General features: G+C 36.2%; 1 long non-coding RNA gene across 1 annotated transcript; it reads right to left on the minus strand.

The window, feature by feature from the left end:
• Positions 1-6,387: 6,387 nt before the first annotated feature.
• On the minus strand, positions 6,388-188,446 carry LOC129524943 (uncharacterized). Its single transcript, XR_008668932.2, has 3 exons — positions 188,311-188,446; positions 112,193-112,303; positions 6,388-6,701 (listed from the first exon to the last, which is right to left on the minus strand). It is a non-coding gene; the product is annotated as an uncharacterized lncRNA (long non-coding RNA).
• Positions 188,447-288,358: the final 99,912 nt, after the last annotated feature.

The raw sequence follows: 288,358 nt of genomic DNA on the forward strand, positions 1-288,358 counted from the left end.
TCATCTCTAAGCGTAATTTTCTGACATAGGTGATTTTCCCATTGGCTCTAAGACAGACGAGACAATACATACCTTCATAATTGTATCATTTAGAGGAATATACTATAATTCAAAAGCGTAAGGGACCTTAGGAGATGAGAAATAACTGACCTAGATTTTCAGCACGGAATTACCAATGACCTGGACGGGTATTTCCTTTGAGTTTTGAGTACTATTTTCTTTTTTGGAAAGTGATGAGCAAATCCATCAACATTTGAAGTGAGGAGAAACAATATACATTGGAAGGAGTTCCTTATATACACTTAAAATATATTAAAATTGACCTTCCTGTAGAGTCTTCAGGATGAATTAAATACTTGGTCATGCCTTACTGGCAGAGAAAATGGTGTTTCAATATGGAATGTTAATTGGGAACTGAAATCTGTTTAATGACCTTCTTTCCCCGTCACTATTCAGCGTGAAAGCCTCTCTTATATCTGCATTATTCTCGTGAGCAATTCAATCAATGAGATACACTGTAAACCTACTCTTCTATGTACTTTTTCGGAGTTCTCCAAGCCATTTGGAGGCTGAGTGATCAATTTCAGAAAGCTTACATAGAAAATCTCCTTGGGTATTTTTTTTAAGTTTTGAATAATTTTCAAATGGAGACAGAAGATCAGAAGAAGCTTGACTTTTATTTTCCACTAGTAAAGCTGACCACTAGATGCTTCTTATCAAACTCAGTCTTGATATTTGATATTTTAGATCTTAAGCACTTTTGCTATCTCGGAAATGTTATGGCAATCGGCTTAGAAGCTGGCCATGCCCCTGTCAGTATCACTACTGTTATTTTACATCTATTTAAGCCTCACAACAAATGCGTTTCTGAAAGGGAAAAAGTTTTAACTTTTTGAGATACTGGATATCGTGGCTTAAGATATTCTGATAATCCAGAATTCTGAAATATACCTTATTCTGAATTGATTAGTAATTATCACCAGTCCTTACTAGACGACATGTATATAAATCAAGTTTGCGTTTAAGTAACATCCTACCCAATATCACAATTATTGTAACAACTGACTCATTATAAAATATGCACTATTTTGCCCCATCCCCATGAACTTTTATTGTTTCAGACGACTCAATGTCTGCTAATTTTGGGGGAACACTATTTGGGGAAATCTCCTTGGTAATCTACAGCAGGGGTCCCCAATCCCTGGCCCATGGCCTATTGGGAAATGGGCCACACTGCCAGAGGTGAGTGGCAGGCAAGAGAGCATTACCGCCTGAGCTCTGCCTCCTGTCAGATCAGCAGTGGCATGAGATTCTGATAGGAGCAGAGCGCTTTTGCGAACTGTACACGCGAGGGATCTAGGTTGCACACACTTTTTGGGAATCTAATGCCTGATGATCTGAGGTGGAACAGTTTCATCCTGAAATCATTACCCTCCCCCAACCCGCCCCCATCCGTGGAGAAATTATCTTCTATGAAACCACTTCCTGGTGCAAAACAGGTTGGGGACTGCTGCTCTACAGAGCCAGTTCGTAGTAAGAAATATTTTGAAGAAAATACTTCCTTTTAGGGAGATAAAAGAGAAGAGAAGGGACTCAACCAGTCTTCCAACAAAAAAGAAAGAAACAACATTATAAGTCATTAACACTTTAAAATGGATTAATTTCATGTGTTATTCAATGCATAAGGATTCATATACACAATTTGTCATTGATTGGAGAAACCTATCAAAATATGTATCTAGGACAGAGAAGAGAGCCAGGCATGGCAGGTTGACCTACTAGTTCTTATTAATTGAATGCATCTATGGTAGAATTTCAGATTCTGCATAACCTGGCTGGGAAACTGTTTTTTATAAACTTGCTTTGACTTTGCTCATCTTAAAACAATTAGCTTCCTAATTGTAGGACTGACTTACATATTTTTCTTATGACACCCAGACAATTTTTTCTTCTTCTAGATTCTAGCCTTTGACATTGGACTCTTGGAATTGGAGAAGACATAAGTAGATCAATAAGTTGGGGATCTTTCTGTTAAAAATAGGAAAACTCTATTCTAACTAACCTATTTAAATGTCTCCTGGACTGGATGCATTGCTCCCCTGATACTAACAATCCTACTGACTCTACTTTTCCCTTTTCCATAGTATTTGCCACCTTTTAATATGATAGAACATATTATTATTAATGACATATTATTATGTCTATATTATTTAGTGGATGCCGCCTTCCACTGGAATGCAAACTTAACAAGTGTGGTACCTAGAAATGAACTACTCTCATCTATAAGATAGGGACAATAATCATGACCAAATGAGCTTATATTTGTAAAGCCTCTGAAAAATGTCTGCCCATAATAAGTGCCACTGAAGAAACTGCTGCAATAACGTAAGTAAATAAATAGCTCTTTACAAAGAGACATTCTTCTTTAGGGAAAACTAAAATGAGAGAATGGGTGTCCAAGAGGACAAGTTCATGCTCACCCAGTGATGAGAGTTTGATTGCAGAATAAGGCTAGACAAAGGGAAGCTGAACATGACCAAAGCCATGTGACATCATATGATCCTCGAATCTCACAGTATCTATGTATCTATAATCAGATACATCCCTAGACTTTCCAGGTATGAGAATCAATCTTTTATTCTTCTTTTTCATTAAGTTGTTTTGATTTGATGTCTTTCTTTTTCATTAAGGTGTTTTGATTTGATGTCTTGTCACCTGCAACCCCTAAAACCCTGAGTAATACATAAACCTACTGCTGCTATGCTGCTATCTGAAGTTTTAATTTATTGTTATTATTATTATTATTATTATTGAGACAGGGTCTCACTCTGTCACCCAGGCTGGAGTGCAGTGGCGGATCACAGCTCACTGCAACTGCTGCCTCTGGGTTCAAAGGATCCTTATGCCTCAGCCTCCTGAGTAGCTGGGATTACAGGCACCTCTCATCACTCCTGGCTAATTTTGTATTTTTAGTAGAGATGGGGTTTTGCCATGCTGGCCAGGCTGGTCTCGAACTCTTGACCTCAAGCGAGCCACCCGCCTCAGACTCCCAAAGTGCTGGGATTACAGGTGTGAGCCACTACACCGGCCTGAAATTTTAATTTTATATGCCATTTGGGGGCATGTATTTATTCTAATTTCTTTCTCCATCAAATATTTGTTGAATAAATGCTGTAAACCAGCCTATATTGAATAAGTTAGATATGAGCACTGCCAATATAGAGCTTATAGTCTAGTGAAGAAGAGACAGGCTAAATGATTCTGATAATTACTTTAAAACAATAAGCACAGCATCAGAAAATAAGGGCAGGATATTCACTGAAGATGTATCAGAGGAAGTCTTTTCTGAGCAAATGTTTTTTATGCTACATATAAAATTATAAGAAGGAAGCAGGGGCCAGGCGCGGTGGCTCACACTGGTAATCCCAGCACTTTGGGAGGACGAGGCAGGAGGATCACCTGAGGTCAGCAGTTCGGGGCCAGCCTGGCCAACATGGCAAAACCCTGTCTCTACTAAAAATACAAAAATTAGCTCGGTGGGGTGGTGCAAACCTGTAATCCTAGCTACTCGGGAGGCTGAGACAGAGGTATCGCTTGAACCCAGGAGGTGGAGTTTGCAGTGAGCTGAGATTGAGCCACTACACTCCAGCCTGGGTGACAGACCAAGATTCCATTTCAAAAAAACAAAAGAAAGAAGGAAGGAAGCAATCAGGTAAATGTAGGTGAAAGGACATTCTAGGCTGAGAAGCAAAACATTAGTGAAGCCCTGAGATATAATCAATCTTGTTGTGTTCAAAGGTTTGAAAGAAGGATGCATTAGTTTAAGCCTAAGTGAGCATTTTGGGGAGTTAGGCAATAGGAAGGTTGAATGAGGTAACAGAGAGAGATGCTTCCTAACAGGCCTTAGAATTTACCAAGGAGACAGGAGGTCAGTGGCGATGGGAAAGAGACAGAAGTGATGCTTTTGAGAGCACATGTGCTTCACCTTGGAAAGAACTGGAGAAATGAGCTTTTATTAAAACTGAACAAAGGGGAAGAATAATGTGGAAACAGAGAGGGGAGTCTGATAACGGAATGCCAACTGAGTGCTTTTAAAAGCTTCTTAATGGCCGGGCGTGGTGGCTCACGCCTGTAATCCCAGCACTTTGGGAGGCCGAGGGGAGCATATCACCTGAGGTCAGGAGTTTGAGACCAGCCTGGCTGACATGGTGAAACCCCGTTTCTACTAGAAATACAAAAAATTAGCCAGGCATCGTGGTGCGCGCCTGTAATCCCAGCTACTCAAGAGGCTGAGGCAGGTGAATCACTTGAACCCAGGAGGCGGAGGTTGCAGTAAACCGAGATTGAGTCATTGCACTCCAGCTTGGGCAAAACTCCATCTCAAGAAAAAAAAAAAAGTTTCTCAGTAAAATAGGGGACACATTTATCCACAGACCCCCAGTCCAGAGACTGTATTGGATATTTTGGATTGGAGACTTTAAACAATGCTTACATTTGTTAAGATCCTCTTGGGAGTGTTCTTGGTAATCAATGAGAAGTGTACCATGCGCTTGCTATGGTATGCCCCTGTTTAAAAGTGTGTGCCACTGAAGGCATCTTGCAAACATTAGCACTGATAGCATAAATAAGTAATACCCCAAATGCTACAAGGCATTTTTTTTCTTAAATAGTATATTCACAGTTACTTTGGAAACGATTTAGCTTTTTTGACTCAGATTGTTATAGCATGCATAGCAAATGAACCTAGCATGTAAATAGCATCCAATGTATTCATGACATGATACATTTCCAAAGATATACACAACAGTTCTAACAATGCTTTTGATTTAAGAAATGCTTGGAAACTTGCTTATATAACAATTGTGCCTATTTTGTGTGATTTCCCCACTGAGTTACATCTGTATCTCTACCAGCAAACCACATCCAACCACCTCCATAATTATTAAGTGCATGTGATATACACATACAGGCATCTGGATGTCTTCTTTGAATTTAATTATTTTACAAGAGGAAAATATTTTACAGTTTCCCTATTTTTTTTTTTTGAGACTGAGTCTCACTCTGTCACCAGGCTGGAGTGCAGTGGCATGATCTCAGCTCACTGCAGCCTCTGCCTCCCTGGTTTAAGGGATTCTCTCACCTCACCCTCCTGAGAAGCTGGGACCACAGGCGCACACCACCACGCCCAGCTAATTTTGGTAGCTTTTAGTAGAGATGAGGTTTCACCAAGTTGGCCAGGATGGTCTCAATCTCTTGACCTCATGATCTGTCTGCCTCGGCCTCCCAGATTTCCACATTTTTTGAAACCATCTGAAACATTTTAGGAACTTTTCTTCTATAAGTATTGATCATGCTTTCTTTCTCCCATACTAACCTGGAGGAGTCTGGTGGAAAACCCTTTCAAATTAGCCTGTTGAATTAGCAGTAGACAATCTTCATATATATATATACATACACACACACATATATCAGGTATACATATATATGTATACATATGTGTATATGTGTGTGTGTGTATATATATGTGTATACATATATGTAAGTGTGTGTGTGTGTGTGTGTATATATATATATATATATATACACACACATACATGCACACACCTGTGAAAGAGTTACCAGCACTGACTTGGATTGTAGGATGGGCACTAAGAGCCGAATCTGAAAGACAAAGTAAATGAGCCAACTAAAATTTTATAGGAGCTGTTTTCTCCTTGGTAGACTGACCCCGCTCACCTCCTCCTAAATGCCAATTAATCCCTTGCTTTCCTTGCTCTATTTTCTAGAAAATACTTGACATGGTGAAAATATTGTATAAAGATTAAATTGTTACCTCTCCTAGGAATTCTGGTACTTCACGAGGATGTGAGAAGACTCTGAACAAAATAATACACTGCTCGTGGTAGGTAACAGGTCTTCACAGCAGGATTTTAAACAGAAGACTCAGGAGGCAGCTAGTTTTCTTTTGTAAGCCCATTGCCTAGACACTGCACACCAGCCTGGCTCTGTTGAAGTAATAAGCAGAGGCAAACTACATCTGAAGATTCTGTACTTTTTTTCCTCTCCCCTCTTCCCTCTCCTGCTCTCCCTGCTACTGTTTGACTGTGTCCCCACCCAAATCTCATCTTGAATTATAGCTCCCATAATTCGCATGTGTCATGGGAGCGACCTGGTGGGAGGTAACTGAATCATGGGGGCGGGTCTTTTTGTGCTGTTCTCGTGATAGTGAATAAGTCTCACAAGATCTGATGGTTTTATAAAGGGGAGATCCCCTACACATGCTCTCCTGCCTGCCTCCATTTAAGACGTGTCTTTGCTCCTCATTCGCCTTTTGCCATGATTGTGAGGCCTCCCCAGCCATGTGGAACTATCAGTCAATTAAACCTCCTTTCTTTATAAATTACCCAGCCTTGAGTATGTCTTTATTAGCCATGTGAGAACAGACTAATACATTCCCTCTTTCCTTATTTCTCTTTCCTCCTTTCTTATTTCTTTTTCCTTTTTGCCTCTCCTCCTCTTCCCATACCTTCCCATTCCTTCATTATTTATTTATTTCTCTTCTTCTTTTTCTTCCTCTTCCTCCTCTCCTTCTTCTTCTTCTCCTTCTTCTCCTTCTTCTTCTCTTTCTCCTTCTTCTTTCTCCTTCTCCTTCTCCTTCTACTTCTCCTTCTCCTTCTTCCTCTTCTTCTTATTTTGTTGCCCTTTTAAGAGACAAAAAAAAGTCAGTGTCTCAGGCCGGGTGCTGTGGCTCATGTCTGCAATCCCAGCACTTTGGGAGGCCAAGGTGGGTGGATCATTTTAGGTCAGGAGTTCGAGACCAGTCTGGCCAACATGGAGAAACCCTGCCTCTACTAAAAATACAAAAATTAGCCAGGCGTGGTGGCATGAGCCTGTAGTCCCAGATACTCAGGAAGCTGAGGCAGGAGAATCACTTGAACCCGGGAGGTGGAGGCTGCAGTGAGTGGAAATCACAGCATTGCACTCCAGCCTGAGTGACAGTGAGACTCTGTCTCAAAAAAAAAAAAAAAAAAAAAAAAAAAAGTCAGTGGCTACAAACCAAGTAGAGTTGGCCGGTTTGGTCTTTATAACACAGGGAATGTTGATTACATAATGCATCTTATTGTAATAGAGTTATTTGAAAGCGTTTATCAAAATTCATTCAGATTTTTATTTTCCTGAATGCTTAGCACTTAGAATTGCTCTCAGCATAGTAAGTGATGAAAAATATTTTTCAAAGAATTTGAAGATATTTCTGTTGTTTTATAGAGTCAATACAAAATGATGATTATTCTAGTTCATTGGGATTTATGATTTTTGTCCTATAGGTAATATTGCATTTTCATTTCCTTTATTGTTTAAATCTACAATTTATTGTTGAGTATGTACTTTGTGTTAGCCCCTGTGTTCAGTGTTGGTGATACAAACTTTCTTTAAAAAGACAATTTCTTTTTTGAAGGTACTCACTGTCTGGTGAATGGGACAGATGAGTGAGTATATATTAATATATGGTGGAGATATGAGGTATGTACTGGACAAATTAGATCACAGAAAAAACAAATTTGTTTCAGACCAGAAAAGACCGTATAAGTAATTAAGTGCATAGCAGCCTAATGAGATACCAAGTGCACCATAGTCAGTTCAAGCTGCTATAACAAATTGCCACAGACTGGGTGGATTAAACAGCTAAAATTTATTTCTTATAGCTCTTGAGACTAGGAGGCTAGGAAGTCCAAGATCAAGTTTCCAGCCAATTTGGTGCATGGTGAGAGCCCTTTTCCTGTTGGGCAGCGGGGTGCCTTGGTGGAGAGAGTAGAGTCTGGTCTAGTCATCATTTTAAGGGCACCTACCTTATCATGGAGACTCCACCCTCCTGACTCATCTAAGCTTAATTACCCCCAAAGGCCACCTCCCTCCCCAAACACTATCACCTTGAGGATTAAGGCTTCTATATCTGAATTTCATGGGGAGAAAAACATTCATTCTACAGCAATGTGCAAAATTTTAGAGGCAAGAAAGAATGGGATATTTGAAAATAGTTATAATAATAGTTATAATAATCTGGATTATATGGATTTCATGGACAGGATACAAAAATGATGCTGGTACCATCAACAGTTAATTAGATGATTTTATCATGGTATGTTCACACAGCAGAATACTATATAGTCACAGTTCTCAAATTCTAACCAGGCATAATAATCCCATGAACAGCTTGATAAAACACAGATTCCTGGGCCCCACTTCAAGAGATTCTGATTCAGCAGGTCTGGGGTGGGACCTAGGCATTTGCATTTCTAACAAGATCTTATATAATGCTGCAGCAGGCCCAGAGACCATGCTTTGGTTAGCATACCCAAAATAGTAATCCATAGTAACGTGCATGAATGAACTACAATATGGATGCATCTCAGAAATGTGATGTTGAGTCAGAGACCAGCCAGGCACTAAAGAGCACAGTTGGTATCATTCTACTTATATAAAGTTCAAAAGTAGACAAAGTTAATCTATGCCATTAAAAGTCAAGATAATGATTACCTTTGGGATGAGCAGGTGGTGAGACTGTATAAGGTACCAGAGAAACTACTTGGCCTTTGGTAATGCTTTGTATCTTTATTTGAGTGCTAGCTACATGCCTGCATGAAGTTTTAAAATATTCGTAAATCTGTATTCATTTTTTGCAATTTATTCATTGTATGTAATATTTAACAAGAAACAATGATGAAAGAGTAGGTAGAACCCAATACACAAGTTACTGGGCACTTGTCTCGTTCTAGATGCCATTATAGACATTGTCAGTGATCCAGTAATAAAAATGACATAGTTACCACCTTCAAATAAATCACAGTTTAATCGGAGAACACAACACTTTAATAAGAAAGATTATGATTTATGACAAAAAATGGTATCAAGTGCTGCAGAGTTTCAAAGGAGAGAAATACAACTTCTGGTTTAGGAGATCAGCATAGATTATAATGAGGCAATAGTAGTGGAAATGGATCTTGGAATGATGCGTAGATTTCACAATTGATTTGGCTGCATATTTAAAACCATTTTTTCTCTATCCAGGGTCTTTTAACCAAGTCCTCATGTTTCGTTCAAGTGGCATCTCTACAGGTCTTTTATTATATACTCAAGCTTCAACTGACTCTGCTAGTAGTCACTCTCAAGATGAATTTCATATAGCCTATGTTGCCAATAGTTTCAATGGGACTATTTCAAACATAACCTTCAAATTTGGTGAAAATCTACCACTTTTACATGATGCAATAGCTGAAACAATACAAAAAAATGGGCAAATAAAACCAAAATGCATTTTACTAATACAGGCAATGGGCTGAGGTATATTCCTGCAGCCTACGTTCAAGGGCACAAAAATTTATTCCTTATTTTATTTTACAAAAATATGACCAGTTATATTGTTAAATACAGCTCAGCTGAGACTACATTGATAGCAAATGACAGAAGAAAAATGCTACAATAATAAACTGTCAACAGTAGAGATGGCCCAAATATGAATATAAAAACATTCAAATTAGGAAATCTCCATGAATAACTTAAAGTCCAAAAACTATATCTCATTGTCCTTTTAAATTAAAGTTCATGGAAATTTACAACAGTGCACAATACAGTCCCATCCTATCTCATATTCTGCTCAAGCACAGGTGGGAACCTCACTTAGATATGTGGATGTATTAGTTGCTGTAGCATTATACATCCGTGTAAGAAATGGGTGAGAGTTCCACTGTTTCTGCATTCTTGCCAGTACTTGGTATTGTTAGCATTTTTTATCGTAGCCATTCTAATAGCCATGTGATCATATCTTGTTTTGTTTTGATTCGTTAGCATTTTCCTAATGATTAGTGATGCTAAGCATCTTTTCACGCACTTGTCTGTTATATTGTCTTTGATGAAATACCTATACATTTTCAATTTTTAACTGAGCTGCATGATTTTATTAGTGATTTTTAAGAGTTTTAAAATCTATGCTAGTTTAAGTACTTTGTCAGATATGTATTTTATAAATAATTTTTCCCAATTTGGGGCTTTTGTCTCCATTTTCTTAAAATTATCTTTCACAGGACAAAAGTTTTTAATTTGGATGAAGTTCAATGTGTTAATTAATTTTATTATATGAATTTAAGAAAGCTTTGTCTAAGCCAGGCCCATATAGATTTACACAAAGATGTTCCTAGAAGTTTTTGTAGTTTTAAGATTTCCATTTAACACTATAACACTTCTTGAATTAATCTTTGGATAAGGTGAAAATATGAATAAATATTCTATTTTTGCATATGTATTTCTAATTGTTCTAGCACCATTTTTTGGAAGACTATTTTTCTTCACTGAATTTCTTTGACATTTTAGTCAAAAGCCAATTGGTCATACATATGGGTCTAATTTTAGAATTTCTACTCTGATTCATTGATTTACATCTCTACTGCTTAGTCAATACCACATGTATCATAAATTTTCGGCAGTATTAATTATATCACCACTATTATAAATGTAAAACCATTGGCTATATCTCAATATCAAACATGATTACTGATTACTTCAGTCTAGAAATCAGTGTGAGTGCTGAATTTTATTCTTTTTCAAAATTGCGTTTGTCTATCCTATTAGCTTTATATAATTTACAGTCTATTTCTACTAAAGATTTTATCTCTACAAAATTCATTGTCTATTTCTGCCAAAAGTTCTGCTGTGGTTTTGAAGAGAATTTTGTTGAATCTATTTCAAAGCTCCGTTGAAGTTTAAGGAAACTTAGTATCTGAAAATTATTGAGTCTTATATGAAAATCTGTGTGTGTGTGTGTGTGTGTCTGCATGCACAAGCATGTGTGTATGTATAAACTACCCACATATATGTCATATTTATTCATTGGTTTTATAGTTATAAAGAGATCAATTGGTTTTATAGTTATAAAGAGATCAATTGGTTTTATGCTTATAAAGAGATCAATTAATCAGTCTTTTACAGGGTTGCTTAGATTAATTTCTAAATATTTTATGTTTTATATTATTACAATTGGTACTATTTTTAATTATTTCAATTTGAGTGTTCATTTCCAGTGTACAGAAATATAACTGATTATGTTCTGTTGTTCTTGTGTCCTGTGGCTTTGCTAAAGTCACTTATCAAGTATAGTAGCTTTTTGTAGATTCCTTGATATGTTCTACGTATACAATAATGACACCCAAGAATAGAAAAAGTTTATTTCTTAGTTTTCAGTCTATACATTTTCTATTTCTTTTTCTTGCCTTGTATCATTGGCTGGGAACCCATAACATGATCTTGAATAGAAGTAGTGAGAATGAATATCTTGCTTTTTCTGAACCATAGGGAGTATGACATTAATTGTAGGTTTTTTGCAGATGTCTTTTATTAGGTAAAGGGAGTTAATTTCGATGCCTAGTTTGCTGAGAATTTCTATACATGTTCTGTTGTTAACATTTAATTGTTAATATGCCAAATTTTGTCAAATTATTTTTCTGTATCTATTGAGACGATGATACAGATTTTTCTTATTAGTCTGTTGGTATGATGATGCATATTAATTGACTGCAGTGTTAAACCAGTCTTGCATTCCCGGGATAAATCTCACTCAATAATTATGGCTATTGCTTGATATGATTTGCCAATATTTTCTTGACGATTTTGGATCTAAGATCATGAAGGATACTGTTCTATAGTTCTATTTTCTTTTTATTTTATTTTATTTTATTATTATTATACTTTAAGTTTTAGGGTACATGTGCACAACGTGCAGGTTAGTTACATATGTATACATGTGCCATGCTGGTGTGCTGCACCCATTAACTCGTCATTTAGCATTAGGTATATCTCCTAAAGCTATCCCTCCCCACTCCCCCCATCCCACAACAGTCCCCAGAGTGTGATGTTCCCCTTCCTGTGTCCATGTGTTCTCATTGTTTAATTCCCACCTATGAGTGAGAATATGCGGTGTTTGGTTTTTTGTTCTTGTGATAGTTTACTGAAAATGATGATTTCCAATTTCATCCATGTCCCTACAAAGGACATGAACTCATCATTTTTTATGGCTGCATAGTATTCCATGGTGTATATGTGCCACATTTCTTAATCCAGTCTATCATTGTTGGACATTTGGCTTGGTTCCAAGTCTTTGCTATTGTGAATAGTGCCGCAATAAACATACATGTGCATATATCTTTATAGCAGCATGATTTATAGTCCTTTGGGTATATACCCAGTAATGGGATGGCTGGGTCAAATGGTATTTCTAGTTCTAGATCCCTGACGAATCGCCACACTGATTTTCACAATGGTTGAACTAGTTTACAGTCCCACCAACAGTGGAAAAGTGTTCCTATTTCTCCACATCCTCTCCAGTACCTGTTGTTTCCTGACTTCTTAATGATTGCCATTCTAACTGGTGTGAGATGGAATCTCATTGTGGTTTTGATTTGCATTTCTCTGATAGCCAGTGATGATGAGCATTTTTTCATGTGTTTTTTGGCTGCATAAATGTCTTCTTTTGAGAAGTGTCTGTTCATGTCCTTCGCCCACTTTTTGATGGGGAAGTTCTGGCCAGGGCAATTAGGCAGGAGAAGGAAATAAAGGGTATTCAATTAGGAAAAGAGGAAGTCAAGTTGTCCCTGTTTGCAGATGACATGATTGTATATCTAGAAAACCCCATTGTCTCAGCTCAAAATCTCCTTAAGCTGATAAGCAACTTCAGCAAAGTCTCAGGATACAAAATCAATGTACAAAAATCACAAGCATTCTTATACACCAATAACAGACAAACAGAGAGCCAAATCATGAGTGAACTCCCATTCACAATTGCTTCAAAGAGAATAAAATACCTAGGAATCCAACTTACAAGGGACGTGAAGGACCTCTTCAAGGAGAACTACAAACCACTGCTCAATGAAATAAAAGAGGATACAAACAAATGGAAGAACATTCCATGCTCATGGGTAGGAAGAATCAATATCGTGAAAATGGCCATACTGCCCAAGGTAATTTATAGATTCAATGCCATCCCCATCAAGCTACCAATGCCTTTCTTCACAGAATTGGAAAAAACTACTTTAAAGTTTATATGGCACCAAAAAAGAGCCCGCATCACCAAGTCAATCCTAAGCCAAAAGAACAAAGCTGGAGGCACCACACTACCTGACTTCAAACTATACTACAAGGCTACAGTAACCAAAACAGCATGGTACTGGTACCAAAACAGAGATATAGATCAATGGAACAGAACAGAGCCCTCAGAAATAACGCCGCATATCTACAACTATCTGATCTTTGACAAAACTGAGAAAAACAAGCAATGGGGAAAGGATTCCCTATTTAATAAATGGTGCTGGGAAAACTGGCTAGCCGTATGTAGAAAGCTGAAACTGGATCCCTTCCTTACATCTTATACAAAAATTAATTCAAGATGGATTAAAGACTTAAATGTTAGACCTAAAACCATAAAAACCCTAGAAGAAAACCTAGGCATTACCATTCAGGACATAGGCATGGGCAAGGACTTCATGTCTAAAACACCAAAACCAATGGCAACAAAAGCCAGAATTGACAAATGGGATCTAATTAAACTAAAGAGCTTCTGCACAGCAAAAGAAACTACCATCAGAGTAAACAGGCAACCTACAAAATGGGAGAAAATTTTCGCAACCTACTCATCTGACAAAGGGCTAATATCCAGAATCTACAATGAACTCAAACAAATTTACAAGAAAAAAAAGTTCTCTTTTCTTAAAATGTCTTTGTCTGGTTTTGGTATCTGTGCTTTCATGGTCTCAGGAAATGAAATACTTTCCCCTATCTGCTATTTTCTGAAGGATTTTGTATACAACTGATATTGTTTTCCTTACATGATTGATACTGTTAAATCATTGAAGCCATTTAGGCCTAGATCCTCTTTATTAGATTTCGTTTTGTTGCTTGTTTGTCTTTTAGAAGTTTGATTGTGATCTATTTAGACAGATTTCTTTGGGTTTACCCTGTTTGGATTTATTTTAGCTTCTTGAAAGTGTCTATAAGTTTATATCTCAAGACCACTTTGAGAAATTTTCTGCCATTATTTCTTCATATGTATTTTAGTTCCATACTCTTTTTTTCTCTCCTAAGGTAAGTCCTTTAACATGATTAAGATAATTTGTTATTTGTATAAAACGATGATATCATAGCAATCTGCATTTTTATTATAATTTTCACATGTTCTGATTATACATTAGACATATTTGTTCTTACTACATTCTGTGCTTTTTTTCCCCTGACAGCTTTATTGAGATATAATTTATGTACCATAAACATCACCCACTTAAAGAGTACAACTTAATGGTTTTCAGTATATTCACAGATACCCACAACCGTCACCATGGTCAGTTGTACAGCACTTTCATCACCCTGAAAAGAAACTCTGTACCTTGCAGCAAGCATGTCCTACCACCTAGTTTTCCCACCCTCTGCCCTAAGCAACTACTAATCTACTTTCTGGTTCTACAGATTCCCTGTTCTGGACATTTCATATGAACGGAATCATATGATTCTTTTGCGATTGACTCCTTCGACTTAACACATTACTTGAAACAAAGATGTTAGCTACCATCAGTGTACTTTACGTAAAGTAACAGGAATAAAAGGAAGAAAGACAAAAAAACAGCTAAGACTTAGCCTCTGCATTTTCTACTCTGTAGCTGTTTCAGAGACTAACCAATATAGACAGTACCATTTCAAGTTAGATCTTTTGGATTGAAAATTTAGATCATATTGATAGCTAAATAACCCTAAGTATTCAATATGCTAACAGAAGACAAAAGTGTTACAGAATATTATAACCTGGTAAAATTTCTACATAAAAATCAAAATATTAAATGATATCAGAGGGAAAAGCTGACCTATAATGTAATTGTTACTGCGACCTCAACTGATCCTTTTTGGAGCTCTGGAAAGAAAGTTAGCAAGTAGCTCATTTGTTAGCCAAGCAAGAAAAGTGGTTGACCTGTGGTAATTCAATTAAACCCTGTTTGATTAAAGTAGATGAAGAAATGTGTCGACATTTTGAAACAAACAAACAGAGAAGACTACAGATACTCCTTGACTTGCAATGGAGTTATTCCCCCAATAAACTTACTGCAAATTGATAATATCTTATGATGAGTTTATTAGGACATAACCCCTTGTATGTCCATGAGCATAATAAATGCATACCACTTTTACACCATCATAAAGTAAGAAAAAATTGTAAGTTGAACTATCCTAAGCCAGGGACCATCTGTACTAGCCTTAGTAGATTTTAAATGTTCTTATCACAAAAAATACTAAGTATGTGAGCTAATGCATATGTTAATCTGCTATATTTAGTCATTCCACAATGTATACATATATCAAACCATCATGTTGTACACCATAGATATATACAACTTTTATTTGCCAATTCAAAAAACTAGTAGTTTTCCTGCAAGAATAGTTGCTCCAAAGTTGAAACAGTGGGAGCAACGTTAATCATCAATTAAAAAACAAGGCAAACAATTGTGAGTGGTTGTCCTTGCTTCTTGATAAAGGGACAGATGTGACTAATACTGTTCAGTTGTCATTGTGTATTAGAGTCAATGCTGAGTTTGAATTGGCTGAAGAATTCGCCTCTATGAGTAGTCTGCATCGAACAACAACAGGCAAGAATATTTAGAGACGTTGATAAAACACTCATTCAATAGAACCTGAAGTGAAATCATCCAAGATGCATCACAATTGATGGTGGTGAATGTACATGGTGTAGAAAAAGGCATAGTTGGAAAAATTTACAAAGCTTGTGAAAATGTAATGAGTGTAAGGCTTGCCATTATTCATGGTAGCATTCATTAGCAGATACTTTGCAGAAGACATTTATCTATCGACATATTATTAAAAAGTAATGTCAATATTGAAATTTAGTCACATTCATGGACTTAGCCATTGTGAATTCTGTAAACTTTTGACAGAAAAAGTTGAATACACTAAATTGTTCTACCATCTATACAGGCAATTTGATGGCTTAAGCAGAGGCAAAGTTTTATTGTGGATTTTTTTTAGCTTGAAGCCAAAACTGAAACTTATCTTAACAAGAACTGCCCTTGATCAATATTACTGAACACCAAATGTTTTGGGAAATTAGCTTTTGCTGCACACTTGATTATGTTTCTCGATTAACTCAACCCCAAATTACAATGGAAAACTGAGCTTATATGTGAAACTTATACTACAGTAAAGTCATTTCAACAACAATCATTGTTTGAATCGTGATGTCATACATTTCTTGTGCTATCAAAAGTTAAAACAAGAAGTGAGATCTTTATTTCTACACAAATTTGCATAGAATATATTTTCTGAGCTGAAACTAGAGTTTCAGTGCATATTTTGGCCTCAATGAAAGTGCAAAGAGAATTTCCATAATTTACAATCTACTTAGGTGTGAAATTGAGAAACTTTCACCTAATGTTCAATTGGGACAGATTAATATGCAATGTAAAGCCATGCCAAAACACCAATATCAAGCAGGAATCTAGAATTTTATCAATGCCCTGAAATTGATGCATATGCTCAGTTAAGATCGTATGCTTATCAAATGATATGAGTATTTGGCTGTGAATATCTGCATGAAGACTTTTTCAAAGATAAAATATGTAAAATCTCATTACAAATCACCATTAACTGATGAACATTTCCAACAGATTTTGATTATAGAGAACATTAACTCTGAACTCCAGTTAACCTGTTAACTCCTTCAAAAATAATTCCATTCTTCACATTAGTGGATCTGTATTAGCAAAAAATTGTACTGAAATATTATTACTATAATTAGAGTACTATCCATAAAATTTTGTGGAAATTTATTTCTCCCTTCTTAGGTATGTACATAAGAAGGGATAAATGTACATATATAAGAAGACATAAATAAATAAATTTCCACAAAATTTATTTTGTCTCTTCAACAATTTAACAACAAATTTTGTCAATCAACAAATTGATTTCGTTTTTGAGGTTTCATCTTTAAAACAATGGCTAATACATAAATGGACACCTTGAGCAAGCTTTGGAATGGCCAGTATAAGAGGCTGCCCATTGAGTGGATTATTCTGTTGACTTCATTATGGACAGTCTTCACGAAGCAGATGTCCTGTGCTTCTGTTTCTAGTGGTTTATCTATAAACTACTCCTATAGACCACCTTGTTATCCTAATTCACTTTTTTCTAGTTTTTTGCTAGATTTGCAACCTTAATAAGTCGCCACTACTCATGCATCAGGTACATGCATCAAGCCATCTCTTATTTTACATGAAATAGAACCATATACTGACCTAATATAAGCACATAGGAGGGTTTTCTTTCACTGCTGCTTCCAGGGCCCCTCTTAATTAACAACATCTTTTGCTTGGCGCCTGTAAACAGTGCAGATCTAAATGCAGCACAGAGCTACAAATCCCTTAACAAGTCATAGAAAACTCACCGCAAGGTAAGAGATGTGTTGAAAGAGAGCCAGAAAGGTGGCAGGAGCAAGTACCAAGACCATCAGAGCCATCTGTGCTCTATTTGGATCTCTGGTAAATGTATTTCCATTCTGCAATTAAATTCTCCTATAAACATTCAGTTTTATGGTTCAGCAGACTAGGTAACATCCAGATAAAGATGGATAGTTCAAGTCACATAATCAGTGGGGTTGCATGGCCAGCAGCTATGAGCTTCCCAAGAGGTTTGGTTAGCATAACATTGTCCATGGAAGGGACCAGCATGATGTCCTGCAGGACAATAAGACAATCAGTGCCTCTTCAGAGTAAACTGTGACACAGGGTAAGAGAGTTCACCAAGTTTTGAGGAAAGACAATGAAAGAAATATTGTTCCATTCTCTAGAAAGATAACCGCTTCTGATAACCTTTGTTAAAAGTGACATGGGAGATAAAGCAACCAAGTAACTGTACATCTATTCCCATAGTCTATGTTGAATTCTTTAAATTAAAACTACAAATAGAATTATAGCTGCAATGGGAAACATCAGCTGATAACAATTTTTCATGATCATTCCCCCAAATCTTAACAACCTTTTCACTGGACAAACATGGTCAATGGGGCTGCTTTATGAATCACAGTCACTACCTCTCTCAATTGTCTGATGGTCGCGTAAATCTCAACAGCTCTGCCAAGTCTAGGGTATTATGGTCCCATAACACAGTGAGCAGGGAAGGCGATTTGAGGACCTTCCACTTGGCCCTTTCTAAGACAATCCTCACTCTGTGGGTTATGTCTCACAGCAGTGATTTTGCCAGCTATTAATTGTATCTATTCTCCTAGTATATTTTGGGGCTGGAGAAATGATTGTAGGATGGGCATGTTACAAATGTTAGACATGAACTCAGGCCAAAGCTACACTCATCCTTTTAACTCCATAAACCCCACAGTGGCATTTATGGTCTAGAGTAATGAGTATCAGTTCAGAAATGGTATCTAATAGCTAGAATAGCCTCACAATTCATCGCATAAACCAGGATGCCTTTTAGAGTGAAGAAGACATTGACTGGACCAATGCTGTGACAATGGGCATACAGGAGGGCCACCCCTGAGCAGCTGCAGCTTGTGGCCACTCTCCTGATAGACAGGCAATCTGGATACTTCCCTTTCCTCTGGACGCAGTTATCCTGATAAACGGGTGCGGTTCCCTGTGGCAATATAGTATTAGGTTGGTGCAAAAATCGTTATGGTTTTGTCATTACTTTCAAGGGCAAAAGCTGCAATGACTTGTGCACCAATTTAATAGAATTTTTGCCAAAGAACCTGTCTCCTTATCAAGGGAGGAAGTGCTAGTTTTGTTACCTGGATTAGAACTGTAAACTGAATAAGAGCAATCAGAATCCCACACAGGAAGCTAAGGTGCTTCTGCCCACTAAACAAATACATAAAGTAAGCAAACACTAACAACAATGAATATTAACAAACAATGCACGTGTGTGTGTGTGTGTGTGTGTGTTTGCCCAAAGTATGCTTCAAGAGCTGCTCATATATTTTCCCTCCAGGAGTTCAGTGGTTAATTAGCAATCACTACAGATTTTGAAAGCCAGAACAGTGAATACCGCTGTATCAGCATGGCTTATTGTAGAAATGGAAAATTGTCTGTTGTTTGAGCACCCCCACATTAGCCCTCTATTATTAAATCTAGGCCCTCATTATTTCCACTGAGATGAGAATTTAAATCCCACCATAACCTGTGGACTACAGAGGACAGGTCCCACTACAAAGCTGGATAAGGATGCTGGCGCTCCCCAGTACCGAGGCATTTCTTAATGCCTGTTAAGGGATGGTCCTTCAAGTATTCATTACAAGGGGGTAAGTTAAGAGAATGGCTGAGCAGGTTGCGAACAATGTATCCTTTCTGTCATTCCCAAATCCCTGGATCTTCAGATTCCTTCCATGAAAGCATGCCAGGGGAACATCAGGATTTACACTCCTTCATTGTAAAGCATATTTAGATGCGGGCTTTAATTAATCCATCCAGCAGACGATTGTCATTGCCAAGTACTCAATAAATTTCCATTTTTAAGGTAGCTCAAATACATTAGGAAACATGTCCTAATCCAAGTCTTATAGTTCACTCTTGTTGCTCTAACACTTTCTGAGTGAAATCCGATGGATTTTTCCAAATTCTTGCCAAAACAAAATGGCGAGATCCTACAACTCCTTCAGTGTTCTTTTGCCAGATGAATCCTTTTGTTTCTGGGGGAGGGGTGGCTATGTGGAGATCTCAGTCTCTTTGTGGGCCTGAAGATAATGAGGTTTAATGAGTTTTGTTCCTATGATAATCATTAAGTATCTCAGCAATAGTCATTGTAAAGTTTTGAAAAGGAGTTTTGTTCTCCTAGTGGGGAAAGAGCCCGAGGTGGACAATAACCTCTGCTAGCAAGGGATATTTTGGAATTTCACAGTTTTTAGTATCTTCTATGTCTTCCAAAATGATCCCATTTCATGACTCAGTGACTCAATCCCTCCCAATCTGTGTCCATAATTTAACCTAATGCCGGGTCTGACCCACAGACCCTGCCAAACGACGGATGAAAAAACTGTACGCAGACACAGGTCTTTTGCCCGGCCGCGTGGCTAGGGGACCGGGCTGCCCCCAGACACCGAGGAGGGTGCTGTAAAGAGTTAGCAGCCGCAGCCTCGACCAGCCCTGCGGGCATTTATTCAGTACAGATTTAATGTCAAAGGCTTTGAGTCAACACACTTGTGGGTAATTAACATGGTGCCCCCCCCCACCCCCGCCCCCTACTCCGCGCCAGTGAGCAGTCTTGTGCACGGATGATTAAAGGCCTAAGTAAACTAACTTAACGTATCTAGATCAATTTCTTTACATCCCCTTGTTTTCTCACCTAAGCTTTCAGGCACCAGATAAGAGAATCTGGCTGCCTTCTGCCAAACCATTTCCTGAAGCTTTTGTAAAACCTCCCAGCCTTCCAAGAAGGTTTGCATTTTTCTACAATTTTTCCCACCACCCTGACCGAACTCCTACAACCTAAGATACTAGATGAGTTGATGATTGATGCTGACACCCTATGACACTCACAGTTGAGGTCTGTTACAACTGATCATTGGCCCTACCTGCTTTGCAAGATCAAATATGCCATGGAGACTGCTGCTTGCCCACGTGTGGTCTGCATGGGACATTCATGGTCTTCCATTAACTCTTCCCTTGTGTACATGCTCTCAGGCCTTCTGAAGCTGCCAGCCAGTTCTGCAATCTTTACAATCGCTGTTGTCAGCACTGTGATTAATACTGGTCACTTGATCTCTAGACATCTCGCCCTTCTCTTGTGCTCATTCCTCTGTCACAGTGGAGATGACTTGAAGTAATTGTGTTGTCACCACATGCCCAGGTTTCAATTTGACCCCAGGGAAACAGTTGTTCATGCCCTCCTCACATATGTCAGCATCCCAATTCTTGACATATGGGAGGGTCTATTTCCGGAGGCAATGTCTGGTAATAGTTACTGTACAAGTCATATTCCCAGCAGAGACAGCATTTTCACTTTTAAGTGGGTAGGTTTAATAAGGAACTATTTTCAAAGTAATGGGCAGGATTTAAAGAAACCAAAAAGTGATAGACCACTCCTTGGGATGGCAACCCCCAGGCCTCCTGATGAGAGTGATGGCCTTGGTTGGAGGAAGTACAATCATCTCATGCTACCCAGCTTGCTGGGTGTGATGGTTAATATTAGGTGTCAATTTGAGTGGATTGAGGGATGCCTTGATGGCTCGTGAAGTGTTGTTTCTGGGTGTGCCTGTGAGGGTGTTGCCAGAGGAGACTGACATGTCGGTCAGTGGACTGAGAGGGGAAGACCTATCCACAATGTGGGTAGGTGCCATCCAACTGGCTGCCAGCGTGGCTGGAACAAAGCAGGGGGCAGAAGGTGGATAAGTTTGCTTGCTAAGTCTTGTGGCTCTCTTTCTTCTTCCCATGCTGGATGCTTGCTTCCTTCCCTCCTGCCCTTGGACATCAGAATCCAGGTTCTTTGGCCCTTGGACTCTGGGACTTGCACCTTTGGCCTCAGACTGAGGGCTACACCATCAGCTTCCCTGGTTTTGAGGCTTTCAGACTTGTATTGAGCCATGCTATCAGTTTCTCTCTTTTCCCAGCTTGCGGACTGCCTATCCTTATAATGGTGTGAGCCAATTCTCCCTAGTAAGCTTCCTCTTTTATATACATATATCCTGTTGGTTCTGTCCCTCTGGAGAACCCTGACTAACACAAAGAGGATGCAGGAAACATGGCAAACTCACTCTCCTCCTACCTTCTTTCCTGCAAGGGGCCCATTGATTAAGTCCAACTGAAAGCTAGAAGCATGAAGCATGTGGATGCAATCTGCATAAGTCTGCATCCACGCATCAAGGAAGGAAGAGTGGAACTGGATCTGGAGAGGTAAATGACAATATTGCTATCCAGTGCAGATGCTTTCTGTATTGCTTGTGACACAAAAACACACGATTCACCTGATTATTGTGAAAATCTAACACAATTTTAAAAATCATTCAGAAAGTTCTAAAATGAAAATTCCTTTCCTCCCCTCACCAAGTCCACTCTGAAGAAAGAAAACTTTGTAGAGTTTCTATAATTTAGTTTTTCTGACTCTAACTTTTGATGATATATTTAACTATGTTAGATCAAGTTCATCTGAATCATTCTCCTCATATAATTCTATGAAAATGTGAGTGAAATACCATCATTTGAATACTGCTGAGATTAAATGCATGAAGCTAAGCATATGGGAGGGTGGTGGTGTTAAATGTCAGAACTAAGGAGAAAACTTAAGTCCTGACCATTAAGTGTGAGTGCTGAAGCTGTGGTGGTTTAATCAGACTGAGATATGCATCCTAACCTTTAAGAGAATGAGTTTTTAATGCTGAATAGGAACAGAAACAGGGACCTTAAACCACTATGACACAATAATAAGGAGCTGGGACCACTGTATAAAGTCTGGGCTTTGAGAGAACTGCCCATTTCATCCATGTGGATGAGAACAGCTCTGTGCACTGCCCCAGTGAACTGGAGTGAAGCTTTCTCCACCAAGGGCTCTGAATGAGAAAAATCATCTCCCAGTATAAGAGCCAGAGTGCATGCTGGACATAAGAATGGCTTCCACATTATACTAACTGGGGTGTGTGGGAATCCCAGCTTGAGAAATTAATGCACAAACTGATTCCAGACTGGGTAATCTTCTGCAGAAAGCTTACAAAGGCCAACTTTTTCCCTAGGGACTTTCTACAATATGAATTGCATGAGGATCCTACATATGAAAAAAAATACACTAAAGATTCAATCAGGAATAATCATTACAAACTACAAGAGCTGGTGATGTATAACAAGTTAGAATCAGCAGAGACACAAAACAGGAGGATTAGGACCCCAATGAATAAGAAAGAACACAATGCAAGCATCTGTTTCTTTTGGGGTGTGCAAGATCAAACACACCATGGAGCTGTGGTCTGAATGGGACATCTATGGTCTTCCATTAGCTCTTTCCTTGTGTACATGCTCTCATGTCCTCTGAAGCTGCCAGCCGATTCTGTAATTTTTACAATCACTGTTGTCAGAATTGCAATTAGTACTACAGTCACTTGATCTCTAGACAACTCGCCCTCCTCTTGTGCTCATTCCTCTGTCACAGTGGAGAGAACTTGAGTAATTGCATTGTCACCACATGCCCTGGTTTCAATTTGATCCCGGAAAGAAAGTTGTTCATACCCTCCTCACATATGGCAGCAGCCCAATTCTAGACATAGGTGAGGGTCCTAAACAGGAGAATTAGGACCCCAAGAGAATAAGAAAGATCAAAATGCAAGAGTCTGTTTCTGTTAGGGTGACTATCATTTTCCTGGACATGATTTTTCCAGGAGGTGTCTCTGGGGTGAGTCACACTTACTGTTCATGCCCTCAGATCAAAGCTCTTTCTCCTGTTTATTTGATCCAGCACCTCTACATAGACCCCTCTACTTCTGCCCTTTGGAATCTCTTCTGCCACTGAAGGGCATCTTCTGCCACTATGCTCCATTCGTTTCTCCCAGGCTATAGTCATTATGGGGCACAACCTCATTAACCCACTTTTAAAAGGCATTCAAATTTTCTGGCCCCCTTGTGAGACCTGCCACCTGCATTCCCTGGACTTGCTCCCACCCAGGATTTCTGCATTTTATCTTTTCACCTCCTACCCCCAGTGCCTGGGGAAGTGTGGGGATAGTTTTGAGCACTACCATGGCTAGGAGGTTTCCAGAATTCCTGCTCTTCCTGGCACTCCAATGGCTGCTTCCCATCATTATTTCTTGCCAGATTCTGCCTCATTTTCAGCAGCACTTATGCATAATTTGGAATTTTTAGTGATATCTCTTCCATTGTTTCACTGATAATTTTTTTTCTTCTTACTTTTTTCTGACAACTTACTTGCCTGATAAATGATCAAATTTATGGCTAAATACCTATATTTACCACTGCCTCCTTACAGATATCAGGGAGGCCGACACCATTGTCTTTGATTCAATCAAGTGACTTTTAGAAGAAACTCATCTCTTAGGACCACATGGATATATCCAGTTTCTTAAGCTGAAGAAAAGTTTGCTGACTGTGTCAGAAAATGGGAAAGACAATTTAATTTGCATATATATAAAACCATACATTGACAAGAAACAAGTCAAACTCAATGAAACATCTATATCTAGGGTTACTCAGGCAATACTATTATCAGCTTAAAGAAAGAAGTCTTTCACAACACCATGTATTGTTAGAATTTTTTTAAAAGGTAAAAAGATTCCTGGGAAGTCTCAATGCAGTTTAATAAATAAAGAATCAAAAGGAGTAATTGCATTACTGATTAGCTTCTATTTAGAATGCAGTTTGCAGAGCTACTTAAGGTTTTGGAAGTAGAGCATGTTATTTTGATGACAGGCTGAAGAACAAGACAGTCTTAAGGATTTGAGCTTTGTAGGAAAGGAAATTGATTTTTAAGAATCGAGGTGATCAAAGGATCTGACAATTTGGAATGCAATACATTTTTCATGAAGAAGCAACATAATATAAGAAATTTAGAAGGATATGAGAATAAGTATTAAGGAATTCAGGAAAAAAAGTTAAAAAGGAAGTCTCTAAATAAATAGAATATTTAGAGTTTAAGAGAGAGTAATTGTGTGATAGATGAATAAATTTAAAAATGGAGAATAACACATGGGAGATAAGTAAAGGAAATAAACCTGATAACATGTTTTGTTATATTAAGTGACTGTGTTCTGCCATTCCTTATGTTGTTAGCATATACCTCAGGAGAATGTCAAGCTGAGTATCTTTGCGTTATGCAGAAAAAAAATGTGTTTCCCAATGCAAGCATGTTAATGAATAAATTACTTCTATGTACAGATATATTTTATAGGAAGTCCCTGGAAGATCTCAGTGCTTGTTTGGGCTACAAAACACTTCTTCTGATTCCATATAAAACCTTCAGAGTATAATATATCTATGCTAATATTTTCCTTAAAAATCAGTGACGTGGCTTGTTGATTTTTATCACATTTTATACTGTACTTCAAGAATGAATTCTGTAATGTGAGTCCTCCTGTGTTAATATCAAAGAAAGATGAAAAGACTTTACTGTTCCAATTCTGCAACTCAGATATGTCTTCCAAAAATAGATCTTGGGGTCAAAATACCACTAACTATATAGTTCTCTTTCAAACAAACAAACAAACAAATAGCACCATATTCTAGAGAAGTAAATGCCTTAGGGCTCTCTCAGGAAACTGAGCTAGAAGCGAGGAATAATATACATCACATTTAAAATTCATTAACCTCTTTAAATGAAAGAACTGGGTTCTGGAAAAGACATATGCTTGTCAACTCAGCAAGGAACTTGTTGCAATAAAAAAGGAGATTGCTTGCATTTTCAAATTAAACTTATGAACTATATTACCAATATATTTGATGGTTACAATTGGGTTCAAATGCACATTCTGCCACAGCTATAAGGAAAAACAATGCAAGAGAAAGGAAAACCTTTCATTTAAAATTTTTGCTTGACTAGAAATAGTGTATCTGTTGACTTAAGGGCTAAACATGGTTCGTTAAACTACAGCCATGCATCACTTCATGATGGGTATACGTTCTTAAAAATGCATAGTTAGGTGATTGCATCACTGTGTGAACATCACAGAGTGCACTTTAATGCAAACCTAGATGGCAGAGCCTACTACACACCTAGGCTATATGGCATAGCCTATTGCTCCTGGGCTACAAACATGTACAGCATGTTACTGAACTAAACACTGCAGTCCATTGTAATACAATGGTGAGTATTTGTCTATCTAAACATATTTAAACATAGAAAAGGTAAAGTACAAAATGCAGTGTTATTATATAATCTTACAGGACAGCCATTGCCTATGTGGTCCATTGTTGATGAAACATCCTTATGTGGTGCATCGCCATTTATATACATTTAAGCCAGACTCCATTCCAGAATGAATGTAGCTTAAATTTCAGATCTACTTGTCTAGCATTATCTGTAATTAATTTTCCTCATACACGCTATTATTTGTCCAACTGCACCACTTACCCAGCTTAGAGCACATTCTGCATTCCGTAGCCTCCGTGGATTGCTCATCTTGTTCCCGCTGCTTGGACCACTCATCTTTCCTTCATTGCTCTGCCCATTAGCACTCAAGGATAAGTAAACTTTACGGTCCACCTGGTGGAAACCTCACTTCCCCCTTGAAGTCTTCATGGATAATCCCTAGAAGCAAATATCTTCTTCTATTTCAGGCTCCCATTTCATATCATTTGAATTTGTCACAACAGGTGATTAATTTTTGCTTGTTTTATAGGATATTGTGGGCATCTTATTTCCTATGCCAATTGGCATGAAATTTCATGGAAACAGTTTAGCCTTAGTCATCTTTATTTTCCCCACAGGCATATAGAGAAAAGATCGCATATAGTGGGCACTCAGTCGGTAATTGCTGAAATGGTGAAGGTCACCACTTCGTCAAGAATAGAATCAATACGAATATCAGAATATTCAAACTCTTATATGAGAACTGCTCCATAACATAGGTTTTTAAATTTTTGGTTGATTAAAACTTATGTGTATATATACGCACATATATATACCTAAACACAAATATATATGCACAATATATAGTTACATACATACATATATGTACATATATATGCATATATTTTTAAATATAGGTATATATTTATATTTTACTATATTTATAAAATATATGTATATATTTAACATAAATATATATACAAATATATTTAACATAAATATATATACAAATATATTTAACATAAATATATACACAAATATATTTAACATAAATATATACACAAATATATTTAACATAAATATATACACAAATATATTTAACATAAATATATACACAAATATATTTAACATAAATATATACACATATAAACTATATATAAATATTTATATAAACATACATATATATTTAAACTACATGAATATTTAGTGGGAACAATACATTTTGCTGCCATGCGGAAAAAAATAAAAAACTCATTTATGCTTCTTTACTCAGACTGATGAAGACTATATATAGTCTGTCTTTCTTTCTAAATGCTGCAAAGAAATCACCCACAGAATATAGCATTTTTATAGCTTGAAACTTGAGATTGTGTTAATTAGTGGAAATAAGAATTATCAAGACTTTGTATTTTAATAGCATTTACTTTATTAGTGTATCATTTTTCTCAACAATAAATTAACAAGCAGAGAGGGAGGCAGAACCCTCTAGAAATAAAATATGAATTAGAACAGCAGAAAGAAAGGGAGAAAATGGGAGTGGAGAAAAAATAAAGAAATCAACAATGCAATATATAAATGTTGAAATATCTTGAGTGAATACTAAAATATCAAGAATAAAATAATCCAGACTAATAGCCACTCTGGGGATCTTCTCCTTTCAAACTTTTGAAATGTTTTATCATAGCAAAATGGTTCCCTTAATTGCCAAGAGATAATGATAATTACAAATATTCAAGAGTTTTATTATTAACAGTAATGTTCACATAAGTTGAATGCAAGGCCAACGGAAAAGTCTCAGGGACTTTGCTCTCTTGTCTTGATAAAATTAGATTTTTCTGAATCATGTGAGACACCTGATGCCTGACACATCAACTGAGTCCTAACGCAATGAAAAGAGTTCTTATTCACCTGTTTAAATGCAGACAAATAGTAAAATATGAAATTCGAGGTGCGAGGAAAGTCTGGAAGAAAAGCACTTCTTTCTCTTTACTTTGAAAAGGTGGTGCACTTAGAAAATAAAAAAATAGGTGCTTTGTAGGAAAAGGCGTACTGTGGAAACTACATTATCGGTATTCATAGAACTTCTTTAGTGGATTCGCTTCAAGTAGTTGTGAAATTGAGCTCATGCTTCAAGGTAGCGAGCAGTATGTGCTAAACCATTGATTTGTGCCTAATAGCAGTTGGATTCTCATGGAGGCAACCTTTCTCACCTCCTCCCTTTTTCTTTCGATTCTGAATGTCTGGAGCTTCCACACATAAGGGGTTGGAGGGGACTGCCCCTACTCCAGACCCTTGGTAGTGGACTCTTCCTACAGCAACATATAAGACGCTTATGGTCCAGGTGTTCAGATGCAACACAAGAGAAGTCTTGTCTTAGTTTTCTGCATCAGATTTATATAGTTGTAGTGAAAATATTTTTACAATTAAAATTGTTGAGGAGAACCATTAATCAATAGAGTATGGAAGCTACTATTCACCCTGACATTTCATCGTGTTTTACTTTGCAGCGCATTCTTACCCACCTTTGTCATTTGTTAATCATAAAACCCTGATAGACAAGTATTGATGTTCACCTTTGGCAGATTAGAAAAGTGAGCTTTAGAGAGGACTGGACAGTACAAATGGAAATAGATTATCAGGAATCCAGCCACCATTCAAACTTAGGGGTCCTGATTTAGGGTTTTTTTCCTACTACATTATGGCTTTGGAGTTATTTGATTAATGTGACTAATGAAAATATGAAGTCCAGATAGTCGTGAGCATGTTGAATTTTCCCTTTTTTTCTTTTCTACTCTTAACAAAATGCACTCTATTTTCTATGCAGTGGCAGGAAAAAAAATTTTGGAGAAGGCAAGTAAATTGTACTGCTATTCCCACTTCTTTCTCTGTCATACTTATAGAATTAAAAATTCCTAACAGGTTTAGCCTCAGCTAGATATTATACACAAACATATGATATATTATATAATATATATACATATATAATGTACATGTATATTATATATCTATATGATATATAATATATATTTCATTATATATATACATATATATTTCATTGCGTCAGGACCCAGTTGTGTCATACACCAGGTGCCTCACATGCTTAAAAACAACCTATATATTTTGTATATTATTTATATATTATATATTACATATTGTATATGTTGCATATATTATGTATATTTATATCATGTATAATATAGTATACATTATTTTTATATATTATGCATATACAATATATGTATATACATATATACAACTATACATATTACAGATAATGTATTGTATTGTGATATGTGTATAGTATATATACATATATAGTATATAACATACATATTATATTATAGATAATATATTGTGTTATATATACAGAATATATACATAATATTATTTATTATATAAATATTTATATAAATTTATATAAATTTATATTTATATTTATTTAATTTATTTATATAAATTTATATAATTATTTATATAAATATACACAATATATAATATATAATATACATAATATATAATATGTGTATGTACATATATACAATATATACATATTATAGAGAATATATTGTATTATACATCATATAGCATATGATGTATAATACAGTAATATATTATTATATAAAAATAGATAATTTATTTATCCATTTATATAAAATATATACATATTTATGCCAGAGCTTGCAATTTGTTGAATTTTTGTGTGAGTGAAAAATCAGACCTTGGCAATGACCTTGAGCAGTAGGATATAAATAACTCTCACATGATTAGCATTCCAATAATGGAACACTAGGCATAAATGCATAAGACTAACCCACCTGCTTATGTGGGTTAGTCTTATTGTGTTATTCATATTATAGGGAATCCACTTTTTATGTACAACCATGATTGTATAGTATGTATATATTATATTATATATTATTCTTATAATATAATGTATAATATACATTGTATATGTATATAGCATACATATATTATATATATATATTATTCTTACAAGGCTATGTGTTTAATTTTATTCCATAACAATGAGAAGTTAACTCCAACACTTATTTTACAGGTAAGAAAATGGAACTGAAGTAATTTAGCTCATCAGCAAAGATCACATAATTAGTAACTGAGGCGGGTAATTTGGCTCGCAAGTTGGTTTGTTTGTTTCAGAACATCATGCTTACGTAGTCTGTCCCCTGTGTTTCTCCAGGTAACTACTATGCAGTTTCCTCCTAGTTTATGACCCTCCAGAGAATGCCCTTTAGCTCTGTAAAGCCCCAGTGTAGAATGCAATTGCATGATACTCTAAAGAGCTTTGCTTGCAGGAAATCATCTTTCTCTATTCTATGTTTTGTGTCCTTATATTTCCTTCAAATACAGTATCTGACATAGTTATTAAGACAAAACTCCTTAAGCTGAATCATACTAGGTGTGGATAACGTGTTACTATTCTTCTGACAGGGAATTCATTTTTTATGTACAACTATTATTGGAGAATTTTGGACAAATGCTAAAGGCAGAAGGGCCCTCAATTTGTATGGTTGCATTTTTCTTCATGTGTTAAAATTGTTCTTTCTCCACATTTTAACTGGTGGGTACTTGAGTCACTCATTTTGATGGGCCTCAAAGGAGAGGCAGGGGAGGGACTTGTGCTGGAGACTGAATCTAAGAAAGTCTAGTCAGGTAGAAGCTACAGTGTTAGTTTTTTGAGGACATCAAAAAACTGAGTTGGAGCAGGGCAAGTCTCACCCAGGTTACAAGTTCAAAAGGCATAAGCAGACTTGAAAATAGGGAAAACAGAGTGGGTAGAAATAGAAAAGAATAATAGCATGGTTTTAAACACTGTTAGCAGCTTCCTAGGGAGTTTCTGAGACAGGAGTGGGAACATCGACGACTTGCATTTATTAGTTAGTTTGCATTTGTTGAAAGAAGGTTAAGAATATAGCATACGGCTTGTATAGAGCCTGCTAAATGCTGTAATGAAATATATATATTCCAAGTGGGATTTAAAAAATTTGATTAAAACTAGAGATTCTAGTGATCTTAGGAAACTCTTTCCCTAATATCAATGTATCCATCGTACATTCTTAGACAAAAAGTGAGTTAGCTTTGGCATATTAGACAGAGAGTAACAAAGATAGGGTGAATTGAATAGAGAAAATAAAAGGAATGTACTCCAATATTTAGATTTGTGTTTTTCAAAGATTATTTCTCTATGAATTATTTGTGTGTCTGTTGATGGCGAATGTGTTATTGGAAGCACTGGGATTTCTTTCATGATGGTTTCTTTTCTAAAAAGGTAAAATACAACCATCAGCCATGGAGACCATCTTCACCCCTCCATTAAAGTGATAAAGTCATATTAGACTGATGGTAAGGTTTTTACTTGACAGGAATGAAATTTTGTAATTTATTTTATATTTTCAGGAGAGAGATACAAATCATATTAAAAGCCTAGAGAAAAGAGTCACTATCATCCAGCTACATGAACAGAGCATTCTCAGGTAAAATCAGTGTAAGTTTCTAAACAAAAGATATTGACCAAAAGCAGTGATAAGTTTCTTTATGTCTAGAAAGCAATTATGACTTTTATTTGAATGGCATGTTGTCATAAATCATTCTTTGTGTTTGTCCAGGATGCCCCAAGAGCCATACATTAATTTTGGTCTTAGCCCAGGGCAACTGCACATGCAAGTGTTGAACACATGCCAATAGTTTAATACAAAAATCGATGTGTGCTTTTCATAGAAAATATCAGACACATTAGCCAAATCTTTTGCAGAAGTATATATTCTTTTGCAGATTCTTCATTACATATTAAATCTCCTGTGTTAGCCAGAAGCAAAAGGGAGTAGGAGTTTAGACAACTTTGGCTGCAAGATTTTCCCGCAGGGGCATTCATGAGATTGCGAAGCAATTGAACTTTAACAAAAAGAAAATAATTTTATTGTCTAAGATGGAACCCAGTGTTCCTTAGAAATTTTAAGGGGAAAGAAATAGATGTGGGAGAGAGGATTCAGAGATTCATTGAACAGGGGTGGCGGGGCGGGGAGGGAGACAATAAAGAAGGAAAATGCAGAAAGTAAGAAAAAGATGAAGGAAAAGGCACACAAATATCTAGAAATATATTACACTTAATATTTCATCTGGACCACCATTTTCCTCCATTTATTCATTTTTCCTTATTATTTGATCAGATTATCATTTTCTTCTTACCTACTGGAGTCACTATCTAGTTATGGCTCATTTGGAGTGAACAGTAAACAGATCTTAATTCTGCCATTTTGTAAAGACCTTAGTCCCTTGAATCTAACCTTCTTCTTACAAAGTCAGTATATATATCCATTTTCGTAGACTGGAGTAAAGCCAGCCTACATTCTCACACATGGAATTTAAGGAAAGAAAGAGTTTCATGAGAAAAGAAATAATCAACACAGCTCAGATGTCAAGTAAGTCAAGAAGAAAAATACCCACTGCAGTATCTAGATGGTTAAGAATGGAAAACCTTTACCAAATTATTTCAACAGATTTAGTGAGTTTAGAAGCCTTATTTAGTGAATTGAAAGTTTATTAAAATTTTGTACACCCAAAACCAAACAAATATCATTAAAAAACAAACAAATTAAAAAATATTTTGTCAGGTCAGGCGTGGTGGCTCATACCTGTAATCCCAGCACTTTGGGAGGCCAAGGCAGGTGGATCAGTTGAGGTCAGGGGTTTGAGGCCAGCCTGGCCAACATGGTGAAATCCCATTTCTACCAAAAATACAAAAATTAGCAGGGCATGGTAGAGCACACCTCTAGTCCCAGCTACTCTGGAGGCTGAGGCATGAGAATCACTTGAACCTAGGAGGCGGAGGCTGTTGTGAGGCTGAGATTGCCCCACTGCACTCTAGCCTGGATGACAGAGTGAGACTCTCTCAAAAAAAAAAATTGTCACAAAATACGTAAGCAAATAACAAACTGTAGATAGTATCTGTTAGCAGCAGAAGATATCCGAGTCATGTGGCACCAATGTATGTTTGTGGTGGTGAATCCCTACGGGTCTGCATGCAGCCTCAATTCTTGCCCCCTCAGAAGAAGGAATTTGACTGAGGGGCATAAGGCAGAGAGATTGAGGCAAGTTTTACAGCAAGAGTCAAAGTTTACTAAAAAGCTTTAGAGCAGAAATGAAAGGGAGTAAAGTACACTTGGAAGTGGACCAAGAGGGCGACTTGAGAGAGCAAGTGCCCAGTTTGACCTTTTGACCTGGAGTTTTATAGGCACGCTTCTGGGGTCTTGCATCCCTTTTCCCCTGATTCTTTCCTTGGGTTGGGCTCTCTGCACGCGCAGTGGCCTGCTAGCCCTCGGGAGGTGAACATGCCCAGTGTGTTTACTGGAGTTGTACACATACTCACTTAAGGCTTTCTTCCCTTCCCAGCTGAATGTTCCTAGCCGTTCATATACAAGTTAAACTCCACCATTTTGTCTCTTAATGCACATAGTTGAGCCCACCTTCCCAACTCCTGAATCTTCTCAGGAAGCTGCTTATCACTAGCTTCAGGTGTTTTCTACTTGCTGGGGGGCCTGCCTTTCCCTGGCACTGGCTGTGACCAATTATTATTTTAGAGAGACAATTAACAACTGCCTGACCATCACCAGATGATCTCCTGACATTCCTGGTGTGGCAAGGGGGAGCCATCTCCAGCCCTGATCATGCCTGACTAGCTACATACTATAATATATCCATATGTCTTTCATGATTCGATGAGATTAAAGAGAAGGGAATTTAAAATTTTTCTAAGAAGAATTAGGAAAAATGAAAAAATGCACAGGTTTATTTTTGCAGGACTGAGAGACAGTTATGGAAATCAAAAGGTGTTTGTATCTGTTAATCATTAATAGATTGCCTCTATTCAGACAAATAGGTCTACAGATGAAACACTATATAAATGTATAAAAGATTAAAGATATTAATTTCATTAACATTTTATTAATCAAATTAATATTAATATAATGTAAAGTTTTCTGAGTTGCTCACATGTAACAATTTATTGAAGACCTGTTGGTTTTAGATACTGTTATGCTAAATCATTCTTGTGACAACATCATACAATTTTGTTTTCCGAGAAAAACGTGGTTCATTTTTTCTACATAGGAATGACAGTATTTTATTGCTTGGTTTGCCATTAAACATGCTTTCTTAATGGGCTATCAACTTCCCATTCAGTCTAGGTAGATTTAATTTTCAGCATATATAGGTAGCCTCAGCACTCTAATATTCTGACTTTTCTTCAAAGGAAACAGGAGCAAATATTGCATTCTCAATATGCCTTGCACTTTGATCAAAATCTTTCAACCTGACAGATTGAATATACAGACACCAACCGAACGAAATATGACAATACATCTCTCACCTAGGTAAGAAGCCCAGAAGGCCAAACCCCAAGTTCTGCTTCAGTCATCCCTAAACAGTCAGGACTTAATCAATGATGACCATCTACCACTTAAGACAAACTAGAAAAAGCCAAATATGCTCTCCAGCCAATCACATAAGATAACCTGTTTCTCCTTAAGCCAACCTCAGCTTCTCCATACCAACAACCTCCAGCCACAGCATAGCTGAAGCCTTCTCTTCCCCTCAACCCACTATAAATCTTTCCCACACCCCTCTGTGCTTGGAAGCATTGGGCAAACAAAAGTGTTGGTGGCCAACTCCCTTGTCATAGCAAGCCCTGAATCAAGATTGTATTCTCAACTGGATGGGCTTCACTTACTTCCACAAATGTATCCTTAAGGCTATATTAAAAACAAATACACAAACAGGCCGGGGGCAGTGGCTCACACCTGTAATCCCAGCACTTTGGGAGGCTGAGGCAGGTGGATCACCTGAGGTCAGGAGTTTGAGACCAGCCTGGCCAACATGATGAAACCCCCATCTCTATTGAAAATACAAAAATTAGCTGGGCGTGGTGGTGGGCGTGTGTAATCTCAGCTACTTGGGAGGCTGAGGCAGGAGAATCGCTTGAACCCAGGAGGTGGAGGTTGCAGTGCGCTGTTTGCGCCATTGCATTCTAGCCTGGGTGAGAGGAGTAAAACTCCATCTCAAAAATAAATAAATAAACAAATAAAAACTTGCTGAAGATAGAATTGCTTCCTCCTACTCCCCTGGTTTCTGTAAGTATGGACTTTTCCATTTTGCCATTTTCTTTCTTCAACCTGTGGAAAAGGAACATGTTACATGATTGATGACAATAGAGATTAGTGCCAGTTTCCTATTTAAGTGGACTTCAGCTATCAAAAGTCATAAGCATGGGGTTTTGAGAATGTCTCTTCTTCTTACAGACTAAATCAGAAAGGTAATGACCTTGGTTAGTAGGCTTGTGTCTTAATCAGCTCAGACTACTATAAGGTGCCACAGACTGGGTGACTTACTAAACAACATGAATTTATCTCTCACTCTTCTGGATGCTGGAAGTCCCAAGATCAGGGTGCCAGCCTGGTTATGGTCAGGTTCTGGTAAGGGCTGTCATCAGGTTGCAGGTGGTCACGTTCTTGTTATACCCTCACAAGCAGCAAAGAGGACCAGGTAGTTCTCCGGGGTCTCTATCATATAGATACTAATCCCATTCACAAAGGCTCCACCCTCATGACCTGATCATTGCTCAAAGACCTCACCTCCTAATACCATTACATTAGGGGTTAGGATTTCCACACAGGAATTTGGGAGGAGGACACAAACATTCAGTCCATCACAATCTACAAACTCCAAATTTCCTTGGTGCAAGCATTCAGTGAGTGCTAACTGGAGGGTAAGGGTGTCTTTAAACCTAGAATTCATAAGCAAGTATAGAAGTGTTTTTGGATTCTATCTGCCTAATCATTTGGATGTAGGGAAGATTTTGAGATACATATAAGCACCAGCAACGGGTCCCCCTATTTCATTTTGTTCTATTTTCTGACATTTAAAAAAAAAGAGAGAGAGAGAAATGACTTCATCTTTCTCTGCTTCACAGAACAGCCAATTCTGACCATTATAAATCCTGTTGGGTTCATAAGAAGTTTCAGCTTTGTTGAATAAGCTCTGTTTTTTCTCCCAAATGCTTTGATTTTTAAAAATGTGTTCTCACTTTTTTATTCTTTGTAATTTTACAAATTTATAAATTTTGCATTTTCAGTGTGTGGGTGTATGCAAATGAGCTTAATGTGTTTCTTAATTTTCACACTGTTTGCTGCTGTGTTCCTGCTAGGCTGCTAAAACCAGCTTGGGAAAATGTCATTGCTGTTACCTGGGTATTAAGGAAATTATTATTTTTGTCATTCTCTTGTAAGAAAAATAGTCATGTTTCAACAAAACAATAATAACATGTCTTGTGTTGTTTGACTTTAGACCACTGGGTTAGCATGGATGTGCCCAGAGGAACACCAAGCCCATGAGTCCAGCGATGCTCCGGGGACCAGGCAGTGGGGTCTGTGTGTGTGGATAAAGATGTCAAGCCCATGACAGGCATCTTCATATGAGAACAGATTTATTTACTTTGTCTGAGACTTGAGGACATTTTTGTTCTTTCTCATAGTTAATCCCTTTAATATCGATTGGTTGGATTGATTGATCCAGTTTCTGGGAATATATCTAATGACGTATGGAATGATGAGGCAAAAAACAAAGGGACGATGTTTCATTTCCATGTCAGGCTAATTTGAGAGTTCTCTCTTAAGTGAGGGGAGTGCTTACAAATGATGCCAAAGGTGTAAGTTGCCGGTGAATTTTACTGGATGATTATGGGAGCATGTTCCTAATGTTCTCACAGTTTTTTTCCCCCAGAAACCAAACAAAAAGAAATAATGAGGGAAGCAAAAGTATATTTTTAGTGAGACTCTGAGTTGGAGAAAATCTACAAATTTCAAATAATATATGACTACTGCCAAAACCTCTGAGGCCAGAAAACCCCATGTGGGAAGCAGTGACAGTCCTGCCAGGAAGGAGTGGGAGTCATGAGGGGGTGTAGAGGGTGCAAATTTGTTTGTTTCTTGGAACAAATGCTTAACTAGTGCTTATTATGTTCCTGGGATTTTTCTAAGTGACTTACAAAGATGACCTCATTTAAACCTCATAACAACCCTATCAGGTACTATCTTATCTACATATTACAGGTAAACAAAAGGTGAAGTACAGAGAGTCAATGGCGATCACAGAGACTGACAATGAAGATTCCCTTTAAATGAGAGGGCACGTGGACAAAACCAATGGCTGTGGAGAGAAAAAAGATATAGAAATTGCCCAGAGAAACCCAGAGTTGTGCCTGCAGAAAGTACACTTTGTAAGGATATGCAAGTTACCTAGGTAAACAGTTACTGTGCCTGGGTAGCAAGGGCTACAGAATCCATGTGGCTGTACCAGCTGTCAAAGTTCTCCTGAGTCTGGTAGGTTCTGGGAGTCAGAAGAGATGAGGAAGTTACACAAAGCAGGTGCAACTATGAGTGGAGAGTCCCTTGCTGTAGCAACAAATTCCTGACCCCTGTCTTCTCCAAAGGACGTGTCTGCTAATAGTTTTCTAAAAATCCAGTTCATTCAGAATTAAGCAGTGAAACAAGAAAAAAATAAGCACAGTACAATAAAATTGTAAAAGAAAAGTTAAATTGAGCTCAAAAACTCTAAATCTACTATCAGTAGACACACAATAGATGAATACTGTTACCAAAATTTCAGTATGAAGTAAAGAAAAAAACTTTAATGAAGCAATCAAACATATACATAAAAGAACAAAAGTTAAAGACCAGATAACAAGAAAAAGGAGAAAACCAAAAACCAAAAACCAAACCAAACCAAAACAAAACAAAAACGTCAGGAAAGGAATTAAAAAAATAACAGTTCACAAATAAAGATGAAATAACAAGCATAGAATGGAATAGATATCATAGGTGTATATAGTGAGTAAAGGAACAAACGAAGGAAACATAACAAACAAACAAAAAAAAGAACTAGAGAAAGTGTGTATAGATAACAAGCACCCAAAGGAGGAATTCTCCCCCAATTGTAGTTTAAATTGTATTTAAACTACAAAAACTTACAAAAGGAGGTTGATAAGCAAAATTAAAAAGCAGTTGGTAAAATTTTAAGCAAAATTGAATGACAAATATTGGAACGATACCTATAAGAAAATCAAGGAAATAAATGGAAAGTCAAAGTTTTATTTTCAGACAAAATTTTAGTTAAATTTAATTATACTGTCTAACAGATTTGAATTTTAACAACTCTGTGACTATTCTTCCACTGAGCTCATTGTGAGAAAATGCCAGAGGAGAAACTCCTACCAACCGAGAACCGACAGAGAAAACTACAGCAAAGACCCAGTGGTGGGAGCTGAGTATATTTAACTGTAGGTCAATACAAAAATAGAAACCAGAGCCAAATCATCAGAATGAAAATAAGTGTGGTAAACTACAAGAATGTAGAAATGATAGAAGTAACAAAATCATGACAACAGGAGAGAAGATACAAAGTAAAATAAGCCCAGTATTACCTTAATTCTAGTAGCTACAATTAAAATATTTAATTTCTAAATGGCATAGTCTCTACTTTTCTCTCAATCATAGAAACAGGAGTATTAGAATCTCTATTCATAAGAGTAGATTTGACTATTTCTTATTTTAGTTCTGTCCGATTTTCATTTGTATATTGTAAAGGTATGCTATTAGATACACACAAATTCAGTATTGTTTTGACTTTTTGATAAATAGATTCTTTTATCATTGTTAAATATCCCCCTTTATCTATAATGTTAATTCTGATCTCTTAGTCCACTGTCTCTGATAATAACTGAGCCTCTCCAGCTTTCTTATGGCTTGCATATCTACCTTTTCATTCTTTTACTCGTATTAAATAAAATTTCTACAGTTTTATACATAAAGCACGTCTCTTACAAGCAGTAGACTTGAGTCTTGCTCATTTAGCCAATGTGACAAACTCTCCCTTTTAATTCAAGAGTGTAGTATACTTATATTTAATGTAATTATTGATGTTGTTGTGTATAAGTTCAACCAAAATATTCTTTTCCTACATTTCCAATTTTTCTTTCTTTCTTTTTTCCTCCTTTCTGGAGTTCTTTGGATTAATTCAGTATTTTATGTTTCATTTTATCTCCTCTGGCTTTTTGACTCCATATCTTTATATTTTAGTGTTTTCTTAAGACATTATTATATGAATCCTTATCACTGTCCACTTTCAAATAATATCATATCAATATAAGTATAATTGAAAAAGTTTAAACATGATACTTCCATTTACCCCCTCATTGTTGTCATACATTTTAGTTTCATACATGTGCAATCTTTATAATTTATTATTAGTTTTTGCTTTAAAGAGTCAATCATCATTTAAAGATAATAAATGAGAAAAATGCCTTTTACATTTAAAATTGCCATTGTTCTTTATTTTTTTATTTCATATTTCTTTCTTTCTTTATTTATTCATTTTTGAGATGGAGTCTCACTCTGTCACCTACGCTGGAGTGCAGTGTTGCAATCTCAGCTCACTGCAACCTCCACCTCCCAGGTTCAAGCAATTCTCCTGCCTCAGCCTTCCGAGAAGCTGGGATTACAGCATGCGCCACCGCGCCCCGCTAAATTTTTATATTTTTCGCTGAGATGGAGTTTCACCATGTTGGTCAGGCTGGTCTCAAACCCCTGACCTCAGGTGATCAACCTGCCTCAGCCTCCCAAAGTGCTGGGATTACAGTCGTGAGCCACCACACCCAGCTGCCAGTGTTCTTTAGCCCTTCATGTAGATCCACATGTCAGCCTGGTATCAGTCTGAGAGATGCTTTCTTTAGTATTTCTGTTAGGGAAGATCACTGAAGATTAATTCTCTTGGTGTTTATTGAACTTAAAGTGTTTCTGTTTTTGCCTTCATTTTTGAAATTGAATTCTGAGTTGAGAGAGTTGTTTTGTTTTGACATTTTAAAGATGCCAATCTATATTGTCTTTTCACTTGAATTTGTGATAGGAAGATGGAGGTAATTTGTATTATTGTTGTGCTACATATAATGTGCCTTTAAAATTCCACTTGACTACATTTAAATATTTAAATTTAAGTATTTACAAATATTTCATTGTCAAATTGGTTTCAGTAGTTTGCCAATGAAGTGTCTACATATTGTTTTGTTTGCATTAATTGCTCTAAGAGTTCCTGTTTGTGAACTCTATGAAGATACTGTGTTTCATTTAGGACTATTCCAAATGATTTTATATCAATAAATAATTATTTATTGAGTGCTTTCTAGGTTCTTGGCACTATTTCTAGGATTGCAACTCATACAGTGACTATTAAACATTATCCCTATCTTTAAGGATCTCACAGTCTTACTGGGAAATAAGACACATACACTGAAAGCAGGGCATTGCAAATATTACTGCATAAATTATCAGATGTTACTGCATTTGGAGTGCTTAGCATTTATTTATGAATCCCAAGAGATAGAAAAACATTCTTCCTTGTCAGTGAAGGTTAGGAGAAGGGAAACAGTAACCGCTGTTATTGGTATTGTTCTTTTTTTTTTCTAGATTCATGTAACCATTACCAGCAATAGATGTAGGAGAGTGCAAGCCACTGTATTTTCTTTCTTTGTGCTAAAAAAATCATCTCTACCATCAGCATTAAAAGAATAAGAAAATAAAATGAAATAAGATTCAAATAAATTAAGTAAAATAAAATAGAGTGGTTGCCTTTGTCAGCTGATCCCAAGTGCAGCCCATGAGTCCCTCTAGCCTCCCACTGCAAAGTGTTGAGTCAGTCCTGACCAGGGAATAATGTGAATCAGCTGCTTCACCTTCCGCAGGTAATTGATCTTGCAGTCAGTTTTGTGAGTGTGCATTAAGACCCAGCCTGCAGTGTACGAATGCATCCGCTAGTTTGCAGCCGTTCAACTCCTTTAGTGTTTTAGCTGAACCCATTTCACTGGGCGTCTACTTTGTCTCATCTGCCCAGAACTAAAGTCTCTCCCTAGACCTTGAGCCTCCTCTGAATCCTAACTTGCTCTGTACCATCATTCCCTCCCTTTTTTTGGCAGGGGTTGGGGGCTTTTTCCAAAAGAAAGGGATTATGAAAGATGCAATTTGCCTTTGTCTAAAATTTTCACACGTTCTGATAATTATGTCATGGCGATGATAGGGTAGAATCAGAATCATTTGAATTCAAAGTTATCTTAACAAGGCTAGTATGTATATTGTTAATTATGGTTTCCCCAACAATATCTCAACAACTGGACAAATCACTCTGAACACGCATGCTCATTTTGAAGTTTTTATACCTATATTTATGATTTTTAAAAGTCCTCATAGGAAACAAAATTTCCCAATTAGAGAAAACTCTTTTATATACTCAAAGAACATCTTAGCGGACCTGAGACCCCAATTTCTCATACTCTAATTCCCCACAGGGTAACATAATGAGGGTCAGATGTCCCTGTACCCAAACCATAAAATTATGAGACCCAGAAGCCATGAAGAGCACCTGGCACATCTGTCTTTTCTCCAACGAGAGAGAGAGAGAGAGAGAGAGAGAGAGAGAGAGAGAGAGAGATTTTTGCTTTGCAATGTAAATAGATGCTTTCTGGGACAGTAGAGGAGAAGGTCTGTTAAGTTTTATTACTCTTAGGATGTAATCAGAGACCTTAGAGATAAGCCTTTATGTTCTTTCTTTCTTTGTTTTTGTTTTGTTTTTTTTTTTTTTTTGAGATGGAGTCTTGCTCTGTCGCCCAGGCCGGAGTGCAGTGGCTATGATCTCAGCTCACTGCAACCTCCGCCTCCTGGGTTCAAGCAATTCTTCTGCCTCAGCCTCCTGAGTAGATGGGACTACAGGTGCATGCCACCATGTCCGGCTAATTTTTGTATTTTTTGTAAAGACAGGGTTTTACCATATTGGCCAGGCTGGTCTCGAACTCCTGACTCTGTGATCTGCTCACCTTGGCCTCCCAAAGTGCTGGGGCCTTTATGTTCTTTTGAGGCAATCTATTACATCTAACTTCCATGGCGTATTTATCATTCAATTATCCTTTTACCAAGGTTTTGTTTTGTCTTGTTTCCTTTTTTTTTTATTTTTATTTTACTTTAAGTTCTAGGGTGCATGTGCATAATGTGAAGCCTTGTTACACAGGTATACATGTGCCATGTTGATTTGCTGCACCCATTAACTCGTCATTTGCATTAGGTATTTCTTTTCAAAGAAGACAAGATGGGAAATATTCAGGGAATATCATCTCCTCTTAACAACATCAAGGTCAAACTGATTTGCATGTACAGCTAGTCCCTGGCTTACAATGGTTTGGCTTAAGATTTTCCAACTTTATAACTGTGAAATAGAAACACACATTCAGTGAAAATCGTACTTTACTGGTGGTCCTTGGCAGTGGCAGTGAGCCACAGGTCACAGTCAGCCACTCCTTTTGACTTAGGATATTTTCAAGTTATGATGGGTTTATCAGGACATAACCCCTTCACGCACCATAGAGCATCTGTACTCCCCAAACTGCCAGCATTACATCTCTCCTACTGTCTTGGACATCCTTCCTTATCTACCAACTTATATATCACCTGTCAATCATTACTACTCTCTTTGCATAATTTGCATTATGCAAATGCACATGGTTTCTATGCTTTCTTCATTTCTCTCATGTCTTAACTGTCCGGTCTGAGTTCCCTCTCTCTTTATCTAGGATCCAGCACTGGTCTCATCAGGGTAGATTTCTCAAAGTCCAGAGTGTCTCATCCTCAAAGCTACCAGGGTTAAAACATGCAAGCCTTCAGACAGGCCCTCAAAACCACATATCTAACATGGAATGCCAAAGAATTATGAAGGGAATGGAGGAAAAACAAAAGAAAGCTTTCATAAGGCTATAACCTAAATTACATGTAAATGGGCTCAATGGCTGGGCATGGTGGGTGGTGGCTCATGCCTGTAATCCTAGCACTTTGGGAGGCTGCGGCGCTCTCTCTCTCTCTCTCTCTCTCTCTCTCTCTCTCTCTCTCTCCCTCCCTCTCTCCCTCTCTCATTGGAGAAGAGACAGATGTGCCATGTGGGCGGCAAGCCATCCAGGTGCCAAGGCAAGAGACCGAGGGCATGAGTTGTTCCAGTATAATAAAATACATAAAACAACAAGAGTTATACTAGATCTAGATCATAGACATGATTATATATGAATATCATTAATCATTAGTTTGTAGCAATTACTCTTTATTCCTATATTGTAATAATCCTCGCTCTATAATCATAACCTAGGAAAAACCAGGCCATACAGAGATAGGAGCTGAGGGGACATGGTGAGAAGTCACCAGAAGACGAGTGCGAGCCTTCTGTTATGCCCGGACAGGGCCACCAGAGGGCTCCTCGGTCTAGCGGTAACGCCAGCGTCTGGGAAGACGCCCGTTGCCAAGCGGACGGTGGTAGAGCAGTAGCGTCAGTGCCAAGGGAAAACACCCGCTACTTAGCCGACTGGGAAAGGGAGTCTCCCTTTCCCCCGGGGAGGTTAGAGAAGACTCTACTCCTCCACCTCTTGTGGACAGGCCCGCCTGCAGTTATCTGGAGGCCTAACCGTCTCCCTGTGTTGCTGTGCTTCAGTGGTCACGCTCCTAGTCTGCTTTCAGGTTCCATCCTGTACACCTGGCTCTGCCTTTTAGATAGCAGTAGCAAAATTAGTGAAAGTACTGAAAGTCTCTGATACGCAGAAATAATGGCGTAAGCTGTCCTCTCTCTCCCCCTCTCTCTCTCTCTGCCTGGGCTGCCAGGCAGGGAAGGGCCCCCTGTCCAGTGGACACGTGACTCACGTGACCTTCTTAATCATTGGAGATGACTCACACTCCTTACCCTGCCCCTTTTGCCTTGTATCCAATAAATAACAGCGCAGCCTGGCATTCAGGGCTACTACCAGTCTCCACGTCTTGGTGGTAGTGGTCCCCAGGGCCCAGCTGTCTTTTCTTTTATCTCTTTGTCTTGTGTCTTTATTTCTACAATCTCTTGTCTCCACACAGGGGGAGAAAACCCACGGACCCTGTGGGGCTAGACCCTACAGTGCCAGGTGCTCTTCATGGCTTCTGGGTCTTATAATTTTATGGTTCTTCCCCTGTGGAACAGGGACATCTGACCCTCATTAGTTCACCCTGTGGGGAATTGGAGTGAGAGAAATTGGGGACTCAGGGCTGCTAAGATGCTCTTTGAGTATATAAAAGAGTTTTCTCTAATTGGGAGATTTTGTTTCCTATTAGGATTTTCCTATTAGGATTTTTAAAAATCATACATAAAAATATAAAAACTTTAAAATGAGCATACATGTTCACTTGAGGTTAGGAGTTCAAGACCAGCCTGGGTAACATAATGAAACCTCGTCTCTACTAAAAATACAAAAATTAGCAAGGCGTGGTGGTGCATGTCTGTAATCCCAGCTACCTGGGAGTCTGAGGCAGGAGAATTACTTGAACCCAGGAGGTGGATGCTGCAGTGAGTGGAGATCATGCCATTGCACTGCAGCTGGATGACAAAGCGAGATCCTGTCTCAAAAAAATATAAATAAAAATAAAATAAATGGATATGATGGACCAAATGTTTGTGTGCCCTCAAAATTTATATGTTGAAATCTGAATCTCCAATGTGATGCTCTTGGAGGTGGGGTCTTTGTGATTTGATCAGATCATGTGGGTAGGGTGCTTGTCAGTGGAATTAGTGCCCATTATAAAAGAAACCTAGAAAGCTTTTCTGCCCTCTGTTCAACACTTGAGAGTAAAACAAGAGGACTGGAGCCTGCAACTCGAAGAGGGCCCTCACCAGAATCTGACCACACGGGAGCCCTGATCTTGGGTAACCAGCCTCCAGAACTGTGAGATATACATTTCCACTGCTTATAAGCCACCCAGTTTATGCTGCTTTGCTGTGGCAACCCAGACTAGCTAAGACAATAGGTAAACTGAAAAGTAAAGCAAGTTATCATATTTGGTTAATTGTGGACAAAGTATATTGTGTGGCTCACTGGAAGACTATAATAGCATTTGTAATATTTTTATGTGGACAAATGTTGAGTTTTGGTTTCCAAACAACATTAAATATACTGTAGAATGCAATGTTATTGGATTTTTGGGACTTATAATTTATATAAGCTTAGAAACCACAGCAATTAATTTTCTAATATGAAGAAGTAGTAAGAGGAAAATGCCACATCATATTAGTGTCTGGATAAGTCTTCTTGTGATTAAATACATACATACCAGCATGCATAAGTGTAATTTATTTATGAAATTAGAAAATGCAAACCTAGCAGAAAGCTAACAAAATAGTGAAAGCTACTGTTTCCTATTTCAAACTCACATACAGCATCTGTCTCTTGCCTTCATTCTCTCTTTTTCTACATCTAAATGTGTGTGTGTAAAGTATTTTACATACTATTTGGTACTTTAAAAAAATTACACGTGTGTGTGTGTGTGTTTGAGAGGAGTACTTTTATATCAACTGTACCTTGTTACACATTTCTTTTTAAGTGGATACAGGGGTAATATTAATGCAATATAATTTCATTATAGTTTATATCATAATTCATATAACAAAAGAACTATTGGTGAATACATTAGTTGTTTTCTTATTTTTTACAGTATGTTTACAGTCAATATCTTTATACTTTGATAGAGGCATTAGTTGAAATTTTCAGCAATAAGATTTTCAGGTAAAGTGGCAATTGCATTTTATAATGTTCACATATTTTTTCAGATTTTCCTCCATAGTATGCAGCAATAGTTACATATTTTCCCAAACACTCACAACAAACCATGGAGAAGTTAGACAACAGGACTTGATGAGGGACAAATGGCCTTGGATATGGGTGATACTGAGGCCTTTAAGGAAGATATGAACATGATACAATAATTAAATGTTTATGCACATGACTGCCTACTCATAATAACAAATGGAATATCAAACTTTAAATATTAAAAAAGTAATTGTTAACACAAGGAAGGAGATTTAAAAGATTTCACATTTTACACTACTGTAGTGCTTAATTTTTTAGGTGTGTATGCAGTAATCTTACCCTATAAAAATAATTATAGTGATGTAAAAATATGCACTAAAAACGGCAAGAAAATGGGACAATATGAAAGACAATTTTGAACAGCTGCATCATCAATAGAAGGGCAGATCAGAAAACAAAACTATTCTTTATGAAGAAAAATTGGCTTAATTGGGTAGAATAAATAATAAGAGACAATATTTAATTTTAAAAAATTAAAAGTTGCATAGCTATGCAGATTCAAAGGGCTTCCTATGTCCAGAAAATTCCAGTCAGGAGAAACACACTCAAATTGTTTTTAATTACAGAGAGAAAGTAAAAATCCTACTGGCATCCAGTAGATATAAAACAAACAAATAAAAATAATGAAAATCTAAAGCAATAAAGATCCTATGAAGGAATGCAAACTAGCCTACTTCACATTTCTCCTTTGCACCTTTTTATGTAGATTATACCAACTTTTGCATAATTCTTTAGGAATAACAGTATTTTTTCTTAGGCAACTAAAATTCTTAGTTGAACAAGGACAGTACAAATACAATTCAAGGTTAGTTTCTTTTCTATAAGTATCTGTTTATGATTCAAAGTTAATAAGAAAAAATACAATTTAAGTCGAAGGATAGGATATAGTGGCTGTGAAGCAAATGGTAATAAGCACGGAGTTCACCTAAAAAAATGTTAAGTATAAATAATTACTGAAGAATCTACTTTAGCTAATGGATACTGGGCTTAATACCTGGATGATGGGATGATCTGTGCAACAAACCACCATGGCACATGTTTATATACGTAACAAACCTTCACATCCTGCACATGTACCCTTGAAATTAAATAAAAGTTTGAAATAAAAATATATTTTAATACAAAATACAAACAGTAAAACTTCCTGGTAAAATTTAAAAAGGATATTGTAAAAATTACCATTTGTAAAAATTTTATCTTGAATTTTCAAATGATATTAGCAAGGGCAATGTTGCAGTATGCTTGAAAAGAAAGAAACAAAATACAGTACATTTCTCCTCTTCAAAATGGAAAACGTAAGCCTGGCATGGTGAGTCACATCTGTAATCCCAGCAGTTTGGGAGATTGATGAAGGAGCATCACTTGAGCTCAGGATTTTTAGACCACCCTGGGCAACGTAGTGGGAACTTGTCTCTACCAAAAAAAAAAAAAAAAAAAATTAGCCAGGTGTGGCAGCATGTGCCGGCATTCCCAGTTTGGGAGGCTGAGGCGGGAGGATTGTTTGAGGTTGGGAGTTCGCCACTGCAGTGAGCCGTGATCGTGCCACTGCATGCTAGCCACTAACAAAATGAGACCTTCTCCCACAAACAAAAACCAAAACAACAATAAATAACAACAATGAAGGAAAACTTCAAAAATATACGAAGTCACTATTGACATTAATGAACAGAAAAGATAGAAACAATACATCTTAATCTTAAATAGCATAAACACAATGTTACATTGTTATAGGTATATAACTTGACAATCCTAATATATCGCCAAAAATACTGGATGCAAATGAAGGAATAAAATTATACACTCAAAAGATGACAAGAAAACAAAGAACAGTTAAAACAATAAAATGAAAGCAAGAAAGCAAAATAAACAGAATGGCAAAAAGAATAAACATATTAGTTAATAATGAATATGAATTAACAGAACACTTTGTTATGTGAAATACTGTTACTTGTATTGAAAACCAATACCTAATTAAATGCCAATTTTAGGAGACCTACTCAACAATGCAACGCCAAACAATTATTGGAAGGTAAAGCCTTTGTTTATATAGACCTATTTTACATTATCTTCACTTCTTTATGACATCCTATTAAAATGCTAGGGAAATAATTTAAAAGTTATAAATATACAACAGCAAAAGGAAGAGGAAATAAAAGGACAGGAGATTTTTAACATATTTATGGAGGAAGGGAAGTAGAGAACTGGCAATAAAAGAAGCAGAAAGTGGAAGCTGGATCCTAGACACAGAGTTCCAAGCCGTATTCTAGACACAGAGCGCCTCAGCGGGATTCCAGATACAGAGCACCTCAGCGGGATTCTAGATACAGAGCACCTCAGCCGGATCCTAGATACAGAGCGTCTCAGCGGATCCTAGATACAGAGCGCCTCAGCGGGATTCTAGATGTAGAGGCCTCAGCGGATGTTAGACACAGAGCGCCTAAGCGGCATTCTAGATACAAAACACCTGTCTAGCGAGATCCTAGACACAGAGTGCCTTAGCGGGATCCTAGGTACAGAGTGCCTCGGCACGATCCTAGATACAGAGTGCCAAGCTGGATTTTAGATCCAGAGGGCCTCAGCAGGATCCTAGATCCAGAGCGCCTCAGGGGATCCTAAAGAGCGCCTAAGGGGATCCTAGATACCAAGCGCCTCAGCGGGATACTGGTTACAGAACATCTGAGCGGGATTCTAGATACAGATTATCTCACTGGGATTCTAGATACAGAGCGCCTGAGCGGGGTTCTAGATACAGAGCACCTCATTGGGATTCTAGATACAGAGCGCCCCTGAGTGGGATTCTAGATGCAGAGGGTCTCAGCAGATCCTAGACACAGAGCGCCTCAGCGGATCCTAGATACAGAGCGCCTCAGCGGATCCTAGATACATAGCACCTCAGAGGGATTCTAGACACAGAGCATCTCAGCGGTATTCCAGACACAGAGCGCCTCAGCAGGATTCTAGACACAGAGAGCCAAGCCGGATTCTAGATACAGAGCTCCTCAGTGGGATCCGAGACACAGAGTGCCTCAGCGAAGTCCTGGACAATAGAGCGCCCCAGCGGGATCCTACACACAGAGTGCCTCAGCGGAGTCCTACACACTGAGCGCCTCAGCCGAGTCCTAGACACAGAGCGTCTCAGCGGGGTCCTACACAGAAAGCGCCTCAGCTGGATCCTAGACCCAGAGCGCCTCAGCGGGGTCTTACACACGGAGCGCCTCAGCGGAGTCCTAGACAGAGAGCGCCTCAGCCGGATCCTAGACACAGAGCGCCTCAGCTGAGTCCTAGACACGGAGGGCCTCGGTGGAGTCCTAGACACAGAGCGCCTCAGCGGGGTCTTAGACACAGAGCGCCTCGGCGCGGTCCTAGACACAGAGCGCCTCAGCGGGGTCCTACACACACAGGCCTAAGCGGGATCCTAGATACGGAGCGCCTCAGCCGGGTCCTAGACATAGAGCGCCTCCGCGAGGTGCTAAACATAGAGAGCCCCAGCGGGGTCCTACACACAGAGCGCCTCAGGGGGGTCCTACACACGGAGCGCCCCAGCGGGGTCCTACACACGGAGCGCCTCAGCCAGGTCCTACACACAGAGCGCCTCAGCGGGGTCCTAGACACAGAGCGCCTCAGCCAGATCCTAGACATAGAGCGCCTCAGCGGAGTCCTAGACAGAGAGGGTCTCAGCGGGATCCTACACGCCTGAGCGCCTCAGCGGGGTCCTAGACACAGAGCGCCTCAGCGGGGTCCTAGACACAGAGCGCCTCAGCCGAGTCCTAGACACAGAGCGCCCCAGCTGGGTCCTAGACACAGAGCGCCTCAGCGGGATCCTACACACAGAGCGCCGCAGCGGGGTCCTACACGCAGCACACCTCAGCGGAGTTCCAGACACAGAGCGCCTCAGCGGGGTCCTACACCCCTGAGCGCCTCAGCGGGATCCTACACACAGAGCGCCTCAGCGGAGTCCTAGACACAGAGCGCCCCAGCTGGGTCCAAGACACAGAGCGCCCCAGTGGGATCCTACACACAGAGCGCCTCAGCGGGATCCTAGACACAGAGCGCCTCAACGGAGTCCTACACACAGAGCGCCTCAGCGGAGTCCTAGACAAAGAGCGCCTCAGCGGGATCCTACACACAGAGCGCCTCAGCGGGGTGCTACACACAGAGACATCAGCGGGGTCCTAGACACAGAGCGCTTCAGCCGAATCCTGGACACAGAGCGCCTCAAAGGAGTCCTAGACACAGAGCGCCTCATAGGGGTGCTACACACAGAGCGCCTCAGCGGAGTACTAGATATAGAGCGCCTCAGCGGGGTTCTACACACAGAGCGCCTCAGGGGGGTCCTACACACAGAGGCCTCAGCGGGGTCCTACACACAGAGGCCTCATCGGGGTCCTAGACACAGAGCGCCCCAGAGGGATCCTACACACTGAGCGACTCAGCGGAGTCCTAGACACAGAGCGCCTCAACCGAGTCCTAGACACAGAGCGCCCCAGCGGGATCCTACACACTGAGCGCCTCAGCGGGGTCCTAGACACAGAGCGCCTCAGCGGGGTCCTAGACACAGAGCGCCCCAGAGGGATCCTACACACTGAGCGCCTCAACGGAGTCCTACACACAGAGCGCCTCAGCGGAGTCCTAGACAAAGAGCGCCTCAGCGGGATCCTACACACAGAGCGCCTCAGCGGGGTCCTACACGCCTGAGCGCCTCAGCGGGGTCCTAGACACAGAGCCCCCCTGCGGGATCCTACACACTGAGCGACTCAGCGGAGTCCTAGATACAGAATGCCTCAGCGGGGTCCTACACACTGAGCGCCTCAGCGGGGTCCTAGACACAGAGCGCCTCAGCGGGGTCCTAGACACAGAGCGCCCCAGAGGGATCCTACACACTGAGTGCCTCAGCGGGGTCCTAGACACAGAGCGCCTCAGTCGGATCCTAGACACAGAGCGCGTCAGCTGGATCGTACACACAGAGCGCCTCAGTCGGATCCTAGACACAGAGCGCGTCAGCTGGATCGTACACACAGAGCGCCTCAACGGAGTCCTATACACAGAGCGCCTCAAAGGAGTCCTAGACACAGAGCGTCTCAGCGGGATCCTACACACAGAGCGCCTCAGCCGGATCCTAGACACAGAGCGCCTCAGCGGGGTCCTACACGCCTGAGCGCCTCAGCGGGGTCCTAGACAGAGAGCGCCTCAGCGGGGTCCTAGACAGAGAGCGCCTCAGCGGGATCCTAGACACAGAGCGCCTCAGCCGGGTTCTACACACGGAGCGCCTCAACGGAGTCCTAGACACAGAGCGCCTCAGCGGAGTCCTACATACAGAGCGTCTCAGCGGGATCCTACACACACAGCGCCTCAGCGGGATCCTACACACTGAGCGACTCAACGGAGTACTAGACACAGAGCGCCCCAGCGGGATCCTACACACTGAGCGACTCAGCGGAGTCCTAGACACAGAGCGTCTCAGCGGGCTCCTACACAGTGAACGCCTCAGTGGAGTCCTAGACACAGAGCGCCTTAGCCGGATCCTAGACACAGAGCGCCTCAACGGAGTCCTAGACACAGAGCGTCTCAGCGGGGTCCTACACGCCTGAGCGCCTCAGCGGGGTCCTAGACAGAGAGCGCCTCAGCGGGGTCCTAGACAGAGAGCGCCTCAGCGGGATCCTAGACACAGAGCGCCTCAGCCGGGTTCTACACACGGAGCGCCTCAACGGAGTCCTAGACACAGAGCGCCTCAGCGGAGTCCTACATACAGAGCGTCTCAGCGGGATCCTACACACACAGCGCCTCAGCGGGATCCTACACACTGAGCGACTCAACGGAGTACTAGACACAGAGCGCCCCAGCGGGATCCTACACACTGAGCGACTCAGCGGAGTCCTAGACACAGAGCGTCTCAGCGGGCTCCTACACAGTGAACGCCTCAGTGGAGTCCTAGACACAGAGCGCCTTAGCCGGATCCTAGACACAGAGCGCCTCAACGGAGTCCTAGACACAGAGCGTCTCAGCGGGGTCCTACACACAGAGCGCCCCAGCGGGATCCTACACACTGAGCGCCTCAACGGAGTCCTAGACACAGAGCGTCTCAGAGGGATCCTACATGCCTGAGCGCCTCAGCGGGGTGCTAGACACATAGTGCCTCAACGGAGTCCTAGACACAGAGCGCCTCACCGGGGTCCTAGACACAGAGCACCCCAGCGGGATCCTACACACTGAGCGACTCAGCGCAGTCCTAGACACAGAGCGCCTCAGCGGGGTCCTACACACAGAGCGCCCCAGCGGGGTCCTACAGAGAGCGCGCCCCAGCGGGATCCTACACACAGAGCGTCTCAGCGGGATCCTACACACTGAGCGACTCAACGGAGTCCTAGACACAGAGCGCCCCAGCGGGGTCCTACATACTGAGCGCCTCAGCGGGGTCCTAGACACAGAGCGCCTGAACGGAGTCCTAGACACAGAGCGTCTCAGCGGGATCCTACACACAGAGCTCCCCAGCGGAGTCCTACATACAGAGCGCCTCAGCGGGGTCCTACACACAGAGCGCCCCAGCGGGATCCTACACACTGAGCGCCTCAACGGAGTCCTAGACACAGAGCGCCTCAGCGGGATCCTACACACAGAGCGCCTCAGCCGGGTCCTAGACACATGGCGTCTCAGCGGGATCCAACATGCCTGAGCGCCTCAGCCGGATCCTAGACACAGAGCGTCTCAGCGGGATCCTACATGCCTGAGCGCCTCAGCGGGGTGCTAGACACATAGTGCCTCAACGGAGTCCTAGACACAGAGCACCTCAGCGGGGTCCTAGACATAGAGCGCCTCAGCCGGATCCTAGACACAGAGCACCTCAACGGAGTCCTAGACACAGAGCGTCTCAGCGGAATCCTACACACTGAACGCCTCAGAGGAGTCCTAGACACAGAGCGCCTCAGCCGGATCCTAGACACAGAGCGCCTCAGCCGGATCCTAGACACAGAGCGCCTCAGCGGGATCCTACACACTGAACCCCTCAGCGGGGTCCTAGACACAGAGCGCCTCAGCCGGATCCTAGACACAGAGCGCCTCAGCGGGGTCCTACACGCCTGAGCGCCTCAGCGGGGTCCTAGACACAGAGCGCCTCAGCGGGATCCTACACACTGAACCCCTCAGCGGGGTCCTAGACACAGAGCGCCCCAGCGGAGTACTACACACAGAGCGCCTCAGCGGGGTGCTACACATTGAGCGCCCCATCGGAGTCCTACACACAGAGCGCCTCAGAGGAGTCCTAGACACAGAGCGCCTCAGCGGGATCCTACACACAGAGCGCCTCAGCGGGGTCCCAGACACAGAGCGCCTCAGCCGGATCCTAGACAAAGAGCGCCTCAACGGAGTCCTAGACACTGAGCGACTCAGCGGAGTCCTACACACAGAGCGCCTCAGCAAGGTCCTACACACAGAGCGCCTCAGCAGGGTCCTACACACAGAGGCCTCAGCGGGGTCCTACACACAGAGCGCCTCAGCGGGATCCTAGACAAAGAGCGCCTCAACGGAGTCCTAGACACAGAGCGTCTCAGCGGGATCCTACACACTGACCGACTCAGCGGAGCCCTAGACACAGAACGCCTCAGCGGCATCCTACACACAGAGCGCCCCAGCGGGATCTTACACACAGCGCCCCAGCGGGATCCTACACACTGAGAGCGTCAGCGGGGTCCTAGACACAGAGCGCCTCAGCTGGATCCTAGACACAGAGCGCCTCAACAGGGTCCTAGACACAGAGTGCCTCAAAGGAGTCCTAGGCACAGAGCGTCTCAGCGGGATCCTACACACAGAGCGCCTCAGCCGGATCCTAGACACAGATTGCCGCAGCGGGGTCCTACACACAGAGCGCCTCAGCGGATCCTAGATACAGAGCCCCTCAGCGGGGTCCTACACACAGAGCGCCTCAGCGGATCCTAGATGCAGAGCCCCTCAGCGGGTTCCTAGATGCAGAGTCCCTCAGCGGGATCCTGGTTGTGGAGCGCCTCAGCGGGATTCTAGATGCAGAGCTCCTGAGTGGGATTCTAGACACAGAGCGCCTCAGCGGGGTCCTACACACAGAGCGCCTCAGCGGGATCCTGGTTGGAGAGCGCCTCAGCGGGGGTCCTACACACAGAGCGCATCAGCCGGATCCTGGTTGGAGAGCGCCTCAGCGGGGGTCCTACACACAGAGCGCATCCGCGGGATCCTGGTTGGAGAGCGCCTCAGCGGGATCCTAGATACAGAGCGGCTCAGCGGGATTCTCGATACAGAGCCCCTCAGCGAATCCCAGATACACAGCGCCTGAGTGGTATTCTAGATAAAGAGCACCTCAGCGGATCCTAGATACAGAGCGCCTTAGCTGGATTCTGGACATAGAGTGCCTTAGTAGGAAACAGATATGAAGCCCTGTCACAGAGGTCTTTGCTATGTTAGGATTGCTTAGGAGAAGGGAAGTGGCAGTGAGGTGTTTGGCAGGACACTGGAATTCCATAGGAATCCACATAAGGAGGAGTGGATGCCCTCCCTTTCCTGGACACAGTCCACACAGTTAGCTGTTAACTTCATAGAACAAAAGAAACAAAACCCACATTCATTAAAACAAACAAACTAGTAATAAAGATAAGGAAACCCCAAGCAGGAAGATCTTTCTCTGAAAAAAGTAGTTTCAAAATCTGCGGAGAATCACCATAGCCCTGTGGTAAAACTTATGAATTGTGGTCTCTTCCTTGTACATGAGAGTCCAAATCCTCTTTTGTAATTGGCATAGAAAAAATGTATTTGCCAACTAAATGGCTGTATACTGCTTATCTGAGGCAAAATAAACTACACAGCAAAGATGTCAGATCTGGCACAGTAGTTGTGCCTGAAGTTATCATGAAGTGAGTTTGCAATGGTTAACAGTCATCAACTCAGACCATGTGTCCAACATAACATTCTTCTTTCTCAGTGTACAGGAAATAGCTATTGGTTATTTGGGGGAAACTTCCATGTTTACTTACTACAACATCGCAGTCCTTTCTACTACAGATCCAGCTACCTCTTCTGTTAACTACCTTCATGTTTGAAAATTGGCTTAGATCTACCCTCAGTATCCTGGTTCATGCTTGATTTCTTCTGCTGGTGTTCTTTGTATAGTGGTATAAACAAAACTGTGTACCCTCCCAAAATGTGTATGTTGAAGCCCTAGCCCCCAGTGTGACAGTGTTCGGTGATAGGGCCTTTAAGAAGGTAATTAAGGTTAAATGAGGTCACAAGGGTGGGGCCCTGATTAAATAGGACTGATGTCTTTATAAGAAGAGGCAGAGACACCAGACAGCTGTTGTTCTCTTTCTGTCTTTGATTGAGTCTAGAACCAAGGCCATGTGAGAACACAGCAAGATGGCCTCATGGTAGCAGGGATGGAGGTTATGCATGGGATCAGCAACATGGACTTCCACTCACCAAGGCTGACCTGGCTATGGCCACGGTTGAGTGCCCAATTTGCCAGCAGCAGAGACCAACACTGAGCCCTCAATATGGCACCATTCCTTGGGGTGATCAGCCAGCTACCTGGTGGCAGGTTGGTTATATGGGACCTCTTCCATCATGGAAAGGGCAGAGGTCTGTCCTCACTGGAACAGACACTTACTCTGGCTGTGGGTTTGCCTATCCTGTATGCAATGCTTCTGCCAAGACTACCATCTATGGACTCACGGAATGGCTTATCCACCATCATGGTATTCTACACAGCATTGCCCCTGACCAAGGCACTCACTTTACGGCTAAAAAAGTGCAGCAGTGCACTCATGCTTATGGAATTCACTGGTCTTATCATGTTCTCCATCATCCTGAAGCAGCTGGATTGATAGAACGGTGGAATGGCCTTTTGAAGTCACAATCACAATGTCAACTAGGTGACAAAACTTTGCCAGGCTGGGGCAAAGTTCTCCAGAAGGCCATGTATACTCTGAATCAGTGTCCAATATATGGTACTCTTTCTCCCATAGCCAGGATTCACGGGTCTAGGAATCAAGGTGCAGAAGGAGAAGTGGCACCCCTCACCATCACCCCTAGTGATCCACTAGCAAAGTTTTTGCTTCCTGTTCCCGCAACATTATATTCTGCTGGCCTAGAGGTCTTAGTTCCAGAGGGAGGAACGTGGCTACCAGGAAACACAACAATGATTCCATTAAACTGGAAGTTAAGATTGCTACCTGGACACTTTGGGCTCCTCCTACCTTTAAGTCAACAGGCTAAGAAGAGAGTTACAGTATTGTCTGAGGTGATTGACCCAGACTTTCAAGATGAAATCAGTCTACTATGCCATAAAGGATGTAAGGAAGAGTATGCATTAAATACAGGAGATCCACTAGGGCATCTCTTAGTATTACCATGCCCTGTGATTAAGATCAATGAGAAACTACAATAGCCCAATCCAGGTAGGACTATAAACAGTCCAGATCCTTCAGGAATGAAGGTTTGGGTCACTCCACCAGGAAAACAACAAAAAACAAAAAACAAAAAACAAAAAACACTCGACTTGCTGAGGTGCTTGCTGAAGGCAAAGGGAATAGAGAACGGGTAGTGGAGGAAGGTAGTCATTGATACCAGCTACAACCACGTGACCTGCTGCAGAAACAAGGACTGTAACTGTCATGAGTAGTTCCTCCTTCTTTTGTTAAAAACATGTTTGTGCATGTATACGCTTGTACTGAGAAAATATCTTCATTTTATTTTGTTTTCCTTTATCATGTGACATAAGATTTATTAACTTCACATCAGCATTTAAGTATTGTTAACTTTATGTAATAGCATTTGGGTTGGTGATTGGTGAATTTCCAGTTGAACAAAGGATAGTTGTATTATGTTAGGCATAATTATGATCTTATTATTGTCTTTATTTGCAGATTATGTGTGATCTTAGGTGATGTGTATGGGTTCAAGTTGACAAGGGGTGGACTTGTGATGGTTAATACTGAGTGTCAACTTGATTGGATTGAAGGATGCAAAGTAGTGGTCCTGGGTGTGTCTGGGAGGGTGTTGCCAAAGGAGATTAACATTTGAGTCAGTGGGCTGGGGAAGGCAGATCCACCCTTAGTCTAGTGGGCACAATCTAATCAGCTGCCAGCGAATATAAAGCAGGCAGAAAAATGTGAAGAGGTGAGATGGGCCTAGCCTCCCAGCCTACATCTTTCTCCCATGCTGGATGCTTCCTTCCCTCAAACATCGGGCTCCAAGTTCTTCAGTTTTGAGATTCAGACTGGCTCTCCTTGCTCCTCAAGCTTGCTGACAGCCTATTGTGGGACCTTGTGATCATGTAAGTTAATACTTAATAAACTCCCATATAGATAGATAGATAGATTTCATTGATCTTCAAAAACAAAACAATTACAGTAAATGTGCCTTGATTAGATTTTGATTTGAAAAACATATTTCAAAAAGTAACTTTAATATGGGTATTTGGTGATATAAAGGTGATGCGTCAATGAGTACGAAAATAGATTTTTGTTATTTAGAAAATATCCTTTTTGTGTTTTTGATACTGAAATATTTAAAGGTGAAATGACATGATACCTATTATTTGTTGTATAAAATACTACCAAAATTTGAAAGATAAAAAAGTAAGACAAAAGTAAGCTCTTGGAAGCTGACTGGTATATTGAAGAGTTTTTCTTTCCCCTCAAATTTTGGATACTTGAAAATTTTTATACTAGAAAAATGTGATAAATGAATTAGATAGCATAGAGCCAAATGATTTAAAATTTTTTATAATTGACTAGTGGAGGAAATAAAACTGGGTTATGTCTGCTGAAAAAAGTAGGGAGGGAAGTGAAGAGGGTGTGGCCAGTCAGAATGCCCACTCCTCTGCCCATGACATTTGCTTCAAAGATGGGAAACTAATTTAACCTACATCAACTTAAACATCCCTTTCCAAGGAAAACTGCTCTCTTCCAACCAGGCTGTTAAACTAAGCAGATAGATATCTCTGCCACTATTCATCTTCCCTACAACTCTGAAGAATGAAAAAATACACAAGTCATCAGAACTGAGACTAAAAGATAAAATGAGTCCTGCCATTTTCCCCTGAATCCCTGGATTCTAACACACCTAAAATTACTGTCCCCATATATTTTCTAGTTACATGTAAGTTTTGTTTAAGGTAGTTTAAATTAACTTAGACTACTCCATCACTGGAAGACTCAACAATAACTTGACAAAAAAAATTAGCAAAGTGAGTTAAGTGCTCATAAATAGAATGAAATATAACTCATGCAACATGATTATTTGTATCAATGTAGAGATTGATAACTAGATACATAGAGATAGTAGGTAAGGTTCTAGTTCTAGATTATACCAAATATTGGAGTTGGAATCTCTGTGCTTTTTAGATTATGGATCTAAAATATTCTTGATTACGGAATATTTTATTTGTGTTGTATTGACTTTTTAAAATTTTCAACATAATTTTTATTTTAGAAATATAAATTTTTAATATTGAAAAATTTTAAATTACAGGCATACATTGTTTGATTTTACTTTGCTTGATTATACTTTGCACATACTTCATTTCTTACAATTGGAAAGTCTGTGACAACCTTGCATGGAACCAGTCTATTGACATCATTTTTCCAAAGCATGTGCTGACTTTGGGTCTCTGTCACATTTTGGTAACTCTTGAATATTTCAAACCTTTCCATTATTATTATATATGTTATATTTTATATTATTATATCATATTGTTATACATTTTTCATATTATTACATCTGCTATGTTGTTTTAGGGCACCACGAACCATGCCCATAAAAGACGGCAAACTTATAAACGTGTGTGTTTTGACTGCTCCACCACCTAGAAATTTTCCCATTTCTCTCCCTGTCTTTGGGCCTCCCTATTTCCTCAGCTACAGTGATATTAAAGTTAAGCCTATTAATAACCTTATAATGGCCTCTAAGCATTCAAGAAAAAGGAAGATTTGCATATCTCTCATTTTAAGTCAAAAGCTAGATGATTAAGCTTAGTGAGAAACGCATATTCAAAGCTGAGACAAGCTAAAAGCTAGGCCTCTCATGCCAGTTAGCCTAGTTGTGAATGTAAAGGAGAAGTTCTTGAAGGCAATTAAGTGCTACTCCATTGAACACACAAATGATAAGAAAGGAAAATAGCCTTATGGCTGATATGAAGAAAGTTTTAGTGGTCTGAGTAGATGATCAAGCCAGCGGCAACGTTCCTTTAAGTCAAAGTCTGGTCCAGAGCAAAGCTCTAACTCTCTTCTATTCTATGAAGGCTGAGAGAGGTGAGAAAGCTGCAGAAGGGAATTTTGAAGGTAGCAGAGGCTGTTTCATGAGGTTTAAGGAAAGAAGCTGTCTCCATAACAAAAAAGTGCAAGGCAAAGCAGCAAGTGCTGATGGAGAAGCTGCAACAAGCTATCCAGAAGATCAAGCTAAGATCTTTGATGAAGGTGGCTACTCTAAAGAACAGATTTTCAATGTATGTGAAAGCGCCTTCTATTGTAAAAAGATGCCATCTAGGACTTTTATAGCTAGAGAGAAATCAATGCCTGGCTTCAAAGCTTCAAAGGACAGGCTGACTCTCCTGCTAGAGACTAATGCAGCTGGTGATTTTCAGCTGAAGCCCATGCTCATTTATCATCTTGAAATTCCCAGGGTTCTTAAGAATTACACTAAATCTACTCTGCCTATGCTCTGGAACAACAAAGCCTGAATTATGTCATATCTGTTTATAGTGTGGGTTACTGAATATTTAAAGGCCACTGTTGAGGCCTACTACTCAGATAAAATATTCCTTTCAAAACACTATTGCTCATTGACAATGCACCTGGTCACCCAAGAGCTCTGATGGAAATCTGCAAATAAATTACTGTTGTTTTCATGCCTGATAACACATTTATCTATAGCCCATGGATCAGGGGTAACTTCAACTTTCAAGTTATATTATTTAAGAAATACATTATATAAGGCTGTAGCTGCCATAGACAGTGATTCCTCTGATGAATATGTGCAGTGTAAATTGAACACTTTCTGGAAAGAATTCACAATTCTAGATGCCATTAAGAACATTTGTGATTCATGGGAGGAGGTCAAAATATCAATGTAAACAGAAGTTTAGAAGAAGTTGATTCCAACCCTCACAGATGATGTTGAGGGCTTCAGGATGCCACTGGAGAAAGTAACTGCAAATATGGTGGTAATGGCAGAACTAGAAATAGAAGTGGAGCCTGAAGATGTGACTGAATTGCTGCAATGTCATGATAAAACTTGAATAGATTAGGAGTCACTTGTTAAGAATGGGGAAAGAAAAAGTCGTTTGCTGAGATGGAATCTACTGCTGGTAAAGATTCTGTAAACACTGATTAAGTGACAACAAACAATTTAGAATATTATACTAAATGTAATTAATAAAGCAGAAGTAGGTTTTGAGAGAATTTACTCCAATTTTGAAAGACATTCTATTGTGGGTAAAGTGCTATCGAACAGCATCTAATGGTACAGAGAAATCTTTTTTCATGAAAGGAGAAGTCAGTCAATGCATCAAACTTCATTGTTATTTTGTTTTAAGAAATTGCCACAGTTACCCTGAAACTCAGCAAATGCCACCCTGATCAGTCAGCAGCCTTCAACACTGAGGCAAGACCCCCCACAACCAGCAAACAGATTATGACTTGCTGAAAGCTCATATGATAAGTAGTATTTTCCAGCAACTCATTATTTTAAAATTAAGGTGTATATGATGTTTTTTAGGCATAATGCTATTGCACATTTAATAGACTTCAGTAGAGTGTAAACATGATTTTTATATGTACTGGGAAAACAGATACTTGTGTCACTCACTTTATTGCAATATTCATTTTATTGAAGTGGTCTGGAAGCAAACTTGCAATATATTTTGAAGTATGCTTGTATGTAGATTCTTAATATTTTGAAAATATGTTCTTTTGAAAGGTGTACACACATTTATATATTAAAGTGGACATTCTGGAGCATATTCAAGTCTTTAAATATATTGTACGAGTTAAATAAATTCCACACTTTCTTTTTTTGAGATGGAGTTTTGCTTTCATTGCCCAGGCTGGAGTGCAGTGGTGAGATCTCAGCTCACTGCAACCTCCGCCTCCTGGGTTCAAGCGATTCTCCTGCCTCAGCCTCCTGAGTAGCTGGGATTACAGGTGCGCACCACCACACCCAGCTAATTTTTGTATTTTTAGTAGAGCCGGGGTTTCACCATGTTTGTCAGGCTGGTCTCAAACACCTGACCTCATGATCCACCTGCCTCGGCCTCCCAAAGTGCTGGGATTACAGGCATGAGCCACTGCGCCTGGCCCCACTTTCTTTATTGAACCTTTTCTTCTGAACTCCAAACTCATACTGGGCTGTGTGCTCCACATCTTAGCACGGCTGTCTTAGGTACACTTACTATGTTTGAAGCTCCTGATATTCCCTTCTCTCTGAAACTGCTCTTTTTGTCGTTCTGACCTCAGCTTTCCATCCTTTGTTATTCAGAAAAATCCTTGGTGTCCTCTTTGATTTCTTTCTTTTCTTCAGTAATCCCATTTCCTTCTTCAGGTAGCCCTTTGATGAGACCTCAAACATGCATCAGAAATCTGGAGACGGCCTCTCATCTCATCTTCTACCACTCACTCCAAGTCAAGCTACTTTAATCTTTTACCTGGATCATTACAAACGTCTCCTTGTTTTAATCCTTTTCCCCACACGGTCTCTTCTCCAAACATTAGCAAGAGAAATCCTTTCAAAATCTAAGTCATATCAATTTGGAATACACCAATGGCGTGCCAGATGAAAAATCGAAGTCATCACAGTGACCTCCAAGGCTCTAGAAGATTTGACTCTTCCTCGATCTCTCCCTGTCTTCACTCTTCCAACTAGACTTGCCTCCAATATTCAAATGTCCTCTCTTGCCTCAGGGCCTTTGCACTGACCGTTTCCTTTGCCTGATATTCACATATCTCTTTTCCCTCCTTCAATCTTCACTCATATGTCACCAGTTCAGTGAAGCCCATTACAATCAACCTTTTAAAAATTTTAACCACACCACTAGCATTGCCAATATCCCCTACCTGTGTCTTTTTTATTAGTATTCACCAACTTAATATGAAACACATAGTTTTTACTTCCATGAGAGCAGAAACGTATCTACATTTTTTTCCACTGATTTCTCTTAAGTGTGAAAACAATATCAGTAGATAAGCAGTAGACACTTGGTATATCCACAAATATTTATGAAAAGAATGTATGAAGAAAATATCCAGTATTAAAGGCAAGAAGAATATAAACCCTGGTAAGCATTTTGGGAGTTCCTAGGAGAAATGTACTGTATTAACTGAGGATCAAGATAACATTTTATAAAATTTGCTTCATTAATAAAGTGAGTCTGGATAAAATAAAGTGTAAGTTATTTTGTGATTATTGAATGCAAATAATTCCATGCTATTTATGTGAAACATGACACATCATTAATGGGGAGGAAACGAGAGAAAAAGGGAACTGGAAAATATTTTACCCAGAGGACTTTTTATGGAAATCTTCTTCCAAAGAAAAGAGCTGAAATATGTGTCCCTGAAGAGAAGCAAGATTCAAGATTGAAAGTAAGAAGTATGAGTCCAGTTGGAGAGCTGTGCTAACTCTATATTATATTAAGATCTTTCACATAATCAATATTAAAGGAGTTCCAGAGAAATGAATAAAAATCAAACTGTGGGATGAAGGTCTCTTAAATTTAATCTCTTGAGTGTATAACAGAGACCTCATGGTACATAGAAGTTTTAATTTTAAAAGGCCGTTAGTAGCTACTTAATAGAAGAGGAGAAGTAACAAGAGCAGTCTCTTGGTGCTCAACTCTCTCCTGCCATATTACCCACAAATGTGCTATACAAATAAGGAGCATTGCCTCGAAATAATGTTTGAAAATAGTTACAAAAATAGTTGTTGACCTTTGCTGCTTTCAAGGTGGTCTATTTTGCAGCCCAATTATAATAGTAAAAAAAAATGAAAGAATTGGCACAGGGCTTTTACATTAGTTGCAGATTTTTTCATGCTGGAAATAAATAAAGGGCTGACATATTTGTTGAGTGTGTTGACTAGAACTCACAGACCAGATTAATGATCTGTATTTTAAATGAACATGTGCCCCAAGTTCTGTTGCGTCCTGTGTTTGTGTTTGGTCACCATGAATGCAATATGGATGATTAAACTCACTTGCTGAATAGAAAGTTATATATGAAATCAGTGAGACGAGCTTTTGCATTTACTGACAGTATCAAGTAAATCTGTAAAGCTCAAAATTTTGAGAAATTTTGAATACGACCAAAGCTAATTATAGAAAAATTTTCAACCCCATACATGATTCTAGCACTAAGCTTAGCAAACATAAATTTTAAACTTTCTTCCAAACTGGAAAATATATGGTTAAGAGGTTTTTACATTCATCAACATATTTTTATACCAAATAATCATTGTATTTTGTATCTTATGGGCAGATGGGTTATCACAATTAAAGCTGAAATAACAAACTACAAGGTTGGCATGAAATTTTTAAAATTTACTAACAAATAATGAGCATTTTTAATATGGTATAAATATTTTTAGTTATTTTGACTTGAAAATTGGTTCCATGCACGAATTCATGCTTGTGAGTATGTTCCTACAAATATGTATATGGGAGAGAGAATCAATTAACATGCAGAGGGAGGCATAAAGTTCCAGGAATTATCTATATTGTGCAGTCATCTATTTTGAAGCAAGTAATTATCACACACTTTTCATGAGTAATTGTGAGCAATATAATATTGGATATTCAAAGCAAACAAACAAAAACACCTAGCTTTGAGGTCCTGGTTGAGTACTGTTGTCTTTCAAGTGAAGGAACGGACAATTTCATTTTAAAGACCAAGTAAAAGGTAAATATATGTGATGAGTGCTATGAGTATAGAAGCAACTTTTGAATAGCTAAGAAAGAAAAGGAATTTATTTCATGCCCTCATATCTAGTGATGCAGAATCTTCCCTAAAGGCATTTTTTCTTAATCACATGCAAAAATCATCTTAGACATCCACATATTCACTTATCATTAGCATATATAAAGAACCACGCAAACATGCCAACTAAAAGCATTTACATTATTGGCAGACTACATTTATACTGCATAAAGTGCCAGTTATTTTACAATATTAACTCCTATGAAACCTGGGATAATTTCTGTGACTTAACTTTTCTTTATGTGTGTCTTACAAAATGTTCATACATATTTGCAGGGAATATAAATGTGTAACACACACATTAGGAGTATGTAATATTTCAGTGTTATTTTGAACTTTACATAAGAATATCTATGTTTAATTATATAGAAAGTTGATGTAATTTGTGGCTACTGAAGGGAGCACCAAAATTATAAGAAGACTTTTTTTTAGCAATTTAATAGAATTTTGTTGTTATATTGTTATAATGGAAGCAAAAGCTTTTCCATCTTGAAAACTTAGTAGCTATGTGACCAATGTGACTTATGTTAATTTTTCTTTGAATTTTAGTTTCCTTTTGAAATTTGAGGATACCTACTCATAGATATGAAAAAGAAGATTAAATGGGAAAATGTTTATAGCGCACTACATCACAGGGTCTTACACAAATTACCTTCTCTATAAATGGCAATTATTATTTTTTCCAATTAATTTTCTAATGGTTTCATTATAACTTGAGAAATTAACTTTGAAGTCTTTTAAAAGCTGGCAATTATTATTTTTCAAGTGGTCTTTATTGAATTTACGCTAAGCTAAGTGTTGGGTGAACTTAGGAGAGGGGATAAGGTGAAGAGGAGATGAGGTACTTTGCTTTTATTTTTGAAAATTCACTTTTAGTGGGAGGAAATACTATTGTATTCATCCATATTTATGAAAAATAAATTGAACATTTAATACTGCATTAAAGCAATTGTAAATCAGTAAAATAGTTATGAAGGTCTTTGCTTTTATAGATAAATATTCTCAGAGGAGAAAAAAGAGTAAGTTCAATTGGCACAAGATGAGTTTTCTAAGAAGCTTTCAAACTCTGCTCTCCAAAGTCCTTCTATGTAGTAAGGTCACAACCAAAATAGTTTTAATTTTACATATTCTATAGTTAGCACATTAAGCATGTTAGAGATAGATCTTTATACACTGCACGTAGAGTGTAAGCACGTTCTGGATTTTGTACATAATTGGTATGCCAGGGATTCATTTATGGAATTCATTGAAAATGTTTTAATGTATGAAGTATTTAAAAGATGTGAAGAGTATTTTTAATGTTTGAATTTATTGCATATTTGGTCAAAGTTATGTTTATATTTAGAATTGGAGAGAACATGAGTGATGGATAATTTGAAAAATGCACAATTAACGTATAATTTTAAAACATGTTTTAATCCTGAAATCAAATTTAATTTTTAAAAATAATTACCTAGTTGGAAGGCCAGAGGTAAAAATATGTTTGATGTTCGAGAAATTTGATGTCTCAATCTGATCATAAAATCCATTGAATCCATCTTCTCCTTCTGACCAACTGAAGTAACAGGGACTATATAAAATACCTGATATATAACTTTTCAAACACTGGAAAATAGGCAACGAAGCATTATGATCTCTGAGAGAAGGGAAACAAAATGAGTCCAACCACTGTAGGAGCTTACAGCTAGGAGGTGCTTACAAGTTTTAGTACAGGAAGGAAAAATGTAAAGAGAGCCCAGAGATCTCACTGAATCGAGGAGGCAGAGACCAGCATATGAGGAAAAGAAGGTAGCTGAAATTCTGGATAGAGGAAAAAACAGGAGGGAGCTGAGAAGGAGAGAGAGAGAGTGAGAAAGAGAGAGATCCAGAAATCTGCAAAGGGGTTCCCTTAAGAATATTGGGCTGCATATTAATTTGCATATGTATAAGGATAAATTACATGAGGTGGGCAGGCATCACCAAAAGTAGATACTCCTTTGTGTAGATCTTTTCCATCTGACATCTGCCTGAAGAATTTTCCTTTAACATCTCCTGAAGTCAAAGTCTGCTGCCAATGAATTCTTTCAGTTTGCAAATATTTTCTCCCAGGGGATGGATTGTCTTTTCATTTTCTTAGCAGTAAATTGTGAGGATGATACATGTTTAATTTGGAATAAGTTTAATTTAACACATTTTTACATTTTTGTCTTTTTGTTGTTGTTGTCTTTGTTATTGTTGTTGTTTTTTGAGACAAGAGTTTCACTCTGTCACCCAGGCTGTTGTGCAGTGGCGTGATTTCAGCTCACTACAACTTTCACCTCCCGGGTTCAAATGAGTCTCCTGCCTCAGCCTCCAGGGTAGCTGGGATGACAGGCACGTGCCACCACACTTGGCTAATTTTTGCATTTTTGGTAGAGACGAGGTTTCGCCATGTTGGCCAGGCTGGTCTCAAACTCCTGACTTCAGGTGATCCGCCTGCCTCGGCCTCCCAAAGTGCTGCGATTACAGTCATGAGCCACTGTGACAGGCCTTGTTTTTAACAAATAAATCTTTGTTTTAAGAAATCTTTGGGCTGCACAAAACTATGAACATTTCTCCTGATTTCTTCTAATAGTTTTACAGTTTTAGGTCTGATTCAATTCAAGCATATTTTAGGGTATAGAGTGAGATAAATGTATATTTTTAGCATACAGTTATCTAATTGTTCCAGCATCATTTGCTGAAAAGCTCATTCTTTTTCCCACAAATTATCTTGTTCCTTTGCTTAACTTATCATATATGTATGGGTCTGTTTCTGTTTTCTATATTCTGTTCTTCAAACATTTATCAGTTCTTATGTCTGTTCTTAACAATATTGATCTATCTTTATTGCTATAGCTTTGTTGCTTTAAAATTGGTCACAATTTCCCCCTTATCGTTATTTTTTAATATCTGCACTGTCTGTAGTGATGTCTTAACTTTTGTTTCCAATATTGGCAATTTCTATTTTTTTCTTTTTGTTCTTGCAGTCTGCTTAGCTATTCATTGATTTATTGATACATGTTTAAAACCAGCTATTGATTTTTTGTTATTGTTTTTATTTTATTCACTTATTTATTGATCTTTATTACCTTTCTGTGATTTATTTTAGATTTAACTTGCTTAAACATAACTTTTCTCATTTTAAATTTAGAACATTGATGTAATAGAATTTTCATACTTCCTAGTAACATTCTTTAATGCAGAAAAATTCCCAGAACCCACAAAGAAATAGGTTTGGTTTGTGTTCTGACCAACCACAGTGGAAAGTTCGTAACACCTGGAGCATCATTTAGAATTCTCACCCTCGTACTGAGGCTCATTTAGCCCTGGACTAAAGCATACTCGGGCTTCACTCTAAGAAAGCCTGAAAGCGAGCTAGAAAGGGCCCCACTGATTCTGAGTAAACTGCAAGCCAGTATAAAAGTTAAACGCTAGGTAAAGAACCACAGTGCAATCCAGAACATAAACCTTACAGTATTCCGGCCTTATTTTAAAAAGTACCAAGGTTAAAAAGAAGTAGGAAAATTTGACCCACAACCAAAAGAAAAATTATTAATATAAACAAATTCACAAAGGAAGATTATGGAACTCAAAGAGAAATATGTTAAAACAGCTATTATGAATACGTTTTGCATGCTCAAGACGGCAGATGAAAACATGACTATAATGAGAAGAAAAACTGGGTCTATTGCAAAACCAACAGAACTCATAGAGATAAAAGATACACTATTCAAATTGCAAAGGCAATGAATGAGATTAACAACACATTAAACAATGCAACAATGCAGGAGAAAAATTAGTGTACTTCATGCCAGTTTCACACAATTTTTAATACATTGTATTTTTCTGTTCCATTAACAATATTTCTAATTTCTTTTATGACATCTTCTTTGACCCAGGGGTTATTTAATTTCCAAATGTTAGGACATTTTATATCTGTTTTTCAATTACTAATATCTACTCTTATTTCCTTGTGGTCAAAAGATATACTTTGTCTTAAACCCTTTTTAATTTACTAAGACTTGCTCGATGGTCTAGAATACAGTTTAGATTAATGCATATTTCATGTGTAGTGGTAAAAATGTATACTCTGCTGTTTTAGGTAGAATGATTTGTAAATATCAATTAGGTCAAGTTGATTGAATATGTTACAGTGTATACAACTGCAATCTTTCTATCTTCTTATTCTATAAATTACTATAGAAGAGTGTCTAATTCTCCAACTACAGTTGTGCATCTGTTTATTTTTCCTTTCTGGTGTGAGTTTTTGCTTCATTTATTTTGAAGCTCTCTTATTAGTTTAATAAATAATTAGGAATGTTCTGTCTTTTGATAAATTGATCAATTTGTCTAAATGTTCCATTGTATTCATAGTAATAGTCCTTGTTCATGCATATTATTTGTATCTCCTAAAGCCCCACACAATTTTATTAATTTTGCCTTAAAGATCTAATTATTTATTAAAGAGCTTCAAAAAATAAGAAAAATACATTTTACATTTTATAGTACATAAAACATGTGTAAAATACATAAAATTTATGGTAAATAAATGTGCATAAAATACACATTTATTACTTTTTTGTGCTACCAGAAGAAGGTTTAGAGGACAGATAAATATCTGAGGAAATAAGAGCCAAACATTTTTCAAATATAATGAAAATTATAAACCTACAGACTTACCAGGCTCAATAAATCTTGAGCATAAGAAACTCCCCTAAATCCTGACATGTCATAATCAAATATGAAAATACCAATGATAAAGAAAAAATCTTAAAAGCAGCCAAAAGAAATACACATATTGAGAGGAATTAAAATAAGAATGACAGCAGATTTCATGTCAAAAGTTATTCAAGATAGGATATAATGAAATGGCTCCTTGAGTTATGAAAAATTGTCACTCTAGGTTTTCTTTAGTAAGAATATCTTTCAAAAATGAAAGACAAAAATGTTACCATACACATTAATAAGATAGGCTTCACAGATCTGCTATCACTTTTTTAAAATAAAAATATTATCAAATAAAAATAAAATATTATCAAATAGATATTTATAAATCTATCTATCAATAGATAGATAGATAGATAGATAGATAGATAGATAGATAGATAGATAGATATAGATATGTGCCAAGACCAGCTTGGTCGGGGAGACCCTAACCCAGTGGCACTAGAGGAATTAAAGACACACACACAGAAATATAGAGGTGTGAAGTGGGAATTCAGGGGTCTCACAGCCTTCAGAGCTGAGAGCCTCAAACAGAGATTTACCCACATATTTATTAACAGCAAGCCAGTCATTAGCATTGTTTCTATAGATATTAGATTAACTAAAAGTATCCCTTATGGGAAACGAAGGGATGGGCCGAAATAAAGGGATGGGTTGGGCTAGTTATCTGCAGCAGGAGCATGTCCTTAAGGCACAGATCACTCATGCTATTGTTTGTGGTTTAAGAAAGCCTTTAAGTGGTTTTCCATCCTGGGTGGGCCAGGTGTTCCTTGCCCTCATTCCAGTAAACCGACAACCTTCCAGTGTGGGCATTATGGCCATCATGAACCTGTCACAGTGCTGCAGAGATCTAGTTTATGGCCAGTTTTGGGGCCAGTTTTTGGACAAATTTTGGGGGGCCTGTTCCCAACAGATATGAATCAGTTTTTTCCTGCAGCTGTTTAGTAAACAATTGTTCCATAGCATTAGCAATATACGTAATCCCTATTGGCAAGTACTAAGACAAGATTGAGGTCAAAAAATATATACAATATCTCACCTCTTCTGCGATTCCATCTTTGATTCTTTATATTGTGATTTAAATCCTTGTGCCTAGTTTCCTTAATTTCCTTTTTAGCAAAGGCATCACTACAATCACCTGCAGTTGCTGACTTCACCTTGATTTCCTTCTAAAGACTGTAAGCTTTGTGCCCCACTGTTTATCCACCTCCTTCACTGTGTTCTTCTGTCTGTGCCTCTTCAAAAGTTCAGGGATCTGGAGGACTACAATGATGGAGAAGACACTCTCTTTCTGCCTTCCAGCTACCTAGAACCCGATATTCCCTGTCAGAACTGCACTGAACCTGTTTCCACAACCTGAACAGATCTCTTCCCTAGGTTTGTCTGCTTGGGGTCAGAATACCTCAGTGTACACACTCCGAGGACTAAGAGATATTTAGAGTAAGGGTCTTTGTAGGAATGTGGAAATGACTCCATGAGTTGCAGGATGGAATGGGGGCTAGGATTCAGGTGGTCTGCATTGGCCATTAAATTCTGATAAGAAAGTCTGGGTATTATGTGGAATCCTGGCTTCCTGAATTCTTCAGAAGGAATATTTTTCAAGATAAGAGGATAATCCTTATTTCCATTAGTCTGATGTATAACTTTAAATACTTACACATACAGTTTGTGGGCCTCCATTTGTACGCTTGTTTTGAATGCCTCAAATGCTAGGGACAGGCCTGATGGAGAATGTGTCACATTCAGTTATCAGTAATGTTTAGCTTGGTGTTTATTGCACTATTAATGTTAAATATTTGCTGAATAAATGAAGCAACTAATAAATAATATAGCTATAAGACTGTCTCCCTGAAAGAGTTTGCAACCTAATGAGAATGATAACATGTGGGTTGTGGAATTCAATTACAATGCATACTATAATACATGCTGTATGAAAGATGTTAAGTCCTTTCTGAAATTGAGGTCATTTAGCCAGTATTATCAGGATTCCCTTTTAATTATTTTTTAAAATATATTACTGAATATTTTATCTTTAAGTAGTGAAATCTTAAAAGTATTTTACATGGAAATTTAATTTAAATTCTAGGGAATTAGGTTTTACTGCCTTCTTAAATACAGACTAACACTGTACACATATATTGTAACCTTTTCTTCAGAAATAGATTCCTCTTTAGGAACAGTCTTCATTGCTTTGTGAGTTGTATTTGGGTAATTTGAGCAGTTTTTGAGTTCTCCATAATTTACTTTGCTGACATAAATAATATCTTTTCTTGGATGCTGCTTCTAATTTTCTGTGACTGAGAAAGGCCAATAATAATTTTTCAACGATTAAAACAGAAAGGAGACATTGGAGGAAACTTAGTCTAATCTCCCCAGCTTTTTAAAAAGCATCTGGGGACTAGCAGCGCTTGTGAATACCTACAGGTGTGTTTGTTTCCTGTTAGGATTCAGGCTCTCACCACAGATAGGGTTGGCAGAAAACTAAACCCTAGTTGAATAGGATTTTGGCATAGAACAGTGAAATCAATTTCAGGTAGGAAATGGATCTAAGTACTCTGCATTCTCACCCAAGAGCATCTAATATTTTAAATCAAAACCAAATCCAAAGTAAAAACAAAAACACAAAAAGCTAAGAATAATTCAGAGGTGTGTGTTTTAGAACATAGCACATTCATGGAAACATTGAGTCATGGTAAGGCCAACAGATAAGAAGATGATTGCCATCAGAAGGTTTATTACTCACAGTTCCTAAGATGAGAGAACATGCCACTCCATGGGGGGCCACCTGGGGGAGCACCAGGGTGGGTCAGGAGGCAGAGGGAGCAGGGATGCTGCAGACAAGAACCTTTATTGTGTTTTCATTGGGAAGAATCAGGTGAGGCAAGGTGAGCAGGTTCAGATTGGCTGGTTTGTTCTCCCAGGGTATAGCGGCAGTCCCTGGTTGCCTAGTGTCTGACCTGGAGTGAATAGAGCAAGGGATGGTGGTCTAGAGTGCAAGAGTCTAACAAAGGCAGTGGTTGGGGTATGGGCTCTGGTTGCTTGATATGTAAAGCACACCTGGGAGAAGGAGGCCACTTGTCCAGGGAGGGAGTTGCAGGGGGAGTGACAGGGGAGCAGCAGGACGAGGCAAAGTGGTATGGTTTGGTTCTGTGTTCCCACCTATGTCTCACCTTGAATTGTAATAATCCCCATGTGTCAAGGGCAGGGCCAGGTGGAGATAATTGAATCATGGGGGTGGTTTCCCCTATACTGTTCTTGTGGTAATGATTAAGTCTCATGAGATCTGATGGTTTTATAAGTAAGAGTCCCTCTGCACAAGCATTCTCTTGCCTGCCACCATGTAAAAGGTGCCTTTGCTCCTCATTTGCTTTCTGCCATGATTGTGAGGCCTCCCCAGCCATGTGGAACGTCAGTGCGCTAAACTTCTTTCCTTTATAAATTACCCAGTCTTAGGTACATCTTTAATAACAGCATAAGAACACACTAATACACAAAGTGACACAGGTATACACTATGGCATTGTCTGGAGCAAAATGTGTCCAGCACATGTAGGGCACATGTTGAAGCATCAAGTTTCCGGGAGCTAGAAACATGGTTAACACCACAGAGAAGAACATCTTGGGCTTGTGATGAGATTTGAAATGTGAAGGATGTGGAGGAAATGTTTTCATTGATCTGTCTGGGATGACACCAAGAGCTTTTCCCACAGAGTTTACAACTAATTCAGAATCTGTCAGTTTAAGAGCAGAGTGTTGAAATTTTTCTTTCTAAGATGTATTGTAGCTCATACACATCCAGGGTGAGTTGTCTTTTCTTAAATTTTTATCTTTCTTGCAAGTATGTTTTGTAGTTCTCACTATTTATCCCTACAATAACCAAATTAAAGACATTTTGATGTTACCTTCAAAATGTCTTTCTTTTGTTCTTAATCCTTGATAGATTTATTTAATAGACTCAAATAGCTAATGTATTCATAATTCTATTTTATTTTTACCCTATACTTCCTTGTGCTTTGGCCCAGTGCAAATATAATATTCAATTTCCATTAGTATTTCATTTTCAGATTGTCTTACGGAATTTTGTAAGAAAAGACAGAAATCCCTAATTATTGAGACATCAGAGATGCATCAATTTTAATGTATTATTTCATATTTGGACAAAAGGACTGTCTTTATCTATGATGGTATTAGATAATTTTGTAGTGTTCTCAAAATTTGAAAAATGATTATTTTAAAATTGTACTGTGTTATTCTTTCACTTGTAAAAAGACAGAATTAAGATAAATTATACATTTTTGTGAGCAAAAAATCCTTATATGCAACAAAGAGGCGAATAGGTATATTCCTAAAATATACTTAGTAAAACCATGCTTATGATATCTGGAATATAGAAAACTCGAAAAGTCCACCTAATTATCTCAATAAAACATGTAAAATATTTAAATACCTAAATAAATGTTTTCCACAATTACGAGAGACTAATTTCAATTCATAATTTTATCATTAAATGTCTTTACAGAGTGTGCTAGACATTGGTGAATTTCAAAGAACAAAAATAACAAAAATCCAACAATATAATCGGGAACATTTCATAGATTTTACCCAATAAAATGTTTAAAAGTTAAAATGTTTTTATAACATTTTAATGTTTGAGATAGAGTTTCTATGTGGACAGAAATGAGCATCCTGAAAGAAAACAGAAATGTAGTACAGTTGTTTTTAAAAATGGCATCATTAGAGGGCACTATTGAATGCCTTGTAGGAATTGCAAACTTGAACGTATAGCCAAGACCAAAAATTTTATGGCATAAAACTGTATCTTTAGCTATTCTTGATGACATAATATAAGTAGATTTAGAAATTATAAACTTTTGTCATCAAACTAGAAAAGGAAGGAAAGAAGGAAGAGAGGCAAGGAGGGAAGGAGGAAAGTGTATGGGATGAATCACATTAACTTTAAAGTTCAGAAGCAGGAAAGGGAAAAATAGAGGCCTTAATTTGAAAGCATAAAATTTAGGATTATCAAAATGCTGAAGGAACTGAACTAAAGCTAGAAGGAGAAAAAGCCAAAGGCACTTTATCTTTAATTTTAGATTATCAGTATTGTTTAAGTTAGATTTGGAACGTTTAAACCTTGATGAAACAACATCAAACGATCACGTGAATGCCCAGATGCAGCATAGTCTTGTAAAGAAAACAGCATAATATTCTTTAAAAAGTTTTGATTTACTTATTCAGTCAGGCAGCATTTATGTATTTACTTAGAACTACGCTGGGTACTGAGAAATTGTAAATTAAAGAGCTCTTGGTTCCAGTGTTGAAGACATATAGAGCCTTTTTGTTTGTTTGCTTGCTTTAGAGTATTAACTAAAACAACTATATAAAAGTATTATGATAGCCATTATAATTTTCTCTAGTGACTAAATACTTTGATAAAGAGTATAATCTTTAAAACTCTATAAGGTGATATTGTTAAGTAGAACTAGAAACTAGAAAGCTCCTGCTGGTATTTAGACAAATCACAACTTTATTTCTTCATACGAAAATCACGTAACTATAATCATTCATGGACATATTGAAAGAAATCTATAAAACAATGGAGATCATTAAGTACAGTTTTAGATAAAGCAAAAATGTGAATATTTCAGTATTTCTGACACAGAGACATTCTGTACATGATACACCTTAAAAATAACTTATGGACAAGTATTTCACTTCCTAATCTATCATGTATTTCTTGTGTAGGAATGGGCATAATTCTCAATATCCAAGTATTTTACATGCACATGCATTCTGATGTGCACTTTCCATGGATTGATGGTTTTTGTGTTTTGTTTTGCTTCCCCCACCCACCACCCTTTTGAGTTCTTCTGTTTTCATAAGTGTTAACTTTCTACTCCTCATTCTTTTACTTGCTTGGTTAGGTAAATTATAAAACTTTTGCTGGTGCCTAGTGAGGAGAATCTGTTGAACATATTTAGTTTAATTTTATCTATAGCAATAGCATAGATTTCATTTTTGCAGCTTAATAAATAATGTGAATTATAGGAATCTTCCTTTACACATACTGGATGCAACTACTGCTCTATAGGCACTTTTATGGGATCCTTTGATTATGTCTCCTCAACAGGTCATGTTGCTATTCCAAAATTAAGTGGGGAGACTATGGGAGAGATCATGACGGAAGGTTCTTTTTTTCTTATGTTCAGAAAAATTGATTTTCCTTCTCTCTAACTGTATTTTTGTACCCATTAGTGATCCCTTCTTTATCACCCCCTTACCATCACCCTTCCCAGCCTCTGGCAACCATCATCCTACTCTCTATCTCCATCAGTTCAATTTTAATGATCTCATATTTGGTAGCACAATAGGGTGACTATAGTTAACAATAATTTGTTGAAGATTTTAAAATAACTAAAAGAGTGAAATTTGAATGTTCAAAACACAAAGAAATGATAAGTGCTTGAGGTGAATATCTCAGCTACCCTGATTTGATCACTATACATGGTATGCTTGTATCAAAATATCACATATGCCCCATAAATATGCTAACTATTATGTATCCATAATAATAAAAAAAAGAAATAAAACTTGATTTTCCAGTCAGATTGTTAGAAAGAACATAAATAGCCACAAAGTCTTTGTGGAAATAATGACAGCATATACCTATACTGAAAATGTGTATTTTAAGAAAATACGCACATATTGGACTCAGGATAGACCTGCAGTGTAGTTTGGTGTATTAGTCTGTTCTCATGCTGCTAATAAAGCTATACCCGAGGCTGGGTAATTTATAAAGGAAAGAGGTTTAATGAACTCACAGTTGCATGTGGCTGAGGAGGCCTCACAATCATGGCAGAGGGCGAAGGAGGAGAAAAGTCACGTCTTACACGGTGGCAGGCATTAGATCGTGTGCAGGGTAACTGCCCTTTATAAAACCATCAGATCTTGTGTGATTTATTCACTATCATGAGAACAGTGTGGGGGAAACCATCCCCTTGATTCAATTATCTCCACCTGGCCCCACACTTGACATGTGGGGATTATTACAATTCAAGGTGAGATTTGGGTGGGGACACAGCTCTACCCTGAATTAACTGCATGGTCTAGAAATATTCGCTTGTGGTGCCTGAGACTGTTACATTATGGCATGATAGGATATGATCTCTGAGGCCCCTTGTAAACATTTTCTCTGCTTCCAAACACATTTTGTACAATTGAAGATACAGTAGCCAAGATGTAAGAGCCCAGAAGGTCCATGTCTTAAATCAAGTAGCCACCATCAATTTAATTAACATTTATAAAGTGTTAATCATATGTCAGGAGTACTAACCTTTTACACTCACTGAGAGAATTGGGTAGAAAACTATTTCTGTGCGTGTGCGTGTGTGTGTGTGTGTATCTGAAAGTGTATAAATATAATTTTTAACTGATTTTCTTTTTGGATAGTAGGATTAAGGGTTATTTTTACTTTATTTGTACATTTTCTATATATTTTAGCTTTTCTATATTAAGCATATTTATCTTTATAATAAGAAAAACAACTTTTTAATATTTAAAAATAAACCATCAATGTAATTTCTTTCAGTAACATTAAGGTCATTAAAATAAAGTGAGTAAAGGATACACTGTCCAAAACAGAAATTTTGGTTTTGATTTAAAATTTTGGTTTCTATTAAGCCCTGAGATTTTAGGTCCAACTAATTTATGTGATTGGTATAACTGCTTTGGTAATGAGGGTTCTGGATTTTTAAGTTAAAGATGGTTCAAAGGTTAATTATTTCTTTATGTGTGTTGTCAATGGATAATTACTTTTCTTCTAAAGAAAGTCCTTAAGGCCAAAAGTCAGCCTTTATTTCTCCAGTGAATATGATTTTTTGTTACATAAGATCTGTAGAAAATAAGGTTAGTAAAGACTTATTTAATGAAGGTATTTTTAAGCAAATGGATTACAGTTTCATTCACAGCCAAGGCTACCTTGTTAGCATTTGATTAAATGCTTCAATAATCTTTCCATGGTAATGTTTTTCAAAGGAGGTAACTACTAACAGCAGCTGCACATTTATCGTTAATGTGTTGCTAAATTGATATAGAAAAGCAATATTAATGTAATAACTCTTATTCATGCATTCTCTCTCAACAGTACATTTATAATAAATTAAGCTAGCTGACATTCAAAAAGCAAATAATCTAATATTAATTGTGAATTCTTTAATATGCCAAAACCAATTTTTGTTTAATTTTAAATAACATTTTCAATGTTTAATTCAAAATTACTTAAAGTTTACCTTCCCACAAAAATGTTTATATTTATTCTCCTTATAAAAAATGTTAAATTCTCTAGTCTAGCTTTTTAAATGAGTACAATTAAAGCCTTCATCAGAAGAAATGAAATTTGCATAAACATACATGCCTTAATAGCCTTTAGTACTGAAACAGAAATTACTCTTTGTCTTGATGTACTGATAACTTGTAGCACAATTATTACATTGCTCTAATGTCCTTATAACTGGATGTTTGTTATTCATCTTTTGTTCAAGTTCATTTTGTTTGTGAGCAATGCATTTTAGCACTATCCAATAATTTATTTCAAATTTGTGTTAATTATAGGAATTTAATTCTTACATACTTACTAATCTCCACAAAGTAGAACAGTAAATTTATTCAAATTAATGTGACTTAAAGTAAGCCTACTTAGATCTGCTAGAAACAAGTGTATAGATTTTTTCAGTGTACATGCAATATTAACTTATTGATTTTATATAATCCTTATGGGATTCTATGTCCCTGGAATTGTGGTGAAGAAGAATAATACATACTGAAAAGTACAGTGCTTGGTTATTTAAACAGAGAATCAATCTCTCTTTCTCTTTACGTAGCCACAAAGAATTGCTCATTCTTGCTTATGAAAAAGCAATGAAGCTCACCATCCCTCTGACAAAATTGTCTCTGAAAATTAGTACCACGTATCCTTTAGTCATAGGAATAAGAGACACCGGACTATGAATTTTATTTAAAAACAAACAATCTTCTATGCACCTCTTACTTAGTTTTACATAAATAACTCACTCAACCATTAAACTTGGTGGACTGTTACTAAGCAGAAAGTGTCAAGAACATACTGGAAATACACAGACAAGCAAATAGTGTCAGTCTTACACTTTATTTTTAAAATCTCCCACTTATCTCTAGACAATTGACAGAACAATTAAAACTTGTTATAAGGCCTCAAGATGTACATATGCTTGTTCTTCTGATAGGATAAGAGTATCTGTGAGGTTACATTTTTCTCTGCAATAGGTCAAAACAATAAGAATGACATAACACAGACAAAAATATAAAGATACATTTACAGAAAAGGACACGTGTTTGCTTTGTTAAGAATTCAGGAATATGCTAAATTCTCATCAAAAGAAGCACTGATCTACATGAAGACAGTGTTTTTAGTGTGCGTCTTTGTATGAGAAAATGTGAAAGATATAGTAGGTGGAAGGATGTTCTACAAAACAACGTAGAATAAATCCACTCTGATTTTACAACAGACTTGTTACTTCTGCAGCTATTGACACTATCCCTTCTAAGTGGTAGTGCAAATATAAAAATGAAAATTAGAAAAATCAAATAAGGATCAAATTGTTTAATTATTTATCAGTGGGGCATGGAATTTCCTGAGGGAACTTCCAGATTTTTGCAAATGTTAAGAATTTCATTACACATGTAAGATTTTTTGGGTTATAACCTCTGTAAAATATGTAGATGAAACTACCATATAAGCAGACATTTATGCTGTTTTCATTTTATCTACTATTATATATAATGCTACGATAAATATCTTTCTTTGTGCCTCCTTGCACACATGTATGAGTGTTTTTCTAGAATATATACCCTAAATTCCATCTTTAGGTCACAATATATATGTATTTGAAATTTTACATTATTCTGTCAAATTACCAATCAAAATAACCACAATTATTTCTTTTTACAGGCTGTCTATGAAAATTCTCATGTCCCTACTGTCGTTACCAATACAAACTATTATTAGTAAGCTTTAAAATTTTGCTAATTTGATATGTGAAAAAAATGGTAAATGATTTTGCTTTTCTCTTTTGATAATTCACAATTGTGACCTACTTTGAAAATGATGAGTGTGTATTATTTTGGAATCATCAAAATTATAATAATTAAATAACTGCCATTGACTGTGACAAATTGGGCAAATTTTATTTTTTTAATTCTAATAATGGTTTTACTATTTTAGATAACTTAATGGTTTAGTCTTTTATCTCATGAAATCAGATTCTTGACTATCTACAATGGTCTTTAAATGCATCCTGATTGAGCAAAATTAGATGTCTGACATTGACTTCTGGGTTTGGAGAATTGTTTCAGGATGCCTCAAAGCCCTTTAATATTTTAGAATTTCTCTACAAATTTATCAAAGGCCAGAGTTTAAAATAAACTAATAAACTAACTCGTCTGTTTCCCCCAACAAAAAGGCAAACCGTAAATCTGAGGTCTGTATTTCAGAGTGCTTCGGTTGGCTTCAGAATAGGTGTTCAGAGAAAATTTAGCATCACAATGTAGTCCAGATTCCATAGGTTCCACCAGAGAAGTCGAATTGGTAGGATATATACATATCCTGATCAATATACACACACGCTCATGCACATATATATGTGTTTGTACACATACACATATTAAGAGATTTATTACAAGAAACTGTCTTACACAGTTATTAGGAGCTGGATAAGCCAGACCAACTCCATAGAGACGGCCAGGAAGGAATGATCACTAGCAGCAGGAACTCCAGGGACATGAGTCAAAGAAAGCTGTTGTTCATAGACAAAATTTTTTCTTTCTCTTGGGTATTCCTAGCCTTGCTTTCAAGGCCTTCCAACTGATTAATTCAGGCCCAGTTTGACTTGTCAGCATACTCTTCTTTATACAAAACCAGCCAATTAGAAACTTTAATTACATTTGCAAATTCCCTTTTATTTCAGCACCTAAAGTTGGTTTGATTGTGTAACTGGGATTGTGGCCCAGCCAATTTGACACACCATGCCATGACCCCTTTCCTTTTGAACCCACAATTAACTTACAAATATGATTCTTTCTGGCTCAAACTGACCTATCCTTGAGGAACTATTGATTCTAAAATTCTATGGGCCAGTGGGACAGATAGTGGAGGGGAGGCCTTCATTCACCTTTCATTTAAACTGTGTTTCAAGGTCCTCATTAACATATTGAAAGTGACTAATTATCCAGTTGATATTCTGCATGGAGAGTAAGAAGGCTCTAAGCACAATTATTTCAAAATTGAATATTATTAACTATTAACAGAGGTTGTTAATAAGCATATGAAATTGCAGGAAATTTTCCTTTCCATACAAATGATAAGAATTCAATTTCTCAAGTAATATCTGAATGCTTTATGCTTTTTAATTGACAGATGGGAGAAATTTGGTGTATAAATCTGATGCGATTATGAAAGCTCTTATTTGATATGGCATCAGACACATTTATTTTCCATATAAATGAGAAATTGCTATTTATATTTAGCAGTGGTTATGCTGGTTTTCCATCTTTGATCAGGAAGAAAGGGACCTATCATGGTCTAAGTTTTGTGACCTCATCAGGCAACTCTGGATGTTCAAAAACAACCTGATCCCTGAAGTCAGAGTGTGAGAGTTAGAGTTGGGGGAAACATCTCATGGTGGATCTGACCATTTTGAATAATGTAATTTAGGTTTGGGGATTTTGCTCTTCCCCCCAATTCCACACTCTTCTCAATTAGTGACTTTATGATTTGAAATCATTTTGAATTCACTGAGTACATCCATTCCCCACCACCTGCATTCTAGATAAATAGCCTCTGTGAAGATGATGATATGGTGTTATTGTAATAAATTTGAAATAGGCCTTGATGCAGAATTCTTCTTAGGGAAGCGGGGAAATAAACTATGATAAAATTCCAAATCACATATTGATTAGATATATTTTAAAATAAGTGACATATCATCCTAATTATCTAAAGCAGACCCTATAAGTTACTTCCAAATGATTTTGGAGGACTTTCCATTGTACCACATTGCCTGTTCAATTAGATGCTTAACCACTGAATTAGTGGGATTATTTTTTCTTTATAAACTTTAGCCCAGGGAACAAATACTTTTAAGGTCAAAATCATCGTGGCTATAATCATTTTGAAGCTTCGGTAGTTTCTGTGTTTGTATATAGGAAACACCCAAAACAGTTAAAATATTGACTCTTCTTGTTGTCACCATTAGAGAAAGTTGTCCTTCCATGTATATGAGAGTGTGGGTTAAGTGCTTCATTTTTAATGAGTATGTCAATCCTTCTTTCAATTTGATTTTTGAAGTTTTTAGTTTTGCCGTTAATGGGAACATGGAGGGCCTGCAATTGATATACATACAGACAATATAACTACCATTTGTATTCCTAATCAAATCTCCCTAAATGCTTGTTTTATGTGAAAAAAAATAATATTATTCCCTGAAAAGCAAACCAGCCATCCATTTTTTCTATATACTCTAGTGTAATCAGTGTTGCATTGACTCTTTTCTACACCACAATTCCAAGACCTGAATTCCTTGTGAAACCTTCCTCTTGTGATTGGGGGAAAGGTTGGATCAGAAATAAAAAAATCAAGCATAGTCAACTATCTGATCAACATCCATGTAGCATCTGACACATATAGTCCTTCAGAAAGATGCCTAGCAGAAGAGAGACTGAAGTAGTAGGTATTTAGTAGATAGTTCTTCTGGCCACCTGGGCAGATTCTTTGGATTTGCTTGTGTCCACAAAGCACCTCTCTCTCTCTACAGACACCAGGGCTTCCCAGTCACTATTACTGCCCCTGTAGCGTAGTACTGCTATGTTCTTCCCAGTTCTTTCATCTCTTCCCTGAGCTAAAGTCATGGGACTTCTCGGGTGCTAACATTGTGCCATGATTTTTGCAACTAATGAAAATTATTTTTCTTCTTTCTGTTACACTTTGCTACAGAGGTTCCAAAATGGGACTCTGCTCCAATGCATTACAGAATTATTCCTTATTACCTTTCCAATCTTCTCTCTAATCCTGTTTGCTACCAAGACATACAAGTTAAGAGAAGACGATTATTTCTACACCTCAAAAATGAGTATAGTGGTGGCTGGGGTGCACAATGGAAATATGTTCTATTCAGATTTCCCTCTCCCCATAGATAACTAAACTTTTGTCAACCAAAATTTTGTGTTTTTTTTTAATGATTTTCCATTGTAAGAAGGTATAGTTTTAAAACTCTGTTTTTCATGCAAATAAGATTCCAGTGACCCTGCTCCCTTCATATTGTCAGATTTGTTTGACACTCACTCATGGACATAGTTTAGGTTCAAGCTATGTCCTAAACTATGCTTGATTTTATTTCTTGGTCAAGTGAGACTCCCAGAGAATTTACTTATTTGACCTTAGAAAATGAATGTTTCTCAATCATCAGCTCTTCTCCATGCATCCATACACCTCATGTGTCCTTACAGAAAAATGGAACCTCAAAGTCACAAATACAGAATTTGCTACTGTGCCTCTTTTAAAGTTGTGATTTAGTTTTTGTCTGACATCTCACTTATTATTTGCCCTCTTTAATAAAACCTGGTTATGCATGTAGGGCAATTTCTTTCTCTCATGCATCTGAATCAAAACAAACAGATAAACAAAACTTTACTTCTAAGAAAATTCAATTCTGTAACACTTATTGGAACAAATGACCTTTGTATCAGATTGGTGCAAAAGTAATAGTGGTGTTTGCCTAAGAATTGATCATCTTCCTAAGAATTGATCATCTTCCTATCTTTGCTAGGAAAGTTGATATAGCATTTCTGGCTGATCTTTAGTTAATATGTAAAATCATTTTGCATAGTTTCTCTAAATTAACAAACTAAATTCTACTGCCTCATGTTATTGTCTATGCCTATGCTCCACATCTTTTCTCTATCTTCTTTTCTCTTTTTATTCATTCCCATTGAATGTGTTGCATATATTTTTATAAATCATCTAAGATCATTTTGGAAAGTAGTGGAGTAGGATTATATTTAATTTCATGTACAAAATTACATAATGTTTTAATGTAAAGGGGACTAGACTGGCCAATCCCTGCAGCTTCATAGAAAGTGGATAGTGTGGTGACCTCAGATTCCTGCTAAAGACCTAGGGATCTTAGCAGAAGACATAACAATTTTATATCTGGAGTGTGGGTCCAGGAATAAAATGTTATGCAGAAGAGTTAAAATATATTTTATTTTCTGTGTTTGTTAGTGTTTTATTTTACACATAAAAGAGATTTACCATTGCTATTGAAGCAGCCTCATTGTCTGAGGTATTGCCCAGAGCTCCTTGTCTCACAACCAAGAAAAATAAGTAGCGTGGACACTAAGGGTGAGGTTGGCGTGAAAGTTTCATAAGAGAAGGAGAAAAGTTCTCCACAGTGGAGAGGGGGACATGAAAGAGGATTTCCAACCATGAGGCTTAGTCCGGGGTTTTTATGGACTGGAAGGGGAGGAATGTGCTGACTGGTCTGCAGGCTGTTTTGGAGAAAGCAGCACTGAGAAAGAGGTATGATAGTGTAAAGAGCCAGTTGGAGGCAGAGGTGAAGGCTTGGCCTGGGATCAATCAGCAGCTGAAGAAAAAGCTTGGCTGGGACCTTCACTAGGGATGAATCACGGGCTAAAGTGATGATTCACCCCATGTAAATGAAGACTTAGCCTGCAGCCAATTACAAAAAGGTATACATATGTAAAACAGATGAAAAGTAAGAGACCAATAGGTGAAAAATAAGGAACTAAGGCATGCCAAGGAGAGATAAATGTGTCAAAAAAGGGTGGAATTTGTTGATCAGGGTTCACAGAGTAAGCATTTCCATTCAAGGACATGGGCTCTTTCTTATCTGGGACCTGCAGTTTGATTTTCAGGCTGTTCTTTGTTTGGAGGAGTTTTACCAATGATCCATCCCAACTGGCTTCCTGAGACTGGCTTCCTACTGTGTTCTCTCTTACTATGAACTCAATGCTTTTGTACCCCCAAAATTTATACATTGAAACCTAACGTCCAATGTAAGGGTATTATAAGGTGTGGTCTCTGGGGAGTGATTAGGTCCAGAGAGTGGTGGCCTTATGAATGAGGTTAGTGTCCCTTTTAAAGGGACTCCAGAGAACTCTCTTACTCCATCCACCATATGCATGTGAGGACACAGCCAGAAGACTGAAGCCTCCAGAACTGTGGCAAACAAATTTCTGCTGTCTATAGGCCACCCAGTTCATGATATTTTTCTTTAGACACCTAAATGGATTAAGGTAATCAATGTAGTTTCATTTTTTTTTGCTCCAGATATCCTCTTTACAGCAACTTTAAAGACTAACAGATGACTTTCACAGAAGCATTTGTACCAGTGTGTATCTACTTAGTTACCTTAAGTTCCCAATCCTCTCAGTAATTTTTGTTCCTCACTCTAGACCAATATATCCTAGCATATCTTTGAAAGAAAGGGGGGTCTCCTCTGTGACAATCTTTCTATGCTTGGAAGACAGCAGTCCAAACTCTTATAGCTCTGTTCTTTAGTCACATGAAAGACTTTGTTCTTGTCTTGCCCACTCACTCCTTCCAGATAAATAATGTAAATGGGCTGGGAGGTGATTTGGATATATTATCAAGAAATCCACTAGGCAGTCATAGATCATTGTAAAATTTGAGCTCAAATTTGTTCTCCAATAGGAAATGCTGATTTTATAGCTGTAGAAAAGAATATTCAAAATATAATATGTGGATCTATGAGTTTAAAAGCAAATTACTTTCAAAACTAACTTTATGTAGAAAAGAATAAGGAACTATAAAACAATAATAATTTTCAAAACAGAATATTTCTACATAAAAATGATAATTTGATCTCGATGACATACACAGGGGAAGCTATTAAAGTGACCACATCATTTATTGCCAGTGACTTAATTTTTAAAGTCAAACATGAGTTTTAACCATAAGATATTTTCAAAAATAAATAAATTGAGCTTTGAGTATCTGTGAATTCAAAGCTTGTCTTGATGGTGAGCCAAGGAAAGCAGACATTTTTTAAGAGTACACTTTTCAACTGCCAGAGTGAAATGATATCTTATGGAGCACCAAATTTTATATATATTATATATATAATATTTATATATATTTATATATAAATATATATAATATTTATATATATTTATATATAATTATATATTTATATATTTATATATAATTATATATAATATTTATATATATTTATATATAATTATATATAATATATACACAAAATTAATTAATAAATACCAAATTAAAAGTATATTAATTTGGCATTTATTAATTTGGTATTAACTAATTGGTATTTATTAGTTGGATGTATATATGTATATATATAAAAAGACATTCTTCTCGATATGTGCTTATAATAACTTTCCTTTTACTTCCTTTATAGGAATCCTATAATAATTTGAGTTAAACCTTCCTCCAAGGAGAGAATGGTGTCTTACTGTACTGCATGTCAGAACAGAATTAATATTTTTAATCAATCATTCTCCTTTGTAGAGAGAGGTATGTGGCCTCTGAACCCCACATTACAAAAACTTTTTCTCAGTAATTAAAAGATAAAAATAAGCCTGACAGCATAAAGCTTTAAAATTTATTGATACATCCTTAGTATCTTTCACAGAGTTTCAAGCAGAAACTTCCCATATCCACCAAATTTTAGTAATGGTGTGGCCTACTTTAAATTTCATCTTTGCAAACACTTGTGATTTACTCTATATGCATTTATATGGAACATCTTAACAGTAAAAATAAGCCTTTTTCAGATGACATAACTTATAAATGAAGAAATTGGCATATAGAACTACCATATAGCATATGACATATAGCATACGACAAATCAGACACTTCTTTCTTATGTTTACCTCACTAGGAAAATTAAAGCACACATACACACAAACATTCTAGAAAAATTATAGTGTGTTTACATCAATATTTACACCATATGGAGAAAGTTGTTGGGAAAAAATAGTAGTTATTTTATGTTGTCTGTATTAATTTCCCCTAATACTTAGTGACAACCTATAAAATGAGTGGAGTGACGACTAGATCGTCTCAGAGAGCAGAAAGCACACCTCTCTCATTTATGTGTAGCTCACTAAACGTATTTAACCACTAGAATCATATCTGATTACAACAATATGAATAGTTAGGAAAGATATCCAACAGGCAGGAAAGGTTGTTCCCAGGAACAATACAAGTCTTAAGAAAAATGGCACTGCATTTCAAAATTATTAGCAAACTTACCAACATGACATGAACAAATTTGAAGACATATTAAAATGAGCAAAGAGAATCATAAAGACAAAATGAAATATGAAGGACAATATTATCATATAACTTTCTGTGTTTTCCTCTGTACAATTAATATAATTTTAAGAGGCCTATATAAGGAAAGAATTCTGTATTAACTTACAGTGTTATTTAAGTGTTTAACCATATTATATATATTTCTGTAGTTATTTAAAATATTTAAAGTTCTGCCATGTACATCATCACATTTGATACGTAGAAAATTTTTACCATTTATCTGCATCATATACACTTTGTGTCTTTTATACATATATCCAACATTCAGTTATATAGCCCTTACTATGAGTCAGGCAAATTTTTAAAAGTGTGGTAGATATTAATTCACTTAATCCTTATAATGACATATAAAGTACATTTTATTATTTTTACTTTAATGATGATAAATATGAGTTTAAGTTACTTTTTCCAGAACACATAGCTAACAAGTAGTGTGAGCCAGTATTCAAACTCAGGAAATTTGGGTTGGGGTATGGAGTGGGAAAGAGAGAAACAGAGAGAGATTGAAAGAGCTATGTGCATAGAAACAGATCATTTCTTCATAACCAAAAGGATCTTCCTCTAGGTCACGTGGTGTGATGGTATTGGCAACTGAGTAGCTGGGCCTTTAGATTTTCTTGGGGAATTTGAAGGCTCATAAAATTTTGTCTTCCTGGCTTTGAGAGTCACGATGTCCCCTTTTTCATGCACTTACATTCTAGTATTCTATACTTATATTGAAGGAATCTCTATTTATTTCCTAAGTCTTTTGGTGTCTTTTCATCAATTATTCCACCATCATGCTTGAGACATGTGCACTAATGTACACACACATACACACATCACACACCACATCCCTGTGAGTCTTTCAGGAGAGAAACTCAATTCACAGTAACAAAATAATGTGCAATCTTATTATGTTTTTGTTTTGTAATATTCAAAAAGAGATAATCAAACTAAGACCACTGCATTGACCATATAAAAATTTCGCATAGGGCCGGGGGCAGTGGCTCGCGCCTATAATCTCAGCACTTTGGGAGGCCAAGGTGGGTGGATCACCTGAGGTCAAGAGTTTGAGACTAGCCTGGCCAACATGGTGAAACTCCGTCTCTACTGAAAATACAAAAATTAGCTAAGCATGGTGGTGCGTGCCTGTAATCCCAGCTACTCGGGAGGGTGAGGCAGGAGAATCGCTTGAACCCAGGATGTGGAGGTTGCAGTGTGCCGAGATTGCGTCACTGCACTCTAGCCTGCGTGACAAAAGCAAAACTCCGTCTCAAAAAAAAAAAAAAAATTCCCATAGATGCTCTCAAGTAATTTTGATTGAAAATGTAGACGTTACAATCATCCTCCATTAGATCTCTAATACTTCTGTTGACCTTTTTTGATTTTGGTTTGCCTGTCTGTTCTGTAATCACAGGAGAAACCAGTAAGAGACAATTCCAATTCCATCTTGGTTACCAAGACTATCAACCTGATAGATGACAGATACCTGATAGATTACAATATTTAATATTGTGCTTTATTGCATTTCTTTTTGTCTATCTTCATATTTAATCCACACTACCCTTCCTTTCTCTCCTTAGCCTCTATTTTAGTGTTTTTAGACAGACATTGGTATTTGAAAATATGTTTTTTTGTGGGTTTGTGTATTTTTGATTTCCATAATTGATGCTGTGCAATGTTTATCAGTTTTTTAATTTTCTTACAGTTTTTGCTTAAATTCCTAAATTTGTTTATCCACCACCATTTTTATGTGCATTGTTCTGTATTTGCCAATGAGATCAATTATTTTAGGTGGCCGAATATTATTAACGTTTTTGTCAATTATTTCTATAAGCTATCAAAAGGATTATTTTAAAATTTCCTACTGCATTGGTGAATTGTTTATTTCTCATCTTAGTTTTGGTAATTGATGCTTTATATGTATTGTAGTTATATTATTTTATGCCTACAAAGTTAGAACTTGATATCTTTCATTGAACTGATCCCTGCATCTTTGTGGAGTGTCCATATAAGCTTTCTTTTTGCAGTGTATTTTTCCTATCCTTTTGCTTTTAATTATTATGAGCTCTTACATGTATTGTTTGCCTTTTCTAATCAGCTTATAGTACATCACTTTTTAAAAATACATTTTGAATGTCTTCTGTACTTGAAGTGTTTCATACATTTTTTTCTAAATTTTTAATTTGTGGTAAATACACGTAACATATAATTGACCAACTTAAACATTTTAAGCGTGCAGTTCAGTGGTATTAAGTATTCAGCTGGTGCAAAAATAATCGCAGTTCTTGCACTGAAACTAATGGCAAAGCCTAATACATCATGTTACCGTGCGGCCATCACCACCGTTCACCTCCAGAGCCCCTTTCATCTTGCAGAGCTAAAGCTCTATACTCATGAAACCTTAACCCCCGCCCCCGCATTTCATTCTCCCCCTAGCCTCTAACAACGTCTCTTCTACTTTCTGTCTCTATAAATTTGATCACTTTAAGCACCCCATAAAATGGTTTCTGTCTCTATAAATTTGATCACTTTAAGCACCCCATATAAATGGAATCATACTGTACTTATCTTTTTTTGTGACTAACTTCTTTCACTTAACATAATGTCTTTAAGGTTTATCCGTGTTGTAGTATGTGTCAGAATTTACTTCCTTTTTAAGGCTGAATGATATTCAGTTGTATATATTACCACATTTTGCTTATCAATTAATCTTTCTGTGGTCACCTGGGTTGCTTCCACATTTGGGGAAATGTGAATAATGTTATGAACATGGGTGTGCAAATCTCTTTGAGACTCTCTTTTCAATTTTGGGTAGAAACTGAGAAATACAATTGCAGGTTTACATTGTTTTTCACAGTGTCTGTGCCGTTTAAACCCCCAACAACAATACACAAGGGTTGTAATTTTAGGGTACTTATTAGGATGGTGCAAAAGTAATTGCCATTTTTGCCATGACTTTTAATATTTTTAATGAAATTACTTATATCTACCATTTGACTATTTATTTTTCAATCTACATATCTGCTTTATTTTTCTTTTCCCCTTTTCTTTGCCTTTGGGAATTTAAACATTTCTCTACTATTAATGTGTTTACTATGCATTCTTTTACTATCCTTGCACATTCTAACCTAGAGATTACAGAATTCATCCTTCACTGATGAAAGTATTACATAAGTTATTAATTATACAATTTATCTGACACCATTAGAAACTTAAAATCTTTTTACTTCCTTTATTCTTTACCTACATTGGTCCTACTGTTTTCATGCATTTTAGTTATACGTATAAATCTAACTCCATGTGATATTGCATTGCTACTTGATATAATCCACATTCATTTATACTTATCCACATTGTTTCCTATCCAGTGTTTCGTATTCTTCATAAATTTTGTACTCCAGTCCGGAGTCTCTCTCCATCTTTAGAATTTCTTTTTTAGAGTAGTACTGCCAAAAAGTTAATTACCTCTGTTCTTGTTTGACATTTATCTGAAATAGTATAGTATTGCTAGATAAATAATTTCAGGTTGTCCTATATTTTCCTTGAGCTCTTTAAAGATATTCTTCCGTTGTTTTTCTATTTTCCATCATATCTGTTAAGAAATTAGCCCTTAGTCTTGTGATTTTTGAAGGTGATTTATCTTTCTTCCCTCTAGTTCCTTTGAAGATTTGTCTCTATTGTCCTGAACATATAAAATAATATTATTTTAATAATCTTTTGCCTGGAAAACTGTCAGTAATTTTACTCTGATTTTAGAAAAATTTGGCTTAGTTCCTAATCCACAGCACAGACCAAGAATTGTACAGAACATTACCCTTTCAAGATTCCAATGGTTCTACAGTTTCTTCCATGACAGCAACATATTTTCTTTTTACATTTTGTTTTATTTCTGCTCATTTCTCTTTCCTCTATCAGTGATCTCCAGTGGTGCTCTTCAGATGATGGACAGATGGTTAAATCTCTCCAGAGGAAATAACCCTAGTGGCTGTTTGTCATTTTCCCTTCAGGATGGTTCACCATCTCCGGACTTTCAATTCATCTAAATTATCATTGTTCCCACTACACTACCCTCTGTTTGAAGATACCTTTTTTCTTCTTTTGGAAAAATACATATTGCAATAAACTAAAATGAAATACATATTGCAATAGAAATATTGGCATGGAGTGACCTACTGCATTCTACCTAGCATCAAAAATTTTTTTCTGCCATTTTTAAGTAGAATTTCTTCATACTCTCATGGCCAACGATGACCCATTAAATGAATACCTAAAGTGATAGAGACCCTAGTAGAAGTGACACAAAATAGAATCTTTCAATTTTGTTTTATGTTTCATAAAATTATTATGGGTACATACATAATTGTATGTATTTATGGGGGATGTGATATTTTGATGCCTACATACATGTGTAGTTATCAAGTCAGGGCAATTGGGCTATCCATCAACTAAAACATTTATCATTTCTTTGTGTTAGTAACATTCCAATTCCACCCTTTCAATTATTTAAAAATATACAATAAGTGATTGTTTACAATAGTCAACCTATTGTGCTACCAAATACATGATCTCAATCATTCTATCCAATTGTATTTTTGTACTCATTAACCATCCCCAGTTAATATCGCACTTTCTGTTACCCTTCTTAGCATCTGGTAACTACTATTCTATCTTCTACCTCCATGAATTAGATTTTTAAAAATTTTTGCTCCCAGGTATGGTGAAAACATGGAAAATTTGTCTTTTTATGTCTGGTTTATTTCACTTAACTTAATGTCTTTCCGTTTCATCCATGTTGTTGCAAATCACAGGATTGCATTCTTTTGGATCACCAAATAATATTCCATTGGGTATATATAGCACATTTTCTTCATCCACTCATTCATTAATGGGCATTTAGGTTGATACCATATTTTGGCTATTGTGAATACTACCCCAATAAGCATATGAGAGCAGACATTTCTTTGATACACTGATTCCCTTTCTTTTACATATATACCCAGCAGGGGGTTTACTGGATAATATGTTAGCTTTATTTTTAGTTTTTTAAGGAGCCTCATACTGTTCCTTATGGTGGCTGTTCTAATTTACATTCCCACCAACAGTGTACAAGGGTTCCCCTTTCTCCACATCCTTGTCAGCATTTGTTATTGCCCGTCTTTTGGATAAAAGCCATTTTAACCATGGTTAGAGGACATTTCATTATAGTTTTGATTTGCATTTCTGTAATGATTACTAATGCTAAGCATTTTTTTATGTATCTTTTCACCATTTGTATGTCTTCTGTTGAGCAATATCTATCCAAATATTTTGCCCACCTTTTAATCAGATATTTGTTTTTTTTGTTATTGAGTTATTTCAACTCCTTATATATTCTGATTACTAATCCCTTCAATGATGAATCATTTGCAAATATTTTCTTTACAAACAGATGAATCTATAGATATGGCTAACTTGTGGATTTGCTTCTGTTCATCTCGCATCTGTATTAACTTCCTCTGATTCACACCATTGGTGAGGGACGGATTCCCAACCAAGGGTTATGAGGATGGCCACTGATACAGTTTGGCTGTGTCCCCGCCATAATCTCGCCTTGAATTGCAATAATCGCCATGTGTCAAGGGTGGGGCCAGGTGGAGATAACTTAATTATGGGAGCGGTTTACCCCATACTGTTCTCGTGATAGTGAATAAGTCTCATGAGATCTGATGGTTTCATAAGTGGGAGTTTCCCTGCATATGCTCTCTTGGCTGCCACCATGTAAGATGTCCCTTTGCTCCTTCATCTTCTGCCATGATTGTGAGGCCTCCTGAGCCAGGTGGAACTGTGAGTCCATTAAACCTCTTTCCTTTGTAAATTACCCAGTCTTGTGTATGTCTTTATTAGCAGCATGAAAATGGACTAATACAGCCACACGCATGACACCTGCTACTGAACAGAGGGAATCAACATCTGATACTGCACAGACAAAATCAACAGCAGCTTACCAGTCACATAGGTACATGGCCCAGGGTAAAGGGACACTGCATACCATGCAGGGCCACTGGGGTTGCACTCAGGAACAGAATGAATAGCCAGGGGCTGTGGGAGGCATGTTTGTAGTGTCGACGGTTTGGGTAACCCCTGGTTCCCACAGTGGGGATGCAATTGTCTTGTTTGATTTCACATGCTAACAGGGAACTAAAACTCATTATTCAGGGATAAGTAGGAACTGCACCTGACCTCCTCGATAAAGAAAGCTGTTTGGCTAAGAGGCTTTATCCATGGGAGCAGAGTGGGGAGAGAAACTTGCAGTGAAGCCATAGGGGGCCTTCTTGAGATCCACTATATGTGAAGGCACACATTATACTGGGCCTTAATTTTAGGCCTAAAACCAGAGCATCAGCACCAACTGTCATTGAAGAAGATTTATTTTGTGTTAATGCTTGGCAATAAACAAAAGTGGTGCTGCAATACTTAGCTTTGAATAACTTTATTGAATCTCATGACATATCCAATAACAACTGTGTTGACATTTGCACCAATGGTGTAAAAGCAGTAGTGAGTTAAACAGCTGATGGTTTAGCACATGTGTTAGTCCATTTTCCATTGCTATAAAGGAATACCTGAGACTGAGTCATTTATAAAGAAAAGAGGTTTATTTGGTTTACGCTTCCGTCGGCTGTACCATCATGGCACCAGTATCTGCTTGGCTTCTGGTGAGTCCTCAGGAAGCTTTTATTCATGGCAAAAGGTGAAAGGGGAGCAAGCATGTCACATGGTAAGAGAGGGAGCAAGAGAGGAGTAGGCCAGGCTCTTTAAACAATCAGCTCTCATGTGAACTAATAGAGTGAGAACTCTCTCATTACCACCAGGAGGGCACAAAGGGCACAAAGCCATTTGTGAGGAATCTGCCTCCAAACACTTCCCACTGGGCCCCAATTTCAACCTCAGGGATCACATTTTAACATGAGATTTGGAGGAGACAAATATCCAAACTATATCAGCACCTATTAAGGTAGTAGCTTTAGGCCATGCAAGTCACTGCATACTTCTCTGCTACACACTCAAACAGTACAAAAGAGAATGCTGTTAAGGTTTTTTATTACATATTAGCCTTGAACACACATCTTTTTAAAATTTACTGTGACAGATGGGAAGTCCACTTAAAATAAGTCTGCTTCACATCAAAGTTTGATGGATGCCATAAGGAGGACATATGTGCAATTATTTGAGTTGTGAGCTGAACTAGCTGTGTTTTTACTGGAACACCAATTTAATGCCAAATAAATACTGACAGACAAACAATAGCTATGTAGAATTAGTTAGTTATGAAATGTATTGTCAAAAGTGAATGAAGGAAGCTGGTCAGTTCAAGGAAAGCAACCGATAGTATTTGTTGCCAAGAATAAAATTAGAGATTGTAAGCAAAACTTTAAATTTTGGAAAACTTGTGTCTGCCTCTGTGAGCTTGGCAGCTTCCTAATGTGTAGAGACTATTGTGGTGACAGCAATGTTTACAAATGTGATTTTTTTGTTGTTGTATGAAACATATCAACATTTAGAAAATCTGCATAACTGAGTGAACCAATACTTTTCAAATGATGTTGCACACGCATGCATATGTAAAAGCTGAAAGTACACCCATGCATTGGAATAAAACTGAATTGGAACAGTTTGCTGTTGATATTGCTTCATATTCCACATAACGTTGCAAATAACATATAAGAAATTGCTGTTCAAGTTTTAATGTAGTATTAAAGAATAATATTAACAATTATCCAAAAAGACTATTAAAATATTCCTCTTTTTTTCCAAAAAACATGTCTGTGTAAAGCTGGGCTTTTTAGTTTTTGTTTTGTTTGGTTGTGTTATTTTATATTTCAACTCAAACAATATATTGCAACAGATTAGATACAGGAATAGATTATCCTCTATCATGATATACATGAAAGATATTTGAAAAAACTGAAACAATTACAGTATTAATATTTTCTGCTTAAAAAATTAAATTTTATATAACACATTATGATAATTTACAATTGATTTATAATTATTGTACAAAGATAAATAAAGATGTTTTAATTTTTTTCAGTTTTAATTTATAATGGAGTAAATATTGATAGACAAACCTTACATAAACAAAAGCTCCTTGGGTGTCTCAATATTTTTAAAGAGTATAAAAGGCCTTTCAGCAAAATGCAGGAACTGCTGTGTCATATGTTGTTGCTTTAAATGAGTCATTTATATATTCGTCCATTTGACATTTTAAAATTTTACCTGTGTACTCATCAACTACAGAGTTTGTGTCTCTTACATCTTAGTATCATACATAATGCCTATCACGGGGTATGTGTGTGTGTGTGTGTGTGTGTGTGTGTGTGTGTGTTTGTATTGTCATTGTATCAGGCATGTAAGTAGAAAATGTGTATTGAATTAAAATTATATCAAATTCATCCATACATCAAATATTAATTCAGTGTTGACAATGTGCTAGTTGATGTTCCAAGTATCTGACTTAAAGAAAAGAAATATAAAACTACTTAAAGAAAAGAGATATAAATTCTGGCATTAATGAAACATAATGTAGCAGCAATTTGGCCTTGTTTTCATTTTAAAAGGATTATGGACCTGAAGATACTTAAGAAAGTATCTTCAGAAGTATCTTCTCCATATCTTAAGAAAGCATTTAATAAGTGGAAAAGTTGTGAAAAACAGAGAGAATTTGGTCCAATGGCTTTGTAATTGGTTAAATGAAGAGAGCTAGAAATTGATGAGTAGTGCCTCTGCTTCACCCAGCATGAAGATATTTTAGAAGCAGATCTTGGGGCTCCTTCCTAAACTCATCTTATTTAACAATTATGATCATGTACAAGTCAGCAAAGAGCAGTGATTAATGGCCTGGCCTCTGAAGAAAGGTATCCTGGGTGAAATTAAACTGTGCAACTTATAACCTTGGGCAAGTCACATTCCTTCTCTGTCCCTCAATTTCCTCATTTGTAATATGGGGTTAAGAATAGTATACACCTACCACAAAGGGTTGTTTTAAGGATTAAATGAATTATTATTTCTAGACATTACATAAGTGTATGTTCTACTAATTTACAGAAAGTAAATGGTTAGAAGCATATAAATATTTATTATTTATTTAGATATCTGGGAAATTATTATTTCTTAAAACGGCTGTATTAAAAGGATATGATAAGCCATTAAACCTGAAAAAAGTCTAGGTAATACAGGGGAAATAATATTGAGAGAAAGTCCTGTGCTGAAAGAAACTACTGCAATTATACTATGAGCTTTCTGCCAATTATTACAGGTACTTTTCAAAATTTTAGATGACATAAAGCTAGGAGAGACAGCAAGTTGGGTAACAGAATCTAAAACAGTCTGTATAGTTTTGCATATTGGGTCAAATCTGGTAGGATTAAATTTAACATAGAAAAAAAGTAAGTCTTAAAACTTGGAATCCTAAAAGAAGCAATATATATTTCATAATGTAATTGATCATAGGCTCTGTATAAGACAATTAATAAGTTACCAAAAAAAAAAACTTACAGGAATGTAGTGTCTTGATCAATTAAAATAATAGTACAACTTTACAGTGGTCAGTCAATCCCTATGCTAATTTCAGGAGACCATTGTACAAGTAGGGCAGAGTTCAGCAAAACAAGTATGAGACCGAGTTGATTTGAAACTCTTCCATTAGGAACTGAGGAATAATAGAAATAGTAATTTATCTTAACTGCGTACCGTTCAGTAATCTCAACACATCCACATGCTCTGCCACTCAGCAGAGCACTCAGCTGCAATACTCAATTGGGTTGAAAGCCATAACCCCAGATATCCCTGGCTTCTTCCTGACCTCTTCCCAATTCTATTGGCTTAATCAAAGGCATTCCTAAGTCCCACCTTTTTCTTAATTATTTTTTGTTTACAGCATTTAGTTTCTGGGTTCTAATCATTCTGAGACTTTAACAGGATGTGTCCTCTGGAGCTCCTCCTTTCAACCAGGAGAAGTGGAATTTCATTCCTAGTGAACTCTAAAGTGTGACTCCATTTTCCCCAAGGTATAAATTTAGATAAGATAATAGTGGTAACCCCTGAAAGCAAACCTACAACTAAAGGTAGAAGAGTAATGGAGGAGGAAGAGTTTCGATTAAGAACAACTTCCTAAGATCTGAAAACACCTGAGATTAGAGTGAACCTTGTCGGAAAAACTGACTTTCCCATTTCTACAGATATTTCAGAAGTTTGTTCTTTCACTTGTGGAATTCTTGAAGCAACAATTTAAAAATCATACAGTAAATTACACAGTCTTTTTTCTGAGCTATTTTCAAAACTTGCGAATGTGTGATTTTACGGGAATTTTTAGAAAGAATTATATGCAACAGATCACGTTGGTTATAATTGTGAGGATCAGAAAATAGAGCTGAAGGTTTACATATAATACGACATGAATATGAGCTATATTTTGGTTGGTTAAGTAAAGTATGGAAAATTATCTTAACAATTGAAGGAAGAGACTGATATTTACCCAGGTAACTGAAACAGAGTGCATTCTTTATATGAATGATCTAGATAAATGCTTCATTTTCCACTCATTTCTCTCTGTCAAAACATAACTTTATCTTTAACTTGGAATATTTTATATTTATTCATTTTGTTAGGTAGAAATTGATAACATAGTCTTCCAGAAGCAGGTTGTTAAAAGTAATGAAATTGCTTTTAATAAGACAATACATAAATTTAAAGTATCAAAGAGAAGTTAGTCTATTAATATATAAATATAATGTCATACAAAAATTTATTTTATGTATCATGACCATAAAATGAAATTTATTTTTTTCTCTTTTATCAGCTTAAATAAGAAGTCTCTAACCAAGCTAATATATTAAACAACATTAAGACTAAAATTAAGTAAAAATATTTGATGCCATATATGATTAAAACATGAATTATGCAGAACTACAAAATAAAAAAGCACTAGGAATGGGTTTCTTGAAGTATCTTTCATACCACCTGAAAAGGTTGGTTTTTCTAACACTAAATTTAGAAATGGATTGAACATGTTTTCATTTTACAATGTAATAGTTATTGAATTGTTAAAAAAGAAAAGAAAAAAAACAAAAAAAAACTTTTGGCCAGGTGCGGTGGCTCACACCTGTAATCTCAGCACTTTGGGAGGCCGAGGCAGGCAGGTCACGAGGTCAAGAGATCAAGACCGCCCTGGCCAACATGGTGAAACCCCATCCCTACTAAAAATACAAAAATTAGCTAGGCATGGTGGCGGGCACCTGTAGTCCCAGCTACTCAGGAGGCTGAGGCAGGAGAATCTCTTGAACCTGGGAGGCGGAAGTTGCAGTGAGCCGAGATCGCGCCACTGCACTCCAGCCTGGCAAGAGAGTGAGTCTCTGTCACAAAAAAAACAAAAAAGCAAAAAAACTTTTGGCTAAGGTGTGTGAATGTTCACTTGCTCTCTCAGAAGTATAAAACAACAATTGATGCCAGGATATATTCTATGTGTCAGATTCATTCTGCTTTTAACGTTAGTATTGAGCTCACATAACATTATAATTTTTTTGGTATGAGCACATTTTAAGTCTTTAACTGTGATGACTTTAGAGGAAACATGAATAGAAGGCTTCCCTGTGACAGAGTCTAGAGAACAGCCATTATGTCTCTGTATACAGCATGCACACCTCTATTGAAAGCACTAGTATATGGCTAAACACTTCTATTCTTCTCTGAATCTCCTCCTTGTTTGCAAAATAACAATCTGGCTATTATTAATCAATCTTTGTTGCTAATCAGATTTATATTTCAACCTATGCTATCAACCCTGTTCTGCCTAAAATGCAGCCCTACTCTTTTCTAGATACTGAAAGATAGTTTTTTCTTTGGTAGAGCTCAATAGCTTCAGTTTGTTTCTTCATTCAACATGTATCGACTGCCTACATTTTCTAATAAAGCCAAGCACTTTATTAGAAACTGAAGAGACTGTGATCACAGCAATGGCTAATTTTATATGTCAGCCTGACAGGGCTGTAGGGCCCAGGTTTGGTTCAGTATCATTATTATATATCATTATTCTGGGTGTTTCTGTGATGTTGGAGGAGATATGCATTTAAATCAGTAGATGTGGAGTAAAACACATTGCCCTCCATAATATGGATGGGCTTTTTCTAATCAGCTGAAGGCCTAACCAGAACAAAAGGCTGGCCTCCCCAAGGAAGAAGGAACCTTCCTACAGATGGCCATCAGACTTCATTCGCAACATTGGCTCTTCCTGGTTCTATAGCAGATGGCCTTTGGACTCAAACTGCAATTCTTTCTTTCTTATGTCTTCAGCCTGATGGCCTAACCTCATCAGATATTCGTCTTATAAGCTTGCACAAGTGTGTAAGCCAATCCCTTAAAACAAATCTGTTCATTTATATCTACAGGCACACATACACACACACACACACACACACAAACACACCCACACACAAAATTGGTTCTGTGTCTCTGGAGAACCCTGACTACTACAGGAACCAGAACATGGTCACATAACCCAAATCTTACTGGGTTGGAGAAGACTTCCTCAAGGGCACGGGCCTTGAAATGTGTTCCCAGACATTAAGGAGCTTACTAGTCAGCAGTAGTGACAAATACATTGGTCAATAAATGTAATGTAGAGTGGAAAAGTATAATAATGGATATATACATGTGGAAAGAATGATGTATGAAAGTGTAGAAATCTACAGATATTGGGAGTGATGTTGCTGAAGAGAAGCTGCTAAAGCTTTGTCTTAAAACCAACTAAGACTTTAAGTCCATGGAGAAGCACTTAGTCCTTGTAAAAAAAGGTAGCATCCTGAACCAGGGAAAACAGGATTGACAACACAGACTTGAAGACCAGTTAATGATTGTTCTGCTAGAAAATTCAAGGTGGATGAGAAGTAAGTCATGAGTTAAAGGTAGTGGCCCATCAAGCCAGGAGCCCAGCTAAACAGCACACACTCTCTCAACCATACAATGTACCAGACAGGAAAACTCCATTTTAAAGCAATTGCCCTAGTATGCAATATTCCCTTCTTACTCAACTCTATTCTCATCACTTGAGGTCAGGGGTTCCAGACCAGCCTGGCCAACATGGAGAAACCCCATCTCTACTAAAAATTAGCTGGGCATGGTGGTGCAAGCCTGTAATCCCAGCTACATGAGAGGCTAAGGCAGGAGAATCACTTAAATTCGGGAGGCAGAGGTTGCAGTGAGCCGAGATCGCGCCACTGCACTCCAGCCTGGGTGAAAGAGCAAGACTCCAACTCAAAAATAAAATAAAATAAAATAAAATAAAATAAAATAAAATAAAATAAAATAAAATAAAATAAAAGGAATCTAGGCCCCTGCCTCCAGCTTCTTTATCGTGGACACTCAGCTGTCTTTTCTCTGGTATTTGCCCATTCTTCATTACCCTCCACACATATCTTGACTGGTCCTAGTATGTCAAAGGCTATAGACAATCATGCATTGATTTTTATGTAGTCGACTTGCTTTTCTGGATACTGCTTATGTGCCGAGTCTTTTGTGATATAATTAAGAAGTTGCAGAGTAAACAAAGCAATGGTTACCATCCTCCATGTCCGTAAGAGTATAGTGAATGTTAAAGCCTAAAAAAGAGATGAGGAAGCTTACAGTCATGATGACCAGAACTTGGTTTATTTCTATTTTGATCTATTATCAGAGATGATCTATAGACTAGAACTTTTTGCACTAATGGTAAAGCTAATTATATTCCACTAAATAGAAGGAAATAATTCAGAATGAAATAATTAAAATCACTGCAACATAAAAATCAATAGCCTGCCAAACAGGGAAAAAATGCTGTTTAATAGAATTTCCATGTCTAAAGTAAATATTAGAGTTAGAGTCATAAGGTAAGATGATTTATTGTAAAATAACAGCAAGAATAAGTACACTTTGGAGCAATTCTATAAGTAATGTCACAGAATCACCTTCATGAGCTAACTAATTAGCTCATTAAAGCATTCCATCTCACTGAGAAGCAGTTCTCCTTGAAGGCTGTCAGCTGTGTGATTGAGTGACATGCAAAATCTCTTGGCATTTTATGGATACGTGATCCTTGGCATTCAATAATAAAACTGCTCTTCTCTGTTTGTAGAAGAAGAGCATTCAATTTTCATGGAAATGTCAGATAGATTATATTGTTTTCTTCTATTTATTTTTATTGTTTTGGTCTGGGATATATTTGAAAGCCTGTCAATGGTGTCCTTTGCAGTTGCTTCAAGAGCCGTAAAACAATTGGTACAATTTGAAAATGCTGATTTATTGTTGATGCCAAAATATAGACATGTTTTTGAATAAGAAATCATGTGAGATTCATAAATTTTCAGTTGAAGATTAATCATTTCAACTTTTGAGTATTTTTCTTTTTATGTTAATTTCTCTAAACTTCTAATAAAATCTTAGAGGTAGATTCTTCACATATATAAAAATGAAATAGGGTCTCTGAATACATTGTATGGCCTACATATTTGTATGTAATAGTTATTCCATAAATGCTTAATGAGAAATGGAAAAATTGTAGTAATTGCTTAATTAACATATTAATATTTTGAGAATTCCCTTTGCCTAAATTTCTCTCTGATATCGTTCCAATAATTCTAAATGCATTCTCTGTGGAATTTTTTTTAAACTTCAAGCTCACTTTATTTCTACCTTATTTTCTCCAATATTGCACTATTTAACACTTGATCATGATTAATATTAACAAATATTTACCTATATGTCTTAACATTCATTTGAGTTCTAATGTATGTAAGTGCAGCGAGGGTTAATATTACAGAAAGGAGGGAGGGAAGGTGAAAAAAAAGTAAAAGTAAAAAAAAAGAGTGAGAATGGTAAACATCTATTAAACTTCAGCTGAAATGAAAGGAGGCTCATCAATTATTTATCAAGTCATACATATATTCAACTGTAAATGTTTGTAAACCTACCAGATGCTAGAATGTAGAGGAAGATACTGATGCATAAATACTATAGCAGGTGTTAGCAACATTTATAAGTATAGAATGCTATAGGAATATAGAGGAGAGTCACATAACCCAAGTCTATTGGGTTAAAGAAGACTTTCTCAAGGGCATGATGCCTTGAAATGTGTTAACCAGAGGAATATTCATGAAGGGCTATGACAGAGATTGTTAATTGCATTCAATCTCTAGTTTCTCTTTTACATTTAGTAATGAACTCCTTGGCATTGCATCAACTTTAGCAGGGCACATGGCCACCCAGATAAAGACTATGATTCCCAGCTAGAGGTTGGCTACATGGTTAAATTCTCATTAATGCAATATGAATAGAAATGATGTATTCACCATCTACGCCACTTCCTCAAACAGATGAAATGTGCATGTGATTGTGAACCAGCTTTGACTATAAGGTCAACCACATGTCCTAGGAAATGACAAAACAATATACAAGGAATTCAAGAGGATCTGAAGGATAAGGTCTAAGTACAGGTGCTGTGGGAAAATAGAAGGAGACCACGGCCCAGTTTTGTTGGGGTATGGATGGCTTCTACATTCATCCATCAAGTTGTTCATAATATTTTCTTATTACCCTTTTAATGTCTGCAGGATTTGAGTGAAGTTCCTTCTTTAATTTCTGATATTGGTTATTTTTGTCTTCTATCTTCTCTATTGATCAGTCTGGCTACAAGCTTATCAATTTCATTTTTTAAAAATGAGATTTTGGTATGATTTATTAATTTTCTCTATTGTTTTTCTGTTTACAGTCATTGATTTCCATTTATCTTTATTTTCTTCCTTCTGCTCACTTTGGGCTTAATTTACTCTTCTTTCTCTATTATCTTAAGGGGTAAAATTAGATAACTGATTTGAAAACTTTTTTACTTAAAATGTAATCCTTTAATTCAATAAACTGCACTTTAGGGACACCTTTACTTTTGTCCCATAGATTTTGATAAGTTGAGATTCCATTTTTAAACAAAGTGTTTTCTAATATTTTTGTGAGTTCTTCTTCGACACATTTGTTATTTAGAAGTCCCTTGTTTGATTTATAAATATTTGAAAAATTTTCCAAGGTCCTTCAATAACTAATTTCTAGTTAAAGTCCATTGTGATCAGAGAATATACTGTATAACTTTATTTCTTTTACATTAGCATGAGGATTATGTATTACAAGAATAGAGCGTAGCTTGGCAAGTGTTCTATGTATACTTAAAAAAATACGTATTGTGCTGTTGTTGCATGGACTGTACCTTAAATATCAATAAGTAAAGATAGTTACTAGTGTTTTTCAGGTATTCTATATGCTTTTTGATCTTTTTTCTATTTTTTTAATTATTACAAGAAGAAAAGTATTGAAATCCCTAACTATAATAATTACTCTATTTTTCTTTTCAGTTTTATCAGTTTTTAATTTAGGTATTTTAAAAGTTTGTAGTTTGGTGAATACACATTTAGGATTATGTCTTCTAGGTGAATTGATGCTTTATTTATCAAAAGATGTCCCTCTTTAGCCCCATTAATATCCCCTGTTTTAATGTATTTTGTCTGATATTAATTTAGCCATTCCAGGTATTTTACATCATTGTTTACATTATATATCTATTTAAATATTTTTTTGTGTGTTATCTGTATCTTATATTTAATGTATGTTTCTTAAAGACAGCATAGAGTTTAGTCTTGCATTTCTGTCCCAAATCCAGTATGCCTGTTTTTTAATGAGGCTGTTTCAATTCTTTGTAGTTAATATAATTAGCAATATAATTGGATCTAAGTCTACCATCTTGCTGCTTTCTATTTATTCCATCTGTTCTTTGTTCTTTTTCTCTCTGCCTATTTTTACAATATTACTTATTTTTTTAGTATTTTAATTCATCTTTATTGACTTAATTAGTTATAACTATAACCATAATTATTTTAGTAATTTATTTAGCATTTACAATATGTCTTTATCACAGTCTACTTATTGTTAATAGTTATATCACTTAATGTCTCATATAGCAACCTTCCAAGGTGATCCTCCCAGTTCAGCCTTTCCATTCTTTGTACTACAATTTTTACACATTTTACTTTGATAAATATTTAGTGCTATTATAACTTGTTACTATTATGCTTCAAGTCAAGAGACAGCTTGCTTATTTTCTGTAAAAGGCCAGATAGAAAAATATTTTTGGCTTTTTGAGCTATAATGTCTCTGTCACTACTCAACTTTTATGTTATGGATGAACACAGCCACAGATAATAAGTGACTGGGTATGGCTATATCCAAACAAACATTATTCATTAAAATAGTTAGGGGCTGCTTTACAGTCAGATGTAAGCAATCTTATTTATTGAAGCAAATCTGCTCTCCCCAAAATTTTCTCAAGTTTTCTTTTTTTTTGAAAAATATTTTTTGCCTTGATACTTGAAAGATACTTCTTCCCCCCCGCCCAATATAGAATTATAAGCTGTCTGTTTTTTTTTTCTTATTTAATAGTTTGAACTAGTTACTCATTTTTCTCTGGCTTGTGTATTTTCTAACAAGAGTATGGTATAATTCTTACATTTTTCTCTCTGTAAATAATTCTTCCTTCCTTCCTCCTCCCCTCTCTTCCTTTTTTTCCTTTCTGCCTGTCCCTTACCCCTTCCCCTTCCTCTCTCTCCCTGTCTTTCTTTTCCTTTCAGTTCTTCAAGATTTTCTTTTTGTCTTTCATTTTTTAGGACTTTGGCAATAATATATATTTTTGTCTTTATCATGCTTTGGGCATTCTGAATTTTTTTAGATCCAGGAATTGAGGTATTTGCTTAATTTTGGAAAAATTTTGGCCATTATCTCTTCAATTGTTACTTCCATTATCCACCCACTCCCCAGCCTCTTCTTCTGCATCTATGATTATGTTCTCATTAGACCATTGGCTGTTGTCCCATCATTCTTGGTAGCTGTGGTTTTTTTCACCATATTTTTTGGTTTGTGTTTTTGTTTGACCTTTTTCTTCATGGTTTTGTCTAGCGGTATTGCTGTATCTAAAGAAAAGCCTCTCAACTTTTCTGTCATTTTTTTTTAAATCACCTGTTATTCCATTTGATACTTTCTTAGTTTTCATTTCTCTGCTGGAATTTCCTGCATTGTCCACCTTTTCCAACAGATATCATTTGCATGGTTGCCACTTTTCCTCTTTTTGTTCTACCAAAGGTAAAACCATTTTTGTGATCTGTTTATCCTGGAAGAGACTTGTTCCTTGTTGGAATTAATTTTTTCTGAATTACTTTAGACCTCAGCTAGCTTCAAGAAAAGTTATGATTTTGTAAATCATCTAGTTTTATTCTTGTAGTTAGTTTTAGAGTAATATTCTCTTGTATTTTTTCATATCCTATGTGGAGCCAAAGACCTTCTGAAGTGTTCGAATTATTTCTGAAGGATAGTCTTTCTTTCACATTTTATGTTCCTTCTTTTCGAAGAGCTTATTAAGATTTTTGTATCTCTTGGAATCTTTCTTGACTTTTGGTCTACTTTCTGTGAGATCTTCTTTAATTTGTCTTCTAACTATATTGCTGAATTGTTTTTCAATTTCTGCAGGATTATTTTAATTTTTAATGGCTTTACCCTGTTCTCTAAATTTTGTTTGTGTAGTTTACTTTTTTAGATGTTAATATTTTAATGTGATAAAACAATTTATTGTACTTATTTTGAAAATTTCCTCTGTGAATTGTCTTTGGTTTCTCTACATTCTCTTTTTATGCATGTTTTATTTTTTAAGTACCTTATCAAATTTACATTTCCATCTTTAAGAATGAGGCACTGAAATGCTGATAGAGAGCTCAGATGGCCAAGAACAGAAGGGGGTTGTGGGTGGTCTCACAGTTCATAATACAGCACTTCCACTTTCAACCATGGCTAGTGGTCCAAGTCCAGAGCCTCTGCTGTTAAACGGCTACATAGATTAAATATTTAGTCCTTTTTTGGGATGAAAAGAATAGTGTTCTTGTTGACAGGGTAGGAAAAGAGATCTTACACACTAATTGTTTCTCCTAAAGTCTTCTAAATAATCCTTGCACTTTCAGCCCCAATCCACATTTTAGCCATCAATGGCAATTGCATTCCAACTTGTGGGCCTCTGAGGTTCTTGGATACACATCAGCTTGCTTGATCTTTTGACTTAATCTCTTGGAGTCTCTTGTTGATTCCCTTTCCTCACTCTTTCTAAGTCAGGTTCCAGTCATCCATTGAGTTCACAGTTTCCACCATCTTGTGGACATTTCTTGCTGTCATTTCTCATTCTCTTTGACTTTGTGGTTTAATGCATTTTTGAACGTTGTTTCACCTGATAGAAGTGAACTTTTTGAGTGGAGGTAAAAGTATAGATGCTCAAAATGCAACGAAATTGGTCCTCCAGAGCTGGAATTCCAAAGCAAGGCAAGGGATCCCAGACTTTGTGTTCCTTCATCAGCTGGCCACTGCCCAAGTGTGGCCCTCTGGAAGAGGACACAACCTTGAATGAGGCAGTGCTCTAAGGCTGAGGGAGATTCCCAGTGAGCAGCATGCTAGGGCAGTCAATAGACCCTAGTCCCCACAGGTGGGAGATAGGTGCATCGTCCTCAAGAAAAATTGGGGTGTCATTGCTGACATCCATCACAGTGTTTATAGCTCCAGGCCCCGTGTCATCTGCATGTTTATTCTTACTCTTTTTCCATTGAAGATAGTACAAGAGGCCCCAGTAAATCAAACAGTTTTTAATGCTTGCCAGAAAAGGAGACAGCTCCTTGCAAAATTCATGTATGCTTCCCTTTTAGGCTTAGATATACTGTATATAAAACCAGTCCAATCACCAAAGATCAGCTTCCTTTGTCTTTGAATTGGGGCCAAATAAGTTAAGAAGTTTCCCAATATAGGCCCTTTGTAGTCAGCTGCTTTCCCTAGACCTTTGGCTGCAGGCAAATATTGGACTCCTTTATTCAATGCAATGTCATTTCCTTATTCCAGAATTTCAAATAAATGGAATCTTTCAATAATTCTTTATTTTGCTTGTTATCACTCAGCTTAATATTTTAAAGCTTCATGCATGCTGTTGGGTATATGTGGAATTTATTTATATTTTATTGCTGAAGAGGGTTCTATTTTGTGGATATACTTGATATGGTTTGGCTGTGTCCCCACCCAAATCTCATCTTGAATTGTAGCTACCATAAATTTCTCATGTTATAGGAGGGACCTAGTGAGAGATAATTCAATCATGGGGGCGATTTTCCCCATACTGTTCTCATGGTAGTGAATAAGTGTCATGAGAGCTGATGGTTTTATAAAGGGAAACCCCTTTCATTTGGCTCTCACCCTTCTCTTGTCTGCTGCTATGTGAGAAGTGCCTTTCACCTTCCACCATGACTGTGAGGCCTCCCCAGTCACATGGAACTGTGAAACCTCTTTCTTTTGTAAATTGCCCAGTCTTGGGTATGTCTTTATCAGCAGCATAAAAACGGACTAATACAATACTGCAACGTGCTTATCAATTGGGCTGAGGAAAAGCATTGAGTTCTTTCCAGTTTGGGGATGTTATGAATAAAGCTGTTATTACCAATGTTGCATGAGTTGTACATGGTCATTATTTACTACTCTTCTCAGTAAAATACCTTTGTGCTCCCTCAGAGCCAGCTACTTTTTTTTTTTTTTTTTTTTTTTACCATCTCTTAAGAAATAGCTAAGCATTTAGAAGAATCAGTTTTGCACTTCAGGCATGCACAGATGAGGGAAACATTTTACTGTAAGGATCTGGATAGTAAATATTTTAGGGGTTTCAGTCCACAGGGCATCAGTTGCAACAACTGAGCTCTGTTGTCACAGCACAAAAACAGGCACAGAAAATACATAAACAACTGACTGTGTGGCTAGGGCCAAAAAAAAAAGCTTATTTATATAAGCAGGAAATGGGCAGAATTTAATCCAGGAGCTACAGTTTGCTGTTCTTATTTAAAATTGCAAAATATTCCTTGACTTACAGTGCAATTATAATAGTGTTTTCATTTGTTAAGTATTCCCAGAATCATGAATTGGACAATAAATAGATGTTAGGAAATGAATGCTGGACACTACTGTGCAATGATAATTTCAGAGTGCAAAAATCCACTGTATCCATGCCATCTGAGAGAATGGGTTCCTCAAGTAAACATGTTTGTCTCCTCTCTTGCCTAACTACGCCTCCTGTTCAAGTTGTTATTGTATACTGCAGCAGTGGAAGAATATTTCTAACTTTGACAAGGATACAACTCATGAACTTTTATGGCATTAAAACTCAGCTCCCTTCGATTTTAAGGACATAGCCCAAGAGATGTGGAGAAGCATTTCCCTGGGGTCTAAACATTGTTTGCCTCAAGAGCAGGTATTTGTGGTCACCTTTGTCCTCTGCCAGGACTGCTCAATGTGTGCCTACAGACAGAGGAGGGCATGTCTTCTTTAATACATCTATTGTTTGGGTGTCTGTGTTATGCAGAGTTTTCTGTAATGATGGGGCTCAGGGCAGAAGATTCCTGTTGCTTGTGTCTAAATGCAGTACTAATAAAATCAGAATCATCTTAAAGAACATAAATCAGGCCATTGTTCTTTGTTGCTGAATGTCTCCCAGTAGATTTCCATTGCATTTAAAATGAAATCCACTCTCCTTTCCCTGGCACGCAGGCTAACCGTGTGCTGAAACTTGCTGGTTCTTGTAAATTAATCTGACCTCACTGTCTCCCAGCCCACCATCTTCTAGCCTGCTGGCTTTCCTCTTCTGTCTTGAAGAAATGGAGGAGGAAAAATAATCTTGGCTTTCTATGGGAGAAATATTTCTCCTCTTTTCATTTCTATATTTCAGGACATATGATAGTGTCTTGTAGACATAGGTTGTCAAATAAGTATTTTTAAGTGAAAGATATTTTACAAAAGCAAAGGAAGGAGGGAAGTTTTCCATGGTGATGATATAGTTTAAGCGTATTCTTGGTGGTGTGAAATTTATGTGAGGTTTTAAGGAATGACTTGCAAGGTTAAAATAATGAGATTTATAAGAAGGATATGTTATATTTTAAGGTAGTTAGTGATGGTTTCATCAAAAAGATGGAAGAATCTACGATATTTACATTCTTGTGGATGTCTTAGAATCATATGGTGTTTTGCAGTTTCCAAGTACTTTCACATATGAAATCTCATTTATGCGAGATCCCTGTTTTTCTAGCTTAATGCAGGCCAGGGATGCATAAAAACTTAATTAGAGACAGAAGGAAAATAATTTCTTTTTCCAAGGATCCATATGTGTGCAATGAAAGAACAAAAGGAAGTTTTGCTTTTAAGAATCATCCTAGACCTTGCATTTTTATTCATTTCTGACAATGGAAAAGTGGCTATAGCTGCCAACTCAACAGTCTTTCCAAGTAAGCCCTTGAGTAAGAAGCCAAATGTCTTGTCTGTGAAAAATATATATATATATCGGCAGTTAGGCATGTGAATGCCACCTCCAGATAACAAGGAAATGAATATGTGTGCATTTGATTTAACACTTTAAAATGTGGTCTCTCACATTGCTCTCCCAAGACTCATCACCCTGTATTTTGAGAGTACCTCTGAGTACCAGGGTTCATGCCAATCTCACAACTAAATACATACAAGTGCACTTAATTGTGATTAAAAACAATCACTCAGTCTATGTAGATAACTAAAGTTTTTTTTTTTTCTTAGTAGTATATTTTCAATATTTCTAAACTGGCCAGGAGATCACTTTAAAATGAACCAGGCACAGCTTGCAAAATGCCATTACTACTCTCAGCACAAACTAATGAGCAAAGAAAATAGGAATTTCATTGGTTATGTGGGAAATCATTCTATACTATGCCAGGAAACATATTTATTTAGTATATGTACAGTGTATGAGCTTAATATAACCATTTGATTGAACAAACTATTTACCTAAGTCAACCTTACCATTTCCTCCCTCCACTTCTTAACAGTAGATTTCATCTAATCCTCATGCAAAAAAGTGGGTAATATCAACATTTATTAAAAATGATTTTATTGGTTACAATGTTCTATACGTTCTTTGGTCTTTTGAAACTTTCTTTAGCTCTTACTCACTGTCATCCATGGGAATTGCACCATTAAGTTTTAGAAACTGTAGTTTTAACTGGAACATTTTTATTCAAAATTCCTATGGTCACCTGATAATATTAAAATTCTGTGACCTTAAAACTAGAAGGACTTCCAATAGCCATAATTAGATATTACATTAAATCATTATTGATCTCTGCATTCTCTATAAAATGTTTCATTTTCATACAATTGAAACATAGATTTTCCTTTCTGTAAATTACAGAATTTTCTACCTGTATCATGCACAGGTGATGCCTTATTATCTATGATCTATATCTGAGCATCTTTGTACCTGTCCCCCTTACACAGCTACACACAGTTGCATTGAAAACCTATGCAACTTCTTATTAACTTTCTCCTCTGACCTGCTAACATCACCCCTTCTAATCTTAGCAGCACTGGTGGTGAATATGTTTTCATACTTTCCTCCATTTTTACATAGTTTGTATGCAAATAATATTTATTATTAAATCAATAACTAACAATGTGTAACTACTTGTTGTGGGAAGTCAGGGACCCCGAATGGAGGGACCGGCTGAAGCCGTGGCAGAAGAATATAAATTGTGAAGATTTCATGGAAATTTATCAGTTCCCAAAATTAATACTTTTATAATTTCTTATGCCTGTCTTTACTGCAATCTCTGAATATAAATTGTGAAGATTTCATGGACAATTGTCACTTCCCTAATAATACTCTTATAATTTCTTATGTCTGTCTTTACTTTAATCCCATTATCTTCATAAGCTGAGAATGTACGTCACCTCAGGAACACTATTGTACAAATTGATTGTTCAACATGTGTGTTTGAACAATATGAAATCAGTGCACCCTGAAAAAGAACAGAATAACAGCAATTTTCAGGGAACAAGGGAAGATAACCATAAGATCTGACTGCCTGCGGGGTCGGGCAGAATACAGCCATATTTTTCTTCTTGCAGACAGCCTATAAATGGACATGTGAGTACGAGAGATATCACTGAATTATGTTCCCAGCAAGGAATATTAATAATTAATACCCTGGGGAACTAATGCATTCCTGGGGGGAGGTCTATAAATGGCCACTCTGGGAGTGTCTACCTTATGTGATTGAGATAAGGACTGAAATATGCCCTGGTGTCCTGCAGTATCCTCAGGCTTACTAGGATTGAGAAATTCCAGCCTGGTAAATTCTAGTCAGACCGGTTCTCTGCTCTTGAACCCTGTTTCCTGTTAAGATGTTTATCAAGACAATACGGCACAGCAGGACATAGATCCTCATCAGTAATTCTAATTTTGGCTTTGCCTTGTGATCTTTATCACCCTTTGGAGCATGTGATCTTTGTGACTTGCTCCCTGTTCGTACACCCCCTCCCTTTTAAAATCCCTAATAAAAACTTGCTGGTTTTGTGGCTCAGGGTCATCATCACAGTCCTACCCATACGTGATGTCACCCCTGGAGGCCCAGCTGTAAAATTCCTCCCTTTGTACTCTTTCTGTTTATTTCTCAGGCTGGCCAACACTTATGGAAAGGGGCTGGTTCCCCTGATAACTAGTGTTGGTTTTTCATATTCAATTCTAAGTTCTGAGAAGCAACGAACTACATCAATCTAATTATACCATGGTTGGCCCATTCTTACCACAGTTCTTGGTACGTACAAAGCAAGTTAGCTAAAAATATTGGTAACATTGTATTCTGGGAACCAATCTATGTATTTTGCCTCAGTTAATTCTGTTAATATTTAGAAAACACTTTTGAGACAGGCTGTTATTATCCTTATTTTATGACCTTAAAAGAATAAAGTGGGCCTGGTGCAGTGGCTCACGCCTATAATCCTAGCGCTTTGGGAGGCCAAGGTGGGTGGATCACCTGAGGTCAGGAGTTCGAGACCAGCCTGGTTAATATGGTGAAACCCCATCTCTACTAATAATACAAAAATTAGCCAGGCATGCTGTCAGGTACCTGTAATCCCATCTACTAGGCTGAGGCAGGAGAATTGCTTGAACCTGGGAGGTGGAGTTTGTAGTGAGCTGAGATAGTGCCATTGCACTCCAGCCTGGGCGACAGAGAGAGACAGTCCCAAAAATAAAAAATAAAAAAATGTAGAAACTGAAGGAAAAATTAAGTAATTTGATCAAGACCTCAAAACTGTTTTGTGGAAGGTTCATGAGATATAATGTGTTCTTCATAAATACTTTAATGGACTAATAAATTGTGAAAAATTGCATAAGAAGGTGAAGATAGCTAATTTTGCAATAAATGTGTATAGCTTATAAGTATACATATGTATTCCTGGAACAATGAAGTCTTTCAAAATTAATAGATTACTTATGATGACAATTTGCTGTCTGTAGAATATTGATACGTTCTATTTAGTCTACAGGTAAGAATTTTACCCTCAACTCATCATCAAAATAGGTTAATATAAATAATATAAATTAAAAAACAAATGATTTTGCTCTCTGTATAAGAATCAGACTATGGCAGAGAGATAGTATTAACTGATGACCCATAATTATAATTTGTACTTTATAAAATTTTCCTGGAAATGGGAGAAAACTGATTGCCACCTCTAAAAATTCTCCTGCCCTACTATTGTGAATATTTGGAAGGGCTCTTTTTTCTTGGCTTTTTAGACACTCCAAGATCTAATTCAATTTCAAGATTCAATCCAAGATGTACAAAACAAAACGAAGAAATTCTGAATTTATATTGGAGCTATGAAATATTATGCAGAAGCCCTTGTTTCTGTACAGTGTAATAATCAATCAATTCCTTCCTAAAGCAGAGGCAACTAACTGCATTTTTCTTTGCAGAAATATGGCATCCTCAATCTGATATTAGAGATTCAGAAACTACAGTTCCATGAATTTGAGTGTCTCACCCAATGTCAATAACTCCTTAGATCAAGTCTGGATAACTAATGTCTTTCCCAATTGTATTTCACAATTTTATTGTCATTTTTTGTAACTATTAATTTCAGTGATCCATCATTAATATAATTATATTTGAGAATGTAAAAATGTTATATCACTTTACCTGGAGAGCTCTTTCATTTCTTCCAGCTTAGATACTGCCAAAATAATAAATAGGGAATATGAAATACTATTTACTTAAATGGTCTCATGTATATTGTGCTGGGATACACAATATAAAAATATTGCTTGCAGCTGCCACTGTGTACACAGGTGATCACATGAATTAGATCTTGGTAGAAACATTTGTTTGGAAGTGCTGTGTGTAGGAAGCTGAGAAGTCAAGGGGAAGAAAGTTCTGTTCTCTTTTTTGCTTTACTCCCAGACTGCTTCTGCCCTTAGCAGTGCCTCTGTTCATCACCACCATTGAGTTCACACACCCGTTCTTTCAATAGAAAACTCATCAATCATAAAAACAAGCAAGAGCCCCTCAAATGCTTGTCACTGTCTTACCTTCTGCTATCGTGTGAGAGAACCGACTCCACTCAGAGATGCAATAATCAGCAACTTTCCTTTGTGGAGCAGATGGTGTTGACAGAGCTTGTTCACAATGGTTGGGTATCACTGCAAATTAAGAACAGAGTCCTTTCTGTTATGCTGCTTTTTGTTTGTTTGTTTGTTTTTTATTTTACCGTGAGTTCTCTATTATGTTGCAGGCATGAAACTGAACAGCAATTATAGTTCATTTGTGCTCACAGAATGCTAGTGTTCTAGATACGAAATTCCATGCTTTACAGAAAATAGACTTAAACTCTAGAATAGTGCCACTTTTTTACTGATTACATTCAAGGGCTCCGCTTTTCCAATAGGAGAGTTTTTTTCAGTTAACTGAGGCTTATTCTTTTAAAAATAATCCTAAATCTACTCTTATTTTAAATAAAATATTCCTAAAGTATTACAACATTCCTGGAATTAACAAATGAAATGTATAATGTATTGTGAGTTGGGGTCTAAGTCATGAACAGGTAACATTTTACTAGTTTGAAAATCATGATGTCCTTTGGGGCTACACAGATATATGAGCTGTTCCTGTCAATTCCTAATGTTCCTAGATTGGTATACATGTTTACTTGTTTAATTTGCTTTTTTTTTAGTGTATCAATGTGTAATTGACATACTACAAACTACATATATTGAATTAAACAATTCAATAAGTTTGACCCACCATATACTGTTGTGAAACCATCAGCATGATCACGAAAATGAAATCAATCACCCTGAACAGTTTCGTCATGTCCTCCTGCCTTTCCTTCTCAAACAACCACCCATCCCCAGACAACCAGTGATCCACTTTTCCCTACTATAGATGAGTTTGTATTTCTTAAAAAAATATAGAAATTGAACCATGCAGCATGTATATGCTTTAGTCTGGCTTATTTAGCAAAATTATTTCAAGATTCATCCACATTGTAGAGCATTTCTGCTATTTATTCATTTTAATTGCTGAGTATTCCATTGTATTAGCTTTGTGCAAAAGTAATTGTGGTTTTTGATCATTTGTGTATGTCTTTTTGTGAACATAAGCTTTTATTTCTCTTGGGTAAATATGCAGAAATTGAATGAATATGATTGATATATTTGCGAGATATCATAAAACCATTTGACATTTTCTAAATATTTTTTCATATTCTACTTAATCTAGAGGCTGGCTACTAAAATTATTTGCTTTTACCATCATTGTATTTTGGCTTTAATATTTAAATAGTGATTAGAATTTAAGTTGAACTGTAGGAATTTAAAATATTTGTAAATATCTCCTGCTATATTCAAGACAAATATGTGCAAAATTATCTTGTCAAAATTTTTATTTCAAATTACTTTGACTTAGAATCTACAAAATCTCCAATATATATTTTAAATACGTTTTAAAATTTAAGGCATTTATTTTAGAATGATGAATTCAAAATCAACCTAGTTTAAATCTATAAACACATTTCATTTGAGAGAACTCAATATGTGATCTTTAGGTGATGAAATTATAGATACCATTTTTATAATAGCTCTATGATTCTTTGTTTGCATAAAAGTAATTTCAAAAAGAAACTGAGTCTAAGGGATATAAAGAAATACTAGTAAACTTTCCCCTAACAGTTCACAATCATTTTGAGGTATTGTTCTTAAATATATTAACAATAGTTATTAGTTTGGTCAAAAAATATCTCATAGTGGATCCATTGAGGATTCCTTAATATTCTTTACTTTTATGTAAAGCATTTGGCAAAATTTATTTGGATTATTATCAAGATTTAGAGTCTGAAGTTTTAAGCTGACAGAGACTCCAGAGTTCATGTAGTCTAGTCTCTTCATTTTACAAATGATTATGGTAAAGGGGCTCAAAATCAAATGATTAATTGGTAGCAGTTTGTTTTCACACATGGCACATGGTGTTTGGCATTGAAAACTTGTGTTCTGATCGCATATTCTCTTTGAACTCTGTTTTTCTCACATACAAAGTAGGTGATGGAGGGTATGTATGTTCATATCCCTTTTGGCTTTAAAATCTGTAAGACTCAAGAGAGTAAAGTACCTTATTATATTTTCTGGTCTTTGATGAATTTTCATATATGAGAGTGATAATCCCTTCGTATAACTGTGAGATAACTTATTATTTTATAAATCCACCAGATATTTAATAGGTAGTTAAAATATGAAAGGCATTATGTTAGATACTAAGAACCATTTCACAACACTCTGAAATCATATTGAATCAAATAACTTTTATAATATCATTAATATTATTTTTTTCAATTTAGCATCTGGACCTCTATCTGAATGAGCATTTACATAAAGCATGATACACAACCTTAAAAATGTGGGGCTGCCCTTCTGAATCAACTGTGATATTTGTTCTTTCAGTTTCCCTGTTGCTCCTGTGGCTTTCCTTGAGTCATCTGCAGAGAATCTTTCTCTGGAATACATTGGATGCAGTTGTATCTTATGCATTGGTTTTATGACAAGGGGATCTATGGTCAAAACAAGATAAGAAATTTCACCATGGAAAAGGAGGTGGGACAAGAGCTCTGTTCTCTTCATTGATTTCAAATCCTGTAAATATTTTATTAAATTATACTCTCAGGACAATCTTCATATCTCACAGCTTTTGACAGTGAGATAGATTTTTTAGCATGTACAGTCTTTACATAATTCATTATATTTTGTAGGATTTTTAAGCCATGAAAGAAACTAAGTGAGTTAAAAATCTGTATGTAAAATAGTTTTGCATAATATTCATTGGTGTGCAGAATCTCTGCTTTGGTGTTAAACCTACAACACCATGATAAAATAATACATCTTTTGAAACAGTCTCATCTAGCCTACTGAAGATAACTTTGCCTATAGAGTTGAAAAATTAATACATAAATGACCTTTAACACAAATAATGTTTAACTGACTCCACTTTCATGAACAATTCAGCTATTTATTCCACGGGACTTGTTCATGATTAAAGAAATTCAATTCTAATATCGGAACAGAAACCTTGTCACACAACTTCTACCCATTCTTTTCGTGGGTTACACATATTCTCCCAAGTGATATCCTAATGGCACATGTAAAATATACAAAACAGAGACTCTATAATTGTTATTGAGAGATGATTATTTAAATTTATGCCAAACATTTTAAATCTGAGAGTTACCAAGCCATTTATATTTTCATATGTTTCATCTGTATCTGAGAGAACTCAAAACCAGTTATGAAAATATATGTCCTAAGGAAGAGCCTCCAATAAGCATTTCTCTTCCACTCTGAGGTGATACAGAATGGTCTGAGAGAATGGTATTTTCCTTAAGAAAGAAATAGAAAAATATTCTAACCATTAAGTGGTTTTTCATATTCTTTAATAACAAACAAAACAAAACAAATGATGCTCATTTTCGAAACAGAGTATAATACACATACAATAAGTCGAATAAAACTATAGCTACAGCTTAATGAATTATCCCAAAGTAGTCATTCATACAACCATCACCAAGATCAAGAAGAAAATACAGATTTTTGCCACCACTCCAAAGAATTCTTTCTATTGTCTCCTTCCCATCTCTATGCCCTGCTGTGAATAAAAGTAATCACTACCCTGGGTTAGCGCAGTGACACGGCTCATGCCTGTAATCCCAGCACTTTGGGAAGCAGGTGGATCACTTGAGGTCAGGAGTTCGAGACTACCCTGGGCAACATAGTGAAACCCCGTCTCTACTAAAAATACAAAAATTTGCCGGGCATGGTGGCGGGCACCAGTAATCCTAGCTACTCAGGAGGCTGAGACAGGAGAATTGCTTGAACCCAGGAGGCAGACGTTACAGTGAGCCAAGATTGTGCAACTGCCCTCCAACCTAGGTGATGGAGCAAGACCCTGTCTCAAAAAAAATAAAGAAAAAAAAGTAACCACTAACCTGACTTTTATGGTAGCTACCTCATTGCTTTCTCTCTTCTCAAGGATTTTAGTTTTACTATATACACATGTGTCTCTTCACACTACAATTTAATAATGTCTGTTTTATCTTTGTATAAATGGGACCATTGTGTGTATTATATTCTCTATTACTTCTTCCACTCAACATTATGTTTGTGGAACAAACCACATTTTTGGATGTAGCATATTTCATTCAGTCTTCAAATCTGTATATTATTATACTGCTGAATCAAGCATGATATATTTGACAGGGTACTAGGTTTGTTTCTCATTGTTAGCTGTTATGAGAGATGCATCATAAACATTCTTGTGTGTGTGCCCTTGGGGCACATGCTCATGTATTTCTGTTAGATATGACCCAGGAATAGAATTGATGATTATAAGCTAATGCAGATTTCATCATATGTAGACAGTGCCTAATCATTTTCCCAAGTTGATGCACATTAAGTATGCATGTTCTCATTTATGCACATTCTGGCTAAACACAACGCTTGTTTGCCTTATACTTAGACATCCTGTTGTGTATATAGTCATATATCATTCTGGAGTAAATTTGCAATTACATAATGCCTAATGAACATAAGCACCATTTTGTCTTTATTGGCCATTGTATTAGCCTCTTTTGCAAGGTATCCATTCTAATTTCAGTACACTTCCTACGAGATTATTTTTCTGCATGTTATTGACTGAAAGCATCTCTTCATATTATGGACATGAGTATTTGTCAAGTATTTATAAGGCATATAAATAATTCCAGCAAAACTGTAACATGTTCTTAACATGTTCTTTTATTCCTTTAATAGTGTCTTACTAATTTTCAATTTCTCCAGATTTTCAATCTTTTCTTCTATGGTCAGTTCTTCTTGCATTCTATTTAATGTACCTTTCTACATCTCCTATGTTCTCTTCTAAAGCTCTGTTTTTATGCTTGCATGTCTAGATTTTTAACTCTAGAGTGAAAGTTCCTGTATGATGTGATACAGGAAATAATTTTGTTAATTTCTATTTGGGTGTCAATTTTCTATAGAATCATTGATTGAAAATACCACCCATTTTTGACTACTCTGCTTGGTGAATTTTGATTGTTTGTGAGTATGAGTTTTGGTGTCTTTATTCTTTCATTTTTTAATTTATATTTTATTCTTTATACCATATCACAAACTCTCAATTAATATAGTATAGTTTTTTTAAAATCCTCATATTTTTTGTCTTAAATTCAAAAGTGTCTTGACCATTTTTGGCATGTTCTTCTTCTATAGAAAGTTTAAATTGATCATGTCACTTTCCACAAAAACCTAATTGGATTTTATTAAGATAACATTAAATAAATAGGTAATTTGGAAATACTTAACTTTTTTTGAGACAGAATCTTGCTCTGTCACCCATGCTGAAGTATAGTGGCATGATCACCTGAGTACATTTTTTATAGAGACAGGGTCTCACATGTTGCTTAGGCTGGTCTTGAACTCATGGCCTCAAGTGATCCTCCCACCTCAGCCTCCCAAAGTGCTAGGATTACAGATGTGCACCACTGTGTCCAGCTAAATTGACATTTTATAATATTGAGTCTTCCAATCCACACACATGAAACATTCCTCTATTTATTTTAATCTTTAATTTTTCTCAAAAAAGTTTTGTAATTATCTGCATAGATGTTTTGCCCATATTTGGTTACATTTATACATTGATATTTGACATTTATGACTTAATTTTTAAATTTACTTCATTTTATTTTTACTCTGTTTTAACTGCTAATCTAGTAAATATGTAAAAATAGTGACCTTCTATTTAGCATAATTGCTACACTTATTAATTATAACTTATCTATTAATTTCTGAATTTTATGTTAATACAAAGATTTTTAATATTGCCTTCCTAATTCTTACAATTTGAGTCAATGTCTAATAGCAGCGACTGAGCCCTCTGGTTCAGTCTTGAGTAGCTGTAGTGTTCTTTTTTGTCTTATTTTTTTTCTCAAAATGAGTTTTCAATATGTCGATCTCAATTATGCTGCTCCCAGAAAGCTTTTTACATTTAACTTTTATTAAGATTTATTAATAAAGTCCCACTGTAATCCTGGTTTGCAAAGAGTTTCTATTTTGATTGGATCTTGAATTTATCTTGGCCTCTATTGACTGGATCATATATTTTTATCACTTTTTCTGATGATGTAGTGGTTACTTCACCTGATTTTTTTTAAAAAAATACTAAATCAAACATCTAAGGATTCCTCTAATAAAGCCTCTTTTGCTTAAATACACTAATATTTTTATAAATAAATAATTTATTTATTTTTAAATATTTTGTATTGGAGCTTTGCTTTTATTTTCATGAGGAGATTAGCCTGGGATTTTCCAGTTCATATGTCCTTTTCAGGTTTTGGTATTCCTATTGTGTTGAACTCATAAATGAGTTGTGTGCGTGTGTATATATATATATCTACCTACCTATTTATTTATCCATCCATCCATCTATCTATCTATATTTGGAGAGATGAGTGCAGTAGGCAGAATAATGGCTCCCTAATAGTGTCCATGCTCTAATCCTTGGAACCTCTGACTAATGTTACTTTGTAAGGCAAGGGTGACTTTGAAGATGTGATCAAGGTTGAGGACCATGAAATGAGAGAAGCCAGCCAAGATTATTCAGGTGAATTTAATATGACTACATAAATCCTCAAAAGTAAAGAACCTATACTAACCGCAAAGAGTAAGAAAGACGGGAGCACAGGTGGAAGGAGACACGTCTTTGCTGGTTTTAAAGATGGAAGAAAGTGACATCAGCCAGGCAATATGGGCAGGCTCTTACAGCTGAGAAGGGCAAGGAAGCATGTTCCTCCCTAGAGCCTCAGGGAAGAAACTTAGCCCTGCTTGATTTTTAACTCATGAGGCATGCATCAGACTTCTGACCCACAGAACAGTAAGACAATATATTTATGCTGTTTAAAGACACTGAATTTGTGATAATTTGTTATGGCAGCAATGGAAAACTAATACAATAGGCATTACTTTAAAAATATATATTAGCTAGGATTCACTAATGAGAATGGGTCTGAAATTTTCTTTGCAGAAAGTTCCATAATGATTTATTAAATTTACGTTATAGATACAGAATTCTTTAGATTTTCTGCTTCAATGGATGTGAATCTTGGAAATTTATATTTTTGTGATTCTTAGTGTATTTCATGCACATTTAAAAATTGATTGATACGAAGCTAATCATAATGTATTCTTATGGTCTTCTACATTTCTATGGCATCTATTTATATCTTTAATTCATTGTTAATATTAAAGTCACTAAAGAAATTTCCAAAAATTTGTTTCACTTTTAATTTTTAAAATGATCCGAAACATACTTTAAAATTATTACTGTCAAGCTATAATTTATCTCAATGTTGGTAAGTATAACTTACCTACTTGCTATCTGCTATAATACTCATAATATGTTAATATAATAGCAAAGATTATGTGACTTCAACATTTTTAAACACAGTAACAAATTCTTAAAATATCTGATCTTCTAAACATAGACCAAAACATTATTTAATATTCACATATATTCATGGTAATGATCCTTAGCAAACAAGAACTAGAGGAAAAATGATTTGATCTGATGAGTGTACATAATTTGTAAAATGCTGAAAACATTCCTTTTAAGATTGAGAAGTAAACAAAGATATTCATGACCACCACTTTAATTCAATATTATGCTGATGGTCCCAGAAAGAGAATTAACATAAGAAAGAAAATAAATAAATAACATAGTAAGTGTAGTGAAATTAAAATTGGCATTATTCACAGATAATATAATTGTAAATATAAGACACTTCAAAATGACAAATAAATGTTGAGGAAATTTTGCAAGGTAGTTTGATACAGAAAAAAATCAATTTTAAAAAAACACTATATCAAATACAAATTAATTTTTAATAAACTTTAAGTGAAATTTGAAATATACCATTAAAACATTAACAAAAGGGGTTGGGGGAGAAAGGGACTAATAGGCAGAGCACAAAGGATTTTTAGGGCAGTGGAACTAGTCTATATGACACTATGATGGGGTATACATGTAATGACATATTTGTCAAAACCCAGAGAATATACAATACCTAGAGTGAACCCTAATTTGAACCATGAACACTGGGTGATAATGATGTGTCAATGTACATTTATCAATTAAAACAAACGGGCCATTCTGCTGGGGGATATTTATAATGGAAGAGGCTATGCATGTGCTTAGGCAGCAAGGATATGGGAAATCTCTGTACCTCCATCTCAATTTTGCTGTAAACCTAGAACTGCTCTTAAAAATGAAAATATTAAAAATTAACATAAGTGCAAAATATCTACAAAGCAATTTAAAAAACATTATAAATTTTTAAAAAATCTAAATAAATAGAAAAATATATATTGTTTTCATGACTTTGAAGGCCTGGAATTGGTAAATAAGAATCAGACTAACATTGATATGTAATTTCAATATATTTCTATCATGTTTAGTCTATGTATATGTACAACAAATTTGAGTAGTGATGTAGAAAATATAATGAATAAAGAATCACTAAGCCATTCTTAAAGAAGACAACATGGGATATAGATATAAAGGCTTACCTAAAGCCATATAAAGATATTGCGGTTTTAATGCAAGGATAGAAAAATAGACACATTTTTAAGGGGCTATTTACAGATGCATATATAAATGGATCATTGATTTATGAAGAAAAAGCACAGCAGATGTGAGGAAAGAATGGTTATTGCAGTAAATGGTGTTGCATGGCCATTTGGCAATCCATACAAGAACACCGTGAGAGAAAAAAATTCCTTTCATTCATGCCATACACTAAGTCAATTTCAGATTAATTTTTCATTAAAGTGTCAAAGGTAATCATAAGCTCAAAAAGTTAATAAAAACAAAACTGAGGCCAGGCATGGTGGCTCATGCCTGTAATCCCAGCACTTTGGGAGGCTGAGGCGGGTGGATCACGAGGTCAGGAGATCAAGACCATCCTGGCTAACACGGTGAAAACCCGTCTCTACTAAAAATACAAAAAATTAGCCGGGTGTGGTGGCGGGCGCCTGTAGTCCCAGCTACTCGGGAGGCTGAGGCAGGAAAATGGCGTGAATCCGGGAAGTGGAGCTTGCAGTGAGCTGAGATCGTGCCACTGCACTCCAGGCTGGGCGACAGAGCGAGGCTCCATCGATTAAAAAAAAAAAAAAAAAGAAAGAAAGCAAAACTGAGAGATGAAACATTATACTAGTACCAGACAAAGTAGACTTTAAGACAAAAAAGTGTCAATTCAGAAGTCACAAAATTATAAATATATATGCATGTAGCATTATATCCCCAAAATACATGAAGTAAAAAACTGACAAATTTGATGGGAAAACTCATGCTGCTAAGGAAACATCTATAAAAACCCACATCTATCATTATACTTCAAGGTTAAAGACTAAAACATTTCCCCTAAGAAAGAACAAGATGAGAAAGAGGACAAGAATGCCTGCTCTGACTACTTTTATTCAATATTGTACTGGAGGCTCTAGCAACTGGCAATTCAGCAAGAAAAAGAAATAAAGGGTACCCAGATTAGAAATGAAAAAGTTTATTTATCTCTATTTACAGATGACACAATTTTACATTCAGAAAGCCCTAAAGAATCCACATATAAAAACTTAGAACTAAAAAACAAAGTTCAGCAAGGTTGCACAATACATGATTAAAAGGCAACTGTAAGCTATATTTCTCTATATTAGAATTAGCAATTATAAATTGAAGTTAATGAATTACTTTCATTTGCAATAGCATCAAAAAGAACTAAATACTTATGAATAACCTAACAAAATAATGCAAGACTTGTACTCCAAACATCTAAATGTTATAAAAAAAAGATAACTGAAAGAAATTATAGGAGACCATGATGGAATGGGCTCCTATAATGGAGGGATGGATGGATGGAAAAGACATCCCATATTCATGAATTGAAAGATTTAATATTGTTAAGATGGTAATATTCCACAAATTGGTCTACAGATCATTTTCAATGTCACACTCACCAAAAATCTTAGCTACCCATTTTCTCACAAATTGACCAGCTGATCTAAAAACTTTTATGAAGATTCAAGGAATCTAGAATAATCAAAAGAAACTCGATGTATAAGAATAGTCAGAAATTTCACACTTTATGATTTCAAAAGTTATAACAAAGAAGCAGTAATCAAGACAGTGTGGTACTGGCATAAGAATCAATATAAGAATCAATAAAACAGAACTGAGATTCCAGAAATAAACTCTTATATTTATTGCTAATTAATTTTTGACAAGTGTGCCAAAATAATCCAATAGGAAAATAAAAACCTTCTCAATAAATGATTATTAGACAATTGAATATTTATATGCAAAAGAATAAAGTTGGGCCCTTACCCACACCATATACAACAATTAATTCAAAATGGATTAAAGACAATGTGAGAGCTAAAAATATAAGGTTTATAGAAGGAAATATAGGTCTAAGTCTTCATGACCTTGAATTAGGCAATTGTTTCTTTGACATGCAACAAAATGAAAAATAAATAAGTTGTACTTCACAGATATTAAAAACTTCCATGTTTCAAAGACCACCATCAAGAAAAAGAAAAGAAAACCTACAGAAGAAAATATTTGTAAGTTACATATCTGAAAAAGTTTATATCCATAATATATAAAAAACTCTTATAGCTCAACAATAAAAGACAACCCAATAAAAATTGGCAAAGGATTTCAATTGATATTTCTCTATAGAAGGTATGTAAATGGCAAATAAATACAAAAACAAATGTTACACATGATTAACACTAGGAACATGTAAATCCAAATCACAATGAGATACCACTTCACACCCATTAGAATGGCTCTAGTGAAAAATACAGACAACAACAAGTGTTGACAGATATATGGAGAAAATGGAACTCATATATTACTATGGGAATGAAAAATTGTGTGGCCCCTTGGGTAAATGGTTTTGTGGTTTCTCAAAAAGTTAAAACATAGCAGTAACACACGACACAGTATTTCACCTTCTATAATATCCCTGACAGAAGTGATAATATTGGCCACACAAATGTTCTTAGCAGCATCATTCATAAATCCAAAGGTGAAAACAATCCAGATGCTCATCAATGGATAAATGGATAAATTGATAAACACAATTTGGCATATCCATAAAACTGAATATAATTCAACCACTAATAGAAATGAAGTAGTGATACATACTACAACATGGATGAAACTTGGAAACATTATGCTAAACGAAAGAATCAAAGCACAGAAATCCACATCTTGAATCCTTCCATTAATATTAGTTTCCCAGAATAGGCAAATCTATAGAGACAGAAAGTAGATAAGTGGTTTCCAGGGTTTGGGGCGGGGGGTGGGAAGGAGGAAAGAAGGGAGAGTAACTGCTAATATGTATGAAATTTCTTTCTGGGGTGATGAAACATTCTAAAATAAGATAGTGGTAATGTTTTTAAAGTCTTGTAAATATACGAAAACCAACTAAGTTTGACACTTTAAAAAATAAATTGTATGCTAAGTTAATTATATTTCAATTTTAAAATAAAAGTCTTTGGGATTTCACAGAGGGAAAGTTTTTGTTTGTTTATTAATAATGCATATAAAGCACTATTCAGACAGGTAAAGAACAGTGAAATGGACTAAATAAAGGTAAGAACCCCTGTTCATCAAACACTAAGTACACTTTCAGTGTGGTTAGCCTATTTATTTGAATTACAAATTAATTTAATATGTTCCAATTTTCTTTTATTTTAATATTCGGTTAAGCTATAAACTCATTGAGGTTGTTTATTTAATTTTGCTTTAGTTTTGCTTCCTCAAGTCTCTGTAAGAAATAATAATTGAAAGCTAAAATTTGTGAAATAATAATCATTTCATTAACAGTAGCTTATGTTTTTGAGCAATTATTCTTTCCAAAGCTTTCTGAGCTTCTATGTCCATTTTAGACATGAGAGAAACGAAATCTAAAACTTAAAGTAGCTTTCCACATTCACAGAGTCTGTTAAGTGGCAGTCAAGATTTAAATATCAGTTGTCTCATACTTCAGTCTGTTCTTTTAACTACTCTGCTAAAATTTGATGAGTTAGAATTGATTAGGATTCTGTACTCCTTATGGTTGAAAAATAAAATGAAAAAAGCTGAAATAGGAAAATTGATTTGTACCCTGATGGGATTTAATTTGACATGCTCTAAGCATTTGCATGATGGTAGACTTGACTGTTTATGTATATACATCTGTGAATGTGAATGGCTATAAATATAGAAGTAGAAGGCCTCTTTCTCCCTTTTGGTTTTGGTCATGTGGCTTTTCTCTAAAACCAGGTAAAACATTGGCAATATGCAATATAGCTTAGTATTAGCAACTAGAAATCGTTTGGTAAAAATGAGTGGATCAATGACAATATTCACACACTAAATATCTGTTTACAATTCACATGCAGTGTGTACTGACCACACACTGATTTTTTCTAATACATTTTGAACAAATATAAGTGAATTCCTATTTGAATATATACACATAAAATAAAATATGAAGGCCCTTGACGGCATACCAGGTGCAAATTTTTTTAAGTGGAGTATTTTATGTTTGAATATAGAACTAAAGTAGAAGTTTCAGGGTTAGTTTTTTAAAAAAGTAAAATTTTAACTGAAAGTCAGCCATTTTCTTTAAAAACATTTCAGTTTTTAAGAGATTCAATTGTTTTTTAATTAGCTGATGAAAAATGCCATGCAAATCAAAGTATCATTAGCACTGCAATTTTTGTTTACTCTCATTATTCTGCTTTAACTCTCATATTATATAATCCTGAATATGTTACTTAAATATAGGTGACCTTGTGGAAAATTCAGTATCAGGTTTTATATCAAGGGTTCAATGTTGTGGGTATTGCTTTTAGTAGAGAAATCAACTCCTGTGGAAAAATTTAAAAAAAAAAAAAGGATGAGTATTCTCAGTCATTCTTTGCCTTTCTCAAACTTCTTTCCCTAAGGCAAAGTGTGAACCACACTTTCAGCTCTAAGAGCTATTACTAATTCATAGGACTTCCATTTACTCTTTTAACCAAGGATTGATAGTAATGCTGCTAATGAAATGTCCTGACCAGCTGTGGCTAAATTACTTGACATCGCTTCTATTTACCTAGCCAGCTTCCGAAAGAACACCAAGAAATAGTCATCATTCCAGCAGTTACCCTTAGGACTCTATACTATATTTCTAAGTTAGGATGGCCAATGTGTCAGCATAGAGACCTGGTGATTTCATTTAATAAAGGAAATCAGCTTTAAATATGGGTGGACATTTTTTTCTGTTTGCACCAAGCTCTTAATGTTTCACAAGTGCTGTAGTGTGCTAGATACTTAATTATTCCAAATTTCAAGTTATTATCTATGAAGTATATAAGTCTGATTTATTATCTGATTCCTACATTTTTATGAGGCTTGTTAGCAGAACTCCATTATATCTGACTGACTCCCTGATGTCAAGAAGCCATTCTTGTGAAAATATTTAACATAAAAATGAGCCAACAAATCATGGAAATGGCTCTGCTAAACAGGAAAAACAGGGTGAGATGTAAAATATTGTTTAGGACACAACTGCAAATATTATGTCAATTTTAAAGAACTATGTAAACACCCTATAAAGGAGCTACTTATGATGAAAGCAATATTCTCCAGCTCCTTGGTATCTTATTTTGAGCTAATTTTTCCTTTCTTTGCTCCCACCAGCGTTTCGATGATGAGTTCATTGGATTAAGGACGTTACATGGCCAGTTTAAGACCACCTGGTAATTCCAAAGAAAGATATGATATGACTCTGCCTAAAGTCCCCTTAAGCAAAAGAATTAAAGTCATGAAGGACGTCCCATCAACCACTTTTGATATAAGTTTCAACCATGGCTAGGTAAATGAGCATTCCTAGGATAAAAAGCCTTCGGAGTAGACTTCTTTATCATTTTTATTTTTCCTTTCATATTTTCTGAGATAATCCACCATTGTATTGCATAAGGTAGTGATAATAGTAATAATGATAGTACAATAAGAATAAGAGTAATGCTGACGTATTTTTTAAGATTCCAAAAGAATGGAGGAAATACATTCTGAATTAGCATAATATTCTTGCAGTTTTCTGAAAATGTATACATTAGAAAAGCAGTTTGGTGTCTCCTATGACTGTTTAACACAAACTTATCTATCCCTTTGTTTTTAATTAGCACGACTCATATTAGAGTCTTGGATAAGGGCCTAGATAATTTGTTCATAGTACCTTTTAGGTTGCCATATGGGTAAAGCTGAATAAGGGTGAAAATTCGCAAGTGGATAATATAGGCAAACAGCTGCTCTCTTTCTTCACAACAGAATGGGGGCTATTTAAGGAGGGAATATTTTATGGTTAAAAAAAAATCCTAGGGAAGGAAAAAACATAAATTTTCTTGGACATTTAAATTTTAAATCTTCTTCAAAAAATATTTCTAGCTTAGTTTCAATGCACAAGTACTGCAAAATTCCTTTATTGAGAAAACCAAGTATGACCTTTTCAGAGCATCTACCTCTTTTTGTCTTCTCACAACACAATGCAAGAGCTTTAACTTTAATCCAATATTTGAGATACAATGAATGAGGAAACTAAAAGAGAAAACGGGGCACTGTATTTTAGGGTATGAGTCACTTCTCAAATTTTCAAATATAGGTGTGAGTGTTTTTTAAAAAATTACCTCCTGGTTGAATGCAAATCTCAGAGAATGTACTATCACTCATCAACCACCGAGCTACAGATAGCAGGGCCACATGCAATCTCTTTTGAACTATTTTAAACTTAAAAGAAAGAAGAAACCCTGTAGAATTATACCAGTGTTGACCTAGTTTTACATGCAGGCTATTCCATTTTGAAAATAGAAACTTTGATGAAAGAATGATAGTGTCATTCATACTATATACCTTCTGTGAGAGACCCTGGAGCAGAGGTTATGTGAAAGTTACGACCCAGTCACGGGCAAAACTAAAATGAAATGCATGTTAACTGTTAAAGCTAGGATTTAGCTGAACTTTCACTTGTGGGAAAAGCTTTTCAAATTGTCTGATGACAGGAATAGGGAACACAACCCCCTCTTGTTTTAATAGATACAGCATGGATGAAGCTAGGTTGTGTGTTCTCGAAGTGTTAGTAGATTTGTCAAGGGATGAACTTCTGACTTTGTGTCATTTAAGACAAAAAATTATTTAAATAGATTTCTGTTCAATAAATATTTTTCTTTGTTCATAAAATGTACATCATACATACTTTACTCACATTTAATGTTATCTTAGGGAAATATATATGTACCAATAATTTCCCCCAGATTACCAAACATTTTAATGCGTGTAATAATGAACAACTAATAAAAAAAAGTCAATAGAAAGTCAATGGTTAGTTATAAGGGATATAGTTTTAGACTGTAAAACATCAGATTGTTTTCAATGTGTAAAGCCAAGAGCTTAAATCTAGAATACATGTAGATAGATCACTTCCCAATTATTTGGGAGGGAGAAGGGTGGTGTGCTGAGAAATGCAAGGATAGACTGGATCTTTTAGTCTACGTTCTTTTAAGGCACATTTTAACTTCACGAAATTAAAATATGTGGTTATCTCTACATAAATTTCTCATCTTAGTGAGTTATGTTAATCAATGTTTTGAGAAAGCACTAATTACATAAAATAAACAACTATACTTTTTATATCATTTGAAATTTAGTTACTACCCTGTTCACTGCGTACTTATTTTACATGACATTGTAGAATAGCATTGTGTACCCTACGGTTTTTCTTTCTAACATTTCTTTCCATCTCTTTCTTCCTTTGCAATAGGTTTCCAGATGCCATATGCTTAACTGATTGATCTTAATGTAGCCTGGTGATCACATTCTCTCTGGAGGTGACTGATTTACCATGGAATGTGGCCCTATCTGGCAATAAGTCATGAATGTTAAGAATGTGGCTGGTGTTGGAAAAGGTATCCTCACCAACTAAAAGAAAGAAGATAAGGCCTGTCTTTTTTTCTGCTCAATAATAATGTATCTGCATTTCCACCTAGAATTTTGGCAGCTATCTTTCAAACAGGAGGAAGTCAGCAAAAGGCAGTCAACAACACCGATCATGGACAATGTAAAATGAAAGAGATGTGGCTTCCTGTGATGGCACTGAACAATTGAATTCACCAGCCCTGTAGGCACTCTGCCTCAGCTCCTTTTAAGTATAAAAATAAGTCCTTCCACTATTGAAACAGTTTACATCTAGAATTTCTATTATTTCAAATTAAGGCATCATAAGTTATTAACAGTGATTTTAGCAGCCTAGCCATAAACACATTACAATGATTACTTCTGGATGATATCCAGATGGCAAATACACATATAAAAAGATACTCCATACCATATGTCATTAGGAAAATGCAAGTTTAAACAAGGAGACCCCAGTACATGCCCAACAGAATGGTCAAAATCCAGAACACTGACAACACCAACTGCTGGTGTGGATATGGAGCAACAGAAAATCTCATTCATTGCTGGTGGAAAGGCTAAATAACACTGCCACTTTGGAAGACAGGTCAGCGCTTTCCTATAAAACTAAACATATTTTGTCATACAGTTCAGCAACCATGCTCCTTGTAATTTACCCAAAAAGAGTTGAAAACTTTCATTTACACAAAAACCTGAAGACAGATATTTACAGCATCTTTCTTCATAATTGCCAAAACTTGGGAGCAACCCAGATATACTTTGGTTGGTGAATGGATAAATAAACTGTGGTCCACCCAGACAATGGATGGATCTCTCCCTTCAGCTGATAACGTTAATCCAATATTTGAGATATAATGAGTAAGAAAATAAAATGAGAAAATGGTGCACTATATATTTTAGCGTATAAGTGACACATCTTAAAATTTCAAACATAAATAGGAGAGCTTTAAAATTACTTCTAGATAGGAATGTAAATCTCAGAGAGTATACCAAAGAAATGGGCTACCAAGCCATCAGAAGACTTGGAGAAAACTTAACAGAGTAATATGTATTCAATGGGTAAGATAATGTAACATGTATTCAATGGGTAAGATACTAAGCGAAAAAAAAGCCAGTTTGAAAAGACTGCATACTGTATGATTCAAACTGTATGATTCCAACTGTATGATTCCATACTGTATGATTCCAACACTCTGGAAAGGCAAAACTATGGAGAGAGTAAAAAGATCAGTGGTTTCCAGCGGGTAGGGAAAGGACAGGATGAACAGTTGGAACACAGGATGTTTAGGATCGTAAAACTAGTCTGTATGACACTATAATGGTAGATACATATTATGATACATTTGGTCAAATTCATGGCATCTACACCAGCAATAATGAGTCCTAATGTAAACTATGGACTCTAGGTGAAAATGATGTGCCAATGCAGGTTTATCAGTTGCGCAAATGCAACACTCTGGTGGAGGATGTTGACAGTGGGACAGGCTGTGCATACATAGGGAAAGAAGCATAAGGGAAATCTCTGTATCTTCTGCCCCATTTTTCTGTGAACTTCTCTAGAAATAAAGTTTATTGAAAGACAAATACAAACAGTCCTCCATTTTTATGGTTTATACATCTGTCAATTCAACGAACCATGATCGAAAATATTCCAGAAACAAAGAATTAACAGGTACGGACTTTTTTTCTTGTCATTATTCCCTAAAAATACACTATTATTATTTACATAGCATTTACCTTGTACTATAAGTAATCTAGAGGTGATTTCCAATATATGCAAGGATGTGCATAGGTTCTATGCAATACTACAATATTTTATATAAGAGATTTGAGTGTCTGTGGATTTTGGTATCTGTAGTCCTAGAACAAATCCCCTATGGACACCAAGGGATGGCTGTACTGTATAATTTCACTTATATGAGGTATTTATAGTAGTAACATTCATAGAGACAGAAAATAGTGCAAAAGTCACCAGGGGGTGAGGGGAGGGGAGAATTAGGGGTTTATTGTTAAATGGGAAAAGAGTTTCAGTTTTTCAAGATAAAACGAGATATGGGAAATGGTTGCACAGTAATGTGAATATACTTAGCATTACTGAACTGTGCACCTAAAATGGTTAAGATAAATTTGATGTTATGTGCATTTTACTACAATTAGAAATTATATATATATAATTTGTATATATAATTGTATTTATTTACATATAATTGTAATTATAATTGTGCATATATATAATTTGAAACATTACTTCAGTTTTCTTCTGCATTTTAGGGGTAAGGACTCTCAAGCATACTACTTGTAAAAGCTGTGATTTTTGAATGGTTATGCTGGTAAAATTCCAATTTTTCTTTTATGTTAATTTTTATCCATGCACCTGCAGGCAGGCATAACATGGCCCTATAAGTAAAATAGGCCAGTTCTTAAGTCAACAGTTTCTTAGAAAATGACTAATATTGTAGATTTCAGATGACGTATTTCTGCATGTTGGAGAGAGATTCCCATGATACAGCATTGTAAAATTACTGACCCAAAAATAATAAAAATGCCTTATTTTATATAAGGTGTCACAACAGTATGGTACTTTCTAAAAGGCAGAATCAGACCATATCAATCTTCCATGTCTCCAATGGGTGTTTAGGCAGTACACTACAATAAGATGATTGAGGAGCAACTACATATACTGTTTTGCAGAACCTAGGGAGGCCTAGAAATACCAGCAGACTGAGATCTGAGAAGGTTTCAAATTGTCTGTGGGTAACAAAAGGTGCCTCAACAGAGGAGGAGAGAAATTTAGTCTTTCAGGGAACAAAGTGAAAACATTTGCTATCATAAAAAGAAGTTAATAGGCTTAGATTTAATATTTCTTTAAATGTAAATTTCACTCAAATGGTTACTTTATCACCTAAGTGTATTTTAATATGTTAAGCCAATTACTTTTTCTGGGCATTCAAGAGACGGTTAAATGCCTTTAATCACAATATGTTGGAGACAATTAAATCATGGTATATTCCAGATAACTCAGCATGTGCTTGCACTCGGAATACGTAATTTAGAATATAAAACCAAAACAAACAAAAAAGCCTGTTTTACTCATGGGGATTTGAATATATACTCTATATTTATGACCTTGTAGTATATATTTGGTTCCAGTTTGAGCTTGCAGGTTTAATGATGCCTTGTAAAAAATAAATAAATAAATAAAGAGAGAAAAGAAAAAAAAAGGAATACATCCAAATAGGCTGAGTACAATGGTTTAGGATAGATAATTGAAATATAATGCATTCTTACACCTATTTCAGCTTGCGCATTAGTTCTTGGTCTATATCTATCCTTTCTCAATTTCTCTCTCTCTCTCTCTCTCTTTCTCTATCTGTCTCTCTTGGTTTCTCTCTTCTTTCCTTAAATTCCACCAAAAGAAGCAGTTATATTTTAACGTTATTTTTCTCACGATGACATGGAAATTATTTTTCTGTGCTTATTTTGATAACAAGTCAAGATTTTTTATTCACAGATGTCAAAATATATAAAATACACATTGCACCATCTGGACAAGGCTGCACACTTGTAATACACTATTTTGGGAAATAGTATGTCAGTCCTCTACGTTCTAAAGTTTCCTCTGTTTAAAATAAACCCTTGCCTTTGAATTAAGTTATGATGAAAATCTAAAACACCTAGACATTCTCAAGGCCTAGGCCTAGGTAATTTAGCTAGCATGCCTAAGTCAAATCACTTCTACCTAGCATGTAAGATGTTATCATCTTACTTTAGGGTTTTGGCTTAAAAGGTTTTATTTCTACATCAAGCTCAATTGATTCTCTGTCCTAATTTTTTCTAAGGCAGATTGCATAGATTGCAATGATGTCAGTCAAAGCTGATTGGGGTTTTTCTCCTTTTAAAATACCTGGACAGGTTTTAATAGAATTTTTACGTAATGTACATCCTAACTAAACCTCTTGTAAAGCATCAAAACAACTTGGAAATTGTAAGCTCTTTTATATGTCTGTTGAGCATCTATTATGTATCATTGCAACGTTCCATGAATGAGAAATACTAAAATATGGGATATAATCTCTGATCTCAGGCTGGGGCATCAAACACACAGGTAAACAAGTGATAAAATACAATATGGCCAGTCAGTAGAGCACGGGAGTTAAAAGTAATGTTTTGACCTTGGCAGTCTTGGATTTGAGTTGAAGTTCTGATACTTATCTAGTCACCTAACCTCAGTTTTTTTACTTTTTTTTAAAAAAGCGACAAATATTTGTTGTAATTAAGAAGATTATAGGTATAAAATACTTAACACAGTATCAGCCACAGTATAGAACTCTATGCCCACCTCGTTATTAATACTATAAGCAGTATTATGACTAAGGCATGCGCAAAAGGCTATGGGGGAAGAGAATAGGATGTTAATGTTTCCCAATTTGGAAATATTAAATTACTAGAACTTTGGATGCGAGCAGGGAAGACTCTTCAGAGGAGGTAAGAGTAAAACTTTTCAGGAAACACTCTTCAGGGGAGGTAACAGTAAGACTTTTCAACACCCCTGTTGCTTTGCAACTTGAGCAGCTCTAGACATTGCTAATTGTTCTCATTTCTAAGTTACTGTTATATAACAAAATGTATATAACAATTATTATATAACAAAATGTATACAACAGTTTTTGTTATATACAGAAAAAAACCTCACAAGCCTAGAAGTAACCATTAATTGTCTTTACTGAGTTATGAATGAAAGTTTAACCCTTACTGGGTCTTGGAGTCGTTTTACTCCCAGAGGTTATTTCCATGCTATTTTATAAATATATATTTCCTAGTAACTAAATATGATTTTATACTTAGTTTAGAAAACTGTATTTAGAAGTGTACAAACTGGAAATAATTCTCTGGAATGTGATAGCCTTCAGCATCCCTTTCTCAGGCAAAGGCCTTTAAATACATTTCAAAGAACACAAAACTTATGTGGATTGGATAGATTTATGATTATGTGTAATCCTCCTCAGTGGAATTTCTGTGGCATTAACTTCTTTGATGTAACTATCATTTCCATCTCTATCTTTCTCTAAATATGACTGAATGTTTTAATGCAAGTTTAAAAGCTACATTTTTAGGATAGACTTCAAATGAGAGGTACAAAAAATTATATTAAAACAGATTATTTTTAGCAGAATAGAGATGTGATAAAAAGAATAATTGTCTTGAAAAGGGAAGTCTTTAAAAGCACACTTATTAGTTTCCTACTGTTACTGTAACACATTACTGCAAATGTAGTGGTTTAAAACAAAAATAATGTATTTTCTTACATATCTGAAGGTCAGAAGTCTAAAACCCGGATGTTGGTAGGTCTGCATTACTTCCGGGGCTCCTTGCCTTCTCAAGCTTCTAGAGGCTGACTGCATTTCTTAGGAGTCCTCGTCCTCCATCTTTAAAGCGAGCAGCAGCATCTTCTCTTTTCTCCTACCTCTGCTTAAGTCCTTACATCTCTCTCTCTTTGACGTTGACCTTCCTGCCATACTCTTATGAAGACCCTTGTGATTACAGCAGGCCCACTCAGATAATATAAGATTATCTCCCCATTTCAAGAACCTTAGTCACATTTGCAAAGTATAAGTTACAATATTCACATGTTCCAGGGATTAGGATTTGGGCATCTTTAGGGGACCATCATTCACCCAACCCCAAGGGGTTTGGAATTTGATGAATCAAGCCAACTGGCATGCTGCCTCCCTGAAGACCCTGGCAGGAAAGAGATGACCACTCACAAAGGGTTACTGAGGAAAACTCCAAAAAGGACTGTTTATAAAGTTGTAAGCAATGCATAGAGTAGGAATGTAGTAAGTCTAAAATTAGCAACAGCTAACGTTAAAGTACCAAGGCAGGTACCTGGTTTTAATATCTGGAGTCAATAGCTCTAGAAAGGGGTCCCCCTCAGGAAGTTGTAGTCATTACTAAAGAAACAGTTTCATAATCCAATTTTTTTTGAGCGTCTAATGCAAAGCATATGTATATAAGGGTGCTTGCACCACTATACATTGAAAAATATTTATTTTGTAAGTCAAGTATGAGTGCTCTATCTACACTATATTTCCTATACATATTTGCATATTTTATATATGTAGAGAGAGAGTACATAGGCCTGCAGCAATTATTTACTTATTTATTGTCTAATTGATAATACCTTGTACATTGCTAACTGCAGCACCCTAGGGACTTAATATATTGCATTTTTATATTAGTGACTAAGAACAAGAACATTCAATACTAAGCTAGATCCAACAAAAAAAAAGGTTAAAGATATTTGCATTTTCCAAATGGGGATATATAAAAGAGCCCATGAATATACTGCAGAGTTCAAAATAATTTCATAATATTTATCAGCTAAAATATATCTTGAACCAAGCCATTCTTCCCAGGGCAATCGTGAGAAAATTATTTTTTATTCATTTGAGAAAGTATTCTCAATAGGGCAAATGAAGAATGACATCTACCATTGACATCAAATGCTAAAGAAATGATCAGTAGAGAATTCTATAAAGACAGATCAGTTTCTCCTTTGAGTATATCCAACTGATTAAGCTTATAAATTCAAGTGAATATTACTTTTGTTTCTGGAATATATCTGAATTCCAAATTAAAAACTACATCTCAAAGGTAGTAGATATATATTAAATAACCTACTTTCCATCCAAAGACAGGATGGTACTCAACAAAATTTTATGTGTAATGGTACTCCAATTTTGTTCTGATTCTTTTAAAGTATTCTTGGATCATTTTGTCACTGAAAATGTTTGCCAACAATAGAATATAGCAAAATCAGGAGACACTCAAAAGACAGTTATTAATCACTTAATACCAACAATAATGAGTTGTAACACTTTTTGAATATTTGCATTTTACTACTGATGAGAGATTTTATTGATGGTTTTTATGTAGGAAAGTAGTACACAGAAAGAACACAAGAATGAAAAGCCTATGTGTTTAGCTACAAAATGTGAATTGAGTGTCACAGTTCATTACCACATTGTCCTATTTGAATACAAAATGAAATTATAGCTCATATTTTCCCTCTTTACTAAAATTTCTAAACAAATTAAAAGTAGTTGTAATAAAATGGTATCATTTGATCATCCAAATATTTTTGTTAAAACAAATAATTAGAGAAGATAATTTAAAAATTATAAACTAAATAGAAACTATAAGACATCTATGTTATTTTTCTATATTCCATGCTATCAATATTCATGCACTTTATATTTTCATAATTGGAAACAATCTGATTTTAGCAGCAATACTTTATTCTCAAATTGAAGTTTTATGTACACATATTTTTTATTAAGTAGCCTTAAATGCTAGCTAAGAACTGTTCATAATTCTTATGGTACAAGGGAAGAATGGTAGAAAAACCACTCGTCCTTCTTTGTCAGTCATCTCTCCCTTGGTAGCTATATGTTTGGCCTTTGATATATAACTACAAAGTTTCTAACCTGTAAAGTTGAAAGAAAAATATTTTTCAAACTTATTATGAGGCTTATAAAAAAAGCAGATGCTGGGTGCAGTGGCTCACGCCTGTAATCCCTACACTTTGGGAGGCTGAGGCAGGCGGATCACCTGAGGTAAGGAGTTCGAGACCAGCCTGGCCAACATGGAGAAACCCCGTCTCTACTAAAAATACAAAAATTAGCTGGGCTTGGTGGCATGTGCCTGTAATCCCAGCTACTTGAGGGGCTGAGGCAGGAGAATTGCTTGAACCCAGGAGGCAGAGGTTACAGTGAGCCGAGATCGTGCCACTGCACTCCAGCCTGGGCGACAGAGTGAGACTCTGTCTCTAAACAAATAAATAATAAATAAAGCAGATAAAATGGCATGAGATTATCAAACATTACATGAATATTATTAAGACAGTGGTTTTGATACTATGATCAGAATGTCCCTACATTTTCCATGAACAACTGAAGAACTACCTAAGGTTAAAGTGGGTGAGAAAGGGCAGATTTACTTGAACAGGTCAGCCATTATTTGTTTTGTATATTGGGCTGTTTTATAAAAAAGTGTTTAAAAACCCATTGATTTAAAATAATATCATTTTCTATTAGCAAGGCCTGGAATGTGTTGATGAATTAATGCTATGAACTTGCAGTTTTTACAGTGATAACTTTTGTGATACATGTCTACGTTTCTATCGTGTAAAAGTCTAAACGTAGAAGAGGGTCTTTTGCAGATGGATGGTTCTACCCTGCTAATAATTCCAAGATGTCTGCTGTGGTTCATGTCATTCCCCACCATCAGAAGAGAAAAAGAAAAATCCAGGGCAAACACCTTTAAGAAGATGACTCTGGAATTGCACACATTATATTCACACATATTCCATTGGTCCAAACTTAGTCATATGACAGCACCTGGCTAAAAGGGAGTCTGAGAAGTGTGGTTTGCACTAGTGGTGGCTACGTGCCCAGTTAAAACTAAGGTTTCTTTTCTTAGAGAAAAACACAAGGCATTCATCTTCTTCAGGACACAAATTGGCCTTACAAAGTTCTTTTTTTTTTCCCTGAGGAATCATGGCTCCTCTGTTGTATGCAAGAGGGTTGGGAAAAAGCATGGGGGTCATTAGAATAACTGCAGCTTGTGAGGGAATTCTACACCAAAGTTGATACAATTAAAGGTTGGGTATTAGAAAAAAAAAGAAATACATATTTTTCCAATTGATAAGTAAAACAGTCTTGTTTTCATATGAACTGGAAATAAATCTGTGACTTGAATTTTGTCAAAATTGAAATATAAAATAGTTTAAGTATAATATTTTCTTTTCTGCAAAAAGTAAAAATGAAACCAATATTACATTATTAATATTACAAATTACAATGAAAAATGATAAATACTCATAATCTCATATTGTGGTTTGGTTTCAATTTACATAGCCGCAGGTAAGTATGCCATGGCAGTGCCACAGGTAAAGATTGTAAAGCTTTTGAAAAGCAATGTTAGTATGAGACATGGCACATGAATACCTCATTTTATTGTGCTTTGCTTAGTTGAGCTTTACAGATATGGCATTTTTTACAAATAGAAGGTTTTTGATAACCATGCCTCAAGAAAGTCTGTCAGCACCATGCATTTAACAGTATTACTATTTTGTGTATCTGTGTCAAATATTCCAAACTTTTTCACTATTATTATATCTATTAAGGTAATTTTTGACAAGTGATCTTTGATGTAATTAGTGGAATTGTTTTGGGGCTTCATGAATGGGCCCATATGAGACTGTGAACTTAATCCGTGAATGTTGTGTGGGTTCTCACTGCTCCAATGACTGGATGCCCTCCATCTCTCTCCCTCTCCTGGGAACACCCTATTCTCTGAAACACAACCAGTTCGTAACCCTGCAATGGTCTGTAAGTGTTCAAGTGAAAGGAAGAGTCGCATATTACTGACTTTAAATCCAAAGCCAGAAATGATTAAGCTCAATGAAGATGACATCTTGAAAGCTGAGACACACTGAAGGCTAGGCCTCTTGCTCCAGTTAGCCCCAAACAGTTACTGAAAAGAGGTCAGGAGGTCGAGATCACCCTGGCCAACATGGTGAAAGCCCGTCTCTACTAAAAATACAAAAATTACCAGGGCGTGGTGGCATGTACCTGTAATCCTAGCTACTCCAGAGGCTGAGGCACAAGAATTGCTTGAACTGGGAGGCAGAGGTTGTAGTAAGCTGAGACTGCCACTGCACTTCAGCCTGGGTGACAGAATGAGACCCCGCCTCAAAAAAATAAAAATAAAAAGTTCTTGGAGGAAATTAAATGTGCTACTCCAGTGAACAGATGAATGGTTAAAAAACAAAAAAGTAAAACAATCTTATTGTAGTTATAGAGAAAGTTTGAGTGGTCTAGATAGACAACCAAGCCAGCTGCAATAGTCCTTTAAGCCAAAGCTGAATTCATAGCAAAGCCTTCACTCAATTCTCTGAAGGCTGAGAGAGCTGAGGTAGCTGACAAAGAAAAGTTTGAAATGAGCAGTGCTTGGTTCATGAGGTTGAGGGAAAGAAGCCATCTCTACAACATAAAAGTAGAAGTGAAGCAGCAAGCCCTGATGGAGAGGCTGCAGCAAATTATCCAGATGATCTAGCTAAGATAATTATTGTGGGTGGCTACAACTATACAACAGATTTTCAATGTAGACATAATAGCATTCTATTGGAAGAAGATGCCATCTAGGACTTTCATAGCTAGCAAGAAATTGATGCCTGTCTTCAAACTTTAATGGCTGACTCTCTCAATAAAGGGTAATACATTTGTCGACTTTAAAATGAAACCAATGCTCTTTTGTCATTCTGAAAATCCTAGGGCCCTTAAGAATTATGCTAAATATACTTTTCCTGTGCTCTATAAACAGAAAAACAAAGCATAAATTAAAACACATGTTTATAATATGGTTTACTAACCATTTTAAGACCACTGCTAAAATCTACTGCTCAGAAAAAAAAAAAAACTTCTTTTAAAATATACTGATCATTGGCTATGTACCTTGTCACTTAAGAGTTCTGATGGAAATGCATAAGAAGATTAAGGACATTTTTGTGTCTGTTAAAACAATGTCCATTCTGCATCCCATATATCAAGCAGTCATTTTGATTTTCGAGTCTTATTATTTAAGACATACATTTTGTAAGCCTACACTACAGCTGCCATAGATAGTGATTCTCCTGATGCATGTGAGCAAAGTAAATCAAAAACATTCTGGAAAGGATTCAACACACTAGATGCCATTAAAAACATTAGTGATTCGTGAGAAGAGGTCAAAATATCAACATTAACAGGAGTTCAGAAGAAATGAACTCTAACCTTCATGTATGATTTTGAATGGTTCAAGATTTCAGTGGAAGACAGATTAGAGAAATGCAAGTCAAAACCACAATGAGATACCATCTCACGCCAGTCAGAATGGCAATTATTAAAAAGTCAAGAAACAACAGATGCTGGTGAGGTTGCAGAGAAATAGAAACACTTTTACACTGTTGATGGGAATGAAATTAGTTCAACCATTGTGGAAGACAGTGTGGCAATTCCTCAAAGATCTAGAACCAGAAATACCATTTGACTTGGCAATCCCATTACTGGGTATATGCCCAAAGGAATATAAATCATTCTATTACAAAGATATATGCGTGCATATGTTCATTGCAGCACTATTCACAATAGCAAAAACATGGAATCAACCCAAATGCCCATCAACGATAGACTGGATGAAGAAAATGTGGTACATATATACCATGGAATACTATGCAGCCATAAAAAGGAATGAGATCATGTCCTTTGCAAGGACCTGGATGAAGCTGGAAGCCATTATCCTCAGCAAACTAATGCAGGAGCAGAAAACCAAACACTGCATGTTCTCACTTATAAGTGGGAGCTGAACAATGAGAACACATGGACACAGGGAGGGGAACAGCACACACTGGGGCCTGTTGGGGGCTGGGGTGGTGGGAGCGAGAGCATTAGGAAAAATAGCTAATGTGTGCTGGGCTTAATATCTAGGCGATGGGTTGATAGGTTGCAAATTACCATGGCATACCTTTATCTATGTAACAAACCTTCACATCCTGCATTTGTACCCCAGAACTTAAAATAAAAAAAAAATTAAAGTTACAAAAAGATTTCAGTGGACAAGGTAATTGCAGATGTGGTAGAAATAGCAAGAGAACTAGAATTGGAAGTGGAGCCTGAATATGTGATTGAATTGCTGCAATCTTATAATCAAACTAGAATTAATGAGGAGCTGCTTCTTATGAATGAGCAAAGAATGTGATTTCTTGGTATGGCTTCTACTCCTGGTGAAGAGGCTGTGGACATTGTTGAAATGAAAATAATCAATTCAGAATATAATGCAAACTTAGTAGATAAAGCAGCATTAGGGTTTGAGAGGAGTGACTCCAATTTTGATATACATTTTATAGTGCTCAAAGAGCATCACGTACTACAAAGAAATCTTTAGTAAAAGGAAGAGTCAATTGATGCAGGAAAATGTATTATTGTCTTATTTCAAGAAATTGCTGCAGTCACCAGAAGTTACCACCTTGATCACTCAGCCTCCATCAACATCAAGACAAGAACCTTCCCCAGCAAAAAAGACTACAACTTGCTAAAGGCTCAGATGATCATTAGCATTTTTTAGCAATACAGTATTTCAAAAGTATGTATATTGTTTGTTAGACATAATGTTATTGCACACTTAATAGACTACAGTGTAATATAAACATATATTTTATATGCATTGGAAACCAAAAATTAGTGTTACTGGTTTTATTGCAATGTTCATTTTATTATGGTGGTCTGAAAATAAAGACACATTATCTCCGAGATGTGTCCGTATTAGTATTAGACATTACTGGAAAATGCTCAGTGGGTTACACTCTAATATTTCAAAAACTCTTGTTCAACGAGCTCTAATTCTTTTCTTTTATTATACTTTAAGTTTTAGGGTACATGTGCCCAACGTGCAGGTTTGCTACATATATATACATGTGCCATGTTGGTGGGCTGCACCCATTAACTCGTCATTTAACATTAGGTATATCTCCTAATGCTATCCCTCCCCCTCCCCCCACCGCACCACAGGCCCTGGTGTGTGATGTCCCCCTTCCTGTGTCCATGTGTTCTCATTGTTCAATTCCCACCTACGAGTGAGAACATGTGGTGTTTAGTTTTTTTTGTCCTTGTGATACTTTGCTGAGAATGATGGTTTCCAGCTTCATCCATGTCCCTGCAAAGGACATGAACTCATCATTTTTATGGCTGCATAGTATTCCATGGTGTATATGTGCCACATTTTCTTAATCCAGTCTATCATTGTTGGACATTTGGCTTGGTTCCAAGTCTTTGCTATTGTGAATAGTGCCGCAATAAACATATGTGTGCATGTGTCTTTATAGCAGCATGATTTATAATCCTTTGGGTATATACCCAGTAATGGGATGGTATTTCTAGTTCTAGATCCCTGAGGAAACGCCACAATGACTTCCACAATGGTTGAACTAGTTTACAGTCCCACCAACAGTGGAAAAGTGTTCCTATTTCTCCACATCCTCTCCAGCACCTGTTGTTTCCTGACTTTTTAATGATCGCCATTCTAACTGGTGTGAGATGGTATCTCATTGTGGTTTTGATTTGCATTTCTCTGATGGCCAGTGATGGTGAGCATTTTTCCATGTGGTTTTTGGCTGCATAAATGTCTTCTTTTGAGAAGTGTCTGTTCACATCCTTCACCCACTTGTTGATGGGGTTGTTTGTTTTTTTCTTGTAAATTTGTTTGAGTTCATTGTAGATTCTGGATATTAGCCCTTTGTCAGATGAGTAGATTGCAAAAATTTTCTCCCATTCTGTATGTTGCCTGTTCACTCTGATGGTAGTTTCTTTTGCTGTGCAGAAGCTCTTTAGTTTAATTAGATCCCATTTGTCAATTTTGTCTTTGGTTGCCATTGCTTTTGGTGTTTTAGACATGAAGTCCTTGCCCATGCCTATGTCCTGAATGGTATTGCTTAGGTTTTCTTCTAAGGTTTTTATGGTTTTAGGTCTAACATGTAAGTCTTTAATCCATCTTGAATTAATTTTTGTATAAGGTGTAAGGAAGGTATCCAGTTTCAGCTTACTACATATGGCTAGCCAGTTTTCCCAGCACCATTTATTAAATAGGGAATCCTTTCCCCATTTCTTGTTTTTGTCAGGTTTGTCGAAGATCAGATAGTTGTAGATACGCAGCATTATTTCTGAGGCCTCTGTTCTGTTCCATTGGTCTATATCTCTATTTTGGTACCAGTACCATGCTGTTTTGATTACTGTAGCCTTGTAGTATAGTTTGAAGTCAGGTAGTGTGATGCCTCCAACTTTGTTCTTTTGGCTTAACATTGACTTGGCAATGCAGGCTGTTTTTGGGTTCCTTGTGAACTTTAAAGTAGCTTTTTCCAATTCTGTGAAGAAAGTCATTGGTAGCTTGATGGGGATGGCATTGAATCTGTAAATTACCTTGGGCAGTATGGCCGTTTTCACGATATTGATTCTTGCTACCCATGAGCATAGAATGTTCTTCCATTTGTTTGTATCCTCTTTTATTTCACTGAGCAGTGGTTTGTAGTTCTCCTTGAAGAGGTCCTTCACATCCCTTGTAAGTTGGATTCCTAGGTATTTTATTCTCTTTGAAGCAATTGTGAACAGGAGTTCACTCATGATTTGGGTCTCTGTTTGAAAACCACATGATTATCTCAATAGATGCAGAAAAGGCCTTTGACAAAATTCAACAGCCCTTCATGCTAAAAACTCTCAATAAATTAGGTATTGATGGGACGTATCTCAAAATAACAAGAGCTATTTATGACAAACCCACAGCCAATATCATATGGAATGGGCAAAAACTGGAAGCATTCGCTTTGAAAACTGGCACAAGACAGGGATGCCCTCTCTCACCACTGCTATTCAACATAGTGTTGGAAGTTCTGGCCAGGGCAATCAGGCAGGAGAAAGAAATAAAGGGTATTCAATTAGGAAAAGAGGAAGTCAAATTGTCCCTGTTTGCAGATGACATGATTGTATATCTAGAAAAACGCATCGTCTCAGCCCAAAATCTCCTTAAGCTGATAGGCAACTTCAGCAAAGTCTCAGGATACAAAATAAATGTGCAAAAATCACAAGCATTCTTATACACCAATAACGAGCTCTAATTCTTAGGATTTGTTTTCTCGGCAGAAACTCCCGAAAAGCTTTAGACTGTGTATTTTCTTGGTACATTAATATTCAAAATACACAAAATTGATAAAAACTAAATAACTTTAAATTTAGTGATCAGTTAATTTTTAAGTTTATTACCAATTTTTAATTCAATAAATTAAAAATTTATAAAATCCACATTTAAACATTTAACCTATTAATTCCAACTGCTAAAATGGGTATTTTTCCCTTCTCAAGTAGTTTTAGGCTTATCAGACAAAGACTTCAAAACAGCAATTACAAACATATTTAAAAATTATGTAAAGCAGGCCAAAAGACAAAGAAAAACAGAAAACCTCTAAAACTGAAGAGAAAAGCAACTCTTTACATATAGGTAAACTGCAATGTGAACACCATGTAGCTTCTCAGAGATACGATGGATGTTTGAAAGCAGTGGAGTATTATAGTCAAAGCACTGAAAGAAAACTACTTCAAGCAATAATTCTACACCCAACAAAACCATCTATCAAAAATGAAGGCAAAACAAAGACTTTCTAAGATGAACAAAGACTGATATTATTTGTTCTTAATCTGCCTTACTAGAAGTAGTAGGAAAAGCCCTTCTATATGAAAGAAAATAACATCAGTCAGTAATTCTAATTCAATAAAAAGTACCAGAAAGGGTAATTATGCAGAAATTTTGAAAGACAGAATGAATATATATTTTTTCTTTTATCCTGACAGTTTTAAAAGACAATTGCATAAAAGAAGAATTATTATATAATACTATATTGTTGAGTTTATAATATACAGATATATATATGAAACAGGAAAAATTTGAGAAAAAGAATAAGGTTAAATTGTATCAAAGTTTTTATGTTTTACTGGAACTAAGTTACTACTTATATATAACAGGATGATAAATTCAGTTGCTTATTATAATTACTAGAATAACCACTATGAAAATAACTCAAAATTGTCTAGTAAATAATCGGAAAGGAAAAAACATGGTACATTAAAAGAAGGCAGTAATGAAGGAACAGAAAAGCAGAAAAAAAAATTTTTTTTAATTCAGGAGACATTTAGGAAGCAAGTTGCAAAAGAGCAGATGTAAATCCACTCATATCAATTATTACATTTAATGGAAATGAATTAACCACTAAAAAACAGATACAAGGCTACAGTAACCAAAACAGCATGGTATTGGTACCAAAACAGATATATAGACCAATGGAGCAGAACAGAGGCCTCAGAAATAATGCCACATATCTACAATCATCTGATCTTTGACAAACCTGACAAAAACAAGCAATGAGGAAAGGATTTGCTATTTAATAAATGGTGTTGGGAAAACTGGCTAGCCATATGCAGAAAACTGAAACTGGATTTTCGAAAAGTAAGGACAAAGGATTCAAAAAAGGATTTTTGAAAAGTAAGGACAAAGTTGAAGGATAAATATCATTTTTAAGACTCACTCTAAAGCTATAATGCAAGAGTGATATCATAAAAAAGATACATATTGAAAAGTGAAACAGAAAGGAAAGCCCAGAAATAAACTCCCAAGATACAGTCAACTGATTTTTGACAAAGGTAAAAAAAAAATTCAATAATATTAGCATTGCTCAAATATTGGACATCCATGTAGAAACAAAAATAATAATATCACTGTTGTATACTTCACAATTGTTACAAATTAAATCAAATGCATATCGTAGTCTTAAGTCTGAAATGTAAATAATAAAAGTTTTAGAACAAAACGGAAAAGAAAATTTGCCTAACTTTGGGCTACGACTTATTAGATACAACCTAAAAGTACAATATCTTAAAAAATGGATAAAAGAAAATTTATAAAATCTAAGACATTTGCTATCTAAAATACACTATCAAGGAAATGAAAAGACAAGTCACAGACTGGGAGAATATAAATGTACAAGTCACATTTCCTGCAAAGGTCTTGAATCCAGACTATAGAAATAATGCTTAAAGCTCAACAATAAGAAAATAATAACTATTGTGTACTGGGCTTAATACCTGGGTGATGAAATAATATGCACACCAAACTCCCATGACACGTGTTTACCTTTGTAACAAACCTTCTCATGTACCCAAACCGAAAATAAAAGTTAAAATAATAATAAGAATAACTTTATAAAACACAAAATCAGTGGAACACAATAAAACAAAGAACAATAAAATAAGGTATGCCTGTTAAAAAAAGAAAGAAAAGAAATCAAATAGCCCTTAATTATAGGCAAAATATCTGAATAGACATTTTATGATATAATGTAAACAGATGTCAAATAAACACATTAAATATGCTCAATGCCATTTATTATTAGAGAAATGCAAATTATAATCACAATGACACATTGCTACATCAAAATTTAAATGTCTAAAATTCCAAAACACTGGCAATCCCAAATGCTGTTTAGGTAGTAGAATATTTGAAACTTTCATGCCTCCCTGGTGGAGATATGAAATAATATAGCTACTTTAGCAAACAATTTGGAAGTTTCTTATAAACACCTGCCATATGACTCAGCATCATGTTCCTAAGTATTAACCTTAGAGAATTGAAAATTCCTGTTCAAATGAAAATCTGTACACAAATATATTTAGCATTTTATTCATAATTGTCAACCATTACAAATAACCTAGATGTCATCTTCAATTGGAAAATAGAAAAACTATAGTAAATTCATACAATAGAATTCTATTCCATGATAAAAATGAACTATGGATTTAGGCAGCAACAATATGGATAAATTTTTAGTGTGTTTTGCTAAGTGAAAGAAGGTAGACTGAAATGACTGCATAGTATCTAATTCCATATACAAGGAACTTTCGAAAAGGCAAAACTATAAGAAAATAATTGTTAAAGTGTTTAAGTGTTAGTTATATGGTATCTATCTATGTATCTATGTATCTGTCTACCTATTTTAGCAATGTAGAGTGAAATATAAAGTGTGATATCAGTAACAAAAAGGTGAAGGGGGCAATATTAGAAGTATATTATTGTAAGATTCTTATACTCAGTAATATACTACATGACAGAAAACTGACAAAGATGTGTACTATAAACCCTAAAGCAATCACTAAAATAACAAAGCACTAAAATACAGCTAAAAGCCAACTAAAGAAAATAATACATAACATTTGTTTAATTCAAAAGAAAGAAAAGGGTTTATAGAACACAAGTGGCAGATAGAAAACAGGAAAATAACAGATCTCAAGTTAATCAGGTAATTGCCAGAAAGCCTGTATGAGGATCTCCATAGAAAACAACTATTGAACTAGTTAAAATCACTGGACAATGTTTTAAATCATCTGGAACCTGACCAAAGGGAATAAAGCAAATCAAGAAACATTTATTCAAGATAATCCTCTAAACCTTATTAAAGACAGTGGGGGGCTGTGGCATTTGAACCAAAGGCTTCCTCCATTCCTCCAACTCAGAGTTGCAGAAGTATATTCCAGAGGGACACAGTTCCAATCCCTCCTCCAGAGTTTGCTCTGTAATATAGTCTCTATGTATGGAAATCAGGGGAGTTGGGGCTTCCAAACTTTCCTCCAGGTCTGAATTGTGTATGATGTATTCCAGTGGGACCAGAAGGCCTTTGGAACACATTGAGGAGGAATGTGTCACAAAGTCACAAACAACGAGGTCATAATGCAAGCAATCAGAGAATTCTAACAGCTCCAAGATTCTAGTAGAAGCAAACGAAGTGACAGAGTAACAAGAACACTGAACACAGAGATACATGGAAAGAGACAATTGAAGAGGACCTACTAAGTTCACACTCACCTCTAGTGTTCTGGAAGGCTGTGCACATGTGCTATACTGCAGTCACTTAAGAGCAACAAGAGAGGATAAAAGAGAGGGTACCTGTGAGCTACTCATTCATAGCCAAACACAGGGAGGAACTATAGACTCCATGAGATATAATTAAATATTTTTTCTTTACTATCAACCAATTTTTTAAAATAAAAGCATAATGCAATAACTTTAAAATGATATCATTGGGACTGTAACATATAGAAATATAATATATTGAACATGATAGCCAAAAGGAGGAGGAGAGTAATGAGAACATGGTGGGGCAAAAAGCCAATGCCATATGGAAAAATAATGAGAGTAGGAAATGGTAAATAAGAATATTGACATAAACATTATGTAAAATATTTTCTTCTTTCTTCTCTTAGCTTCTTTAAAAGCCATGAGATGATAAAAAGCAATAATTATAACACTACATCAGGATTGTAACATATATAGATATAATATATGTGCTAACAGTAGCACAAATATGGGTGGAGAGAATAGAACTATATTGGAGTAAAATTGTCACATTTCTCTAGAATAAAGGTCCCATAAATCTGAAGTAGATTCTTATGAGTTAATATGCATGTTGAAAACTCTACAGCTGTCACTAAAGCTAACTCAAAAAACAAAGTATGGTAGAAAATATCTACTTATTGCAAATGAGGGAAGTAAAGGCGCTACAGAGGAAAAAATGTGAATAAGACAGAAAACAAAGAGCAAAATGGCAGCTATAAATACACCAATATTAATTATAACATGAAACGTATAAGTAGACGAATAATCCAACAAAAGCCAGAGATCATCATACCAAAGTATAAAACAACACCAATAAGCTGTCTAAAAGGTAAACTCTTGAAATTTAAAGATTTAGGCCAGGTGCAATGGCTCATGCCTGTAATCCCAGCACTTTGGGAGGCCAAGGCGGGCAGGTCTCTTGAGGTCAGGAGTTCGAGATCAGCCTGGCCAACATGGTGAAACTCCGTCTCTACTAAAAACACCAAAAAAAAAAAAAATTAGCCAGGCATGGCGGCGAGCACCTGTAATCCTAGCTACCTGGGAGGCTGAGGTGCAAGAATCACTTGAACCCGGGAGGCTGAAGTTGTAGTGAGCCGAGATTTCACCAGGGCACTCCAGGCTGGACAACAGAGCAAGACTCCATCTCAAACTAAAAAAAAAAAAACCATTTAAATACATTGAAAGTGAAAAGATGAGATGGAAGGATGTAAGCTTGATGCAAACAGAAAGCATAAGAGAGTGAGAGTAGCTACATTATTATCAGATAAAATAAGTTTTAAGACAGAAATGTTTCTAGAAACAAAGTGGGTCATTGTATAATTAAAGGATCAGTCCCTCTGAATAATAAAACCATTGAAAACATGTATGTGATAGACAACATAGTCTCCAAAAAGATAGATCAAAATTGATAGTTGTTTTTAAAAAGGAGACTTTCAAAAATAACTGTTGGAGATTTCAGTAGCCTACTCTGAATGATGGAAAGACATACTAGACTTAAGATAAACAAAGATATATAAGACTTGAACAACACTATAGACCTAAAACACACCTAAAGAACATTCCAACCAACACCATCAAATGCACATTCTTCTCAAGTGCACATGAAAGATTCCCCAGGTCCACCATGCCATAAAACTGAAATTGCACAAAATATATTATCCTAGATAATATATTTAAAACAATTAAAACTAGAAATCGGCAAGCAAAGGGTTTGGGGGACATTTCCAAATATATGGAATTTGAAGAACATACTTCTAAATAGCCAAGGTGTCAAGAAAAAAATTACAGAAAATATTAGAAAATACTCTGGGGCCAGGTGCAGCAGCTCATGCCTGTAATCTCAGCAATTTGGGAAGCCAAGGTGGGCGGATCACTTGAGGTCAGGAGTTTCAGACCAGCCTGACCAACATGGTGAAACCCAGTCTCTAACAAAAATACAAAAATTAGCCAGGTGTGGTGGCACACACCTGTAATCCCAGCTACTTGGGAGGCTGAGACAGGAGAATCGCTTGAACGAGGGAGGTGGAGACTGCAGTGAGCCAAGATCGCACCACTGCACTCTAGTCTGGGCAACAGAGCAAGACTCCTTTGGGATAAGTTAAAACAATGCATAACACCACAATTTATATGCATTTGAAAATTCTGTTGTTGGTTAGTTTCTTATAGTTGTCAATTAGTTTAAAATAGGTGACAACGTTGAAGTTTTCTATATCTGTGTCATTCTGTGTCTTCTGAGAACTATTTGTGAAGATAGAATTAATTGAATATTTATTGGGGAAAGTACATATAAAAGATAAAGGGGGAGGGACAGGAGAAGTTGAGGAGAGCTTTCAGAGGACAGTACAGCTCTCAGAATAAAGAGAGAGAGAAAAAAATAGAGAAGGGAGATTGGGTGGAGTGAGCCTCAGATCACCACACCGTTCTGAGAAAGCTCAGTCCAAGTTAATGGATAATTATTGAAAAGCGCTTGCCAATTAGAGACTTCCTCCGCTGGGCAAGAACAACCTTTTTAGTACCCTGATCATGTCAGTCATTTACTACCGGCACCCTGGGAGAAGTGTGGCCATGACGCTAATCCAACAGTGGACCTGCAGAAGCAGCGGCTGGCGAGCATAAGTCAATGTTTTTCACACAGGTTCTCTTGAGTGGCACTCCATCTCCACTAGGATGCGATTACTGGTTTGTACTCTCCTTATTCTACCAGTTACTCAGAAAGAAGTGTTGAAACATACAAATAAAATTGCAGGGTTTTCAAAAATTTCTCCTATCGGGTTTGCTTCATATATTTTGAAGTTCTGTTATTGGGTGTACTTACAAGTGGAACTCGTATGTCTTCTTGATACATGGAAACACTTATAATTTTGAAATGTCTTTCTTTATTCCTTGTCCTGCAGTTTTCTTTTCAGATATTAGTGCTTGATATCGTAGTGTTTACATGACATATCTGTTGCAATCCTTTTCTCCTTTATTCTATTTTATCTTTATATCTGTTTTTTTTTTCCCCTAGAAGATGTATAATTTGGTCTTGCTTTATTATCCTGGTGGATAATTTCTGTCTTTTACTTGGGATGTTAGACAATTTCTATTCAAATCAATTGTCAAAATGATTTGGCTTATGTCTACCATCTTGCTAATTATATTCCATTCATCCCATCTGTTCTTTATTTTTTTCACCTTTTCCTGCCTTCTTAGGGATTGAGTAATTATGTTATTCCATTTTACAACCACTATTGGCTTATTAGCTATACATCTAAGTTTATTATTTTATGGGATGCTCTCAGATACACAATATGCATTTTTTACATATTACAGCCTGCCTTCAATTGATATTATAATTTTTCACATGTAATATACATATCTACAACTCTTTTCTTCATTTTCTTCCTCCAATCCTCTATGCTATTTTGGTCATTTATTTTATTTGTATGTCTATTTTAAGTTCATTATTTGTTTTTGGTGTTTTGCATTAGAATGCTTATTAATTTTTAAAGAAAAATTTAAATCGCATTTCTGGTATCCATCATCCTTTTTGAAGTTCTAAGTTTCCACCTACCACCAGTTTCCTCTACTTTCAACAATTTCTATTTTAGTTTCTTATAATACATTAGTGTTGAACACAAATTATGTCAACTTTTGTTGATAAACGTGTTGCATTTAGTCTTCAATTTTTAAATATATTTTCACTGCACTTACATTTTGAAGTTAACTTTTTAAAGAATTCTTGCCCTTTAAAGATTTAGTACAATTGTGCTGGCTTTCATTATTTCTATCAAAAAATCTTTGATTTACCTTATATGTTCTGTAACATAATGAGAGTTTTCCTCTAGGCTGTTTATAGGAAATTCTCTTAGTCACTATTTAGAATTTATCTTGGGGTGTGTGTGTGTGTGTGTGTGTGCATGTATTTGCTTTGCTTTTCTGTGGGTGTTTCTGTTTGTTTTTTTGTTGTGGTGGTGTATCTGTGTTGTGTCTTTGTGTGCGTAAGTGCTTATTATGCCAGGAGTTTGTTGAACTTCTTTAACTGGTGAGCTTATATTTTTTATGAAATTTGATACTTTTGTAGTCATTAATTTTTCAAATTTATCTTTCCTCTCTTGCACATCATTTTTCTCTTTTCTTGTACTTCAATTACACATGCATACAACAACTTGACACACATTTTACTGAGGTTCTCTCTCTCTCTTTTTTTTTTCAGGTTTTCCCCCGCCATGCTTCATTGTCAATAGTTTCTGTTGGTGTTCTTCAGGTTCACTAATCTTCCTTCTAAATTATCTCATCTTATATTAGCCTTATCCAGTGACTTTTCCAGTATAGACATTGTGTTTTCTATCTTGAAAATTGTTAAATTTTTTCATATCATGCGTTTCTTTCTTCTCATTTCCTCCAAATTACTGAACATAATATAATTACTGTTTTAACATTCTTTCATGCAAATTCTACCACTTCTGTTTCAAGGGATTGCGTTTCCATTTAGTGATTTTTCTCATGATCCTAGATCATATTTTTTCTCACCTTTTATCATGTCTAGTAATTTTTTTATTGGATGCTGTACATTGTAATTTTATGCTGCGGGGTCTTTGGATATTATTGTCAGCCTTATAGAATGTTTTCCTTTGTCTTGATAAGTTCTTAAATAAATTGGAGCCCTGTTAGGTCAATTTGAAACTTGCCTTCTATGCTTATTTTTGCAGGTCTACTGTCGTCTTCACTCTAGGGATAGTTCTGCCCTATTACTAAGAAATTGTTCTTTGTGGGATATCTACTGAATACTTTGAGCGAACAAAAAGAGCACTTCACTCTTGCTGGTGAGAAAACTAATGAGTCATAGCTTTGAGTTAGCTCTAGGGGACTTGCAGAAGTTATTTCTTAAACCTCATGGAATTCTTTTTTAAACATCATGTATTTGTACATTTTTAATATTCTTTATACTTATGGAAACACCTAGTAGATTTATGAGATTCTTTTTCTGCATGATCTCTCCTCTACAGAATTTCACCTTGTACACTTCTGTCACTTCAGCATTCATGAATTCCAATTTCTGTGTCCTCAATGCAATGAAACTGCTGGGCCTTACATGGGACTGTCCATCCTTGTACTGTCATTCATAATGTGCCTCCAGCAGAAGGGTGATTTTATGGCTTACCTTATTTGGTTCCCCTTTTTAAGGGATAATAATCTGTCCGGTCTATTCTTCAATGTCTGAAAAGGTTGTTTTATATAGTTGTTTGGGGTTTCTAGTTTTATAATGTGAGGGGCTAAAATTGGCCTCTGTTATTCTATCATGACTAGAAGAGGAATTCTGGTATTATTTTTAATAAGCAAATACTGGATTCAAATTAAATGTTCATGAATAGAGGACTGGTTTTAAATGACTGTGGTGCAGCCTACCTGTGAAATTACAGATATCACTTAAAAGAATACAATGGGGCATAAATGTATTTGTATTTTTTTCTACCCAATACATCTTCTTAAGTAAAAAATATCACTGTACATTAATATAACAGTAAAAATATTACTGCACATTAATACATAATACTATATAAACCACTATACATAGTTAACATATATTTAGATATATAAATATATGTATGTATATGTTTAACTACCTTTCTGAAAGAAGGTCCACAATTCCTGAGATGACTGTTGGGATTGGGTAAAAATGGCCTGGATGGTTATAAATAAGGAATTTCCAAGTTTTGTATTATATACATTGGTATTTTATAATATAAGCATTCCTATATTCCTTATAAAATGTAAAAAGTGAAGTAGATTATTTATTCATTATATTAACCTTGTTTGTGGATAAACTTAAGGACCATTTTGATATTATTACAATATGAAAGGTATGCCTGAAGCATAGTGCAAAAAATTATTTCTGTAGTTTATAATAGTACTGTATCATCATTACAGTACTAAAATCCCAAAATCTTAGCCATATACAAAACTTATTGTATATTTTTAAGATAACTTTTCATTAAATCTTGTTTCATTTTTCTTTTATTTCCGAATTGTTTTGTTTCCTAGCAGAGTACTACTCAGCATATATCAATGTTCACAAGTGATTGCTTCTGGGTGCTATAAACATTTCTATAGATTATGAATTTTTGAAGAAACATCTATGATTAAAGTTTATAACGGTACTTTAGTTCATTATCTTTAAGGCATTTACCATAAGTGTCTGATGGCACAGATAAAGGTGTCTACTTAGAGTTATTTCTGTTTTATGTATTAGGAATGTAAATCTGCAGAAGCTGAATGAGTTTCAAAGTTTTATAACAAACTGTTGCATTTAAAGAGACATTTATGTTCTGGAGTGGAAAATGATTGCACTGATGTTTTTATCAAACACCCTGATAGTTTTATAAGGTAGTCTGACCAACTTATAAAGTACTGCCTTCAATCCATACAACTGATATTAGAGAGAGAATAGCCTCTTCTATATACTTAGCAATAAAAGGAAATGTTCAAGTTGTCTCTTTGTGAATTCTTCAATAACTTCAAACAATTCATGTGGTTTTATACAATCTTCCCAACCTTCCTATTTTTATTCTACAAAACTATGTTGTTGAAAATGCTTCAGGCAGAATATAGCCTAGAATATAACCCTTAGATAACATGTATACATATACCTATGGTCACGTTCCTTGTAAAGAGAGCTATTTTACTCTCATAAACCACCATTATAGAATATTATACCACTATAAGCAAAAACTCAAAATAATGAGAAGAGGTTAAAAATCTCTCTCTATTCATTCATTATTTTTTCATGCAGTTAAAAAAATGAAAAGACTCACTAAAAATTTACAAAGTATCATGCTATTAATTAGGTCCTGAGAGTACCAAGAGAGATATAAATATATAAACATGTAATTATAAGAGAATATTAAGTTATATAAAAATATACAGGAATGTAGAGAAGGGAAAAGTCATGTCTATCTAAATTAATCACAGGGACAGAATATACATGCCGAAATGGGAACAATCAGTGGGAATGTGGCAGAACAAACTACATGTGGAAGAGAATGGTATTAGACACAACTAGGAAAAGAGTTGACTTTGTCTTGCATATGTGCAAATGATAATGATATACATCCACAAACATAAGTGCAACAGTTTAAGGAACTGTGGGACACCCTCTAAACCCACGCCAGCCTCTATCCTTACACATTCTTGCTGGGCTTTTTTCTCTGAGACAGGACAAAGAAAAGGACAGCCCTTGCAATAGTCATAGCCCAACACAGCTGCTTCCAGAAATCCCACTCATTCTTAATATCCAACTATACTTAGACTATTCTGATATTTGTTTGATATTCAATGATGAAAATAAACTCTTTCTCCACCGAGTTTGCACTTTATTTGTATCCATTACTTGGTAGGTAGCATATTCTGCTTTACATTACAATTATTTTCGATTCTATTTTATGTCTCATAAAAAAATACAGCTTCCCTCTTTCTTTTCTCTGTGATGGCTAAACCTGTCTTTTATGTAATATTAGTTTAAATATTTGTTTAATTTAATTTTATTCACTGACTCTTAGGATATAAGGTGATTTACTGCAATTCATTACAGACTTTCAGTAAGTGAATTAAGGTAAGGATGGTTACATTAAACATCAAATAAGATAACGTACATTAGGTTACAAAATTAAAGCTCTAGATATTTCAGAAACATATCTACTACCTTTTATTCCTTGAGAGTGAGCTCCTCCTCTGTAATCCATATATATTCCTGGGTATCAGAAAATAATCTGTCATTTACCATGTTATTTTCTTAAATCATTGAATTACATGGGGACCTTTTGGAAGTCTTGTGTTTTTCTTTGATATCAATAGTCTACTATGATTTTTTTTTTATTAGCCGGATGCCAGTGACTTAAGGGAAACATGATCAGTCCTGTCAGCAAGGAAGGAATATGATAAGTGTCTGCGGAGTTCTCATTCTAGAAATTCTCTGTCTCCAGTGAAAACAATGGGGCTTCCTGAAATTTGACAAGACCAATTCTTCAAGTTATGAAAAAATAATCAAAAGATCAATGGGAGCACACCAGGCACCATTTTTCTGAATTGAATTGACATTTTACTGTCAATCAATCTTCTGCTTGGGGCATGAAGTTTCACCAAACTAGATAAACCACTGAGGCCCTCTTTGGAATCCATGTAGTACATGACGCTAGACTGACGAAGATGTGACTATAAGTTTCCAGAGATTACACTTATTTTCTAGTATTTCAAATACAAAATTTGAGTGGGGTTTGCTATTCCCTGTATGAAATTGCTTTTTTGTCTGTCTACTTAGGGAGACTAATAGTGATGATGATATTCACATCAACAACAAAAACAAATCAAATTGTGTGTAAAATGCACATATCACTCTAAGTAAGATCCAAAAAAAAAAAAAAAAATGTGCAAAATGAGATGTTGCATTAGCACGAGGTCAATGAAATAACCGCGGAGAGTCCGTGGGAAACATCAACAGCCAATGGCCAATTCTATTTGAAGCTGTTTTATTGGTTGGGGACAGTGGCTCACACCTGCAATCCCAGCAATTTGGGAAGCCAAGGCAGGAGGATCGCTTGAGTCCAAGAGTTCAAGGTTGCAGTGAGCCGTGATTACGCCACTGCACTCCAGCCAGGGAGACACAGCGAGACCTTGTCTCAAAACAAACGAACAAACAAAACCCAAACAAACAAGCAAAAAAAGAAGTTGCTTAATTGTAAGACAAATTATAACAGAATTTCTCTGTTTATAACCTTAAAAAAAGGTGGGGAGAAATGTATACATCACTGAAGAATAAATTTATTTCTCATAGCAAATACAGTTTATACTTCTCAATATTCATTATTAATTGTTCTCATTCTATCCCTGGAGACATAGCCTACTTTACCAAAAATCTAAGCTTATAGTTTTTTTAAAAAAATACAATGAAATATATTATTGTAATTTTGGAAGAACTAAACACTTTTATGGTTTAAAATCCTATTCAGCTTTGATTATTACGATTACATTTTCTTCCACCATCAATTCTTTTGATATCTCAATTCTGAGGGCTATTTGGGTCATGTGTTAATATTCTTATATGCCTCCATAGCTCTTAGCATTGGATACTTATAAGTTATATAATAAAAGCTTCTTGATTACATCCAACATATTAGTCCACTTGATGTTGTGGTGTAGGATAGCGTGAAAATAAACCATATCTGTGAGACATGAAAACAAAGTTCTTGCTCCACGTCATCTATCCATGGCTGTCTATGAGATCTTGAGAAAATTATTTTGTCTTCCCAGTCAAAGAAATGAATGAGAGAGCATGGGGAGATTTCAAGGTATCTTTTATCTCTAAAATGTTATATTTCTTATCCTTCGATAATATCCAGATTTCTTAAAGACCTTAAAAATGTAGAAACTTATTTATTGTCATGAAAACACTACTGACTTCTCTTGAACTTCACATACTATTGCAAAATCTGGATATCTGGATCCATCTCCAAGCCTTATAAAACAGAAACAGTTGATATCAGAGCAGGTATAGAACAATGATTTGTTAGGGTAAAGCTTCAAACCATAATATCATAGACATTCAGGGAATTTAGGGAGTGTGTGTGTGTGTGTGTGTGTGTGTGTGTGTGTGTCTGTGTTTAAAATGCATGGAGGTGCCATGTAGTAGCAACTGTGCATTCTGGGAGCTTTTTGGGTGGGCAGTAAAAGGGTTGATTGGGCTCCTCTTGTCACTCTTTTCAGAAGTTATTCTAAACTGTAACTTATTTTTAAGTTACAACTTCTCCAACTCAGAACACCATATGCTGGGTTCCGGGATTTCTTTCTTCCTTCATTCTATTTTCTTCTCTTGACAGCCTATTTTCTGTTTCTCTCCAAGGACTTATTCAGATTTGCTCCTTGTTTAGAAATTTTATTGCTTCTTCTATATTCATTCAATTATTATATTTTTCTTAAAACTCAACACAAAAGAATGTTTAATCTTTGTTTCCTCCACCCCTCTGGTAGCACACCAAACCTGTGGCAGAGTTGAGTAAGAATTGTGTTATTGTTTTGATTTGGCCACATCTCTCTTTTGGATCAAGTTATAATTTCCCACTTTTTTATTTTGGAAAAAAAATCAAGTTCCCAAGAACAATTCTATGAAAGGAAAAATAAAAGCTTTTCCTCAGCAAAACTTATGAGAAGAAAAAAGACCCTTCAGATTTGTCTAAAGAGAATATGTATCTATCCATATGTGACCAAGGTATATGAAAGTGTGTGTGTGTGCTTTGGCTGCAATACTCACACACATTTGTATGAATTCACTCTTCATGGTTTTTTCTTGGAACAAGAGTTTAGAATGAAGGTTATAACATACATAGAAAGCAATAAAAGCAACAAAATTTTCTTTTATCATAAGCTTACAAGCTTGTAGAGTGGTCAAGATAAATATATGTGAAATGTTCAATAACTAGGTCATCGTTCTCAAATACATGGATTGGACATTCAGAGCAATCCAATTTTCTTATTCACTATGAAATATTTTTCTATGTAAAGAAATGTAAAGATATATCACTAGGTTAATAACTGCATAGTCTTCCATCATATGTGTGTATATACATATAATCATTTTAGCTTTTTGTTGCACATGAGCAATTGTAAAATATAGCTATGCATGACATAATGATGCTTCAATCAACAAAGTATGCGTAAAATTATAACACTATATTTTTCTGCACTTTTTCTTTGTTTAGGTATGTATAGGTATACCAACACTTATCATTCCATTACAATGCCTGCAGTATTCAATACAGTCATGCTGTAAAGGTTTGTAGTCTGGAACTATAGGCTCTATCATGTAGCCTAGGTGTGTAATAGGCTCTGCTATCTAGGTTTGTGTAAGGAAACTGTGATGTTTGCACAATGATGAAATCATCTAACAATGCATTTCTCAGACTATGTCCCACTGTTAAGCGACATATGACTGACTGTATTTGCAATTACTAACAGCTCTGCAATTAACCTACATATACTGGAATCAGTGGCAGCAGGAACTATAGCAGACATTATCAGTGCTTTATCCATATTCCTTGGAGACACACCATGTCTGGTCAGTCCAGCCAAACTTCCAACTGCCAACACTTGTGATTCTTTGCCTAAAAGTTCTCTCAGGCTTCGGGAACCTGCTCTAAGTGTGCATTGAGCATTCTGGAAGTTCCAGGGCATATCATCCCTCTGGGTGATGACAGGTTTCATAGATGATAGCACTCCAGTCCTTCATGCCTTATATGAGTCAGTCAATCTGAAGCCAATATACTGCATATGACCAAGAATTCTGCAATGGGAATAAACTCCAGTTGTCCATAGTGGTAAATTGCTTGGTACCTTTATATACATATTTTTATTTTTATTATTGTTATTACCTTTTTAGAGGCAGGGTCTCCCTTTTTCACCCAGGCTGGAGAGCAATAGTGAAATCATAGCTCACTGCAACCTTAAACTCTTGGGCTCAAGCAATCTCCCCACCTGAACCTCCCCAGTAGCTGGGGACCACTGATGTTCACCACCATGCCTGGCTAATTAAAAAAAAAAAAAAATTTAGAGATGGGATCTTGCCATGTTGCCCAGGCTGGTCTCAAACTTCTGGCCTCAAGTGATTCTCCCACCTTAGCATCACAAAGTGCTAGGATTACAGGAGGTGTGAGCCACCACACCTGGCCTACTTGTTAACTTTTGTTTTTTGCTTTTTTGAGATAGAGTTTCACTCTTGTCGTCCAGGCTGGAGTGCAATGGTGGGAACTCTGCTCACCGCAACCTCTGCCTCCCGGGTTCAAGCAATTCTCCTTTCTCAGCCTCCCAAGTAGCTGGGATTACAGGCATGCGCCACCATGTCCAGTTAATTTTATATTTTTAGTAGAGACAGGATTTCACCATGTTGGTCAGGCTGGTCTTAAACTCCTGACCTCAGGTGATTCACCCACCTCGGCCTCCCAAAGGGCTCGGATTACAGGCGTGAGCCACAGTAACTTGAACTTGGTAACTTTATTGGCCTCCTTTTCAATCTCACTTTACTTCTCTATCAATGGCTTTTTTTTTTTTTTTTCTGGGATCACTTTACTAATGAACTATTTTAATTGTGTCTTGCCATCTACTTTTAATGGAATCCAGAAATGTCTATCATTGCAAACTCAGGCTAAATGTACGGACATCACGTCTTGTGTCATGTGTCTGTGACACAGACGGGCCACAAGTTATATCATATCTGACAGGGACACCTAATTACAAATAGGAACTCCAAAAATTATTTTTGCAAACCTATCTTTTATCCCACAATTCTTTTTCTTAGTGTTACTTTTTTTTTCTTTCTTGGAATCAATAGCAAAAATGCAGGATGGAAGAATGTTAGAGTTTTCAAGTCAATACTAGTTTCTGAACAGCATCAATTTGGATTATGTTTTCACTGTCAGCCTCAAATTTGAGAGGGAAGACCAGAAGCATGAGATAAATACACCACTCATCCCCTCATTTTATCACCTTTTCTTTAATCTTTTTTAAAGAATTTTCTTCCCTTTCCGCTTTTATTTTTTGCTTATTCAAAAGCGCCCGCGCTTTCAGGAGCATCTCTAACAGCAATATTCGGTAGAAATATAACGTGAGCTACATATGGGATTTACAATTTTCTAGCAGCTGCATTTTAAAAATAAAAAGGTAAAATTAATATTGACGTGTTTAATTTAACCCAATATAATCAAAGATTGTCATATGAACACACAATGTAAATATAGGTATTTACATTCTTTTTGACGTCATTCAAGCCTGCTGTTCATTTTTCACTTATAGTGCATCTCAGTTTGGATTAGCTGTGGGTCAGATGCTTCATAGCTATTGTAGCTAATTGCTGCCCTATTGGACAGCACGGCTCTAGAACACTTCTGCGAAACTACCAGAACCTTCTTCATTATCTCTTACTGTGCTTATTTTTTTTCTAAGCATGTATTGTCTCCCAAGAGAATGATAGAAGCAATAAATATGATACCTCTCTATAGGAGGCTTATGAAGAATGCTCACATAAATTACCTAGGAGAGGTACCAGGCTTTACTCTCCTATTTTTTTCTCCACTGAGCTGTACAATTAGTGGGTGTTCAAGAAACACTTGATGAAAAAATTAAGTGATGCATTTCAGCAGACGGACTGGTATGCATGGAGACGAGTGAGATGATCTAAACAAGCCTTGCTGACAATAAGATAATAGCCCGCCTGAATAGGGCTGTGGAAAAGCACTTTTGATTTAACTAAAGGAATAAAGAGAAAAATAACTTATTTTTGTCTAGTGGTTTGCATTTCCTGTGCAGGATATATAGCTATAGATATAGATATAGATACAGATACAGATACAGATATAGATATAGATATAGATATAGATAGATATCAGAAACATAAAGAACACAGCTGAATGTGGATTTCCATGAATGTCAGGCATTCACTGGGGGATCTCTTTGTATTTTCATATATTTTCCTTTGGACCAAGGAAAGGTAGATTATGAGGCTGAATGGGGGTTTTTATTGACATGGTGCCCTCTCCTATGACTCTGGATATGTATATATATATATCCGTATATATACACACACACACACACACACATATATATTTGGTGACACATATATATGTACACATATACGTGTACATATATGTGTGTATATATGTACACATATACGTGTACATATATGTGTGTATATATGTATATATACACATACTTATATGTGTATATATGCATATATACACATACGTATATGTGTATATATGTGTGTATATATATATACACACACATATATATATAGACAGAGAGAGAGAAGTTAAGAGCAATATATGTTTTTCTACATTCATAATTAAGGACACTGACTGAGTTTCATGGAGTTAAAATGACTTATTCAAGATCCCAGAGCTGGTCAACAGTGGAGGCAAAACTAAGATCTGACTTCTGCCCTATTCTGCCCACCCTCTTGCACCCCTGTTTTAAAAAAAAATAGTACATCACCATTACGCCTTTTTAAGGATGTTTCATATGGCCGGCAATTTAAAGTACATGGGTCATATTTTTTAATAGAGCAAAGTGAATGACATCAAGAATACACACAAACTCTCCATATATTTCCAATCAGTGGATATAAGACCTATAAAATTGTTCTTTTTTGTATTAGTCTGAAACGTATGGAAAGGAAATTCTTTAGGGAAACATTAACATCCTTTGCTTCTATCATCTAGCACTTCCTCTAGAATTAAGCAAACAACAACACAAACACACTGGCGCACGCACACACACACACACACACACACCCCACAAACAAAACCAATACATTGTCTGGCCTTACTTATTCATCTTAGTTAAAGAGCAGTGCTTGCTTAATTGCTATTCTGAAGCAAAAAATGTGGACGTTTCTGGTACTGTGATTACTTCAGCTATTGTTCAAGAAGCACTGAAATTGTTACCCTGAATCTTCACGTCCACATTTTTGCATGTTGTAATTTTAGAGTCACTCAAATTCTCTAATGATCTGATAATGTAGTGTAGTTCACATGTAAATATCAGGTTGCCAGAGCAGAAACTCTACTGTTGAAAAATTATATACCAACAGAACAATTATAACATTTCTATGGGAGAAAGGCCCACATTTTATTTCTAAATTACCCTTGCAACATTTCTTAAAGATTACTTGTTAAGTAAGCAATGCACATTATGATAACACACATGCATATATTCAAATAAACATTTACCAGTGGCATATCTGTGAACAAAAGTAAACCTTCAACAATTTGTTGTTGTCAAAGTTTGCTTCCTTATAATCTGGCATTAATTGAATCATGAATCTTTTAATGTACAAGCTGCTATAATTCACTGGTATCGGATTCATTTAAAATTGTCTTGCAAAAAAAGGAAGGAAATAAATTAGCAATAAATATAATCTATGTCTATCTGTGTTCACTAATCAACTGCTATGGCTAGATGTGAACTTTTACATAAGTTATTTCCTCCTAATTAGAAAAGGAGAGTGGAGAGAGAGAGAGAGAGAGAGAGAGAGAGAGAAAGAGAATTAGGAAGAAAAAAAATTTCTAACATATAATTTGTCTATTGAAAAACTGGTAACGGAGTACAAGTATAGCTTACTTTATTTTTATGGGATAATACCAGTAATGATATTCTTTACCTTACTTATTTTATTTTTCTTGTCTCCCTCCTACTGTGGTATGTTTAGTTAGAAAATAAATTGGTTTAAAACTTCTGAACTTTGCATTAGAGTTATACTGAAGGTAACAACTGCAATGGGCAAAAAGACATGACTGTGCTTTGCCATTATCCTGTCATCAAAAAATAAAAACTCCACTCCTTTTTATTCATCATTCTGTCATGACAATGGGATTGTGGGAACGAGGCAGCTCCATTTACTGATCTTGCATGTAGCTGCTGCTGTCGTTGCAAACAAGGGAGAAGAGCATGCTGATAAAGCCCTGCTGTTGTCTATGGGTAACATTCTTGTTCTACAGATGCCATAATGATGGCAGGATGTTCTTTATTTTAGTGGAATTAAATCACACTTTCTGTGTCAAAGGGGAAAGGTGAAGTCATCCATGGGGTGAATCACCCAAATCCTAGAAAGAAGCGTGCCTCTCAGAGGAGAGGTGGCTTGCGGTGTGGGAATTGTCCTTAATTGACCTAGGCCGGGCGTGGTGGCTCATGCCTGTAATCCCAGCACTTTGGGAGGCAGAGGCAGGCAGATCATGAGGTCAGGAGTTCGAGACCAGCCTGACCAACATGGTGAAACCCCATCTCTACTAAAAATACAAAAAAATTAGTCAGGTGTGGTGGCGCACGCCTGTAACCCCAGACACTCGGGAGGTTGAGGCAGGAGAATCGCTTGAACCCAGGAGGTGGTTACAGTGAGCTGAGATTGCACCACTGCACTCCAGGATGGGCGACAGAGTGAGACTCCATCTCAAAAACAACAACAACAACAACAAAAAACAGTGACCTAAACATGAATGGAGTAATTCACAATTATTTTATTTTACAAATATTTACAAAGATATAGTGTGACAAGTAGTTCGTACTTGAACCTGGGCCTTAAAGAAACCTGTTTTGGGGGCCAGTTGGGGTTTGTGATTTCAATCACAGCAGAAAAGCTCAGAGGAAGCAAACTGAAGGGAAAGGAATTCTGGGTCATGTGGCCCTGCCCCCCTGCCAGCCTGCAGTGTCCTTGCCCCCCTGCCAGCCTGCAATGTCCTCTTTATGCTAAACTCTTAGAGGCTTTGGCTGTGTTGCTGTTTTATAGGGAAGGCATATCTCTCACAAAAATAAATGGCAGACTGGAGGGACTGTTGGTGTTCATTTGAAAAGAACACAAAATACCACCAAGTATTCTTGGGATAAGTGTAACTTCCCTGTGTTCATGATGTAATCTTCTAGAAAATTAGTTATCATGTGGTATTTGGTTTTCTGTTACTGCATTACTTTGCTAAGGACAGTGGCCTCCAGCTCCATCCATGTCCCTGCAAAGGACACGTTCTCATTCCTTTTTATGGCTGCATAGTATTCCATGGTGTATATGCAACCACATTTTCTTTATCCAGTCTATCACCGGTGGGCATTTAGGTTGATTTCCTGTCCTTGCTATTGTGCATAGTGCTGCAGTGATCATATGCATGCATGTGTCTTTGTAATAGAATGATTTCTATTCCTTTGGGTATATACCCAGTAATGGGATTGCTGGGTCAAATGGTATTTCTTTCTTTAGGTTTCTGAGGAATCTCCACTCTTATAACTGGGAGGTAAATGATGAAAACACACGGACACATAGAGGGGAACAACACACACTGGGGCCTATTGGAGGTTGGAGGCTGAGAGGAGGGAGAGGATCAGAAAAAATAACTAATGGGTACTAGGCTTAATACCTGGGTGATAAAATAATCTGTAAAACCAACCCCCATGACACAGGTTTGCCTATGTAACAAACCTCCACCTGCACCCCTGAACTTAAAATAATGTTTTTAACATTAGTAGTCATTAAAACAACTCTATATGTTGCTATAGAAATTCTCAGAAAAGAAACATTTAACCTTTGCATTTATTTTTGAGGAGTGGAGCAATGTATGCCTTCTCCGTATCTGATTATTTCCTCTTGGACGTATTTCTCATGATAGCTATAGAGCCAAACTAGCAGACGGATTTTCTTTAGAAAGGTTCCTATACGACAATTCCCTGTTCTGCGTAGCATTATCTTTTCCACTGCCTAAATAGCCTCCCAGTTGGGTTTGTTTTTATTCAGAGGCACCCGATCAGCTTTCTAGAGGTAGCATGTAAGTGATTTGGAATGTTTCTACCCTCATGTTTGTCCCTAAACTGACGGATTTCCCTCCTTTGGTTAATGGAAAATGGATCCAGAGTTCATGAGCTAATTTGAATTTTTCCTTTTTCCTTTCACATCCATGTTTTAAGTCTGTGGAGGAACTGAAGGCTCGTGGCCAAATGTCAGCACTATTTCAGTGAATAAGAGTGTTTAGTGAAACTATTCCAAACAGCCTATTTCTTTGCCAACCCAATAAAGCATCAAAAAGGCCTCTGGTAGCTATAGCAACATAACCACAAGCTGCTCAATTTTCAACACTATTTTTTATATCCCATTCCCCCTCCATTTTGCAGAAAATCAGAAGCTAATGGGACGCAGCTGCCTTCACTTTGGTTTGCTTAGAAAGCTAAATTTAAATTGTGTCTTGCTTTATTCATTTAATTAATAGTGCATCAGGTTTCAACATACAAGCACAATTTATCTGAAGCCCTAAGATTCATGGAAAACATGCAACAGAAGAATTTTACCATAAGACATGCAGGCAAAAGATATCCAAGCAGCACTTTGAATTAGTTCATTAAAAATCACTCACAAATAAAACACCTTAATGTATAACAGATGACATGGCATTAGTCGAATAGTGATTAAGATCTAACTAGGCAGCAGTTAAGAAGAGAAAATCACATTGATAAAACAGGTAGTTGGGCATGAAGATACTGAAATCAGCTGTCTGGTCTCATATTATAATTTGCTAACTGTAACTATTGTTCCTTATGTCAAAGTAACAGTTTAAATAGTGTTATATCTATCTATCTGTCTATCTATCATCTATCTATATCTATCTATCAATCAAATCTCTCTGTATAGTAGCATTCCTCTTTAACTCTCAAATTCAGTGTGAAAGATCCATTTACTTTAGGAACCACTTTAGTATAGAAAATCTATAGAGTTCATAAATTCAAGATTTGGAGTTTTGAATATCTATTGCTTTTGATTTATGTGGCATTTATTATTAGTTGTATTTATCATCATCAAAAGGACTGTATCTAAGACACCTAACTCTGGCAAGAACTGTGCACCAAGTAAAAACTCATTTTCTCTAATCATACAATCATTCTTTGATGTTTCGTTTGCTCATCTACCTACTCAAATAGTTATTGAGCAGTTATTAGGTGTGCAGCTAGATATTGCAGATATGGGCATGCCATACAATACAAGTTCTATATGTAGACATGTAAAAATAATTGAATAGAGTTTGATAGATGTTACAAAATATGTTATGCAAAGTATATAATGCAGGTGGACCATATTTTGAGAATACATATTTTGCGAATTATAGGGAAGGAAATGAGCAACTTCCCCTGTGAAGGAAAGGGCAGATGAGGAGACGTACTTTAGAGGTATTGATGTTGAAACTGCACCTGAAGCAAGAGTAACAGCTCTTTGGTTGTGTAGCAGTTGCAAAGTGACAGTGGCATAAAACACGTTAAAAGTGAGAAATTGCAGATTGTGTCTTTGGGGTTGTCCTAAACCCCCATTAATGTCAAAGGATGCCCTATTGTCTGAAAATCTGAAAGGGGTTTTGATCTGAAGAAATTTCCAGGAATTGGGTGCACATCTGTTCAGCAATCCTAATTTGAAAAAGAAACTAATAATTATTATGTATCCTGCATGTATCAGAACAACGCTAAACCCTTTAACAATAACTATGCCTTATCTCAACAGCATTATTTTTAGCTTCATTTGACTTGTAAGGAAGCTGAGATTCCTTACCTCAAACAAAAGGTTAGGGAAATTGTTCAAACTTTGCAAGGGGCAGAGACAGTGTTTACAATTGTTCAAACTTTGCAAGGGGCAGAGACAGGCATGTCTACCTGTCTTCAAAATGAATGCTCTCCAAACAATCATTCCAATGAAGCGGTGTCATTGCCTGGGACAAATACTTGAGGCTCGTTGTCTTATGCCAAGGAAATCGAGGACGCAGACACAAAAGAAGTGAGTTTTGGTGTGGAGGTTTAATAGGTGAGCGAAAAGCAAAAAGCTCTCTCTGCTACAGAGAGGGCGGGAATCCACAGTGGGTCTTCTGGTTCCGTGGTGAAATGCACGGGGGGTTTTATAGACCAGCTTGAGGAGATGGTATCTGATTTACTTAGAGCCCAAAAGATTGGTCGGACCAGGTGCCATTTACATAGCACACAAAGAGGCTGGCCATCTCACCCTAATCTTTTATCATGCAGATAGAGTCTCTACCTGGCCATTGTCATGTTGCCTGCCTTTTTATTGCACACATAGTGACAAAAAAAAAGGGAAGAGGGAACCTCCATGTTGAATATACCTGGCTTCCAGGTGTCCCTTTTCTATTGGCACAGCTCTGGCATTTGCCTATGCAAGCTTCCAGCTTGCTTATCTATGTCAGCAGCTCAATTTTACAGCCTGCTATTTGTTAGAAAGGAAATGATTTGGGGGCTGCTTTTTATTAAAAAGAAACCTTATCGAGGACTCTCTTACCCTCACTATCAACCTAAATAATTTCTTTTTTAGCTCCTGTATCAACAAAGCCAATGTCCTAAAGATCAGAGCTTTAGACACAAAGGAAGGCCAATGAATAAGAAGAAATCAGTGGGAAAGGGATTAAGAATAGCAGTCCCACCTTGATGGCACTCTCAGGCAAGAGGCCCTCTCTTTCTGATGCTGTCAGGTGAGAAATATACAGAAAGGCCGTGAGACAAAGACCTCTCTATTGACAGGCTATTTGATAAGCTCAGGCTTAAAAAAAAAATGTGTTTTTCTTTGTGGTTTTAACCTTGACCAAGTTAACCGATTCATTATATGTGGGTCCTGCAATGCACTGTGCCTTTGAACCCACTTCCATTCAATGTTCTAGTAACACTGTGGCAAAGGAACTGGTCCCCTAGCTCCTGTACCATCCTGTAATCATGGCTATTTTGGAACCATAGGGGCAGAAAGGAGGTGAGCCCTTTCCTCCTCATCATAAGAGTCACAGATGATACCCCTATAACAAAACAGGTTAACAAGAGAAAAGCATAACAAATGTATTTGATCATAATTTTATGTGACATGAGAGCCTTTGGAATGAAGAGAACCAAAGATATAGACAAAACTGTCAATTTGTATGTTTAGGTTCAGTGAAGAAAGGACATCCATATCCATGTAGAAATGTGATTGAACTAAAGGGGTATGGATGATCTAATGCAGTAGACAGAAGGGAGTAACCCAGCGGGGACTGCCTGTCTAGATTCTTCTTGGCCTCTCTAAGCAGCATTCCTTCCTCCTGGGTATGGGGCAGGATCCCTCTGGAATAAGTCAAAGAATTTCTTTATGGCCAGCTCTTAGGTAGAAATGCAGGGAAAGGTTCAAGTAATATTTCTGGGTTTTGTGGCTGGCTTCGGGAAGGAGGAATTCCAGTTACTACTAATATGATCCACCTTGGGGAAGACAGATTCTAGTTTCTAGGGCATACAGGGAGTTTCAATATGATTTTCAGAACTTGGACACTTAGAGGAACATTTATACAAGCCCACTTGGTTTTAATCTTGAATCTGAAGTGGTGGATTAAGACACAGGAAGATTGCAAGGTTCAGACATCAGGCAGCCATTGCATGGAGTCTAGAAGAAGACAGATGTTGGAATCCAGGAACCTTTCCTGCATGAGAGCCTGGAAAGGGGTCCTCTAATGTAGCCACCATTTGCTGGTATGAAAGGCAAGCAGCTGATTTGTATCAGTCAACAAGCAGAGGGGCCATAGCATGAGTTTGGGTTTTATGGATGGGATACCTGTTCTCAGAGGCAAAACAGAGAAAGAGCTAAGGACAACAAGACTGAGTTATTAGAAGGCCACCCCAGCAGTATTGGCATAGTAAGCCAGTTTCCGAGATAGGCACTCAGGCTTCGGATAACAGAATAGGAATACAGTTAAGTGGCTTGAGGTAATGGGTGAAAATTAAGGTCTTATGAACAACAATTATGGTCTTAGGAAGAGACCAGATTCCAGGTGTGTAAGGCTCTGTATAAGCTGGCTCTAAGTCCAGGAATGCCTGCTAACAGTATGTGGTAGCAAGATACTTCAGAATACCATATATGTTTCTTTTTTCTGGCTACTGGGAGAACTGGCTTCCACTCAAGCCTCCTCGGTGGTATAGATAGCAGTGAGTCAAGTGTTCTGAGGTTCCTTTTACTTGGTAGATCCCTAACTCCGTGTAGAATCAGTTGATGACTGAAATTCAGGACTGGCTTCGTATAGGACTAAGAAAGCAGGGCCAGGCGTGGTGGCTCATGCCTGTAATCCCAGCACATTGGAGGCCAAGGCAGGTGGATCACCTGAGGTCAGGAGTTCGAGATCAGCCTGGCCAACCTGGTAAAACCCCATCTCTACTAAAAATACAAAAATAAGCCAGCATGGTGGTGCGTGCCTGTAGTCCCACCTACTCAGGAGGCTGAGGCATGAGAGTCACTTGAACCCAGGAGGAGGAGGTTGCAGTGAGATGAGATTGTGCCACTGCACTCCAGCCTGGGAGACAGAGCAAGACTCCATCTCAAAAAACAGAACAAAACAAAACAAAAAAAGAAAACAGTGGTGTGGGGCATGTCCACTGACTTAGATCTTTCTTCTGATCCATATCCTGAAAGCACTTAGTTGCTGGGTTAAGGATCCATTAAGTGAGGAGCCCTCACCCTGCCTGCCATGTCATTCTCACAGATGCTTGACCTTCATCGGGGCTTTGATATGAGGTCACTAGTAAGAAAACCAGTGCTACCTATATATTTCCTGCCTCAAGACAAAACTAGTCCTAGATTCTGGAAATTAGAAGGGCAGATCCAGTAGGTCTAATTTTCAAAGGTAAGAGGAATGCAGCAGTATGACACCAAACAGATTATAACACCTTCATCAGGATAAAATAAATGCTTCTGACATTTTTATCGTGTTTTCTTCTCCAAGGTTATGACATTCTATGCTGCTGCGATTTTGTTTTGTTGGATCTTGTGTTTTTCTTTGTATTTTTCCCTTTGGTTTGAATGTTCATTGAAAATAAAACTTTCAACATTTTCAGCTCCACAAACCTTCCTTCTTAGATGTGCCTCTGGGAATAAAATGATTTATCTAAAGTTATTTGATTCTTTGGTCACACACATTGGCAACTTCCCATCAAGTAGTTTATATGTTGTTATGTGAAACAGAAGAGGCCCCGTGATACTCATATTTAGATACCTTTCAGCATTTGAAATTGATTTTGTCATGACTAAAATAATCTAATTATTTTGAGTGTCTTAAAAATAGAGTGCAGATTCGTGTATGATGCATATTTCACAAATGATATTTGATGTCTTTTCTATCCTTTTTTTGAAAGGAGCATAGAGAGACTGGGGCATAGGGTCATTCAAATGGACTGATACCAGAAAAGGGGGAACGATGTGGTTTCTTCAAGGAAGTGACTCCTCAGAGCATCCAGAAGAGAAAGATGAGAGAAGAAGGTCAGAATCAAAGAAATCAAATCTGTTATTAGGTCCAGAAGAAGAGCTCCTGACAACAGAATCTAATATCAAAAGATGAGAAACTGGGTTAATGGTGACCAGAGCAAGAAGCAAGAAACAGAAACAAGAATGAAATAAGAGTGTCCAGCATTCTCAGAGATTCCCTTTCATAGGTGAAACTTGCTTGGTGCTTGCATGCCTAATTTTAAAGCCAGGGAAGCCAGTTTTCTCACATTTATAATGTAAATGTGATAGTATTTTTGCCTTGTGATTAGATTTCAGGTAAGCATGAAAAGGTAGTCATGAATTAGTGTCTTTCTTTTCTCCTTCCTAATAACATGACTTTCTCACTATTTGTTTTACTGAATTAAGTTTTCTAAACTTAGCAAAACCAAGAAACTTCTAGTTCAGATTTCACTTACATTTTCTTTTAATACAACCATCAGAGCAATTTCCAAGAAGCATAATCTGACTTAATGATATTATAATAGTTAGCAAAGTATCTAGATATTAGGCACAGAAAACAGGCTCATTGAATAAACAAATGAACTTGCAACTATATCAGGTTTTAAGTGACTTAAACGGTAGTCAGAGATTTGGCTTCATTAGGCAGATACAGTGTTTATGTGCTACATAGCTCTTGCTTTTATTTGTAAGTCTGTTGAATCAACAAATGTGCTGAAGAAGAGAATAAATATATTGAAATAAATTAATGACTAGGGTCAAACCATTCCATCATTCAAAAGCACACAAAACTAAAATAGATGCAACACCTGTTAGGTGCCCACTGTGTGTCAGTTTATGCCTGAATATGTGTGTTAACACTTATATCTCACAACCCTGAGGTAATTGTTATGATATTATTTTCATGTTATGGATGAGGAAATTAAAATGGTGACACAGAGCAGTGAGGCCACTTGCCTTACCAACTAGCACGTGGCAGGAGCAGGTTAGAGTTCCCGTTCCCACCTCTCCTCCCCTCTGTGATGCTGCAGATGTGGGCTGCCCCTGTCCGGAGTCTGTTTCAACCCAGAGCCGAACAGAAGCCAATTCCAGTGCCAGGATGCAGACCTCCAAAATGGCTTCCAGCTCTACAAACACTAACGAACCATATAGAATTTGCTGAAGATTTAGAAGGCAAGGTGGAGGAGAGGCTTTGTTTTTTTATTTTTATTTTTTCCCTCAAAGCAAATTACCTTGCAAACCTCCTTGGATGCCTTTCTTCATCCAAGGATCTGGCCACGTTGCTGAACTGATTGGGGCAAGAAGCTGAGTCATGGTTTTCCCTTCTTTTGAGTTCCTGCCTCACATCACTGACAAGTGCAGCTCCCAGATCCAATCCCGCTCCAAGCTCTCCCAATTTACCATTTTCTCATATGGGGGCATTGCACTGTATCCCAACTCCTCCAAACTTGCTTGGGCCCTCAAAATGGGCCTTTAGTTACTGGAAGCCACTGTCCTCTAAGGATGGTAATATGTTATTTTAAAGAAGAAAGAAGGAAGGAAGAGAGGGAGGGAGGGAGGGAGGAAAGAGGGAAGGAAGGAAGGAAGGGGAGTGGATGGGAGGGGAGGAGAGGGGAGAGGGGAGGGAGGGAGGGAAGGAAGGGAGGAGGAAAGAAAGAAGGGAGGAGGAAAGAAAGGAAGGAGAAGGAGGAAAGGAAGAAATGAAGGAGAAAGAGAAAGAAAGGAAAGAGAGAAATAAAAAGAGACAGAATGAAAGAGAGGTTTTTTTTTTTCTGATACTAATAAGTACTACTTATGCCAAATCAAACAATGCATAAAGGCCCTAAATTATTTCATATAAATTTGGGGGCTGGGGAGGTGGTTGTAAAGAAACGAACACAAGGCATATTTTCTGCATTGTCAAAGTGAATGCCATTGGAAAGGCAGATATAAACCCCTTTTAAAAAGCGCTGAAGGAAGAAATTTCCCTGACACACCAGCAGGCCTCTGTGAGCTCATAGGGTTCTTCCTTAATTGGCTCGGCCAAGAAGCCACTTGCAAATACAGAGCAGGGTCAGACAGACTCACGTTGGACCTTAGTCATTTTGCAGTGACTTGATCAGGGAAGGAAATCCTAGCATAACTAGCTCATTTCTGAGAGAGACACAGTGGTCCTAATTCCTTAAATGATTTTTAGAGTGTTCAGCAAGGCAAATGGGACATAGGATTACACATTTCTAAACAGTCATCCTATTTGCTGTCACTGTGTGACGGCAGGACATCAAGCTGAATTTACTTTGGCTCAACCAAAGTATCAAAGGATTCCAGAGGAGGAGGCCAAGTCGGCCGTGGCAATGGCTTCAATAGCAAGTTTAGGTAGCTGCTCATGTGTGATTGAATCCTGCCTCAGGATAGATATAGATTAAATATGAAATCAGGTCTACAGGCCTAGGTTAAAGCCAGCACCCTCGGAGTAACAACATGGGATATCAGAAGGGGGCAAAGCCAATGCCAATTTCTATACACGAAGCTGTTATAAGAAGGGAGACGGGGTCTATTGAGACATTGCCTTACCTGCTATATCAGTCAAGTCCTGCAAGGAGGCAGTGACCACAAAGTCATTTGTACAGGAAAGGTTTGATATGAAGAACTGTTAACTATTTAGAGGAATTACCAAATGGAAATAACAGAGAATGCCTAAGACTAGCCTACAGTTGAGGGAGAATGCCTGTTATGGACTGAACTGTGTCTTCCCAGTATGCATATGTTGAAGCCCCAGCCCCCTCAACGTGACTGTATTTGGAGACAGGACCTCTATGGAGGCCAGTAAGTTTACTTTTTATTTTATTCTTATTTTATTTATTTCATTTTGCTGAGACAGAGTTTTGCTCTGTCGCCCAGGCTGGAATGCAATGGGGCGATCTCGCCTCACTGCAACCTCCCCCTCCTGGGTTCAAGTGATTCTCCTGCCTCAGTCTCCCAAGTAGCTGGGATGACAGGTGCCTGCCACCACGCCTGGCTAATTTTTTTTTTATTTTCAGTAGGCACGGGGTTTCACCACGTTGGCCAGGCTGGTCTCGAACTTCTGACCTCAGGTGATCCACCCACCTCAGCCTCCCAAAGTGCTGGGATTACAGGTGTAAGCCACTGTGCCCAGCTGATGCCAGGAAGTTTCAACGGATTCATAAGGGAAGGGCCCTAATCCAGTATGACTGGTGTGCTATCCTTATAGGAAGAGGAGCTTAGGACACAGAACATATGCACAGGAGGAAGGCCCTGGGAGAACACAGAGAGAAGGAAGTCATCTGCAAGTCAGGGAGAAAGCTGTTCTCAGAAACTAAGTTTACTGGCACCTTGTTCATGGGCCTTTGGCCTCCGGAACCATGAAAAAATAAATGTATGTTGTTGAAGCCACCTTGTCTGTGGAATTTTGCTATGGCAGCTCAAGCCAACTAAGAGAGTTTCCACGGAAAGAATAAACAGGAAAAGCGAGTAACCCCCATCCCCATGACTGGGAACGCCCAGGAGAGAAGGTGTGCGGCACACTGAACATGAAGGAGTTTGCTGGGTTGTTCTGGGCCACAGCTGGTCCTTATTTGATGGCCAAGGCTGGTGGTGGTCAGAGAACAGCCAGTAACATTCACCAGGGGCCACTGGGAAGGGTGAATTACTGTTGCAATTCTTGGGAAATTGGCTGGGTCATCTGTACAACTTACCGGGAAGGCACCATGGGCATCCCCTGGGAAACCACCAATAGGGGCATCTGTGGAACGTGTGAAGCCACTAACAGTTCCACTGAAGCCACTAACAACAGTTCCACTGAAGTCACTAACAACAGTTCCACTGAAGCCACTAACAGTTCCACTGAAGCCACTAACAACAGTTCCACTGAAGTCACTAACAACAGTTCCACTGAAGCTACTAACAGTTCCACTGAAGCCACAAACAACAGTTCCACTGAAGTCACTAACAGTTCCACTGAAGCTACTAACAGTTCCATTGAAGCCACTAACAGTTCCACTGATGCCAAACGCAGAGAGCTCCACAGGCATCCTGTGCACCAGCTCAGCACCACAGAGCAAGGAGAAAGAAAAGCACGGGTAAACCAGAAGCCCCTTTCTCCTCAGTATCCTTCCAACACCCTCCATGGCATCCTGCCAGATGTCAAGGGAGAAAGCTTCTGATATTGCCAGCAGACAATCAAGGGGGGATGAGGAGCCAAGGAGCAATACATTGATAACAGGCACACCTTCTGTAAATCTCATGAACAGATCATTTTCTTACTTACATTCAGGTAGCATGTTCCAGATTCTGGACAGATTATTTTCATCATACACATAGACGCACCCGTTCCTTCAATGGACTGCCCTGACCCAGTGGGTGTATCAGAATGTAAGCTCCGCCATTCCCCAAATTAAGTAGATGATCTTCAGCTCTGCCCACAGCTATGCAGGAGGCTCCACACTAGATAATCCCAGGGGTATTTATTCTGTCTCTCAAGCTTCTGGAAAATTTTCTTAGTCTTGATCTACCCTCTACTCCACTAGAGATTTAATCTGGAAATTCATAACTGAAATATTTTCATAGTTTTTCAAGGCCCTAACATCGTTTTATATACTTACATGTGTGAACATGCGTGCACACACACATACACCCCTTTTAAATTTAGCTTCTCCTTTCCTGCTCAATAATCCAAATAATTTGGAACATAAGAAAAGCTCCAGCACAAAGCACCTCTGCTTTGTTTTTAATTTTAATTTTTATTTCAATAGTTTTTGGAATACAAGTGCTTTTTGGTTTCAGGGATAAGTTCTTCAGTGGTGATGTCTCAGATTTTAGTGCACTGGTCACCCGAGCAGTGTACATTATGCCCAATATGTAGTCTTTTATCCCTCATTCCCCTCCAAATCTTCCCCCCAGAATCTCCAAAGTCCATTATATCATTCTTATGCTTTTTCATCCTCATAGCTTAGCTTCCACTTATAAGTCAAAACATATGATGTTTGCTTTTCCATTCGTGAGTTACTTCACTTAGAATAATACCTCCAGCTCCATCCAAGTTGCTGCAAAAGACATTATTTCATCCCTTTTTTTGGCTGAGTAGTATTCCAGGGCATATATATGCCACATTTTCTTTAACCATTCATTGGTTGAAGGGCACTAAGGTTGGTTCCATATTTTTGCAATCTATAATGCCTGTTTAAATTTTATTCCTTGGTGATTGTTCGTAGGTATCAGGCACCAACCCATCTCAAGTTCTATCATTGCTGAAAGTCTGTCTTGGTAGATAACCTTCAGTTTATCTACCAGGTTATATATATCGGGGGCCTCAGAATGACATGTATCTCTTCTTTGACAATATCACTTCAGGCCATCCTTTCTTTCCAAACTTTTGATGACTATGTCAGAAATAAAATATTCTTAATAGTCATCTTATTCATAAAAGGAAGAAACCTTGGTTCCCATCACCATAAATGTCTCTTACCTCTTTGCCACCATTCATGAAATGTAAACATAATTGATGTTTTAAGTTAATTATGTTAATTAACATGTTGTGAATGCAACTTTCCTTTTATATTTTTGTGGTTAATTTAGCCTTTGGTGGTTAAAAACATAGGCAAAACAGATAGATGGAACACATTAAATCATCCAGGCTGGAGTCAAGATGGCTGAACAGGAACAGCTCCGGTTTACAGCTACCAGCATGAGTGACACAGAAGACGGGTGATTTCTGCATTTCCATCTGAGGTACCGGGTTCATCTCACTAGGGAGTGCCAGACAGTGGGCGCAGGACAGTGGGTGCAGCGCACCGTGCACGAGCCAAAGCAGGGCGAGGCATTGCCTCATTCAGGAAGCGCAAGGGGTCAGGGAGTTCCCTTTCCTAGTCAAAGAAAGGGGTGACAGATGGCACCTGGAAAATCGGGTCACTCCCACCCTAATACTGTGCTTTTCCGATGGGCTTAAAAAATGGCACACCAGGAGATTATATCCCGCACATGGCTCAGAGGGTCCTACGCCCATGGAGTCTCGCTGATTGCTAGCACAGCAGTCTGAGATCAAACTGCAAGGTGGCAGCGAGGCTGGGGGAGGGGTGCCCGCCATTGCCCAGGCTTGCTTAGGTAAAAAAAGCAGCCAGCAAGCTCGAACTGGGTGGAGCCCACCACAGCTCAAGGAGGCCTGCCTGCCTCTGTAGGCTCCACCTCTGGGAGCAGGGCACAGACAAACAAAAAGACAGCAGTAACCTCTGCAGACTTAAATGTCCCTGTCTGACAGCTTTGAAGAGAGCAGTGGTTCTCCCAGCACACAGCTGGAGATCTGAGAATGGGCAGACTGCCTCCTCAAGTGGGTCCCTGACCCCTGACCCCCGAGCAGCCTAACTGGGAGGCACCCCCCAGTAGGGGCAAATTGACACCTCACACGGCCGGGTACTCCTCTGAGACAAAACTTCCAGAGGAACGATCAGACAGCAGAATTCGCGGTTCACGAAAATCTGCTCTTCTGCAGCCACCGCTGCTGGTACCCAGGCAAACAGGGTCTGGAGTGGACCTCTAGCAAACTCCAACAGACCTGCAGCTGAGGGTCCTGTCTGTTAGAAGGAAAACTAACAAACAGAAAGGACATCCACACCAAAAACCCATCTGTACATCACCATCATCAAAGACCAAAAGTAGATAAAACCACAAAGATGGGGAAAAAACAGAACAGAAAAACTGGAAACTCTAAAAAGCAGAGCACCTCTCCTCCTCCAAAGGAATGCAGCTCCTCACCAGCAATGGAAAAAAGCTGGACAGAGAATGACTTTGACGAGTTGAGAGAAGAAGGCTTCAGACGATCAAACTACTCCGAGCTACAGGAGGAAATTCAAACCAAAGGCAAAGAAGTTGGAAACTTTGAAAAAAATTTAGACAAATGTACAAGTCGAATAACCAATACAGAGAAGTGCTTAAAGGAGCTGATGGAGCTGAAAGCCAAGGCTCGAGAGCTACGTGAAGAACGCAGAAGCCTCAGGAGCCGATGTGATCAACTGGAAGAAAGGGTATCAGTGATGGAAGATGAAATGAATGAAATGAAGCGAGAAGGGAAGTTTAGAGAAAAAAGAATAAAAAGAAAGGAACAAAGCCTCCAAGAAATATGGGACTATTTACGTCTGACCAAATCTACGTCTGATTGGTGTACCTGAAAGTGACGGGGAGAATGGAACCAAGTTGGAAAACACTCTGCAGGATATTATCCAGGAGAACTTCCCCAATCTAGCAAGGCAGGCCAACATTCAGATTCAGGAAATACAGAGAACGCCACAAAGATATTCCTCGAGAAGAGCAACTCCAAGACACATAATTGTCAGATTCACCAAAGTTGAAATGAAGGAAAAAATGTTAAGGGCAGCCAGAGAGAAAGGTCGGGTTACCCACAAAGGGAAGCCCATCAGACTAACAGCTGATCTCTCGGCAGAAATTCTACAAGCCAGAAGAGAGTGGAGGCCAATATTCAACATTCTTAAAGAAAAGAATTTTCAACCCAGAATTTCATATCCAGCCAAACTAAGCTTCATAAGTGAAGGAGAAATAAAATACTTTACAGACAAGCAAATGCTGAGAGATTTTGTCACCACCAGGCCTGCCCTAAAAGAGCTCCTGAAGGAAGCACTAAACATGGAAAGGAACAACCGGTACCAGCCACTGCAAAATCATGACAAATTGTAAAGACCACTGAGGCTTGGAAGAAACTGCATCAACTAACAAGCAAATTAACCAGCTAACATCATAATGACAGGATCAAATTCACACATAACAATATTAACTTTAAATGTAAACGGACTAAATGCTCCAATTAAAAGACATAGACTGGCAAATTGGATAAAGAGTCAAGACCCATCAGTGTGCTGTATTCAGGAAACCCATCTCACGTGCGGAGACACACATAGGCTCAAAATAAAAGGATGGAGGAAGACCTACCAAGCAAATGAAAAAAAAAAAAAAAAAGGCAGGGGTTGCAATCCTAATCTCTGATAAAACAGACTTTAAACCAACAAAGATCAAAAGAGACAAAGAAGGCCATTACATAATGGTAAGGGGATCAATTCAACAAGAAGAGCTAACTATCCTAAATATATATGCACCCAATACAGGAGCACCCAGATTCATAAAGCAAGTCCTGAGTGACCTACAGAGAGACTTCGACTCCCACACAATAATAATGGGAGACTTTAACACCCCACTATCAACATTAGACAGATCAACGAGACAGAAAGGTAACAAGGATACCCAGGAATTGAACTCAGCTCTGCACCAAGCGGACCTAATAGACATCTACAGAACTCTCCACTCCAAATCAACAGAATATACATTTTTTTCAGCACCACACCACACCTATTCCAAAATTGACCACATAGTTGGAAGTAAAGCTCTCCTCAGCAAATGTAAAAACTCAGAAATTCCAACAAACTGTCTCTCAGAACACAGTGCAATCAAACTATAACTCAGGATTAAGAAACTCACTCAAAACCGCTCAATTACATGGAAACTGAACAACCTGCTCCTGAATGACTACTGGGTACATAACAAAATGAAGGCAGAAATAAAGATGTTCTTTGAAATCAATGAGAACAAAGACGCAACACACCAGAATCTCTGGGACACATTCAAAGCAGTGTGTAGAGGGAAATTTATAGCACTAAATGCCCACAAGAGAAAGCAGGAAAGATCCAAAATTGACACCCTAACATCACAATTAAAAGAACTAGAAAAGTAAGAGCAAACACATTCAAAAGCTAGCAGAAGGCAAGAAATAACTAAAATCAGAGCAGAACTGAAGGAAATAGAGACACAAAAAACCCTTCAAAAACTTAATGAATCCAGGAGCTGGTTTTTTGAAAGGATCAACAAAATTGATAGACTGCTAGCAAGACTAATGAAGAAAAGAGAGAAGAATCAAATAGACTCAATAAAAAATAATAAAGGGGATATCACCACCGATCCCACAGAAATACAAACTACCATCAGAGAATACTACAAACACCTCTATGCAAATAAACTAGAAAATCTAGAAGAAATGGATAAATTCCTCGACACATACACCCTCCCAAGACTAAACCAGGAAGAAGTTGAATCTCTGAATAGACCAATAACAGGCTCTGAAATTGTGGCAATAATCAATAGCTTACCAACCAAAAAGAGTACAGAACCAGATGGATTCACAGCCGAATTCTACCAGAGGTACAAGGAGGAATTGGTACCATTCCTTCTGAAACTATTCCAATCAATAGAAAAAGAGGGAATCCTCCCTAACTCATTTTATGAGGCCAGCATCATCCTGATACCAAAGCCTGGTAGAGACACAACCAAAAAAGAGAATTTTAGACCAATAACCTTGATGAACATTGATGAAAAAATCCTCAATAAAATACTGGCAAACCGAATCCAGCAGCACATCAAAAAGCTTATCCACCATGATCAAGTGGGCTTCATCCCTGGGATGCAAGGCTGGTTCAATATATGCAAATCAATAAACATAATCCAGCATATAAACAGAAACAAAGACAAAAACCACATGATTATCTCAATAGATGCAGAAAAGGCCTTTGACAAAATTCAACAACCCTTCATGCTAAAAACTCTCAATAAATTAGGTATTGATGGGACGTATGCCAAAATAATAAGAGCTATCTATGACAAACCCACAGCCAATATCATACTGAATGGACAAAAACTGGAAGCATTCCCTTTGAAAACTGGCACAAGACAGGGATGCCCTCTCTCACCACTCCTATTCAACATAGTGTTGGAAGTTCTGGCCAGGGAAATTAGGCAGGAGAAGAAAATAAAGGGTATTCAATTAGGAAAAGAGGAAGTCAAATTGTCCCTGTTTGCAGATGACATGATTGTATATCTAGAAAACCCCATTGTCTCAGCCCAAAATCTCCTTAAGCTGATAAGCAACTTCAGCAAAGTCTCAGGATACAAAATCAATGTACAAAAATCACAAGCATTCTTATACACAAATAACACACAAACGGAGAGCCAAATCATGAGTGAACTCCTATTCACAATTGCTTGAAAGAGAATAAAATACCTAGGAATCCAACTTACAAGGGACGTGAAGGACCTCTTCAAGGAGAACTACAAACCACTGCTCAATGAAATAAAAGAGGATACAAACAAATGGAAGAACATTCCATGCTCATGGGTAGGAGGAATCAATATCGTGAAAATGACCGTACTACCCAAGGTAATTTATAGATTCAATGCCATCCCCATCAAGCTACCAATGACTTTCTTCACAGAATTGGAAAAAACTAGTTTAAAGTTCATATGGCACCAAAAAAGAGCCCACATCGCCAAGTCAATCCTAAGCCAAAAGAACAAAGCTGGAGGCATCACACTACCTGACTCCAAACTATACTACAAGGCTACAGTAACCATAACAGCATGGTACTGGTACCAAAACAGAGATATAGATCAATGAAACAGAACAGAGCCCTCAGAAATAACACTTCATATCTACAACTATCTGATCTTTGACAAAACTGAGAAAAACAAGCAATGGGGAAACGGTTCCCTATTTAATAAATGGTGCTGGGAAAACTGGCTAGCCATATGTAGAAAGCTGAAACTGGAATCCTTCCTTACACCTTATACAAAAATCAATTCAAGATGTATTAAAGACTTAAATGTTAGACCTAAAACCATAAAAACCCTAGAAGAAAACCTAGGCATTACCATTCAGGACATAGGCATGGGCAAGGACTTCATGTCTAAAACACCAAAAGCAATGGCAACCAAAGACAAAATTGACAAATGGGATCTAATTAAACTAAACAGTTTCTGCACAGCAAAAGAAACTATCATCAGAGTGAACAGGCAACCTACAAAATGGGAAAAGATTTTCGCAATCTACTCATCTGACAAAGGGCTAATATCCGGAATCTACAATGAACTCAAACAAATTTACAAGAAAAAAACAAACAACCCCATCAAAAAGTGGGCGAAGGACATGAACAGACACTTCTCAAAAGAAGGCATTTATGCAGCCAAAAAACACATGAAAAAATGCTCACCATCACTGGCCATCAGAGAAATGCAAATCAAAACCACAATGAGATACCATCTCACACCAGTTAGAATGGCAATCATTAAAAAGTCAGGAAACAACAGGTGCTGGAGAGGATGTGGAGAAATAGGAACACTTTTACACTGTTGGTGGGACTGTAAACTAGTTCAACCATTGTGGAAGTCAGTGTGGCGTTTCCTCAGGGATCTAGACCTAGAAATACCATTTGACCCAGCCATTCCATTACTGGGTATATACCCAAAGGACTAGAAATCATGCTGCTATAAAGACACATGCACACGTATGTTTATTGCAGCACTATTCACAATAGCAAAGACTTGGAACCAACCCAAATGTCCAACAATGATAGACTGGATTAAGAAAATGTGGCACATATACACCATGGAATACTATGCAGCCATAAAAATTGATGAGTTCATGTCCTTTGTAGGGACATGGATGAAATTGGAAATCATCATTCTCAGTAAACTATCACAAGAACAAAAAACCAAACACCGCATATTCTCACTCATAGGTGGGAATTGAACAATGAGATCACACGGACACAGGAAGGGGAACATCACACTCTGGGGACTGTTGTCGGGTTGGGGGAGTGGGGAGGGATAGCTTTAGGAGATATACCTAATGTTAAATGACGAGTTAATGGGTGCAGCACACCAGCATGGCACATGTATACATATGTAACTAACCTGCGCATTGTGCACATGTACCCTAAAACTTAAGGTATAATAATAACAAAATAAAATTACAAAAAAGAAAAAAGCCCTTTTATTAAAAGAAGGTATTTGACAATTAAAAAAAGATAAAATAAAATAAAATAAAAAATCATCCAAAGTATCTATTTCCTCTTATTAGCTAATGGCTTGCAGAAAAAAATAAGAGATTAATTTTTGAAGGGCATTTTTCAAGGGTGTCTTGGATCCTTTCATGTACATTTTATGGTTTTGTTTTATGGTTAAAGATGTAATACACTTGCGGTTAAAATTTCGAATATTTTTTTGTACGAAGTTTCTCCAAATGCTTGTATTTTGCCCTAAAGACTCAGCATGAAACAATGTCTGTTGTTGAAACTCCTTTGAATGTCTGAAAAACACCATTAGCATTGGCTCTCATCTACTCATCAAGCAGATGTGGATGCACACTGCACTCTCTTTGAGCTAGGTTCTTTCAGGGTCTTTTTAAAGCTGCATGAGGGCCATCTGAAGCCCAAAGGGGAAAAAGCCTTATGTCAAGCTTGGTACCATCTATAAATGGACAGAAAACGGAAGGTTTTGAAACTGCGCTAAACAACAGGTTTATAAGTGAGGATGCCACTGCACTACTGCTGAGAAAGGAACATTTACCAGGTTGCCTTTGATGAGACCAGGATATTTGTAAAGCCATTTTTACTGCAAAAGCACCTGACCCAATAAAGAACTACAGTTCATAGTAAATACTCAGCCCCCATTCTGAGAGTGTCAGCATTTCTGTTGACTTGAAAATACACTTACCCTATGAGTTCCTCCCAGAGGACCCATGACGCCTAGCTGGTAGCAGAAATCTACACAGTAAAGGCAGCATCCAAGGCAACAGTAATTGTACAATATCATCTCTTGAACTCTCAAATAAAGTAGAAGACAAGAATACTTGTTCTGTTCAAATTAATGCTCTTGCTCTGGACTTTCTATTAAGGCTAAGCCTCTGAGCAGTGCTCTGCTATGTGTTTTGAACCTTGTTTTCCATTAGCAGCCATAAAAATAATTATCTAGAAACATCAAATATTTGCAATGCCTTGATCTGTCAAGCAACAGCATGAAATGTAACAATGGCTGTTAAATCTTTTCAAAGCACTTGGACAGAAGGTTGTTTTCCACTCTTGTGTGTGTGTGTGTTAAATATAAATGAATTGTGGTTTATTTTCATTCATGCTGTTTATTTACATACATGTGCCCCATGCCAGCTACCTGATCAAGTGCTCTTGTATGAACCTGGATTCAGAGTCTACAGGTAAGGCTGGTCAGTATTAGGAAAACTGTCAAGTCAGTCATTCCAGTGTGAATGATACCTTTCTGAAATCCAGGTGTTTGCAGATAGTTAGCCAAGCTCTTCTGCTAGTTGATTTACTTTTTCCTGATACCCACAGATTTAGCAAAAATGTTTTTGCTGCAGTTAGGAAATGTTTACCCATATACTTGTGTCATCAAATTATGTAAATTTGAAACTTTGAAAAAATATCTTTGAAAGCATCATTAATTTCCTAGCTTGAGTGTAAGAGGAGATCTGGACCATTCTGAATGATTCTGGTTCAATAATGTAGAATGTTTATTTTTGCGTTGAGTTGGAGTTTAAAGAGTTATTTATTATTTATTTATTTATTTATTTATTTTTTGAGATGGAATCGCACTCTGTCATCCAGGCTGGAGTGCAGTGGTGCAATCTCTGCTCACTGCAACCTCCACCTCCCAGGTTCAAGCAATTCTCCTGCCTCAGCCTCCTGAGTAGCTAGGATTACAGGTGTGTACAGCTAATTTTTTGTATTTTTTAAAAGAGATGGGGTTTCACCATGTTAGCCAGGATGGTCTTGATCTCCTGACCTTGTGATCCACCTGTCTTGCCCTCCCAAAGTGCTGGGATTACAGGCGTAAGCCACCGCGCCCAGTCTATAGAGTTATTTTACTTTTCATATGTAATATACTGTTGAGAGTTCATACATGAAGATTAAATGGCACAGACTGATCAGTGTTACATAATAGAGTCCCCACTGCCTATTCTGTATGGTACAGATACAAATAATTTCATATGTTTGGTGCAAAAAAAGACAGTGAGGAAAAGTTACGTATCTTTGAAAAAATATTTTATCTGTATGGAATAGAGTCAATTTGAGTAAGAAAAAAATGATACGTCAAAGCACAAACACCTTTAGAAATTAATGATTTATGGATCTGGAAAAGACATAGCTAAAATTTCCCCTCTGTCATAAAGATTATGTTTATTACCAGGTGTAAATGATTTCTTTCTATTTTTGAGGTTCTGACATTTTTGATACATCTTATATTATAGCTGTTTATGAATGTCTGCTTATTTTGATGAGGCCTTTTTAAAGTATTAAGTTTCACTTATTCAGCCATTCAGCACATAATTTTTGAATGCCAACTTTATACACAGTGCTAGACATATGGCGGAAAATAAAGACGGTTAATTATGGCTCCTGCCCTTAGTAACTGTTGAAATCATTTTTTGGAGAGTACTTTTTGTTTACTCCCCCGAAAACATAGCATAAATAGATACTGATAAACTCCAAAGGATAAAAATAATAAATGGACACACCTATTTTTATATGAATATTACTGTCTTAGTCCATTTGGGTTCCTATAACGAAATGCCTGAAACTGGGCAATGAATAAAGAACATACATTTATTTCTTCACAGTTCGATAAACTGGAAATCCAAAATGAGGATGCCAGCAGGCTTAGCGTCTTGTTGGGGGGGCTGCTCTCTGCTTCCAAGGTGGCACCTAGAAAGCCACCTTGGAAGGTGTCCTCCTAAGTTGGAAAGGACAGAGGGCAAATGGTGTCTTCCTAAGTTGGAAGGGACAGACAGCAAAAGGGGCTGAACTCACTCCTGCAAGCCCTTTCAAAAGGGCATTAATCACACCTCTACTCACCTCCTAAAGGCCCCACCTCATAAAACTGTTGCACTGGGGATTAAATTTCAACATGAATTTTGGAGGAGGCACAAGCATTCAAGCCATAGCTATTGCTCTCTGCGTACCTCTCTCCACTCACCTCACCACTCCTGAGAAGTCTAGGGTTAGGGCCAGCACCTGTCCCAGAAAGGTGCCCAGGTCTTCTCCCGAATCTGTTCTTATTACCCAACCTCTTTGACATTCGCATCATATTTGGGCATTTGATATTTGCTGTTATTATATTTATTGTGGGTGGCTGTTCACAAAGTAATTCTCTCTTTATTCTAATTTAATTCTACAAGTTCTCTTCATTGCATTATTAGAGATTCAGTTAAGATACACTTTCTCTGCCAGTTCATCTTGGTACCTAAACAGGTAAAGCAAACCACAGGTCATTCTGTTGGAAGAGAATGTATTAACCTGTGAACTTGAATAGCTTTTGTTTTTCTTAATGGGAAGGAAAGTCAAATATCCTTCATTATTATGTTCCATCTGCACCCATCTCTCTGCCTTGTTCCCAACAAAATTTGAAATTTTGACTTTATGTTTTAATTTACATTTCATAGTTCCAGAATTTTCTATAGTTATAACTCACTATATGTTTCTTACACTTTTCTTCAAATAAGTTTCAAAATGAGAAACTGATTGTGTAAATCTGCCCTATTTGCATGTTATTTAACCACTGTGCCTCAGCTCTAACCATCTCTAATAGGAAATTATTTTGCATTCCTCCTTTATGGGGCATAAAGGAGGGCAGTTTGTTTTAGGTTAAAGTTAATAAATTTAAAATTCTTAAAATATTATCTGATACATTCTAAGCATATAAAATGTTAGTTACACTTTATTATTGTTACTAATTTCTAATTAAATACCCCTTTAAGGGATAAAACAACTCAACAAGCAAAAGAAAATAACCCCATTAAAAACTGGGCAAAGGACATGAATGGATATTTATCAAAAGAAGAAATATAAGTGGCCAACAAACACATGAAAAATGCACAGTATCAGTAATAATCAGACAAATGCAAATTAAAAGCACAATGAGATACTATCTCACATCAGTTAGAATGACTATTATTAAAAAGTCAAAAGACAACAGATGTTGGTGGGGATGAGGAGAAAAGGGAAGGCTTACACATTGTCATTGGGAATTTAAATTAGTTCAACCTCTATGGAAGACACTATGGAGATCTCTCAAAGGATAAAAAATAGAATTGCCATTTGACTCAGCAATTCCACGACTGGGTATTTACCCAAAGGAAAATAAATCACTATATAAAAAGATGCCTGTTCTCATATGTTCATTGCATTACTGTTCACAATAGCAAAGTCATGGAACCAACCTAAGTTCCATCAATAGTTCACTGGTTAAAGAAACTGTGGTCTATATAAACCAAATAATACTATTCAGCCATGAAAAAGAATGAAGTCATGTCCTTTGCAGCATCATGAATGAAGCTGGAGGCCATTATTCTAAGTGAACTAACTCTGAAACAGAGAATTAAATAAGCAATGTTCTCACTTATAAGTGGGAGCTAAACAATGGATACAAAAAGACATAAAAATGGAAATAATAGACACTGGGGACTCCAAAAGACTTAGGAAGTGGGTGAGGATTGAAAAATTACATATGGGATGCAATGTTCACAATTTGGGTAATAGGTATACTAGAAGCCAAATTCCAACCAGTACACAATATACCCACATAAGAAACATCCACCTGTACTCTCTGAATCCAAAATAAAATAAAATTGAAGAAAACATAAAACAGGATAATAAGTTTGTTAAATTGAAAAAAATACTAGTTCATAAATTAATAAGTTTAATAATGGTCTTTTCATTACTATTATATACTTTCTCTATTTTTACCTTATAAGTATAATGCTTTATTGATTCTTTCTCCAAATATTTATTTAACGGTTATTTTATACCAGTTACTTACCTTCTAGATGCTAGGTAAACAGAAAAGAATAAATAAGGCCAGGTAAAATCGCTGGCTTCATGGAGCTTACATTCTTGCTTTTGAATGATACAAGTATCTTTTTTTGGATAAAAAGAATGATTTTACTTGCTCAAGAATGATGTTTTAGCAAGAGCAAAGTAAATAACAAAAAACATGAGAGAAATACATTTTAAAGGTAAACAATGTCATCTGCCTTTTGGGTAGGACCCATGCAAACATGACCAGAGGTCACTCCCACTACGCATATTGCTTATTTAAAAAACAAACAAACAAACAAAAAACAAACAACAACAACAAAACAACCCTGGCTCATTTCACCTGCTGAACCTGTGGTTTTCAAACAGTTGTCTTACCAGCGACATCAACGTCATCTGGAAACTTGGTAGAAATGCAAATTCTAGGGCCCCACCACAGACCTGCTGAATCTGAAACACTGGTGATGGGACCCAGCAATCTGTGTTTACAAGAGCCCTTCAGGTGATTTGGATGAAGTAGCAGAGGGCACAGTCAGGGAAGTGAGGCAAGGTGGAGAATCTCAGCTTACCAAAATGAAAATCAGCTGGCATGACTGACGCTCGCAATTACCATTTCTATACAGAGACGCAGTTTGCAAAGTCATACAATTTTATACTAGTCAATTTTTACAACAGTTGCTATGTTATTGTATTAGTCTGTTCTCACACTGCTATAAAGACATACTGGAGACTTGGTAATTTATAAAGGAAAGAGATTTAGTTGACTCACAGTTCCATATGGCTGGGGAGACCTCAGGAAACTTACATTCATGGTGGAGGGTGAGAGAGAAGCAAAGGCACGTCTTAATGGCAGCAGGTGAGAGAGAGTGTGAGAGAGCACAGGAAAAACTACCATTTATTATATAAAACCATCGGATCTCATGAGAACTCACTCACTATCATGAGAACAGCATGGGGGAAACTGCCCCTATAATCCAATCACTTCCCACCAGGTTCCTCCCTTAACACCTGGGGATTACAATTCAAGATAAGATTTGGGTGGGGACTTAAGGCTAAACCATATCAGTTATGAAATATGTTTATTTTAAAGATGAGAAAAACTGAGAACTTTACATGTTAATTAAGTGGCAGAGTAAGGAAGGAACACAGGAATCCTGGCTGACTCTCACATTATTCTTTCCATTAAAACACATACTGTGGAAGGTTATTACCTATATGATCAAGCCTTCTAATGAGGTTTCCTTGCAAATCTCTAAGCTAACTGCAGTGGATTGAACATTTGTGTTCTCCCAAATTGATATGTTGAAATTCTAATACCCAATGTGATGGTATTAAGAGGTGGAGCCTTTAAGAGGTCATTAAACCTGGAGGGTAGAATTCCCATGAATGGGATTAGTGCCCGTATGGAAAGAACTCCAAGAGGTCTTACACCCTCTTTCTATCATGTGAGGATACAAGAAGACAGCCATCTGCAACCCAGAAGAAGGCCTTCATCACAGCCTGACCATGTGGGCAGCCTGATCTCAGACTTGCAGCCTCTAGAGCTGTGAGAAATAAGTTTCTGTTGTTTAGAAGCTACCCAGTTTATAGTACTTTGCTATATCAGCCAGAGCTAAGATACTAACTACAGTCTAAGCCCAAATATGATTTTCTTTTTTTTTTCTCTTTGAAGAACTCTGAGATTCTAAAAACAAACAAACAAACAAACAAAAAAACCAAGGAATTGAAAGTGAATCTAAAATTTAATTCAAAATAGAAAAGTAATATGCAAAACATTTTCCAAAATCGCTGTGTCATGTTATAATTGGCATCACCCTTTCCTTAAGACAATTGTAACATATAAGAAAAAAGTACATGGCATCCCCAGGAGGCTTATCTAGTAGATCAGGGCTCTTATTGGTACACCCCATGGAACACGGCATAAGCTTCATGGTTTTTTATGATCTAGGCTCAAAAGTCACATGAGGTCACTTCCGTCACATTCTATGGGTCACTTCTGGCATACTCTATTGGTTAAAACAGTCCAAGCCTGTTTTGATTTAAAGGGAAATGTCTTAATGGCAGGAGTACCAAAGCTTGTGTAGTGATGTCTTCACTGACCTCAAGCTGCCATAGTCCAACTTTTGAGCACAAATTATTTCCATTTCTCCCTTTTGCAAAACATACTTACTCCCCACTAAGATCCTCAAAGGTCTCATTCCATTCCAAGCTCAGGCCCAAGGTCCAAGATATTTTAATCTGCATCAGATCCAGGTGGGTCTCATCCCTTCTGGTTCAATTGCTCAGGTATGTCTTCTCTTGGTTTAAAGGCCTATTAACCAAAAAGACAAGTTATTTGCTTTCCATATACTCAACACAAAATGGAGGGCTAGGCAAGCGTTTGTACGACAGCAATATCTAATTCAATTCAAAGAGAGGAAACAGGCCATACATGGCAGTCCCTGGCCTGTAGCAATATTAAACCCAGTAGGACACTCGTCAATTACCTCTGTTTAGGGCCCCATATTGCACCTAGGGTAGAACCCTGTGACTGCAGGGTCTGTGTTCTAATCCTTTGTTTCACCCTCTGAGACATGCTTTCTTTCTGATAAGAAATAACCCATGTTCACAGATGCAGTTTTTTCAGCCTGCCTCCTGCTCATAAAAATTTAGAGGTCCCAATATTCATTTCAGTTGGGCTGTTCTCTGTCTCTTTTAATCTAACCTGGTAAAATTTCTAAAACTTTATAGGCTTCTTATGAAATAATCTACTCCATTAGAAGAAGCCACACCCACACATTTGTTTTGGGTATGTCCTTCTCTACCTTCACTATTTCTGATGCGTTTTTAGGACAATATCCTTCAGATTTTTAGAATTCCTATTGTTTACCGGTGAGGGCCTGCCCAGGCACAGCCATCATACATTTACAAGGCCTCTGGCTTCCTGAAAGTATCTTCATGCAACGGCCTTGGATCTTTGTAAAATCTGAATGAAGGCTTGTATAGTCATAGCCACGGATTAATTTTAATCTTTGCCCCAGACTGTTTCCAAGCTTTAAGTTCAGTTCGCTAACTGGAAAGACTGCCACGGGTGCTTTACAATGTCCTGCAAATTCTATTAGAAAACTACAAAATGTGTTCTTTTCTTCAACGCTCTCCATTGGCACTGGTCATTGATAGTGAGCAGAAGCTAGATAGCATTTTCAGTATTCTGCCTGGAAGTCCCCTTAGCTAGACTCCAAGTCTATTCAGTACATTCAGTATTTTCCATATTACCAGAGGTGACAGTTTTAGTGTCTTGCTCAAAATTTCAGAGAAAGTAAATTTGCCCTGGAACTACAATGAAGATTACTCTGAGACCATCACCCCAGTGTCTGAGCCCCTCAGTGAACTCTAGCACTTGTTTTCTTGGCTATTTAATCAGGAGTCACTGTCAGGCGTCCTTAAAGATGGAAATTAGATAGTAGAGATTTAGGTAATCACTGCATTTCTAATTGGAATGAAGATGGTTTTTAACTTTTGCTTGAATCCAGAATCATAACATATATTGGCCCTTTTACTGGTTATCTGGTTAAGAAGGTATACCTCAGAATGGCTGTGGAATTTATCCTGCATGTGTATACCTTTGCACAAGCTGATTGTGGAACAGACCATTGCTCTTTGCCTTTGCTTTCCAGTTTACTTACTTTGTTTTCTTTCTTTCTTTTCTTTTTTTTTCTTTCTTTTTTTTTTTTTTTTTTTTTTTGAGACAGAGTCTTGCTCTGTCATCCAGGCTGGAGTGTCGGCCAGGCTGGTCTCGAACTCCTGAGCTCAAGTGATCTGTCTGCCTCAGCAGCAGTGCCATCTCGGCTCAATGCAATCTGCGCCTCCCAGATTCAAGAGATTCTCATGCCTCAGCCTCCCAGGTAGCTAGGATTATAGGCACACACCACCATGCCTGGCTAATTTTTCTATTTTTAGTAGATACAGGGTTTCACTATGTTGGCCAGGCTATTCCCAAAATCCTGAGCTCAAGTGATCCAGCTGCCTCAACCTTCCAAAGTGCTGGGATTACAGGCATGAGCCACTTCATCCAGCTCAGTTTAGTTTAAATTATAACTTAATTTTTTTTCTTTGCCTTGTGGTTTAGTTACAATTATAACTACTATAGATTTAACGAAATTTTAATCTTTTTAAGCCATGCTGGAGTCTTATAAAAATACTTTTGGAAAAATTGCTTCTATATTTTAACTAACACAAACACCCTCGTGATATTCCTATAATCAGTCTCACATCACCTCCCTCAGGTTGTTGGCCTCATTTTAATGCTACTTTTAAACAAAAGGTATTTGATTTATCTTCCTCTTGGCTACCCTTTGCATAACCCCTAATTTAAAACTGCCAGTTCCTTACATTCATCACTTAAGAAGAAATGCATTATCAGTTAAGAAACTCGCTCACTATAAAAGTGCAGAAACACTTTTTGCTTCATTTTTATTACGGTGGCATGTGTGTCTGATTAGTGTCCAGTACTGGTTTTTATAAAGCCCCATGAGAAACAGCACATTTTAAAAAAATTATCCAAGATATTCAACCATATGGATAACACATTTCTTACTCTCCAAATGTAAGTGTGACTCTACTTTATCTGAAAGATGACAGACTATAATTTAGCAGGTTAGTAGGTGGTCATACAGTAGTAGAATGAATGGGGAGTCATTTTTAGGACACTCCTTTTTGCACATAAACATGGTGCAGGCCTAGGATGAAATGCATACTTTGTAGGAAAATCAAGCATTGGAAAGTACAAATCTTTGTAGCAGCCTGTTAACCTGTTTGCTGACTTCATTCTTAAACCCTACCAATCCACTGATGTTGGTGTGATCCTTGTTATGCAAATAAGGTCATGCCATTCTCCTAGTAAAAATATGCTAATAGCCGCTCACTCTACTCAAGAGAAAGTCTTTAACTGCTTATTAGTACTCTTGAGATCTGTATCATCTACTGTCCATGCCCCTCTTCTGACACTTCTATTTTTAACTACCTGTTTTTACTCCCCACCACTTGTAACCCTGCCCATGAAAACAAAAGTGACCTATTTTCAGTATTGTTCAAACAGCTGCATGTCTCCCTTTGGGCCTTTGCATATGCTATTCTTCTTGCCTGGATCCTTCCTCCAACCCACCCTACTTTCAATCATGTTCATGTAATTGGGAGGATTGCTTGAGCCCAGGAGGTAGAGGCTTCGGTGAGCTATGATTGCACCACTGCACTTCAGCCTGAGTGAGAGAGTGAGATCCTGTCTCAAAAAAAAAAAAAAAAAAATCCTGTCATTACCTCACATCATATCTAAAACAACTCAAAATTGGTCAAAGATCTAAATGTAAATTTTCATGACCTTGAACCAGGCAATGATTTTTTAGCAATGAACATCAAAAGCACAAAAAACAATGAAAGAAAAATATTCAGGCATGATTCATCAAAGTTTAAACTTTTTATCCTTCAAAAGACACAATCAGTAAAGTAAAAGGCCACACAGAATGGAACAAATGTACAAATCCTTTATTAGATAAGAGACTAGATTCCAGAACATATTGAGAACTTCTACAACTCAAGGATATAATTTACAAATAAAAATTTAAAAATGACCAAAGGACTTCAGTAGACATTTCTCCAAAGATGATATACAAGTAGCTAATACACAAAAGAAAAGATGATTAACATTATGAGTTATTAGGAAATACACATCAAAACAGCATAACTGAAATTGTAAACCTGTTGAGAAACAGATCCCTAGATACCCGTCTTCCCAGCCCCTGTAAACCACCATTCTTTTCTCTGCTTCTATGAATTTGACAATTTTAAATACTTCATATAATCAAAGCATGCAATACAGTCCTGTGATGGATTTATTTACTTAGGATAATGCCCTCCAGGTTGATTCATGTTGTAACAAATGGCAGTGTTTTCTTCTTTTCAAAGCATGAATACTATTCCATTACATGTCTGTATACATCATATTTTGTTTATTCATCTGTTAATGATATTTGGGTTGTTTCCATATCTTGGCTATTGTGAACAATGCTGCAATGAGCACAGAAGTACAGATATCTCTTGAAGATCCTAATGTTAATTCTTTGAATATATGCCCAGAGGTGAGATTCCCAGATCATATGGTAGTCCTGTTTTTAATCTTGAGGAACTTTCAGACTGTTTCCCATAATGGCTGAAACATTTTACATTCTTACCCACAGTGTACAACAAGAATTCCAATTTCTTGCTAACGCTTGTTATCTTTCAGTTTTCTTTTTCTTTTTTGATGACAGTCATCCTAACAGCTGTGAGGTAATACCTCATTTTTCATTCTTGTTTTAACTTACATTTCCATCATTATCAGTGATGTTGAGCACTTTTCCATATGCCTGTTGGTCATTTGTGTATCTTCCTTGGAGAAATGTCCATTCAGGTCCTTTGCTGTTTTGTAATCAAATTAGTTTTGTATTCTTTTTTTTTTTTATGAGATTTAGGAGTTTCTTAAAAGAGTCGACTTAATGTTATGTGAATTATACTTCAAATATTAAAAATTAAAAATTACTTCATAATCTTTTTTTTTCTTATAAACAGGAGGTTGCTAGTGGGATTTAAAGGTCTCATGTAGAATAAATTTTAAAAATTAACTTCAGTAATAATGCTTTCCACTTTCTCTACTAAATTTACTTGACCCTTCTTATTAAAAATTAAGTACTAAAAGTGTGTAGGGCCATAAGAAAAGAAAAATAGGAGATGCCCTGAATAAAAGCACTCAGCTGAAGGGGCAACTGGGAGCTCAAACCCAAGCCACTGCCCATTTCCAAGCCACACACCCTTGAATTTGCCAAAAGTAAGAGGTGCTGCTTTATAATTTGCACAAAGGTGCTATGTGATCTAGCATTAAAATTGACATAAATCATGCAGGAGAAAGAGAAAGAGACAGATGCTGTTTTGATATCATTTTAATTTTCATTTTAATGCAAAGAGAAATATTATATTAAACTTAATGGCAAATAAGAGCAGGAGACTCTCTAAATAATAATATGTATTCAGGAGTGGGCATTTCGATGGTAATAAATACGCCATAGTAAACTATGTGCATAGTGAGGGAGTTAAAGGAAGAGAAAGGCTTTTAACGAAAAAACAAGAAGGGTTACACAACTGCTTCAAATCAATTATCCTTGGCTATAAATGTCAAGAACAAAGGTGACATCAGTCCAATGTTGGACAGGCAGTTCCTGGGCAGATGTCCTCATAGAATTATGCATATATACACACATATATGTATATATGTATACATATATACGTAATATGATATGTATATATGTATACATATATACATAATATGATATGTATATATGTATACATATATTATGTATATATGTATACATATATTATGTATATATGTATACATATATACATAATATGATATGTATATATGTATACATATATACATAATATGATATGTATATATGTATACATATATCATATTATGTATATATGTATACATATATCATATTATGTATATATGTATAATTCCTCATAGAATTATATATATATACACATAATATGTACATATGTATACATATATGTACATATATACACACACATCCTGTGCATGGTTGTGCATGGTTGTGGTTTCTGCAGAGTCTTTTGTGGTAGTTCAAGTGTGAGAACCCACCCTTCATGGCCTTCCTCAGCTTCATTTGTTAGGGCTTCACACTAGTGACTCCATTTTGATTCTGACAACTTTTACACTTCCCCGTTTTGATCAAGTTCTTTCTCCAAAGCATTGTTGATCAATCAACTTTGAGTTAGCTTTTAATTGTCCCTTGTTACCAGGATGGACCTCTTTAAGTTTGTTGGCCAGTTCCACATGAGAGGAAGTAACTGGGAACTAGAAAGGAGTGTCAAAACCCACTTATTACAGTTGAGCAAAAAGGAATATCTCCAGGAAGTGGCTCTTAGGCTAAGTGTACCTGGAGTCCCTTGTTATGTTCAATTTTTGTTTGTTCCATAGATACTGGCTATCACATCAAAGTGCTGGACCAGCCTTATTCTATTAGGACTTCTACTTCTGCAGACGTACAAGGAAGAGGTTAAAAGTTTTGAAAAAGGAAATACAAAGTTAAATTAACGGTAATGTGTTTTTGAGTCATGAACCTAAGCTTAACTCCATACATTAAGTGATCATGGGGAATTAGGTAAGACCTGTTGTAACCACGTGGCCTGTCTTCTTATTTTATGTATCTGGGTCTCAAATTCCCCAGAGGAATTTATCCAGGTACAGGATGTAGTGTTAGCAATAGCATAGATACTTTCTTATTTAACCAATACATAATATACAGAAATTATATCACTTAGTATCTCATGATTGGGTTGGTTTAAAGCAAAGATTGTTCTAAAAAGGAACCAATAGTACCTCTGAAGAAAAAGATACGTTAGAGATGTTGCCAAAGTTATTCACCATGTAAGTAAAGTATTAAAGGATCCCCTGGTCAAGTAAAGATCTAGGTTTGGCATGATTCAACATTATGTCAAGATATCCTCAGAAGTTACTGATTACAAAATTTTAATTCCACCATTGTCTTTCCAAGTAAAAAATATAGGCATTAAGTGGGATAAGGGTAGAGTATTATAATGTGAAGTCTTTTTTTCGTATCTTGGGAAAAGCTCTCTACAGTGTGAAAACGTCAGCTTCTTACCCTGACTTGCAGTTTGAATGTCTCTGGTAATAGCATCAGGCAATTTGGTGAACTTCCTGTGTGGCTCATGTATCAAGCATGAGACTTGTGTCTTAAAATTCATCTAGTGTTACCTTAGAGGGCTTTAGGATCAGAGCAATTCTGCCTTTTAGTAGTTCCATGGAAGAAAGTTGGAATGGAGTTTCTCAGAAGAATTTAGGATCCAGTCCAGTCTACAGATTGATAACAATAACTCAAAAGCAATGTAAAAGTCTACAATCCAATAGCAGGTGTACCATAGTGTTTCTTTAGTAACGTAACTTTCTCTACACAGTTATCCCAATTTCTACCAAAGTTAACAGTAAGGCATATTTGCTTGTAAAATAAGCTAAGTGTTATCAAATTTTGCCTGATCATTTACACAAGTGCAGAAAGAATAGTGATTTGACTACGTAGGAGTCTCAGGTTTAAAAACCTCTTGAGGCAGCAAAGCCAAACCAAGGCAGGCTTTAAATTTTGCCAGCAGGGCCTATGTGCAATTTAAATACGGCATTCCCATCAAAATCTAGGTGATACAGGAATGTTTTCAATTTTATCTTATTAAAAAAAAGCAGACTCTTATCAAACTTATTCAAAAACTATATTGTCATAAATATAAGGATACTCATTGATAGTTTCCAAATTTTGAAGGGATTAAGTTGGGAGAAAAAGTAAATGTTTTTATGTTTGTTCACAAAAGCATACTTTCCCAAATTCTTGTAAACACTAGATATTTTATTTTATTTTATTTTTCTTTTAATTTTACTTATTTAAGTCCTGGGATACATGTGCAGAATATGCAGGTTTGTTAAATAGGTATACAGGTGCCATGGTGGTTTACTGCACCTATCAACCTGTCACCTAGGTTTTAAGCCCCACATGTATTAGGTATTTGTCCTAATGCTCTCCCTCCCCTTCCCCCCACCCCCAACAGGCCCCAGTGTGTGTTGTTTCCCTCCCTAAGTCCATGTGTTCTCATTGTTCAACTCCCACTTATGAGTGAGAACACATGGTGTTTGGTTTTCTGTTCCTGTGTTACTTTGTTGAGGATGATGGTTTCCAGTTTCATCCATGTTCCTGCAAAAGACATGAATTAATTCTTTTTATGGCTGCATAGTATTCTATGGTATATATATGCTACATTTTCTTTATCCAGTATATCACTGATGGACATTTGGGTTGGTTCCAAGTCTTTGCTATTGTGAATAGTGCTGCAATAAACAGATGTGTGCATGTGTCTTTACAGCAGAGTGATTTATAATCCTTTGGGTATATACTCAGTAATGAGATTGCTGGGTCAAATGGTATTTCTGGTTCTATATCCTTGAGGAATCACCACACTGTCTTTGACAATGGTTGAACTAATTTACACTGCCACCAACAGTGTAAAAGCATTCCTATTTCTCCACATCCTCTCCAGCATCTGTTGTTTCCTGACTTTCTAATAATCACCATTCTAACTGGAGTGATATGGTATCTCATTGTGGTTTTGATCTGCATTTCTCTAATGACCAATGGAACAGAACAGAGAACTCAGAAATAACACCACACATCTACAACCATCTGATCTTTGACAAACCTAACAAAAACAAGCAATGGGGAAAGGATTCCCTATTTAATAAATGGTGCTAGGAAAACTGGCTAGCCATATGCTGAAAACAGAAACTGGACCCCTTTCTTACACCTTATACAAAAATTAACTCGAGATGGATTAAAGACTTAAACGTAAAACCTAAAACCATAAAAACCCTAGAAGAAAACCTAGGCAATACCATTCAGGACATAGGCGTGGGCAAAGACTTCATGACTAAAACACCAAGAGCAATAGCAACAAAAGCCAAAATTGACAAATGGGATCTAATTAAACTAAAGAGCTTCTGCACAGCAAAAGAAACTATCATCAGAGTGAACAGGCAACCTACAGAATGGGAGAAAATTTTTTCAATCTATCCATCTGACAAAGGTGAATATCTGGAATCTACAAGGAACTTAAGCAAATTTACAAGAAAAAAAATAACCAATCAAAAAGTGGGTGAACGATATGAACAGACACTTCTCAAAAGAAGACATTTATGTGGCCAACAAACATATGAAAAAAAGCTAATCACCACTGGTCATTAGAGAAATACGAGATTGTTTAAGAGAAACTTTTCTTAAATCTGAAAAACAAAAGCTTTAAGTAAAGAACCAACAATATTTCAAATTAAAACCATACAATCAATATTTTTGTTAGTTATTCAATCTCATATATTACATTTTCATTCTGCTTGATCTTGTTTAGTAGTTTCACAAATTCATCAGTAGCTTCATTAGCGTTCTGGAAAATTTTTATTTACTTCATTGATCTTAAAGTTATTAAAACCCTGTATTCAAGAGTACTTGTTAGACTTTTTCTCATGAATTTGATTACAGGTTTCTTTAGTGAGAAGTCAAAAGTGTTGATGACAAAGACTTATTAATAGAATAGCCATAGTTAAAATTCTGATGGACGTTCATTATAATTAGCAATTGACAAGGAAATTTGGTTATTTCCATGACATACAATATCTTCATATGACCACCAAAATTATGACTAATTTTATTAGATTTCTTTGAAGTTATATAATTTTTAAAATACTTATTAATAGTATACCCAAGAATGTAACTGAAAGAAGATCCAGAATCACTTGTCATTTGACCACACTTCCCATACAGTTTAACACATCAAAGAAGCCTAATTATTTCATATCTCTATAAAATGAGAGGTACTTCCTTTGAAGTTCTCTGGACCCAGCTAGAAAGTATCAAAGTTAATGCTGGTCGAAAAGACTTAATCTAGCACTTTAATACTAGAGAAGCTGCCACAGGTGTCAACAGTTTAAAACAACTGATTGAAACAGTATCACATTTCATTATGAAATAATTGTCATCACTTAATCAGAGTGATAATCAAAAGATTTCAAAAGCAATACAGAAAGTTACACAGAACATTTTTGAAACTCATTTTTCCTAAGTAATCAATAAAAACCAATAAATACAATTTGAAACACATGAAGTTACACTGATGAAACAGAATATATTTTTTCTTAAGCCAGTTACATAAAAGCTAAAGAAAAGCCCCTGCAGTGTGACTGCCTCTTCTTATGAAAAACGCACTGAGATAACTGGGAAGTTAAACCTGATGAAAATCGGCGTGAACTTAATCAGACATAGGAAGAGTGTGTGTCCAAGGTTATCAGTATACACCACATAAAAGAGGAATGTGAACAAGAAAACTAGTAACTTGTGAAGCGGAATACGTGGTTCTTAGGAAAAGTACAGAAAGTTTTATGATTACATGGAACAATTCAGACATGTCAAGAAAAGCAAAGAGTACAGAATCAAGTGTACTGGAGAAATAAATATTCTCTACACTGTAAAGCTGCAGTTTAGAAGATGTTTGGAAATTTAAAGAAACAGATTCCAAAATTAATCAAAACCACTCAAAAATTTTACTAAGATCAGATCAATACTTCAAGGAAATCTTGTTCTAAGCTAAGGGGACAACATATTAGTTTTGTGTCAGTATATTTTTAATATCAAAGCTCAATGTTTAGAAAAATTTGTAATTCCCTTCTAATTATAGCCAACTTAATCACACACAAAATTTCTTTCACAAATTCATTTTTCATAAACCTTTCGTGACTTATATAGACCTTTAGTTTTGTCGTATACTGCTTCTTTTTTTGTTTTGTTTTGTTTTTTTCAGACGGAGTCTTGCACTGCCGCCAGGCTGGAGTGCAGTGGTGCAATCTCGGCTCACTGCAATCCCTGCCCCTAGGTTCAAGCAATTCTCCTGTGTCAGCCTCTCCAGTAGCTGGGATTACAGGCATGTGCCACCACCCTCAGCTAATTTTTGTATTTTTAGTAGAGACGGGGTTTGACCATGTTGGCCAAGATGGTCTGGATCTCCTGACCTCGTGATCCACCCACCTCGGTCTCCCAAAGTGCTGGGATTACAGGCGTGAGCCACTATGCCCTGCGTATACTTCCCTTTTCTTAAATAACCAGTCATTTTACGTGACGACAAAAAATCTAGCAAATAAGATTATTTCTCATACAAAGGTATTCTCTTTTTTGGTTATACCTTTGTATACAGAATTACATATATAGATATAAAAATTAGAATTTTTGACTCTTAGAAACCTTAATTTCTACTGAAAACTTTAAACATTTTAAATTGCCACATATCAGTATTCTGTAGATGAGAACAGTCTTATAATTTTTAGAGATATATTTCTGCATTCTATAATGTTTATATATATTCATGGACTCAAACACATTATCTTTCTATAAAAAATTAAGAAGCCAAGAAAAAATTTATATTTATTTTAAGCAATGTATGTTTTATTAGTTTATTTCATTTGTGAATAACTCATTTAATGAGTATCCATCATTAACATAACTTTAAGATTTCAAATGGCATTAAAAGTTTATTAATAAAAGTTTATCTTATTAACATTTACCTAGTTTATGTATTTAACAAAATTATACCTAGTTTAGTTATGAAAACTAAGATATTAAACAAAGCTAGTCATTATTTCAAGCTGTCTTTCGGTTAACCATTTTTAGAGCCTGTGAATATCAGGTATTCACTTAAGAAACAAAGTTAAACAGATGGGAATTTTGCTGATAACTCAGAAGACACAGCTGTTTTTAGTAAACCAACAATATAAATTTTTTTTATAAAAGTGTTACACAAATATCATTTTGCTTTTAATAAAGCTGCATTTATAGTTTTATAATCTGTATGTCAAACTTTGACAGCTTAAAACATCAATCAAGGACAATTATAATCATGTCTGACCAGTAAATCCAGGCAAAAATGTATGCTGACAATTCTGAGGACATTTCTATTTTTATGTTATCAACAAATTTAAAACAAGCTAATTTATCCAAAATTAATTCACATAAACTAAAAGACATTTGGTGTAAGTACTAAATATTTTAACAATTAAATGTGTACCCATGTATTTAAGCCAATTTAAGTAGAATTTCTTAAGGGACCTCTGGTAAACTAAGTAGAGATTCTACCATGTAGACACAAGGTAAAACATATAGTCACATGCATAACAACACCTAAACACACACACACACACACACACACACACACACACACACACACACACACAGATAGCTTTTATTTTAAAGTTTTATCCAAAAGACATTAACAAATAGCAATATATATTTACTGGTTTATAAAATAACAGCTGAGTCCAAAAATTATATTTTTGACAAAATGAGACCTGTTCACATGGCTAATTTTATTTGCTCTGATAATAATCCTTTGAAGACTGTTGACCAAAATTTCAGGTAAATCAGTTTGATTGGAAAAACAAATTCTTTTCCTTTTTTTCCCCTTTTTTCAGTTTTCAATTAGTTGAGGGGTTAAATTTTCAAATATTTACATTTTAGCTAGGACTGATTGAATTGCATAAAGAAACCAGTATCTCCAAGAAGGCTCAAATTTGTAGTAAGAAATCTTTCTTTTGTTTGCTAGTCCAGTTGGCTTAATTAGTCAGTGCAGGTGAGGAGGCATTTTAGAAAAGTGTTTTAAAGATTGTTTTAAGGGTTTTTTTTTGGCTCCTGCATGGCAGACAAAGCAATTTTTTTTATGCCGGACAGAGTTATATTATTGTCTTGAGCTCAAGATTTTGACTTATTTGATCTGAAAGCCTAACTTTTATAAACATACTAGTTATTTTCTTTTTAGAATATCAATCCTTCGGTTAACTGTTCTATCACCCTAAGCAGTTGGTAGTTAGGCAAACCTAAATTTACATTTCCAAAAGGGATGACTCAGATGTTTAGGGTTTTGGTTGCCATGGAGCTGTTGTAATTTGTAAAGCCATTAATTTGAAAGCCCTTTAAGATATTTTTTTCCCCTATCTTGGCTGGAGTGATATAAGCAGTGAGTTTATCTTAATATCAGTAGAAAAGTCAGCAGATTCAAAGTAGGCAGGAAACAAATAGAGAGATAGAGGACTTCGAAGACTACATGTTAACCCTATAGTTGTAGTTTCTAATTCAAGTCAGAAAATCAAGCCTGAGGAGTTTGAATATTCCCCACGATGCTCTTTCATTTAAAAACATGCACAAGGAAAAGCCATGTCACTGGCTGGATTCCCAGAGGGCTTGACATGCTTCAGAATTTTGAGAGTCCCGGTCTATTTCTTGTTAATATCCCCAGAGCAAACAAAATCCTATAAATCTTGTCAGGGAATGTCAGGAGTTTGGAACAGCGTCTTAGACTGTGGTGACCCACCCTAGTGGGTTTTAATTAGCCATTCTGCACCCACAATTTAGAATGTTTATTTTTTGCTCTTGGAAGATTTTCATAAATGAGCAGGGAAAAAAAAAGTAAAAGACACAAATTATTTACAGGTATACATAATCAACTAAAAATAAAACCAAAATAAGTGTGCTCACAGAAATCTTAAAACAGGTATGCAGACCAAACAAAAAAAATTAAATTACGCACGCAGAAAGAGCTAAAAGTTAATTCACTGGAAAATACATGCCTCACAGACAGAATATAAATTCTGTAGAAGCCACAGTACTCAAACCAAAAGGAAACTTTTTATACCAAAAAGCGTTGCTAATAAATACATAAACTAATGTTTATAGCCGCAAGACAGATGCAAGGTCCTTTACTTAAGGCAATCTTATAACAGAAACAGATCCCAAATAAGGAGGCAAAATAGCTCACCAAAGGGAGGAGGAAGTCTGAGAATCTCAGAGGAGACTCATCAGAGAGAAAAGCTGAAGGGTGGAAGCAGAGCTCTTACAAGGACTCAATGTTTGTAGTACATTGGATTCCAAGGGTCACTAACATCCTAGGTGAGCTAGTTTGATCCCTCCTCTGAAAACTAAAATATATCAAACTTATAAATGAACAGAAAGAGAGACTCTCCAATAGAAAATGGTATTTATTCAGGAATGGGCATCACAATGGGAATACATGTGCCATAGTAAACTACGTGTGTATTCAGAAAAGTAAAGTACGAGATGTCAAAGAAAAATGAGAAGAATTAATTGTTTTGAAACAATTATTCTTGGCTACAGGGATCAGTAATAAGGGTGGTGTCAACACAAGGTTGACCAGGCACGTGCTGGGCAGATGCCCTCACAGAAGTCACAGAAAAGTGTGTGTGTGCATGTGTGTGTGTGTGTGTGTGTGTGTATACACTTGTAATGTTGCAGTAGCCTTTGTGCAAGATGGCAATTTTCAGTCTTTTATAACGGTTCTTGTTATTAGGCATGCAAGCATAGACCCCTCCATTCATGACCTGCCTCAGCTCCATTTGTCAGGGATTGACACAGTAGTTCCAACTTGATTCTGACAACTTTCACAATTATAATTATGAAAATCTCAGACAAGTCATTGTAAAAATACTTGAGCCAGGTATATGTACATCCTCTTAAAATGACTTATTTAGCACTAATAGAATTAATCACCTAAGTAAATAGATCAGCAGCAACAACAACAAAAAAGAGAATCAAATAAATATATTCATAAATATCAAAGACAACCTGCTTTTGGGTGGCATATTTGCCACAACAGCCACTCTTGTATAAAACTTCACGGCAAATATATAGAAACACTGAATGTATAACAAACGTATAAGTTATATGGACATGTGAAAGAAGGTGATAGGGCATTCCGGGAGCTAAAATATACTGCAAAATATCAACTTAAAGTACAGTTTAGGTACAATATTTCATTAAATATGTCTGGCATTTTTACATAAGCTTTAGGCTAAGACCAACATTTTGCTACTTTAACTATACATAGTGACTTGCATCTTTACACAAATTGTGTTTAATAAACAGTAGTACTGTTACTGCAATTTTTTCATCTTCTGCACCTTATTTTTTAAACAAAATCAGGGCAAAATCTGAAAACAAATTATTCAACAATTTTGTCGTATGTCAGAAATTCACATAAAAAGATGTTAACTTAAAATCAAATTATTGGCTGCCTACCATTGGGGTAGACAAAAATGCCAACCATGACTTCTACAGAATCATCTTGGGTTATTAAAAATAATTCTAGGTGTCAATATATTATCTATAAAAGTGATTTTTTTCAACTGTTAAACCAAATATTACCTCTAAGTATTTTCTGATCAAGATAGAATGAAAAAAACTACAATTTTGCATGGATATTTCTTATGACAGTGAAGTAGGTACAAAATTTGTTTTACAATTATATATTGAGGAAAAATTAAGAGACCTATGGACTTCAAAATAGGTGATTTGATGTTGAAATTATGATGTAATATGCAGGGCAGAAAATTTAAAAGATGCATAAGGTTGTATTTTTTTAACTGAACATACCAAATATAAAAAGCCTTTTGAAAGTCTGTCATATATAGCTAGCAAAATCATGGCTACATATGGTGCCTGACAAACTTGCTGTAGGATATTTGCACAGAATATATGCTTCACAAAATGAAAGCACTGAATAGAAAAACCATTTTTGTAAAACACAGTTTTAGTTAATTATCAGCAAACTTAAGAGTTTCATACATTGTCACTTTCACCAGTCAATTTTGCATCAACAGGATATAATTGCTAAAAATCTATGTAAAAAAGTTTCCATGGTGTCCCCACATAACTCTAGAGCTGTCAGAGCATTTGATATTGAGTTGGGTGCTAACTGTAACGCAAGCCAAACACACAGTCTTGGCATGGTTGCTCTGGTTTCCATAGAGAACAAAAAAATACTGCTCTGGGAAAATATCTTCCCTGCTTTCCTTCAAATAGTATTGCCAAGCAAGGAATGTCACCAATCACCATTGTTTTGGCATTTAATAATAATGACTAATACAATGAATGCTTTCTGAAAGTAAGATGTTATTGGAAAAGAAATATATTTAGTACAGCAATATGAATAGCCTGTGGATACTCTTTCATCCTGTTTTCAGCATTTGAACACAGCCTTGTACCAGCAATGTGGACAGATATTCGAGTGTTTATTGAGGCTTGTGCTTAATGACTCAACAATCTAGAAACACAAATTCAGTGTTAGTGTACCTCTGGTCAAATGGCAGAAAACATTTCAATAATAATTAACAAAAAAAAACTCTTTAAGCTTTCACATGACTTGTATCAGAGGCAACTTAGAAGAATTATTGAAAGTAACTGCCATAAAGAAATCATTCCATTAGAGATATAAGCATGAACAAAAACAGCACTACACTGATGTGTTACAATCAAACATGGAAACTTACTGGCACTCTTCCACAAGGCCTATAAATAATACTTTCCAAATGTTGTCCAATGCATACAGAACATAATTCTGTAGCATGTGTTTAGATAGTATCTGGAAAAATAATTTTTTTCTTCTAATAAGATAAGCAAAGACTACATTAAAATAAAAAAACACATTTCACTTTATTGTATTAATTCACAATTACTGTCACATGTATTTAATGTACCAATGTTCACTGTAAATCTTCTAGAAAAACATATAGTAAGTAGCACTTCCCAAGTATATTAACAATCAGTTTAGGAGACTAGTGTTCTACAAGCATATTTAAATATATGATGTTTTAATAAAACATCTATTTCTAAAAGTGATGAAAGTTTTATTTATTTTGCAGAAGAATAAAACAATGCACAAAGACAATTATTCTATATATAAATGGAAAAGCTATGAAAATTTATTATAAACTTAAAATTTAAAGTCCTATCATCTTATAAGGAGTGAAAAATTCTCATTTGGGCATAGATATACACATCTTGAATATTACTAAATTTTAATTTTCCCTTTCCATAACCAAAAGAGAAAGAACTATGTGTAAGCAAGCAAATAAGAGCACTCAAGATGTAGACATAAAATCATAAAATCTGCAAATAAAAATGAGAAAAATCTACAAGAGAAGTATAAAGTGGAAACTTTAGCTGTCAAAAACAAATACTGTTAAGCAGAGTTTAACTACTTCTGATGTAATTTGAAGTCAATATGTTCTTTGGGATTTAAATTTGTTAGATAAGTTGAATGCCTTACGCAGGATTTCAGTGAATTCCCAAAGACTTAAAATTCCATGGTTATTTCTTGCTCTACTGCTTTGATACACCTTGCACCTATCTTCTGCCTGATGATTATTATTTGTACCACTTTTTGTGTTAATGTTGATGAGGAACATAGAGCATTTTGCTCAATAATGAAGAATTTGTTGCTTACACTAGACAACTGTATGTTTTATACAGTAGGTTTGAAGAGACAAAGAGAAGCTTCAGTATGATATCACTCAGCAAACCACTTACAATGGATTGTTAGCCATGTCCATTTTAAAGCTTCCTGGACCAGAACCACCATTACAAATTTTCCATTTTTCTATCTCTGTGGGACATTTCTCCAACACATGTTTCATGTGACCTCATCCCCATTCAACTTTTCTGCTCAACTCCTGTTAACTTCCAATGCAGAGTTGCTTCTTGAAAATCAACAGCAGAGGGTCTGATTTATTAATGGGCTTTATTTTTTCAGAGCAGTTTTAGATTTACAGCAAAATTGAACAGAAGGCACAGATATTTTCCATATACCTCCTGCTCCAACACATGCATAGCCTTCTCCACTATTTACATCTCCCACCAGGTGGTACTTTTATTAGAATTGGTAAAATCACATTAATATTATCATCTCAAATCCATAGTTTACATTAGGGCTTACTCATAGTGTTGTACATTCTGTGGGTTTGGACAAATATCATGACATGTATCTACCATTACAGTGGCATATGAAGTTGTTTCACTGCCTTAAAATATGTGCTCTTCCTATTTATCCTGCACTCCCTGCCTAATCATGAGGGCCTCATTTTTATGAGTAGATATATACATAATATATGTTTCTAAATAAAGACAGTTTACTTCCCATATGAATGCACTGGTAATATTAGTAGAGTAAATTCTTAAGTAGATAACACTCTAAATATAACTATCATTAGATAAAACACTATATAAAACATATACCCATCGGGCTCCAAATATATAACAATCATATAGAAAATATAACTTAGAAGTCTTACAAATTTATATGTCTAGACAAGGTGGAATAACAAGGACCACACACCATCCTCCCACAAAACACAAGTAGAAACAGGAAAATAGATACAATGGCTTTCAGATATTGAACAACAAGCAGTGCAGGACTGTGATTTCTGAGAGAAAATAAACAAAGTAAAAAAAAGATCAGTGAACTTGAAGCTTTTTAGGCTTAAACATTAAGCAAACAGATAAAAAGGCAAAGAAAAAAATTTCAGGGTAATATCAAACACTCTAACATATGTAAAAATAGATTCTCAGAAAGAGACAAGGGGGAGGGCACGAACAATTCTGAGGGAAAAATATGCAGAAATCTTCCAATATTGATGAAAATGACAAATTCATATTTCCAGGAACAACAAACACTAACATGTTATATACAACATACACAGATACAGACACAAACAGCGTATATCAAAGCTCATCATAATTATTTTGCTTAAAGCCAGTAACTAAATGATAGCCTTGAACGTAATGAGAGCAAATAGTCACAATATGTACAGAGGGAAAATTGTAGGAAAAATTGTAAGCACAACTGCAGACTTCTCATCAAAAATTATGCATGCCAAAAGACAATGAATTCATAATTTTTAAGCACTAAAAGGAAAATAGACATATTGAGCTAGAATTCTTTATTTAGCAATAATTTACTTCTAAGCTGATGGTAAGGTTAAAAAAAAAAGGCAACACAAAAGCTGAGAAAAGTTTGAGTAGCAAACCACAATGACTAGATATATTAATAGAATTTCATCAAGTGTAAAGAAAATGATACCAGAAATAAACTTGAACCTAAACAAAGAGATAAAGAGAAGGAAAAATATATAATATATTTTGAACCTAAACAAAGAGATAAAGAGAAGGAAAAATATATAATATATTTTTTGTTATATAAAATATAAAATATATTTTTCTTTCAAAAATTAAAAGCTAATTGACACTTCAAAGCAAATTATATGATATATGTTTTGGCATGTAATATATACAGAAGTAAATATATGACAAAAATAGTGGAAAGGGTCAGAGTGGAGTAATGAAAGTATTCTGTTACAGGTATTTTCTATTATACATAAAGTGAGATAATATTTAAAAGTCTAATGCTGTAAGTTGAAGCTGTCTAGCTAAATAACTAATATTAAACACATAGCAGGATCATGAAACTACTTAGTTAATAAAAAAGAAGGCAGTAAAAGAGTAGAAAAACAGCAAAGAATAGATAGAAAAGTGGAAAAGAAATTGAAAAATGGTAAATTTAAATCTAATTATACTGTTTAAAAACATAAATTGCAAAAACAGTCTCATTAAGATGCAGAAATGGTCTGAATAAATTTTAAGAAATCAAGTCCCAACTAAATGCTTCCAACAAAAAACTCGGTTAGCTTAAAATTTAAATAAGCTAAAAGTGAAAGGGTGAGGTAGATATACACATTAAGCCTAAGAAAGTTAGAATTGCTGGCCGGACATGGTGGCTCACACCTGTAATCCCAGCACTTTAGGAGGTCGAGGTGGGCGGATCACCTGAGTTCAGGAGTTCAAGACCAGCCTGGCCAACATGGTGAAACCCTGTCTCTACTAAAAATACAAAAAAAAAAAAAAAAAAAAATTAGCCAGGCGTGGTGGCAGGCACCTGTAATCCCAGGTACTTGGGAGGCTGAGGAGAATCACCTGAACCTGGGAGACAGACATTGCAGGGAGCCGAGACCACGCCATTGCACTCCAGCCTCAGCAACAAGAGCGAAACTCTGTTTCAAAAAAAAAAAAAAAAAAAAAGAAAACAAAGAAAAAGAAATACCAGAAAAGTAGATTTAAATGGAACGGTACTAGGATAAAGAGAGACATAAAAAATCAGTTCAGCAAGAACATATCACAATTGTAAATGTATATGCAACCAATAAGAGATCTTCAAAATAAATTAAAAACTGAAAAACCTGCAAGGAAATATAGGCAAATTCAAAATTACATGTACAATTTTAACACTGTCCAGTAATTGATAGAATAAATAGACAAAAATAAATAAATAACAAGGTTATAGAAGAATTGGAGAACACAAACAACTGGACTCCCTTGATATTTAGAGAAATACTTACTCAGCAGTAGTATAAAATATATTTTTATCTCAAGTGCACATGAAACGTTTACCGAGATAGAACATACAATTAGCATTGAAACACACATTAATATACGGTAAAAGATTAAATTCATACACACCAAAATCTGTCCAACAACATAATTCATTTAGAAATTGATACTAGAAAAATGGCTGGGAAGTGGCATATATTTGGAAGTTACAGACTACTTTTTAAAGTAGCATAGAGTCAAAAAAGAAATACCAAAAAATGAGAAAAAAATTCTAAATTAAGAAAAGTAAATATGAAAAACATCAAAATTTGTTGTATGTGGTTTCAGTTGTGCTTCTAAAAATTGTATAGCTTTAAATGCTTATCTAGACAGTCTCAAATAAATGCCCAAAGCCTTTACCTCAATAAACCAGAACAAAAGAAAAAATAAACCTAAATTAAATAGGAGGAAATTAAAAGCAGAAGCAATGAAATAGAAAACAAATAGAAAGGGGCTAGGTGCGGTGGTTCATGCCTGTAATTCTAGCACTTTGGGAGGCTGAGGCGGGCGGATTGCAAGGTCAGGAGATTGAGACCATCCTGGCTAACACGGTGAAACCCTGTCTCTACTAAAAAATACAAAAAATTAGCCGCGCGTGGTGGTGGTCGCCTGTAGACTCAGCTACTTGGGAGGCTGAGGCAGGAGAATGGCGTGAACCCAGGAGGCAGAACTTGCAGTGAGCCGAGATCCTGCCACTGCACTCCAGCCTGGGCGACAGAGCCAGACTGCGTCTCAAAATAAAATAAAATAAAATAAAATAAAATAAAATAAAAAATAGAAAGGAATATCAATGATACCTAAAGCTGGTTTATTGAAATAATCAGTAAATATGATAAACACGCAGTTATAATTTTTAAAAAGAGGGTGCAAATTACAAATATCAGGAAAAGGGGGCATTTTTACAGCTAATAAAGGAATATTAGAAAAAACTTTAAACCAGTATTTTCTGTAACAGGTGAAATGAGCAAATTTCCTTAAAGACAAAATTTAATGTTTATGATTTGGATGACTTGATGTGGTTAATGTCTATTCTCTTCAACTGATATATAGATTCAACACAATCCCAACCAAAATGACAGAGGGTTTTAATTTTTTAAATGAAAAAATTAATAATTTGGATAATATAATATAATCTGGATAATATAATAATCTGGATAATATAGTAATCTGGATAGCCGCATAGTTTTGAAAAAGAACAAAATGATAGGTCTCATGTTATCAAGCTAATATGATACAGGCAAAGGGACAGAGACACAGTTTGATAAAATGAAGTAGAAAGCCCAGAAATAGATCACACAAATGCACTCAGCTGATACTTGACAAAGCTGCAAAAGCACTTCAATGGTAAAAATACAGACTTCAACAACTATTGCTGGAACAATTAAACACTCATGTTTAAAAATTGTCATTATTTTAATGCATAGATAACATGGTGCCACACTGGGGAAATCAAACATATCAGCTAAGCATAAGTAAAAGTAAAATTCATGGAAATATCCTAACATCCTACCTCCCATCACTTTTAACATTTTGATATATATTTCTCCAGATTTCCCGCAGGAAATATTGATTTATCGATGCATTTCTGTGTCTATAGATTTATCTGTGGGTATATGCATCTGTCTATTTATGGGTCTATATTTCTATCCATTCATCCACCCATTCTTTTCCCATTCATCCATCTATCATCCACCCAAGTATCTGTTAAAAGGAAAACTTTAGTGGAATTAAATGTAAGAGTTTAATTGAACAGAGTACAACTTGTGAATTGGGTGGCCTCCTGAGCCAGATTAGCCTCAGAGACTTCAGCACAGCATGTGGTGGAAGATTTATGGACAGAAAAACAAAAGTGATGTACAGAAAACGAAAGTGAGGCACAGAAACAACTGGATTGTTTGCAGCTTGGCTTTTGTCTCATTTGAAAAGAGCTTGAACAGCTGGCCACCTTTGATTGGCCAAAACTTGGTGACTGGCACAAGAATAGGCTACAGTCTGTTTACACCTCCATTTAGGTTACAGTTCGCTATGTACAGAGAAATCTTTAGGCTGAACTTAAAATATGTAAGGAGACAGCTTTAGGCTAAAGTTTATTGAATACATCTATACACATTTTTATTGTATAATTACTATACAAAAATATTTCCAATATAGAAAGAATGTATCTCATTCCCTAAGAGTATCTCTTATTAGCAGCAATATTTCTTTTCTTTTCTTTTCTTTTTTCTTTTCCTTTTCTTTTTAAGAGGGAGTCTCACTTTGTCACCCAGGCTGGAGTGCAATTGTGCGATCTTGGCTCACTGCAATCTCAGCCTCCAGGGTTCAAGCGATTCTCCTGCCTCAGCCTCCCAAGAAGCTGTGATTACAGGCATGCACCACCATGTCTGCTGATTTTTTCTCTTTTTTTTTGTATTTTTAGTAGAGACAGGGTTTCACCATGTTGGCCAGGCTTGTCTGGAACTCCTGACCTCAAGTGATCCACCTGCCTCGGCCTCCCAAAGTCCTGGGATTACAGGCCTGAGCCACCACACATGGCCCAGTGATACTTCTTTTTTTAGAGTTTATATTATATTTTGAAAAACAGGTAGATATACTTATATGCATGTATATCAAGTTGCAAGGCTGTAATATGTATATATTGAAAGTATATGTAATTTTATTTTTATATTTATAAAAGTGAAATGGCACTTCCCCTTTTTATTTTTCTCTAAGTTCTGACAATGGGTTGATCCCAATTTTCCTAAATAGTTTTTGCCTACTTGAAATCTATAGCATTAATTGATGATATTGCTTCTTTTCCCCTTAGAGCATGTGGTTTCACAGTGATTTTTGTGTGCTTTTTTTTTTTCTGCACAAGAATTGCTTCTTCAGCTACATTGTAAGATTTTTGAGGACAGATAATTTTTATAGCCTAACAATTAGTAAAATAGGAAGAATAATTGTAGGCTTTCAAGAATATTTATTTATTTTTGTTTATTTATTTATTTATTTTGAGAAATAAGTCTTGCTCTGTCACCCAGGCTGGAGTGCAGTGGCACAATCTCTGCTCACTGCAACCACCACCTCTCGGTTCAACTGTTTCTCCTGCCTCAGCCTCCTGAGTGGCTGGGATTACAGGCGCCCACCATGATGCTGGCTACTATTTTGTATTTTTAGTAGAGATGGGGTTTCACCATGTTGGCCAGGCTGGTCTCGAACTCCTGACCTCAGGGGATCCGCCTGCCTCAGCCTCCCAAAATGTTGGGATTACAGGTGTGAGCCACTGTACCCGGCCAAGAATATTTATTAATGGAAGTAAAAAAAAATTTTTACATTTGGACTCATAAGAGTGTAAATACATTTTTCACAATTTAGTCATGAAGTCAGTGTGAACTAGAGGTGTGTTAAATGATAGGGTAGTTGGTGAATGGATGTATGACTGCTTGGGCTATCTTCCTGCTGTTTGTCCAGATTTCCAAATAAACTTGCTTCAAATAAACTGAATGTTAGCTGGAGAAAATGGAAAATGTTTGCAAAAGTTTATGCAGAGTTTAAGCACATAACATCAAGTCAACCAAGGTCAGTCATTTAACCTTTAGGAAATTTTTCCTTGTTCATCGGGTTAGATTTTCCCAGCAAAGAGAATGTTTTACAAGAAATTATTTACCTTATCCCACAGAAAAATGAAATTAAGCAAACTCTGGAAGGAGACTGAAATAATGTGTATTTGTATTTTGGGGACATGCAGGGCGGTAGAATAAAATTCAGACAGTGCCTTCCTATTCTCTTCACTGCTTATTCCATTTCCACCCCTACAAAAACACGGTTTGTTTGTTTGTTTGTTTGTTTGTTTGTTTGTTTGTTTTGAGACACAGTCTCACTCTGTCACCCAGGCTGGAGTGCAGTGGCGCGATCTTGGCTCAGTGCAACCTCTGCCTCCTGGGTTCAAGCAAATCTCCTGCCTCAGCCTCCCTAGTAGCTGGGACTACAGGCGCCCACAACCACGCCTGGCTAATTTTTGTATTTTTAAGAAGAGACAGGGTTTCACCATGTTGGTCAGGCTGGTCTCAAACTCCTGACCTCGTGATCCGCCCGCCTCGGCCTCCCAAAGTGCTGGGATTACAGGTGTCAGCCACCGCGCCTGGCCATGATTCTTTTTTAATGACACATGCATAATATGCTTACCATGAAAATCATGTATAGTCCTTCCAATAAGGCTGTTGGGTATGGGTAAACTGCAAATTCAAGAGAAACTGGAAAGAAAAATGATTATAACATATTTATTGTAGGTGGCAAATTGTCCCATTTCAGTGGAGAGGTCTCACTCCCCTATAGGGTTATTTAAATACAACCTCAAATTATAAAGATCCTTCAATTAATTATATTAATGTTCTATTCCTTAAAAACTGCCTGTTTGGAAACAGCAAAAAACCTCAAAAAAAAACAAACAAAAAACAATGAAAGAAAAAAATCATTTTGCGCTATTTGGGAGACTTAGTATATTTTATTTTATCATCTCTATCTCTCATAATGATGTTATTTTTTGCAAACTAAACTAAAGAAACAGCCTGTAACACAAACAACAGGTTTAGTAGGAACATTTAATTGCCCTTCATTTTAGCAAATGTATTGTCAACAGTCTTGTGATTCAAAGATACAATTAGAATGTTTATCTTTATTTTTTTTTCTTTTGGAAAAAGGTCATACTTCTGGCAGAGAGGAACTGTAATGACTTTTCTTTTTTTTTTCCTTCTGTATCTGTAGTATGTTTCATCTCCTACTGACATCTAATTGCAAATAAAATTCTCTTTGGGATGCATTACAGGCCAGAAAATTGGTTGGAATATGGATCTTCACTGGGATTTTGCTGCATTAAGGAATAACCAATACTTTGTGTCTACATAAAAACACCTTCGGTATGAAAAAGCTCATTGTAAAACACCGCTTAAGAAAACAATACATGTTGTGGAAGGAATTTATGCAAGATGGTTAAGATGCGAATCTTTTAGCATCTCATTATTTTATTGATTTCTCATCTATGGTTTCTTTCGTGAGATTTTTTTTTCAAAGTAAAAAACGCAACAAATAAAAATGAGTTCCTACCTATATACTTACAGATTAAAAAGCTTCAGAAAAGAAGTAACATTCATACCACACAAAATAAATTTCTACACACAAATTGCATATAAATTGAAGAAGAAAACCAAAAATGATTTTTGGGAAGTTACTTCTAAACTACATTTTACATTAGCAGCTGTTAGAAAAAAATCCTGATTGACTTTAAAGAAAACTACAAAGATTTTTTATAAAGAGAAAGGATTATAATAACCTCAGATTTTTGCAAAGGCATCAAGTCCAAAGAATGTGAATTTATATCATGTTAAATCATTAAGCCAGTGGCTGAGAGGTTAAAGATATTTTTAGAAATACAAGGAAAAGATTTAACCTTTAACAGAATTTTTCAATAAAATAAGGTGAGTAATTAAAGAAAAAGAATGACAAGGGAAGCAGAACATATATATATATGTCATATCAAGCAATGCAGTATTTCAGATGGACAGATGAAGAAAGGAGCTTCAGAAGACAGGTTTTCAGAAGACAGTATTTAACTGAATATCAGGTAAACTGGAACATTTGGAGCAAAACAAACTTAACCTTATAAGTAGGTTGTAGATAGTTCCATTTCAACAAAGGGGTAATGTTATGCTACTTAATAAATTGAGAACAAAGAAAAGAGCTAATATTACCATTTTGATTATATTGTGCAATAAATCTGAAAAAAGTGAATACAATGTGTAAGTTTTAAAGGAAGAAACAAAGTTATCATTCACATATGATATTATTGCCTATGTGAATATATAGCAGAATCATTTGGTAAAATTTTAGAATTAAGAAAAGAGCTTAAGAAGGTTGCTAGAAATATGATTAATATAAATATTAATTGCATTTCTATACAGTGTAACAAAGTATTAGAAGAAAATATTTTAGAACTTTTTTATTTCATAAACCATATATTTGTATGTAATTTGCAGTAGCAAATGTATGTTTGTTAAAATAAGTAGTCTTTCAAAATGTACATTATATGTAGTCAAACATAGGCTATATATGATGTATTATGTATTAGATATGTCATTTCATGTGTCATATTATATACAAGTGTCATATATATCTACAAAAAGATGGACAAGACTTATTTTGGTAAAATTTTAATAAATATCTTATTAAGATTAAGTATATTGACCTAAATAATGAAGAAATATGCCATATTCACAAGTATATTTTTAATATATCAATTCTTTACAAATTGAAAGAAGAGTCTATGCAACATTCACCCAGCTCTCAAATTTGAGTGGAGTCATTGTTGAACTTGTAAACTGATGTTTAAATGTATACAGAAGAACAACCATGAAGAAGCCAGGCACCTTTGAAGGGAGTAGACATCAAGAGTTATTTTAGCACAGGAATTAAAAAAAGAAAGAAAAAAAGACTAATGCAATAGAATGGAGAGCTCACACTTAGATCTACACACATATGTAAACAAGTAAAAAATAATTGATAATTTAATAAATGGGACTGCAGCAATCAGTTTCTATTAAGCGAAGAATATGTAATTGAATTCTTACATTATAAAATGTTTCTAAATGGATGAAAAATTGAAGTATCAAAACCAAATTTAAAAACATTTGGTGAAAACACAGGTGAATATCTATTATGTGTCAGTAGGAAAGGATTTCTTAAACAGAACAAAAAAGTCCACGTTAAAAGAAATAAATGATAAATTTGATTCCATTAAAATTGAAGATACCTATTAAGCACAATAAATGATAAAGAACTTTTAAAAATTCACCTATGGATATTTACTTAACATGTAAGTGATAAATAGTTTGTATCTATAATATAAGGTATGCAATAATGAAGAATATAACATATATAATCTTAATATATAAATAAATTTATATATTCTATACCCTCTATTTTCTCTTACAAAATATTGTTCATTGTTTTGAGACACTATTATACACCTACTGCAATATCAAATTTGATGGTATTTTGGAAATCTCCATCACGCATTTTAGGATGCACCAATATAATATACCTTCTGTTACAAATCTCCAAAATCTTGCTATTTAATAGAAGCCTTGCCCAGAAGCCAGTTTCAGGCATTATGCACCTCTAACAAAGTAATTTCACTTAGATTCTGATCGCATGAACATAATAACTTCAAGACAATCCAAGACAAGGTGCTGATCTTCTGTGGATGCCTCCCTGGGAGGTGAGTATTCTGAAGACTAAAGCCCACACAGGTGAAACTGATTTTGGTATGAGGTGAGGCAGGGAAAAGGGAAAACATGGCACATAGTGGATTCAGATCTTTAAAAGCAGACAGTGCAGAACTGGTATGACTTCAGTTTGGTAGAATTAGCTATCTAAATAAAATATTAATCTGAGTATATCTTTAAGGCAAGAAAAATTACATCACAATTGCATAAACTACACAGATCATTCCTCTGACTGGTTTGTCTGTTCGTTGTTTTGTTTTGTTTGGAATCAAGGATTCACTTTGACTGACAGTAAACTAAAAGGATAACCAGAATACTACCCCAAAAGTATCCTGAATGGGAAACAGGAATGTCCAGTAGAATTAATAATAAAAAACACCTATCATTAGGAATTAGGCTCTCTGGATTCTCATTTCTCCACTAGTTACCTGTGATATTGGGAGGTCATTTGGGCAGCATTTAATTCGTAAATGAATGTCCATTGATCTTCCAAAAGTATTCTGAATTTTTATTTTTTATCGAATATAGCAAAATTTTGAAAAGAGACTGCAGCAAGATAAGAACCAAGCAGAAAGATGCAAACAGGAGGATACTGTAAAAACCTAGTTGAAAATGAGGGTAGAGATCAGGGCAAAGGCAACAGAGATAGTAAGAAATGGTCAGATTCAAGAGATTTTGGTCACAGTAGAGTTTTGTTGGAGTGAATGTGGCATACGAAAAGAAAGAGGAGTTTAAGGTAGCTTCAAATTATGGCCTGAGCACCTGGAAGGGATGGTGTTATCATCAACTGAGGGGCAGCCTAGAGCGAGAGTGCTTGACAAGATCTGATTGTCTGCGTTAGAATCTTGGCTCTGAAATTGACTGGGATTTTGGACAAGTTAGTTAATTTTTGTGTATCTTGTTTCCTTTCTCTGTGAAAAGGAGTTGATTATATTATTACTGTATAAAGTTGTTTAATCCATAAATGAGAGAATTTATGTAAAGGATTTAGAACAGTGAGTGGTTCATAGTAACCACTCAATAAACGATATTCTCTATGATTCTCCTGAAACTAGCCTGAGAACAAAGACCCTGCACAAGATCCCCTTGTAAACAAGGAGGCAGTGCTACTGTCAGAGAAGATGTCACAATCCACATGTTAAAGATCACTAAATTTTAGTAAAATCAAGCTGTTGACGTTTACTTCCTGCTTAATCAAATAGTTTGCTCAACCAACCTAGTAATTGGCTGCCATGAAATTTGCCTCCAAATGGACTGTGACTAATTGAAACAAAAATGGATGGTTCAGTAGCAAAGCTTAGTCTTAATCAGCGTGTCTAGTAGGATAACTTTGAGTTTTTATCCATGTGTTTGAAAACAAATTAAGTTGGAATGTTGTCAAGTCAGACAGAACTGGTTTCCATTTATGCTTCCATGCTTACTGACTGTATGACCTTCAGTTTCCTCAATTACAAATGAGGGTAACAGTGTAAATAATGTCATGGGATTATTTGGGGGATTAAATAAGACTGTAAACCCACTTAGCATAGTTCTATGGCTATCGTAGTTGTTCAGTAAATATTAATCGTTCTGATAGTGATGGTAAGAATTCTGATCCTGATAATGAAAGCACGGTGAATAGTCATTCATGAACTGATAATCAAGAAAATTACATGAAAGTCATTTTTATAACGTCTACTATTTACCTCTAGCAGCTTTTAAAAGTCTAATAAATGAAGCAAATTATCCATGAGTGTTTAATAGTGGAATGAGGTGCCACAACTCTCACATGGATAAAATATATTAGGTTTTTATTTGCTCCCCAAACAACATGCCTCCACTTTCCTTCCCTATTCTCTTTCCAAAAAGAATAACATATTCAGGTTTATGTGTATGTTAGCATCCTTTAGGACTCTTTAATCTCTTTTTGAAGCACTGTAGAAAGTAATGAGATCCCCAAAGAAAGCCTGAAGGGCCTCTAAATAACCAGAAAGGAATAGCTAATCTCTTACAGTCAAGCCTTGTAAAAAAGCAATTTGTTCATTAATGATAGAAATAAAGCATCTTCACTTGAGAATTAATCCTCATCTTCCATAAAACAAAATCACCTTCTGTATACATGTGAAGAGAAACAGACAGGACTGGAGTCAGTGGGGGTAAATCTTACATAATACACTAGCCTTAATAGTGCTGCTAAAAAAAGAAAAAAGAAAAAAGAAAGACTGAAAATCTCATTAGCACCTTATCTCATGGAGCACTCAAAGGTAATCAGCAAAGGAGGGGGGTCTTGCAATGCAATTAGTGGCTGTTAAATTTAGAGAAAATTAGAGGGGCTATTCTCTACCCAGTTCCTAGTCAACATTGAGTCACTGGGCTGAATTTTTTAAGGGCTGGTTCATTAAGAAACAATCACAGCAGGTGTAGTTTTCCACGTTAAGACAAGAGCCAGCATTCTTTATGCCTTCAGTCAACCCAGTGGGACATTAAGGCATGCTTCCCAGCACAGCACATTTATTTGAAATTTTTGTTTACCTCTGAACACCTGCAGGACTAGGTTCCTGACATATTAAATATGTGTATCACACTTTGTACTTGAATTATACTTTACACTTTTCTCACTTTAGATGCTGTATTTTTGCCACACATTACACTTATGAAGTGACATATAATCATTTCCTTGGGCTATTACTTACAGCACTCTAGTGGATGTATGTGAGTGCAGTATTACCTATTTTAAAGATGGAAACACTCACCTATCTGTCTGTCGATCTATCACCCATCTATGAGTTGATAAGTATCTTTTCAAAATTAAGTAGAACAATTTTATTTTCAAGACTCATTTGCTAAACCTATTGTATAAAGTTTTCTGAACTTACAAGGAGGCAAAGTTGTAAAATAAAGAAGATAATATATTAGATGTGATTCCCTAAAAGCCTTTCATCTTTTTTCATTATCTCCCAGTCTCTTTACTTTAAGATACTATATATAAAGAAATTACTCACTCCCTCCCATTTTTGTCCTGAAATGTGGAGTCATGTAAACTAATTGCTTTAATCTGAAGACAAAACCTCAGCGATCTAAAACCTTGTATGTCTCTGAAATCATACAAGTCAAAATGTAATTACATATGTGTAAATGATTTGTAAACTGTAAATGAGAAACATAATTTTACATTTCATCTGTGGAGATTATTATTTATGACTAGCTATTTGGTTCCTAGAACAAAGTACAGCAGCTTTCCAGGTGTTTATTGGAAAGAAGTAAGGAGGTTCTTGGGAAGAGACATAGACTATTTCAGATAATTAGCATAATTTGTTAAAACCATATTTGTTAATTCCGAGGATTAAAGCATGGGCTGGAAAAATACAATCGCAGTAACATCACAGTGACATCTGTACTAGTGAAGTTACAGAAAAAGGACTTTCTAGACTGAAGAGAACTAAGTTATACTGGGTCTTACAAAGTTTATAAAAATACCGTCCACTCAAAAAAAAAAAAGGAAATTGACACTATAAAAAAATTACAAAACTTCTATAATTGATTAGATAGCTGCATAACAGTTGCAACTTTATATTATAAAAAAGTAATCACCTATGTTTTGAAGATTTAGGAGACACATATTGAATACATTTTCAAAGAACACAAACAAAACTAAAAATTCTTATAATAATGAGAAATAGACCCCAAAGATTTCTAGAGTACCATGACATAAAGTGCTGTTAAATGGCAAACTGTCATTCCCAAAGGATTATCAAATATATGCTTCTGAGGCAACTGACTTTCCCATGTGGGGATAACAGAGGTAAGTTGGGGATAAAATATGGATGATAATGGAGTTAAGTCATCCCTTATACCATAGTAATATTTTAAAAAGCATTAAAACAAAAATATATCAATATTACAAGAAAATATCCACAGCTTGAAGTCTGTGCTCACAGGACATCTGAAACTCTAATAGATAACCTATGATCCTTCTGATTTGAGGAAAAGATGACAGACAGAATTGAAAGACACAATAGCCACTGGAGGGTAGGAGGAAGTAATGGCAGGGAAAGGCTAGAGATAGGGAACTCCAAATTCTGCATAGAAGTGTGCTCAAATCTATGGCTGGGCATGATTTCAGAATGTGCTCTGAATGAATTCAAGGCAGCACAGGAAAAGACCAAACAACTTAACAAAAATTTGAGCTTATACCAAAAGAGAGAATTTGGAGTTTATTGCTGCATATGGTGTTAAGTAAAAATCTAATTTATTGTTTCTTTAATGACCATCCAGTTGCTTTCTGACCATGTACTAAAAATATTATGTTTACTTTTTTGACATGATATGCCACATAGATTATGTACTCTATGTACATCTATTTCTAGGGTTTCTATTCTATTCACTCGTAACCTTGCCACTTATGCTCTAGTTTTAATTATGAGACTTTACTGAATGGTTTGAAGGCTGATAAAGCGCTGTTGTCCTTTGGATTATTTCTCTTTCTCAGTGGTTTCCTTGTCCTTTTTGCAGATTTTTTTCCATATAAACTTTAGTATCAGCATGTTTAGTTCCAAAGTAACAGGTTTGTTGGCATTTTTATTATGAAAGAAAGCACTATATTAACTTAGGAAGAACTAACATTTTGAAGGTGTTGAGTCATGCTTGTTAGGATCAAGGGATGTGTATTCATTTGTTCAAATCTAATATTGTGTTGATCAGGAGTACTTTAAATTTTTCCTTATAAAGACTTTGGACATTTCCTATTAACTTTATCCTTAAGTATTTGATTATCTTTGTTATTATAAATGGGGTTTTCTCTACCATTATGTCCAAAAACTAGTTATTGTTTATTACAAAAATGTATTGATTTCTATACATTATTTTCATATCATGCTATATTCATTACTTATTTTGTTGGTTGAGTTAGTTCTAGCATTGTTTCCCTATGGTTTTTCAGGTGTACTTGTATATCATCTGCAAGTATCTTTTTTCTTCTTCATTAACAATCATGACCCTAATTGTGGTCTCTTATTTAGTTCGACTGAGTCATACCTCTAATAACCATGGAAATATTGGGCATCCCTTTCTCATTCCTTGCTTTAGAAGTACCTCTAGTTTCTTTTACTTTTGTTTCTGATGAAGTATAATGTTGGCTTTAGGACTAAGCATGTATATTGCATTGTGTTAAGAAAGCAGCCATGAATTCCTATATTCTTGAGTGCTTTTTTCCAGAATGAGAGTTATATTTTGCTAAAAGTATTTTCAGCATCTATGTAGATAGTTACAACTTGTTCCTTTAAAAAAATCTACTGAAACAATGTATCATAATAATGGATTTCCTGATAGCATACCAACTTTAAACCTTTAGAATAAATCCCACTTTCTCATAGTGTGTTATTAGTTTAATATAGTGGTGGATTTTGTTAATATTTTATTTAGTACATTTGCATCGATATTCAAAAATGAGATAAATCTATTGTTTTCTTTTTAATATTAGCCTTTTCAGATTTAGATAATAAGGTTATACTTGCTTCAAAAAATAAAATAGGAAAATTTTCTTTATTTTCAAAGTTCTGAAGTAATTTCAGGCTTATTGGGACATAGAAGATTGGAAAAATTTCTCTGTGAAACATCTGGGATTCATTTCATGTTAGGTTTCTCCAAAGATAAGAAACCAACAAGGTATGTGTGTGTGTTTTTATATATGAGTATAAATATATAAATAAATAGATGTATTTATATATGTTTATAATGCATATAATATACATATAGAGTATATGTATACTTTACATACATATACAATTTTTATATGTACAGAAAGAGAGAAAAAGAAAAAGGAAAAATTTATTACTTTAAATAATTGGCTTACACTAGCACGGAGATTGTCAAGTCTAAACATCTGCAGGGTAGACCAGCAGTCTGAATACCCAGGGAAGAGTTGATGTTGCAGTTCATTTGAATGACACCTGCCAGGAGAGTTCTCTCTTCCCAAGGGAGCTCAGTTTCTTTTCTGCTAAGGCGTTCAACTGATTGGATGAGATCTCCTCAATTTAGAAATGGGTCATCTGCTTTACTCCAAGTCTACTGTTTTAAATGTTAATCTTATCTAAAAAAAACACATTCACAGAAATATATACCATAATGTATGACTAAATATCTGGATACCATGGTCTACCCAAGTCGATACACAAAATTAGGCATCACAGATTCTTTTTGATAGAGTAGTTCCTTGGTTACTTGGAAATTGTGAGGTTCAAATACTCTATCTGTAGTTATGTCAGTCTACATTTTAAAATGCAATTGTATAGAGGTTTGCAAAGTTTATTTTTTATTATAATTTGAACTTTTATTTTAGATTCGGGGGTACATGTGCAGGTTTGATATTGCGTGATGCTGAGGTTTGGGATGCAAATGATGCTATGACCAACTTAGTGAGTGCAGTACCCAGCAGCTAGTTTTTCAAACTTTGGCCGTCTCCCCAGTTAGTCGCCAATGTTTATTGATGCCATATTTATGTCTATAAATACCAGATATTGAGCCACCACTTATAAGTGAGAACACTTGGTATTTGGTTTTCTCTTCTTGCATTAATTTGATTAAGATTATGGCCTCTAGCTGCATCCATGTTGCTGCTAAGGACATAATTTTATTCTTTTTTATGGCTGTGTAGTATTCTATGGTGTATATGTACCACATTTTCTTTACCCAATGCACTGTTGATGGCACCCTAGGTTGAATACATGTCTTTTCTATTGTGAATAGTGCTGCAATGAACACACACATGTATGTGTCTTTTTGGTACAGCAGTTTATTTTCTTTTGGATATATATGCAGTAATGGATTCACTGGGTTGAATCGTAGTTCTGTTTCAAGTTCTTTGAGAAATCTCCAAATTGCTTTCCACAGTGGATAAACTAATTTACACTCTCACCAGCAGTGTATGAGCGTTCCCTTTTTCCTGCAGTCTCGCCAGCATCTGTTGTTTTCAGAATTTTTAATAATAGCCATTCTGACTGGTGTGTGAGATGGTATCTCATTGTGGTGTTGATTTGCATTTCTCTAATGATTAGTGATGTTGAGCATTTTTTTTATGTTTGTAGGCTGTTTGTATATTCTCTTTTGAGAAGTGTCTGTTCATGCCTTTTGCCTGCTTTTTAATATAGGTATTTGGTTTTTGTTTGTTGAATTAAGTTTCTTATAGATTCTCAATATTAGAGTGAAGAATCTGTAAGAAATTAGATATCGAATCTGTATCTTGCTTTGGGCAGTAGGGCCATTTTAATTATACTGATTCTTCCAATTCATGAGCATGTAATGTTTTTCTGTTTTTCCATGTGTCAACTATGATTTCTTTTAGCAGAGTTTTGTAGTTCTCCTTGCAGAGGTATTCAACTTCCTTGATTAGATGTATTCCTAGGTATTTCTTGGGCTACTTTAAATGGAACTGTATTTTTGATTTGGCTCTCAGCTTTAACGGTATTAACATATAGTAATTTTACTGATTTTTGTACATTGATTTTGTATCCTCAAACTTTACTGAAACTTTACTGAAGTCACTTGTCAGTTCCAGGAGCCTTCTGGTGGAATCTTCCTTGGCACAGAATGATAAAATCAGTGAAGAGAGATAGTTTGACTTCTTCTTTTCCTTTTGGATGCCTTTTATTTCTTTCTCTTGCCTGATTGCTCTGGTAAGGGCCTCCAGTACTACGCTGAACAGAAGCAGTAATAGGGGGCATCCTTGTCTTGTTTCAGTTCTCAAATGCAGCAAAAGCAGTATTAAGTAAAAGTTTATAGTGCTAAATGCCTACCTGAAAAAGTTAGAAACATCTCAAATTAACAACCTAACATCGCACCTAGAGGAACTAGTAAAACAAGGATGAACTAACCCCAAAACTAGCAGAAGAAAATAAATAACTAAAACCAGAGGGGAACTCTATAAATCTGAGACTAAAAACATTCATACAAAGAATCAACAAAACTAAAAGTTGGTTCTTTGAAAGGATAAATAAGTATCAATTAAACTACTCCCTACATTAACAAAGGAAAAAAGAGAGAAGATACAAGCAAGCACAATCAGAAAAGACAAAGGTGACATTACAATCAATCCCACAGAAAATACAAAAGATTCTCAGAGACTATTATTATGGACACATCTATGCACACAAACTAGAAAATGTAGAGGAAACGGAAGATAGATTCCTGGGAACACACAACCTCCTGAGATTGAAGCAGGAAGACACTGGGACCCTGAACAGACGAATCTTGAGTTCCAAAATTGAATCAGTAATAAAAAGAAAAGCCCCAGACCTGCTGGATTCACCAAATTCTACCAGAAGTGCAATGAGGAGCTAGTATCAATTCTACTGAAACTACAAAAAATTGAGGAGGTGGGTTCCTCCCTAGCTAATTTTACGAAGCCAGCATTGGCCTGAAACCAAAACCTGGCAAAGACACAACAGAGACAACAGCAGGGCAGTATCCCTAAGAAACACACACACACAAATCCTCAATAAAATACCACCCAACCAAACTCAGCAGCATATAAAAAAGCTAATTCATCACAATCAATAGACTTCATTCCTAGGAGGTAAAGTTGGTTCAACATATGCAAATCAATAAATGGGATTCACGACATTAACAAAATGTACAGCAAAATCCATATGACTATCTCAATAGACATGGGAAGAACCCTTGATAAAATCCAGCATCCCTCATGATAAAAACATTCAACAAACTAGGCATTGAAGGAACATATCTCAAAGTAATAAGAGCATTCTGTGACAAACCCACAACCATCATCATATTGAACAGGCAAAAGCTAGAAGCATTTTCCTTGAGAACTGGAGCAAGAAAAAGATGCCCACTTTTCACCACTCCTATGAAACATAGTAATGGAAGTCCTAGCCAGAGTAATCAGGCAAGAGAAAGAAATAAAAGGAATCCAAATAGGCAAAGAAGAAGTCAAATTATCTCTCTTTGCTGATAATATGATTTTATATCTAGAAAACCCTAAAGACTCAACAAGTGAGGCATCGAAGGATCATGTCACAAAGTAATAAGAGCCATCTATGACAAACCCACTGCCAACATTATGCTGAATGAACAAAAGCTGGAAGCGTTCCCTTGTTTGTTCTTCATAACGTATTTTAACTTCTATGTATGGCTTACTCAACAGTGGGCTTTTTCTATGTTCCTCCTTCCCTCTTTCTTTCCCCCATATTTTAGCTGCATCATATTTACATTGACTCACCATGTACTATTTATACATTAATTTTCCTCCATCATCTACCCTTTAATTTATCTTTAGGGCTATAATTACATATGTCCAAGTGTGCACCATAAATTCTTTTGATTAAGAATTTCAAATGATCTCGTTCAGATAAAATCCACACTCAGATATTCCTCAAAAAAGGCATGTGGATAAGGAATCCCTAAGTTTCTGTGTTTAAAACTGCTTTTCTATAACCTTGATATTTATCTGACAAGTTAGCTAGAATTAAAATTCTCGGTCCACACTTCCTTTCATTGGGTTTTTGTTGTTGTTGTTAAATGCTACTCTACTGTTGCCTTTCTGTGCATATTATTTTTGAAAAGTCTGTTACAGTATGTTTTCCTTTTTTTCTTTAGATACTATTTTGTTTTCTGTATTCTTTTAGAATTTAAGAAGTGTACTAGGCTATGTCTTGGATTTTATCATTGTGAATCAATTTTCTCAGGTACCAAATGGGTATTTTCAATATGTACATTCTTTATGTCTTCTTTTATACCTGGAAAGTATTCTTTAATTATACAATTAAGTCTGTATTTTCTTCTTTAAATAATCTAATTACATGTATGTCATGAGTATTTTTTGGCCTCATTTTCATTTTAACCACTTTCTACCTATTTTTCTTATTTCTTTAATTTTCATGTTTGTAGTTATTTCACTATCTTATCAATATCTTTCTTATGGTTTTAAGTCTATTCTTTGCAAATCTTGTAATTTAGTCTTAGTTTTCTGAGATCATTTTGTCATATTCTTCCATTTCTTTTCTCTGTTTAATCTATAACATTTACTTCTTCCTTAGTTGTTAAAATATTTGATGCAAGGTGGTTTGCAACATATAAAATACCTTTTAAATTGCATTTAATTTAGAGTTTTGTCTTACAGCTTTTTCTGCATTATTTCAGTGTGGGGTTTGAAGGGAAATGGAGCAGCAGAGATGTGAGAAATCTTGTTTGCTAATTATTTTATGTTTACTTCGTATCAGATTATTATTTTTCTTTCGTTCATTTTCTAGATTTGGGGTGATTTATAAGATTCCTTGCTTATTGATTTCTTCTTCTTTTAGGAGTAAAGTCCAGTTTCCATTGTATTTTTATTATTTGGTGCTGGAACGAGGTGTTCAATGTCCACTGATATCTGGCTGTTCTTTGTTCTGGGTCTGTCTGGACCTACATTTTCCCCCTTGGCTCCATTCTCCTGCTTCACCGTACAGTAGGCAAAGGGGGCTTCCCCTTCGTAGGGGCTTTTGTCTTATAACTTCGCATTTTCAAAAACAATCACATCAAATCACACATAATCAAAAGCCCTTCCCCTGTATCAGTGCTCTGATTTACAAGGACATATTTCCTAACAGGGTGGACTTCCCCTTTCTGCTGGTAATATTAGAGAAATTTGAGGCCAGATGCTAGCTGCCTGCTCCTCTCTTCCCTGTGGTTGTCCTTGGACAGCCTCTAGAGCCTTGCCATAAAGACTGGCAGGAAGTGTGTGAGCAGGTGCTTGCTGGGATTTGGTGATTTTTTTTTTCATTTTTTATTAATAGTTATTTTGAACCTTTTTCATTTTCCGTCTGCTATTTATGCCAAGGGTACTGGTTTGGGGTAGAGTATCTATCCTTTTGTTAGTTTTGTTTTGGGTGTGTTTGGTGACACAGACAGGTAGCAGCCATTTTCTTCAGCTGTCCAGAGTCAGGAATATATGTGTAATAGCCTATTTTGTATTCTCTATAGACTTATTAGTTGCAGTTTTGAGCCTATTTTTTTTTTGGTTGTGTGTGTGTGTGCATGTCTGTATGTTTGCTTCAAGGCTAACAATACAAACCTTTAACTTATCAGAGTTCATTTAGAGTCAGTACTGTTCCACTTCACATTTCATCCGTGATACCTTCTTCCTCCTACTTCACACTTTTTACAATACATTTGGCATTTCCCACTTCCAACTTTACACTCCATCACAAATATAATAAACAAACTACACCATGTTGACTTATCTCACCCCAGCTTCATTGTTATTTTTATCATTTATTTTATTTCTATGTATGTTATAAAATCCACTTTTCAATGTTATTACTTTGGCTTTCAATAGTCTGTTATTTTTTAGAAAAACTTATAACTAGGAAAAATAATAACATATTTTCTTTTTATATTTAGTTGTGCTCTTTGTGTTATCTAATGATAAAACTTTCCATCTGTTATTATTTTCTTTCAGCCTGAAGAATATCTTTTAGCATTTCTTATAGTGCATTTCTATTAGCTATTAATTTTCTCAGCATTTGCTCATTTCAAAATGTATTCTATTCATTCCTGTTTCCGAAAGTTATTATTGCTGACTATAGAATTGGGGACTTATAATTTTCTTTTGTTTTATTTTATTTAGGCCTTTAACATTTCATTATGTTATCCTCTTTTCTCTATTGTCTACAATGAAAGGTCAGATATAATTTTTGACTTTGTTATCTCATATGCACTCTGTCTTTATTCTTTTCCTGCTTTCAAGATTTTCTTTTTCTCTTTGGTTTCAGCAGGGTTTTGCACTGAAATTCTTCCACTAGGACTGGTCATAAACACCACACTGCATCTTTTCTCACCTATGCGGCTCTATGTGTATTTAAAGGGCTTTGACTTGCATGCATTTGAGTTTGTGCTTTGTTAGGAGATCTGTGAAAATCTCAAGCACTTCCTAAGCTTTTAGTCAGCTCAATCTCTGAATTCTGTCTCCCTGTGGAGCTTTGTGAGGGCTTGGATTTAGACTTTGATCGGGAAAATCTTGAGTTCAGTTTCTCATAGCAAGATGCTTACTCTTAAGGAAAGTCTTTCTGATGTCTCAGCTGGATGCCTACAGCGTGAAGGAGAGGTTAAGGTGGTCTTTTCACACTGGGTAGCCTGGAAATCCAAGGTCTTGGATAATCCTTGTCTTCTAGTGTCTCAATCCTATAACAGCTGGTCAGGCTTGGGTAATTTCACCTACATCTGAGCAGCCTATCCGTCAGGCCAATGCTTAAGGGACCCCCTACAGGAGCTTTTGAGCACCCCAACCTATGCAGTTATGTCTGTCCCTCCATTCTGTGCCCCGCTCTGCAAAGTCCGGCCACTTCAATTGCCCTAAATTCTGATCTCTGCCTCCTCAACATGTTTCAAACACTGTGCACTGCTTGGACTCCAGCTCGATGCCACAAAGTCAGGAAACTGTCCTAGGCAAAAAGCCAGGACAATTTGGAGACTCACCTGATGAGTTTTCTTTCCTTCAGGAATTACATTTCTACACTGTCAATTGTCTAGTCTCTGAAAACAATTGCTTTGTATTTCTCCAATTTTATGTTTGTTTACAATGGACAGGCTAGTGTGCTACCAGTTACTCTGCTATGACTGGTGGTAGAAGTCCCGCATTTTACATTATATCAATGTATTTGCCAGGGTTCTCCAGAGAAACAGAACCAATAGGAGAGAGATATATATGGAAATGGATTTATTATGAGGAATTGGCTCATGCAGTTATGGAGACTGAGAGGTGAGTCTGCTGCCTGCAAGCTGGAGACCCAGGAGAAAGCAGATGGTGTAGTTTCAGTCTGAGTCTGAAGGCCCAGGAAACAGGAGCAATGATGTCCAAGGGCAGGGAGAGATGGATGTCCCAGCTCCAGAACAGACAGCAGATTCACCCTTCCTCTGCCCTTTTATTCTATTTGGGCCTCTAGTGGATTACATGATGCCAGTTCCCACTGGGGAGGGTGATATTCTTTGCTGACTCTACTGATTCAAGTGCTAATCTCTTCTCAGAAACAAGCTTTCAGGGTCCTGCATGGTGGCTGATGTCTGTAATCATAGCACTTAGGGAGGCCAAGGTAGGCAGACCACTTGAGGTTGAAAGTTTGAGACCAGGCTGGCCAACATTACAAAACCTGTCTCTACTAAAAATAAAAAATAATAATAATAAAAAAATTAGCCTGGTGTGAGGGGACACACCTGTAATCCTAGCTGCTCGGGAGGCTGAGGCAGGAGAATCCCTTGAACCTGGGAGGCGGAGGTTGCAGTGAGCTGAGATGGTGCCACTGCACTCCAGTCTGGGTGACAAAGTGAGGCTCCATCTCAAATACTTAAATAAATAAATAATAAAAGAAACACCCTCTCAGACACACCCAGAGATAATGCCTTCTTAGCTATCGGGGCATCCCTTAGCCAGTCAAGTTGGTGGACACAACGAACCAGTAAAATGGCCTACGTATTACATCAGTTTTGGAAACAGTGGTCTTTAGATCCATGGAACTTCTAAAGCACATTGTTAGCCAGAGTTTACAAGTCAAATATTATTTATGAATGCTAGCTGTATTTTATGTACTGTGCTAAGAATTAGAGATAAACAGACAAAAGACGCAAAAACCAGGAATGGCTTATGATCTTATGTGACTTATAGATATCCAGGGGTAATTGAAAATAAATGGTTTAACATTTACAAGTGTGAAAACTGGAGGGAAGGAGGAACATATGACATTAAGGGAGGACATAATAAGAAGACCGAATTTATTTCTAGAGTGGTCAGCAATATTTGTGGAGGATACAAAAAAGTAGAAGATATAAGTAGGCGTCAGATGATCCAAGGCCAATTACACCATTGCTATCTAAAGTTTCATATTTTCCATTCCCACCCCAGTTAGATTTCGTACTCCAAAGTGTTATTACGAGGATTAAATGTGTTTATTTAATGCCATATGGTGAACACTCAGTAAATCTGAGTTTTCCTCTTAATTCTTATTTTTAAAATCTTGTTTCCTAGCAAAGGATCTGAAATCTTCCTTATTTTTTGAGGCTGTCTCATGCTAGAAGAGATGGCACCTTGTCAGGTATGAGCTTACCAGTCTGAAGCATGAGACACTTTCCATCTGCCTCTCTCTCTCTCTGATCTTCTGGAAATGTATTTATCCAAAGCAGAATGATGACATTTATTTCCTGATACATTGGCATGAATAAAATGTGGTTTCCACGAGTCAAATTTATTCCCCGGGAAGGTATATTTTTTTGTCTTTCACACACTCCATGGCTTCCCACCTAAGCTCCAATAGAACCAAAGGCTTCTTGTTTCCCTGCTTCCTGGGCCAGCTTTTTCCAGACCATAATCCTCTTAATTCTTACATTTAACCCCAAATCTAGCCTCTATTTTTGGTAACAATCCTGATCCTGGTTAAAACTTATTTGTGTCTTTTAGATGAGCCCTGGTTTCTGTTAGTCTGTCCGTGATACTGGTTTATGGCTGATTTGCTGGGAAATGATGCCTGTCTCAGCAGATAGGTGTATCTGTCGTTATTGCACTTTCTACCAAAGTGTGGACTTTGTCACACTGTATATATTTTTCACAAACCTGTTCTTCCCTAATGGGAGGATTCATTCTAAGATGAGACGCACTACACAGTAAGCTCCCTAGAATGAGAAGTAACAGGATTGATTCTATGTTCTAAGATTTTATGATTCCTTCAATTTCCTTTAATTCTAGAGCAGAAAGATTGTTTGAAGTACCTACCTCTTGGAGAACAATTTCTTTCCCCATATCCAAAAGTGGTAAGGAGTGGCATGAAAAAGAGCCTGGTATTTATTTTTGCTTCAATGAAATTGCCAAATTTAACAGCATTATACATCAACTAGAATAAGCATTCACTAGGTATCTATAATACTTTTCATACTGCTCAAAAAACAACAGTGGTTTCAGAGTTCAAGATTAGGGTTCCAGTCTAAAATTTGCAAGAAGTTATGGGGTTACTTTAGGTAAAACAACAAAAAAAAACCCAAAACTTTATCTCTTTGGATTTACTTTCATGTCTATAAATTTGAAGGAATAAGCTGAGAAGTCTGCTAAATCTAACACTGCCCAGAACTCCTTTAGAAAACCACAGTTCAAACAAGTTGAAGAAATAAAGAAAAATGTTCACTTAACTGCAAATAATAAACTGTCAACCAACTTTAGAAATGACTGAATCCCTTTCCTCATCTTACTCTCTCTTTCTTTCTCCCCTTCTTTAATGCACATCCTAGTCTGTGAGCTCTGCTTTTCAATATGCTGGTTTTTAAAGAGGGGCAACATTTTTCTATTTGATAACAAAGATGGTTTCATTGCCATTGGTTTCATTGGGTGGTTATAGATATCAATACCAGAAAAAAAATAGAACACACTTGTAATGGTAAATTTTATGTGTCAACATGGCTGAACAACAATGTTCAGATATTTAGGCAAACGTTATTCTAGATGTTTCTGTGAAGGTGGCTTTTTTGGATGAAATCAACATTCAAATTGGTGAACTTTGAATAAAGCATATTGTCCTTCATACTGTTGGAGGGCCTCATCTATTCATTTAAAAATCATGATAATAATAAAAAAAAATGACTGTCCTGCCCTGAGCAAGAGGGAATTCTCAAGCAGACTGCCTTGGACTCCAACTGGAACTCCTCCCTGAAATTCCACCCTGTGGGCCTTCCCCATCGGGTTTTAGGTTTCTACCCCTCCACAATCTGATGAACCAATTCCTTATAACTATTCTTTCTCTCTATATAAGTAGGTATACACATCCTTTTGTGGGAAGTCAGGAAATTATTATATATTCCCTGACTAATATAACTTTTTCCAAAGAGTCTGAGCAAATGGTTTCAGATTAATGATGACTGAGTTATCATAACTCTCTTCTTTCACAGCCTGAAACAAGTGCTAGAGCCAGACAAGTAGCGGTCTCAAACTGACCATCACTAGGGCACCTATTATCCTTGATAACTGGGTAGGGATCAGCTGAATTGCAGGTACTGACAACATGGGTTCATCTAAAAGGTAATACATTCAGCCCTCCATATTCACGAGTTCCAAATCAATGGATTCAACCCACTGAAAATATTATAAATAAATGCATAACAACAATAGAACAATAAAAAATAATGCAAATACAAAACAATACAGTATAACAACTATGTAGAATTTACAACGTATTATTATAAGTAATCTAAATATGATTTAAAGTATACAGAAGGATATGCATAGGTTCTATGCAAGTACTATGCCATTTTACATAAAGAAAGTATAAAAATTCTGGATTCCAAAATTCCATGTATTTTGGTATCTGCCAGGGATCCTGAAACCAATCCCCCATGGATACAAGGGGATGCATGTAAATACGGAGAGCAAATACCCACTATACTAAATTTACACTATTTTATGATTCTACTCCCTGATATTTTCCTTGTCTTGTAAAACATATTTCTCTCTGCAATGATAAATGTAAGCAAAACTTTGCATCTAAAAATGCACATATTTGAATAATACAGTAGACAGAACTTCCATACCATGTTAGGATGTCTATGAACAGGAACACTTATCCAATCACATGTTATAGAAACCAAGGAATAATAAATTTTATAAAGACTGAGTATGTATACAATGGAGGTGGAAACTGAATCAACACAATGAGAAAAATTCCATTAAAAAATTATAGCAAGCATCAGTAAAACTGAGTGTTTTTCCTAGTTCTGATATATATGCTATAGCACCCTATGAAAGTCATTTTAATCATTTTTAGTGTCTTTATTTACAAATTAAGAAATACTATACTTACTCTTCCCACCTCTAGAGTTGTTGCAGAGATTCAAGAATGTATGCGAAATCACTTTGACAACTATTAAATCCTATGCAAACATTAGCCTGTATATATTTAAGAAAAAAGCTTTTACCTCCTGTATTACTATGAATCTAAGAAGACTCTCTTAAGGAAGGAGGTGAAGTTTTACAGCTGCAAATGATGAGCTAACTCATTGAGTCCAAGCTTATGTTGAAGGTCAAAGGCACTCCATAGTAGCACAGTTTTTCCTAAAATAATACTTTGGAATATCAATTAGCTGCCATGAAAATTTCCTCAGAGTGGTTGAAATGTGCCTACAAAAGACCTGGTAAATGAGTAATTGCATTTTGTTGCCATTACAAGTTATTGCACATGATAAAATCTTCTAAGTAGGTTTTCCATTTCCAAATATTTCACTTAGGCACACACAGTATGTAGCAATTAGACAAGTAATTACTAGGATTTGGGAAAGGGACTCCATAGATGGGCAAATAAAGGAAAAAGTTGAATTCATTAAATTCAAGATGTAATATATAATATTCTCTAATATTAAATTATTCCTTCATATAATCCTTTATCTTTTAATGAATCACTCTTCCCTTGCTTACTCCTAAAGTTTTTCAAAGATGGTACTCACCAAAATACATTGTACTCCAACACATAGAACACAAAAAATAAATGCAATGTCCTTAATTTAACTAAAAATGCAACATACAAGCACTTTTGCTAATAATTATCTTATTTAACTAAATCATATGTGGTCAGGTATCTTATATTTGGGAATTTAAAATATCAATATTGCTTTTGAGAAAAGAAAAGAAAAGTTAGCTAAAAAAAGAAAAAGAAATATGACTGAATGAAAATGTAGACCTATAAAAAAGAAGTGAAAAGAAAAAAAGATGCATAACAAAACCATTTAAAGCTACATTTTAATGCTGTATATAAAGACATAAAAGTTGTAAATCTTTAAGTTATTCCATTTATTATATTTTGTTTTGTTTTTTAACCATCAGTATATACTACCTTACCTCATCCTGAAGCAGCTTGAAAGTCATCCATCTTTGTCTTGTGGGATGAATGAATTTCAGTGAGTGGAAGAACCAACACTATTTTCAAATTTCATCTCAGCAAGTGTGAATATGCTGCAGCTGCATTTCCTTGTCATAATTAATTCCTGTTGGAAAACTTCATTACCAGGAGTTGGAAGGCTCATGTAGAAGGCTTGGCTTCCTGAGGCCAGATTTAGTCTGGAGCATGCACAGCTGTGAAATTCCAGGAAGTATGGAAGCTGTTCAGGAAATGATGGAGCAAACTTCTACAACACCAGAGAGAACAGTTTGGCAGTTCAACGTAGGGGCTCGTAGTCTCCAAGCTGAGTTGGAAGCAGAACAGGAGGAAAAAAGTATATCTTTTTCTTTTGGCTTTGGCATTTCTTTGGATGCTCATTAACCCTCCTGTTTACGTCTTTGCCAGGTGGTAAGACCAGTACTACTTTGTTAGGTATGTGGATCTTGCAAATACCTCAAATGTTTTTCTCCATTCAGATTTCTAGCTGTATTTTTCTTTAATCAAACATAGGTGCTATTTTATAAGAGTTTAGTTCATGATCCAAATGTACTTTGCTTTAGAAAGCAATGTGCTCTCAGAGGCAACATCCTAAAATTCCTAGTCCTAAATGTCGATTTCATCTAATCAGAAATGAATATAAATCATAAAGGGATTCAGTTAAAGAAACAATAAATAAAACTGTAGCATACCCATGGAAAATTGGAATAGTAATAATTTTTTTTTCAAATATTCTTTACCCTGTTAAATAAAGGATGGGGTTTGGAAAGATGGCTATTGTAAGGGTCAACAGCTCTAGGCGGACAGGGCAAAGACATAACTCTTCATGCTCCTTCTGGGTTGTGGTTTCTTTTAATGGCATGTCAGGTCACTTGGACTAAGACTCCAGCTCCAAACAATAAAACATTTTGTTCAAGCTCTTTTGAAAATTAACTAAATATCTATCTTATCCGTTCAGGCTGCTATGACAAAATAGCATAAACTGAATAGCTTATAAGCAACACAAATTCATTTCTCAAAGTTCTGGAGGCTGAGAAGTCCAAAATCAGTAAGCTGGCCAAGTCAGCACCTAGGAAAGTCCTATTTCCTCATATAGGTTGCTGTCTTGCTGTGTTCTCACGTGGTAGAAGGAATGAGCTGGCTCTCTGTGGTCTCTTTTCTAAGGGCACTGCTATGGTCTCAATGATTGCCATTCATATGTGGAAATCCTAACCCCCAAAATTATGGTATTAGGAGGTGAGGCCTTTGGAAGTTAATTCGGTCATGAGAGATCCATCCTCACGGATGAGATTAATGACCTTATTAAAGAGCCCTGAGTAAATGTGTTCTCTTTTTCCACCACATGAGAACACAGGTAGAAGGCTTCATCTTTGAGGCAAAATGTGAACTTTTATCGGATAGGAAATCTGCTGGCACCTGGATCTTGATCTTCCTGGCCTCTAGAACTGTAAGTAATAAATGTCTGTTGTTTATAAATACCCAGTCTAAGGTATTTATATATAACAGCTACAAGAGACTAAGGCAGTCATGAATCACCTCCCAAAGGCCCCATCTCTTAATACCATCAACTTGGCGGTTACGTTTCAACATATAAATTTTGTAGGAGCACAAACATTGAGACCATAGCAATATCTAAATATTTATAAAAGTAAATTCCTTGGCCATTTTTTTGCATGAAATCTTGAAACCAAAAACATACAAGAATAATCAGATCACTGAATGTGCTGATGACCTGAGCGCTTTTCCAGTTCCTGACCTTGACATTTACACTTTAGTTTAATATTCACTGAGAAGAGAAAGGATTAACAACAGGTCTGTGACTCAACCCCTCTATGCTCCAGCATTCCCTAAGGAATGACTAACTTCAACGAGTCCTCCCATAAGGATGTTCTTATATTTACCAGCGGAAAGATTTAAGGGAGGCATTATCTCTTAAAAAATGGTTTTTAGAAACACTCAGCCAATCTCTCCAAATTTCATTTTATAAATAAACTTTAAATTATGGGGCATTGGTGCTGCAGAATGAGTGTTAGTCACATAAAGAGTGGTATCTTTGTAACTAATGGGAGATAAATTGAGAAGCCTTAAAAGGAAAAGAGCTTCCTTTGCGAACAATCTTTCACATGCGTTCTTGAAAACTTGTCTGTTAATCCAAAACTGAAATATGTTCTAGTGCAGGGAAAGGGGCTCCTAGAAATGTCAACAAAAAATAGGAAACAGATCAATAGAAATGGTAAATAAAAATATGAAAAAAGAGTTCCGTCTCATTGATAAGACACATAAATGTATTTCAAGATGTCGTGTACTCTACAGATGAGCAAATATTTCTAAAAAATGATTGTTTGAGGTACATGTGTGGAAGAAAGGCAATTGTTTACGCAAATTCAGTGGAAATTTAACTTGATGAAAGCACTTTGGAAAAATGTTTAGAATCATCAAGTATGAAGGTGTACCTGATTTATGACACAAGAATTCCAGTCACATGTACATAGTCTAGAACAATGCATTAACATATCACTAGGGCATATAGCATAATCCAGTCTGCCTACAATTGGCCCATTGGAGACACCTAAGTGTCCATAGCAATGTCTGGATAAATATGTGTGGGCCAGGTACAGTGGCTCATGCCTGTAATCTCAGTGTTTTGGGAGGCCGAAGTGGGCTGACTGCTTGAACTCAGGAATTCAAGACCAGCCTGGGCAACAAAGCGAGACTCCATCTCTACAAAAAAAATTAAAATTAGCCGGTCATATTGGTGAGCACCTGTGGTCCCAGCTTCTCAGGAGTCTGAGAGACTGGATTGCCTGAACCCAGGAGCTGGAGGCTGCAGTTAGCTATGATCACACCGCTGTACTCCAGCCTGGGCGACACAGCAAGATCCCATCTCAGGAAAAAAAAATGTCAAATAGTTGAACATAATTCAAAATAAAAATACAAATTACAGTGACATATATTACCATAGATTACCTTACAAACAAAATTTAAATTAAAACCAATGTACAAAATAACATAGATATATATTCTAATTATGTAAAGTTCAAAAACAGGCAAAACTAAGCTATAATATTTAAAGAAGGTGACACAGTTGATAAAATAGGAATGAAAGGAAGGAAATTTGCAACATAAATGTCAGAAGACTGATTTCCTCAAGGAAGCAGAAAGTTGCGAGGGGTAAAAATGCATTGATGTTCTCTATCTCGCTTATTTCTTTATGCTTTTCTTCTATATGGTAACTACAGAGATTTTCCTGTAGTTCTTCGTATTAATTTTTTCTTATAGGTGTTATGTACATGTATGCTTTATACAGTATTTCAATGAGAAAAAAATAAAAACATGATTCCCACTTTTTAATTCCCTGAGAATATTGGTAAATATTTATTTTTAGATCCCACAGTTGATAAAACATAACACGGAAATCAGACAGATGTTCCCAAGCAGACCTAAAATGTTAGCCAAATATATTTATCAGAGACCAGCTATGTCCTTCCTTTAATTATCCTGGAATGGGAAATGAAGAAGAAGGGGGCAGAATTAAAATAAGGAATGAAAAGTGGATATAAGTTATTTCAGAGTTCATGTGTATGTGAGATGTATAATATACTCTGAGAAAATCGATTGACTTAGAATTTGAAAAATATAAAATATATGACATAATGCACATGAAAAAATGCAAATGATAAATTGATAACACATAATGAATAAATTCCTTTGAAAGTATTAATCCATTTATGCTACACTATATTTTCTAGCAATACTTCCTGTTAATCTCAGATAAATGAAAACATAATAATATACAGCTATAAAATAGTGATCATCTCTATGTAAACAATACAAAATTAAAATTGTGTTAATTTTCTTGGGTTTTTAAAAGTTTTATCAGATACAATTTCTAAAATATGCAATGCTATCTTGTTTATTCTGTAGTTCCCATTCATCACCAAATTATTTCATATTTATTTTTATCACAGTGGAACTGTGATAAAATATTTGAAATTATATTCGTTTATAACTTGACTTCAATATTATAACTTCAATGTTATGACAAAGTTGAGACCCTTTGATTTTTTTTTCTTTTGAGGTCTTAGACTTTTCTGAAAGAATCACAAATATACTTGAGAGCTGAGGGAGATTATTTCAACTCAATAAAAGATAAATGTACCTATTTCACTGGGTTTACATAAAAAATAAAAGAAATAAGTGGGTCTGTTATAGAGTTTAATTTCTATAACTGAGAAGGAAACTGGAAGTTTATATAAGGGTCTTGCTGAGTGCAGTGTCTCATGCCTATAATCTCAGCAGTTTGGGAAGCCGATGTGGGTGGACTGCTTGAGTTCAGGAGTTTGAGAGCAGCCTAGGCATCATGGCGAAACCCCATCTCTACAAAAATACAAAAATTAGCCTGGCATGGAGGCGCACGACTGTAGTCCCAGCTACCCAGGAGGCTGAGATGGGAGGATCACTTGGGCCTGGGAGGTGGAGGTTGCAGTGAACCGAGATTGCTCCATTGCACTCCAGCTTGGGTGATAAAGCCAGAATTTGTCTTAAGAAAAAAAAAAAAAAAAAAAAGGATGAAAGAAAAATAAAGGAATATATAAGGGTCTTTTTGGTATTTTCTGCTTAGTGCTAGCTCCTTGGCTTTAGTTATTCTCAAACCCCAAATGTCAAATTGAATTACCATTAGGATTTCTCCATCTTTCAAGGGCTTGTCAAAGCTGCTCAGGAATCAGTTGTATGTAATCCAACTCACAGGGAAAGAATTTTGAATTTTGATTACAGCTATCAATGCGGTCCTATATTTCCCTTCTGTCTTATTGAAAGATTTTTCCTGACTTCTCCAAATACTGGGCATTTGATAGAGGGTTATTACCTGGAACTCCAAAAAAATTTTCCCTGGATACATCTTTGGGCTTAAACTTAATTTTTACTTTAGAATATTTTTATTTGGCATTGTCTCTACCTAGCTTAAGTGTTCTAAAGATCAATTTGTATTATTTCTCATATATTCGTAGGAAACACAAATTGTAATCTTTAAGTACTCACAGACACTAATATACTCCCATAAATATATTTTCTTAATACTACTAAACCCAAAATAGCTCACTACAACTATCATCAGTAATTAGGGGCTGTGGCTGGAATGTATAGATTTTACTCCAAAGCTACTCTATCTATTTAAAATTACCTAACACAGGTTGATATAATCAAAGAAATTTGTGAGCACAAACATATAGGTTTAGTCAATTCACATACTACTACAGAATCCCCATTTTAAAAATAACAGCAATACTAACTGGTGGGAGATGATATCTCATTGTGGTTTTGATTTGCATTTCTCTGATGGCCAGTGATGGTGAGCATTTTTTCATGTGTTTTTTGGCCGCATAAATGTCTTCTTTTGAGAAGTGTCTGTTCATGTCCTTTGCCCACTTTTTGATGGGGTTATTTGTTTTTTTCTTGTAAATTTGTTTGAGTTCATTGTAGATTCTGGATATTAGCCCTTTGTCAGATGAGTAGGTTGTGAAAATTTTCTGTGGGTTGCCTGTTCACTCTGATGGTAGTTTCTTTTGCTGTGCAGAAGCTCTTTAGTTTAATGAGATCCCATTTGTCAATTTTGTCTTTTGTTGCCATTGCTTTTGGTGTTTTAGACACGAAGTCCTTGCCCATGCCTATGTCCTGAATGGTAATGCCTAGGTTTTCTTCTAGGGTTTTTATGGTTTTAGGTCTAACGTTTAAGTCTTTAATACATCTTGAATTGATTTTTGTATAAGGTGTAAGGAAGGATTCCAGTTTCAGCTTTCTACATATGGCTAGCCAGTTTTCCCAGCACCATTTATTAAATAGGGAATCCTTTCCCCATTGCTTGTTTTTCTCAGGTTTGTCAAAGATCAGATAGTTGTAGATATGTGGCGTTATTTCCGAGGGCTCTGTTCTGTTCCATTGATCTATATCTCTGTTTTGGTACCAGTACCATGCTGTTTTGGTTACTGTAGCCTTGTAGTATAGTTTGAAGTCAGGTAGCGTGATGCCTCCAGCTTTGTTCTTTTGGCTTAGGATTGACTTGGCGATGCGGGCTCTTTTTTGGTGCCATATGAACTTTAAAGTAGTTTTTTCCAATTCTGTGAAGAAAGTCATTGGTGGCTTGATGGGGATGGCATTGAATCTATAAATTACCTTGGGCAGTATGGCCATTTTCACAATATTGATTCCTCCTACCCATGAGCATGGAATGTTCTTCCATTTGTTTGTATCCTCTTTTATTTCACTGAGCAGTGGTTTGTAGTTCTCCTTGAAGAGGTCCTTCACGTCCATTGTAAGTTGGATTCCTAGGTATTTTATTCTCTTTCAAGCAATTGTGAATGGGAGTTCACTCATGATTTGGCTCTCTGTTTGTCTGTTATTGGTGTATAAGAATGCTTGTGATTTTTGTACATTGATTTTGTATCCTGAGACTTTGCTGAAGTTGCTTATCAGCTTAAGGAGATTTTGAGCTGAGACAATGGGGTTTTCTAGATATACAATCATGTCATCTGCAAACAGGGACAATTTGACTTCCTCTTTTCCTAATTGAATACCCTTTATTTCCTTCTCCTGCCTAATTTCCCTGGCCAGAACTTCCAACACTATGTTGAATAGGAGTGGTGAGAGAGGGCATCCCTGTCTTGTGCCAGTTTTCAAAGGGAATGCTTCCAGTTTTTGTCCATTCAGTATGATATTGGCTGTGGGTTTGTCATAGATAGCTCTTATTATTTTGAGATATGTCCCATCAATACCTAATTTATTGAGAGTTTTTAGCATGAAGGGTTGTTGAATTTTGTCAAAGGCCTTTTCTGCATCTATTGAGATAATCATGTGGTTTTTGTCTTTGTTTCTGTTTATATGCTGGATTACATTTATTGATTTGTGTATATTGAACCAGCCTTGCATCCCAGGGATGAAGCCCATTTGATCATCGTGGATAAGCTTTTTAGAATGGCAGTCATTAAAAAGTCAGGAAACAACAGGTACTGGAGAGGATGTGGAGAAATAGGAACACTTTTCACTGTTGGTGGGACTGTAAACTAGTTCAACCATTGTGGAAGTCAGTGTGGCGATTCCTCAGGGATCTAGAACTAGAAATACCATTTGACCCAGCCATCCCATTACTGGGTATATACCCAAAGGACTATAAATCATGCTGCTAGAAAGACACATGCACATGTATGTTTATTGTGGCACTGTTCACAATAGCAAAGACTTGGAACCAACCCAAATGTCCAACAATGATAGACTGGATTAAAAAAATGTGCACATATACACCATGGAATACTATGCAGCCATAAAAAATGATGAGTTCATGTCCTTTGTAGGGACATGGATGAAATTGGAAATCATTATTCTCAGTAAACTATCACAAGAACAAAAAACCAAACACCGCATATTCTCACTCATAGGTGGGAATTGAACAATGAGAACACATGGACACAGGAAGGGGGACATCACACTCTGGGGACTGTTGTGGGGTAGGGGGAGGGGGGAGGGATAGCATTGGGAGATATACCTAATGCTAGATGACGAGTTAGTGGGTGCAGAGCACCAGCATGGCACATGTATACATATGTAACTAACCTGCACATTGTGCATATGTACCCTAAAACTTAAAGTATAATAATAATAATAAAAAAATAACAGAAATATACTTGGTATACCAAAAGAACTTACACTTTTTCATTTTTGACTGCTGCATTGGTGCTCAAAGCTGGGTGGCATAGACATGGCTATCTATCTGGTAATATCACTACTCGCATATTTGGAGATATTTGAACAAGGAACGTCTAGACTTCATATCTCTAAACTTTTTATTCAAAATATTTCACGACTTTGGACAAAGAATTTTGATTACTTCATTTACACTTGAATATAAATGAGAATCAGGATTTTTTTCAATGAGAAGTTGATGAAGATGAGAGTATGAGAACTGCAGGTTCCAGCGACACTGTATTTTGCTGATACGCAAATGATAAAATAGTTCTTTTTTATTTCAGTTTGGCTAGCTTAAGTAGTCAAATTCTTACTAAGTATTCAATGATAACTTCTTCTTGCATCCTTTTTCTCAATAAAGTCAACCTTTTTATTTATATACTATATAAAATATACTATATAAATATAATATACTATATAAAATATATAGTATATTACGGTTAATAACTAAACCTCATCTCTTCAATTGAAAAACATGTGAAACATTAATAAACTTTAAATTAGTCACTAAATTTCACTTCTGAAATAGCTGTTATCAGTTCCTACAATTATTCATGGTCTTATTGAGTCTCTGATAGGACCTGGGACATACCATTTATTTTATATGGTGATATATTTCATATTTAATTAAACTAATTCTTGGGAATTGAATGACTTAAGATACACTGCACAATTTTACATTTGTCCCTTGGTGATAAGGCAATATTTTCCCAAATTTTTTAAAGTTTTATTTGTAAAAACAAAGCACAAGAATTTCATATGGTTTTTCATACAAAGCTAAGAATTGGGCTAGTGGCAAGCTTTTTTTCATTGCTACTTAAAAAACCCTTAAAATATTGAAATGTCTACAAAAGCAATAAAATGATCACAGGATTATATGGTGATATTTAATTTTTGTACAAGTTAAATATCACTGAGAATTAACTGTTAGAAGTTTATTTTGAAGTGACATTTTCCTGGAATACCAGACCTTTACAACATAATTAAAGGTTTTCTCGTTGTAATAGTGCCATGTTGCTGATATGAAAGCTCTTTAAAATTGTGATTATATTTTATGTTGTTATACATATATAATAATATGCAAGCCATTTATTTTTGTTGTGTTCTTATGAAATCATTTTCCCATGAGTTTAGGTAGTAATATTGTCTTTCCTTGAATAGTATAAAAGAATTAGTAGGGGAAATGAGTGTTGGAAAGTATTTTGAGCAGCCAATCTGTATATTTGAAAATAAAAATGATCATTTCATTCATTCTTCAATGGGAAGTATAATCACTCATCATTACAGTATTTATAAGACAATATTTATCTCTACTGTAACAGGATGTATAGTATGAAAAAAATAGTACTATTTTCTCTTCTGTAGCAATAGCTTTGTTTCAACAGGCCTCCTCCTTCCCTAATTAGCTATTTCCACATATTTCTGTTGCCAGAAATTTCTTTATGAAGGTGTTAGTTTTGGATTAGTTGCAAGGTTTAAGACATGATAAAACGCCACAGAATTCATATCATGGTTGTAAAAGAAATACATCGAGACTCCAAAAGGAGAAGAAATTAGGATGAAGCAGGTGGATGCTTAAAATATGAGTTGCCTGAAAATGAGGTGTAGAAGAACAAAGAACACAAAGACCTACATCTCTCCTTTCACTATTTTAGATAATATCTGTAAATGTATTTTTCTATTTTTCCTTAGGTGTCATTATCAAGGAACAAAGAACTATGAATGGAAATGGATTTACTTCCCTCAGTATTATCACTGTTCATTGACACTGAGGCACATATTTATTTTTTCATTTAAAATTTCTGAAATAGGGATCTATTTTACATTTTATTATTATGTATTCTCAATATAATCTTACATTGGATGAATGTGATAAAAATGATAAATGTAATTCATTTTTCAGTGTCAAGCTAGTATAGTTTAGTTAAAATAGAAATAACTTTTAATCCAAGAGTATCTGCCAATACTATACATTGAGTTTCCCGCTCAGCAAAGTAGAAAACAGAAGAATATATATAAACACCTCAAAGAGAAAGAAAGGTTAAAAAGAGTAAGATAGGATCATGAGATATTCCAAATGCAGCAAGGAGGTCTAACATATGTTTAATTGAAATCCTAGTAGGAGAAGAAAGAGAACAAGATTTATGAAATAGTTGACTAGAAGATGGCTAGCAATTTTCCAGAAATGATGAAAGACCCTAACTACAGATGAACAGGGTCCAACATATCTAAAACATGACGAATGAAAAAGATATCACCTAGAAAATCATATTAAAACACCAAAAACCCAGTGACAAACAGAAAATTGTAAAAGTCTTTGGAGAAACAGATATACTACTTTCTTTTTTAATTAATTAATTTATTTATTATGCTTTAAGTTCTGGGATACATGGGCAGAACGTGCAGGTTTGTTACATAGGTATACATGTGCCATGGTGGTTTGCTGCACCCATCAACCCATCATCTACACTAGGTATTTCTCCTAATATTATCCCTCCCCTGGCCCCCAACCCCTGACAGGCCACAATGTGTGATGTTCCCCTCCCCGTGGCCAAGTGTTCTCATTGTTCAACTCCCACCTATGAGTGAGAATATGTGGTGTTTGGTTTTCTATTCTTGTGTTAGTTTGCTGAGAATGATGGTTTCCAGCTTGATCCATGTCTCTGCAAAGGACATGAACTCATCCTTTTTTATGACTGCATAGTATTCCATGGTGTATATGTGCCACATTTTCTTTATCCAGTCTATCATTAATGGGCATTTGGGTTGGTTCCAAGTCTTTGCTATTGTGAACAGTGCCACAATAAACATATGTGCACATGTGTCTTTATAGTAGCATGATTTATAATCCTTTGGGTATATACCCAGTAATGGGATTGCTGGGTCAAATGGTATTTCTGGTTCTAGATCCTTGAGGAATTGCCACACTGTCTTCGACAATGGTTGAACTAATTTACACTCCTACCAATAGCCTTAAAGTATTCCTATTTCGTCACATCCTCTCTAGCATCTGTTGTGTCCTGACTTTTTAATGATGGCCATTCTAACAGGCGTGAGATGGTATCTCATTGTGGTTTTGATTTGCATTTCTCTGATGACCAGTGAAGATGACCTTTTTTTCATATGTTTGTTGGCTGCATAAATGTCTTCTTTTGAGAAGTGTCTGTTCATATGCTTTGCCCAATTTTTGATGAGGTTGTTTAATTTTTTCTTGTAAATTTGTTTAAGTTCTTTGTAGATTCTCGATATTAGCCCTTAGTCAGATGGATAGATTGCAAAAATTGTATCCCATTCTGTAGGTTGCCTGTTCACTCTGATGATAGTTTCTTTTGCCGTGCAGAAGCTCTTTAGTTTAATTAGATCCATTTGTCAATTTTGGCTTTTGTTGCCATTACTTTTGGTGTTTTAGTCATGAAGTCTTTGCTCATGCCTATATCCTGAATGGTATTGCCTAGGTTTTCTTCTAGGGTCTTTTATGGTTTTAGGTTTCACATTTAAGTCTTTAATCCACTTTGATTTAATTTTTGTATAAGGTGTAAGGAAGGGTTCCAGTTTCAGTTTTCTGCATATGGCTAGCCAGTTTTCCCAACACCATTTATTAAATAGGGAATCCTTTCCCCATTGCTTGTTTTTGTCAGGTTTGTCAAAGATCAGATGGTTGTAGATGTGTGGTGTTATTTCTGAGGCCTCTGTTCTGTTCCATTGGTCTATATGCCTGTTTTGGTATCAGTACCATGCTGTTTTGGTTACTGTAGCCTTGTAGTAGTTTGAAGTCAGGCGGTGTGATGCCTCCAGCTTTGTTCTTTTTGCTTAGGATTGTCTTGGCTATACGGGCTCTTTTTTGGTTCCATATGAACTTTAAAGTAGTTTTTTTCTAATTTTGTGAAGAAAGTCAATTGTAGTTTGATCGGAATAGCATTGAATCTATAAATTACTTTGGGCAGTATGGCCATTTTCACGATATTGATTTTTCCAATCCATGAGCATGGAATGTTTTTCCATTTGTTTGTGTCCTCTCTTATTTCCTTGAGCAGTGATTTCTAGTTCTTATTTTAAAGTCCTGTCTGATAATCTCAGTGCTCAGATTTTTAGGAGTTAATTCATTTCCATTAAATGTAATAATTGATATGAGTGGATTTATATCTGCTCTTTGTTATTTTTTGTATTTTTAGTAGAGACCATGTTCAGCCATGTTGGCCATGCTGGTCTTGAACTCCTGACTTCAGGTGATCCACCTGCCTCAGCCTCCCAAAGTGCTGGGATTACAGGTGTGAGCCACTGCACCTACTGTATATGTGATATTCTAAATCCTTTGTTTTCACTTCAACTGTGTTCACAGGACTTTCACCAGGGGTAGGTTCTATGTCAGTAATTCTGTTTCCATTTATACAGTACAAACAGAGTAGATTAGCATAATTTTTAAGGGCCCTAGGATTTTCAGAATGGTAAATGAACACTGGCTTCCACCTAAGATAACAAGGGGCATTAAACCCTAATAAGACAGTCAGCCTGTCCTCTGAAGCATTTTAGCCAGGTATTGACTTCTCCTCTCGAGCTATGAAAGTCCTAGGTGGCACCTTTTTCCAATAGAAGGCTGTTTCATCTACATTGAATATCTATTGTCAGTCCAGCCACCTTGTCTTAGCTAGATCTCCCAGATAGCTTGCTGTGGCTTCTGTGACAACACTTGCTCCTTCACCTTGCACTTTTATGTTATAGAGATGGCTTTTTTCCTTCATCCTCATGAATCAAACTTTGCCAGCTTCTAACTTACCTTCTCCAGCTTCCTCACCTCTCTCAGCCATCACAGAATTGAAAAAAAGTCAGGACGTTGCTCTGGATTAGGCTTTGGTTTAAGGGAGTTCTGTGGCCGCTTTGTTCTTTTATCCAGACCACTCAAACTTTCTCCATGTCAGCAATAAGTCTGTTTTGCTCTCTTATCATTCATGTGTTCACAAGAACAGCACTTTTAATTTTCTTCAAAACTTGTTTTCATTCACAATTTGGCTGTTGTCTGCAAGAAGCCTAGCTCTCGACCTATCTCAGCTTTCAACGTGCCTTTCTTACTGAGCTTAACCATTTCTAGTATTTGATTTAAAGTGAGAGACATGTGACTTTTCCTTTCCCTTTGACACTTCAAGACTGTTGTAGGGTTATTAATTTGCCGAATTTTAATATTGTTGTGTCTCAAGGAACAGGGAGGCCCCAGGAGAAAGAGAGAGAGAGAGAGAGATGGGGGAAAGGCTGATGGTGGAGCTATCAAAACACACACATTTATTGATTAAGTTTACTCTCTGTTATGGGCATTGTTTGTAGCACCCCAAAATAATGACAATAGTAACTTCAAAGGTTGCTGATTACAGACCACCATATTGGATATAAAATAATAACGAAAAAGTTTGAAATATGGTAAGAATTACCAAAATGGGACCAGCGATATGAAGTGAAAACATGCTGTTGAAAACATGGTGCTCAAAGATGTGCTCAATGCGGGGTTCCTACAAATCTTCAGTTTGTAAAACATGCAACATCTATGAAGCACAACAAAGCAAAGTACAATAAAATGAGGTATGGCTGTATGTAGCTTACACGCACAGTAACAATGCATTTCTATTACTTTACTTCTAAAATAGACAGATTTACACACAGAGTCATTGGCACAGAGTCACTGGCACAGAGCCACTGTCAAAATGTTTATACCTTTTTTACAGAGAATTTATCGAACGGCAGAAAGAAAATCGGAGCTCCAAAAAATCCACCAAATGAACAGTCGCACAAGTTGCCTGAGAAGAACATGCTCAGTTACTTTTGTGAAGTTTCATATCCCATAAATAATAACCCAGGAGGGTCAGATAGAGAGGATTAGGAATGTCATCTTAGTGAACAGTCATCCACATGAACACACAAAGCCAGTGGAAAGGGTGGTCCCCCTAATTAGCCTAATTAGGCTTAGGTATCCCCTCAAGCCTAATTTTCTGGGATAAACCCAATTTTATCATGACGTATATTAATATACTGTTGGCTTTGGTTAATTTACACATCTTTAGAATTTTTAAGTAGTCATATTTGAAGCTAATCTATATTTAGGTTATATTTAACCTATATTTTAATATTTACCTTATGTGGTTTTTTAATCTGTAAAAGTCTAATTCCCTTAGTTGGAAACACTTGTTCTCTTTTATTTTAAATTTTGAAAAATCTAAATACTATGAAGATATTATACTCTTGTTAACTATTATACTGCTCTACAAAATTATCTGGGCTTAAAATTTGTTTATGAGACACTTTTTTATTTTTATTTTTATTCATTTTTCTTTAATCATTTCTAGTTTTTTATTTAAAGTGAGAGGCATGTGACTCTTCCTTTCCCTTGAACACACAGAGACTGTTGTAGGATTATTAATTTGGCTAATTTTAATATTATTGTGTCGCAGGGAATAGGGAGGCCCCAGGAGAGACAGAGAGACAGAGAGAGAGAGACAGAGAGGATTGGGAAAGGCTGATGGTGAAGCTGTGAAAATACACACATTTATTAAGTTCACTGTCTGTTATGGGCATTGTTTGTAGTACCTCAAAATAATGACTGCTCATTATAATCTATATAATGAGTTATATACATTTTCAATTATTGCTTATACAAATATTTTTATCCTTTCACCTAAGTTTCTAGAGAAGCTCTCACCTAAATATCCAGAGAAACAGACAAATCCAAAGTCACAGCTGAGATCTGCTTACCTGGGACAGATTTCATTGCACCCACGAATGGGTAGGAACACTAAGATGATAGTTTTGATGAATTACTCCAGGGCGACGGTGAACTAATAAGAAGGAGAAGCTCCTGGCAGGACAAGGTCATAGGAAGATTCCACACTTTCATAGGTTTTATTTTGAGAAACCCAACCAGGTTCTAATGGTAAAGATCCAAGAATGTTTATTTCATGGATCTTGCAGAAGAGGAGAAGAATAATCACTGTGGTTATGCCCCAGGAATTCTCCATAACAAAGACCTATTCTTCAGAGGAAAAGATATAGGAGAGCCTTATCCCAGTAAGTAAGGGATAAGGGCTAACCCATTCCTGCCACAAAAGCTATAGCAATGAAATAACATTTGTGAATGTCATAACCAAGAGACAGATGGAATCATAGGAATATAGTATACTTTCCCTCCCTCACACCTGACCAACACATCACTAAGGCTTCAGTATGATCATAATGGATTACAGGTGAAAAAGCTGGAAGACAGGAACATAAAGACACAGAGGAAACTGAGGCCTCTGGCACCTAGAGCTCCACCAAACATCATACACAATCTAAATCCTAGAAATTAACATAAACTTTCACATTAAAGGACTGCTTACCTTCATTACAAAAACATGACACATCATGTCCAGTTTGTAACAAGAAATTACAGCACTTGCTAGAAGCGAGAAGGAAAAATACAATCTAAATTAATAAAACAAACACCAGAATGAGACACAGGTAAGACACAGATATTGGAAATATCAGAGAAGGAATTTAAAATAATTATGATTAATAAAGTAAGGCTAATAGAAAAAGTAGACAACAAGGATGAACAATGGATAATGTGAATCGAGATAGAAACTTTAAGAATAAAAAGGAAATGCTAGAAATAAAAACACAGTGGTAGAAATGAAGACTGCCTTTGCTGTGCTCCTCTGCTGGTAGACTGTAGCTCCAGCAAACATACTAAAGGGGGAATCAATGACCTAAAATATATGCCAATAAACACTTCCCAAATTGAAATGCAACAGGATGAAAGAATTGTAAAAATCCAGGACACACCCAAGAACTGTGAAAAACTTCAGAATTTAAACATACGTGCAGTGGAAATACCAGAGAAGAAATAGCGAGAAGAGGGCAGGAAGGAAGACTTACAGTATTAACAGCCAACTATTTTCCAAAATTACAGACACAAGGAACTCAGACAACATTAGGCACCAAGCAGAATTTAAAATAAATAACTAAAAAAACCTTCCCCCTCGCCCTGTTGTATTCAAACTACAGAAAACCAAAGACAAGGAGTAAATCTTAAAAGAAGCCCAGGGGAACATTATCTATAGAGGACAAAGAATATGTTGGACTTATTATCAGAAACCATGCAGTCAAGAAGAGAGCAAAGTGAAATATTAAATTGTTGTAAGAAAAAGAAAAGACAACAACATAGACTTCTGTATCCAGAAAATAATCATTTTTCAGAAGTCAAGGAATAATAAAGATATTATGTGACAAACAAAAGTCAGGGCTCTATTACCATCAGATCTTCCTTGAGGGAAATATTCAAATAATTATTTAATGGAGTTCTTCAAGCATTGAAAAATAATCAGAAAATAAGTCAGAAAATTAGTTTCTTAGTCCATTTCAGCTGCTATAACCAACCACCATAAGCTGTGTAGCTTACAAAAAACATTATTTCTCACACTTCTGAAGTCTGGGACATCCAAATTCAAGGTGCCCACCGATTTGGTGTCTGGTGAAGGCCTGCTTTCTGCTTCATAGATGGCAATTTCTAGCTGTATCTTCACAAGGGGGAAGGAGGAAGGAGCCTCCTTGGCCTATTTTATAAGGGTAAAAACCCCATTCATGAGAGCGCAGCCGTCATGACCCGATTACTTTCCCAAAGGCCCCTCTGCCTAATACTATCACCTTGGAGGTTAGGATTTTAACATACAAATTTTGAGGGAACGTAAACATTTAGACCACACAGATTTATATAAATAAATAAATAGAAGACTGTTGGAGAAGAAATAAATGAGGAAAAAATAAAGTATTTTGTTTTCCTAAATCTTAATTCATCTGAACCCCTTTTTTTAAAAAGTCATAATAACAACTATATATTGTGTGACTACTGCATCTGGAAAAGGGAAATTAGAGACAGCAATGTCATAATGGATGGGAATAACTGGGTCTCCATGAAAATGGAGGAAACGTGAAACTGTATATCGTTACTTTAAAGTGGACTTAGATGACTCAACAATGTCTATTAGAACCTCATGGGCAAATACTAACAAATTTTTTAAAGGAACAATTGATATGCTATGAGAGGGGTTAAATTAGAGCATATGAGATATTCACTTAAAACCAGGGAAAGCAGAAAAGGAGGAAAAGAGAAAAACAGAGGACAAGTGTAATGATGTAACAAAAAGAAAACAGTTAAAGACATGATAGATATTAAAGATATTAAACCAAATATATCGATAAGAAGTTTTAATGTGAATGTTTAAATATACCAATTTAATGACTGTAATCTCAGCACTTTGGGAGGCCAAGGCGGGTGGATCTCGAGGTCAGGAGACCGAGACCAGCCTGGCCAACATGGTGAAATCCCGTCTCTGCTAAAAATACAAAAATTAGCTGGGTGTGGTGGCACGCGCCTGTAGTCCTAGCTGCTCGGGAGGCTGAGGCAGGAGAATCACTTGAACCTGGAAGGCAGAGGTTGCAGTGAGTTGAGATCGTGCTACTGAACTCCAGCCTGGCAACAGCGTGACTCCATCTCAAAAAAAAAAAAAAATATATATATATATATATATATATATATATATATATATCTTGGACTTGTGTGCTTACATTTCCCTAGAATGTGTCTTGTGCTAGCAATTATCTTTAGCACTCTGAACCCTTTCAATATGATGTTACTTATTTCTTTAGTTTCATATTTTTAAATATTTCTTATCTTCCCTTTTACTCTCTTTACTACTTCAAGCTCCCTGAATGAAACATTACTTTTACTTTACTTTATCATGTCTCTTAACTTGTCTCCCATTCTTTTTATCTTTTCATCTATTTCCGATGTCTTTTGTGAGAGTGTGTTTGATGTAGGTCACTACCTTACTTTTTGAGTATATGCACTCTTCTATTCAGCGCCTCCTATATGTTATTTATTTCATATATTTTGACATTTATACTTCTTATATCCATTTCACTTCTTTTTTCAGTTCAGTTCTGCTTAGTATTTGTAATAACTTTTATCTTTTTGATAAGATTTATCATGCTACTTTAGATTCTTTCTTTTTAAAAAATTTTTTGAGACAGCGTCTTGCTCTGTTGCCCAAGCTGGAGTGCAGTGGCACAATCATGGCTCACTGCAGCCTTGACCTCCTGAGTTCAAGCTATCCTTCCACCTCAGCTTCCTGAATAGCTGGAGCTACAGGTGTGGGCCACTATGCCTGGCTTGTTTTGAAACTTAAAGATGAGGTCTCACTGTGTTACCTAGGCAGATGTTGAACTCCTGGCTTCAAGTCATCTTCCCACTAGGGTCTCCCAAAGTGTTGAGATTATAGGCATGAGCCATGGCACCCAGCTAGATTCCTGTTTTATTGTATGTATTCTGGTTACCCTGGCAGGGGCAACCCCACTTGTGATCTTTGCTTTATAGTGCCTAAACCCTGCAGTTACACTGCACATTTTCTTTATAAACCTTTCTTCTCTTAGGCCCCCGAGCTGCCCTGGAAATCAATGTTTTCTCTTGGTTTTCAAGAATGGATGTGGTGGAAGGGAGTCTGACTCCAGGCTGAAAGAGTTAATTTCTATTCACCCACTCTTCAGGTTACCCCATCCTCTTTGATCAAAGAATGGCTTTTGGGACTCTTCCCAAGACACAAACGACTTTTTGATGTGCCTGTGAGCCCTATTTTTGAAAAGAGCCTGCATGTCTGAAATGCCGAAGAAGGCAGGAGGGTACTGTCAGGGTCAGTCAATCCACCTGCCTGTGGCCATAATCACTGCCCTCCTGCAGGCTGCGGATGGTGCGCCTCTGAGGTGGCTTTCATTTTTAGGTGGTGTTGTTGCCTCCCTTCTCCCTGGTGGCAAAGCAGCAGGCAATTATTTACTGAAGACAATGTGGAAGAGAGGCAGGGTACATACAGAATGTTCTTTCTCAGGCTATTTGGACCCAACCTGCTGACTCACAGTGTGTCACGTTTGTGTGTGTGTGTTAATTACTAAGCTTGGTGCCAGCTCTTCCACCCTTTATATACCACCCTTCTCTCTGAAACAGGAAGTCATCTTCCTATTTTTTTTTCTTTTGGTCCACCTGTTTATCACTCAAATCAATTTCTCTTCTTCCACCTGCCTAACTTTCTCTCAAATACATATTTTTAAATCACTGTTGGTGGATACAAGGATTATTGCAGCTGAGTGATTGGATGATCTTTTATTTCGCTCTTTCTTTTATGGATAGAAGCCAAACCACTGAAATGAATGATTAGAATAAAACTTAGAGCTTGTTACAATGTGCTTTGAAGAGCAAAGTCATGATAATTAGCTATCTGTGAGTCCTGAGAATTCTAGATTAATTGCAGGATTTTAAAACTTTTATTTTTAAGTTCCAACTGTCACTTTTATCAGTTCCAGCTATTTCAGTGGATACAGAGCTCACATTCAGATGGTGTGCTCATCAGCCTTCTATTGGTTTACATTAAATAGTTTGCTCTCACAGGCACCTCTCTTTAAAGCATTTTATAAATGCTAATTAATTGCCAGGCCCTCAGGAATTGTTTAACATCATCATTTTCATCATACACATTAGGAAGCCAATACACAATGAGGTTCGAATGCTCAATGAAGACCTCATAGTAGTTGGTAGCAAAGGACAAAGTAGAAATCTCCCAGATTTTAATTTTTTAGCTCAAAATTTTAAAACCATTATCTAGTTCAGTAATTGAACAAGCATTGTGTGTCTTTTGTCACAGTATTCTTGGAAATTGGAGATGTGCACGCTTATTGACAGATATCTTGGCATCCTGGTTGCCACTGGGGTCTAACTAGGCTACCTAATCAAACACTTCATTTGAAGGGAAATTCTCATATACAACAGCTGACTTGCTCTAAGGCTGGTCATCATGTTATTATCCTCCAGTTCCATCACCTTTGTCACCAGCCTTGCCTTTTATTGATTCTGAGACCAATTGCTATTCACATACATGACTGAAAGTCCTGTGCCTGGGTGTAAGTGTGACCTTTTTGGTAACCTGTGTATCTGAGCATGGTCTTAGGTCATGGAACAAACTGATTCTGTCTGTTAGAGCCATTTGTCTAGTATCTCTAGGGGAAAGAAGAAGAACCATAGTTATTCTAAGCTAGGGCTGTGGAATATTCTGTTAAAGAAAAGCAAACACAATAAAAGTTCATTTCAGGGTTTTAGAACAATTTTTACTCAGAAATGATAGCATGAATATCATTTTAAAAAATCTTTCTAACTCTGTCACTGTAACTGAAAACCTGCCTTAGTACTTTTATTTAACAACTTTTATATGTTTATTTTAGCAAGGAATTTTAAAAGAAACTAGCTATGTTTACTTTTGCTTTTGGCAATAGTTTCAAATGCTTTATTTTGTAAGGCTCTATTACCAATTCACACATTTCTGTAACTCATCATCATAACATTATTCCTAATAAAGCCAGAATAAATACTTATTAACACTCAAAGCAGTAATTGCTATAAATTTCACATGCATAATGGTTTTAGTCCACCAATGTAGGAAGATCGACTAATATAATAAGGAGAAAAGGGAGCAGAAAATTATAATGTGAAAATACTGAGAACAATAGATTAAAGGACACAGCATCAAATTAGGGGTGTTACAAATAGTCTCACAATGAAAGAATAAAGGATATTGTGATGTAAAATGTCTAGGAGAGAATGATGCATGGATACATTAGAAGCCCAGAAAGCTTTAAAAATACCAGGACTTGCTTTGTAAAATGTGTTAGCGTTTGTGTATGAATTGGTCTTCCAATGTTGTCTATTTCCCATAACAGAGTTTAGCAAACCTTAAATGATTGAGTTGAATAGGAAGAGACCGTTTGTGCCGAAAATGCTCATATACCTTCAAGACTCCAACTTATTTCATCATTCTGATGACAGTCACATTATTATAACATTTTTTTCTTCCAGTATTCAATATAAATCAATGACACTTAGGACTAGTTATAGGGCTAAAGCAGTGGTTCTTTACCTTCACCTGTCCATTTCTCCATTACCCCATTAACAAGTACATCGACTGCACACCATGTAACGAGTGAGCTACTAAATCCCATGGAGAGAAAGAAAAATATGATCCCTTCACTGAAAATTTTTAAAGAGTAAAGACAAAATTTACATTAAAATAGCTAGTGATAAATACTGTTGACCCTTGAACAAAGCAGAGCTGAACTGCACGGATCCATTTCTGTGTGGATCTTCTTCCATCTCTGCCACCCCGGAGACAGCAAGACCAACCCTTCCTCTTCTTCCTCTTCCTCAGCCCACTCAATGTAAAAAAAGGATGAAGACCTTTAGAATGATCTGCTTCCACTTAATGAATAGTAAATATATTTTCCTTATAACTTTCTAAATAACATTTTCTTTAGCTTACATTATTGTAACAGTACAGTATATAATACATGTAACATACAAAATATGTGTTAATCATATGTTTGTTATCTGTAAGGTCAATAGCAGGCTATTAGTAGTTACGTTTTTGAAAAGTCAAAAGTTACATGTGAAATTTCAGCTGTAAGGGGGCATTGGCACCTCTAATCCCTGCATTATTCAAGGGTCAGTTGGACATCTTAAACTCTAAGATACTGATGAGACAAGAAAATAAAATTTGAGAATGAAAAATAATTCTAAACTCCTTTGTATTTTGAAATGTGATCTTATTTGTTAATAGGGTAATTGCAGGTGTAATTAGTTGAAGTGAGATTATGCTGGACTAAGGTAGACCTCTATTTCAATTTGCTGTCCTTATAAGAAGATGATCATGTGAAGACAAAACATTGGAATGAGGACTCTAGAAGCCAAGGAATGCCTGGGACTCACAGCTCTTAGGCAGAACCAACCCTGCTGAAAGGTTGATTTTGGGTTTCTAGCCTCCAGAGCTGTAAGACAGTAAATTTCTGTTGTCTTAAGCCACCCAGCTTGTGGTATTAGTTTCTGAGGGTTAGGACAGCCCTCAGAAACTAATATAAAGAGTAAAACTATGTTTATTATTTATGAATAAAATGCTACAAAATCTACAAAAAAGGTTCTAGAAAACATTTAGACTAGTCAAGTAGTAGAATACAATGTCAATAAATTGCATTTGTGTATACTTGTAATGAAAGATCAGAAACTGATGTTTAAAGATACCATTTACAATAGCATCCATAACTATTAAACACTTAGAGATAAATTATCAAGCTAAATATGTGATCTCTTCACTGACAACAAAACATTGCTGAGAGGTATTAATTAAATGATAAATTAATATAGAGATATGCCATGTTATGGATTGGGAGACCAAATATTAAAGCACCAAATCCATAGATTCAAAACCATCCCAATCAATTGCAATGAGCTTTTTTAAAAAAATAAATTGACAGCCTGATTCTAAACACATATTGAAAATTAAAAGACAGAAAAAATATTTAAAAGAATGAAGAGGGAGGACTTAAACTTAGTGATTTCAAGATTTTCTATAAAGTAACAATAAATACAACAGTGTGATATGAGAATAAGATAGATGAATAGATCAATGGAACAGAATAGAAAGTCCAGGAACAGACCCACCCATATATTTGAGTTTCAACAAAAGTACCCAGGCAATTCAATGAGAAAAGAGTAACCCTTCAACAAATAATGCTGGGAAAGCTGAATAATCATAGGCAGAAAAGTAATTAAGACTTATTACTTACCTAAAAACATATAATAATTATTTTCAAGATCCTATATCTAAATATGAGAGCTAGAACTGTAAAACATCTAGAAAAATCATATGAGAAATTACTTGGAACATTGTATTAGGCATTGTATTTAGATGTATTTCTTTTAGAGAAAATGTGATAAAATTTACTTTATCAAATTTAAATTATTTTCTATTTTCAAAAGAAACTGCTAAGACAGTAAAAGACCCAAGCCATAGACAGAGAGAAATTATTCATGGAATATATATTGATAAAGAGACATGTTTCTAGATATATAACAGATTATTATATTTATGTATACTAATACTAGCACTGTCAAGAGACTTCAATAGACCCATCATCAAAGAAATAAATGAATGGTAAATATCATAGGGAAAATGTTCAACATCATTGGTCATAAGAAAAATGCAAATTTAAGCCACAGTGAGCCTCTACATACCTACTAGAACGACAAAAACTATAAAGGCTAACCACATCAAGCACTGGTGAGGACACAGTAGAGCTGTAACACTCAATCACTCCTAGTATGAACCCAAAATCATGCAGCCACTTTGGAAGACAATTGGATGTTATCATAATGTTAAACATGCATTTATCATATGACACAGCCACACAACTCCACAGATGAAAATGTTTATCTTTACAAAGACTCACACATGAATGTTCAATGGTACTTTGTAACAGCCTTAAACTAGAAAGTTTTCAAATGCCCACCAACTGATGGGTGGCAAAAAAAAAAAAATAAATACATGGTATATGCATATAATGAAATATGAATATCCATGAAAAGGAAAGAACAACTCATCTACGCCACAATATAGATTAATCTTGAATATGCTAAGTAAAGAAGACGGTCATAAAAGTCTACATACTATTTGATTTCATTTATATGAAATTTTTGAAAAGGCAAAACTGTACTGAGTGACCACTGATCAGTGTTTGCTATGGTCTGGGAGTTGGGGGAGGTGATTGACAATAAAAGAGAGTTTGGGGGGTGATATATACATTTTATATTGTGATTGTGCTGGGTGTTGGGAGAGTTTACAACTGTCAGAATTCATATGATGCACTTAAAATTAGTGAATTTTGTAGCTCATAAATTAGACATTGATAGATCCCAGCAAAAAAAAAAAAAAATAGAAAAGGTTGTTCTTTACATTTTTGTTTTAAGTAAATATTTATTTTTATAACATTTTATCTGGATTTTTATTTTTTCTTTAAGGTAGCCTCCTTATTGCATAAACATCTAGGCACAGAGCATTTGGTCAAATACCAAACAAAAAAGTGTATTGCTCTTATTAGAATCACATAGTATAGTAAATACCTATCATGTTATAGTATAAATACATTAAAATGTCAGGTAGTGATAAGTACTATAAAAAATAAAACTGTGTAAGATGATAGAGATTAGCCTCTCTGATCAGAGAAATCCTCTCTGAAAACCTATTTGTATAAAATCTTGAATGAATGGAGGGATAAGTTATGTGGCAATATAGGCTCTTGGACTAGCAAATGTGAAAGGTCTGTGTTAAGAAGTTGCTATGGTCTGAATGTTTGTGTGCACCTAAAATTCATATGTTGAAATCAAATCACCAATGTCATGGTACTAGGAAGAGGGCCCTTTAAGAGGTAATTAGGTCATGAGGATGGAATCCTCATTAATGGACTAGTGCCCTTCTATGAAGAGGACACAGAGCTAGCTAATCCCTTTCCACCATGTGAGCACTCAGCAAGAAGTCATCATCTATGAACCAAGAAGCTGGCTTGCACCAGACACAGAATCTGCTGGTGCCTTGATCTTGGAATCCCCATCCTCCGGAACTGTAATAAATAAATTTATGTTGTTTATAAGCCATCCAGTTTATGCTGTTCTATTTAGCAGCCTAAACAGACTAAGGCAGATGTAGTTGACATGTTCAAGGGATATTAAAAAAGGTTGTATGGCTTGAGTAAAGTAAGGGAGGGCGGGTAGGGTTAAAACAAAAAGAACCTGGAGAGATGAGCAGGGATTATATTGCCTTAGTGAACTGGTTTTTTCTAAGTATGATGCGAAGCCATTGCATGTTTTGAAAAAAGAAGTAACAGGATCTACTTTAGCTGAGACCATATATGGAGTAAAAGATCTTCGAAAGCTAAGCACAGACATACAGAAGTCAATGAAGAGGCTACAGCACTAGTCAAAGGGAGAAATGATGTTGGTATTGCTAAAATGTTAGCAGTGGAGGTGGTGAGAAGTAGTAAGATTCAGGATCTATTTTGAAGGTAACACTAATAATTGCTGACGTACCAGATATGGTGGATTGTAAATCACAAAGAGACACCAAATATGGCTTCGTGATCTTTGACCCCAGCAGCAGACAGAAGCCAAGGGCATAGTTCATCAGCACATCTCTCCTTTTTCCTACATCTTCTAAGTCTCCTTCTCAAACATCTTTTCTCTTAGCCTAGTCCCAGGTTTTAAATCCCTTCTATTCTAAAAGAAACGTCTTATAAGTGTGTGCCTGCCATAAAACTTGGCACTGTTCTCAATTTCACACGTAAATAAAACTTTCCCTTTTCCTTTTATTTAAACCACTCAGAAGAGTATTCTACATTCATGTGTTCTATGTTTGCTTGTTTTTCAATTTTCAAATTGAAGTGTACACTTCAATCCACTTATGTCTGATTCTACCTCTACTATTGCTGAATCACCCTAGCTAAATTGTTGGGAGGAAGTCCCAATAAATTTTAAGAGGCTTTTCAGTTTGAGTAGCAAAGTTTAGATTGGTTTTATTAAAAATAGCCCAGCCGGGAGTGGTGATTCACGCCTGTAATCCCAGCACTTTGGAAGGCCGAAGCGGGCAGATCACCCAAGGTAGGGGTGGATCACCCGAGGTCAGGATTTTGAGACCAGCCTGACCAACAAGGAGAAACCCCGTCTCCACCAAAAATACAAAATTAGCCATGTGTAGTGGCACATGCCTGTAACCACAGCTACTTGGAAGGCTGAGGCAGGAGAATCGCTTGAACCCGGGAGGCAGGGGTTGCGGTGAGCCGAAATTGCCCCATTGCGCTACATACAGCCTGGGTAACAAAAGTGCAACTCCATCTCAAAAAAAAAAAAAAAAAAAAAAAAAAAGCCCAAGAGAAGGAAACTGCATACTCAACAATTACATTAAGCTCCACTCAACTTCCTTCTCTTGTCTTCAACTTTTGATTCTTATGGTTTGTTTTGGTCTTATTTTCTGGACTTTGAATGTGGTGCTTCTACCGTTTAAGTGTAACATCTTGATTTCACTTGCTCGTGTAATTGCATCTAAAAAAAATCCCGCTAGATCTCTCATTATAACCCTGACTTTGGTTTCACCCTTGCTGTGCCATGTGACTTGTGAGGCGGAAGGTGTAGGGGTGGGTCACAGCTCATAGTATTTGAGGAGATCACAGAAGCAAGTTCTCTGAAGAGATATCTGAGGCTAACTTCTTTTCTCCTTCCCTATAACTCAGAAAGAATTGATTTCTCTTTCAGGTAAACAAAAGCTGAAGATACAGCTACATAAATTGAGCCTCAACAGTTTTTATTGTTCCACATTGTTGCTTCTAGCCAGTCATCAGACCTTTCATATCTACTACCAGTCCAAGCTATATGAGTTAAGTGAATTGGAAGAAGTAACAATTATTTTCAATTTCCAAGATAATTTCCCAGTCAGCATTTATTGATCAATAAATGTCATATTAAACTTTAATTCCTTTAGGGCAACTAATATAAGTTTTAATTATGTCATTTCTCTTTCACATTCATTTCAGTAGGCTTCTGAATATTTACTAAAGTTGATTATCATTCTTAACACAGTGTAAGCCACAGAGGGGAAAACAGAAAACGTAAGAGACTCCCCTTGCTTTACTGATATCCCCAAAGCCTTCCGTTTTTTGTCACGGTTTTCTGGAAAATTAAACTTTCAAAGTTTTACTTTACTGGGGAAGTTTTTTGGTATCAGCAGCCCTTTTCATCTGTATAATTTTTTTCTGCTTATTTAAATTAAACGCTTAAGGTGTTGGATTCGTTCAGATCTCCAGTTTGAACCCTTTCATATGTTTTATAGTCACAATTAAGTTTTAATTCATTGGTCTTAGGTCAAGGAGAATGAGAAAGACAAATGTATGACACTGAACTGTAATTCATTATGTAATTTAAAATACTGATACCATTCAGCAATTTTTATACTCACTATTTAGGTTTGAAATTTCTGTTTTTGACAGTTGTGTTTCAGTTATCAGTGGGATATGCAAGTTGTCTCACATTGAAAATGGGTAATGATAGCTTTACCAAGAAATATACAGCAAATGGTGACTGTAGCTGAGGATTTACAGGCAGGCTAAAAACAAGCCTGGATTCACAAGAGATGACGTCTGCAGATGAGTCTCCTTCCAAGTCCTTATTCACTGAACACAAACTGAGTTCATTTAATACTTGCCTCTAGTTAATCTCTGCTACCAACGCTTTGAATAAAAGGCATCCTTTAGGTGTCTGGATGTTTGTTATTCGACATCTTAGTCATGCTAAAGGTGGAAATGGGCTCCCGATGACTGTGTATTGACTTTGTGGGTATTTGCATTTGTGTGTGCATCATGTGTGTGCTTCATCCGGCCAAGGCTACCCCTTGACCACTGGGGTGATTTATATATACCCTTTAAGAGACTGAAAAAAGTAGAAAATAACAAAAGAGCGATCAACTTGTTCTATCATAATTCAATAACAACAATAGATAGCAAGATATGTTCATAATTATACTAATCTTCCCTGCCTTTCATGATTTCTCAGTCAGTGGCTTCCCTGGGTCACGGGACAGACTCTGGCCAATGGGATGAGTGGGCATGACATTTGCTACATCAAAGCAAAAGTTTTAAATGCTATTATTTAATCTGGAGGCTTATTCACTTCCGCTCTCAACTGTGAGAACAGCATGTTCCATGCAGTGGCAATTCCTCCTGCTTGGATTCTGAAATGCTAAAACATGTGGATCCCTGCCTGCAAACCCACAGGACCCAGGACAACTGCCCTCATAGAGCAGGATCAAAAAATAAGCATGTGTTAATTGTAAGCCCCTGAGAATTTGAGAATCATTTTCCTCTAGGTAGCCTAACCTAGATGAAAACGACTACTAACAGAGTTGTCAGGGGAGCATAAGAGTCTCTAGACAGAGGAGCCTCATGAGGAAATCCTGAGATTTAAGAAGGCATACATTTCTTTGGAATGTTATGTATGAAAGGAATGAAGAAGAGATAGGATTAATAAAAGAAGTAAAGAAATTTAGCATTTAGGTGTGTCTTGATTGTTTTATTTTTGTAACTGAGTTATTCTTCTATTTACGTTGGTGATAGCTCAAATATCACTTAATTTTCTAGAGTTCCCTACAACACTTGAATTACATATTCTCCTGTGGTTGAGATGATAATGCACTGTCACTTCCAAAAAGGTACTTTATCTGTTATATGTTAAACTTACGCTCCTTAATTATACAATGTCACTTATTTTGTATTATGGAGAAGCAATGCTTTCAAATTCACACTGCCATGATGTTTTTCTAAACAGGACTTTCCTCTGTTCTGTTGTAATCTTAGATAAACAGATATAACTTAGAATAAATAGAAAGTATACCTAACTTTGTTGCTTTCTTTTGAACTCTTTTGCTTTACCTATGTTACTGTTAGCTCAGGGGAAGAGGCAAATTCTCCAGTGGAAAAAAAAAACTTAAAAAAGTTATTGATTTTTAACAAATAGAAAATACATATATTTGAAAGTTTTTAAAATACAGAATTGAATAGAGTTCAATGTAAGGAAACCTCCTCATATTTCCTTTATCCTTTCCAGTTCCTATGACTAACCATTGTGAATAATATTTGAAACAAGGTCATATTTCATACACTTTATTAAGACTATTTCTGGTTTTTTAACATTATGAATGTTGTTCAATGTTTCTACACACTACCCATTCCATTCTTTTATTCTACAACATGGATGATCAGTATCTTCTTTAAACATTTTCCAAATTTCAACAAGTTGAGCTGGTTCTTACAAATAAAGCTGTAATATGCATCTTGGTACATATTTTCTTGCATATTTATGAGATAGATTACTAAAAGTATACTTGAGTTAAAATGTATATACAGTTCTCCCAAATGGTTTATATAATATGTAATTCTGTCATCACTGTTTGAGATTCTTTTACTCTATATCCTCACAAACACAAGCTTTTATAAATCTATAAAAATGTTATGCCAGTAGGTAAGCAATATGTAACATCTTATTTACTTATTGTTCTTGGACTACTGCTGTGTCATTCTGTTGATAAGATCTTTGTATTTCTTATTCTGTGTATTCTCTGTTCATATTTCTTGACCTCGCTGCTGAGATTTTGTTTGTTTATTTTTTAGAGACAGAGTCTTGCTATGTTGCCCAGGCTGGTCTTGAACTTCTGGCCTCAAGTGATCCTCCTGCCTCGGCCTTCTAAAGTGCTGGGATTACAGGCATGAGCCACTATGCCCAGCCTTTTGAGATTTTTGAGTGTGGATTTTTAAATTTGTAAATCTCATTTTTATATTTGAGACAGCAGCCTTTTGAGTAACCATGACAATAATCTTTTCCTCTAGTACAATTTTGTTTGAACAAAGTAATTTACAAAGATTATAGACCATATAGTTTACAAATAACATGTATGGTGTGTTTTCCCAATAACATTTGCACCACATTTAGGGGCCAACTTGAAAAGGAGACCATATCTCAGGAATGTTAAGAACCCTATCTTAGGAATCAGGCAAATGTATGACACATTTCAACTTTGACATACATTAGCTGTGTAACTTAAGTAAATTATCTGAACTTTCTGATGTTCAATTTACCAGTTTTTAAAATGGAAAGAATGATATCTCTTTAATTTAGGTTTTTGTGAAAAATATTTTAAGTAAGAAAATGAGGTGTTCTAATACGCATTCCATGTGGGTACAGATATTTGTTTTATAATAATCAACTTTCTATAATTTCTATCCCACTTAGGTACAATGCATATAGATAGATGGATAGATAGATAGATAGATAGATAGATACACATACACACACATATATATATAAAACTGCCACAAAAATCATTACACATGTGTGTGTATGTATGTGTAGGTATATATGTATACACATACATATATACACATATGTGTATACATACATAATTATATGTGTATATATACACTCATATATACATACATAATATACATATGCATATACATATACATATATATTTATATATAAATATAAGTTTAAATGTATACATTTCTGTGTAATCAAGTAATCTAGAACAAATTCCTTATCAGAGATCACATTGGAATCTTGATAAAACGGGACGGAATAGCTTGAAATTAACTTTAAGCTATAAATTAAAAAATATTTATATACAGTATAAAATAGTTCTACAAACTAGTTTGATCATGGTGCATAAACTTCCAAATTATTATAGCAAAAATTTAGTATAGTTGCTTCAGCAAAATTTTAAAATATATTTTCCAGTGGGGAGATATTAATGTAACTTAGTAGCTTTTATCTAATATGCAAACCCTGTGGCTCTTTGGAATATTGTATTAAGAATTCTGAAGTCCACAGAAAACAGAGCAGGGAGTAATTAATGATGCTGCAAGAAGTGTGGTTTGGCAGTTATTTTTTCATGCATTTGATACTGCTGAACACAAAGAAAACAATTGTGAAATTTTATTTCACAGATCATTGTTTTAATTGTATTTTTTTCCCACACAAAATTGTAAGCCTTCCATAATTGCTTAGTTAGATTAGGGGTGGCCTCTGGGGTTGGTTGTTAGCTTTTTCCACTAACTGATACTTAGCTTTGTTTTAACAAAATGTCCTCCTCCTTAACTATATTTCATTTCAAAAGTCAACCCAGCTTAATTTTATCCTACTAGTGAAATGTTGACATAAATAGAGAATACACATAATTTCCAGGGAAAGGAAACTTGTCAAATATGTTAGTATATTACGTCTGCCTCCATGATCCCAGTTCTTTCTACTTAAGATAGTCATATGTGTAAAATGTAATTAAAATTGGAGTTAAGTGAATTAATCTTTTAAAAATGAAAAAAATAATAAAAGGCTAGTTTAAACAAAAAGTCATACTTCTGAAAATAGGGGCATCAAAAAATCTATATTCCTGGTGTTCTCTATATAATACTGAATTATTTAAGCTCTTTTCTAAGAGTGTATTCCAGAGGATGAACAAGAAGTATCTGTGTTGTGGAACATAGAGGGAGCTGTTGGCAAAGGGATAGTAAAACAATCATAAAATATACAGTGAATTTTTTTATTAAAATAGATTCTTTAAAACCTTACTTTCAAGGCATGAATTGATAGTTAAAATGTATAATAGAATTTGATTGAAGTTAATATTTTTGGAAGAAGATTGTGGTAGAAATTATCTTTAAAAAAAAAGATTTTCATGAAAAACAGGCCTGTTACTATTCAGAACAAGAGTACCTTGGAGAGGATGGAGGCTAATGCATTACATTTTGTTATTTTCACTTTATATTGTGTCCACTAACATGACACTGGGATTTATTTAGAGTAGTATAACTTTGCTCTATTCCTTAGATTTAAGTTATTTGCTCACTGAGAAAAATGTAAGTTGTTCTAAGGCATTTAATGTTATAATATTTGAAAGTTACAAATTAATGGGTTAAGTGATATAATACAGGGACAACGTTTGGGAAGGTTGATATCATGGTGATTCATGGCAACATAATTGCTACAAAAATTATTGCACATATAAAACAAAAAAACATTCGGTTGATGACAAGTACTGAAGGCAAACAATATACTAAAGTAATTGAACATACAATCTGAATTTGCACCACTTGGTTAGTTGTGAATTAACCAACATCAACGGCAACATTTCCTAAGAATATACACCATCAATTAGCATATGAATGTGAATGGAAAAACAGATTCACACAGTAGTAGAAATACAAAAGGAATACATTTTAAAATAGTTTTTAAACCACTGTTCTACTGAAAGACCTATCCAGGGCACTCTGATAAATATTTATTCAGTGCTTGTGACCAATGCAGCAAACTCATGTTAGGAGTATTGGTTTATCATGGCAGGTTGTCAACAGCTAGGATATCATTATAAATGATCTTGTCTTTTCTGTTATAATTCAATAGAACAACTAAGAAGTATAAATGAAACTGCTCAAGGAGATGGAATTCAAAAGCGGGTTTAGCCCTGGTTTTGAGACAGTACGGAAGTTTGAAGGCGCTATTATTTAATGCGTGTTTAGTTTACTTTGGCATTTAGTCCTCAGCGTAACATACTCTGTTAGCTTTTCAATTGAACAGCCCCTTGATGTGGGCCTTACCCCTTCACTCATTAATAGAAAGTGAGTCTCTTAAGCAGCAGCATTTTGTGACGTGTGTCCCCTCGGTCACCTCTAACAAAATGGTAGGAGGGTGGTTGTGCGTTCCTGGGAGATTTCTTGTCCTCATTTCCCAGTTTATTTTCAAATCCTGGTTCTAGAATTAATACATGATTATTACCACATTCTTACATGTATGATCAAAGGTGCAGGGATTTACATACCACAATACCAAGATTTTTATTGAATTCCTATGTGGTTGGAGAAAATACTCATTGGCAGGTAATTTTTAAAATATTGCCTGATATTTGAAAGAATGCTATCAAATATGTTTCCAAGTTCATTTATTCTCTCTCTAATATGGCTCTACAAAACTTAAAAAAAATTATATACAATTTGCTTCTCATCCTGTTGGAAAGTACTTAGATGCAAATGGTGAAGGTATCTAGAATGAAAACCATGTTTTTAATTGCCACTAAATTGCAGACACTCTGCTTGCTGTCATAGGAAATGGTTAAAACAATGAGAAATACATTTGTCAATAAAAGATCACTCTCACTTATTTTTGATGGAATGCAAAATGTTCTAACATTAAGGAGGGGGGCTTGGCACTATGTAACACAATTACATCTACATTTACCCTTTGAGTCAGCAATACAATTTACTTTGAAAATACACATTCACTAATACAAAACTATAGATGCACATGGTTATTTATTGCAGCAGTTTTTTGAATAGCAGTATATAAAAAATTACCTCAGTGCTCAACTGTAAAAGATGTATTGAATAAATATTATAAATACATAGAGTAATAAGCAGCTTAAAGATTGAAGAATATCTCTATGAACTGAACTGATAAGAATATAGTTTTAAAAAGCAAAGCAGCCTGAAAAACGTAGGTTTAAAAAAAAGAGAAAATAAGAACTTGACTTTTTTCTCAAAAAGAAACTTATGATATAAGCCAGAAACAATTGAAAATGGGTACGTGGGGAGTGGGGAAGCTGGCAATGGTGGAGCTGAATGGATAGGAGAAAGTCTTCTCTAAGTAAACCAGTAAACCTGACTATGTTATATAATGTTGGCTTGTGAACTAGGTTGTAATTGTATACATTAAAAATAAAAGCAAATGCAAAATAAACATGAAAATCCTAAATATGGATATAAACAAAAATGAAGGAAACTTGCTTTATATGAAATTGATAATATAATCCTTGGAAAACGTATGTGATTTCTGAACATAGTGCTCCAATTGTACAAATTTAGAATTAGACATAGTCTAAAGAAAAACAAAACTGAATGAAATTTTGAATGTTTCTTAATAGGTTTATTATGAATGGTAGTATTAACTTGCTGTAGTATTTATGTATGCTTTTGTATAAATTTTAGAATTGAGCACCTGTGTAACTATATTTATTGTTTGGAGCCAGGATTTTCGCTGTGATTAAATTAGGAGTATGGAAATAATTGGGGAGAGGGGGAGAAAACTCTTTAGTACTGGATTGGATTTGGAGATATCAGTTTAATCTTGTGATCTTATACAGTATTTCTTAGCTCTACTCAGTTACGTTGTCTAGAAGCATAAGACTTCAATAACAGGCCGCGTGCGGTGGCTCACGCCTGTAATCCCAGCACTTTGGGAGGCCAAGGCAGGTGGATCATGGGGTCAGGAGATCGAGACCATCCTGGCTAACACGGTGAAACCCCATCTCTATTAAAAATACAAAAAATTAGCTGGGTGTGGTGGCGGGTGCCTGTAGTCCCAGGTACTTGGGAAGCTGAGGCAGGAGAATGGCCAGAACCCGGGAGGCAGAGCTTGCAGTGAGCCGAGGTCGCGCCACTGCACTCCAGCGTGGGTGACAGAGTGAGACTCCCTCTCAAAAAAAAAAAAAAAAAAAAAAGAAAAAAGAAAAAAAAAGACTTCAGTAACAATAGACACAATAATCATTGAGATCTTGATTTCTAAATAAATACAATTCTCTAGAAACTAGAGTGCCATGGACAAATGCTTAATACTAGGACTAGGTTAGAGAAAGTACAAGTTGAGCTTGAAACATCTTGTTGTACTATTAGGGAAGAGAAGGAGGAGGAGGAGGAGGAAGAAGAAGAAGAGGAGGAGGAGGAAGAAGCAGAAGAGGAGGAGGAGGAAGAAGAAGAGGAGGAGGAAGAGGAGGAGGAAGAGGAGGAAGAAGAAGAGGAAGAGGAAGGAGAAGAAAGGGGAGAAAAAGAAAGAATAAGTTAATTGGACATGTCAAAAGGAGACTTTCACTGGCCAAATGTAGACAATAAAAGCACTGAAAAAAAAATAACAGATTACAATAAACAAAATACAAAAGACTCCATGAGTCCCCAGAAATGCTCGAAACCATAAAGAAAAGGAAAAGAGCAAGGAAAAGGTAAAAACAGAAAGCAAGATGGAGAGAGAGAGCAAAAAAACTACTAGCTAAAACATACAGAGTTAAATAAACCACCTTTTGCAACCACAAATATAGTAACTGATTATAGCAAGGTCTGTAAAAGATGTTGAACATTTTGAGTGAATGTTTCTTGGGGAACAGAATATTCACACCATCTCAAAGTATCACTCCATCAATGTCTTATGATGACAATGACAAAAGAGAACTCTTCATGTGAGAGTTCTGGCCATCACCATCTTAATAATTATCAGGACAAACTGATATGTCTTCTGATGTGAAACAATGGAAAATATACACAGTATCACCAATGTTGTAGTCGCCCCTAAAATGTTTAACCTAACCAATCATAAAACAATCTACCAACCTGGATTATGAAATAGTGGAATAATGACTTCACAGATTCACAAATGCATTCATTTTACAGTTATGTGTTAAGTTTTCCCTATATACCCTGGTCTAGGTGTAGAGGTTTCAGAAATAGCACATGTCTTCTTAGAACTTATCACTTTACTTAAAATATTAGTCAGGGTTACAGGCTGGTAGAAATATACTTTTTAAAATCATATAGTCAGAGAAGACTTTGCTGGTGAAATGATATTTGAGTAGAATTCAAAACGAAGTGTATGGAGCCATAGGCTCCAAGTTTGGCTTATTTGAGGAGCAGCAAATCAGTTAGCAGAAGACTTAAAAAGGAGAAAAGTCATAGAGAATAAATTGCCAGGAACCATTTCATGTAAAATAATCCATTTAAGTCATGGTAAGAAATTTAGATTTTATTCCAAAATTTGGATTTTATTCTAAGTATAAAAGAACATTATGGAAAGAAATGTGCCTCCCCACAAGAAATTCATATCATATAAATAAAAATGATTTCTTGCTGTTTTTCAAATCATATTTACTGAGAAGAGAATATAAGATGACGTTTATATATCTTAAATATTTGTTTCATTATATTTATTCTAACTAGCTCAAGAATCAACTATTCAGCTCTCATGCAATTGGAGATTATTATAGAACAATAAAAGGGTCTGGGAGACTTTTTACATGGGACCATTGTCTTGAAATACAACTAGATGGAAGGTAGGGTACATGAATATGTGAGTGCTTAATATAATATATTGTTTGTTACCGATCTCAAACTTCTGAGAGTTCCTCGTTGACTCATCTTGTCACTTATACTCATTGTTTCTGAAACTGTTAGAAATTTCAGCTGAGTCATTGTTTTCACTATCAGTCCAATTTTAAGAATTTTTTTTAAATACAAATTATATCACAGTGGAGGAAGTGTATATGACAGCTTTGAATGAAATGTAATAAATAGCCACTCCACTTGCAGGAAGGAGGGTGGCAGGTCTTTCAAGGCCATATTTTACCAAGCATCTCATTTGCTAGTGCAGGCGATTTGGGAGATGCTGGCAGGGGAGGAACAGAAAAATCTCTGAAAATGCTTAATTTCATTTTCAATTTAAGTAGCCGGAGCCTACTCAAAGAAATAGTCCCTGGAGTGAAATTTTGCAGCTGAGAAATTCTTTCAAGTCTTTCCCATTCTGCTGCTAACGTTCCTTAAAGCAAGAAATAGGCCGTTTGGCTCAGTTCTTGTTTTAGTCGCATCTGAGAGAAGAAAATCCCTCTGATGCTCTGTCCTGTCTTTCCTAATATATCTATCACAGTTTCTAAAGGTGCTTTCAAGACCAGATGGACATGCTGGTCCATTTATGAGTTTTTCTCAGGGCTAATACTGCCCTCAGTCCTCCCGTGGCCTTTCCACTGAAGTCAGTGGGAACTACACGACTGGATCAAGGTGGGATATATGGCTCCATGCAAACACTGAAAATTTAAACTCTTTGAAAGAAAACAAGAAAAAGCCAGAGGGATGTGAAAAAAAAATGTGATGAAATGGCCTCAGACAAAAACTGGAAGCAAATCAGCGATACCACATACATTTGTTGGGATATCAGATTCTATTTTTGAAGAGATATTAAGAGCTAAGGTAATAAATGTAGTCACATTTGGAAATAAGAGTGTTATAAAGTCACAAATACCATTATGGACAAAATCAGAAGGTCCTTCAGGACATAAAACTTGAACGGATCTAACATTTAGATAAATGGTGATTTAGAGTGGTCAACATCGGACTTGTAGGATAGCGAGATATTATATTTTTAAAGCTCTCACCATTGCCTTCTCTTAGAGAATATAGTACATTTATACATATATAGAGAACACAGTACAGAGAATATAGTACCTCTGGAATTTTTTTCTGATCAGTTTGATAAATCAAATTCACAGTCCTGTGTCTTCCTTTTACCTTGTACAAGTGAATAAACTTTTTGAGCTAGTGAGTTACCTTCTTGAAAAGAGGGATAAGCATTTGCTGACTGGAAGGTATAATGTGAGTTTATCTTGATTGTTGTGATTGCTTTGGTAGCTTTCTGCAATTCTGGGGTGGAAGATATGTGTAAAGTACTCTTAATTCTCTGGCTTGTATCTTTTCTAAATTAAGGTTGTTTCCACATTTATAAAGTATGAGTTCCACACAGAGTCTTAGAAGAGTAAAACTGCAATCATTTCAACAGTGCAAAGTTGTCAGGAAGAAAAAAATGCTATAGAGTATGTCAACCATTATTGAATTTAGATTGTAGATGTATGATACTCTTAATTTTACTCTTCAGGACAAAGAGTTGATTACTAAGAAGGTAATAAACCAACAGGCAAACAAACATACTTAAAGATATCAAAAACCCAAACTTGCTGCTTTCAGCCCATTCTGTCATATAATTGAAGGGAAGTAGACAACATTTTCATGTAAGACTAGATAATAGGATGTTGGATTTTTTTCCCCATCACTGCTCCATCCAGTATAGAATTGTGTAGTTTATGCTCTCAGATTTTGTTCCCCTAACTAATTAATTCTTCATCAGATTCTCCTCGACTGAGAACACTACAGTCTCCAGCATCCCTGAGCCCTAGGGGGCATTAAAGTGACTCACAGACATAACCTCAACACCTGATCCACCCTTAACATTGCCCAAGGTAGTGTGGTTTTATAGCAATGAACAGGATTCCTCATCAAAAGCTGTTTCCCCACCACTGCATATTATGCCAGAAAATCGACACTATAATTCATTCCTTGCAGGCTGAGTTATTTCCTCTCTCCAAAGAATTCTCTAACAAAATGCAGACATGGCTGGGAGATTTATGCCTAAGGTTAATTTCTGAAAATCCACCAATAGTTTGGGAGATTGAGAGCAAGATCTGATAAGGATGGAACAAATAATAGGACTTGAGCCCATAGATGGGTTGCTAAGACTTAGGAGAAAAGAGAGGGAAGTTGAAGGGAGAATGAGAAGATACCAGAGACATATTTAATCTACCTCATAAGACAAGACACTGTAGTGGAAAGAGGATGTAAACTAAAGAAGAAAACCCACACTTTGTTTCAAATAACTATATTAAAGCAGTGTTTGTGAAAAGGCCTTCTTTCTCAGAAATCTCGTTCATGAGATTCTTGAAGAATCAGCTGGCACGTTGGCCCTTGATTTTCAGTTTTCATAATTGTGTGAAATAGATTTCTGTTATTTAAGCCACCATGTGGATATTTTTTTTTTCTGAGTAGTAAGTCTCAACTGTGGGCTTTAAATATTCAGTAACCCTTGCTATAAAAAAGACATGCCACAAGGCAGGCTTTGTTGTTCCATTTACAGAGCACAGGCAGAGTGGATTTGGCAAAATTCTTAAGAGCTCTAGGAGTTTCAGAATGGTAAATGAGCATGGGCTTCAGTTGAAAGTCACCAGCTGCAGGGGTTCCTAACAGGGGAGTCAGCCTGTCCCTTGTAGCTTTGAAGTCAGACATTGACTTCTTTCTAGCTATAAAAGTCCCAAGTGGCATCTTCTTCCAATACAAGGCCCTTTCACCTACATTGAAAATCTGTTGTTTAGAGTAGCCACCTTCATCAAAGATCTTAGCTTGATCTTCTGGATAGCTTGCTGCAGCGTCTCCATCAGCACTTGCTGCTTCATCTTGCCCTTTTATGTTACAGAGACAGCTTCTTTCCTTAAACCCCATGAACCAGCATTTGCTAGCTTCAAACTTTTCTCCTGCAGCTTTCTCACCTCTCTCACCCTTCACAGAATTAAAGAGAGTTAGAGTCTTGCTCTGGGTTAGGTTTTGGCTTGAAGGAAGGTTGAGGCTGGTTTGATCTTCTATCCAAAACTGTCTCTTTGCATTCACAACATGGCATAAAAGGCTTAGCTTTCTGCCTATCTCAGCTTTTGACATGACTTTCTCAAGAAAGTCATTTCTAGTTTTTGATTTGTAATGAGAGATATGCCACCCTTCCTTTCACTGAAATACTTAGGGGTCATTATAGGAAGATTAAATGGCCTAATTTCAAAACTGTCTCAGGCAATATGGAGGCCTGAGGGGACAGACAGAGTGGCAGAATGGCTGGCCGGTAGATCAGTCAGAGCACAAACATTTAGTACATTCGCAGTCTTACATGGATATGGTTCATGATACTCCAAAACAACTACAATAGTAATATCAAATGTCCTTGATCATAGAAACAATAATATAAAAATTATCATATAATAATATAACAATAATAATTTTGAAATATTGTGATACTTACGAAAATGTGACACAGAGGCATGAAGTGAGTACCCGCTGTTGGAAAAATAACTCCAACAGACTTCCTTGAGGGAGTTGTCACAAACCTTCAATTTGTAAAATCTGAAATATCTGCAAAGTACAATAAAGCAAAGTGCTATAAAACGAGGTATGTGGGTATTGAAATTAAGCATAAGATTTTGTTAGCTAGAAACAATGTTGCACCCTAATGAAAATAAAATGTTTTTGATTCCTCAGTGATCAGAAGGAAATATAGATCTACATAAAATTTGAACTCTTTCTATTAAGAGAAACTATAATCCAATATCCCTTATGAATATAGATGCAGAATCCTCAACAAAATAATGGAACAACAATTCCAGCAATATATACAAAGGTCAATACACCATTATCAAATAGAATTTGTCCTTGGAATGTGAAGTTAGTTTAACATCTAAAAAGCAATCCATGTAATACATCATGTTAAATGGACTAAAGAACAAAAACCACATAATTATGTCAACATATGCATAAAACACATTTGAAAAAATCCAACACCCTTTCATGATAAAACTATGAACTAACAGGCAATAGAAGGAAACTTCTTGAGCCTGATATATGGCATGTAGGAAAAATTCACATGTAACACCATACTAAATGCGGTAACTTGAGTTTCTCTTCCTCCAAGATAATAAACAAAAGCAGGATGTCTGTTTCACTTCTATTCAACATTTTTCTGGAGTCTATCCAGGGCATCATACAAGTTTTAAAAAAGAAAAATGTCCAGATTGAAAAGAAAGAAATAAAACTACCTCTACTTTCAGATGACATGATCTTGTACATAATAAAATGTAAGAAACCCTGTGGAAAACTATTAGAGCTATTAAGCAAGTTCAATAAGGTAGCTAGGCACATGTTCAATATTTAAAAAAATAGACATATTTCTACATACTAGAAATGGACAACCCAAAAATGAACTTAAAAAATTTTAATTGTCAATATTATAAACACAAAATATTTATGAAGAAATTTAACAAACACGTGTAAGAGTTTTATAACAAAACTTACAATACATTATGGAAAGAAATTAAAGAAAACTTAAAAATGGACTGACATCTCATATTTATGGATCAGAAGATTTAATATTTCTAAAAAAGGGTGTACTCCACAAGTTGATCTATAGATCCAATATAATTATCAAAACCCAAGCTGCTTTTAAAAAATAGAATTTGGCAAGCAAATTCTAAAATGAATATGAAAATGCAAGGGAACAAGACTAACTGAGACAATCTTGGAAATCAGCAAAGCTAGATGATTTATACTTCCCAAGTTTAAAACTTCATACATATCCACAGTAATAAAAAAGGTGTGGTACTTACAAAAAGATAGACATCTAATATAAATCAATGGAATAGAAATAAGATTCTAGAAATAAACTTTTAATTTATCATCAAATGACTTTTGGTAAGAATGCCAAGACAACTCCATTGGGAAAGTACTATCTGTCAAACACATGGTGCTGTGACAAACGAATATCACATGCAAAATAATGAAATTGGACCCTCCTGCATACCATATATAAAAATTAACTCAAAAGAGATCATAGATCTACACATAAGAAGTAAAACTATAAAAATCTGATAAGAAAATGTGAAAGTAAATATTTTTGTCCTTGGAATAAGCAATATTTTCTTAGATAAGATGCCAAAAGCACAAACAACAACAACAAATGAATACATTAGTATCCACTACATTGATGATCTACAATAATCAAAATTAGATGATCTACAATCATCAAAATTAGAAAACTTTGTACCCAAAGAATGTCATTAAGAAAGCGAAAAGTTAACTCACCAAGTAGGTAAAAATATTTGCAAATCATAGGTCTCATAAGAGATTCATACAGATTATGTAAGGATGTCTTAAATTCAATAACAAAAGGTCACTCTGTTATACAATGACTAATTGATCTAAATAGATCTTGTTCCAAATAAGATATAAAAATTGTCAATAAACACATAGAAAGGTGCTCAGCCTCATTGGTCATTAGGAAAATGTATGTGAAAATCACAATAAGCTACTGCTTTATGCCTATTTTATTTTAAGATGGCTAAAATAAAAAAGATAGACAATAACAAATGTTGGCAAGGTTGTAAAGAAACTGGAACCCTGGTATATTGTTAATGGGATTGTAAAATGGTACAACAGTTTTGGAAAACACAGTGGCAGTTCCTTCAAACGTTAAGCATAGAGTTACCTTATGAACCAGTTATTCCCTTCCTAGGTATATGTCCAAGAGAAGGAAATAAATACATATGTCTATATAACAATTTTAGGAATATTCACAGCAGTGTCATTCACAACAGTGAAAATATGGAAACAATTCAAATGCTTATCAACTGATAAATGATAAACAAAATGTGGTATATCCATACAATGGCATATTATTTGGCAATAAAAATCAGTGAAGTACTGATATGGTTTGGCTGTGTCCCCACCCAAATCTCACCTTGAATTGTAACAATTCCCATGTGTCAAGGGTTGGGCCAGGTAGAGATAATGGAATCATGATGGCAGTTTCCTCCATAGTGTTCTCATGGTAGTAAATAAGTCTCATGAGATCTGATGATTTTACAAAGTGAAGTTCCACTGCACATACTCTCTTGCCTGCCACCATGTAAGATGTGACTTTGCTCCTCTTTTGCCTTCTGCCATGATTGTGAGGCCTCCCCAGCCACGTGGAACTGTGAGTCAATTAAACCTCTTCCCTTTACAAATTACCCAGTCTTGGGTATGTCTATTAGCAGCCTGAGAACAGACTAATACAAGTACTTATACATCAACATAAACAAACCTGAAGATATGCCAAGTGAAAGAAGACCACAGTTTGTAAGATTCTATTTAGAGGAAATGTCTAGAATGGACAAATTCATGGAGATAGAAAACTAGATCAATGGTTTTTAGTACCTAAGGGGAGAAGGGAATGAACAGTGATTGTTAATGGGTATGAGGTTTCTTTAGGAAGAGATGAAAATATATTAAAATTAGATTGTGGAGATGATTGAACAACTCTGAATATACTAAGAAAATGTTGAACTGTACACTTTAAAAGTGTGAATTTTATGTTATGAAAATTATACCTCAATACAGCTGTAATAAAAATTACCAAGAGACATTACTCCTGAAATAAAATGTCAGAAGTAGCAATTATTGCTAATGATTTTAGTCCTTATTTGGTGGTTTTGCAGCAAGCTCCTTCTTAAATAGCATTTCATTTAATCACCGCAATACCTTACAGACATGGGAACGTTACAGGCTGAATTTCATCCACACCCTTCAAATTCATATGTTAAAGTCCTAATACCTAGTACCTCTGAATGTGACCAGATTTAGAGATAGGGTCATTAAAATGACAAAAACCACAATTACTTTTACACTAACCTAATGATGTAGGAGTTAAGAAGAATTTATTTAGGCAGATAGCAAGGGCATAGGAGTCCTCAGTAAGGTTTGCCGTTTAATGAAAAGCAGCCACCAAATCATTTTCTTTCCTAACGAAGAGCAGTCCGTAAAAGTGAGCTGCAGACACAGACAAGCAAGCTGGGAGCTTGCAGGGGTGAATGACAGCAGTTGTACCCACAGGAATATACTACAGGGGACTAGGCATGTTCAAAATTGCTGCTCCATCTTCCCTTCTCTTTGCCAAATTGCGTGTAGAGTAAGGAGAAGAAAATATGGCGCTGGGCAGGCAAATACCCTATTTGCATAATAAGATTAGGGTGTGGTGACCAGCCTTCCCTGGTGGTATGTAAAAGTTACACCTGCTTCAACCAATCTGTGGACCCTATGTAAATCTGACACCGCCCCTTCAAGCCTGCCTATAAAGTCTAGCGCGATCCACAAGGGGCCAGATTTTCCTTTTGGAAGCCTCGCTCTCTCTCTCTCTCTCTCTCTTTCTCTCTCTCTCTCTCTCTCTTTCTCTCTCTCTCGCAAGGGAGAGAGCTGTTCTCCTTTCTCTTTCTTTTGCCTATTAAACCTCCACTCCTAAACTCAGTCCTCGTGTTTGTCTGTGTCCTTAATCTTCTTGGCAAGAGACAACGGACCTTGGGTATTTACCCCAGACAACGACACCGCTTCACTAACAGCATTATGATTCATAGCAGGATAAGAGAAGGAGCAAATGCCAGTTTATGAGAAAAGAAGCTCAGATTTAAAGACTGCCTATGACAATAAACAACTTCCATGGCTATAAATGATGGGGAGAAAGATGACCAATTTTATATATTTCTTTTTAATCCTCCAACTTACTCTACCATAGACTGAGAATCTATGTCAAGACAGAGTCTGAGAGTTTAAGTCAAGTTACAAGACATTGAGCTTCTTACGATTGAGAGACTAAGTGTATTATTTGTCAGCAAAGACAAAGTGTGCAAGCAAACGCCAGATTTAGTTATATAGTCTGGAAAAGAATTTTTTTTTTTTTTTTTAAGATTTGTGAGTGATCTTTGTGACCTGTGTGTATAGAAATTTTATAGTAGGTAATTCTCAAGTGTGATCCTGCAAAGTCCTCAAAATATTCGTTCTGATTCTCGGCAGGAAAAAACATGGATCTTGAAGTTAACAAGGAGAATAAAACTTTGTCTTTTATATCTGCAAATTATTTGACTTTGAAACCCAGAATATATTGAAAATATATAAGAAAATGTTTATACTAAAAAGATAAATAGATGATAAATATCACTGATATATTATCATATAACCTATGTAATAAACTATATATTCTATATAATAATGTATATTATACAGAATTTATAATTATGTAAGTAAATTATATGTAATATATAATTATAAGTAAGTTATACATAATTTATGTATATGTATAAAATTTGCTGATTGGAAAACCCAGTTGTGGGGGAAATTACTTGTTCCATTCCTGTCATTTATATATTTATATATTAGTTAAAGAGACAAGGAGGTTAGTATATATTTATTACGTTTTTAATAATTCCAATGCCTAATATGACATTTAATTCTAATAATAATACATATGTTATAATTAACCCCATTTATAAATGGAGAAAATTAAGACTCATGAATATTAAGTGAATTGTCACATGGTACAGACATCAAGAGGTATGGGCTAAATTAAAACTCAGTCTTCTAATTCTTATGTCTATGTGTTTTTAAAAATCTACTATATCACTTTCCAATTAAATATGCATAGCCTTGGAATATTCTAATAATAAATTTTAGGTGTGTCTACAATTGTCATGGTGACACAACTTTGTCAAGAGGACAGGGTGGCTCGAATTGCATCTCAGACTTTTCTCTGTTTGAAAGGAATGTTAGCACACAGCTCACAGGGTTTTTGAAGGCAAATATGGTGACACAGTGTGTGCCATCTGCTATGAACTCATCACAATTGAGTTTCTCTCTTCCCTTCCCCATAAGCTTTATATTCATCAACAGGAGTTGGTACGTAGGAGGACTTTCTTCAGGATAAATTTAGGAATAAAAAATATCCAGTTAATTAGTGGGGTTTTGTTGTTTTTGTTTTTGTTGTTTCTTTTAAGACAGCGTCTCACTCTGTCACCCAGACTGGAGTACAGGGGCACAATCATAGCTCACTGCAGCCTCAATCTTCTGGGCTCAATTCATCCTCCTGCCTCAGCCTCCCGAGTAGCTGGGACTACAGTCATGTACCACCACGCCTGGCTGATTTATTCATTTTGTGTAGAGATGAGGTCTTTCAATGTCATCCAGGCTGTTCTCTAACTCCTGGCCTGAAGCGATCCTCCCACCTGGGCCTCCCAAAGAGTTGTGATTACAGGTGTGCACCACCATGCCTGGCCCCAGTACATAGTTTCTAAAGAGAAAGATTTGGTTAGGTGGTCGGTAAGATCCTTTGTGGATTAAATAACTATTCATTGTAAATGGTGGACTGTATTAGTCAGGGTTTTCCAGAGGGCCAGAAATAATAGGATACATGTATATATGAAAGGGAGTTCATTAAGGAGAATTTATTACATAATCAATAGTGAAGTCCCATGATAGGCCGTCTGCAAGCTGAGAAAAAACGAAGCCAGTAGTGGCTTAGTCCACGTCCAAAAGCCTCAAAAGTAGGGAAGCTGACAGTGCAGCCTTCAGTCTGTGGCCAAAGGCCTGAGGGCCCCTGGCAAACCACTAGAGTAAGTCCTAGAGTTTAAAGGCCAAAGAATCTGGAGTCTGATGTTCAAGAGCAGGAAGCATCCAGTATAGGAGAAGATGAAAACTGGAAAACTCAGCAAGCCAGCTTCTTCTACCTTCTTCCACCCGCTTTTTCTAGTGGCGCTGGCAGCCCATTTGATGGTACCACCTACATTGAGGGTGGGTCTTCCTCTTCCTGTCCACTGACTCAGATGTTAATTTCCTCTGACAATACCCTCACAAACACACCCAAAAACAATACTTTACATCCTTCAATCTAATCAAGTTGACACTCAATATTAACCATCTCATAGACATTCAATAAATATAAACTAATTTCATTGTGAAATTTGTGACTAATATCATAAACAGAGGCTAATCATTGAACGTTGTCCTCTGAGGGCAGTAAGTAAACCTATTATCCCCTTAGGGTCTAGCCAGAAAAACTAGAAACTTTCTTCCCCAAGGCAAGTCAAAGAAACCAGAACCCTTTTGCCCCAAAGCCAGCCATAAAACCTAAAAATATTACTCTTTCCCCACACCTTTCTGTATAAAAACTGGCCATAAAAACATTAGCTGATCAACCCTGTTTGACTATTGGTCATAAGATCCCCATTCCAAAGAGTGTCCTACTCCTACAAAATGAAAACAAATTCATACTCAAAGAGGCCCCCCAGAATACAGACAGACTAAAGTTGCTGGGTTTCCCTACTAAGTCTATCAACATTAGATTATACCCTCTTTATCCAATCATATCTCTACACAGCTACCCATATTTTCTTAAATCTAAGCATAGAAATAGACAATTTCCTCTGTATCTTTTGTCTTCATTTTGAAGGCTCCTGTGTCTAGTAAAACCATAATCAAATAAATGTATGTGCCTTTCTCCTATTAATCTGCCTCTCATGAGTGATTTTCAGGAAACCTTCAGAGAGTAAAGGGTAAGTTTTCCTTGGCCCCAACACAAGAAATGGTGGTGGAATATATCAATATCTATATGGAAAAACAAACAAATAGCTCAATCTTTATCTCATATCAGAAATTATTTTTAACTGGCTTAGAGCTCTAAACACAAGAGTCAAACCTATAAAACTTCTAGTTTAAAAACTAAAATAAAAAGTACAAACCATAAAAGAAAAATGAGTCACGTATCAGTAAAGAAAATCTGCTCTACAGAAAATGAAAATGCAGACTACAGAATGGAAGAACTTATCTGCAGAACATATTTATGATAAAAGACTATTTCCAAAATACTGGATATAAAGAATTTTTCACTCATAATAATCTGATTTAAAAAGCATAACATAAGATTTAAACTCTGACTTTACCACTTAGTAGGCATATAACCCTGAGGAACCTCCTGGGCCCCTCAGTAAACTCTGAAAGATGTAAATAATAATAATAGAATCTAGTCTTTGGATTGCTGTAGGTTAACACATACAAAGCATATATGCTGGGCATGTGTTAAGAAAATAAACACTATCTTTACATAAGAGGGGCTTCAGTATTTTCTGAAAGTTGTTGAGAAGAAAAAGTTTACATTAGCTTTAATACCAGGCATTAAATGTTTGAAGAGTTCTTGTGGGGAAGAGTCAATAGAACTGATATAAGTAGCATTGGTGGGCAAAACTAGTGGGAAATTAATGTGAAACATATTTTTGACTCAAGGTAAGTAGCACAATTTAGGACTAAGAGTTGCCCCTAATCAGAGTGGGTGGGCTTGTTAAGTGGTGAGCCACCTCTCCAGGAAGTTAGAGAACGGGCGCATTCACACTGTGTTTAGCAGAGACCTGAGGACCCTGCACCTCTATGGAAGAGGTTGTGGGAAAGAGGAATTTTATGGTTGCTTTTCCAGCCAGAGTAACTCAACTTTTTTTCTATTTAGCATACTGTTTATAAGTAGAATTCTTTTTAAAGGAAGTGTCTGCTATTAAAATAAACATTTAAGCATCACTGCTACAGATGATATTACTGCACTCCAAGGAAGGTTAAACTAAATAACCTCTTAGATTACCTCCTAGTCTAAGATGCTGCATAGCTTGCCCCAGTTTTTCCCATAGGCAAGCATGCAACACAGTCAGCATAGAGTAAAAATATAGAGCTGAGAGAATGCACTTATTATGCAATATCTCTAAATGTGCCTTTCTTTAAGCTCACCTAGCACTTGTCAAGGAGAGGCAGTTTCTACCTTTTGCAGCTTTGAATTTCACCCTTACAGGAGATCCATATTGCCACATTTACTCTTCCATTTTAGCTTTTGGAGACTTTATTCAATAACTCAACAGCTTATTGATGCACAGTTCTGTCATCTAAAAGCAAAAGTGAAAAACTCCAGGCAATTTTTCAAAGTGCTGCTCCATGTTAATGGGAGGATTTTGAAATGCCACAAGGGAAATCATTAGAAAGAAAAAGAAAGAACCAGATTAAGCCACCCTGGACACTTTTTACATTTTTAACAGAACCCTTTTAAAGTCTTTCCAAATTCTTAGAAAACAAGCACAATTATTTACAGATTCATTATCTTTAGTGCATTCATTTTTTTCATGACTAAAGTACAATACGACTGCAGGGGTTTATGCACACACATTTTTACAGATTTGGAAAATGATATTGCAATCATGGATAATATAAAGTTTATAGTTGTATTTTTTTCTTTGATGACTCAGTGGTTTATAAATGTGGATATTTAAGAAAAAAAAACACCACACCCCTCTAACCCATGATAAATGTGTTCCTATGTAAAAATAATATCTGCTTTGTGTTAATTTATATTATGGTAGAGTTTCTGAGACTACATAGTATTACAATAAGCTAAAAGTTTTTCCTCTGAACCACCCGACAATATGATTTTTGGATTTTAAGGATTGTATATACAAAGATTGCAGTTATCCAACCTTAGAGTATTTTAATAGCTTTGGAATAATTTTTCAAGCAGGTAACACTTTGTAACTCTAAATTTAGATTAAAATTATTTGTATGACAGGTTCATCATATTAAGCAACAATTTTCCAGATATTACAGGGCATTAAGAACTGATCAAAGCAGATAATTTGGCATAGTAAATCTTACTATTCCTTAACTTCAACCCATTTTATGGTAATCTGGTCCCAATATGAGCATGTCGAATAACCACAAATGAAGGCAAATATCACCTAACTTAGGAAAACATTTTTCCTCATTCTACTGCCTCCTGGTCAAGTTCCCTTATGTGGCTGACAACATTGGGTTAGTTTAAATTTCTTTCTAGTCAATGGCAGCTGCTAAAAATACAATCAATGACATATTTAATATCAAACCTTTAGCAAAGAGAATAACTACTTTTCCACCATTAAGATTCTTCCTTACTGGTGATTCAATAAAATTACAAATGGTGTGAAAAAGTACTAAAATTCCTAAGCCTTTAGCAGTCTCAGAGTAAATTTTTTTTTAAATTCACCATTCTGTGGATTATACATAAGTATATTCGAAATAGAGAATAATGTAGAACCATATCTCAGGTAATTGAGTGCTTAGACTTCATGAATTCCTTCAGTAGAATGCATCATTACTGTTTTTGAATACTGTATGTTATGCTAAAGCAATTCTTTCCACCTGGTTTGGTTTTAACTCCTTTGGATTTGAAATAATGAACTAGAGACCGGCATGACTGGTTTGAAACCTCCAAACACTTTGCACTTAAGCCCTAGGGAATACATTCTAGAACTTGTGGAATAAATTTACAATTAAGGAGATGGACAAAGTGACGGAATGATACATGTACGGTTGTATCAGCATTGGGGTTTTAGTTTCGTTTACTACATTTGCATGTTTTATAGATTTTTTATTGATATATTGATTCAAAACTATCTCAGAGTTTACTGGGTCTTAATCCCTGTGATGGACCCTAGAAGGGGGAAAACACATTAGTAAATTATGTCTGTGCTTTCATATATTATAGTATCACTTTGAGAAAAAGCATGTAATAGTATAGGATTATCTGTTTTGGATTCTTTGCAAAGCCACTACTTCCCAATACTTCAACTTCTTTGTTTTCTCTTTACATGTTCTTTTGAAATGAAGGAATTTTAAATCTGGGAAGTGCATTTGTAAATCAGTGGACTCCTCCACACACCATACATATGCTGAGGTCCTTTAACGCAACCAAGATTTACCAATCACTGATCTAGAAAGAGGAGGCTATAAAGATGAGCCAGTGAATGAATTATCTGGGACTCCAATTTCTTTCCATTTCTTGTCATAAATCATTTCATAGTTTGTTGGGATCTTTACCAGAGGTTGACTTGTAAGTGAAGAAACAACAACCAAACAAACAAATGAACAAAAATCATTGTTATTGTTACCGATACAATGGGTGGGTTCTGTTGCTTGGTGAGTATCAACCCAATAATCATAACTTAGGAGGATTTAGCAAGAGGATTTTATTGTGACAGGTAAGGAGAACACCACAGATAGTTCCCAAACCCATGTCTCCCTCTGCTGGGAGCTGGGTCAAACTTTATAAGCATAGGGTAATTAGGCGTGATTGGATTGGATCTTGCAATGACCTGATGTTGGGAGGAAGTATCCAACTGGACTCTGCCATGGCAGTGATGCCAGAGCTCAATCTGATTGGATATTGGATTCTACCATATGATCTCCCTTCTTAATTTAGTCCCTGCTCCTTGGTAGGGCACTGAAGTTCCCCTTGTGATTATACACCCAGTTCATTTGAGCATACTCAGGTTATCTGACCTGGGGGTCCATGACAACTAAAAAACAATGCACAACTTTGTTACATAAAAGCTGACCCAGATTGGTCTGGTGCTGTTACGTTATTTCACAGCAACTTGAGAAATAATGTAAATGACAATGACCAAAGTAGTTGAAACCAGAAGCCAAAATAAATGTTTGAGATTTCAACTATCATGGCTATTTCTATGCTTCAATCATACCTACCTTACCTATAAGAGCATTGTAGCACATATGAGCATGACTTATTTTCCCACTCCTGCACTATTTCATATGACTTTCAAACTACAGAAGCACTAATGGCCTAGAGAATGATATTTTTGTGTTAGTGTGCACCTGTGCTAACAATTATTATCAAGTCCAATTGATAAAAAATACTCAGAACTGAAATGTCATCTGGACATCAGAAAAATAACTACAATGAAGTCAAAGATTTGATCAACTAAAATTCTTTTTAAATCATCTCTAGTGACTCATGGTTCCATCTGAATCTCCTATTCACATATTACCTACATCTTGGAGATGTTATCTTCCCAGCTACAGGGAGAAGCTCTCTTCTCTACTGCGGCTAAAGTCTCATTATCCTTAATACTAAAAGCAGAGAAAAGTAACCACCTTACACTTATTACTGATGCCATTAGTGTTATGGGAAGCTGGGTGGTTGTTACAATATTTTTCATCAGAGCTCATTTCTTTCTGTTCCCATCATATATGCCTTTCTTAACCCAGAACAGCATAGTTCATTGAAGATAAAAACCATTAGGTACCTTTTACAATCTTCTCTACATTGTTTTCAAAATGCACTGGATTATTTGAAACGACTTGTCCAGTGTCAAACAAAAATAATTTGATCAAAGCTACCAAAGAGTTTTATTTCAGTGACTATATAAAAAACAATATATTCTATTCATATTTCTTCCTTTGAACAAAAGCTGGCTAATAAAACTCCTTGTTTATCATAGACATGGTACTTATTGGCAAAATAAGATTTTAGATAAAATGGGACAAAGAAATATTGGATGGCATGGGAGATGAGAGATTAGTAATAGTCCAGAAAAACATGATAAATTGACACCTAACTCTTAAAACATAACAGCCGACCTGATATTGGGATATCTTATTTGTCATGGGCCTGATAAGCCTTTCTTTTTTTCTTTTTTTTTTTTTAATCTTAACCATCCTGTGTTTAAATAAAACAGATCACTCTTATGGAAAGATGAGGTCTATTTTCTAGTCAGTGCAGTATAAAAGGGAGTTTCATGCAGTTTTTCATTTCATTCCCCTTCTGAGGTGAACTCAGTACAGGATATTTTCATGGGAATCAATCCAGTCTTTAATGACCATGACTATTGTTGATACAAACAGAAATGTATTTGTTCACAAAAAGGTTGGTTTCCATTAGCAGAACTAGGAAATAGAGAGTGTGGGTTGCATAAACATCTTGCTTGCTCTAGCTGCAGGTTTTCTTTAGCTCTAGAGGTGCATCCTTTAATTTCCATTTTTCTATACAACAAAGTGTTGAATAATATGATTTACACATATTATTAAATTTAATATTGGATGTTTGTAATTGTTTTTAACTTATATAATAAAATTCTCACAAAAACCTTGTGGGCCTCCTAACAATCTCATTGGTTCACTTCACTGGACAAATGCCACATCCACAGATCTCTTCTAGGTAAGACTTCCCTACCTTGGGCTTCTACCAAGATTGCTGAGAGAAAATGCCTTTAATCTTCCTAGAGACACTGTTGTTTGAACGAGAGCATCCCTCTACATCCCGCTGTTGTTTGAATGAGAGCAGACATAATATCTTTAAAGAGCCTTTTGTGTGACTGAATAGTACTCTGGAACACATAATTCACTTTCTTAGATCTTAACAAAATGTTTACAGTCACACTCTTTGCTTTATCATTAGACTACATTTTTCTGGCAGTGCTCTAGCTTTGATCTTTAGTCAGAAGCCATTTCTTAATTTTAACTATCTGGATAGGCTGAACAGTTTTAAAACCAATGAGTCCACCTGGGATTCTTTCTATATAAAAGTCCTCTCAATTTATCTTTCTCCTCTCACATTTTACTATGAACAGCAAAAAGAACCCAGTTAGGGTGGGTGCAGTGGCTCATGCCTGTAATCCCAGCACTTTGAGAGGCCGAGACGAGCAGATCACCTGAGGTCAGGAGTTTGAGACCAGCCTGGCCAACATGGGGAAACCCTGTCTCTACTAAAAATACAAAATTAGCTGGGTGCGGTGGTGGGTGCCTGTAATTCCAGCCACTCGGGAGGCTGAGGCAGGAGAATCACTTGAACCTGGGAGGCGGAGTTTGCAGTGAGCCAAGATCACGCCATTGCACTCCAACCTGGGCAAAAAGAGCGAAACTCTGTCTCAAAACAAACAAACAAACAAACAAACAAACAAACAAAAAGCCCAGTTAGCATCTTGAACATTTTACACTGAAATCATAGCTAGATCACCAGTTCATTAGGCACATATTCTGCTTTCCACAAGACGGCCACCAACAATGTTCACAAGCTTTCTGCTACTATAGGAAAATAACCCCTTGCTGCTAATTTTCAATAAGATTTTTCTCTCTTCCCTTTAAACTCTCATCAATAACCTCACCAAAGTCCAATATTCTATAGTCTTTTCCAGATATTTAAAAGCTTTTACTAACATGCTCCTCAAAATTAATTGCCTGGATCCAAAGACCTTTCCATAGTTTAGAGTTTTATTATGGCAGCATCCACTTCCAAATATCAAAAACAAACAAACAAACAAAAACCCAGAAGCATTTATTTTTCTCACAGTTTCTGTGGGCTAGGAATCTTGATGTGTGTGCTTGGGTACCTCCAGTTTGAGTTCTCTAATGCCGCTATTGTTTATTTCTTAGCTGGGGCTACGGAGTCTTGTCTGGGGAGAATCCACCTCCAGGCTCACTCACATAATTGTTAAGAAAAAGAAACGATGTTCTTCCTGGTCTGTGGAACTAAGGGCATCTCTGATTTCTTGGCTACTGGCTGGAAGTCTCACTCAGTTCTTTACCAATTGGCCTCTTCACACAGCAGCTGGCTTCTCTCAGAATGAGCAACAGATAGTGAATATAAATGGATGGTGCCATGTTTTCCTTTTCTTTTTTTTCTGTCTTAGTTGTTGTTTGTTGTTGTTGTTGTTGTTGTTTGTTGTTGTTCTTGTTGTTGATGGAGTCTTGCTCTGTTGCCAGGCTGGAATCCAGTGGCGCGATCTCGGCTCACTGCAACCTCTGCCTCCCAGGTGCAAACAATTCCCCTGCCTCAGCCTCTCAAGTAGCTGGGCTACAGTTGTGTGCCACCATGCCTGGCTAACTTTTTGTATTTTATTAGAGAAGGGGTTTCCCCATGTAGGCTTGGATGGTCTCGATCTCCTGACCTCATGATCCACCTGCCTTGGCCTCCCAAAATGCTGGAATTACAGGCATAAGTCACCCAGCACAGCTGCCATGTTTTTTTTTTTTAACCCAGTATCAGAAGTGCCATCCTATTGCTTATACCATGTTCTCTATTCTACATGCAAGTTGCTACATTAAGCACACACCGAAATGCATGGCATTATGCAAGAGCATGAATTCCAGGTCACAAGCTAAGTTGGGGCCATCTTGGAGGATGCTTTCCACAATTATCATAGACTACTTTTGTCTGTTTCTGTTCCTGAATTCCATTTAAGTAAAAAAGCACATGTTCGTCATTATTTTGTGTCTGTTTTCTTTTTCTCAACATTACTTTTTGTTTGTTTGTCTATTGTTTTTAGTTTATCCATGTCACTGTGTGCAATTGCTATTTACTATTTTTAACTGGTACCCAAACTTCCATTGTATTATTATAAAGAAGCTACTTATCCATTCTACCGTGAGTAGATATTTTAGAATTTTTTAAAAGTTTTCTTTCATTATAAATAATGTGAGAATGAATGTTTTAGAATATGTTTATTTTAGAATGTGTTTAGAGGAAACAGACACTCATTTTTCTTGGGTATATGCTTAGAATATAGAACTGGCATCGCATGTTTATTAGACAAGTTTATGTTCAGAATTATTAGATACTGGCAAACAGATTTCTGAAATGCTTACACCAATTTGAAATTCCACCAAAATATGATATTTCCAGTTGGTCAATATTGTTGTCAGAATGTAATATATTGTTTTTCAAAATATAGCCTCTCCAATGGACACGTCTTCAGTCAACCAATTCATCCTGAGGCTTTATTAAATGCAGACAGGTAGGTGCTTGATTATGTAAATTGACAAAACATAAAAATATAAACGATTCATGGCTCATGAAGATTATTTTCTTCTGGAGAAAGACAACACTTTTTTTAAATGAACAAAAACAAAAAAATAAATATTCATTTTCATATAATATGATAGGAGCAGATCAATGTTATGGAAGAGAAAGACTCGGGCAAATAAGAACAGGACTTCCAAAGAGGATGTGATTTTAACGCAGTGACATTTGAACAAAACTTGAAGATAGTTAGAATTAGTCAGGTGGACACTTGTAGGAACAAAGCTTTATGTGGGGGATGGTGCAGCCAGGGCAAATGCCCTAAGGCAGGAGCACACTTATCCTTCTTGAAGATGATCCGATAATCAGAGGGTACCCTGTAAGCACAGCAGAGTAGGCAGCGGAGGGAATAAGAGAGAGATTAGTGAAGCAATGAAGGGCAGGCACATCAGTTTGAGGACATTTCTTTTCCTCTGAATGAAATGGAGGTCATTTGATGATTGGAGCTAAGGAATTCACATAACCTCATTCACATGTAAAAGTCATACTCTATAAGTGATGTTGACAGAATTCACTTTATAGGCAATAACTTAAAGCCACAGTACTAGATGAGATAGGGTTAAGAAGATCATGTAAATGGGAAAGAACAGATGCGGGGGCATTACCACAGTCAGAAGTCTTTAGTGGAGGAGGAGTAGTAAGCATGTAAGTTTGCAAGATAAATCAATAAGAAGAAAAGAAATCCATGGAAGTGTAATTTCACTAAAGCCTAAAGAGGAAAATATGTCAATCACATATGGTCACCTTTGTCAAATACTGCTGAAAGAGAAATAGGACGAAGATTAAAATGAAATTTTTTTTGTGTGTGTGGATGATTCAGGATACTGTAGATTTCGATAAGAGCCATTTCAATTAAACAGTGTGGTGAAAAACACTATTGAAGTCAACTGAAGAGGCAAGTGAAAGAAAACAGAGACTGAGGCATAGAGAATCATTTGAAGTGTTCTATTATGAAGAAAAGCGGGAAAACATCAATGTAAATCAAAGAGATAGAAGGACAAGGGTAGCTTAGTATCTTTTTAGGGTAGGTAATATTAAGAAATATTTGTACACCAATGGATTTAATCAAGTAAGAAAGAGAGAAATTAATAATACAGGAGAAAGAGGGAAATGTAAGGAAAAAGTCTGAAAAGAT

This window comes from Gorilla gorilla, chromosome 8 (assembly GCF_029281585.2).
Source record: "Gorilla gorilla gorilla isolate KB3781 chromosome 8, NHGRI_mGorGor1-v2.1_pri, whole genome shotgun sequence".
NCBI lineage: Eukaryota > Metazoa > Chordata > Mammalia > Primates > Hominidae > Gorilla > Gorilla gorilla.